The sequence below is a fragment of the Gasterosteus aculeatus genome, chromosome Y (assembly GCF_964276395.1).
Source record: "Gasterosteus aculeatus chromosome Y, fGasAcu3.hap1.1, whole genome shotgun sequence".
Taxonomy (NCBI): Eukaryota; Metazoa; Chordata; class Actinopteri; order Perciformes; family Gasterosteidae; genus Gasterosteus; species Gasterosteus aculeatus.
In genome coordinates, this window is record NC_135709.1 from 19,523,316 (window position 1) to 19,744,606 (window position 221,291).

Here is a 221,291-nt window from a genome sequence, read left to right on the forward strand (position 1 = left end):
TTGTTACGCACGCCTCGTGGAGGAGGGAACGCAACGACCCGCCGCTCGTTATCTCAATGTGGTAATGGGGAAAGAGGTGTGGCGCGTGTAGGTACACAGACGACCAGAACACATATAACCCGTAAAAAGGAATGTTTATTAATATATATCTATATATATATATATATATATATACGGGTTGCTTGGGAAAAGGGGCTGGGCGGAACCAAAACAATGAACAAAACAAAATAGTCCCTCTTGCCTATCTGACCTGAAACACCCCCCCCCTAACCTAGCTTGAGCACTAGCAAGGCTCACTAACCAAATACAGGGGGTGGTCCGCCCAGGTCTTGCCTAGTGTTTCTAGACAGGAGGATGACTACGGGTGGTGTAGACCCATGGGCAGCTTGCCTACGCACTCCCAAGGTGCTTCCCCTTTTCCCTGGGAACAAAAGACAAAAAAAACAGGATTAAACACAAATGAGAAGAGCGCTTTCACAAGCACACAGAACAAGATTTAACAGAGACTCCAAGTCACTCTCTGCTCTACAACCCACACCCAACGAGCGAGAGCTTCATAACAAAATGGCACCACTTTATGTGTTGCGAGGGAAGGAATCCAGGTGCAGCCACTGACGAGTGGGTGGGGCCAGATCTCCAGTCTGGGGACTGCTGCTCCTGGAATCAATCACCTGTCAAGGCACAAAACAAAGCCACCAAACACAGAAAACTGGGGAACGTAACACGCCCACCCCAAAAACAGCAAACCTCCAGTTTGCGACAAAACAACCAAACGTAACCCAGTACTTAAACACGCGATAGCGCATCGGCTACCACGTTATTCGTACCCTTCACGTAGCAAACCTGCGAATTGTACCCTTGGACAATCAGAGCCCATCGCATAAGGCGGCGGTTCTGATTGTACATTTGCTTTAGGAATACTAAGGGGTTATGGTCTGTAAAGACCACAACAGGCAAAGCACTCGAACCCACATAAACCTCAAAGAATTGAAGGGCTAGCAGAAGTGCTAGCGTCTCCTGTTCGATGGTAGAGTACCTGGATTGACACTCACTAAATTTACGGGAGAAGAAACTGACAGGGCGGTCCACTCCGTCCTCATCTTCCTGCAAGAGAACACCTCCCGCGCCAACTGTACTAGCGTCAATTTCGAGCTTAAATGGTTTGTCGAAGTCAGGCGCAGCCAACACCGGGGCGTTACAAAGTAACATTTTCGCAGACTCAAAAGCAGAATTGCAATCCTTTGACCACCTAAACGGCACCTTAGGACTGAGCAAGGATGTAAGAGGGGCTACTACCGTCGAAAAGTTCTTGCAAAAGGTACGATAGTATCCCACCATCCCTAGAAACCTACGCAGTTGGCGACGAGTAGAAGGAGCAGGAAAAGCAATGATTGCTTCTACCTTTCCAGTGATGGCACGCACCTGTCCCCGTCCCACCTGCTTCCCCAAATAGGTAACAGTAGCCTTACCGAACTCGCACTTGGCCAGGTTGAGGGTTAGCGAAGCACTCTCCAACCGCTGAAAAGCCATTTTCAGAGAGGCCAGATGTTCGGACCAAGTGGACGAATGAATTACCACATCGTCTAGGTAGGCGGTACAGTTAGGCACGTCAGCAAACACAGTATTCACTAACCTCTGAAAGGTCGCAGGAGCGTTACGCATTCCGAACGGCATGACAGTGTACTGTAGAAAGTTGTCAGGTGTAACAAAAGCCGAAATGTCAGAGGCACAAGAAGTTAGTGGCACCTGCCAATAACCTTTCAATAGATCTAGCTTACTTACATAAGCAGCAGAACCAATTCGGTCAATGCAGTCGTCGATACGAGGCAGAGGAAAAGAATCCGGTATCGTCACAGTGTTCACACGTCTATAGTCCGTGCAAAGACGAGACGTACCGTCTGGCTTAGGGACAAGAATACATGGAGAACTCCACGAGCTGTTACTGGGTTTTGCCATGTCGTTCTCTAACAAATAACTCACCTCCTTCCTCATAACCTCTCTTTTAGTGGCATTCACTCTGTAGGGGTGCTGCCGAATAGGAGCAGCGTTCCCCACGTCCACATCATGCTCTATGAGTGATGTGCGACTGGGGATATCCTGAAACACACTCAAAAAACGGTTAACCAGCACGACAAGATCAGCAATCTGATCACTCTCTAAATGCTCCATGTGTGAAGGAAGGCTTTTTAATACCTCCGAATTACACAACCGCGCACATTGCTGTAGCGTATGGCGTAACACCAACCCGTCCTGCTGTTCCTCCTCCAAGTCCCCACCAGCTTTCAGCACCACGGCACCCACACTAGAGACGGTAGGCTGCACTAGCGTACCCGAGGAGCTGTTTGGAGAAGCGCGCACAAAATACGGTTTCAGCATGTTAATGTGACACAACTTTGAAGAGCGTTTACGATCCGGAGTTCCAATCACATAGTTGGTGTCGCTGACCTTCTTTTCCACCACGTACGGTCCAGAAAACCGAGCAGACAGAGACGAACCAGGGATTGGCAACAAAACAAGGACTTGATCCCCTGGTGCGAAAGAACGGCTAACAGCCTTTCTGTCATAGCGCACCTTCATGCGCTTCTGAGTTGAGGAGAGAGACTCTTGAGCTAGCACGCAGGCGGCATGCAGTCTCTCCCGCATTGCACTGACATACTCCAGCACATTACGAGGGGCGGTAGCAGGCGTTGGAGATAGAATGTGCTCCTTCAGCACCATTAACGGACCCCGAGGGGTGTGTCCAAAAACCAAGTCAGCAGGGCTGAATCCTAGAGACTCTTGTACGGTCTCCCTCACAGCAAACAGGACAAACGGCACACCTTCATCCCAATCATTACTAGCATCCAGACAATATTTACGCAGCATTGCCTTAAGCGTCTGATGCCAGCGTTCAAGAGCCCCTTGACTCTCCGGATGATACGGACTCGAGACCTGGTGGGAGATAGACAAAGTTTTTAATACCTCCGCAAACAGTTTTGATGTAAAGTTAGTTCCTTGATCAGTTTGAAGAACCTTTGGGAGGCCAAACGTAGAAAAAAACTTAACTAATGCTTTCAACACTGACTTCGCGGTTATAGTACGGAGGGGAATGGCCTCTGGGTATCGAGTAGCGCTACACATGATTGTTAGGAGAAATTGATTACCGGACCGGGTCTTCGGCAGAGGACCCACACAATCGACAATAACCCTGTCAAACGGCTCTCCCACCACAGGAATAGGGCAGAGCGGCGCACGAGGAACCGTTTGATTTGCCTTACCTGTGAGCTGACATGCATGGCAGGTTCTGCAGAACTTAACTACATCAGATTTCAAACCTGGCCAAAAGAAATGTCGTAGGACCCGGTTGTACGTTTTTGTTATTCCTAAATGCTCAGACCACGCCGGATCATGAGCAAGTGACAGCACCTGCTGCCGTATCGGTGAAGGAACAACTACCTGCAACACTTCTGGCCAATCACCATCAGTTTTATGCGCTTTCCATTTGCGCATCAGTACACCAGCCTCCATGAAGTAGGCAGTCTCCCTAGTGTTTGCTTCCTCCGGGGAAACTACAGAAGCAAAACACTTACGCAGACTGGGGTCTTCCTTCTGATACTCGATCACCCTAGCAGGCGTGACCATCACCAGAATATCATGTAATTGGGGAGCACTTACGTTTTCCCCGACAGTAGACTTGCCGGTGGTAGAAAACATTGGCGTTGTCGTAGCTACAGTAGGGACGATCTGCGCCGCTGTACTACGGGCGAAAACAGAACCCGCTAAATCCACCATGTCTCCCATCCTGCAAGACTGTGCCCTTGTTAACACGCACGCAGGAAAAACATGGGGAAAGGCTTCAACTAAATCATTGTCTGTCGATGTAGACTCTGGGCTGCCTACCACTTCCAACATGGGAGTAACAACACCACCAGCAATATCATTCCCCAACAGCAATGTCACTCCTTTAACTGGTAGCGTAGACACTACACCAACACGAAAACGTCCGGCTACCAGGTCGGACTTTAAATTAACCCAATGTAACGGCACAGATACTGTGGATGTCTCTATACCCTGGAGTATTACATGGGAACCACAGTACGAGTCCGGTGACCAGGGTAGCACTTTGGTGAGAATGACCGACTGTGCCGCCCCGGTGTCTCGTAGTATCTGTATGGGCTTTTGGTCAGCTTGTTCCCCGGTCAAGGAGACACAACCTGTGGACAAAAACGGGGCATAAAGAGGATCTGGCCTCACAAGCGAGTCACTAGTTGAGTCTTGCGGCCAAACAAAACCCATGCCTTTGGGCTTTGGAGGGAATGACTCAGACGGTTTGGGTTTACTTTTCAACACTGGGCAGTCCACAATCAAGTGACCGACCTTGTGACAATAAAAGCACTCACGGACCTCAGCCATCGGCTTAGGGTCGTCGTGGGAGGCAACACGACCAGATCGAGGCAACGATGACGTCACCGACCTGCCTTCAAATCGAAACTCTCCAAACACTGTTTTATGGGTTAAGGCGTACTCATCGGCCAACACTGCCGCTTGGGCCAACGTTGTCACTTTCTGTTTGTTCAAATGAACTACAACCCGGTCTGGCAAGTGATTTTTAAACTCCTCCAACAACATTAGTTCCTTAACCTCTGTAAACGTGTTAGCTTTACTAGCCGAACACCAACGATCAAACAGAGACTCCTTATCTCTAGCAAACTCAACAAATGTACGGTCAGGAGGCTTTTTGTGGTTCCTGAAACGCTGCCTATACGCTTCAGGCAGCAACTCATACGCACGCAACACAGTTGCCTTAACTATGTCGTACTGCAAACTGTCTTCTAGGGACAGAGCAGCTAAAACCTCTTGGGCTTTCCAAGACAATTTGCACTGCAACAGGATTGACCATACATCCTGTGGCCAATGTAGCGCAGCCGCCACCCGCTCAAATGCAGAAAAGTAGGAATCTACTTCGGATTCACGAAATGGTGGCACCAACGCAATGTTCTTGCTTACCTCAAACTGACGCTGCGGCGACTGAGGGGATGCACGGAAGCCAGCCTCTAGCTCCAGTTGTCGTATGCGTATCTCTTTGTCAGCCTCTATGGTCAGTCTTTTAACCTCTAATTCAAACTTTCTTGCCTGTTCCTTGTCTCATTGCTCTATCTCCAGCCGAGCTAATCTTAGTTTAAGTTTTGCGGAGGAGGAAACCGAATGGCCCGAAGAAGGTGACGGGTTGAATTTGGGCAGGGTGAACGGTCCCTCCTGAACACCCTCTTCCGACCGTGTAGGAGAAAAACCAATCACCTGTCCTTCTGCAGTCTCCTCCCCCTCACTAACCTCACTCTCCCCCTTCTTCAAGGAACAGAAACCCTGTTCAATCAACCCCTTCCGGACCAACACCAAAAGTTCAGCCTTAAGGGCCTGCGTAGGAACAGAAATCTTGTAATGGTTTGCTATGGCATAGAGGTCTGCCTTACGCAATCCTACCAACTGACTAACCGAGGGCGCATCAACAAAACTGGAGATGGCTGAAGTAGCCATCATGTACACTATTGCGACTTACCGAACACACAACAAAACTAAAGGTCATCTAATTCACAACCCCCACTACTACACCCTAACCACCAACCACAGAGCTCAGAGCAGCAGGGCCAGATGGGAACCAAGCAAGTTGGATCCCGGACGAGCCCCCACTTTGTTACGCACGCCTCGTGGAGGAGGGAACGCAACGACCCGCCGCTCGTTATCTCAATGTGGTAATGGGGAAAGAGGTGTGGTGCGTGTAGGTACACGGACGACCAGAACACATATAACCCGTAAAAAGGAATGTTTATTAATATATATCTATATATATATATATATAGATATATATACGGGTTGCTTGGGAAAAGGGGCTGGGCGGAACCAAAACAATGAACAAAACAAAATAGTCCCTCTTGCCTATCTGACCTGAAACACCCCCCCCTAACCTAGCTTGAGCACTAGCAAGGCTCACTAACCAAATACAGGGGGTGGTCCGCCCAGGTCTTGCCTAGTGTTTCTAGATAGGAGGATGACTACGGGTGGTGTAGACCCATGGGCAGCTTGCCTACGCACTCCCAAGGTGCTTCCCCTTTTCCCTGGGAACAAAAGACAAAAAAAACAGGATTAAACACAAATGAGAAGAGCGCTTTCACAAGCACACAGAACAAGATTTAACAGAGACTCCAAGTCACTCTCTGCTCTACAACCCACACCCAACGAGCGAGAGCTTCATAACAAAATGGCACCACTTTATGTGTTGCGAGGGAAGGAATCCAGGTGCAGCCACTGACGAGTGGGTGGGGCCAGATCTCCAGTCTGGGGACTGCTGCTCCTGGAATCAATCACCTGTCAAGGCACAAAACAAAGCCACCAAACACAGAAAACTGGGGAACGTAACACATGTTAATATACAAGATATCAAAGAATACATACAGTACAGTACAATACAATACATCCCACCCAGAGACACACACTACTGGTGGTCCTATACAGGGCTCTACCGTACAGAGAAAATACATAAAACTCATCCCAACAGTCAAAAAGAGACATAGAACATGTCACACTCACAAGTACTCAAAAAAAAAACATTATAACCATGACAAAGCTTTCTGGTGCATTTGCTGGATAAGCCTCAAAACAGGTCTAACAGCCCTCCCACACCTAGTCCTCACCCCCAATGACCCCTCACTGCAAGCTGCGCTAATTCGAGGACAACGCTCATCCGACCTGACAAGAGAACCGCTGTCAGCAGGCTGTGCGTCAATTAGGGGCTCAGAGGCAACTGCTTGAGAGTCAGTCAAGACTGTTGGACCTTCCCGTTCAACAGGTAGGTCAATCACAGTCTCATCAGGGTCATCATTACCAGGAGCATCTGACGAAGCAGTCAGTGGATTCACGGTGGTGGCTGGGAGTCCAGAGACCCAGGACACCGTCCTGTCTTCAGGTGCACAGCTAGGCAGCGAAACAGAGCACATCTCATCTCCCAGCATGGAATCCTCTAAAGCACCAGTGTTCAGATCACTGCCACCAGAATCATCCTCAGACCCGGTCGGGAGGGGCAGGAAGTTTACAGGCATGATGAGATTCCTGTGGACTACTTTCTCCTGGTTTGTGGCACAATTCCTAATCCTGAAGGTGTGAGTGTTCTCCTGTTTCCCCACAACAGTGTAAAGGTGGCCATCCCAGCGATCAGCCAGTTTTCTTTTTCCTCGTTCACCTTTGTTGGCTAGCAGAACTCTGTCACCAACATCCACCGGGGAACCCTTAAGCTTCTTGTTATAAAGGTTTTCCTGTCTCCGCTGCTGCTTGGTGGTGGAGCACTGGGCAACCCTCATAGCGTCTGCCAAATCACGGCGGAGACACTGCACATAGGCATCATAATCCACCACCTGATCATTTAACAGAACAGAGCCAAACAACAAGTCAACAGGCAGCCTGGGAGTCCTGCCAAACATCAGTTGGAATGGGGCAAAGCCTGTGGTCTCATGTACTGTCGCATTGTAAGAGAAAGTGAGAGATTTCAGTAGCTGGGGCCATCGGTGTTTGGCCTTTGGTTGAAGAGCTCTGATCATATTACCGAGGGTGCGGTTGAACCTCTCAACAGCTCCATTGCCCATGGGGTGGTAGGGTGTAGTGTGAGATTTATGAACACCAGCAACCAGGAGCATCTCCTCAATCAGACTACTTTCAAAATTGGCTCCTTGGTCCGAGTGTACACGCTCAGGAAAGCCATACACACAGAAAAAGTTGTTCCAGAGTTGTTGCGCTACAGCCTTAGCAGATTGGTTGGGGCAGAGGTAAGCCTGGGCCAGCTTAGTAAAATGGTCAGTAACGACAAGAACATCTAGGGACCTGTTGGAGGAGTCCTCAGCCGACCAAAAGTCCACACAAACCAACTCCAGGGGTCTAGAGGTCGAAACGCTTTCAAGTGGTGCTCTCGCCTCAGGCTCGGGAGACTTGCTAACCACACAGCGACTACAGCACCGCACATACTGCACCACGTCAGTCTCCATCCCCTGCCAGTAGAATCTTTGCCCAGTCAGATAGAGTGTCCGCCTCTGGCCTTGGTGACCTGCCTCATCATGTACGCCTTTAAGAACCTTCTCCTTTAGCGCAGAGGGCACCACATACTGGAAAGTTTTCCTCTTGGTAACAACGTCCTTGGAGACACGATACAGGACACCCATGTTCAAGGTGAGTTTTTCCCAATGTCTAAGGAGCCGCAGGGCCTCAACCGGCTCAGCCGCACGCTCCCGCCTCGATGGACGCCGTCGACGTTCTACAAAGTGAAGCACCCGACTCAAACTGGGGTCTGCGCGCTGTAAATCCAATAGCTTATCTCTGGGTAGAGGGTGGACATCAGACAACTCATGTGGTTGAATGGATCGAACAAGTTGTGGCAATAGGAAGGCTTGTGATGGTAAACAGTCATGGTCCAAAGAACGCTCAAGCACCGCACACACCGCTTGGCGTGAGACAGAGGTCTCTGGGGCCAGGCCCCCCGGGTCCGCCTGCAACATAGGTGCTGGATCACATGACTGACGAAACACGTCCTGTACATGGTCAGAATCCACAACACTTGCTTCTTCCAGTAGTGCGCCATACGGGACTCTAGTCAGTCGATGCAGCATACTCGGCTGAACAAAAGGCTCGCGACTGAGGGCGTCAGCAACCACATTTTTAGGGCCAGGAATGTACTTGATTCGAAAGTCATACGGAGCAAGTTTCGCCACCCACCTCTGCTCACAGGCATCAAGCTTTGGTTTAGTGAGAATGTAGGTCAGCGGGTTGTTGTCAGTCCACGCAGTGAACGGCTGGCCTTTCAACCAATGACTGAATTTGTCACAAACAGCCCATTTCAGAGCTAGAAACTCTAGCCTGTGCGCAGGATAACGTGATAGGGCATAATTGAGAGACTTGCTCGCAAAAGCCACTGGTCGTGCCACGTCATCGCCCTCCGCCAGTTGTGACAACACAGCACCAAGGCCATTGGATGAGGCATCAACGGACAGCAGGAATGGCTTACTGAAGTCGGGATGAGCCAATGTAGCATTTTCCAATAACGCCTGCTTCAACTTAGAGAAGGCTTCGCTGCATTCCGGGCTCCAATCAGCCAACGTTAGCTTCTTAGCCACAGGTCTCTTCCTACCTTTGCTATATTTCGGCTTTGTCACGCCAGATGTCAAGGCAAATAGAGGCTTGCTGATACTTGAGTATCCTTCAAAGAATTGTTGGTAAAACCCAACCATTCCAAGGAAGGATCTTATCTTGGATGGTGAGGGAATGTCTGTCCCCTCAACCATCAAATCCTCCTCACACAGATCCACAATAGCCTTAACCTTCTCTGGATCCGTGGAGATGCCTTCTTTACTCACAATGTGTCCCAGAAACTTTACCGACGGCCGCATGAAATGGCACTTCTTTGGCGCTAGCTTTAGGTTATGCGCTTCTAGCTTCTCAAACACCATTTCTAGTCTCTGCAAAGCTAACTGTTCATTGGGAGCAAAGACAAGGATGTCATCCAGATAGCACAAGAGGCTTAAAAAGTTTTGGTCACCAAAAATGGCCATCATCATCCTCATGAAGGTGGCAGGGCTGTTGCACAGCCCCTGCGGAAGCCTGTTGTATTCATACAATCCAAAAGGAGATGTGAACGCAGTGAACTTCTTATCCTCCTCGTGGACCTCCACATTGTAGTATCCAGAAGTCAAGTCCATGGTCGAGAAGAAAGCATTCCCCCCAAGGGCAGCCAAAGCATCGGCCTGGTGCGGCAGAGGATGTGCATCCTTCACAGTGCGTGCATTTAGCCATCTGAAATCTGTGCAAAGCTGCAGATCTCCGTTCTTCTTCCAAACAAGAACAAGAGGTGATGCATACTCACTCATAGACTTCCTTATGATCTCCCGCTCCTCCATCTCGTTCAAGGCCATCCTCAGCTTATCATAGTGTGAGGGTGACAGGCGACGATACGGTAGTCTGAAGGGTCTGCCATCACTCAGCCGAATCCGGTGAACAAAGTCTTTGGCTCTCCCACAGTCCAAACTATGACGTGAAAAGATGGATTCATACTTGGCCAGCAGATCAACAAGTTTTGTTTTCCAGAATGGGGACAAGTCACTCGAGTCAACATCAATGTCCTGCAGTCCCAAGTTGTCGAGCACAGAGCTCCCAGACCTGTGTGAAAAGTGTTCTGAACCAACCGTTAAGCTCTTTTCACTGCCGGTACTTGTCTGGGAAAAAGTCTTAGTCACATTGCTTTTCACGTAATCCGTCTTGCTTTCCACATACAGATAGTCAGTGTCAAACTCCTCAAATGCCATACATGGGGAAACATCAGCAATCTTGCAGTTGCGTTTCAATGTCACTGGCTTATTGGAAGGGTTAATCACTCTCACAGGGACCCATCCATCCCCCCACATCGACGTCACAATCCGTCCCACCATAACTGTCCTTGGCACCGTGCGTGAGTTACTCTGCTCCACTATGACTGTGCTGCCAGCTGAGAGGCGAGTATGGCTAGGAAGACGGCCCCAAACTAAATGTTCTTTCAAAGGATCCAGGGTCACAGCATGTTTAAGTTTGACAGTGCCCACCTTGTCAGGAACCTCACCACCTCTCCATTTCTCCACAGTAGCCAACATCTGCAACAGGGCCCCCTCTTCACTAGAAGCTTGATCCGGGAGCGAAACTTTGGTCCAGAAATCTCCAGAAACATTCAGCACACGAATGAGATGCTTTATCACGTTGCTGCCAAGAATCAAGTCGTCGCTTTGGCCATCCACAATGAGTGTGGGAACAGAGATGTGACAGTCAAACACTTTCATCTGAAGCTCACACACTCCGGTTGGGGACGTCCTCAGACCCCCACATCCAATCAGAACAACCGATGTGGGAGCAATAGAATCCGGAGAAACAAGGTTAGCCTTTTCCAGCAAAGGAAGCACACGAGAACTTAGAGAACACGCCATCGAGCCACTGTCCAGCATGGCACGCAGCTCCAGAGCGTCCTGAATCAACACACTGGTGTAGAAAAGGTTATCAGTCGCAGCCAGTCTCTGTGCGTTCTGAAATACCACCGTGGAATCAGAGTCCGTCGAGGCACAAAACTGAGAATAAACAGATTCAAAGTCAACATCATCAATCGGGGACGTGTCATCGGGCCCTCCACTAGCCCCCTCCTCGTCTAGTTTCCCTGCCTCGGCGAAGTCTCCGGTTGGACAGCAGGTGAGTCAGGACCAGGGTTGACAGGGCAAACCATCGCCTGGTGTCCAGCAGCATGGCAGCGAAAGCACAAGCGTTCATTCCGACAGTGGGACACAGTGTCATGGTCATCGCTACCACAAACTGCACACGGGCCCCTAAACCTGGAGCGGCCGCTGTTCCTCTGTCTCAGCGGCCTGGAACGCTGAGAAGAGTCCTGCTGCAACAAGCGCTCCAACAGAGTGATAACATGCTCAAGGGACTGACCACCACTCGGAAGCAGCCTAGCAGCTGGTTGTGGAGCAGGAGGGCTCACCGCAGCTTGAATGTGGCTGTGCAGAGCATCTGTTGCCTGGGCAGAATGCAAACCCCTAACAGGGTGTGTGGGCTGACGCTGCTGAAGACGCTTCTTACGGTGATGTTCATCCAGCCGGACTTGAACATCAGCAGCTGTCCATTCCTCAAGTGGCTTGCAGCCGAAGACTAGAGACAGATCAGGGTCAGGACAGTGAGTGATAAACATGACAGTCACCTCACGAGAGGGGTTATCAAGAGTTTTGTTTTGTCTTTGCAGTCCCTCCACAGCAATGTCAATGGCCTTGTTAAGCCGAATCCGGTAATCAACTGCCGTCTCAGCCGAGAATGGCTTGGTGTCATAGAAGTCAGCTAGGGGCATGAAGGAGGTCACACTATCGCTAAAATGCTGTTTGAGTATGTCAAAAACTGGTTCAGGGCCCAACTGCAAGTTTAACGAGGGCCTGCAACGTAGCCCAACTCTCACAACATCACTCGCCCTTCCTTGCAGCTTGTTCAATACTTCCCCTGCTTGTTCACATAACTCAACGCCCCTTCTAGCCAGATACACCCTAACAGAACCTTCCCACTCAGAAATTGAAAGTCGGTCTGTGCCGTCCCCCCTGAAAGGATGTGGCTCATAACTCTGGTGGCTCACTGTCAGGTTAACTTTGGACAGATCAGCCACGGAGGAACGAGCCACGCTTGCCTCATTAGCTGAAATCGACTTGAGACAGGAGACAATATTTTCCCCAATACTGGTCCCTATCTTCTTAACTAAGTCACTGAGCACATCCACTGAGACGTGCCCCCCATCTCGACCTGCAGGTGGCATAGAGTGCTCACCTGGACTGACATCAGCACCCCCATACATGTCATTATTTGCACCCTGAATCCCCATAGCATCGTGAGGAGTTTAAGTCAAAGGCTCACTCTCTCTAAGCCCCCCTACAGTTGGTAATGTCGAGTCAAACCACAAGCCTCGCCCCCTCCCAACACCAAATAATCCTGACTGATCCATCGCGTAACAAAGTGTTTTTCTTTTTTTCTTTTTGTTGTTGTTCTTTTACACTAGTACACTATTCAAAACACACAAAAACACCACTTTAAAATGTGAAAATCTGCTAACCATGTCCAAGAAAAAAAATGAAAAGAAAACGAACCTAACAAACAGCACTTAAACAAAAGGAATCCCTCATTAATTGTTAAACCTGTTGTATCGTCACCTTCAGCCCATAACACAGAGAGAAAAAAAAAAAAATGGGCGGCGACTCACGGAACCAAAGCGGGACTGAAATACACTCGGCAGCGTGTCGAAGCTGCACTCCCGCGACGTAACGGCAGAAATCCCGCGGCGGTGAAGAACGGGTCACGGCACCATTGTAGCGGTTGTACTCTTTCTTGCGTTGTGTTGTTAAAATCACCACCAGGACACGGACCACATTCGGCTCGTATCGGCCGTTTATTGTGTGACGTTAAGACACCTGGCGAACACCCAGAAGTTAAGTCCTCAGAAGGAACCTCGTGGCATCATAACAGTTACACACCCTGCAGCAGACTAACTTTTTAGCTACAGGGTGTCGCACCCACGTCCGCAGGGACCCACTAGAGGGCACCCACGTGACACCCTGTCATGACTCCCTTCTTCTTTTCTTTTTCTCCATTCTTTGTCCGTACAGTATTTTGCCAGGATGTTTTTTCTTTCATTAAGGGTAGAATTATCCAGGAATCTGTTCTCCCAATGTGTGCTGCTTTCTCCTTTCAGATGCTCTGACTCCGTCTATGAACGCAGACAGCTCAGATTCTCGGACTCAAATGTTCCAGCAGGATTCATCCTCCAGTAAACATCAAACGAGCAGCAGGCCAACGGGCCAAACCAACCATTATCTCCAAGACATCCATGGTGACCAGCTGCAGAGAGGTGTGGTGCTGGGGCCCCCGGGATCTCCTCAAGGGGTGAAGTCTGTTTCTCAGGCACAGAAAGATGACAGGCTGAAGGAGCTGGAGAGGAGGCTGGAAGAGCTGGCGCATATGCTGAACACGGTCAAAACCCAGGTACGCTTTGCGATGTCCATGACAAGAAGAAACGTAACATGGAGTTTTCACATTTTTCTGCAGAACGCAGACCTGCAATCACGCGTAAAGTACCTGGAGGGATGTGAGTGTGTGAGGCAGCGATGTGTGTGGGAGGGGCATGAAGTGGAGAATGGACAGCGCTGGCCATTGACCTCAGCACTGTGTGTGAGTGCACATCTGGAAAGGTCACATGTCAAACTAACGTAAAAGGTAAAAATGATTTAGATTATGCTCTTTTACTCCTTAATTCCCTCCCTCATTTGCTCACTCAGTTTATCTTTGTCACAAAACAAAATACAACATAAAATGTTGATATTAATTTTCAAAAACATACACACACACACACACACACATTCAACTGGTGTTAAGTAGCCAGTTTGCAGATGGCTCCCGAAACCACGTCCGTCAATAAGCCCTGACAAAGAGACCAGTATGTCGGAGACAGCTGAGGCAGGGGTTTTGACCATCTAATGGACTGATGACCAGAATAAAGAGTTTTTTTAAAAGTCGCTTTCTAGTCACTTGGACACAAAAACATAGGAACAGGGTCCATGTTGAAAAATTCTAAAGTAACCCTGCATATGCTTTTTAGATTACAAGAAAGCATTTATTTTTCCTTATCTAACTCTAGTGATATCAAGCCTCGTAGGAATGGATAATCATTGATAGACAATAATCATTAATGTCTCCATTAGTCTGGATCATCCAGGATTTGGTTGAAGCTATTTTTCTGTTAAAAGAAGCGCACTGATGTCTGTAGATTTTGGGACATGAGGGACATTGCTTATTTAATCATTTTAAGGCATTTCTTTAACGCCATAAAAAAGGCTGTGAGCGACGTAAGTTAACTTGATTTTGACCTCATTAAGACCTACATAATTATCAGTCTCTCTTTATCTCTGTTTCCCTTAGTCAACCACCAAAGAGTTATACAGTATACGCTCTGTTCTGTTGTGATTATTGTTTACATTTGACGAATCACGCAACACACATGTGCCCAACCAGCCCAGTGGCCCTTCTCTCACCCCTCTTGACTCCCCGTTCTGTCACTGTCTCTGGCTTTTACATCCAACCCTCCTCTTAATTGTTTCTGCATGCTGGCCAGAAGAGTCCAATAGCACCCAGTTGACGCACACTCGCAGACTCACACTCCCCACACACTTACACAGGCTCTTTGATCTCATGCACGCTTGGCTTGCTAGAGGAAATACCTGTTGGCTGCTGGCACAGTAGGCAGCCTCACAAGCGTCTTGTGATTGGTGATTGTTGCACCTTGTCTCTGTCTTCTGAAGAGTTGTCATTAAAATAAGAATCCGCTGAAATGTCATGGGAACAATATTTCATGAGTTAACTGAAAGCCTTTGGTGGTAAAGAATTGAGCAATTTCGCTCTTTGCGGTGTTTAGTATGAGCTGCAGATTAAACAAAGGTATTTTTTAACAAAGCAAAGCTGTTGTAACTCTAACAGTAAGTTGCGGCCCATAAAATATAGTATGTGTGAGAGCAAGCGCAAAACGAGGGACCACCAAAACTCAAAATTACTTCCACATTCCACTTTGCTTACATGACCTGCCAAGATACACATTATCTCCTGGGATAACACAAGCTCAAAAATGTTCATGCAATTAAACCTATGTCCAACTTTCAGGATGTGAGCTGGATGGTTCAGTTCATAATGTGTGACGGATAGCTGCAAGACGTGTACGTGTAAGGTGAGTATCTTTGCTTCAACACACACCTGCGCTAATAAAACATATTCAAGCCTCAACAGTTACTCTGGTCTTCACTGTCATCATTTTATTTATCCTATTTGTGATTTCATTGCAAACAGGAGGGTAACAGGGAATGCCATCCCCAACCCTGCCCTTCACTGGAGTGCACACAAAGGGAGACGGTACCTGGAGACTGTTGCCAGAGATGCAGAGGTATGGGAAGAGCAACAAACAAAAATCTGTCCCCAACAATCCTTGTTAGAGAGATACATCTGCCCTAAAACATAGAGCCTTGAAGTGAGGACACAGGTGACACTAAATCATTGTTAATCTTACATTATAGTAGTACAATCTGTTGACTTTTTAACATTAGCCAGAGAGCATCAACAGACAACAGGGGCTGCAGATTTGCCTCCAGATTTCACAGGGATATCTTCTATTGCATATATGTTAATTTCCAGTAATACCACTAAAGGAATGTACAAATGTGCTTGCAGGCTGTGTCCATTCTGGTGTCCAGTATGATCACGGAGCCGAGTGGAGGTCGACAGGGAGTCTGCTATTGTCTGGTGGGTTTGACTCTGATTGGCAACTCAACCCTCGTATCTTCTCTATCAAACTTTGTCTGTGTCGTTATTGTTTTCTACTCTTCTCTCATCAGGAATGTCACGTTCGCTGTGAGAGGGAGCAATGTAACACACCGTGTGAAAACCCAGCTGCTCCTCCACCCAACACCTGCTGTCCAGTGTGTCAAGGTGGGTTTCTTAAATTGTGTGCGCATGTGTGTGTGTGTGTGCTTCAGTAAACTGCAGAGCCGCAGCGTGTGTTTGCGTATGAAATGTAGGCTGCGGTGTGAACGGCTGTGACTTCTCTAACGGAGCTGTGATCCCTACTGGAGACCGTTGTCAAGTGTGCACATGTTTGGTATGGCATTAATAATCAAATTCAACAATACATTTCAATTCATCGTGTGTATAAATCAATTGCATCCTTATTATATCTTTCTCCTTCAGAACGGGAACGTTGCTTGTTCACCCCTACCTTGTGCTGCTTTGACTTGTCATAACCCGGTGCATCGTGCTGGAGACTGTTGCCCGCGGTAACCAACTTGTCTTCTTTCATCTATATCCCTGTAAAGCCTGCATCGATCCACATCATTCATCTCTTTTTTTTTAGAGGTTTTAGTTGGGTACAGTGTGTGTGTGTGTGTGTGTGTGTGTGTGTGTGTGTGTGTGTGTGTGTGTGTGTGTGTGTGTGTGTGTGTTTGTGTGTGACCTGTAGATGTGAGCAGTGTGAATATGAATCCAAGATGTACGTGGACGGACAGAAGTTCCCCTCTACGAGAGACCCCTGCCTCCACTGCCACTGCAAGGTCAGTTCAGTCTGGCAAAGTTATTTATATGTGACTGGATGAATTGTTGGCAAGTATTCCAGACAAAGGGCCTCAAAGAAAATCAGAACCTACTGCAATTTCATGAAATTTGGTGTGATTAAAATAAATAAATAAAGATGTCTTGAAGAAAATAACCTATATTTCTCATGTCTGCTGTTAGGCAGGAGGTGTGTCTTGTGAGCGCATGGACTCAGCATGCCCTACAGCTCACTGAAGTCATCCAGTAAAGCACAAAGACGAGTGTTGTCCCACATGCGATGGTCAGTAGTCTGCAGTGCTGTAGTGGTAAAATTAGAGGTGGGTAAACTCTGAATTTTGTGATCATACAGACCTCGACGCGATGCGAAGCAACTCTCTGTGACTCTGTAAGGCTGTCCTGGCTATATTGCATTATGTTAAATGTTAAATTTAAGAAAACAGTGAAGAAAAGTATGTCAACACAACACAACAACACAATAGCAGATTAAGAACTATCTACATACGGAGTCTCCTTTTCACAGTAGTGCACAGAGGGCCTCCTTGTCCTCCACGTCAGGTCCTGCCTTGCACAGAGGAGCCATGAACCCCAGAACAGGCGTTCTGGGGTTCATGGCTTCTCTGTGCTTCTCTCTCTATTGGGCCTGGTGTTTCTCTCCCTGTGCTCTCTGCATCATTGCCTGTCCTCTCACTGCCTGAACAAATATGTTGAATTAAGAGTTAACCAGTTAAGCAGCCTGTCAATCACACTGACACTAACGTTAAAGGAACACTCATGTACTACCTACGTCATCATAAATGGCCTATACAGCATGTTTTGTTTTCACATTGAGAACTGACTTGTTTTCTAATCTACGCGTCACCAGGCGTTTTTCTTTTACCGTGCACGACCAGCGAACACAGAGCGCGACTACTACCCCCCCGTCGGACCTTCTCGACCGGTCCGCGAAATATTGTCTGACATGAAACCGGTCCGTGAGGTAAGAAAGGTTGGGGACCACTGGGCTGATCCACAGCGTGTATGTGCCTCCTGGATCCTGATTGGTCGCTGCTGCAGCCGCAAGGCGCTGATTGGATGCTCACAGACCGTAATACAGCGCAGATGAACATGATTCAGACTACGCCGTTTATATGTTCAACAATAGGAAACGTATTTGTAGTGGCTATTTGTCCATAAACTTAAACAAAAACAAATAATAACAAACTTCTCAAATGGCCACTCGAGGCTACGTCATGGTTAGGCTTTACGCAGGTTCGGAGGTACCAAAGCAAAGTAATGTCCATAACAAGATTGAGTTTGAGGCGGTTTATTCACACACATAAGCAAGCTCACAGACATTTCTGCTGCCTCTCTCACGCTGGTAAAAAACCATATGCCCTCGTGCCTGAAGTACCTCCCACCTTGACCTACTTATGCAAATGAACATAACACCATGTGACCAATAAACGACAATACGAGTAAAACAAAAATAAAAATATAGCTCCAACAACCCAGCCCCTAATTGTAACGGTACTTTACCCACAATTAACCTTAGCTTTAACACAAAGGAGCTATTTTCTAATTGTAGCTTAAGCATTAAACTGGAATCTTCACATCTTCGGATTCTCCATATCTGAAAGAAACAAACAGATGGAAGACAGAGATAGGAGAAAGAATGAGTTGTATAGTCAATTATTAGCCTCCAAGAGAAGACAGAGCTTGGTTATTGGTCTGTCCAGGACGCTGATCTTCGTTTGGACCTTCACAGAGCGAACCAGTCCTCGGGAGTCAGCTATGGCGCTTAGCACTCTGCCCTCATGCTGGTTGACCACATATTCTTTTCTCTTTCGGCTCAAAAGTAAAAGTCTTTCTTTCAGCTCCAACAGCCAGGCCACTGATGTTTTAAGCTTTCTCCAGGATGAAAAATAGTGAATGAGCTGACTGAGGGGATTGTCACTGTGTATTGTAACAGCATTCACCTTAAGTTCCCTTTTCACCTCTGCATCATCCGATGGAATGGAAGAGGCGTCCAAGTCGAGTTTCGGCCATCTGGTGGGGGGCAAGTGCAAAAAGTCCGGTCCTTTTAGCCATTTTCCTTTTCCAAACTCCTGAGCTCTTAGTCCTCGAGAAGCTTCATCTGCAGGATTGTCTTTGGTGTTTACATACCTCCACTGATCTTTGTCTGTGGATTCTCTTATGGAGCTGACACGATTGGCAACATATGTGTGGAAGCGCTTTGTTTCATTAAAGATGTACTTGAGAACAGTAGTGCTATCGGTCCAAAAGAATGACCTTTGCAATGGCAACTGTAGCTCTTTCAACAGCATTGTGTTCACTCGAACAGCAAGCACAGCTGCAGCAAGCTCAAGGCGTGGAATGGTTAGTTGCTTTAGAGGAGCGACACAAGCTTTGCCTGTGATAAATGAAACATGCACATTGTCAGTGCTCTCCAATCTCAAGTATGAAACAGTGCCATATCCTATTTGACTAGCATCTGAAAAATGATGCAGTTCTGCTTTCAATTGTGTTCCAAAGTTTTTGGGTTTAATGCACCGTTCCACTTTAAATCCACTCATATGTTGAAGTTCAGAGAGCCACTCAGACCAATGTTCAGAGACATCACAGGGAACTGGCTCATCCCATTTGAAGTTCATTCTGCACAGCTCCTGTAACAGTAACTTGGCAGGGATTATGAAAGGAGACAAAAAACCCAGCGGGTCGTAAAGAGAGCTCACCACAGAAAGGATGCCCCTCCTAGTGTGTGGACGTTCCTGCACTGCAGTCCTGAAGCTGAACGTATCTCCTTGAACACACCATTGCATCCCCAGAGCTCTTTCCACAGGGAGTTGGTCCCTGTCCAAATCCATGTTCTCCAAACCCACTGCTCTGATGTTGCTAGGAATAAGTGCAAACACATTTGAGTTATTTGTGACCCACTTTTGGAGATGGAAGCCACCTTTTTTACAGAGAGATGTTAATCCATGTATGAGCTTCACTGCATCTTCCTCTGTCACAGTGGACTTAAGACAGTCGTCCACGTAGAAATTTGTCTTGACTGTACGAAGGACATCGGGTGAATATTGCAGTGCATTATCCTCAGCAGTTCTCCTCAGTGCATAGTTTGAGCAGCTTGGAGAGGATACAGCTCCAAACAAATGCACGCACATCCTGTATTCCTCTGGCTCCGCTGTAGCGTCTCCATTGGGCCACCATAGAAAGCGCAAGAAGTTAACGTGCTTATATGGCACCCGGACCTGATGGAACATGGCGTTGATATCAGCCATAACAGCGATGGGCTCTTCTCTAAACCGAAGAAGGACACCAATTAGCGTGTTAGTGAAGTCTGGGCCCTGCAAGAGCTGACTGTTCAATGATGTACCTTTGTAGGTACAGCCGCAATCAAACACAACACGCAACTTTCCTTTGGTTGGATGATGTACACCATGGTGGGGAATGTACCACACCTTTCCTTGTTCCAGAGTGGGCTCATTTGTGGGAACCTTTTCTGCATATCCTTGCTCTAACATGTTGTTAAGGAAATCAACGTATTGAGCCTTGAATGAACTATTTCTATTAAATCTCCTCTTCAGGCTTTGGAGTCTTTGTAGTGCAATGCAGCGATTATTTGGCAAAACAGGATCGTCAATTCTGAAAGGTAAGTCAATGTAATAATGTTCATTGTTAAGCACTGTCGTACTCTCCACAATTTTCATGAATTTAATGTCTTCTCTTGACATCTCAAGTTGTTCATCACTTGTTCTTTCAGTAAAGTCATGATTATACTGTTGCATCAACATACTTTCCAAGTGTTCCACAGATATGTGATTAGCAGTTACAACAATGCATCCTGATTTGACACCAGTACCTTCAGAGTTTCCAGCACGAAGAGGCCCGTTTATGACCCAGCCAACTCTGGTCCTCACTGCATACGGTCCACCACATTGACTATTTATCAGTTCCCATGGCTCCAAAACTTTAGGCGAGTCGGTTCCAATGAGCAAGTCTATATCTGCATCTACTTCATGTAGCCTAATGCTGCTCAAATACGCCCATTTGGCAACATCATCCTGACATGGCACATTGATTTTAGATACAGGCATTTTTGTTTGTGTCAGAACAGATGGTAGCTCAATAAAGTCATCGGTGTCAAATCCAGACACCTCCAGACCAGTTACTATAGTAGTGCTAATGGTTTTAGTCTGCCCCATTGTCCTCAACACTACATTACAGTTTTTTCCTGATACTCCCAGCCTTTCAGCCATACTTGTAGTACAGAAAGTCCCAGAGCTCCCAGGATCCAGGAAAGCATAAGTATGCACAACTTTATTACTTTTCCGACTTTTCACCTGCACAGCCACAATGGGAAAAACTGCAATATCCTCTTCACCAGCCCCAATATGACCACACGTCTGCTGCTTCCCGGATACAGTGCTCACAGTTTCTTTGGAGGTTATCCTTGTAGTATCCTCCTTCTCCACATGCAGGACAGATGGATGTTTCCTGTGACACACTTCACAATCCAACCGACCCCTACAGTCTTTGCTCGTGTGTCCATGTTTCAAGCACCCAAAACAAACGCCCTTCTCCTTTAGAAACTGAATCTTGTCCTGTTGTGTCTTTCTTCTAAACTGAAAGCATTTTTCCAGAGTGTGATTGGTAAGATAGCAGAACATACATTTGAGCTGGTTACTGTGAGCTGTCAAGTTTTCCATTTCTTTATGTCCATCCTTTGGTGCATTAATGCTGGTGGCAAATGTACCACTTTTCTTTTTCTGCTTAACTTGCATGGATAGCTTTGTATAGCTGGCTGGAGAAACATCATTAATATTTCCAAACAGAGGATCTGAAACAATTTTGACTTGTTTTTCAATGAAATTCACAAAATCAACATACACTGCTCTGCTTCCAGTTTGCTCCAGTATGTCACATGCCACATTTCTCCACTTTTCCCTCAGCTTGTATGGGAGTTTCATTAGGATTGTCCTGAGGTTAGCTGGCATGTCCAACTCCTTCATGTACTTTATAGGATGTACTATGTTGGAGCAACCTCGAAGGAACAAAGCGAATGACTGCAGAGCGTTAACATCCTCAGGTTTTATTGAGGGCCAGTTGTTGATTTTGTCCATGTAAGCAGAAGAGATTTTATGTTCACTGCCAAAATGTTCAATCAAAAGCGCTTTTGCTCTTTGATAACCTGGTTCAGAGGGCATATGCTGACAACTTCTTACAATGTCTCTTGGTTGCCCCCTAGTGTACTGTTCTAGGAAGTACAGACAATCACTGAAATTTTGAGTTTTATCCTCAATGCAATTTTCAAAGGCTCTGAGAAAAGATTTGAAATACAGGGGATCACCATCAAATACAGGTATATTTCTCATAGGCAGAGCAGAGGCTGTGTTTTGTTGGACCAACAGCGCAGTTATTTCATTTTGACGCTGCATGATATTCAAAATGTCCGGAGAATTGGTGGGTTGATTATCGTCACAAACATCTTGCGAACCAAGTGATTGTGTACCTTGCCTTTGAAACACAGAAATGACATTAGGTATGGGTATTTGTTTTACACCATGTTTGGGTTGAACACCAACAGGGACAGGATTTAACAAGCGACTGGAGGTAGGTTCAGAGCTTTTATTGGTGGGCACATAGCGTTCAGCATTCGGATTTAGTTCATATGTCCCTTGTGTTTCTGACCTTTTCAAGTAAGAATTCATGCCATCTGATGTTTGAGATGCACATCTTGACACTTTAGAGCCACACTTTGAGCTTACTTGCAGAACCTCCAATTTTGCATTTGTCACCTTTAATTCTGCCTCCAGAGCAAGTTGTTCCTTTTCTCTCCTTAAATGTTCCCGTTTCTTCCGTAATTCCTCTTGTTCAAGTCTTATTTGTTCCTCCTGCGCCTCCAAAGTGTGCTTTTGTTTTAGAGCAGCCATGCGCTCCTGTAATGCTGCTCTCTCTGCTTGCGCTAATATTTTTGCAGATGCACTGGATGAAATCCTTGACAATTTAGAGCCAGCCTTTGAACGCGCTGCAGAACCTTTATTGGATACACTGTCCTCAGGCCCAATATCAGTTTGATTATCAGGTGGTTTAATTGGAAGTTCATATGAATGGCCTGCATTTGATAACCAGCCTTTGACGTCATCAATAAAGCTTGAAAAACACTTCTCCTTTTGTTCAAAATATTTATCTTGTTTCTCCTTCTCATCCTGAGGTATGTCCAGTGACACAAGTGATAAATGATGTTGTTTTGCCTCATCAACACATATTATTATTTGATCCAAAAGAGACTTGACTGCATCAATATTGTCTGCAGAATGCATCAACTTATCCATCTGATTCATGTACGATTTGGCTCGTTTGCATTGCATCGATCTCTTTTCCTGACACGTTTGCATAAAAAACATCATTCCTTTAGCAGTAAAACTTGTGCGTCTTCTTGTAGGAAGCGCCGTGTCGCTTTTGGCTTTAGATGCAACGTCAGACATTTTACCCTTTGTTGATGCCGGTCATGTACACCCACGGTTGTTTGCAAAGATTGAATACAGCACATACCTTGTGGAACTTTGTTTGTTGCGGTGGTTGCCTTTGTACACGGAGTTGAATGCACGCAGTAGCTGTTGTTGCGCGCGGCCGTGCGCGTTACCTGTGAAGGCTTTGGGCCTTTGCGAATTCAAATTGCAGCAAATAATATCCTCCACTCCGTAGTGCAGCTCCAGCGCTCCAGTAGCTTCACCGTTATCCAGTACGGTGTCCAGGGAAACTTTACACTGTCGGATGGGTCGTATTATTCGATGTTTGCACTGTATCCAGCCCACACCTCCGTCACTCCTAGGCCCTTTCCTTTGTTTGTCTCCCGCATCCAGGTGAGTAATCCACTTTCGAAACGGTAATCCAGCAAACGACAAGTCCAGTATCCACGTAAACCAACGATATATCCAGGGCGGGTTTTTTACTTAATGTAGTGGCTATTTGTCCATAAACTTAAACAAAAACAAATAATAACAAACTTCTCAAATGGCCACTCGAGGCTACGTCATGGTTAGGCTTTACGCAGGTTCAGAGGTACCAAAGCAAAGTAATGTCCATAACAAGATTGAGTTTGAGGCGGTTTATTCACACACATAAGCAAGCTCACAGACATTTCTGCTGCCTCTCTCACGCTGGTAAAAAACCATATGCCCTCGTGCCTGAAGAACCTCCCACCTTGACCTACTTATGCAAATGAACATAACACCATGTGACCAATAAACGACAATACGAGTAAAGCAAAAATAAAAATATAGCTCCAACAGTATTCTTAGCTGTTTTAAAATTACAACAAGTGTATTTCGGATTATTCCAACGGAAGAATACAAGGCGCAGGGAACTTTGAGGTGCGTAAACGCCACTTAGAGGTGCGTAAACGCTATTTATAGGTGCGTAAACGCTATTCCCAAAAATCTAGAGGTGCGTAAATGGCATTTATGTGCGTTTACCCTCCACTACAGCCCTGGTAGTCTGTATCTGTAAATTGGTCTAAAACATGATATTTCAACATGTTTGTTTGGCCCTGTTAGCAAATATAATTCAAGTTTTTTTATTTGTTCCCACAGGATGTGAGTATGAAAGGAGGATGTATGCAGATGGAAAAGTGTTTACCCCCGCTGGAAGTGGACCCTGCCTGCAGTGCAGGTGTAAGGCAAGTCAAACCCGAACATGCGCATACTTGTTGTTAAAAAGTCAAAAACACAACATTTTCATACTCTTATCTGTCTTAGGGGGGGAATGTCAGTTGCCGTGAAGAGAAGTGCCCTCCTGTTCGGTGCGCCAACCCAATTATGGACCCACGTCTCTGCTGTCCCATCTGCAAAGGTAATAATGCATTCAATAACACGCACAAACTTGCACGGGTGGAAGGCGTAACAAATATATGACTCATCTTTCTCATCGTAGCCTGTGTGTTGGAGGGGGTAGAATATGAGGAAGGGTCCAAATGGAGCCCTGAGGGTCCTTGCTCCAGCTGCACCTGTGTGAATGCAGAGATGCTGTGTACACACACGCGCTGCCCCCCGACCGAGTGCCTGCATCCCAGCAAGACCACCGGTCAAGAGTGTGTCCGAGCATGATGTCGAGGCTCCGTGCAGCTGCACTTTTCACTCTATGTAAATTAGCCCTTCATCCATGTCTATAAAATAGAATTGTGTAGATAATATATGCACTTCATTTAAGAAAGCCAGACCTAATCCTTTCATTTGCTGTAACTGATTAATGCTTCATTTGCAATTAAATCCACACTAGCCATGTGCTCAACTATACTATGATTAAGCTGAAAATGTGAGTGTTATTTTTAAAAGACTATGAAGTCTGATGTGCAAAGGAGGAGATGATCGTTGTGTGAGGATGAGCAGGACGGAGAGAAAGTCCTGCAGGATTGTCACCAGAGGGACATTGTGGTTTATTTTAGCATGGTTTGGTTTTACATTTTAGCGTGGTTTGTTTTATTACATTTTAGCGTGGTTTGTTTTATTACATTTTAGCGTGGTTTGTTTTATTACATTTTTGCGTGGTTTGTTTTATTACATTTTAGCGTGGTTTGTTTTATTACATTTTAGCGTGGTTTGTTTTATTACATTTTAGCGTGGTTTGTTTTATTACATTTTAGCGTGGTTTGTTTTATTACATTTTAGCGTGGTTTGTTTTATTACATTTTAGCGTGGTTTGTTTTATTACATTTTAGCGTGGTTTGTTTTATTACATTTTAGCGTGGTTTGTTTTATTACATTTTTGCGTGGTTTGTTTTATTACATTTTTGCGTGGTTTGTTTTATTACATTTTTACATATCAACCCACCTTTCAGTACATGCACCTGGAGGGACTAATCAATTGCAGAGAGCCCTGACCAACCACATTACACAATGAAAGGACCTCCCCTCTCCAATTAACACAGCTGCTTTGAAGGACACTAAGCACGGCATGAAAGGGGGAAGCCACGGGAAGCCACAGAAAGGGGAAGCCACAGAAAGGTGAAGCCACAGGACATCAAGGGAGAGGACGGCAAGACAGCGGACGAGCAGGCAGGGTGCAACGAGGAGAGGAACGAGACGGACTGGACACCTCACCCAGGAAAGGAATGGAACCGGAAACAAGAAGAAAGGGCAGGACGGGTCAGCAGCAGTGGCTGGTCGAATTCTTAATCTTTTTAGTACTTTGTTCCAGCTGGACTTTTAATACAATTGTAGTTATTTATGGGTTTTTAGTTAATAATAAAATCCTCCTTTTAAACCACGCTTTTAAGTCTTGTGATCCATGCTGTTCTTCCTCTGGTGAACAAGAACCTGTTTTATGGAGACCTAGACTCCGCAACTAGGTGGCGTTGCTGGTACCTTTTTTATAAATGTATCTTATTTTTTATTAGATTTTAAGTCCCCGCCTCACAGGGCTGACATACACACCTAAAAAATGCATGAACGCAATGCAATGAACTAAATGACAGTTGTCATTTTTGTTTTGTTTTGAAACCCGAAATGATTAATGAAGTGTTGCAGTTGCCCTTGATAACAAAGTAGTTTTAGTAATATTGAGTCTTTGTCAGAACGCTGCTGCTAGAGTTCTAACAAAGACCAAAAAATGTGAGCACATTACACCAATTCTTAAATCCTTACTTTGGCTCCCAGTATGTCAGAGAATTAATTTCAAAATCCTACTGCTCACATATAAATCACTACATGGTTTAGGGCCAAAGTATATCACTGATATGCTTCCTCTACATAAGCCTTCAAGATCACTAAGATCTTCTGACACCAATCTGTTAGTGATTCCCAGAGTAAATACAATTCATGGGAAAGCATCATTTAGTTACTACGCAACAAACAGCTGGAATAAACTTCCTGAAGATTTAAGACTTGCCCCAACTCTGACCACGTTTAAAACAAGACTGAAAACTTTTATGTTCAGCTTCGCCTTCTGCTAAACTTGACCTACATTGCACTTTAACCTCTGCCTTTAATTAAACAATTTAAATAAGATTTTAATTTATAATTTTATTTGCTGTTTTTAATTGTCTTTTAATTCCTGCATTTTATTTCACTTTATTGTATGAAATGTTATGATGTGAAGCACTTTGAGTCTGCCTTGTGTATGAAAAGTGCTATACAAATAAAATTGCCTTGCCTTGCCTAATAGTAGTCACTGTAATCCATGTCTCCCAGGTGATGCCGGACGGAGAGCAACACCTGAGGTGCTACCGAAAGCAGTGTCCCTGCCTCGTCGACTGTCCTAAGAGCAACATATTGTTCTCTGGGCCAGACCACTGCTGTCCTGTCTGTGCACGTCAGTACCAAACTGCATTCAAGATACAACGCCTGTGACCTCTGCATTGTCACTGAGCTTTGTAATTTGTTTTGAACGTTTAGAGCCTCTCAGTAACTGCACCGCTGCACTGATTGGCAACGAGGTCTTGGCAACAGATGACCCTTGTTTTACCTGCCACTGCAAGGTACCACAGCAACGACGCGTTTGGTGACGTATTTTGAATGGCTGTCAGAAATCACATGAAACGTTTTTATATTAAGGATGCAAATGAAGTGCGTTTTAGCTTGACCTGTGCATCTAAATCTAAATTGTCGGTACACCTGTGGGATTTTGAGCCGCTCAGTGATCCTGTGTCTGTCATTTAGGACCTGACATGGACCTGCTTACACCAAAACTGCCTCCCACCTAGTTGCCCTCTTGATGAACAGTTCAACTCCCCAGACCCCTGCTGCCCAGTGTGTAAAGGTGACACAACAGCAGCTTTCCTCTCATTTGTATTACAAATATTGGAGGAAGTCTCATTGGCATTAAAACAGCCACTATTGTGATGGCACTCCCGTGTTTTATGAAGATTGTGTGATTGAGGGCCAGAACAGACGTGTGGCCAACAGCAGCAGCTGGACCGACAGTGGTGAAGACTGCGTCACCTGCACCTGTAACGTGAGTGACAGAGCTTTGCACTGCTCGTGCAAAGCTTGCAACTAATGATAGTAACACTTGCACGTTGCTTATCGGCACAATTTGTAAAAAATTGATTATATGGCAGAGCAAGCATTAACACAGGCCATGATTGTACTAAACTAAACTAAAGGTCTCAAAACTAAAAAAGTAAAGTAAAAATACCGTGCAGTAATTGACGTCCTGAATGAAACAGGACACTCCCTTTCAGTGATGTGAGAAAACACAGGTGCTTTATCGAAACTCGTGGAGACACTGCTAACCACTTTCCATGCCTCTTAATCAAAAAGAGCGTCAAAAGCACCGTAACGGAGATCACTCTCCTGCAGGGCCTCTGTGGGGAGCCGTCCCCAGTGCAGGGAGCAGTGTTGGTCTGCTGTTTCTTTCCTGTGTGAGTTATTCACATTTCATCAGCAAGAAAGGGACGCGCTAACAGTCCTCGTGAGAGGTAAATACTTAGAGCGAGTCTGCTCTTACTTTGCACGATAGATGGATTCAGGAAATATCTTGGGTCAGGTTCTAAAAAAGAATCAAAATAATCAAACATATTGTGTACATCCATATTTAATTTAGATGTATTTATATAATTAATATGTTTGATCTCATTGTGCTCAACGTAAGTTATCACTTATGCAAGGAATTGTGCACATTTGGACTTCTACATGGCTCTTACCAGGTACGTAAAGAGTTGATACCTCAATATTTTACCTTCCAGACTGGACAGGGGGAGCCTAAGGCTCTTGTGTCTCTACATCAGATTGGCAACTCTGAGGGCTCAGAGAGAAAAAATGTCTTACAGCGCTCTACTGGCAGCGCGGCAGTCCTGGGAGACATGGTGAGCCAAAGCTGAAGGGTGACAATTCAAATTAGAACACTGAAAAAGGAAGATGCACTGACTACCAAGCTATATTGTGTATGTCCCTCATGTCCTTGTTCAGGCCTCATATAAAGAGTCCCTGCAGAGCAGAGAAGGCAGCGCTGTGGCTGCACGGTGAAGAGCAAAAGAAAGACTTTATCTCGGTGTCACCACAGCAGGTAATGTAAATCTGCAGCCCCTGATTCAGAGAGAAAGGCAACACATGTCAGACTCATTCTTAATAATTAGTGAGTAATTTTGTTTCTCACGTAACAGCTTAAAAGGAAAACACTACAGTAGTTTTATCAGCAGCACATCAAAGACGTTGGCCCTTTTACAGCAGGCGGTGCTGCAGCTGATGGTGCTGACTCAGGAACAGGAGCGGAAGCACCTGTTCAAGTTGGCAAATGGGATCTCATTAGAGGATTTGGAAGAACCAGGTTCCACAATGCCTCCAAAAGAGCGTATGTGAATCTTTTTTTCCTCTTCTTCTTTCTGTCTGCTGTGTGCTCGTCAGCATTGCTTTTCCTTTGGATTCCCCTGTCTTTGTACCCCGTGTTTTCTCTTTCCTATGCAGATAACCATCAACGAGATGCTTTAAGAAATGGCTGCATACAAAGACTTCGAGAACTCTATGCTGACTTGCAGATTAACACTCAGACCACCTCAGAGCACCGTCAACCACAACTGCAGCCCAACGCAAGCAGTCAACCGACGGCGTGGTGCCAACACCATCTGGAGGATTGTTCCCTGCTCCTTTTGACTCATCTGATGGAGCTCCAGGACGTCCAGGCATCCGCATCACTGCCAGCACTGATGGACGAGGTGAGTCAGGACAAACCACAACATCCGATCCCAAGATCTGACACTTAACAGCAGCTCTATCGGTGAAGCCCATGACTGTTCAAATGATGATGTGTTTCCGGCAGAGTGCACAGTGTGTCCAAGCTCTGCGAGAAGCATACGAATCAGAACTTCAAGCACAGCGGTGCACCAACCTGATCCAGCTGATGTCAAATGCCCCCTTTGCTTCAGGCTCTATACTATCTCAACGTACAGACTTAACCGAAAATAGCCCCGATGAGCGAATCACAGTCGATGATCGCCACAGCAGTGGTGAGCCAGCTGAAGCTCCCACGGTGGAGGCAGAGGGAGAACTAAATGTGACTCGAGCCGCAGAAAGGACCGACAGAGAGGATGTCTGGAAAGCCACCGCGGACAGAGGCAAATCTGGACCAAACACTTGCAGCCCCAACCACAACCTGTGCCCCCCCCAACCCCCCTGCCAAGATTGTGGAGTGGTCGTGGAGGACCTGCCCTACCTGGAGATCCTGTGTGTATCAGATGCAACGCGTCTTGACGCAGATAGAGAAGCCCACGACGAAGAAGAAGAAGTGGGCAGTGCAGCAAAGAGCCCCAGGAGGTTTGAGAAACAGGGCTCGCTGATCACCCTCGCTTGGAGCAAACCAGCAGAGGACGACACAGAGGACGGGGAAGGCCCTGCAGGACGGAGCCGGGATGCACAGCCAGAGGACGGAAGCGGTACAGCTGAACGCACAACGTGGGAGAGGACTACTGGAGTGGGGGACAGAGAGGAGATGTAACCTGCTCTGCTCCACTCTGATTCTACACCAAGTCAACCTGTCGCACATTCTGCAGCCCCCCCCAGTGCAGCACAGCAGGACAGGTACTCTATGTGATTTGAAAAGCATAAAATAAAATATTGCATGACCATGTAATTCATCAGATTGCTTTACCCTTTTTAAATCCTCATTGCTCGGCCGCGGTGGAGAGAGCGCCGGCTGAACAACCCGAGATAGGAGAATCTAAATGTGACCTGCAAACGCGTGGTTTGGCAGCAGAGGCCCTGCAGGCCGCACATCCACATCTCTTGGTTGACCCCCCTGAGATTGAGCAGGGTGGGGGTGACATCTGCTCTGAACTGATGAAACAGGCCGCTAATGTAGACAGAGAAGTGCCTGAGGTAGAAAGGTGTCCCACTGCGGCAGAGCCGGAGCTGTGGGACACGAGAGTACGCGAAACCCCTCGTGCAGAGGACCAGAAATATAACAGTCGAGCCGCGGTGAGTTTGCCGATACATGGGTGCGTGCGTGCAACAAAGAGCTGTACTGCACATTTCCTCGTCATTCCCTCATCTGATGTTTGCTCTTGCAAAGTTTGACAGTAGCCCTGTGGAGAGGGATTCCACACTGCTGGAGAGAGAGCGGGCACGAGAACCAGTCTCGGAAATGGAGAGAGAATACACAATGCGCAACCTGGTGGACATGCAAAGAAAGGTGCAACAGAGGCAGCAGAGGGATAAAGAGAGGCAACTTCTGACGGTGAGAGAAATGTGGAGAAGAGTGTACAGATCAGTGTTTGCAGGAGGCAGAGGCGACATGTCACCCTGACACGGTCTGTCCTGCAGGTTCAGGAGCGTCTGTCGATCATAGAATAGCAGAGGAAGACCTACTTGGCCGGAAACACGCAGACCGGCTAAGGCACCTGACAAAAGATCTACCACGGGTAAAAACTGTATATTAAGGTAATCAGTCTACATAATTGTATCTGTGATCATATTACCATCACTACTGTCTTTTAGGAGGGTAAGAACCAGCAGAAGACAGTTGTCAGAGAGCGACTGGATCACCTGAGAAGAGAGAGATCCTATGTCATGCAGTCCAAAAGAGAAAGGTGGGGGAAACTTCTTTAAATAAAACGGAAACACCCAAGTAAGGTTTACCATCACCCCTTGTGTTTCTCATTTGTCGTCTAGGAATACTGGATTTAAGGAGCTCCTGGGTCCAGTAAATCTCAACAGCAATGAAACAGACGAGGGAGCAGACTGATGAATGTTTAGTTTTAACGAAAGGGATTTGTGGTTAATTACTGCTTTCAACAGCGTCTGACGGAAGTGGGATTTATATAATAAAAAATATTCTGATGAGTTCAATGCCGCAGATTATTTGTATTCCACTGGCCCTATTGTTTATAGACTGACAGAATAATGTAAAAGCATTCGCAATGAAACATCCAAAATTTTAATTGACTGTTTATTATACAGTTATCTTGACAAAGTAAGCATCAACATTAACGTCATTTAACAATGACCCCCTTTAGTTGTGTCCACATTGTATTTAATTAAGTGGCCTTAATTAATTACACATTAAGTCGCAATGGTGCACGTTAAGAGTTTAAAGAGGTCTCGTCACAAGGAGACCACTGTAGACTTTAAATGCACCTATGGACAAGGGCTATATTTATTTACAGATCTATGGGAATATTGTAACATGGCAAAGAATGTAAGTTTGGCTAACAAGTCTACGATGGGAAGATATGTATAATACAGAGGTTTGCTGCGGGCCCAGTAGAGGGAAAATATCTACATGGGAAGAATTCTCAGCAAATAAACATTCTGTTTTTTCCCCCCTCTTCAAGCCACTATTCAGATTCCACGAACACTGCAGTCCAACACAAAGCAGGAATATCTATCACTCTAATAAGCCAGAACATTCCACAGCAGCTCACACGGGGAGCAGCTGCATTACAAACAAAGTACACAAGTGTGTCCTCAAGTCAAATGAGCAATTTGCAACTCTCAAACACACCATCGTTGAAACAAACAAGATCAAACTAAGAAAACATGGTGCCTGGCTGACGGGTGTTTTAGTCTGGGGCGATTACATTTCAGCAATGTGACAGCTGGGGACTTAACTGTCTGAAACAGTTGCATTTTTCAATTGCACTTTTAGGGCTGTAATTAAATTAGCCCTCTTTATACCGAGGCCCTGCGATAGTAGTGACGCGCTGAAACTTAAACAGGTGTGATGTCAGGTTTCTAGTGGCACGGTGGCGTGGTGGTTAGCACTGTTGCCTCACAGCAAGAAGGTCCTGGGTTCGATTCCGCCCAGTGGCCTTTCTGTGTGGAGTCTGCATGTTCTCCCCGTGTCTGCGTGGGTTCTCTCCGGGTTCTCCGGCTTCCTCCCACAGTCCAAAGACATGCTCTGGGGAGCAGGTTAATTGGGGGTTAATAACTCTGAATTGCCCGTAGATGTGTGAATGTGAGTGTGAATGGTTGTATGTCTCTGTGTAGCCCTGCGATTGGCTGGCGACCAATCCAGGATGTACCCTGTCTATCGCCCGAAGTTGGCTGGGATGGACTCCAGCCCCCCGCGACCCTGTGTGCAGGATAAGCGGTTTGATGATGCATGGATGGATGTCAGGTTTCTCTGTAGTGTCCTATCTGGACCCTTGATCTACATGTGCAAGATCATTCGGCAAGAAAGCAGCATGCGCGCGTGTGTGTGTGTATGTGTGTGACAGACTAAACTACACTGTATACAAGAAGGTCAACAATATTTGCATTTTATACAATAGACTGGTGTTTTGCACAGTGAAAGGTAAAAGCAGAGGATGAAAAGAGAGCGATCCAATCAAGTTCCTTCAGTGAACCTTCTTGCTGGAGACTGATGAGCACTACTGTCCATAAACACGAAATAGTCATCAGACGTCCAGCATATCTCTGACTTATGGGCACAATGAAACTGAGGGGGGTTGATATAGTGTATCTGTATTTGTGTATACCTCTTTTCATGCGAATCATGAAAGGAGAGAAATCAACATGTATGTGTGGGAAGTGTTGAAAGATGTTAGCATTGGGACTCAAGAAATGCGTCTGTAATGTGCATGTTTTAATGCATAAGTCTTTCTATTGGTGTGCACACTGCACCCCCGGGCCATGATGCCCCCCTTCCTCATCAGAACTATCATTGTAGGCCTCTCTCCTGGCTCCACCTGACCCTTGACTCTTGTCAAATTCAGTAAGATCAACTTCCTCCGCATCTGCTGCAATAACAGGATTCTCCGCACGAGCAGGCAGTAAGCACTCGAGTTCCTGCAAGAAAATAGTTGGTTGTTTTTTTTAGAAGAAATGAAAGTGCAATCATTCAAGCCCAATCAATCTAAAATTGTGCAAGGCGAGGCTTTGAAAGTTGGGACCCACATTCAGTTTCTCTGGGCTAATCCAGTTGTTTTCAGGGAATTGGACGTCAAACTTGATGTAAAGGTCTCCCTTCTCAAATGGGTTTCTGTACTGAGGCATTCCTTCTCCCTTCACCATTCGAATAGAACCTGCCACACAACAACAAAGTGGTGTAAAGACACGCAGACGCAATCGGAATCCTGTACCTTGCATTTTACAGGCTATGTATTATATATTGTGATATCAGACCATAGGAGCTATTATCTTTTGAACCTTAAAACATCATAAAAAAAGAAAGCAGGACTATCATGTCGGGGACAAAAATCAATAAATGTGGTCAGAAGACTTGTTTACCTGGCTCAATGACCTTGCCAGGTGGATATTTGACAAGCAGCTGACGTCCATCAAGGTGAGCAACGGTCATCTGGAAGCCACACAGAGCCTCAACCAGACCGATACGTTGGACCATGTGAAGGTCACTGCCATCACGGCGGAATTCCTGATTTAGATTGACATCCAAACTTGTTATATGGGTTATAACATGTACAACAAACAAATGTAGAAATATCATCTTCTAAGCTGTGATGAAAAAATAGATACAGCTAAACCATCACTATAAGAAGCCAATTATTTTGTTTACCTCATGTTCTTTCTCTTGCAGCACCAGGACTATGTCTCCTGGTTCGACCCCTGGTGCTTGGTCAGCTTCCCCAGAGAATGTGATCTTCTGTCCGTGTCTCATGCCTTTGTCCACATGCACCTCAAGAAGCTTAGTCTCCTTGCACACCTTGTGACCCTCACATTTTCTGCAGCGGTCCTTCTCATTTATCACCTCACCTGCACAAGGACACATGCAGAGATTGGACAATTTCAGAGTGACGCTGTGGTCGTTGTTGTACAATATCAGTCTTAGTTACAGTTGGTGTGTGGATTTTTACGGACTAAATACCTTCTCCATTGCAATCTGTGCAGACTGACTGCATCTGTTGAACCATCCCAGGCGCCAGCTGTCTAATCATGATTCTCATACCTCGTCCTCTGCATGCCACACACTTCTGGACTGCTCCTGCCTTACCCCCTTGACTAAAAGGCAAACAGTAAAGACCCATCATTGTTAACAGGCAAGCATCTCCAACAAAATCACTCAAATTACATGCAACCTTCTTTCAGGTTTTAAAAATATGACGTTCAAAGCAAACTCACCCATTACAGGCAGCACACAGCACATTCTTACTAAGCTGCAGTTTGGTGGTTTTGCCATTGTAGACATCTTCAAGAGAAACTCTGCATGACAAAAAGAGATACAAGATGTGTGCAACAACACAATATATTCAAAGTACCTATTGAAGCACCAAACCATATTTCTGCAACACACTTACTTCAGAGGATGTACCATATCTTCTCCTCTTCTCCTGCCTCCATTGCGCCCTCTGCCCTGCCCCCCCATGAAGCCAAACAGTCCTCCGCCAAAAATGTGAGAGAAGATATCGTCCATGCCAGGCCCACCGCCTCCTCCCTCTCGTAGGCCCTGTTCTCCATAACGATCATAAAGCTCCTTCTTTTCCGGGTTTGTCAGCACCTCATATGCAAAACTGATCTCTTTAAACTGGAAAATGAAAAACAAAATCAGACAGACCGTTTGACACAGTGTCAAACAACTCAGAACATCACAGCAAAAAGGGACAACTAAAGTGTGTTTTCTTAAGAGCCCCTGTTATAAAGCACAAAGAAACTAAAATGCAGTCTGGCCTTATGTGTCACATTGCGGTATCTGAGAGATGGAGAGTATGGATCAAACACTGACGCCCATTTCACTGGGGGAAGAAGCCGTTTCATATTCTGTTTTCTGATCTGTAACTTACCTCCAAAATTGGGATGTGTGATCACAATAAACTAAGTTAACAGAATTTCTTGTTCACAATTGTTGAATAACTTCACTAGTGCTGTTTAACCTTTCTTTGGTGCAACACACCTTGTCTCCAGCATCAGGGTTCTTGTCAGGATGGTACTCTTTGGCCAGTTTGCGGTAGGCCTGTAATACATGAACAAAGCTGTGTTAGCGCCGTGGAGACAGGCACAAAATGTCCTGTAAAGCTCCTGTAGCTAGTCACAGCGTGCATTAACTGTGCTTACAGCCAAGGTTTTACTTGCGTCAACCACATACAGACACTGGCGAGAAGTGCACCGATGAGTTTAACATGTGGAGATACTCGAGAGACAGAGACGTAGAGACATCACATTTCAGATCTTCTGGCAAATCTAAAAGTACTTCATTTTCACAGAACAAAAACGTGTTGAACGAGGATCACGATCAGATGTTGCCATCGCCCAGTAGGTTTTAGAAGGAGTAACGAGGTAGGATGACAGGCGACAGGCTTGACATTAACGTTACATTACATTAACAAAAACATGTTACGTCGTCCCGATGTCCCAGTTAGCAGACTTGTTAAATTAGCCTATAATTGAATTGAGTTTGGGGTAATTGACGTTTACGATACGCAGGAAGTAAGGGACAACCAAAGTATTCAGTAGCGTTAGCTAACGTTACAAGACATTCATCTAACTTAAAGTGTAGCGTTATCTTTACACCTCAACTCACGACACATTTCACTTCAAGTTTAGAAATACAGTATTGTACACCAACAAGAAACAACTGGGTTTCTTGTCATGGTACTCGTGTATCGAGGTTAGAGGAGATGTTTGGTTAGCAGTCGCTTCGTTACTGTATGACTTGGTGGGGACTATTTGCTGGAATGTATCATGTAACTAGCGTCAATAGCCGGCCGGCTATCACGCTCGTGGTCAACACTATATTTCTTGGTTTTCGGGGAGATTTAGAAAAACAAATTTAAAAAAAAGACAAAAATCAAAATCATCGCTGATATTTTACTGACACCAACGAGTATCTTTAACGCGGTGCCATTCCGTACTCCACATTTATTCGACTAGCTTAGCGTACTGGCTAGCTTAGCAAGCTGTCAAGTCGCTGCGGAGCTAGCGATAGCGTCCCTTAACCTCGCTCAACGCTGTTCGTATTCTAGGCCGAAATTCACCGTTTTTTCAGAATTCCGCTCGCTCTAAACACATCCCCAGCTCGTTCGAAACAACAACCAGTGTACCTTCTTCAGTTCATTTTCAGAGGCAGACGGTGAAACTCCGAGGATGTCGTATAGCTTCGTGTCCACAACGTTCGACATGATGCTAGCCGGCTACACAGAAAGACCTTCTGCGGAGCTTCAGCGGAGAGAGGAACCGACGCAAGGACCGACGGCTGCGGGTGTCCGGGGTTGCCAGATACTACGACAAACACCCACTCGGGGAAAAAAAAAGATGTCACCAAACAGCACCCATATTATTGCAGAAACGGGCTATAATTGCGTGTTGCTGTTATCTTCCCACGTAATAAACGGTGGTGGTACGTTTACAATGCGGCACGTTATAGTAATACTGGTAAATTACGCTTTATACCCGGAAGCCTACATAGGTGGGAAATGGCTGCGAATTTACTTTTTGACTGAATAGGTTTAATGCAACAAAAAAAACATATTTTAAAAATGAGTAGAAAATGTGTCCACGTCAGAAAAAAACAGTCGTTTCTTAAATGATGAGTTTTTGGTGAGTCTTAAAAGAAGGATGCACCACACTATCTGAAGTGTGAAGATTTGGCTATTCAAATATATCCAATTATATCTTAACGTTTCCAAATGGAGGAAAGCTGCGTTTAGCTAAAGTTGGTGAATCCAAACGTCAAATCAACGGGGACCAATAAAGGTTTATGTTTTAGGACATTTTAGGATATTTTCTTCCAGAAAATTCTGAACTAATTTTGGTTACATGTGGTGTCAGTCAGTCTCTTTAGGTGCATCACACCCCTTCTGTGATCCAAAATATAAAGCCCATTTTATTGCTTATGACTCAACAGTTTAATAATAATAATACATTTAATTTACATAGCGCTTTTGCAAATGCTATATAATACATTTAATTTACATAGCGCTTTTCCAAATGCTATATAATACATTTAATTTACATAGCGCTTTTCCAAATGATATATAATACATTTAATTTACATAGCGCTTTTCCAAATGCTATATAATACATTTAATTTACATAGCGCTTTTCCAAATGATATATGTATATATTAAATATCCCAAAAGCTAAGCTGTAAATAAATAAATAAAAAACAAGCAAACACACGCAGAACACACAGTCATACATTAAAAACAGTTCTGAAGAGGTGGGTTTTGATTGTTTTAAATGTGGAGAGGTCAGTGCAGTCTCGAGTGAGTTTGGGGAGAGGCCCATGTCCAGTGCTCGGTCCTATGGGGGGTGGATAGGTGGTCGGCGTCAAGGAGCAGAGAGACAAAGGGATGCAAGGAGATGATGGAGCAGGTCGGTGAGGTAGGAGGGGGCCAGAGTGGAGATGTCAGACTTTTTGACTGGTTTTGGTGAGAGAATTTGGACCGATGATGATCATGTCGGATTTATCACAGTTGAGTTTGAGAAAATTGCATCCATGATTTAATGAGGCAGTCGGTCAGAGTCTAGTGAGTAGCAGTGGTTACGGTCCTTGTTGCGGTATAGAGCAGGACATCGTCCTTTTCTCACCATCGTGCCCCCTAATATGATATATAGTAAGAATTTCATGACTTTTTTCAAAATATTTGGGGATTTTTTTCAAATATTTGTTTTCGAACATGGAATCTTTTTTAAATGTTCTTTGACATGCTGGCTGCACTTTTTTTTTTACAATTACTTGATTAAATCCCAGCCAGCATTGGCATTAGCCACCCTTCTTCGGTCTGGGAGGCGACAGTGCTCACCACCACACCACTGCGCCCCCTCAAATGTCTATGGTTAGAATTTCGTGACTTTTATGCAAAATATTTGCAGGGACTTTTTAAAGGACCAATATCTGCAGTGCTCAATTTCAATTCAAATTGATTTATTTTGTACATCCCTAAAAAATTTCCTCAGGAGGCTTTACAATCTGTACACATGCAACATCCTCTATTCCGGGACCCTCACACCATCACAGGAAAAACTCCCCCACCCAAAGAAACCTTAGTGAGAGCGATGGAGGAAGGATCTCTTCCTCCAGAAGTGCAATAGATGTCACGTGTACAGAGATTATACTGCCCAGACTTTGGTTCTTTTACTTGCTTTTAAGTATTTCAACATCGTGAGATTGCTTATTTTAATTACGTAACGTATCTCAATGTTTATTCCACTATTAACCATACATCAAGACATACACCAAGAGGAGTGAAGCTTCAGATATGGTAAAATAATAAATGACACAGGGGCATAATCCTGTTCATGGTCACTGGGGGATTAGAGGGCCGACACACTGACTGATGAACACTGTATTCATTTTTGCAATCCTTTTTCTGGAGCTTCATTTAAAGCGTGCTTGAGTTGCACATTTGTATTATCACACGTATGTTTAAATATTAAACATTCGGTCGCTATGCTGCAAAGATCTGAGGTCAGAAAGTGAGGGACAGTCCCTGCCAACACTGCCAGAGACCAAAGACTTCTATTTTAAAAGCAAAATGTTTTATTATTATTTTGATCTCAAAGCCAAACGTTGAGAATTAAAACTAGAATATTTTGTTTCCAATTATTTGCTGTATCACCGTGCCCCTAAAAGGGCCTTTCCCCCCCCCCAGGGTGACCTCAAGCGAATAGCCAGCAGCCTTCTGCTTTCACCCTCTTGACGGACAGTTGAACTTTTGATTACGTTATAGGTACCCGCCATTTTGATTCGCAAACGTGACAGATATCCTTTGGGTGCCTTCCTGCCGAAATATTTCACCCGGACAGCGTCGACGCCGAGGGCGTGTCACCCGAGAGACCAAACTTTTAGATGACGCCGGGTGGCAGCACGGTAACGGTCGCTTCGGGGAGTAAACAAATGTTACGGTAACTTGACCGGAAGGACGCGTCGGGGGCTTGTGAATCGGAAGGACGACAGGTCGAGCCACTGTTAGCATTTTGAGCCACCCGGTGGCGTTTACGTATCGAAATAACGTTAGTTTAGTAACGTTAACAACCGAATGAAGGTATATCGCTAGCGGGCTGGTTCACGTCCTGCGCGCAAGGTAAGGGAGGGGAAGGCGCCGTCGTTGGGCACTGTAAACGTAACGGGACCGATAGAGATCGGTCGTCTTGACATGGTGTTCGGTTAAGACAGCTGGCTGGGTAAGATTAGCTAGTGACGCCGAGTGAACCGTTACTTCATTGCACTATATGCTGTTCCCCTCCGTTGACAGCTAGCTTTAGCTAACCGTTACCAGCTGATCTCAGGACGCGAGGAAAGGCCTGCTTTAAAAAATAAATGTGATCAAGGTTGTGCTGTTGTAACCCTATGGCATTTTAAATCCATGCCTGATTTAGCTATTGGGTAATTCGAGAGGTTATTAGTCTGAACGAAAAAAAAACACACCTGTTTATTAAGCCGTGTCCATTTGGTGTCGTTTATAGACAACATTTTTTATTTTCGAAGGAATACCCACATTAAGCAGCGGTCGTTATTGTAATGCGGTGCGTAATGATATTGCACATGTTCTACTGTGCATGCTAACACACGTCCATCATTTAGACAAACACGCTGCACAACGTCACGAGGTGCCTTTATCATAATCTACCGTGTAGTCCAATGGATGAGGTCTTGAGTCATCGGCTATTAAGATGGATTCTCCACTGTTATCGTGGTCTGCTGTGTGTGTGTGTGTGTGTGTGTGTGTGTGTGTGTGTGTGTGTGTGTGTGTGTGTATGGGGGGGGAGGGTGTAATCGAAGATCCCTCCCTCAACTGCCATTATCACCACACATCTCAAATTTGCACCATGTAGTTTCAGAAATGTCAGCTCATGCTGGAGTCAACAGCCGTCACCCGATCAACTGGCTTGTGTCAGCCGTCCATTGGACTGCTGTTCCTAGTATTTCTCTCACGCACCAAAGTTAAATGTCTTCCCTTTTTTGTATTGCATTGTGTTGAATCCCGTGGTTGTTTACTAGTGTAACTGTGAGCGTGAGGCCGTTCTCAAAGCTGGGTGATGTCAATACTCCGAGCAGCACTAACTCAATTACAGATGCATTGCTTCCTGCTCCTTTCAGAGAGGAGTGCAGCCTAGTCACATCATGTACGCAGACTCGCATGATGGGAAGGGAAGGTAACTCTTCTTTCAAACCATTCTGTAACATTTGTGCTTTCTTATTTTCTCATTACCAGGTTGATGTCAATATCTCCCGGGTTTGTGTGTGTGACTTCCTTGTGTGAATTTGCTGACACTGATGGTTGTCCAGGCCGTGCATTGTCAATGAGGCAAATGGCTGTTTAGCAAGATCCGACTGAGGAAACTGCTCCTTGTCCATATGTAAGAGAATGCATTATATTATGGCACAAAGTGAATTGATCAGCACACAGTTCAAAATGCTCATTAACTTGCATGCTCAACCTTCATGATGCATGATAGGTGACCATGTCACATCCTCTTTTGGTCCACAGTTAAGTGTGTGTGCTTGTGACGTTAGCCATGTTTTGGAAATTTGACTTGCACACGTCGTCTCATCTGGAGGCTCTACTGAACAAGGAGGATGTCACGCTCATTGAGCTAATGAATGAGGAAGATGTGTTGCAGGAGTGCAAGGCCCAGAACAGAAGGTCAGTAAATTGTGCATGTACAACATATCAGCAGGATATTATTTTATTATTGCATTTCCATTGCTAACTGGTGCTTCTTTTCTGATCCTTATGAATTTGTAGACTTCTCTCGTTTGTGAGCCAGGACCATTGCATGCAGGACCTTGTCCGTATGATTACTACAGAGCCCCCTGCCTGTGTACAGGAGACAAAGCGCTTCAAGTAGGTGGTTGTGCAGAATATGCTGAATTGGCATACTGTATCCAGTAAGAGATGGATTCTGTTGGTGCTGCTCTTCACCATAGCTTACAAGCAACTAGTTACTACTAAATGTCAAACTAGTTAATTGTCTGTGGGACAACACCCTGTGAAAATCAGGACAACTCTTGTTACTATTTTTTCAGTTTTACTTTAGCACTTCTAATGTAGACAATATCGGTTTGTATTGTTTCTGCTTGGCTTGACTGTAAGATGTGTTCTCTGTATTTATTTCAGATATCCAAACATAGCCTGTGAGCTTTTGACGTGTGATGTGGGAGTGATCAATGATAAGCTGGGTAATGATGAGCCTCTGCTGGAAACGCTGTATGCCTTCCTGGAGCAGCCGTCCCCACTTAACCCCCTCCTGGCATCTTTCTTTAGCAAGACAATTGGAAACCTCATCACACGGAAGACCGAGCAGGTAACGCACACACGTAACTCGTAACAGCTGAATCAAAGGGCGTACACCAAGAAGATGGCATCCATGTTTATTGTGTTTATTGTCTGACGGGTGCTTACGGCAAGATAATACGACTGCTCACACTGAGAATTTCTCTCAACCAATTATTTATTTAAAAAAGCAGACGTTCCAACGCATAAAGCAGTTAACAAAGTTCAGGTATTACCCTGCTAGTGGTGAGGACTTGTTGTGACAGACATTACGGATGGTTGTTTATGTTATAGAGGGACGGTTTGAAAGGATTCTGGTGACATGGACCTTCACTTTGTCCATGATATGGAATTCAAATAACAATTGCCGAATTTAATAAAGGTTCTGTAGATGTCTTTGCCACTTGTACTCAATTACCCAAAAAATTAAAAGAACCTATACCTTCTCACCACTACTAGTAATATGTTTATGTGCAAATGTATTGGATCAGTCCATTAATTTACAATGTGTGTATAAATATACATTCTTGCAGGTGCATAAGAGTTAAATAGAGATGTAATGTTAGCTGTATATTGGCGACTATAATAGGTTATTTTTATATATACCGTACATGTATATATTTTAAATACTTAAAGGCATGTTTTTTGCAATAACAATATCCCACTTACCCAAGAGATATATTTTTTATTTGTTTTACAAATAAGGTCAAATACAACTTTTGAAAGAAAGGTTGCATGTACATATCCTGATTTTAATCTTGACACCCATTTTTAGTTTATAAATCTTCTTGAGTCATGTCGTTACCTCTGCTCTCTGTTGCGTTCAGGTGATTAGTTTCCTGCGACGGAAGGAGGGATTCCTTTTGTTGGTGCTGAAGCATATTGACACATCCGCCATGATGGATGTCCTCCTAAGGCTCATCAGCTGTGTCGAGCCACCTCTTCTAAGGCTTGAGACACTTATTGTATGAGACAAATCAATAGAAACATTCATAGAAACACTTTAACACGGTTATTTACTTTGCACTTATAATGTGACGTTGCCTCGACAGTGGCTGAATAAAGAGAAGCTGGCACAGAGACTCATAGAGCTCATTCACCCTGAGAGAGATGAAGAGGTAAAAGGGCATTTCAATATTTATATGTTAATGATTAACTACTATCTTTACTGAAACTAGCACACAGACCTTTTTGAATAAACAATTCACAGGACACAATGTTCATGGTGAATTTGTGTTGTTTTTTTTGTGTGTCTCTTACAGAGGCAGTCCAATGCGTCTCAGACTTTGTGTGACATCATTCGTCTGAGCAGAGACCAGGCCAATCAGCTTGCAGAGATTTCACAGCCTGACCCGTTGCTGACTGTGCTGGAGTCGTAAGTCAGACCGATTTACACACGTAAACACGTAAACCTGCACTCTTTTAGTGGAGGCGATGACATCCTCCATTTTGTTTCCCCAGGCAGGAGTGTGTGGAGCAGTTGCTGCAGAATATGTTCTCAGCCAAAAGTACTGAGAGCTGTATCATCAATGCAATTCAAGTGATTCTCACATTACTGGAAATCAGGAGGCCTGTGTGAGAGTTTTAAGCAATTTTATCTGTTTTAGAAAGAAGTTATACTCTGTGAAGTTGGGTCACATTTCTCTTAAAGGTTTTATCCATCGTTTTCCTGCTTTTCATACATTTGGTCTCCTTGTATACCAGAGTGGATGGTGTCATGGATGCTCAGGGATTTGAGAGAAGCTACACTGTAAACAGCAGCATTTTGTTAGCTATCCAACCACACCTAGTACACTTCCACCAGCTACTTCTGGAGCCACCCAAGGTACGTAACAAAGATCGAGAGTTTGGTAACCGTTAGCATCAGCAACGTTTATTAGTTGCATCAGTGAACCGCATCTCCGCTAAACCTTTTTAAACATTTGTTCCCTGAATTACCATCCATTTTGTCTGCTTTTAGCGGAATCCCATGCTGACTTCTCTGGGTGTGCTAAAGGAACCATTGGGGAACACGCGCCTTCACGTAGCCAGACTGATGGCCTCTTTGTTGTACACCAGCTCTGCCAGTCACGCTGTAGTAGCACAGGAACTCTGCCGACTCAATACAATGCACCTGCTTCTGGTGAAATGAGCAAGCATGCTGCAGTTTTAGCCCAATAATTGCAAAAGCAATGCTTTTGTTGATGTTAAATGTCCCATCGGAAAACATTCCGTTTTTTCAGGACTTGTTCTTCAAGTATACGTGGAACAACTTCCTGCACCTCCAGGTAGAGCTCTGTGTTGCTGCTATTCTCCGGCCATGTGCCCATGAAATGAGACTTCAGCCTGGCACGGGAGCCCAGGACAAATCCAATTCCCCACAGGGTGGCTCACAGGAGCAGGCTTCGACTGATGCCCTTTCTGAACCTTCAGCCCCCCCTGAAAACTCTGCACATAATCTAATGGTGACTAATGTAGGTGTCTCCGCTTTTGTTTCAAGCTAGATGCTTAAAGTATATTTGACCGGCTGTAACGTAGATTAAAAATAATTTATTGACTATTTCTTTCTCTTACAAGTTGTTTCAGCATTGTCACCTTGTGCAGAGGATTCTGGAGGCCTGGGAAGAGAATGATAAGATGCAGTAAGGATCTTTTTTGGCATAATGTTGTTTTTGCGAACAGGCAGCGGCTGCCTATAACAGGAGTGTGTGGTAACTTGTGTTCAGGTCAGAAGGTGGTATGAGAAGAGGATACATGGGACATCTGACCAGAATTGCCAACACCGTAGTCCACAACCTGGAGAAGGGCCCAGTTCACACACAGATTAGTAGTCTCATTACAGGTGAGGGCGGACGGGTGTACTCCCTTTCCCTGTGTGAAAGAAAGAAGGAATTTAGAAGATTAACAGCCTGAAGATTGTTACTGGAAGAACGCTTTCCTCAATGCTGCTGCTCTTGTGTTTTTGGATGTAGAGCTGCCAGAAGACTACAGAGGGCGCTGGGAAACCTTTGTGGACCAGACCCTGTCAGAGACTAATAGGAAGAACACTATAGACCTGGTAAAGATGCAGGCATGCGCATCTACAGGACATAGTAGCTGTCTATAATTACACACTCAAACTCCAAACGTGACATTTGAGATACATCTATTTTATTCAATTTCCAGATTGGTACGGGAAACCCACGTTCTTCCTCAGAGGATGACATGGAGAGCCCCTTCCCAAAAGAACTGACTCTACAGCAGGTAGACGTACATGAGCACACACACACTATCTATTGAAGCTCTCTGTTATCACAGATGGTCTTAACAAAAATTATAATGTGTTTTAGGTCTTTTCAGACTACCAGATCCAACAGATGACGGCCAACTTTGTGGATCAGTTTGGCTTCAATGATGAGGAGTTTACTGATCATGATGACAGTATTGGGTAAATAAAATCACTTTCTTCTCTGTCTGACAGAGTGCTGCTGTTATTGTGTCTCAATTGATTGATTACTTCTGTTATGGCAGAGCAACGTTTGACCGAATTGCAGCGATCAATATAAACATTGATGCAGGACAGGACAACGTGAGTTATTCAATGTAATTTACAGAAATGTTTCGTAAATTTGTATTTCTGGACTGTTTTTGGCTGTAAATATATTTAGTCAATTTCTTAAAACTGATTTTACTAAACACATCTGCACTGTCCTCTGTAGTCTAATACAGCTGTGTTTGAGACCTGTTCCAAGGAGAGGATTCAGCCCTTTGACGATGATGAAGAAGGGATCTGGGAGGAGAAGGAGATGAAATTTGCACAAACACAAACCAAGTCCCGTAACAGGTAGACGCACAGCAACAAATGCTGATGATCAATGCTCTGGATTGCTTTATTTTATTTTTTAAATAATTTAATTAATTTAATTCTGTATATCATACAACAACTGTTTGGTGTGATTCAAGGTTCGGTGGGTTACGATCATCCCAGAGCCCTGCAGCCAGTAAAGATTGTGATAGGGCTGAAGCTTCTGTCCCTGAGGCTTCTGACACTGCAGCAGACTCTGACTCAGTGGAAGGAGAGAAGCCGAGAGATGACCTAGATCCTTTCTCAAGTCAGAGCCAAACCGATGGAACTAAGAGTGAGACATGTTGTATTTTGTAGTAATGCATAATATTCAATATGGGTATTGCCCAAATATAAGGGCCAAAGCATGGTTTGAGCATGTTTCTCATGGCATCCAGGTAGTGGCTGGATAGCAGACTTTGAGGAGGCGAACTCAAAGGCTCCTTCATTAGGAGGGGGCTTTTCTGCCTGGGACACTCCAGACTCCAAACCAGCCGGCGCAGAGGACAAAGGTTGGGCCAAGTTCTCTGACTTCCAGCCTTTCTGTTGGTAAGTTTGAGGGGCATCTAAATATTAGAAGCTTATGTGAGAAATGCATCCAAAAGATTACTTTTTGATCAAACTACTGTGATAAAAGTCAACTAATGTGTGCATAACCCTTTCAGTAATTACAAATTGATACAAAATAAAGACATTCCTATAGTGGTTTGTTTGATAAATCATTTTGGAATTATATATATATTTTTTGGAACAGAAACATAGATACACCCTAAACGGGAAAGAACTCGCCCTTACATTTAACTTGAGTAGTTTATTGGCTGTACTGCACTGCACTATCTGCAGGTTTACTCTTCTGTGTTACTCATCCCCAGCTCTGAAACCGGCCCTAGATGTAGTTCTCCCGTGGACTCTGAGCTCAGCGGATCAGGCAACACTAAACCAAATCAGAACCGTAAGTGGCTGAAGCACGGCACATTTTTATTTGAGAACTTCAATTGAACCATACTTGACTTTTCATTCCATTATTAGAATGAATATATTCAAAGAATAAACAGTCAAACAGTTGATTTGGCATATTGCTGATAAAGTCATTTTAACTAAGAGGCTCATAAGCCCTGTTCAGACTTTGCATTCACATGCATTTTGGGTGATCGAATCTCAAAAAATTGTAACGCTTTAACGTTATTATAATCTTCATGCACAGTACCAGTCAAAAGTTTATACACATTTTCTCATTCAAATCAAAGAGAAAGTGTACATGCATGGAATTTGACTCCTGCATTTAACCAATTCTGAGCATTCAGCAGCATTGCACTGGGCTTGGTCCTCAAGCAAACATTGAACCTTCAATCTTGGGGTCAAAAGGCAACCCGCTCTCCCAGCTGAGCCACATCCATATCGAGTGAAGAGCCCTAGATGTGCCAGTTCAGACATTGCATTGCTTGAGTGACCGCTTGTGATCGGATATCACTACCACGCTCTGTATAAAAATAAACCCGTATTGTGTGCAATCGCACACAGACGCACACATGTAGGCTTGAGCAGGGCGGTCCGTCTGGGTGGACCAGGCCACATTTGCGTACTAGCTAATAAAAGAATGTGACCATATGTGGCCCAGAACATCTCCAAATATGCTCTGAGCCATTGGATCGCAATGCGTCTCTGGTGCATTCACAACTCTACTTCGGATCACCCAAGATGCACGTTACTGCCAGGTCTGAACCGGGCCTGTCTGTCAATCTCTTACCTCCTACGGGTAGACCTCTCCAGAGAAATCAGTGTACCTCCAATTTAAAGTTGGATCATTTCTTCTTCGCTCTTTGCAGCATGTGTGTGGAGTGTTTGTGTGGCGAGAAAAGCTCCACTGGTAGCGTCAGACAGCTCTTCCTCCAGCAGCTCAGACAGTGATGAGGAGGTGGGAAAGACTCTTCGCGAGTCGTCAACCAGCGACGCGGTCACCACGGAAACCATCACAACTGGGGCTGGAAAGGAGACAATTCGGCTCACCGTGGACGCCAAAAATGAAAGGGCAGTCTTCAGCAGGTAGACACAGTCACACACAAGTGACGTGCAGCTGCTCTGTCTTTATTGGTGCAGCGTATCCCTCTTCTTTTAGTGTACGTTATGTGTTTTTATAGAGTTTTTCTCCCCAATTCTACATGAAGGATTTAAAAGTCCAGCATAAGCACATATGTGCCACGTTTTCTTTTTTTTTGCTTGTTGCATTTAACAGGAATTGATGAAACATTGACTTGCCTTAATTCCAGACCAGCCTAATTCATTCATTCATTCAAGAAAAATACTAACTCACAACCGGTGGCTTGTAGAGAACCTACGGGACCTCCGTCCCTATTCCAGGATCATCCCAACGTCTCAACATTGGGATTTTTTCGATGATTCTGTGTGGACTGTTGCGTGACCAACAGACCACACGGCTTTAAAATAAAATAAAAAAATAATAATAAATGGTATCGTAGGAATTGCCACCAAAAGATGAGATCAGTGTATGATAACTTTGGTGATTTTTTCAGTCTTAGTCAGTCATCTCAGTCTTAACGTGAATTAAATCATATATTATTTTGTTTTCTTTCAGAGCCCCAACACTACTAACAGTATGTCAGATAGCATGCTATGAGCAGAAGATGCTACCAATCCAGCACATTCTAACCAAACAAGACGTTAGTTACTAACAACCGTGCAGCTACAAGCATGCTCGATTCAAATATCTACTAGAGGAACTTTGGGTGTGATACCGTAGACACTGTTTGCGCAACTCACTTTGATGTTGGTCAGTAACGGACAGTAAGTGGGTTTACACGTTGCTGCACGGAGCACTGTGCACTCGGTGTGGTAATGGCCAATGCGGACAGATGAAAGCAGCAACTTTGGGGGAACTTTGCCACTGGCAGAAAGTAGCATCTTCAGTCTGTTGACAATCCCATGTTGGTAATTCCTTCCTTTTTTTTCTTCTTCTTCTTTTGCAGTGAAGCAGTTACGGTGCCAGGTGAAGGACTCTCCATGAAAGACAAGGGGAAAAGCAACAAAAAAGACAGCAAAAAGCAAAAGCGTTGTGGAGACTGTCCTAACCCGACGACCGCCAGTCCAACGGACCAGTCGTCTGCTGTCACACAGTAAGTGTGTATATGTGCGTGTGTGTGAGCGAGAGAGCGGTATAACACCACTATGTGGTAACTTGACAAAATGTTGTAGTTTATCTAATAACAACCAGGATTATCCGTAGTAGCTTTCTATAAATCTTGGTGGATAATAGTAAACATTGAACAACATAAACAAACCCAATTTTCCTTTCCTAACTGTCTTTTTTTTAATCCTCACCAATTTTGTTTTTTTTCATTGCAGGGAAACGCAGGCATCAGCTAATGGACCGGCCTAACGATGCCTCAAAGGCACACACACACACAGTCATACCTCTCCATTCAACACACAACCAGCTTAGCTTTGTGTTAGCAGCCCTCACATATCTGAAGAATGATATCTACTCCATGTGGAGGTCAAAAAAGCCCTGAGTGACACATATTTACACACGTGTACATTGATCTCTTCTACCTTCTCATGACTAAATTATAACTGAACCCCTGGAATGAATGTATATTTTAGACAACATCGCCCGTCTGTTTTGATGTGTGTTTTGAAGGCCAGCCGTGGCACTTTCAGAAGACAAAAATCTAAGTCTGAAATTTGACCTTTATCAAACTCGCCATCAAATTTCAGATTGTTTGAGCAAAGCCGCTCTCTGGGCATTTAATCACAGCCCAGAGTATTTTCTCTGTTCGAGCATTTGACTGTTTACACTTTAGTATAAACTGTATTCAAATAATTAGTCAAAATTACAAAAGCCAAGATGCTTGCAAAGCTAGCAGCCATTTTCTCTTCTGCATTTCATGCCAGATATTTTATTGGTACAAATGTGAGTGATAATTTGGCTTTTTTATACATGCAACTAAAATTATTTCGCAATACAAGTAAGATTTATTTGACTTGATCATGCAAAACATTTACCCTCTCTTTAGGAAAATAGGTGTTTTTATTAGGAGCCTCAGATTTGGGGATACTGTGACTCTTCCTCAATGTTGAAAAGTGTGTGTGCTGTTGTATCTGCGTGTGTTTGTGTGTGTGTGTGTGTGTGTGTGTTACACTGGTGTGGCCTGAGAATACATTCTGTACATCAGGCAGAGGTCACACACACACACACACACACATACAGATGGCGCTGTACACCCATGTATACACAACTAATTCCTTACATGCGTGCAAAGAAACCTGATGTCCGCACACCGAGTCATATCACCCTCTGAGCTGTTGAAATGTAATATTGTGAAATTTGATTTGGTGTGTATTAGGTTGTGGCTATCCTTGGTAATATGTAAACGTAATATAAACCGTAAATATGAACATTATATCTATTTTTGGAATAAATCCAATGTATGGAAAGGCGGTTATTTGCAGGTGGCAACTTGTGTAGGTATTGTGTGTGTTGTACTGTTGAAATGAGGCAATAATGATATCTGTGTTTCAGTTAATATCCCGGCATCAGTTCCTGTTGCACAACCTCGACGTAGGAGAGGTTGTGCAAGTGTCAGTGTGCGTGAAATGAGAGTTGGTAGTCTGGTCTTTGACCTCATTATTTTAAGTATAATGCTGGTTAGGAGCTTGGGTCTTATTTTCATTCTGTTTGAAACAAAATACTTGGTTAACAAATCTTTATTGGGGGAAGAAATAGTTGGTGGCCATTGAAATAATACCAAAACTGATGCTTCAACCTATGTTCATCCTCATGTTGTTATTATTTGTATGCCTATGCTTACTTCTCCCAGTAGAGCTTAACACAGTTGTTGATTTGATGTAGTTCATCAGAAGAAAACTATTTAGCATAGCACACATTTTGATCATCAATTAGGCATTAATGATTTTTGGGGGCAAACGTCACCTTATCTGTTTCCAAATCTGCAGTTTTTATTCATCCAATGTTATAACTAACTTTTGATTTTGGACTGTTTTGATTTTTAGGAAATTATGATTGATCTAGGTTTTATGATAGTTTATCGACCAACTGATGATCAGTAAACTAATCATACGCTGCAGACTATCAACACGTTAAGGTTTGGCACAAAGTGAATTGCTGATTCATTTATTATACCTGGTTAACTACAATCTAATCATAACACTAACAAGACCCAAGTTGTTGTAAACCAGTGTTCTTCTTCAGGTTTGCCTGTGCCCGACGCTTTTGCTTTATGTCGTCTTTCTTCTTGTAATTGCATATATGCCGATGGAACAATTTGCATTGTTGTATTTATTTAAAAAGCACTTTTTCAAGAAGCACTTTTGGTTTGTATTTTGGTGATGCCAAGCACCGCCACACTTTGAACGTTTGACTTCAACCAGTAAATGATGTAGATACTTTATAATACTTTTTCTTCAATGCGTTCTGCCAAAGTGTGTCTTCCCACAAATGTTACAACTGGCTTTCATATCTATGAAGCAAAGGCGTCTCAGGCAATCTAAGCCAGTCTTTGTTTGTTCCCTCTCCTTTGTTTTCATCATGAGATGGAGTTATCCACAGTAAGAGAGGATGTCAAAGAAAGACTGAGAGATTCATCTTGGACCACAGATATTTGAGCTTTTATTATGTTTTACACTTTGATGTGTTTTGAAGTGGCGGTGTGTAAAATAAGCGTTGGTTTGAGTCAGGGTTAGAGGAGAAACTCCTTGAGAGGGCTGCGTGCGCAGTGTAGCTACGGGTAGGATGTGATCTAATGCATAATGGCATGAGGAACAATACATTTATCTTTAAGTGCCAGTAAGTTTGCATATTAGCCTCATTCACCTCGTCGGGAATGTGCTGGATCGTACAGTGTATGCAGAAAACTTGAATTCAGAGACGATGGGTATTAAATTGTTACTTCATCCGATTGTCTGTTCTGCGGCCATTTCAAACTTTAAATCTTCCTTGCATTATGTGTGTGTATGTGGGGACTGATGCTGGTGGGTTTTTTTGTTTCCTTTCTTCTCCTTCATTTAGGGATTAATGTGTCTGTTTCCTGTTGTCAATTTTGCTTGTACATTCAGATATGAACCTAATAAATATGTCAGACCAAGAATAAGCATGAGTGTTTGTCTCACATTTACAGCCTGTTGCACTAGTGTACAGAGAGAAAGACGGAGCAGGACTCTGGTCCGTGGCGGCACACAAATATTTACCTCGGGGGGCAGGTGAGCCCTAATGTTGCCTTTTGCTCCTCATTGAGGATCAAAGCTACAACCATCTGAAAACATAAACTCTCCTGTCACATCTGTGAGCTGAAATGAGTTCATGTGACAGTGGTCATACAATTCACATATGCACTTTTCAGCTTCAAGTCATTCATATATATGTTTATATATATATATATACATATATATATATATATACATATATATATGTATATATATATATATATATATATATATACATATATATATATATATATATATATATATATATATACATATATATATATATATATATATATATATATGCACATATGCCCTTCCCCTGTGGTTGTGTGTTGTCACTTGGCTCGGACACAGTGTGTATGTCATCACATTCCTCTGAAGTTAAGCACAGATTCCCACACGCTGCAGCTTCTCCGCTTTACTTCTCAACCTTCGTCCTCTGCCACAGAGGAAAAATGAAAAACAAAAAACACCTTTTACTTTGTTTCCTGCCTGCTATCTCTGCAGAGAACGGACAAGAGTGTGTGTGCAGTGGGTGGAGAATGGGCAGAGGGCGGAATTTGGTACTTTTAATGGGTTGTGGAGAAACCTGGCTGTCTGCCCAGAGCGGGGAGAGGAGGAGCCTGTGGGGCGTGGGACTCGAGACAAAGGAGACACATACTCACTGACACTAGATCACTACAGCAAAAGGACAAGCACAGGAGGACAATCCTCAACTCCTGAAAGACTTTTTATTTATTTATTTTTTTTGTGTGTGTTTTGGAAAACTTATTTTGTGTGTTTGTCAGCTGTGTGGATCAATGTGTGAGTTGCAGGGTGCTTGTGCTGTAGCAGCTGTTCCCATACGCTGTCTGTAGCCTCTAGTAACTGTATGGGTTAGTATGGTGAGGATGGAAAATTGGGGCTGGGACAACCAACACCTCTGCTCCTAGCTTCACGCCATGGGGGGTTGCCATAGTTACCCCTCGGCTAGGAAGTCAGACAGTCAGAGCCTTCAGCCTTCTGGCATCCGCAATGAAAAACTGTAAGTTGTTTTCCTTTTTCTCCTAAATGTCTTCATCAGCATTACACTCGTGTTTCAGCTTCCGTCTGGAAATACGTTTGGCCTTTTCTGTTCCGTCTTTCTATAGTCGCCTCCATGCAGTCTTGTACTCTGAACGTTAAGGCACCGTGTTGTTATAGTAATGGATCGGGTAGAGTCAACACAAGTGGAAAGCTGGCCACACATGGTTTACTCAGGAATGTTCTCCAGATAAGGCCGTGTGAGTGTGTGTGCGTGTGTGTTACATATATGTCTGATGGCATCAGTTAAGGTGGATTCCTTGAACACCGGCAACACATGTTGAGAAGTAGTTTGAAAGATTTTCGGATATGAAAGTGTTGGGTACACAAAGTGGGGGATGACGGTTGAATTTCCAACCCGGGTCAGAACGGGAGGGATCGAGCTACCCGGACGCCCTGTAGCAACTGTGTTTTCAGCTGAATCTGCTTGGCAAACATTTGCTCTTGGATGCAGCTGTATGGTTCGGCTTACTGTTTACTAGAAAGGACTGTTTTATTTCAGCAGAGGTGAAGGCAAACATCTCTTCCCTGCTGTCCGAAGGGTCACGGAGGTGTGTGTTTACACACAAACACAACGTTACGAGTAGCTCCGGGTTCATTGTGCTGGTGTGTTGACAACTGGCAGCCCAGAAGTGGTAATGGAGTTAACCTGAACAAAACAGGATGTTAACAAAAGTACTTCCCGTGGAAATTAGAGAAGCTAGACCAGGCTTTCTCTTACTGTACCTTTTGTGTAGCTAATATTTACATTCCTCTCTGTCACTATTCCTCCCTCTCTACCTCATCTGGCCTTTTAGTTTGCACAATGGCCGGCTGTTTAGACCAATATACTAATTCTTCCTGCCCATACGCATATTCAAACCAGGGTGAAGCCTCATAAAGAGCAGTGTTTCCCTTATCGCGGTGGGCAATGTCACACCGGGGGAAACTCTCAGCTGTTCTGTCTGTAGACGTTTAAACTGTCGACACACGGCAACTGTGGCAGCTGCCTGATTTGTCTGCACACTTAAAACATTCACTTGCACTGAAAGCTGTCTTCGGCTTGGAAGAAACAAAGCGGGACCCTCGTGATCGTCATCCTCACAGTGCTGCCTGGTCACCTTCTTCTTTGCATGAGAGTCAAATCGTGCTGCCGAGTTGGACTTTCCATACAATGGGACCTAATTCAAGCCCTGCACTCACTTCTGTAATTGTAACAAGTTTATCAGGTACTACCTGTAGCTTATCAGCTGTTATAGCAACTGCTGTCAGAGAGCCAACAGGCCTCAGCATTCAGCTTTGAGCTTTATCACAAACAAAGTTGGTCCTTTCAGTCATTTTCTTTGCAGTACTGACCACAGTGGGCTTTACTATCAGTAATGACTCCGGCTTTAAATTGACTGCCTTCATTAAATTTACTGCTGGTTTATTGGCCGTACAGCTCTGCAGTTACAGCACTGTTTTTGTGCGTGTGTGTGTGTGTGTGTGTGTGTGTGTGTGTGTGTGTGTGTGTGTGTGTAAAAACCACGTTATCTGCTGACTGCAGCAAGAGTAATAATCCAGTGACCTATTGATTGTTTTACACCGCGATACTTTGTCTTTCTCTTTCTGTCTGCTTCATTAACGCTGGGCCGTCTTCCGCCTAGGGGAATTAATAACAATAATCTGGGAGAGCGTCCGTATTTGCAGCAGCAGTTTTTGTGCAAGCAGATCCCCCACACGGACATGCTCGCCCTCTCGGCGCTGCCGCCCGGCGTCGACAAGGCTGAGTGGCTTGCCAGCAACAGTGAGTGAACCATGTTAAACGACCCCTTTTCTCCACACAGTGCACAAGCACAGACGGGGAAGATGTGGAAAGTGTCATTTTTCTGTCGATCTCTTTCAGCTGTGGCCTTTTTCAAGCACATAAACCTGTTCTCCGGCGCGCTGTCAGAGTTCTGCACACCCAGCACCTGCCCCACGGCCTGTGGACCGGGCAACACGTAAGAAACCCAGCGCCGTCTTATTGCAGATTCTTTCCCTCAGGTATTATTTTAAGTAAATGGGAGGTTTTTTATTTGAATTCTAGAGCGAGTGATGGATATTGGGAAGTGAAAATGTGAGAAAAAAAACATTGTTAAAACACTTTGGAGACTCCAGAGGAAGTGATGTTGTTTAAGTCTGTTTCGGTTGTGGCTGAAGACGATGCATGTAAAGACTGAAATGGGGTTAAAATGTGGGTTAAAAAGAAGTGAGGGCAACAGATATCTGTGGGTAAGTATATTGAAAGTTCCTTTTTGACAATGGGAACACAATGTTTCTTTATAAGGCTGAACATAATTACCGTGTGTGTGTTCAGGGTTTATGTTTGGACTGATGACCACGGCAGGAAGGTAAAGTGCTCTGCTCCGCTTTACTTCGACTATGCCATGTCATACATTCAGGAGCTACTGACTGATGAGAACATATTCCCCACTAAAGCGGGTAAAAGGCTCCTCACCAATGTTGCATTGTTCTTCATCACGGTCCCTGGTCCATTCACAGCCATAATCTCTTCACTCTTCTCTTCTTTTCTTCCCAGGTTCAGCCTTTCCAACAGGCTTTATCTTTCTGGTCCAGAAGGTGTTTTTGCTGTTCTTCAGAACTCTGGCTCACATTTACTGGTGTCATTACAGAGAGACGCTGGCGCTCGGCCTGCACCCACATCTCAACACACTCTTTGCACACCTCACACTCTTCTGCCGACAGCACGCGCTGCTGGAGGCGGAGGACACTGAGCCGTTGCAGGACCTCATCGCAGTGCTGAGACAGCAGGCCTGAACCAAACGGAGCACGCGTACATTGTACACTCGCATTTTCAGCAGTTATACATACTTGTTCTATCTTGATTCCAAGTTAAAGTGTCTCTCGCCACTCTGGGCCACAATTCAAATGCATGGATTTTTTTTTTACTGGATACTGTGAATGAACAGTATTTGGGACTATAAGTTATCTGTTATGGTTAAAAAAGAAGCAGTACATCAGACCCGAAAAGCCGCGTCTCGCTCTAGTTGTATGTAGTTGTCGTCGGTTATTGAGATACTGTGTGAATCTGTGATATTGCATTTTAACACTGGTGCAGTATTATATTTAGTTATGGTCAAGATATTCAAGGTCATTGATGTCTTACAACAATGGGTAACACACAATTTAAAAAAAATAAAAAGCATCGGTCAATGTAAACGTGGCATCATTACATGTTGAATTATTGCAAAAACCTTTTTGAGGTTTTATGTCGATACAAATTTGATTGAACTTGTCTATGTGGAAAGTAAGATTATGTGCTCTGTACTAAGCATGTGTGAAGGACCATTTTCTGTATGTATGTATATATTTCTTTCTTTTTCTTTTTTAAAGATATATCCTCTCAATTATCTGTAATATTCTATCTCATGTGTTTTTTCTCGGTCTGGCAGTAACCGCCGATGTTGTAAATTCAGTTAGAGAGCAGCAGCACCACCTGCTGCCAACACAGGAAAGCAGCGTCCATCGTTTTTTAACCTAGTCAGCTACAGTATATATATGGTACGCTGCAGTCTGAAGGCATAATGATTGTTTTTTTGGCCTCGCAGCGCCTACAAAATAAAACCATGACAATCCATCCAAGCATTGTAGCTCCTTTCCTTAGCGTCAGATAATTCAAACAGCTCTTATCATGGTAGCCACTTGCACTTACACAGGTAGGAACCTTCCTAAGCAAACTGTACACTTCGACTCCTGCCTCACACTTCGCCTGCTGTTCCATATTAACACTCACCAGAAATCTTAAAGATGGAAAGTTAGCACTTACTTTATCCTTTTGTCATCTTCTTATTTCAAATCTTGGGGATGAGCCAAACAACGAGAAAATGTCAAAATACTTAAAACATTCTTCAGCGTTAATTGCCCAAGACCTCCTTTTACTACTGCATCCGTTATGAGAGCAAACTAATGGGTTGCAGCAGGTCTGTTTAATCTGCCAGATCCACGAGTTCCAGCTCCCATCTTTGCAAACTACACCCCATGAAGGTGTCCTTGAGTAGCCGTTGTTGAATCATTACATTACATTACAATAAGTGCATTCAACCATAGGGCACAAACTCAGGAGAACAAGAAACAAGAAAGTGCAATTTCCGCAAATAAGCCAATTTACAATTTGCTGTAGATGAGTGACGTTACAAGTACAATTTAAGTGCTACAATTTGTTAGTCTTTAGTCGGTAGAGTCTGAAGAGGTGTGTCTTTAGTTTGCGGTGGAAGATGTGAAGGCTCTCTGTGGTCCTGGTGTCTTCAGAGAGCTCGTTCCACCATTTCGGCGCAAGGACAGCAAAGAGTCGAGACCTAGTCGAGTGTTTTGCTCTCAGTGAGGGAGGGACGAGTAGTTTAGCAGATGCGGAGCGGAGAGTTCGGGTTGGGATGTCGGGTTTGACCATGCCCAGTGAGCACAAGACGTAATTTCAACGTTGAAATCGGGTTGAAATGAGGTCTGAACGTCTAAGACCTCATTTCAACGTCTTTTCAACCGGATAAAAATGGGATGAAACATCAACGTGCCAGAAAACGTCAATTTGTTGATAAATGTGTCATGATGTAACGTAAGGTTGTGTTGTGTTCAAAAATGAAGAAACGCCGGACGGACAGAGGTCATCGCTGATCACAAGGTTACAACCAAATGTATTTAATAAAGGAGATGGCGTCGTGGTAAAAAGAACATCTCAGCTGAGGAGCCGCTGGTCTCAGCGACCAACAGGCCCCAGGTCAGTCCTTTGACCCCCATAGTGCCCGTCTGTCGCCTCCACCAGTGAACTCCAGAACAATGGTTCCTACAGGTATTTATAACAATGCTTAAAGGTGTGAAAGTCAGTGTCCACACCTCTGGGAGTCTTCTGGTGAGTTCAATGTAACTAAGATTTCGAATGACCCTTAGTCAATATCAGTGGTTGTGCAAGTATTACATGCATGCATTCCAGTTGATTACATTACATCAAAAACAATCATAACTGCATCGATATTATTCTATTACAGTTGCAGATTTACAGTGGTTTTACAATATTCTCATTGCTTTATTGATTACACAGTTTCAGAATCATGGCTGTATTCTGGTGTACACTATATGCATTTTTATTAATTTTATGAACCGGATCGTCAATTTGTTTCTAATATCCTACAATCCATCCCTTTACACCAATTTTGGTGTAAAAACCAATCAGAGGGATCGGTTCATCAAATTCCTCAGTTTTGTCAGATGTGTCATCTCTATTTGTTTAGCATAACGTTCGATCCAATATGACACGCTTGATCCTAAACATTCTAATCATAAGATGTGCATCTGGACACCACTTGTTAACTTGTACCTGGCACAGAACAAAAACTCCCTCGAAAACCCTTTTTGGGAATAAAACGAGAAAGAAATCTGTCGGAGAGATTGAAAGATCTTCTCCCAGGATTTAACATTTCATCACGGATGTCATGTGTACAGTGTAAATTGACACAGGACACATTAATTTAATAAACCTTACGGCATCATGGGGCTGGTCTTCTCTGATGATTCTAATGATAAGAGTCCTGATGCAGAGGATGCAACAGCATCCACCTAGGAATAGAATGCTGGCCATAGTGGAGACTGTTATCACAGAAATAAACAATTGTTTGTATTTACTAAATCATGAGTCCAATAAACCTGAGAAGCGGTTGTCAATGTCACTGTTCTCTGCTGGTTCTTCAGTGAGAGCTTTCAGCAGTGGTTCACCTCCAGTTGTGTGTGGAGGTGTTTTCTCGATCATTTCAGGATCTCTCATGTTCAATGGTTGTTGTTGTTGTTGTCCATGGGACAGTGTTTATAGAGAGGCTCGGGAACTTGGAAGTTTTGACAGGTGGTCTCTCCTCTTGTGTGTCATGTCTCTCTGCTCCAGCAGGGGTAGAGGTGCGTCTTCTAGATCCTGTGTGTGACTTGAAACACATTAGACCCCCCCAGGTATTCCCATAGCTTCCATTCTACTGATGTGGCTTTTAGGTTAATGTAGTTTATCAATTATTGGTGATGCATTCCTGTCTGTTGTTCACTGTGTCTATAGTTATGTTTTGTTTAATCGGGACAATACTGTTATCTTAATAAGTACAACTCAACGGAAATGTGAATCTCTTTCACCGTCCGACCAGATGTTCAATGTGAATATGTCTATTTACTGTATAGTTCTATATCAGGGAAATGTTTGGACATTATGAATCAAGAACCTTGATCTCTTGTTCTCACAATAATATCAACCGTGTGTATTTGCTTGTATATCTCAATCATTTTAGCATGGATTTAAATGAGGGGTTTCTGTCCCTTTTCTTAATCTGAAAGTTGTGTGGTAATAACTTGTACAAAAACTAAAGTGTTTGTGGGATTATGCATGAGTGTAAACTTCCTCTTGTTATCAAAGGCTTGGTCAGGCGACGCGTAGTGGTCGTCATTGACGTGTGATTGAGATCCACTCTCTTCTTGATCCTGAGAATCTCGCAGGTCCTGTGATCAGACTGATCGGGGGATCCGAGGTGTTGGAAGATCAGGATTCCCTGGTCAGCTGTTGAATAGAGAAGCACAATGGGGTGCCTACGTGTGTGTGTGTTGGTTCTCTTCTTTTGTTAAGTTTTCCCGTTTCCCATCGTATCATAATCAGCATCAGGTCAGCTTCAGACTTCTTTGCATTGTCTCAAAGTTCGACGCCGGCTGGCGAGCTCTTCCATTGTCTTTGGGACTTTCCATCACAATTGGACTTGCATTTGCATTCTCAGTTGTCAGGGCAGCTTACTTGCGTTCTCTACCTGTGAACTCAAAACTCAACTCATGGTTTGTTAGTGACCTAGAACATTCATTTATTCCTAAAGAAAATGATATCAATATATCATATGTGTAGTTACATGTGTGTATGGTTTGTTGATAAAATCATTACAGGATGATGGTCTGTAACAAAGTTTCCAATTCTGCACTGCTATTACTAATGTTATCCTATGATCTAAAACTTGCTTCCGTCATTAAGATGCTGTATGAGATGTACCGTGCACTGTACATCTCATATCCACACTCAACAACTTGCAGCCTATCACTAAGTTTAAGAGAAAATAACAAATTATTTACAACAAGGTCTACAGATTTGGCTCAAATCACATTATTTCCCACTCATTTAAACGTCTCCCTCTGTACTAACTATTTACATATATTCACCCACTGGACTGTTGACCGTCTCTACGTCCCTATGGGTCGCACCTCTCTCGGAACGACTCCCTTTTGTCTTACCAGACCGGCTCCACAGACAGCGTCCTGTCCTTTGTCTCTTGCCCAAGTCCCATGGGTGTGTGTGCTAATGTGCATCTTCAGGTGTGCTGCTGCTGTGTGTGTCTGTGTGTGATGTGTTGCAGACTCTGATTAGAGTCTCTCTTAAACTCAGTAATTGTAAAAATGTTTAAACAATAAATGGGAAAATTGTGTTAATGTAAGCAGAGAACAATTACATAAACGTTAAAACAAAGAATCACATAGAGCCTAGAAAAAGTCCATAGACCGTTTGTAATGCAAGCAAAAATTACATGGTCCTAAGAATGGAGGAAGAAAAAAATGTTAGGATCATTTGGAAAATGGGGACAAGGGGAGACACTGTTTAATGGTAATACAGAGTGGAGGTGGGAAATACAGAAACTGTTACATCTGGTGCAACTTTCTTCTTTTAACTGTTGCCGGCTGCCATTTTGGAAATCTCCAAAGCACATGTTCTCCACCCCCAGTAGTGGTGGATAACAAGTCATTGTTGTCCCCTCTGTAGACCGTGCTGAGAATTTCTTTCTCAGCCATCTTTTAACTGTTTTCTCTATTTATCTCCGTCCGCCATCCTGTAATGTTCCAAAAACATGTGCTCCGTCTTCCCCAAGACCAGGCCCCAATCAAATCCTTAATCCGGCTTCATTCTTTTTGCAACATGCAACATACAATTATATACAAGTTCGCAACGTTATTCAACGACCGTTATGTATTGTAAATTTACCATTAATTTTGCAATCTGGGTCGTTTTTCCAATCTAATTCAATGCTGACCATGTCGCCATGACTCTGGCCTTGTTCCTGCATACAATTATTCCGCAAATTTAGTTAGTTCTTGGCACTATCCCAGTGAGCACAAGACGTAATTTCAACGTTGAAATATGGTTGAAATCGGGTTGAAATGAGGTCTGAACGTCTAAGACCTCATTTCAACGTCTTTTCAACCGGCTAAAAATGGGATAAAACATCAACGTGCCAGAAAACGTCAATTTGTTGATAAATGTGTCATGATGTAACGTAAGGTTGAAAGAGAGACGATATTAACGTTAAGATTTTCATAATAATTAATGAACCGGTCGGCGAAATTTGGTCTACGCGAAGACGTGATTTCAACGTATTTAATATTTCGCTTAAAACGTTATAAATATGAAACTACGGACTGCGTGCTGTTAATAAGATGCGTTTAAGACATAATAATGCGGGCAGGTTCAAACATTACTTGTAAACACGTGACTCCGCTCACATCTGTAACGCGCATGCGCGAGTTCTTAGACGCCTGCAGAGCTCCGAGCGGACGAGGCGAAGTTACGGCAGCGGAGCGACATGAACGGGCTGATAGAACCACGACTACCGGCTCCACTACTCTGTAAGTACGGGAGTGTTTGGATGAAGCACACATGGAACTATAACCGGGTGTTTTACTTGTGCTGCCCACCCGATACGGGAAAGACGGTCCTTTTTGTTAAGCTAGTTAGCGTTAGCGCAGGGAGTTTGCTAGTTAGCATGCTAGCTTGGAGCATGCTAGCGTGCAGCATGATGACCTGGACCAAAAGTAAACATCCCAGAATATTTTTCGTATGTTTGGTGTTACTAATGCGTTAGGTTGTTGCTGTACCCATACATGTTATTGCATTTCACACTGAAGATACGTTTTTAAAGCAATGGGGGCTAAATACAGATTGCAAGGGTGAAGGGCTGAATTCAACAAGTTGTGCTCTGTAAACAAGAGGGCCAACACATTATAAGTTACTGCTGCTTAAATCATGATACTGTGTAATGTACCTGGACATGTTACTCCAGAAATACCATAAGTTGCAGATGAATTGTTATCTTGTTTATAATGTAATAAGTAAACCATCTATAAATGAGTGTTCTAACGCACCTGCTGCTGTTATTATTATTAGTTTATTACTGTCATCATAAACCCAAATGACCAACTTTGCCTTTGTGCTTTCCCTTCTCACAGGTTTCTGCGGGTGGTGGTTGCATCTGATGGAGGTTACGTCTGATGATGGTTGTCCCTGCACTGGTCCTGCCTTACCCCTGGCTTAGTAATCCACAATATTAGAATCATTTATGTTGTAGGAATCGGATGTACTGTACATCTTTAAATTGTTCTCCTCAGGTTTCTCCCGGTTGAAGGTTTTTTACATTTTGGGGGTTTTGGGACAGGATGTTGCATGTTTACAGATTGCAAAGCTGAACAAAATAAAATGATTTGAATTGAATAAACACGTTGACCAGAGGAATCTGTTCTGTGCACTCTGACTCCCTTTACACAAAGAATCATCAAGTGAGGATGAGGGAGATGCAGCTGATTTCAGGTATACTATCCCAACTCAAGTGACTCACAGCCACATCTTGTTACAGAATCTAAAAATGAAGTTCAAATGATTCAGAAAAATGGTCTACAAACACAGAGTTTTTGTTGTTGAACACAGAAATGTTGTTTCTGCACTTTTAAATCCATAGTTCATTTCCCTGAAATATATATTTTATTTTTGTATTGTTTTTAATTAGGAAAAGTGTTATATGTATAGTGTTATATATATATAATAAATGCAAATTAATAAAATAATGTGTTTGTCCTTGTTAAGGGCTGTTAACATGACAACTGTGACTAAGTATGTAACTTGTACGTTTCCATCGAGCAATTTATCCGTTGAAACAACGTTTAAAAGACGTCTATGGCCCGACGTTGAAAAGACGTCTATGGCCGGACGTTGAAAAGACGTCTATGGCCGGACGTTGAAAAGACGTCTATGGCCCGACGTTGAAAAGACGTCTATGGCCGGACGTTGAAAAGACGTCTATGGCCCGACGTTGAAAAGACGTCTATGGCCGGACGTTGAAAAGACGTCTATGGCCCGACGTTGAAAAGACGTCTATGGCCGGACGTTGAAAAGACGTTGCAAATTGGTTCAAAAGTGAAAGTTGTTTCAACGTCTATTCGTAGACGTTGAAAAGACGTTTACGTTTAGACCACATTTCAACCAGCGAGCATTTCAACGTTGAAAAGACGTTTAAAAGACGTCTATGGCCCGACGTTGAAAACACGTTGCAAAATGGTTTAAAAGTGAAAGTTGTTTCAACGTCTATTCGTAGACGTTGAAAAGACGTTTACGTTTAGACCACATTTCAACCAGCGAGCATTTCAACGTTGAAAAGACGTTTAAAAGACGTCTATGGCCCGACGTTGAAAACACGTTGCAAATTGGTTTAAAAGTGAAAGTTGTTTCAACGTCTATTCGTAGACGTTGAAAAGACGTTCACGTATAGACCCGTTTTCACCGTGATTTATAATATCGGTGGTAAACTTACAAATGTGGACGTAGTTTCTTTTTAAACCTCTAAAATAATGATATAGCACACAAGAGAAGACGAAATATTACCGTATTAAAAAATCACGTTGAAATGTGGTCTAAACATAGACGTTGTTTCAACGTCTACGAATAGACGTTGAAACAACTTTCACTTTTAAACCATTTTGCAACGTTTTTTCAACGTCGGGCATAGACGTCTTTTAAACGTCTTTTCAACCAAAAAATGCTCACTGGGTGTCCTGGATGTAAGCTGGACCCGATCCATTCACAGCATGGTACGTGAGCACCAATGTTTTGAACTGGATGCGGGCGGCCACCGGTAGCCAGTGAAGAGAGCGGAGGAGTGGAGTAGTGTGGGAGAATTTCGGAAGGTTGAAGACCAGTCGAGCTGCTGCATTCTGGATGAGCTGCAGAGGTCGAATGGCGGTGGCAGGGAGACCTGCCAGGAGGGAGTTACAGTAGTCCAGGCGGGAGATGACAAGAGCCTGAATCAGTACCTGCGCTGCCTTCTGAGTGAGAAGGGGACGTGTTCTCCTGATGTTGTAGAGCGAGTATCTACAGGATCGCGTTGTCGCGGTGATGTTGGGAGTCAGGGAGAGTTGGCTGTCGAGTGTGATGCCGAGGTTCTTAGCGGTCAAAGTGTGCGTTAGTACGGAGTTCCCAAAGTTGACTGTCAGGTCCTGGAATCCTTGCCTCTGGGCCACTTCGGCCTCCCTCTGAAGTGTTACCGAAGAGTGACAGCTCAATTGAGAGGTTTTCAAACTGAGGCCAACTGGGGGGAAGAGACTCGTTTTAAGGCTTTAAAGGGGAGGTAGAACTTTTCTATGTCACTCTTGTTAATTCCTGGTGATGTAGGTTCCCTTCGTTTAATGCCTTAAAGCTGCCGTGAAGATGTTACAGTATAGAATGTGAAAATCACGTCAGAAAAATGGCACAGTATAAAAAGTCATGAGTCATAAAATACGATAATATATGTGACAAAGAATACTAATCGATTGTTATAAAAGAAAACACTGTCATAGTATATTATTTTACAAAAACAAATAATCTGGTATGTCACAAACAAAAACAAAATGTCACTCAAAGACGTTATGAAAACTATTCGATGAAAAGTGTCACACTAAATGGCCACGTACTAAAAAAAGAGTACTAAAAGGTGCCTTAAAATCATTGTATAGTTTGCAGTATTGCATAAAAATATCGGAGTTGTATACAATAATTGGATTAGTTTTGCTCTCATATATCTTAGTAGGGTTTGCCATAATAAACATCTCCACAGAGGTTTTATTCTCCCCTTTTTCACCTACAGGGCGTGTCAATGCATTGAAAAGTTTCAACACTTTTTGCTATATTGTTTAATCGGAAAAACTAAAGCCCTGCCAAAGCATCTTTGTCTGCTACGAGATCGGGGGGGCGGAGAAAGGATGAGTCTGGATAGCGTGGACACGCTCACAGGCACACTCTCACACGCTCCGACAGGCCATGATGGATCACACGCTAGGATAGATAGGAGGCGTATTAGTGCACATGTTGGACGGAGTCGAGGCTCACGGTGTTGGAAACTGAGCTTACAAGGTATCACTGCAAAACTGCTGAGTCACAGACAAGCACACACACACACACTTTAAGACACACACTAAACTCTTTAATTAAGGCCTGAAGCAGCTTTTAATCAAGTTCAGACTCTGAGCTTATCATCTGTATCCTCACAAAAATAAAAGAGTAGTTGTTCTACGAGGGAAAATGAGAACAGGGTCAATGCAAGCTGAGCCAGATTGCCTTTCTGAGTAATTTCCTTTACCTCTTTGGATGTTTGTAATTCAAGTGACATCGTGACAAGCATGAACCTGTTAACTCAAATAGATCAATTTCACTACACACAGAACATTTAAGAACTAATGCAAGATTACAATGTATACCGCAGGATCCAGTGGTTCGAATAAAGCTTCGGTTTCCAACCTATAATTGAAGCAAAGCCATCTCACAAAGCCACTTTCCATATACTTCTGTGCTGTAAGCATTTTGAACAAACACAGATTCTTAACCTCTTTCAAAATATCTTACATTCTGGAGTACAAGTAGAACATAAACGCCCGAATAGCTCGAAAGAAATAAAGCAAAGAAAAAAAGACATAATCCAAAAGCGTTATGTGATGTATTTTTAGGTGGGCTGGGCAACTATATTAATTCATACACTACCTTTGTGCCCAGAAGTGATCCCTTTATATTTGCTTTTATAAAGATTGAATTATTGTGCTGGCTTGAAAAGATAAATGTCAGTTTTTGCGGGTTAATTTGTCAAATGTCACAAGAAAATGTCGTATACGTTGACTCTAGATTGGCAAAGCACTTACTGAGCTGATAAGACATAACGTGTGACTCAACAGGAGACTTCAGTGCTCTTACTTTTTAAACTGTCAACATGCATCTGATCTCTTTTCAAAACAAACCGAGCTCTCAAGTTGTCAATTTAGCATAAGCGACAGAAGCCCAAAATACAGAAAAACTGAGTCAAACAGCAAAAATACTTCACTGATCTCTTGTTCATAATCAGTAAATTTAGGTTGTGAAAAATATTCATACATAAAAATACAGCAGAGAAAGGTAGAAATAAAACTACAAAGCATCCTTTAAAAATGTCTTAAAAATTGAAAAACTGCCTTCCTTAGCTTGTCTCTACATGATAAAAAGCTATTTCAATATCACCTCTTTACGTTAAAGAGGGGTTCAGTAGTTTATTTCTATGTGGGCCAAGCTCACAAACAGGAGCTCCCTGTGGAAAAAGAAAAAGTAAACCCATCAACACGTAAACAGTCGCGGTGACCACGACCTCACATCGAAAAAACGAATCAAATATGGGGCGAAAAGAGCGCAGATACATGAGAATACTCATTAAAGGTGAGGCTGTGGCGATTAAAGGACACACAATAAGCCTCCCTCCTCCCTCCATCAGGCTGGATGAGTGAGGGAGCAGCTTCCATTTGCTGCCGGTCTGCGCCCCGAACGACCTCCTGCGCTTTAACCGCGTGGAACCGCGTGTTTTCATGCGCAAAAGGCGCGGCGGACACGGCGGGCGCTACAAATTACTTATTGAAATAACGGACAATCCAACGACCCAAGAAAGCTTCGTTTTAACAAACCCCCAAAACAAAACAAAACCCCCACTCATATTGGACTTTTGTGATCCGCCACCAGGCCGCCGGACCAGGCGTCTCCGCCGCGCTGCCATGCGCGCGCTGCTGTCGGCGTGGATGTGGCTGCTGCTCGGTCTGCTGCCTCCGGAGGTCCAGTCCGGGCTTCCACGCTGCAGAGTCTCACCCACAGAGAGGGGTAACACCGCCTCAGCCCACATCCACACGCTGCACGTAAAGGACGTAGTTAGCGTCCTTTACGTGCATATTTCAACGTATTTTCAGTGTGAAATGCAATAACATGTATGGGTACAGCAACAATCTAACGCATTAGTAACACCAAACACACGAAAAATATTCTGGGATGTTTACTTTTGGTCCAGGTCATCATGCTGCACGCTAGCATGCTGCAAGCTAGCATGCTAACTAGCAAACTACCTGCGCTAACGCTAACTAGCTTAACAAAAAGGGCCGTCTTTCCTGTATCGGGTGGGCAGCACAAGTAAAACACCCGGTTATAGTTCCATGTGTGCTTCATCCAAACACTCCCGTACTTACAGAGTAGTGGAGCCGGTAGTCGTGGTTCTATCAGCCCGTTCATGTCGCTCCGCTGCCGTAACTTCGCCTCGTCCGCTCGGAGCTCTGCAGGCGTCTAAGAACTCGCGCATGCGCGTTACAGATGTGAGCGGAGTCACGTGTTTACAAGTAATGTTTGAACCTGCCCGCATTATTATGCCTTAAACGCATCTTATTAACAGCACGCAGTCCGTAGTTTCATATTTATGACGTTTTAAGTGAAATATTAAATACGTTGAAATCACGATTTCAACCATATTTCAACGTTGAAATTACGTCTTGTGCTCACTGGGATAGTGCCAAGAACTAACTAAATTTGCGGAATAATTGTATGCAGGAACAAGGCCAGAGTCATGGCGACATGGTCAGCATTGAATTAGATTGGAAAAACGACCCAGATTGCAAAATTAATGGTAAATTTACAATACATAACGGTCGTTGAATAACGTTGCGAACTTGTATATAATTAAACAGGAATGTCACTTTCAAAAGATGTCATTACGGTCAGTGCCCCTTTTAATCAAGTTCGTTAGCAAACTGCAAATCTGCTTCCATCCCGACTGAGAAAACACAGTGATATTTTAGACAGGGAAAGGCGGCTTTGCACACTTCACCCCTTCCAGGATTAGCAGGCGACTCTGATACCACTGAGCTTTAGTGAGGCTGGTGGAAATAGCTCACCTCATTCTGACAGGGACTCTACTCATGGTCCTGTGGGCCGGCTTCAGTCTGCCCTCACTCATCTCCACACTTCCTATAAGCAGAAGGGTGTCTGCTACCTCGGCACTCAAGTCCCCAAAAGTGGTTCTCTTTTTGGCGAGGGAAGCTTTCTGGATCTCCACACATCTCTGAAATGGTACATTGAAAATCGATTAATCACCTCTCTCCCTCCGTGGTGGAGAGCTACAGTACATCCCGATATTCAGGTGAAATAAATCCCCAGTGACAGTCACAAACTCTGAGGGTGTTTCCACGGAGCAGCACGGAATGAAAAGTGTGAAAAGATTAGCCAAAATATGATCTATATATCTTTGCTTGGAGGAAATAACTGAAGTGGCATTCTCTGTAAGTGTCTGTTTGTGTGTGTGTGTGTGTGTGTGTGTGTGTGTGTGTGTGTGTGTTCAGTTCCTCTGAAGAGCCCCATGCTGAGCTCTGACTTAAGGAATGTTGAAGAAGCTCCTTTTGCCCCCAGACTCTTCACTTGTTCTCAGACTGGACAACAATACAACACACACACACATACACGCACACGCACACACACACACACACAGTGAGAATGAGGTCCAAATAGAGAGTGGAGGCAGAAAAGTACAGAAGTGGGTTCCCCTCAACTCATAGAGTAGTGTTATTCATCCTGTGCAACTTAGATTCATAATGAAGTGTCTTGATCGAAGTAACGGGTACAAAGTTTGCACAGACGTGAGTGACATGGTGAACCCCTGACTTCATATCTAGCACCAAAATGAGGTTCACAGTTTGCTGTGAATTAAATAATCCAACAATGACTGCATGATTTTTTTTGTGATATCTACGTTGTTCTTTACAATACTTTTGTTCACAAGCGAGTACCTGCAAAAAAATATTCAAAACTGTAAACCATCAAACTGTAAACCATCAATCCTCAGTACTTTGTGGTTATTACCAGATGTTAGCATGTAAACTAAGAACACGGTGAGTGCTGCACCGGCTAAACATCAGCATGTTAGCCGCGCCGTTGTTAGCATGTTAGCATTTAAAAGCCCCGTACAACCTTACAGAATGACGTTGATATAGAATCCCTCTGACACAGACACACGTGTGTGTTGTAGCAAGCAGTTCAGCTGCCTACATTTCCTGATACATTCTCTCCAGAGACAACCGTCTCCAAGCCCACGTCAGGCATTTGCTTTGTTTTTGTTTTTTTGTAGGAGAGAGAATAGTGATGGGAAAGTGCAGCTGAGCATGTAGATTATACATTGCAGGCTGGTTTGTATCTATGTGAAGATGGCAGTCAGGTGTCACCTCCATGTTTGTATCCACTAGTGCCCTACTGACCACCATCAGGCAGTGTTGGCAGTGACAGCTCAAGGTGTCCTGCCAGAATACTGATTAGAATACCAACTAGGATTAGTTACAGGATAAAGATCATATGGTATTATAGGCCCAAACAAACACAAACAAACATTATCTCGCTTTTGAATGGTGTGTGTGTGTGTGCATGTTGTACATACGCACAATATATTCCAATTGAAATATATTCTATTAATTTCAGTCAGCAGTGAAAATGTAATGAATGAACCGGTCAACCTAAGTTGTTATTGTTGTGAGTTTGTCTAGCCGTCCCTAAACACTTGGCACAAGCTGTAAAGCACCAAGCAATCTTTGTCCCCTGTTACTTAACATGATCTATACTAAAGATTGTGTAATTTCATTAGCCGGGTTGGCTACTCGCTGGCGGGGTTTGCGAGGCGGGACTCGGGGTGTCGTCCCTGCGGTCCACCGCTGGGATTAGTTATCCGCGTCCAGGGACTGATCGTGGACTCCGTCACCGGGTTGACTACTCGTCCACTCTCTCTCTCTCTCTCCCCTCTTTACTCCGCTCCCTCGAACTCGTCCTTTCTCGCTCTTTTCCCCAAACTCTCCCTTTTTATCCCGTCCCGCGTCTCTCTTTCCTCCTCCGGAACTCCTTTGCAGTGGGCTGTAACAGGCGACACCGTCCTAGTGGGCTGCAAGATTCAAAACTCTGTCGTGTTCCGAAACAACACCTTCCTGGATAACCCTGATGAGAAAAATCCAAGTTAGTATTTTCACGTCAGTCTGTGGATAATTATTTCAAAGTTTTCCTACTTTCGGAACACTTTTTCTGTCATGTTTTGCATTCCACAGTGGGAATAAAACAAATGGTTTGCCTCTGTGTAGTCGGATTGAAGTAATCTCTCCTCTAATAGAAGTACTTTTCTCACCCTCCTTAGCACAGAATACGGGATCTACGAACCAAACTGTGGGCTCGACAAAGTCTTGATGTCCATCAAGCAGCATCAGCAGCCATGACGGTACGATGCGCCGTTACACAAACAGGTGCCCGTTTAGCTGGTATACTGTACCTGAACTCTCGCTCTGTTGTCTTCAGAGTATCTCTACAGAGTTTTGAAGTTCAACAACTGCTCCATCCCAGAGCAGGTCAGTAGATGATGCCATTCAAAAAACGCTGGTCTTCTGGTCAATCAAAAGTTAGAACGCAAGGATTTTCTCTTACTACGCAAGCTCATTTGTGGATCTGATCACTTCCTGTCTCCCTTTAGGGGTTGTACATGATTCGCTTCCATTCGTTCTACCCCTGGCACACCAGCGGAGACTACATGCACCTGTGCAACGCCAACGACCTGCGCATGCTGCCCTGGGTCCAAGAGTTCAAGTGAGCATCTTCCGCTTTCAGGTGCAAACGATTACTGCTCCGCGCTTCGACGTGAAGCTGCATCTCATGTCTTTTTCCAACAGCAAATTTGACTTGTACACCAAGACCACGGAGATGCCCGACATTGACACGCTGAAGCTGTATTACCAGTCTCTGATCGACAAGTACTGTCCTGGAACACTGAAGTGGTGAAACGGACAACACTGGATTCAACAACGACAGCATATAGAAACAAAGTTGGATTAGTCTCCTTCTGCTGGTCCTTTGTAATAATAGTAATAGTCTGTGTGGTTGCATATCCAGGACTAAACATCTAATAACTTATTTAAATTATAGATATAACTTGTAGTAATAGTCTGTATGGTTGTATATACATATGACTAATGTACAAATAAATAAACATGACAGATATAACTTGTGATTGATCGTTAAACTACTCAAGCTAATAGAATTACAGATAACTTGAAATTGTTACATATTTCAAAGAAAATTCAGAAATGCATTCATATTTTATTGTACTTTATTGTGATAAAAAAAAGAAAAGTAAAAATATTATATCGATGGAATTACTTTTTAATCAACAAAAACAAAAAAGTAAAAGCAGATTTGTTTTAGTTCAGTACATACAGCAAGAGGTGAGGAACGAAACTAATGAAAAAGCATGAAACCCACAACACTCTGAATAGGCAAAACTTGCAAAAAGCCGTCTTCAACATAGTTCACTCTTTTTCAAAGTGATTCGAAAGGCTGCGTAGATTGAACGTTAAATGAGAGCAAACCAGGGAGGTTTTAAGATTACAGTCAACTGATTCCTGTAAAAACAAAATGCTGCAAGGTGTAGGTGGGAGAAGGTAAATAACAACAAATATATACAAAGAAAATTCTTTGGACAATTGATAATATTTCATTAAGGACAGTGGTGATAGCTTTCTTTTTTTTAATGGGTTTACCTGAATCTTTTCAAAACCTTCTCCTCCACCTCCTCCTCCTGTGCCTAGTCCTTTTTGTCATCAGCAAAAGTGTTTTTCACACCACCTTGGCCCTCCTCCCCCTCATCTTCACTGCAGTCTCCATTTTCTTCTTCCTCCTCGTCCTCCTCCTCAGTCTGCTGATCATTGGCCTTCCCAGAATGGTCACCAGAGCCGCCGGTGTCATTTTCCCCCATCGGCCTCCTGAGTGAGCGGTCTCCTTTCTGGGTGTTTGTTCCGGTTTTGTAACGCCTGAAGTAGACACAGGGTGGCGCTGCAGGCGATGAGGGTCCAGATTAGTACTCTGTAGGAATGCCTATGGCCTGAGAGCGCACCCACCTCACCGCTTTCGCAGAGCCGATTTGTCCTACAGAGAAATAAAAGACAAAAGTAAATCAATATTTTAATTTTAATTTTATTCTTGTTTGCTCATAATCAATTATAAGTCTTTAATATTTACCGTGAGTCCATACTGATTGAGCATGCTCTCCAGGAAGGCGTTGCCCAGGTGCACTGTAGGATTGAACTCCTCATTATAAACACTCCTCCACCAACGCTCCGGATAGGACCTGCTGACAGGATGGCAAATATCCTGATGTTTGACTAATAATTAATAACAAGACTCTCTAAACTAAACTCACTTGGCTATAAATCAGGTTTAAAATATGGATATAACAGCTGAAATGAGATCATGTTAGTCTCAGTTTTTGTCATTTGAATGAGGTGGTAATGTCTTAAGACAGTGTTTTTCAACCTTCTTTGCGTCAAGGCACACTTAAGACACAGAAAAAATCTCCCGGCACACCAACAACCGGAAATGATATGAAAATCGATCCCAAACATAGTTTCAGCATGAGCATAATATACTCTAAGAAATCAGGGAAACGCGTGTTCTCTTTGTTGTGTTTTATTAAACGTAACATCATCCTAATGCCAAGATGGCACAGGCTTTATGCCCAGGTACCTCTTAAGCCTAGTTTATGCTTCTGCGTTTTCAGAGCGACGCAGACGCAAGACCCCCTTGCGTGTCCCTTGCGTGTCCCTTGCGTGTCCCTTGCGTGTCCCTTGCGTCGCTTTTCACACCTCCTTGCGTCCTTGCGTGTGTCGAGACATTTTTCTGCAACGCGAGCATCCCGCAGCGCACCAGGCTGCGATTGGTCCGCTAACTACGTCCTTTACGGAGTCTCGCATTTCCGCTTTCATAGCCCGATACCACCATTATTAAACTGAAGAATCTTTACGAGAGAACGGATCAGATTTAAGAACTTCTGTCGGAAGAAATGCGTAAATATGAGCCCTTATACAAGCGGTCATTGGCGGGTTGTAGAAGCGGGTTGGATTCGCGGAGGGAGATCGCCGCAAACGCCGGTTTGCCGGTCGAGTGGAGGAAAATACGGGACAAATGTGTCCTTGATGAAAAGCAGCAGTGTGGATGCACGGGGCAATAAAGTCTATGATAAATAAACAAATAAATAAATAAATAGACGTGACTCTCTAGGTCGTCTTCAACAAAACACGTCACTCCGCCTGTTGTTCTGGAGGTGAATCGCTCTGCAACACACGCAGAACCATGAATTGAAACGAGTGCGTCGACGCAGCGACGCAGACGCAGAAGCACGCGCCAGCCTTAAATCTCACTTTTTTAAATTGTCGCCTCAGCAAATCTGCCTATTAATTACGCTGCGTAGCGCCACCCACAGGCAGAGGGGAGTATTGAGCCTTCACACCACCAACAGCGCGACGACACACACGCACACACACACACACACACACACACACACACACACACACACACACACACACACAAGTTGGCTCTTTTTTTTTCACCAATGAAGTGACAGTATGTAAATTATTTTTTTTCACGGCACACCTGACAGCCTCTCGCGGCACACTGGTTGAAAAACACTGCTCTTAAGACAGCGATTCCAAAGTGTGGGCCTGCAGGTACTGCAGGTGGGCCGCGAGAGGTCATTTACAATAAATAAATAAAGTTTTTTAATATTACATTTTTAAAAGTTTGAAATTAATATAAAAATATTTATGATGAGGCATATTAGGTATGTGAAACATTAGTTGATGAAGCACAAACAATTTAAACGGACAGATTAATAAAACAATAAGGCTCTCGCTCCAAACGGCTGCTCTTGTCCGCCTGTCGTTGTTCAACAAACGGGGCGCCCTCTTGTAGTATTAAAGTAAATATACCGCATTTTCCGCACTCCAAGGCGCACTTAAAAGGCTTTAACTTTCTCAAAAAACGTCAGTGCCTTATAATCCGGAGCGCTTTATGTATATGGATCAATTGGTTAATCGGTTGATCCATACTGGTTGTACACGGCGCTCTGCCAAACACGCCAAAGCTCGTCTACGACGGCGAGATGCTGAGTGAGATACGGAGCTTGTTTCAGTGCGCGTCGGAGAAACAAAGCTGTCGTTCTCGCCGAGCACTTCATGAGATTAAAGAGCGAGAGACGGCGCCCTTTTCTCCACAGTAGCTGAACCATCTTAACGGGGAAATAAGTTATTCTAAAAGCAGCCGAAGATTTAAGGCGTGGATGGCGAGGGGGCGGCGGGAGCGGACGCACCTCGCAGCATCGATCGGACCCTGAAAGCACCGTCTCCACCTTACTGTCAAAAAGAACCACAGCGAGCGCGTAGAAAACTCGAGCAACTCGCGAGCAACGAAGTTCACATTTCGCAAGCGAGCAAATACCCCGCAGAGACGAACTTTTGCTCGCGGATGTTTGATTTTGGTTAAATTCTTAAGGTCATTTAATCATCCCTAGTTTATGTTTTGATCACAGTTGTGATTAAACGTTTGGGTGGGCTGCCAAAGATTTTCAGATTTCAAATTGGGCCGCGGCGTTCTTGAGTTTGGGAACCGCTGAATTAAGAGCTTAAGTGCACACAGCCAACAAGTCTGTCTGCATGGAAACAAACAAACAGACAGACAGACAGACAGACAGAGAGCACTGACCCGTCAGCCTTTGGTTCGGTGAACCAGTATCTGTAGCGGTGGGCTCGGAGGTAGGCGGGTGGCTGCTGGTGGAACGGATACTGAGACACGTCTGTCTGGATCAACTCGATCACTGTAGAACATAAAGCAAAGCGCCCAGCGATCTGGTTGTACTTAAAAAACAACTAAAAAACAACAACAACACCTCGTTTTCAATGGAGATTTAACGCGATAATTTGGGGGCAGAAAACATTTTCTCTGCTTAGTGAGTGAGTTAAAAGTTTAAGTACCCGAAGCCCTGGTCCAAGATTGAGCCTTGTCTCACGCTAATGTTAGGGATTTAAGCCAGAAGTGCACCCCTAGTCATAGAATTGTAGTACGTGTAATGATGTTTAGTGTTAGAATTATAGTTTGTGTGTTATTAGATATTAGTTATTACATTAACATGTTAGATTAAGTGAATGCAATTTCAATCAAACACAATTCATAGTCATTTAAATCATATAAACACTGTACACATTAACAGTCTGTCACAATGTGATGTTAAAACCTGGGGACGGATGCCAATTGCCGTTCTTTATGGATTTCATCCAATTTTATCCCCAAAAAGGGTTTTTTGGGAGTTTTTTCTCCTGTCAGGTAATAAAATGAACAACTTATTGCGAGGCAGCCGACTGAGGCAAATGTCTTGAGAATTGAACCACATGAACTGTCTTAGATCTTATGATGAAGTGTGATGAACGGTGATCATTAATAATGGGTTGTTGTAATGAAAGTGTACTAGTTATAAGATGAAGACTTAAACGATGTATGCTTTGTTAAATTCACTCATTGAGGCATAAAGCCACGGTATCTACATTGAGTGCATTGGAATGTGAGGGACAGCTAGGACAGAGAGGTTTCAGGTTACAGCTGCAGATTCACACCTCGACGTGGAAGGGACAATGGAGGAGGAGACCCTTTGGAGAAGAGGCCAATGACATTCAAATGCACCAAGGAAGACACACCTCAAGAGGTTTCAAAGGACCATGGCGGGGAAAAGACTGTTAGAATTTCTCCTGCAGCCGCGTTGATAAGTCACTTTAGACTTGCTCAGAGGATTCTCTATTTCGCGAAATATTCCACTGTTCGCTTAGTATTTCACTTTGTAATTGTAATCCCTACTACGTTGTTTAGTCATTAAATACTTTTTGATTTTTGAATTTAAACGAATTGACTCATTCGTGTCCTCGTTTCCGGCCGGGACGAGAACCAGGAGTGAGGCCTCCCTCGAGAGCTTCCAAAACCTTAACACTAACGTCCCATCACAGATACTAAGCCATGATAACCTTTGTTTTCATCAAAGTGAAGTTGGCGCCACAGTGCAAGTGGGTGCTTGTTTCTGTATTCTTCGCCATTCGTTTTCGTTTCGTTTTTTCTATTTAGAAAGGACTTCAGTGACGTTCACTCTTTTTTTAATGGGTAACTACTTAAGAGCTCTGCTATAAGTAAAGCTATGCAGCAGCTACACTACACTCTCAGAGCCATTATTGTTTTGTGACTTGTAGGACCCCTCAGCTCCGCCTTAAGCTGCCTTCGGCTCCTCACAGGACGTTGATACGTTCCACGCTCTTGCTGACTGGAAACAAACACATTACTTGAGGTATATTTTTAAATTGAGTCAGATTTTCACGTCACAAGCGATTCCATGACTCATGCGATCCTCTGAGCGTGTTGTTTTCCGCCCCATTAGATTCTGTGTTGACTCGTCATTTAGGGCAAAAAGTGGCAGAAAACGGTTAGAACAATAAGGTTTAGCACTTAGAGGCGGCGTACCATCGGTCTTTCCCTGCAGGAGTCTGTACATGAGGCTGGTGAACCACGGAGCCTGGGTCTGATCCCCGAGCGCAGCAAACCACATTTGCCAGTCCAACCTGGGCTGGTGAGGTGTCACCACGGCAGGAGACGCACTTAGGTTGCCTGGCTTATACATGAACTCGATCTTCTAAAAGCAGTGAAAAGAAACACATACAGTAGCAAATTGTGCAGCGTGTTTATAAATACAAACATTTAGATCGTCTATGATCATTTTTTTTTTTTCCCTCACTGTCCACGAGACTTGGTCGTTGCTTCCCTCGATGACGACCTCCGGCCGTCCCCCGACCCCGGTCATCCTTCTGAACAGGCCATACGAATTGACCAGCTGGTAGCGATCCACCAGCTCATAAGCCCGACGCACTCCGGGCCACAACCTGACATTAGAGTCATACTCGATGTAGGTGAAGGGCACCTGGGAACAAAAGGACAGTCGGCACACCGAGTGACAGCTGGAGGATATGAACTTGAAATCAATACTGGACACCCACCAGGCTGATGGTGAACATGGCAGCGGTGGCAGTGGCGAACACTGCCCACTGCAAAGTTCCCCAAAACCTCTTCAGGAAACCGGAGACACACGTGCACCTAGAAAAACGTTACGTAGGCCAAGTTTGAACGATAGGAGAGAATGCAACGTGATCCAGCCGCCACACAGGGGGGAGTCCTACCTGAACATGGCGGTGACCATCTCCCAGGTAAGAGAGAGGACCGCGATCCAGATGCAGGGGATGGTGACAGTCTTGAGAAACTGGTTAAACTGGTGGTATGTGAATGCTGAAAGGCCACAGATGTAGACAATGCACTTCAAAATGCCATTTTTTCTATGGAAATAGATGTACACACAACACACACACACAATTACCTGTCCTGGACGAGATGCCGTTATTTGTTGTATTCGGCTTAAGGTCAAAGCATACGATTGTTCCGAGGATCATGAGAGACCAGACTGCGACCTCCAGCAGGTAACACAACCAGCACCTCAGCTTGGAGTCTGAGCAGATCAGAGAGAGAGCGGGATGATGCTCCACTGAGGGAACTTTGGCAGGATGGACATACAACTACAGCCCAAATTGAAGCGTATGTGCGTTCTTCTGTAGGTAGAATTCAGATTTATCCTTTATTGATGTGAAGGTGGGTGTTTAATATCCTCACATCCGCTGATGACAAATACATTTCAACATGCATGGGAATCTATAACATAGATGTCTATAGAATGGACTAAAGACACATTTTGGGTCTCCCTAAATTATAATTCACCTTATAATCAAATGTCCAAATCCAATGTACCCAGATAACGTTTATCTCACCCGTGTTGCTGATCTTGTCTGCCTTGCGTAGCCAGAAGTTGACGTGCTGGTCGTCCAGAAGCGAGAGACACAGGGCCAATGTCAGCAGGTTGAAGAAATTGTAGTTGCCAGTCAAAATGATGAGAACTTGAAGCAACACCTACACAATAAATAACACAATATCAATACATTTCATCAGCTGCAAACAACCAGGCAGCTATTTGAGAAGGGTGACATGTGATCTTTTTTTTTACTAAAACACAACCCTTTACGTAAAGGCCACCCTTTCTATTACACTTGCTAATTTCAGAGCCTAAAATCCTTCCCACCTGCAGGTAAAACGCCCCGAGCCGGAGTCTGCGCAGCGGGCTGAAGAAAAGCAGAGGTGCAGCGATCTCAATCACAAAGGTCCCCACCACACTCAGCTTCTGCCACCACACGGGCAACTGGTGGGCATACCAGGCCAGCTGGGTGGGGATACACTGGGTCTCATAGTGGTACGTCAGAGCTGTTAAATACAACAGTGAGAAAGGAATGTTGGAAAATAGAGGTCTTGCATTTACAAAAGTAAATGCAAGACCACAAACAGCACTGATGTCCGTTGTGGCTGAAATGTCACACAAAGGTCTTAATTTCAGGGATTTTCAACTTCAACACAAACAGACCCCCATAAAAATGTCATACATACCCGTGAGGCCCCACCACGTGGGACAACGAGAGGTCAGCTTCACCACGCCAGAGGCAAACATGAGCCTGAAGAGCAACCAGCGGAGCAGCCAGAACGTCACACGATCATGCTCTCTGACCCCTCGTGACCCTCTGATCAACGTCAGAGGGGCAACCAGGATACAAAGGAAGCCAACCTCCAGAAGCAAGTTGTCCCTGGACAGAAAGAGCAGCAGGAAAAAAAATGTATTAGTAGAAAGTTCCAAGTGAGGCACAGAGAAAGAGGGAAATGGAACCAGGGTAGTGATGATAGTTTGTTGGGGTCTATGGTGTTGTTGCAAAGACAACAATGATTTAACTGTAACACCTGACTGGGGATGAGAAACAGGCAAACAACCTTTTACATTAACTCACCATTGGAAGTAGAGAAAAACCTGGCCCACCTGAAATGCAAAACCACAGAGAGAAAGGTCACCAGACAGGAACTACAGCACCCCCCCCCCCCAAAAAAGTACCAAACCCCACCTGGGACATGGACAGGTACAAGGCCCAGAGGCAGAAGAACACCACGCTGTCCCGGAGGGCCTCCAGCAGCACGGCGGCGAGGCTGAGCGCTGCGCCGACGAGGCACAGCAGCTCCATGGCGGTGTGCGTGTCCACGCCGAGCTGAGGTCCCAGCCACAGCAGGGTGGGAGAGGACAGCAGCAGTTCCCCCACAGACTTACCGCTGTATCGCAGCTGCCATCGGGCGGGAAGCAGCTCGTCATTACCGTAGAGGCCTGGAGATGGGTACGATGTTAATGAACACGCAACGGTATTTCATTTGCATCATTTATGACACACATGAAGGCGGTTGGTGATTCCTTTAAGGTTGGGACCAACATTGTACATGTCATGCATTTGAATCCAGGGGGAGTCTGTCATGGAGTAACTGGTTTTAAGTTGTAGAATGTGGAAAATATGGCTTAAAATTAGTGTCTTTTGGAAAAAGTATGTGCCGAAATGCACGTGTGGCAAATACAAATCTTTAAAAGCCCCTGGACGAGGGGCTTCTGCTCGGTTAGTGACAATAAAGCGACTTTTAACAGTTGGAGAGAGAGCGCGGGGGGTTGTGGGTACTGTAGTACAATACATTACAAGCGGTCAGCTAATGAAGTTAGCCCCAGAAAAAAACGTCATCTTCACCACAGGAAAAGACACACACACACACACGCACACACACAGAGCGGCCAAGTTTCCAGCTAGCAAGCTAACACACGGCAGCGGTAAACGAAGTGGGCTCGCACGCAGTTAGCCCGAGTGGTTCCCGGCTCCTTTCACCTGGAATCTGCGCGTAGAGAGACACGAAAGCAGCCAGGTAGACAACCGCCATGCTCCAGAGGAACATGCGGCGCGGCTGGATGATTTCCCCCATGTCTGGGCCGAGATGCTGGGGGTCGGGACAGCCGCTGTCTGCTGCGGCCGGAGGAAAACGAGGAAGGGAGGGGGGGGTGATTAAAAGTGTATCCCGGAGACACGTAACGTGAGCGGGGAAGAAGTTCACCCCGACGCCTCCGAACGGCGCTGCAATTATTTCAACGATGGAGGCGGCATTAACTGGCAGCGGCTGAAACAAGTTCAGACTCGACTGGCTGGTTTGTTCGTTTGCGGTCTTCGAGCCTGAACCCTCCGGGATCCAACTGACTTCCGCCGCTAAATGGCTCGGTTTAAATTCCGTTGAAGGCTCAACATGGGACCCGCACTTTGCCGCCACACGTTACGTCACCATGACAACGTTCCAAGATGATTTACAACCGAGCGCATTTATTTCATGTTATTTTTTTTACTCTTATTCGAACGTCTGTCAGCCTCCTTTCTCATAAAATTATAACATTTTAAATAATGTTTTGTCACAAACGCCTTGATGACTAAAATAATATTTCATTAATGAATGTACAGTAGTCGGATTTCCTCCTCCTTCGACCTCTTTGTTTATATTTTTTACGTCTCCACGCCTTCGCTGGTCCAGTTTTTACGTCAGATTGCAATGACTTGTGGGTAATTACCTCGGGCAGAGTCAGCATTTGATGCTGACGTTTTTAGATTTACGATCAAAACAAACACACAAACTGATCAAATCTAAATTTGGTTTTGAATAAAAATGGGCCCACATTACATTTCTACTTTATTTGTTAAAGAAATAAAAAAAAGGTTATATTCAAAGTTTTGGTTTGACTGCGTTTATTGTGCATGACTGAACAGGTGAAGATAAAAAGTGGGTCTGCATCTATGTATGTACATTCAAGTTTTAGACACAATATATGAAACGCGGCTGATCAGACTAACAGATTAGAGTACCACTTTTTTTTCTGACAGCGCATCATCTGGAATTCTTACACAGTTTAAATGAGCTATAGTTTTCATACATTTTGTCCTAGAAAAATACTAAAATCTGACTAGAGAACATTTACAGTTTATTTTCAGCTGGCACTTTTACACCATTATGCTGTTCTTTTTTCCAGCATTGGACAATAACATCAAAGATGTAGAGATTAGTAGCAGGACTGTTATACAGAGCATGAATCAACAGTAACACAACTTGACAAAAGGTGCAGAACAAAATGCTGAAGGTTTAATTGAACCCATTCTGGTGCTAGACCCAAAAGGACCACATATGACTCCCTACACCCATAAGTTTTCCCTCTAAATCCTTTATATAATATAAGCAATTTTTATAACAAAGCAATATAAAATTCTAATGGTTTGAATAAAATAAATCACTGGAATAAGGAGAATCAGGAAAATTCTCATCCTACAAAAATACATACATGTGCATGTAACCCTTGCTATTTTTTGTTTTCATTATTATTAATATAGCGGAGATCATTATTTGACATTTGATCCCTGTAGGATAATGACTGTGAGCAACACTTTGATTGTAATTGAGATAATTATCCATCAACAAAATGAAATGCAATTTAGACATTACGACAGGACACTAATTAAGAAATAGATATAACTATAAAGAATTGGTATCACAGTGTTCTCTGGGTTGTTTCAATTCAAATGGATTTTCTATTTTGAGGAACCCTAACCCTGCTCGCCATCGTCATTATGTGCCTACTTTAAAACAATCTGTTGGCATTCTATATCCCTTTTGTCATTTAATTACTCCTCCTGTGAGGTGTAGATGCAAAAAAATAGTCATAGCTGCCGCTCTTTTGTCCACAAACAAATGAATGACCAATATACAGTAGCTTTGGGTGACCCCATTATGGATGAGTGTCCAAAATACATATACAAAATTGAAATGCAGGGGTCCTTTGGCTACTGTTTGTAAATACCAAGAATACCCAATTCCCAAGGGAGCTACATCAGTATCTTCTGCACAAATGTTCTTTAAAATCAAAAGAAACATGCAAGTACCATATTAATACAGACTGCATATTTCTGAGTGTATGTGAGTATTTGTTCTTTATTACCTGGGTCTAAATCTGTGGTTACAGAGATTTAAGGCAGGCATAAGTGACTCATTTTTGGACGGCTAGACTCTGAAAGCGTGTTCGCTCAGATTGTGTGTCCTGCAGACAACGTGAGTCTCTGTGGTCCGCTGTCATGTAGCCTCGTCTGTGGCACTAGTGCAGGTCTGTCAGATACTCGCTGTTGAGGGAGTGGGCTCCTGGTCCGTTTCCCTGACACAAATGACGGCATCACCACTCACATTAATGAGACACTGAGCCTTGAGGAGGAAATAAAGAGGGAGAATAAACCACAACAACTGAAGTCTGAGGATGCAGACAATAGTACTATCATCATGTATAAAAGACGAAAATACTTTGTGTAGGATTACCTGGTTCTTGTTTGGATTTTCCATTAACATACACTCTTTCATACTATAAGACACCACTGCATTACCCCCCAAGGCAGCTACATGGGCTCGAACCATCGAAAACACCTCTGCTATGAACGTATGGAGGAAGCCACTGACACCCCCTTCCTGCAGACGAAAAACACATACCACATGTTGTACAGCTATGCCTACACTTTGGGGCAGATCAGGGGGCATGTGTAGCCTCTTTCGCAGTCGTACCTCTCGTAAAGATGTCGTCTCTCTGATGAAAAACATGTTGATGATCCCGAGGTATTTAATGATGCGTGTCCCGGGTAGGAACGAGAGCGGCGTCATCTTCACCACGGTGACGGAAATCCCCCCAAACGAGCGGTTGGACCGCAGCGAGCGCGAGCGGCCCTCTGGCAGCGGACTGGAGCGCTCCAAAGAGGAGACTGCAGGTTCAGAGAGAGCATGTCGAGGTCCGAAGGAGAAGTGGGAATAAAACAAGGGAAGTCGAAAGAGAATGGAGATAGCAAAAAAAAAACTCAAAAAAAAAACTCAAAAAAGCAGATATGAACTCTAAAAGCCGAAAGAAATGTGAATGTGGAATGTACGTGCAAAAAGGCTACCCTTTTAGCATGTCCACAGCAGGAGTGACACATGTGCACTTAAGTTTGTCAGTTGTCAGTGTGGAGCCAAAAAAAATCACTTGGAAAGCGTGCGCTGCCATGCATATCATGCAGTTGTAGCAAACGGACAATACAGTTAAACAGTGTCTGCAGACAGACCGACAGACCTGGGCACAGCTGTTTGTGTTTACAAGTGTGAATACAGGATTTGCAGTACAGTGAAGTACATGAGAGAACATTTATATCCGTTTAAATTAGTGAAAGAGGCTTGAGAATTGGAGACGGACAGAGACAGCTAAGTGCTGAGCTGGGCACATGTACACAAGCCAGAGTGTGAAAGAGGCTCCATTGTCCTACTGCAAATTCACCTGATGCGGCTCACATCCACCAAACCAGGAACCTTCAGAGCCACACATCAGATTGTAGTTTCCATACTGTGTACCAGACTAAAAATGACACCAGATGATCTTGCAGAAAAAACGATCGCCTGCCCCCCTCCACTCAAACCGGCTCTCCCCACCTCTATCTTATGATTGTATGTGAAAAATATGGCCACAGATTAGAAGTTTAGGCAGCTTAAGCACATTCAATAATGCAAATGCAGAGAAAATCAAAGGAATTAGTATGATAAACATCACATTTCTGAAACCCATCCAACATCTAAACATGCTGCAAAAAGAAAAGATTTCCTTCTAAATTGTCATTGTGGTTGCAGTGGCTGCAGGTCTTTACAAGCCAAGCTTCGGATTGTTGATCCCTCTAAGGGGCGGGGCTTCAACGTTCACACTCTAGCTAAAAAGCTGGTGGTTGATTTACGATGCTCCGCCCCCCAGCGGCATGAATGGGGGGTGTGTGAGTGTTTGCGAGCGCTTGTAAGCATTTGTGTGTGAGTGTATGTGTGTGTAGGTATGTCTCGGATTGCTTTTGAAAACTGTGTTCTGTATTCGTGGGTATTATCACCAGAGTGTGCTAGAGACCGTGTCCTCCTACTTGTCTTAACTGATCCACGTCTTATGGTGTGAGCTTTCAGCCTAAGCAGCTCTAGCCAGGTGCTGCATCTGTCTGCAAAGGAACCGTAATCAACGGAGGCAGCTGAAGAGAACACACACAAACACACACAAACACGCGCACGCACGCACACGCACACACGCACACACAGGCCCAAACCCAAACATACACAAACGCAACAACAAGAGAGAAAAAAATAAATAAAAACACGACACAAAAAAACGAACAGAAAAGAACAAAAGTGGATGAGGTTTGGGGGTGGTGCATGATAACTGTCCGAGACGAAGGGATGAAAAGTCAAAACAGGGCAGTGTAGTAGTGTTGGTAGCACGGAGGGATGGTTGAGGGAAAGGGAGCTCACCTATGGATGAGAAGTTGGAACACTCTGGCACACCTGTCACACACAGATATTACAGTCTACCTTTGCACATGGCAGGGAGGGGAAAAGGGTTCAGGATCACTCCCTTGTCCTCGCCACAGGGCTTACAACACATGTGTTACTTGGCTTTCACCTTTAAATCAGAACTCGTCACCTATAATCAGTGCTTACAATCAATGTGTTCAATTCATGTGACCAAAAAGTAAGCCATGCGGTTTTAGGAGCGCACACACACACGCGGTCATGTGTGTTCACACCAAAAAGAGAATACACCAGTCTAGGTCAGATCACTGTTTGTTTACCTGGTGAACGAACCATCACCAGCTGATTTTGGCAGAGTTTTGCAGCTGGGGTGACTAAAGAGACTGTGCATAGAGTTGTTAGTGGAGGGGCAATGCCTGCTAGGGAAGCAGCACTGGGAAGGTTAGGGCAATTCAGAAACAATTCTTACCTGAGGCTTTGGATGCTGGCTGGCAGTTGGCGGACGATGGGTCTGCACATAACTCCAAGGGAAACTGCAGTTGCTCTTCAGTCTCGTTGCCTCCTGATACACACAACAGAAGTGATGTTTCTTAAATGGGTTACACGTAACTCTTGAAAGGCATTTGATGTTTCTGCAACCAGGAAGGTTTATTGAATTTTGTTACGAGCGTATTTTAGCTGTGAAACTGGATTGGATGAAGTAGCTCCCCTCAGTGATACAGCTATAACATTGTCCAAAGATACAGTAGATGTCTTGTCTGCATATCTCCACTATACTAGGAAATTAATCTCCCTAAACCAGACGGACCTTTGGCGGGTGGCTTGTCTGCAGTCATCTCCTGATTTTGGTCTTTATCAAACGTCATGGCAACGGCTGTCACCGTGACCTAGGTGGGAGGGGGAGGTCCGGGAGATGTAAGAAATATTTCAATTTATATATTCAAAACTGTTTTTTTCGCAATTTCACAAACCAAAGATGTCCTGAAACCTCCCACCTGTATGAGTTCCTCCTCTGGCACTGCTACGGTGAAGTTGAGCTGACACAGACAGCAGGGGATCATAGAGCGCAACTTGAAGTAAAAACTCTGAAACAAACCAAATGAAATGACTTTTATCATGGCAACCACTGCACGTTTCATGGCAAACTGTTCATGACATGCCCATTACGGAGGACAAACACCGCAGTGCATACGGTGTGAACACCAACTGATCAATAATGGCTTCGCACCTTCAGCAGATTCTCACATAGGTCAGTGAAGATCTTGTTCAAGCCTTGGTTAGTAAGATTGGCGTTACTCAACCTAAAGACCCTCACAGATGTAAACATCTGTAAGACAGTAACATAAACAAATGGCATTCACCTTCAAAAAAGAGAAAAGAGCTTAACTTCCTAAATTACAGTTAATGTGTACTCTGCTTTCCTGGTAATTTAATCGCAAATTGTAGCTCATTGTAACAGTAGAGGCCTATACTCATGGAAAAATACCAAATGTGCACAATAGCAAAATCTACATGCATGAAATATTGTGTATGGAAACAATTTGCTGTAAGGGAGACTATATAATGTTGTATATATAGTAACCTGAACTCCTGAAGTCCAGTTGTAAATCCCAGGCATGATCTCTGTGTTGCAGCTGTAGAAACCTGAAGATATGCAAGTGGAAATACAACAAATAATGAAGAATAATTACATTTGTCAAAGCCTAACTTCACACACGCAGTGCAAAATGACGCACTGCAATTACTTTGAAGTTTGTAGATGGCGCAAACCTGTGGGCGTAGGGGCATCAGTGAGGAGGGAGTGGATGTCCTCCACAGCATCAGTGTCATCAATCTACGCAAACGTAACCAAATGGAGTCACTTCACGTAAAGAGCTGCGCATGAATGTATTTTTTTTTGAAGAAACACACCTCGAGGACGAAGGCGTCCTTCTTGCCGTGCGAGAGGTCCAACTCTGACACTTCGTCTGAGCTTTCCGAGTGGGAGCGGAAAAGTCTGGATCGCTGCCTCGAGTCGGGAACCGGAGAACCGAGCACTTCCTCCGTGAGCTCCTGCGAGCAGAGGGACAAGAAAAACCAGAGCGGACGGGACGTCAAAGTCAACACCAGAAGACCACAGCAGCACATCTGTCCAGATTGTACATGGAGAAGAAGTATATGCTAATAACACACCACATGCTTGGAATCACTCAAGTACTCAAATGAGATTCACCATCACACACACACACACACACGGATAATGTTGCATATGGATCTTGAAGAATAAAGAGTGTTGTAAACACACACACACACACACACACACACACAACGTAAATATCATACACGGATGTGAGTGTGAATGGCCAAGTAGATGGTCATAATAAAAGTACATTAACACAGAAAAAATGAGTCGACAGTGGTTTACCCTCAAAGGGTGACACTGGAATGGGTTACACATCTATCTGCTCCCAAATGTCCCCAGTTTAGAACGGCCATACAGTTGTAGTAACAGTGGGGTAGTATTGGGATTAATACAGTGAAATATTTGTCATGCTTTGCTGTGTCTCACAGCTAAAAGGTGGCAGGCTCAGTACCATGTTTATGTCGCAGAATACCTCAGAGTCCAGCGCAAATAATTTCTTTAATGACCAGAGAGAGACAAGAGGGGTAAGTTTTTCAGGATTCACAAAGAACACACTACTTAGAATGTATGATCTCGGACATGATTTAAACACTTGAAACAACTAAACCCAAAATAAGGGAAACAGTTCTGCATGAAATGTATTGGTTTGTGTGAAGGAATGACAACACTATCAACTTGATTTAACACAGTATGTGATAGTCACAACTCTCACGTATTTAATGGCCAGCTATATATATGCAAATGTATTATCGCTGAAACATGAAATGGATGTAAGTTTTAGGTAAATTAATAATATTCCAAGATTTATCAGGGAAATAAGTTTCCAACACATCTTAAAACACCGTTTTAAATGTATTGGTTAGAATAGGTTCCCAAAGTTTTACAAATGTCCAGTATGCGCCGTGGGTCAGCATGACACTCAGCCTGGTCGTCCTTGGATTAATTACTGTCCGTGCATGTCTCACCGGTGGGTTTATTTGATACAGCTCTTTGTTCTTGGCTATGGTGTCATTGATCCTTTTCTGGATGGTGAGGATGTGGTGCTCAGCGCTCAGGTCACCAGGAGTCTTCCCTGCAATCTGGATACCCCCTGGTGGCGGCAGGGCTGCCAGGTACACGCCTGTAGCAGACTGAACACACACACACACACACACACACACACACACACACGTTTTTTTAAAGAAAATGCAGCAAATAATTGTCCTGCTGATTAAGTTATTAACCTCAAATGTCAACTTACAGCCAGACCCAGAAGCATGTTCTCTCCGACGCTGATCTGTATGTGCAACCCGAACAAAGCGTTCATGCTCCGCAGCTTCAGCTTGTTCATCAGCTGAGTGTGCAGCTCGTACTCCATGAATGGCAGCAGGTTGGAGATGGCTGTCGCGTTCACTTCTCCCTGAGCCTTCTTCTTTAGACGGCACAGTCTAAGGACACATATTAAATCACTTTGGTGTACGGCTCGTCCCTCAGCAGGCGTCCACCGGTGGGGTGATTTACCTGGCCTGGATAAGGCAGCCCTTCCCCGTAACAGCCGCTTCTGCTGGTAGGTTGATGGTTGTGAAGAGCACATCGGGAACCTTGAATAAAACATAACAATTGTTATAATCAATTCCTATTTTCTTTCACCACCACACAACATTCATGCACTGGACCCCCAATTGAGACCTTTTGTCGCCTGCAGAGGTAACAGTAGGTGAGCTGGGCAGGAAAGGGCATGTTGAGCTCATCATACGGAATGTGGCAGAAGCCACAGCTCGGGGGAGACGGCTCCTCAAACCTGGAGGACAGTAAACACCATCTGGTATCAGCCACCACAGGGCAATTCAAGCCGTGCTGACATGAACCGGTAACATAGACCGGTAACAAGAATTTACAATCAGTTAGCTTTGAATCCTAACAACCTGTGGTCGGTAATTCCGATGTCTAGGCAGCCTTCACGCATGTACCGAGGGTTGAGGATGGCTGCTGTGCCGGATGCTGACAGGATACACACCTCCTCACTGTGTTGAAGGCATAACAGGAGATTAAGCTAAATGTGTTTAAGACAAATACAAAACTGGTTCATAACGTTAACATCGATATTAGGTAGAAATAAATGTCCATGCGTGCAACATACCAGATGCTAGTGCTCTCGCTGTACCCAACAACAGCATGGCAACCAAGAGCTTTGCCGTGAGATTTGATCTCCTGGCGGATCTCCTCCCACCAGGCATCGCGAGTCTCTGGCTCATCTGCAAAACACGAAACTCTGAATCAGACGGCAATAAAATATTATTGGCTGATTATCACTGAACACTTGAGCTCCGGCTAAACCGAACTCTTGTCAACGTAGGTATATCGAAAAAGAAAATTACAAAACATTTTCACAGAAATCTGAAAAGTCTATCTATATTGAGCAGAAAAGAATAGACATCAAACAGTTTACTTTGTATTTTATGAACATACACGATTCAAATGGTGTATTAAAGCAAGGCAAAACCAATTATCAGTTTGTGAAACAAAGTGACAATGAGATTAATGAAATCACAGTTTGAGAATTTCCACCAGAATTCCTTAAATTAACATTATATAAACACACATTTCCTCTCTCGTCTTAATGTCTCCCTTCAGTCAGCCACACTCACAGAAAGGACACAGGTGAGAGATGCATTCACCAGCTGTTATGTATATTTTATATTTTGGCTGAGGTGGTCAGACTATAGAATAAGAATACATCTTTCTGGTTGGATGGTTGGTTGGTTGGTTAAAGAGTAATAACATTAAACTTGTTTGCAGTGTTTTCTACCGTGGTGACAAAGGTTTAAGTTCAAAGATATTGAGCCTATATCATAATTAGGCTTCACCATGGATGTGTTTCAATAGTCTCATGAGGCTTTGCTCCAATACCACTTCTGTTTCAATAACATTATTCATGAGAGCCTAATCGTTGCCGATTTGGAGATTAATCTCATTCATTTCTTGATCTCAGAACAAACAAATCCTGAAGGAAACTACATCAGAGTATTGAGAAGCACCCAATGACTCCCGGAGGGGGCCACATGCTGACGGAGCCCCCCCTAAAACGACAAAGAAATCCAGCTTCTGGGGGAGAAGGGGGAGATGAACGAATGAGGGCAAAAGAACGGGCGATAAACTGAAGAGATGAAGGATAATGATTGATAATGCCAAGCAACAGGACCACGAGGTCGGTTCCTTTAGACCGGAGCCAGCATGTCACACAGGCAAAGGTTTACCGACGTGCACGCTCATGACCGTGTGCACGTTCATGGGCAGAGAAGGGCCATATTCATCCACCAGAGTCCGTCAGATCTAGTTTGTTTTGAAGTACATTTCTCCAAGCTCATTTGTTTCCTTCCATGCAAGATCTATCTTAAAATTTCCCTCAAGTGGCACAAATCAAATCATCCATCCATCCATCCATCCATCCCCCTCTCTCTCTCAGTATGAATATGGCCCAGTGACTTACGGATGCACATGCCAGGTCAGAGGCTCTTTGTCAGAGTAAACCTCCCAAACCTTCTCTGGTCTAGACAGGTTTGACAACAATGCAGAATCAGGAAGCGTTAAAACAGCGGCGGGACAACATTAGGGAAGCTCCTCTGTCACTGGGATGAATTGGGTAGGTAGGGTGTGTGGGGGGGGGGGGTAGGGGGGGGGGGCGCAGGCCAGGCTGGAGGGGGTGGGGACAGCACATGCTCAACAGCTCAGCACACACACTCACACAGATTAAAGGGAAGAGGATGGCAGCTCACTGAATTCATCAATTTTCAGCTATTCTGCAGTATCCAGGTGATGTGTGCTGGGCTGCTTTGGCTACTTTGGCTGCATGTCAGTGGTGGGTGGGTGAAAGCTTAAGTGAGCACAGGTTGAACTTCAGTGAGCTGCCATAGCTCCAGTCGGTGAGAGCAGTAAAAGGGGGGAAATACCTGCAGTGACACTATTCCAGTCTAGCAGTTTGTATGAGCGTGTGCCACCCAAGGCTAGGCCAGAACACACCGTTAGTACAGAAAAGAGAGAAAAAGAAAAAACATGGACAGTCCAACAAACAAGCACAGCACAACAGCAGCACTCCACCGTCACTTGGCAAAGACAGACTGACAGCACTTCACAATCACCAGACAAACACAGACTTTAGTCAGGCCTACAAACACAATCTCGCAAGACGACTGACGGGGAAAAGAGGAGAATAGAGATGAGCCAACCTTTTAAAAAGAGTTAAGGAGAAGATGGACTATATCTATATACTATACTATGTGTACAATACAAAACGGAGCATACGGTAGTAGTATAACGTGTGTATACTTTCTAATTTAAAAAGGTGACCTGGAGTTTTCTTATATACAAACATTTTGTTTATATCAAATTGTCTCTCTAAAAGCACTGGTTTATCACACATATCAATAACTGTGACTCCTGTTGGGGGAGAATTTCTTTATCTGCATTTCCACCACAACTCTCATCTAAAACATATCGCCAAAAAACTGCTGTTGATCAGAAAACTCCACAAGACACCTGTAATGTTGCTCTGTGGTATGCAATACCTCATAGCTGAGGTATTGCATCAGGGTAAAAAGGCTCATTTCAGAATGGTTTCCTAGTCATAACTGCAATTTGGATGAGGGAAAGTTATGTGAAAATTGCTTAGACCGGACTATTGCGTGTTTAATCATTGCATGGCTGTCTTCAACTGTGATGCAGATCAATACAATCGTTTTGGGTAGCCAATTGAGGTTCCCCTGTTTAAGTCTGAAAAGGACCCTGCTCATCCTAACCAAACATTCACCAGCTCTCCCTTCTAGCTTGAATCTGACCGGCCAAAGACCTTTACAACGGGCAAAGGGCGAGATTACTGAGGCTGTAACGTGGACAGATAGACAGGCACCTGCCTATTAAGCAAATGCCCTATTGTCATCATAATAAATTAGATTTCTTTTTTTATCTGCTAAACACACAAACATAAAAGGATTTCAATAGGGAAATAAGGTGCAACAACACAGCGCCACCTGTAGCCAACAATGCCAGACAACAGAAGCAGCAGGCAGCAGATTGGGGCCATGCAGTTATGGCACCTAACATCTAAGGGGCAGCAAAATGGTGGCCAGAGCCTACACACTCACACACACACACACAAACAATCCGCAGAGGCCATGTATTACACAAAGGCAGTTTGTCAAACTGCATGTGAACTTTTGACTCATCTGATGATTACCTATGCTAACCACTACCTTTAAACTGCAGCATATGCGTGAGAAGAAGCAGCTTTCACCTGCATCAAAAATTAATCACATAACTGATGATTCCGAAGTAAAGTCTCCAAACTATCAAACCGATTTGGAAAGTTCATGGGATAACAGTTGAACACCGGAGGATAAGGGGCAGCATTAAATAACAGCCAGTTGCAACAAGACGGGACTCTGACACGGTACCGGAGGAGATCAAACATATTGAATCACAGGACAGTGGACGAGCTACAGAACGACATTGTGCGTATGCTGCACTCACCGGGGTTGTGTATACGGTCCAATAGTTTGACCGAGCGAGCACTGACCACCCCGCCGACATGAACCAGAAAACCAGGTGGGAAAGACGTCAAGGTGAAGAAGGGGAACTCCTGCAAATGGGAAAATGGGCTGGGTCATTCACAATAAAAGGAAAACGCACTCTGGAACTTACTTGTGTGTATTTGAGCCCGTGTAATTTGTGCTCTGTGACAGTAACATTTTATTAGATTTGATATTTTTCAAAACGATTGATTTAAGACACTTGTTATTATGTACGGTTATTATTGAAAGTGCTAACATGCAGCAAGGATTAGGCGTGATGGTGTCCCTCCCCCATGCAATACTTTACCCCGAAGGAGACCCCACTCACTCCATTTCAGCCTACACTTTAGAGCATTTCAAATAGATCTGGAAGTGATTATGCAAATGTCTTTTGCATCACATTTAGTGATCAATTCAATCCTTACAACATCTATTAAATGCATTGAGTAGGTTTGGAGATGAAAGTGAAAAACACTCACACCCACAGACGGTCATCAGGACTCTATACATGCTTTTCTGTCCTCCGACGTGATAGCTCATCCTTAAATAACGTGAATGCAAATCCATGCAGTCACTCACAAAAAGGAGATAACTACTCATCCCCGAGTGAAGTGAGGACCATTTCCAACCATGCGGGTGTATGTGATGAAGGGCTTTCATGGTTAATAAACATGTGAGATGACCAATAGGCTTCTTTCTTGACCAGTACTCCAGGCAGGAAGATGGCTACTAATTTGACTGACATCTCCTCCCACTCTGAGCGAGGAGGCACGAATGATGTGATGAGGTGAGCGTGTTCATTTCCCTTGCGGACGCAGGGGGAACCAAATCAGACTCAGGAGAGGAAGTCAGAAAGGAGGAAGGTGCTCGACTACAAAGATGGCACACACACACAAACCGTCCTTCAAACTCGAAGGGAACACAACTCCTGGCCTGCAGCCCTCTGCCCAATTTCTGTGAATCTTTTTAGAGTGCAAAGAGTGCCAAGCAAAACACACAAGAGAGGGGTGGGGTGGCAGGGGGGGAGGGGGGGCGGGGCCGGGGTTAGTCACCCAAGGACCCACGGCCACTTTGCTCAGCCCAACCTGCTCCTCATAGAGGTACACACAACAAGAGGAGGGACGGGTTAGGAGATGATTCTGACTTGGTGGTGGCCATCGGGTGGTGAGGGTGTTAGAGAAAAGGTGGAGGTAAGAAAGGAAGTGTCACACTGATGATGGGACATACCCTGGCGTTTAACAATAACCCAGAGGAGGTCGCTCCCTGAATGTGGCACAAATGGTCAAGAGGACAGAGAAAGGAACCATTACTTGCTCTCACAGAGACCCACTCACCCATTAATGAAACACGGAGGTGAAAAAGTTAGTGATATTTAACAGTGCAGTTGTGTGAAAAAAATTAGTGAGCGACACAGAGCGTGCACTTAATAATGTGTCCTACATCCAGACATTTGAGGCTGATGCACAACGCAAACTGGCTGCCCATGTGTTAACTGCAGTGAAACTGCATGTCAGTTTCAAATGTCTGCATATAGAACAAGTCGGTATACACACGTGAGCGGTGAATATGCGAGTGTTTGAGTCATTGTACCCTCTGCTCGAGAGCCGTCTGCGTCTGCTGCCTGAGCAGGGTCTTCAGAGGCCCCGCCTCCTTCCCGACGCTGCCCCCACTCCCCATTCCTGATCACAAAGGAGGGTTCGGCTTCAGATTTGTCACATTCAACACACAGGTCGACGGGCTGAAGAGCCAGTCAATCTGTCTATCAAAAACATGATTGTTACATCGCAGTATTAATGTTATTATCACAAACTAAGTGTAGCCAGCAGATGGAATTGCACACAAAAAACGTACATTGAGAGCAGTGAATAAACCTGCTTCTTCCTCATGCTAAGCAAACCCTTCTCACAACGCTTTCTCTCATTCAGGCATAAATAATAGCCCTAGTAGTTTGGGTACTCTTGATTAGCACATCTAACCATATGTTGGGATAGGAGAATCCTGAATGGGCCATCAGTCACGGGTGTAATTTCACAATGAGCTCTGGAGTTTTTTTTGTTGTTTCACTTAACGTCAGGTCAAGTCAATCTGAACAGTCGCCGACACTAAAATGCTGTAAAGTTCTGCTACTTGATGACACGCAACAGTCCTACTATACCGGAGGCTGCCAGCAGCAGGTCCTCCGTGAAGGACACGCTCTTTCTCAGCAAGACCCTGTCTGAGTGGACAGTGGAGGGAGGGGGCAGGGTGGTGGCTCTGGGATCAGAGGTGTTACCACAGCCCACTAAGCCAGAACCAAGAAGGGACAGTGTGTCTGTGGAGAGGGTGGGGGAACTGGGGCAGAGGAAGATCCCCAGCCTGCGTCTCACTGGCTCCACTATCCAGCAGAAAAACACAACACATGAAGGGTTCACAGAGAAACAAAGATATACGGAGAATGGACAGGCAGAGCAATGAGGAGAGGGAGAAGGATGAGGCAGGCAGAAAGGGGATAGAGATAGAATAGCCTGATAAATCAGATTGAATTGCAATTTGGTTTATTTCATTTACTGAGCACAATACTGTGTTCATATTAGCCATTGGGATGTCGATGGGTGTTAACCCCTCACTCATCTAATTGTCTCTTTTGGACAAAGTGACATATCAACCAACCGTTTGGTCGGCATGAAGACTGTGGTTGAGGCCGCTGATACAAGTACACTGTGTACAATGTGAATTTAAGTTAGGAGTCATTGCTTCTTTAAGGCCCGCCACCATTGCTCATGGTTCTGTATAGAAACTATTCAAGACGGGAATTCATGCAAAGATCTGACAGGTTTAATGTTTCTCCAAATTGCATCTGGAACTAATATTCATTAAGGATGTGGTATGCAAAGGATCAGATTAGGTAAGTTGACATTAATCATGACATCAGTCATGGAACAAAATGTTGGGGGAAAAATAGAAACGGAAAGGTTATGAAAAAATTGACAGGCGAGGTGGAAATATGAGTGAAAGGAAAAAGGAGTGGGGACAAGGACAAGTGAGGACGGCCCGGGGACTGCTGGTCCCCGCCCAATGAGTCATGTGAGCGGCTCTGGTAGAACGGTACTATGCAGCGTTTATAGCTGCTATCAACAATAACAGTTGGTATGAAATAAGCGACCTTAGATAAATATCTGCCCTTCATGGGACACAGTGCTTCTATTAAAGACCACAACAACGGGGGGAGGGGGGAGTGGGAGGGGGCGGATTTAGGAAGGGTCACAGCAAAAAAAACATATTTACAACACGGTTTACAATAAAATAACCTTCAACTCAACCAACGAAAATGTTAAAAAATGAATTAATAATTAATAAACAGCAATTCAAAAACCACCACCAGAGTAGCACCACAATGAGGTGAGGGTGGGGAATGGGTCAGAAGGGGCAGTGAGGGGGCACCCATGTATTCTTACCCGTCTTGGGCGTCAAACTGAGGTCTGTGTCTGATGATGAGGACTGGCGGCTGCAAGGCTTGGAGGGAGAGAAGGGCGGAAGAGAGGAGGAGGTGGTGGGAAGGGCTCTGAAAGGGGTTGGCGGGCCGGAGGTCGAGGTCATGTCCTCACCAAAAACCGGCCTGCCAGGAGAACATGACACACAGACACAAACACACACACACCCAAAATCAGTCACCACCCTCTGAGTGAGTGTGTGTGTGTGTGTGTGTGTGTGTAAGTGGGTCAATTAAAATTGAAAGGTTTTCATGTGTGATTTGTTGGCATTGGGTGAGGTGCGTTTGAGGTGCTACTGATGGTTTAAAAAAAAACATTAAAGCAAGCATGGAAACCCAAACGGAGATGAACACAAATTAAAAGCACATAGAAAACACACACAAACCAAACACAATAAGCTAAAGAAAGCAACGCGGCAAAACACAAGAAGGTCACATTCAACAGAGGAGGAGGAGCTGAAGCATGTGTCCCAGTAGAGCGAAGGTATGGTCAAGACATCACAAGCCCTCTCAAGAGGATATGGACTGGGAATCTGACTGCCCACCCTTCTAAAAAAAGGAACAGATGGAGCGATGATGAGTCTACTGTCAAAGCTGACAAAAGGTATACGGATCTGCCTCGCGTCTTTGTCTTGATGCCTCAGTCTCCCTCATTTAAACCTCACCATGTACCTCTCTTTGTCTTTCTAACGTCTTCTCTTTCCTTTGTATCTATTTCCTCGCCTGATTCTGCGTACCAGTGAAGATGAGTGTGGGAACAGAGACAGAGAAGTTCTGGGACAGTCTCTGGGAGCTGCAGGCCGAATGCACTGGGCTGTTGTGGGTGGAGCGGCATCCGTGGGCAAGGGGAGACCTGGGCCAATCAGCGCGCAGCGGGAGGAAGATTTGGACACAAGTAGTGAGAGACGTCCCAATCCGAATGAAGCCAGAAAGCCAAAGGGGGAGAAAGAGACTCACACAATAACCAACACCACAACATTGCAATAGAGTGCAAAAGGAGACAAAGTGGGAAAATAAGTTTTTTTTTTCCCTCCCCATCTAAGCCCCTGTAAATTAAAAGCTACGCCAATCAGCAGCTCTGAGTTTCAGCTGAAAGCTTCGCACCTGAAGCTAAAGATCTCAGTACCACACCAACATGCACACTGGGGATGCAAACACAACAGACAACAGTTCCCAAACAAACGCGCAGATAAACTAACTTTTAGTTTGAAGTCAAATGGAACAATGTTAAGTAACGTTAAGTAATTGGATCCAATGCAATAATAACCTACAAACATATATACATACCTGATATGCAAAAACTCATGCACAGATACGCTGTATATATGCAAAAAAAGAGGCACACATGCAGTCAACCGTAAATGTTTATAGTAATTGGATGAAGTCACAAGCTCCAACGCGACGTCAAAGCTAAAGGCTGAGCAGAACACGTGTGCTAGATCCTCACTAAAAGACACTAGAAAGCCATGCAAGAGCTGTCTAAAAGAACAGACAAGGAGGGGGGCGGGGTTTAGGATGGCGGTGTGTGTGTACTATACATGTGTGTGTCTCAGGATATGTTGTGTGCTGTTAGTCTCATGAGGCAATACATATGACCCAATGGAAACAAAGTACAATACGGAATCAAAGATTCTGAGACACACACACAGGAGATACTGAGAGACTAGACAAGACCAACATTCAGTACATTGCGCGCGCACACACACACACACACACACATACACAATCTCCCTTTCATGCACACAGCAATAACGTTTTCCCATTCTCACAAACTATTTTTGCAGTGAAACTAGCACAAGAAAAGAGTCAGTTCCATGCTGGTGTTGTGGGTTCATACTCACTCCTTTCCGTCCTTGGAAGGGGAATTGCAGGCATTGGAAGCAGGGGCTGTGCTCGGGTGCATGTGTGTGTTGGTGTTGGGGGCACTCCCAGAGCTGAGTTTGTCCAGCGTGCAGGCCGTGCCTATGGCCCTGACCACCAGACCCGATTCTCCCTCCAGATCAAAACACTGCAAGTAGCCCACCACTGCGTTCCCGCCCATCTCCAGTACCTTTAGCCCGATTTTTCTCTGCAGCTCCCCTGAATAGAGGGTGACACAAAGCCACACTGTTAAAGGGGGGTTCATAAGAAAGGACAAAACTATTCTGCCTCAACACCAACATTAAAAGACGATCACCATACATTGCCTTACCTGACATAAGAGAGATGAGCCTCTGCCGGGCCTCATTGGAGGCCCGAGGAGTTCTTATGCGGTCGATCCACTGGTACTCTGGATCTTCATTCACAACAAGTTCCTCCACAAACCCGTGCACCAATACTGCTCTGTAGCACCGTGGAATGGATGCGGCTGCATGTAAAAAATGCACACAGAGTGTAAGGATTTTAGATTAAATGGAAAAGCACTTCATTCTTCAGCTTGCACTTTGAGCACATATTCTTCAGTGGCAATTCCTTGTTTGCAATTGACACCTTCCCACTTGCACCGTGTCATTTTGTTGATCTCATAAATGACACTTTTTGTCAATAACTCCAAACCTCTAATATTGTCCGTGGTGCATCGCTTCATATGGATCTGCACTACATACTGTCAATCTACATTTCATTCACATAAATATTGTCATATGCTGAATCTGTAAACAAACTGTATGTAAACAAACAATCATGAACCAGGAAGTTAAGTTAGACATACTGCAGAAGAACTTGACCCCGCACGACGACTGTCTGAAGCGGTTCAAATCGTTGAAAAGCTCCACTTTGACAAGGACATTGATCTCCCCTCGGATCCCTAATAACAAATAGTACGGAGCAATGCATCACAAAAAGGGTCAAATACATAAGGAGAAGGTGCATGCATCATGGCCGTATTAGTTTAGTCTTGTACCATGGATCGTGTCATAGATGGGAAACCAGCCGGAGATGACAGAGGCCGCCTCACTGCACAGCAGCGGGTCAATGTCAATATAAACCTTCCCTATGGCGTCGTTAGCGCTGTATGTGTCATGGTCCAAAACTGTGACCTGCAATGGCTCGTCCTGCAAGTCCTCATCATCCACCTACCCAGGGTGGGGGGGGGGGGGGGGCAGAGTAAGAAAGGTTACTTGCATCATGTAATGCTTTAATATAATACTGCCAGTGCCTGCCAGGTCTAAAGAAAAAACTCACTGGCCTTTTACCTCAAATTTGAACCATTCTGAATTCCATTGTGGGTTGAGGGACTTGTGACACACGTCTGTTTTGAAAGTCGTGTTTCCAAACTTGACCTGGGAAATAAAAAAAGGCAAACAAGACACATCTTTGAAATGCCACTGGAAATATTCGGTGTGATGTTTATGTAACAACCACACTGAGGCTAAATGTGGAATACATGTTTTTACAGACGTGAAAAGTTTGAGTTCTATTAAAAGAAACAAGTATGTTACACCTCAAAGACACTCACCTCCACAAACGCATCCGTGAGGTCACTGGCTCGGTCCATCACCGGCAAGTGGCGACCAGCCACTATTTTGGCCTTCAGTTTCCCAGGCATGACTTACTCTGAAGTCGATCTGTAAACGCCGCGGTCACTAACACCGGCTGTGACGGAGGAGAGAGCCGCTCATCCAACGTCACATGCTGTTGACAGTGCGGAGAGCGGGTCGCCTGCACGGGCAGCTAACGCGCTAGCTTCGGTCCACTAACGCTAGAATTTAAACCGTTTCGCTGGGCTCTAAATAGTCCTCCACTTGGTTCACAGGCGTCTGGTGAACTACCGCGGGCGGCCGATTCGTTACCGCTAGCTAGCCTGTGTTAGCAAAGCGAGGCTAGCGACTGAAGCCACGCTAACGTTAAGTTATAACGTCGAACTGCATTGCAGTCAATCCCCTCGGCGCTACCTGATCGGCCATGTTTTTACAACCGCGCCGCGAAGCAGACACCTTACGCAACTAAAAACACCGGACTGCTGACGGTCGATTCCCGAGCACGCCGGTATTATCCTTACCGGTGCTGTAGTATCAACAAACGAGGGGCCGCTTTCTCGGACATTACTGTTGACAGCGCACCGCTCGTGTGACCCCCGCGGATCTCCCGAAAACGTCACGCGCTAACGTTAGTTCCCGAAAGCCCCAAAGGAAGGAACGTCTGGTTCGATTTAGAAACGCTGGTAATATGGATAACTAGATGACGGCTATTGGACTGACGTTGCCACCGGCCGATGAGTTCATAGCCGTGCCGGTGGTTAGTGCGTGAGGCTAACTGCTAGCTTGATGAGGCTACACTTGGTGATGAATGAGTTTTCACGGGTCAGTGGATGCTGGCTTCACGTCGCCTCGTAAATCTGAACTTTACTTTTCAGAGCGCCACACTTGTGTAACTGAGGTACAAAAAAATAATAATAACAATAATAAAATAAAATAAAATTAGAAATATATAAAATATGTATACCTATAATATGCATATCGTTATGTTTCCCCATTCTTAACGTAGCTTACTAAAACATTAATATATAGTATTTAAATTATTTAAAGTTAGCAGTGTGGGTCAATAACAACCTGTTCATCTTGGTGAAGTAACGTTACTTTTGATATAAATATTATGTAATGTGTTGCGATATTGATTGGCCATATTATTCTTAAGCATTTTTCAATGCGCCAATGAAATGACGCGAGGCATTTTCTTTACTGTTTCAATGCAAATGCAAAGTTGTATTCCACATGAAAGACTTCAAACGCTGAGACGTGTGTATGGTGGATTTGTCTGGATTAAAACACAAAGTCAACAGCTTGTCACCTCAGTCCACAGGGGGAAGTGAGACGATAGGTTGGTATTTTTGGTCTGTGTGTATCTAAGAAGGAAGACGTCTGTGTCATCCTTGAAACTATGTAGAGGGAGTCATCACTCGAGATTACGTCATGGATGGCAATCTATAGAATCTCTTCTTATCTTATCTGGGCCAATTTTAAAGGTCACCAATTTCCCTTACCAAGCTGTTCAGATTCATGATTTTTGATTACAACACAAAAAGTTTGGGCAGATGGACAGGAGGATGACCAGGGAGTTGTTTATCCCCAAAAATATATAGTATACTGACTATGTGTTGCATGCTGTCTTGTGTGGTGGAGGACTAAACTGAATCTGCCTCTATTTAAAACACACAACATGCTTTTGTTCTGATAGGCTCACAAAACATATCACCACTCCCACAGGAATGAAGCATGCATGCCAAAGGAGTTCGACGCAATCAAGGTCAACACTTTCCGGTGTTGACTTTCCGGTCAAAACTTTAGAAGGTGGCGACTGCTATATTCCACGAAATGAAACAACCAATATGTTCTTTCTGCATCACAAACACTTTTTTTAATCACGTCACAAAGCACACACATGCAATGACCCCAACTGATTTAGATCAATGTCACGTTATTCTGTATCAATGCAAACCCAATGGGAGAAAAAAGGGAAAAGGGTGTAAAAAGTGTCCATCTTTCAAAATGATGACAGGGCAGTGCATTCCTAACATGCTTTCCTGGCATCTAACATGAACCTGTAAACATCCTGTTATGTACAAGAGAAGTATCCGTTTATGATTCAGCACCGTCACATGACATCAAAGAAGTCTGAATCTCAGCTGGGTTGTTTGTGTTTGCTGCAACAGTCCAAAGACATAAAAGAGTCAGGGTACATGAAGCAAGGCCTGCCTTCCTCTTTTCCTGCAGGTCTGTGACCCAGAGACACAATACACATGTGTGAAGAATGAGGAAACGCTACGGTGTGAACCTTTGATGTTGTTGTTCAAGTCATTGTAATGTTCACTATACACTCCTAGTAATAATTCATATGGATTAAACTGAAAAGGTGCTGCTCACAGCAATCACTTGTGGTCTCTCGCTTTTCCTGGCCAAAATATCCTAAAGCTAGATTTCAGATACACACATATTAAATATTGAAATTTTCCAAATTTATATATATATATTTCACAATATCTCAACCCTCTCAATATCTACTGGATGGATTGACACACAATATGAAAAGGACTTTGTGATTAGTGATTTGGCTGCCTTGCCAACACAAGGTGGGCCTTTGTGTAGATTTGATGCACTACAATTAAATTTAGTAGGCTAGACACATTAAAGTTGCTCGTCTGGATAAATTTATAATAACTTTGGTGAGTCTCCGGACTTTTCCTTTAGTGTCATCGTCCGGTCAACATAGTTCTTGTAAATGATTGCCAACTGCCTGAGGAACTAAAGATATTCCCATCAGCCAAGTGTACATGGCAATGAAACGCCTGCTTAATTTAAGAACATTAGCGCTCCAAAGTTGTCATTAAGCTCAAAGCGTTGAAGTTGTAAAGTGCCGTGGGCAGTCAATAAGAGAAGGTACAGCCTCAATGTCATTTGGTTAATTGTGATCTTGTGCATATTAAAAATGTAATATGTCTTTAGAATTTGCCGTGTGCTCTGTGGTGCAAACTCATTTTAACTAACATGTTTACAGTTGCCCCCACGTGTCTAAACTGAGTGAGTGGGTGCACCACTTTATGAGGAAGATAAACATAAATCATCTTGTTCGTTTGTTTTTGTTTTAACAAAATATAGTCCATGTGTTGTACATTGAGCGCAAACCTAATAGGAAACCTATTTTCTGTTTTTCACAGGACTTGAATGACCAGTGGGAAAGAAAACACTTTACTTTCACACAGAGGTGATAACAAACATTTGAGCCAGTATAGAGTTGTCTAGTTAACAAGCAGATCTCTCGTCAATCCCGATCTTCGACCAATAATTTGTGACAGAGTTGTAGTTTGTAATTTTTGGTGATTTGGTAAAACCCAATCTGAGGATAGAATCTCAGATCATACAAAAATCAATATTCTGCTGCATAAAGACAAAGATCTTTTGGATTTTCTTTCAAACCAAAATATTTTGTGGAGTGATGCACCTTCTCAGAGAAGATCTTCAGTGCGCACCCTCATGTATAAACCCACTGCTGAGACCCCCCCCCCGCCCCCTTCTAAAGCTTCACACTGATTCTCCATCTGACTCTGAGGGTGAATCGTCTTCTGCTTTTAACTGGACTCTTGTTTTCGTCTTTTTCAAATCGACCGGCGTCCTCATTTTGTTGACAATGTTGTATGAGTAAGTTCTTTCATCACACCGTTAAGAGTTTATTTGTTTATAGTCCTGTCATAAAGCAGGATTGTCTCAGATTATTAACATTGCCTCTTGTTTGCTTTGTTTCCCTGATTTCTATGATGACAAATTCCCCACGGCCATCGCAGTGATGTAAGTTACAGACGGCTTGTTTCACTCTTTACATCCAACCTTAATAAGGAGGGAAACTTGCTCAAATTTGATATTCAATGTGGTTTCAATTCTTTGTCTTTATTCCTTCCTCCTCAGTACACACCACCTCCCTCATCCCAAAAGACAGTTTCAAAGGTAGAACTAATTATTTTAACTGATAATATGTTTATTAATTATCTTCTTTAAATGACTGTATCTTATCACTTTGTTTAACAGCTTCCAAGGACAGATTTGGAGATATGATTAAATAGAGTTACAATACAATTGGACAGAAAATGATAACTATTTTTAACGCTAAATAGTAGGCATTATAAGCAGCTGCTGCCTAGTAAGATTAAAGGTACATATAAAGTCATATTGGCAATCAGGGCTTGAGCAGCTATATCAAAAGGATGTACCAGTAATTGTTCCAAACTGTAAACCTATTTTAACTTTTGCAGGTAGGAATTTAAAAAGCTCTAAATGTCACGATAGCTAAAAGATCTAGTTGTAACATGTCATATTTCTTTACTATTTTCAGCCGAAATCTAAGATTTCAGCCTCCCGCAAGCTCTCCCTCAAGGTAAACTATGCATGTGTTCTTAACAACGACTAATTTTGGGGATTTTAACTACCAATAAGAAAATTATAAGCACTAGTCACACACCAAAATTTCACATACGCCTCTCCGTGTCGACTTCGACTACTCTAGATCCTCTTGCTGACTCGTGCAACAGAACAGATGGAGGCAGAGAAGGCTGCTAGAGAGGAAGAGAAGGTCCGCTACCTGGCCGAGAAGCTTCCACCACTGCAGCTCCTTGGTCTGAACAGGGATGACCTGCAGGTGAGAGGGATTCTCGCCCTGAGATTGATTTATAATAAGCATGTGTGTCGTTTGTGTACTTAAATTCAGAGGGCATATATGTTTTTCCATCCCTTTCACACAGAAAGTCTGTACTGAAATCCATGAAAAGATAGATAACGCGGATGAGGAGCGGTACGACTATGAGCACAAAGTCTTCAAGAACAGCAGAGATGTATGTCACCCACCGTGACACAAACTGATTTACTTAAAAAAAACACTGAAATGATCAAAGAGTCACCAGCAAAGCTTTTCACCATCTTCAGATCCACCAATTGAATCTGAAGGTTCAGGACCTCGGAGCGAAGTTCAAGAAGCCAGCTCTGAGGAAGGTGAGAGTGTCAGCAGATGAGATGCTGAAAGCTCTGTTTGGATCCAAAAACAAGGCCTCCATGGACCTCAGGGCAAACCTCAAGTCTGTAAAGAAAGAAGACATCAAACAAGAGAAGGTACAATTACTCAAACAGAAAGAGATAGCCAAAAAAAGAGAAGAGAAACACAAAAAGCTTAATGGTCTGTTTGTGTGTTTTGATACCAGGAGCTGACGTTGGAGGTGGGTGACTGGCGCAAGAATGTGGAGGCCATGTCTGGTATGGAGGGCAGGAAGAAGATGTTTGATGCATGATGTTCGGGGTTAAGAACTGATCGTAATTTGTAATATGAAAAATGAATGAATAAACAAACTGATAAGTGTCGATCAAGCACTACCGTCAATTTTGACAGAAGTAAAATCACACACAATATTTTCAAGTCACTGTGGCGTTTATTCAGTTCTCAAGTAGACCACTTATGAAATAGTTTATTACTGCAAAATAATACAATACATTTGTACATATTTCCCCTCCCTTTATTTCGCCTAAATTCAGCATATTAAGAACATTAAAGAAAATATGTAAATAAATCTAGCTTCTACTTGAAAGTCGCAGCACAGAAATAACTAGCATAGGTAAAATATCAGATTTGACCTGGAACGCCCTCGACACCGTCTTCTGGCATGAAAAGGATACTGAGGACGTTTTTAATAAACACTGCCTCTGCTTAGCCATGGCGTTGACTCACAGGGACGGGATATACTTAGCCTTTCCCCCTGCCTGGAACAAATTCCTCTGTCACACATGCTGCTGGCCGTCCTTGGGCCGACAGACAGTAAGATGAAAGTTGTAAAAACGGAAGGAGCGGCGGGATGGAGCTGGAAGCCTCTGGGGAATTTAAGAGCGCACATGAGCATCTGTGAAAATACAATATGTGTGCCTGTTTGGAGGCCAGTGTGAAGCCAGACTGTTATTCCTACTGTGTAGCGCGCGCTTGTAAAAGCTAAACGTGATTCTCCGGCACCACAGCTTTTGTGGTTTCTTTCAAGTGAGGTAATGCATGTGTTCGTTTCTTTGCTATTGGCTGGTTGTGTGTGTGTCCCGACGCTGCTAAATGAACCGTGGTTCTTGTGTGTGTACTGAAGGTGTGTTAGGTTATTCATTCCCAACGCACCTTTCAAAAGCAGCAGAATGTCTCCCAAAGGTCCAATAGTAATGGCACACCTTTGTTTTAGATCAACGTACCACCTAATTCCCAAAGTGAAGAACACAGTCTATTTTTAATAATGTATTGATACATTCTGTGTTGTTGTGTGTGTTAATATGTAGAGACCATTATAAAGCATTTGCCCCGTGTTGTTCACAACTTGTGTGAGTGTGTGTAATTAGGGTGAAATGTGGAGACTAACTAATGTGGAGAAAACTACCACAAACTGTGTTGAGAACTTTGTCATGTGTGTACATGTCGCACTGTATGTGGACACAACCAGGCAAGGTGCAATCCTACAACTCAACACTTCAGATCAAACTGGTTGTACAGAAACGTACAATAAGGCCCAGGTGACCTTTCAGCACAGAGAGGGAGGGGGAGGGGGCCCTAACAAGTTTGTTAAACCGGTATCTGAACTTTCAGGAAAATCTTTTTAGTCATAAAAAACAATATGGCAAATACACAAATCCTCTTGCATTTAATGTATTTCCTATAACATCTGTATAAACAATGTTGACTGTAAAAACAATATTTCGCACTGTATCTATACAATTTTTTCCTTTGAAAAATATTTGATTCAGCAGGTAGATCAACATAAGCTGACTGCGCAGACAAATATGAAACTATTGATTGAGATAACCCTTCATGTTATATAGTTAGCGCTCGCTCCACCTCTTCACTCTGCGCTCGCTCGACTTGCAGCAGCGTTACATTTGTGCCACAAAACCAACCAATCAGAGAATTAAAGAAGGTCCATTGTGATTGGCTGTTGGTCTCCAATCACAACGCTTCCTAAAGAAGACGAAAAAAGTGATATTAGAAGTCCGGCTAGCCACCATCAGACATGACCGAAGCAAATGATGAGAACAGCAACAATACGCCACAACGTCAGGTGAGTTAGTCATTTCTAGTTTTGTGATGTTATGTTTTTCGGTGCATTTGATGAAACCTGCTGTTATCCGACCGTTTCGGAAAAAATGACGTTCGCTAGCTAGCCGGAGATATAGCTATAACTTAAGCTAACCTACCGGCTAACATTAATGTTGTTATTGTAGCAAGCATGGCTTACTTTTGTAAATGAAAAACTGTACCTTATGTTTTGTCATTTTTATGTCTTAACATGTTAAAATGATATAGGGTCATGGTGCAGTTGAGTCAGCAGCCCGAAATGTGGTGTCTGTGTTGCTAAACAGTATGGCCACTAACTGCCCAACACGGCCGTCAGAGACGGAGCTCCCTAGAACTGTGCAGCAAGAAATGACAAGGTTCGTTCACCTAGATATGTTCATATTGAAATCATGATGAAATGTATTATTTGTAAGTCCACGTCGTAAATGCAATTTGGTAACATTATGTCCAGTCGGTTTAATCACTTGGATGTCTAAATTCAAACTAGAAAAAGCATTTCCTGCTGAAAATGCGTTGGAATGCAAAAAGCTGAAAGCTGCACTGAATATTTAAAAATAGCTGAAAATACAGAAAGTTGAAGGGAATTTGAATACATTTGCTGAAAAGCTGAAATGAATTTGAAATTGCTGAAAATACAGAAATGGGAGAAGCTGAAAGGAATTTCAATAGATTTGCTGAAAAAGCAGAAATGAAAACAGCTGAAATAAATTTGAAATATTGCAAAAAAATACAGAAATGAATATTAAAAAATTGCTGTTGATAGAGGCATAAGAATAGCTGAAATTATTTTAAAGAACTGCTGAAAATACAGGAAGTGGGGAAGCTGAATTTCAATAGATTTTCTAAAAACAGAAGTTGCAGGAGCTTAAATTTGTTTAAAATTGTTTGTAGTAATATTAGTAGTAGTATTAGTTATAATTGTGGTATTAGTAGTACTAGCAGTATAAGCAGCAATAGTAGGTTTAGTATCAATAGCAGTAGAAACAGCTGTAATACTATTAGCCATAGTAGTATTTGTAATAACATTAGTAGTAGTTGTAGTATTAATAGCAGTAGAAATACTAGTAGTACGGTAGTAGAAGTATCAGTTGTAGTACTAGAAGTACGAGTAATATTCGTAGTGGGAGACAGAATGTTTGTTATTCAAACTAAGAAGTTTTTAATTAATAGGCCTCATCACAAACATTACAGTAAAAATTCCCTCCATGGGGCTTTTATTTTGAAATTATTGGATTGGGTGGGGTGGGGGGGTGTAGATAGAGGGAGGGAGGGTGAGAGGGTGAGGAAGGGAGGGGTGGTGAGGAAGAGATAGAGAGAGAGAGAGAGGAGGAGAAATAGACAGACATACTGACTGAGAGTGATTAACAGTGAGCAGAGGTCAGGGTGGAGGGGGGAGGGGGGGCGAGTGTCTTTATCATATTGGTCTGTTGACAGAAAGCATAGCTGCGTCATGTGACTCCACTAATCAGGTCATAGGAGCAGCTGTGAGCCACAGACAGATCCTGCAGCATGTGAGTGCTCGTAACCACGACAACGCCGCACCTGTGCGGCTGCAAAAGGGCAGACACAGGACAGCGAGTTACACAGAATCCACACCTCAAACAAATGGGAACCAGCGCAAAACTATAACAGCTATCTAAAAAATACGGCGTTTGTATGAGACCCAAGACTCTACCGAACGCGTGGATGTGTTTTTTTGTCTGTCCGGTAATAAATACGGCTCCTATGGCCGTTTACAAAACGTGTACCTTGTGGATTTTTGTGAGAAATATGTCGGCAGATTTGTATTGGAGCCTATGGGGCTTTTGGCAGAGGTTGTGTCACTCAAACACTCCTTGCGCCAAAACTAAAAAACTCTGGGATTCCATGAACACATTAATCCAATCAGCACAACCATACCCTCATTAATCTGAAGAAATGAAGCCTCTAGAGTGTATACTTTGGCTGCAAGGACAAAAGTTCCATACTTTTTTAACCAGATTTCTGCGCTGCTTCAGCCTCTGGCCATCGAGCTCTCCACTCTAGCAGACGCAATACACACTCATGTAAAAGTCAGAAACGGAGCGAAGAACTAGTGAAACATAATCAGTGATTATGAAAAAAGTACAATAGATATCAAGAAGCAGTTTTTTTCATAAAATAGTTGAGACTTGTGTGAACATTTGAGAGTTGAAATGGTGTCTGTAGCTGAAAGATTGGCGAAGCTGAAAAATCTGAAAGTTGAAGAAGTTGAAGAGGATTTGAAAAGCAAACTCCATTTGAAAACCATGTTAAAATATTAACGATTATTGATTTATATAAATTCAAGCTTAAGAGGTAGAAAGCTGAAAAGTCATAGCCCGGAAGCCAGAAAGAAGCTGAACATTTTAATATTTGAAGGATTTTAATAGCTGAAAGTGTGAAGGAGTTGAAAGGTGGCACGGAAGAAATAGAAGAACTAGAAAATGCATTTCCTGCTGAAAATGCGTTGGAATGCAAAAAGCTGAAAGCTGCACTGAATATTTAAAAATAGCTGAAAATACAGAAAGTTGAAGGGAATTTGAATACATTTGCTGAAATAAAAGATATTAGAAAAGCTGAAATTAATTTGAAATAGCTGAAAATACAGAAATGGGAGAAGCTGAAAGGAATTTCAATAGATTTGCTGAAAAAGCAGAAATGAAAACAGCTGAAATAAATGTGAAATATTGCAAAACAGAAGTTGCAGGAGCTTAAATGAATTTTAAAAAGTACAGAAATAACAAAAGCTGAGATGAATAAAAAGAGGTTTAAAATAGTTTGTAGTAATGTTAGTTGTAATTTGGGTATCAGTACTAGCAGTAGAAGTCGGTTTAGTATCAATAGCAGTAGAAACAGCTGGAATACTGATACTATTAGCCATAGTAGTATTTTTAATAACATTAGTAGTAGTTGTATTAATAGCAGTAGAAATACTAGTAGTATGGTGGTAGAAGTATCAGTTGTAGTTCTACTGAGGTACTAGTAATATTCGTAGTGGTTATAGTAGTATTTGAAAGAGCAATGCGTATTTCAACGAAACCGCTTCATGGTTAAGGTACAGATAATCATTGAGGCTTTTAGTTTGTAATGATGGAATTGGGTGAGGGGGGGTTGGGAGACAGAATGTTTGTTATTCAAACTAAGAAGTTATTAATTAATAGGCCTCATCACTAACATTACAGTAAAAATTCCCTCCATGGGGCTTTTATTTTGAAATTATTGGATTGGGTGGGGTGGGGGGGTGTAGATAGAGGGAGGGAGGGTGAGGAAGGGAGGGGTGGTGAGGAAGAGATAGAGGGAGAGAGAGAGAGGAGAAATAGACAGACATACTGACTGACTGAGTGATTAACAGTGAGAAGAGGTCAGGGTGGAGGGGGGAGGGGGGGCGAGTGTCTTTATCATATTGGTCTGTTGACAGAAAGCATAGCTGCGTCATGTGACTCCACTAATCAGGTCATAGGAGCGAGCAGCTGTGAGCCACAGACAGATCCTGCAGCGTGTGAGTGCTCGTAACCACGACAACGGCGCACCTGTGATCATTAACGAGCGGCTGCAAAAGACAGAGACATGGCAGCAAGTTACACAGAATCCACACCTCAAACAAATGAGAACCAGCGCAAAACTATAACAGCTATCTAAAAAATACGGCGTTTGTAAGAGACCCAAGACTCTACCGAACGCGTGGATGTGTTTTTATGTCTGTCCGGTAATAAATACGGCTCCTATGGCCGTTGACAAAACGTGTACCTTGTGGATTTTTCTGAGAAATATGTCGGCAGATTTGTATTGGAGCCTATGGGGCTTTTGGCAGAGGTTGTGTCACTCAAACACTCCTTGCGCCAAAACTAAAAAACTATGGGATTCCATGAACACATTAATCCAATCAGCACAACCATACCCTCATTAATCTGAAGAAATGAAGCCTCTAGAGTGTATACTTTGGCTGCAAGGACAGAAGTTCCATACTTTTTTAACCAGATTCCTGCGATGCCCCACACTCTAGCCTCGAGCTCTCCACTCTAGCAGACGCAATACACACTCATGTAAAAGTCAGAAACGGAGCGAAGAACTAGTGAAACATAATCAGTGATTATGAAAAAAGTACAATAGATATCAAGAAGCAGTTTTTTTCATAAAATAGTTGAGACTTGTGTGAACATTTGAGAGTTGAAATGGTGTCTGTAGCTGAAAGATTGGCGAAGCTGAAAAATCTGAAAGTTGAAGAAGTTGAAGAGGATTTGAAAAGCAAACTCCATTTGAAAACCATGTTAAAATATTAACGATTATTGATTTATATAAATTCAAGCTTAAGAGGTAGAAAGCTGAAAAGTCATAGCCCTCAAGCCAGAAAGGAGCTGAACATTTTAATATTTGAACGGTTTTAATAGCTGAAAGTGTGAAGGAGTTGAAAGGTGCCGCGGAAGAAATAGAAGATGAAGAATAAAGATTCGAAGAACAATACTTGGAATGCATCGTTAATGCATTCCAACAATAACTAGAAAAAGCATTTCCTGCTGAAAATGCGTTGGAATGCAAAAAGCTGAAAGCTGCACTGAATATTTAAAAATAGCTGAAAATACAGAAAGTTGAAGGGAATTTGAATACATTTGCTGAATATTTAAAAATAGCTGAAAATACAGAAAGTTGAAGGGAATTTGAGTACATTTGCTGAATATTTAAAAATAGCTGAAAATACAGAAAGTTGAAGGGAATTTGAATACATTTGCTGAAATAAAAGATATTAGAAAAGCTGAAATTAATTTGAAATAGCTGAAAATACAGAAATGGGAGAAGCTGAAAGGAATTTCAATAGATTTGCTGAAAAAGCAGAAATGAAAACAGCTGAAATAAATGTGAAATATTGCAAAACAGAAGTTGCAGGAGCTTAAATGAATTTTAAAAAGTACAGAAATAACAAAAGCTGAGATGAATAAAAAGAGGTTTAAAATTGTTTGTAGTAATGTTAGTTGTAATTTGGGTATTAGTACTAGCAGTAGAAGTCGGTTTAGTATCAATAGCAGTAGAAACAGCTGGAATACTGATACTATTAGCCATAGTAGTATTTTTAATAACATTAGTAGTAGTTGTATTAATAGCAGTAGAAATACTAGTAGTATGGTAGTAGAAGTATCAGTTGTAGTTCTACTAGAAGTACTAGTAATATTCGTAGTGGTTCTAGTATTTGAAAGAGCAATGCGTATTTCAACGAAACCGCTTCATGGTTAAGGTACAGATAATCATTGAGGCTTTTAGTTTGTAATGATGGAATTGGGTGAGGGGGGGTTGGGAGACAGAATGTTTGTTATTCAAACTAAGAAGTTTTTAATTAATAGGCCTCATCACAAACATTACAGTAAAAATTCCCTCCATGGGGCTTTTATTTTGAAATTATTGGATTGGGTGGGGTGGGGGGGTGTAGATAGAGGGAGGGAGGGTGAGAGGGTGAGGAAGGGAGGGGTGGTGAGGAAGAGATAGAGGGAGAGAGAGAGAGGAGAAATAGACAGACATACTGACTGACTGAGTGATTAACAGTGAGAAGAGGTCAGGGTGGAGGGGGGAGGGGGGGCCAGTGTCTTTATCATATTGGTCTGTTGACAGAAAGCATAGCTGCGTCATGTGACTCCACTAATCAGGTCATAGGAGCAGCTTTGAGCCACAGACAGAGATCCTGCAGCGTGTGAGCGAGTAACCACGACAACGGCGCACCTAATGGATTGGGTGGGGGGGTGTAGATAGAGGGAGGGAGGGTGAGAGGGTGAGGAAGGGAATGGTGGTGAGGAAGAGGGAGAGGGGAGGAGAATTAGACAGACTGACTGACTGAGTGATTAACAGTGAGAAGAGGTCAGGGTGGAGGGGGGAGGGGGGCGAGTGTCTTTATCATATTGGTCTGTTGACAGAAAGCATATCTGCGTCATGTGACTCCACTAATCAGGTCACAAGGAGCAGCTGTGAGCCACACACAGATCCTGCAGCATGTGAGTGCTCGTAACCACGACAACGCCGCACCTGTGATCATTAACGGCTGCAAAATGCAGAGACATGGCAGCGAGTTACACAGAATCCACACCTCAAACAAATGAGAACCAGCGCAAAACTATAACAGCTATCTAAAAAATACGGCGTTTGTATGAGACCCAAGACTCTACCGAACGCGTGGATGTGTTTTTATGTCTGTCCGGTAATAAATACGGCTCCTATGGCCGTTTACAAAACGTGTACCTTGTGGATTTTTGTGAGAAATATGTCGACAGATTTGTATTGGAGCCTATGGGGCTTTTGGCAGAGGTTGTGTCACTCAAACACTCCTTGCGCCAAAACTAAAAAACTCTGGGATTCCATGAACACATTAATCCAATCAGCACAACCATACCCTCATTAATATGAAGAAATGAAGCCTCTAGAGTGTATACTTTGGCTGCAAGGACAGAAGTTCCATATTTTTTTAACCAGATTCCTGCGATGCCCCACACTCTAGCCTCGAGCTCTCCACTCTAGCAGACGCAATACACACTCATGTAAAAGTCAGAAACGGAGCGAAGAACTAGTGAAACATAATCAGTGATTATGAAAAAAGTACAATAGATATCAAGAAGCAGTTTTTTTCATAAAATAGTTGAGACTTATGTGAACATTTGAGAGTTGAAAGGGTGTCTGTAGCTGAAAGATTTGCAAAGCTGAAAAATCTGAAAGTTGAAGAAGTTTAGGAGGATTTGAAAGCAAACTCCATTTGAAAACCATGTTAAAATATTAATGATTATTGATTTATATAAATTCAAGCATAAGAGGTAGAAAGCTGAAAAGTCATAGCCCTCAAGCCAGAAAGGAGCTGAACATTTTAATATTTGAACGGTTTTAATAGCTGAAAGTGTGAAGGAGTTGAAAGGTGGCGCGGAAGAAATAGAAGAAGTTGAAGATGAAGAAATAAAGATTCGAAGAACAATACTTGGAATGCATCGTTAATGCATTCCAACAATAAGTTGAAACTAGAAAAGGCATTTCCTGCTGAAAATGCGTTGGAATGCAAAAAGCTGAAAGCTGCACTGAATATTTGAAAATAGCTGAAAATACAGAAAGTTGAAGGGAATTTGAATACATTTGCTGAAAAGCTGAAATGAATTTGAAATTGCTGAAAATACAGAAATGGGAGAAGCTGAAAGGAATTTCAATAGATTTGCTGAAAAAGCAGAAATGAAAACAGCTGAAATAAATTTGAAATATTGCAAAAAAATACAGAAATGAATATTAAAAAATTGCTGTTGATAGAGGCATAAGAATAGCTGAAATTATTTTAAAGAACTGCTGAAAATACAGGAAGTGGGGAAGCTGAATTCCAATAGATTTTCTAAAAACAGAAGTTGCAGGAGCTTAAATTTGTTTAAAATTGTTTGTAGTAATATTAGTAGTAGTATTAGTTATAATTGTGGTATTAGTAGTACTAGCAGTATAAGCAGTAATAGTAGGTTTAGTATCAATAGCAGAAGAAACAGCTGGAATACTATTAGCCATAGTAGTATTTGTAATAACATTAGTAGTAGTTGTAGTATTAATAGCAGTAGAAATACTAGTAGTATGGTAGTAGAAGTATCAGTTGTAGTACTAGAAGTACGAGTAATATTCGTAGTGGGAGACAGAATGTTTGTTATTCACACTTAAAAGTTTTTAATTAATAGGCCTCATCACAGACATTACAGTAAAAATTCCCTCCATGGGGCTTTTATTTTGAAATTATTGGATTGGGTGGGGTGGGGGGTGTAGATAGAGGGAGGGAGGGTGAGAGGGTGAGGAATGGAGGGGTGGTGAGGAAGAGATAGAGAGGGAGAGGGGAGGAGAAATAGACAGACATACTGACTGAGAGTGATTAACAGTAAGTAGAGGTCAGGGTGGAGGGGGGAGGGGGGGCGAGTGTCTTTATCATATTGGTCTGTTGACAGAAAGCATAGCTGCGTCATGTGACTCCACTAATCAGCTCATAGGAGCAGCTGTAAGCCACAGACAGATCCTGCAGCATGTGAGTGCTCGTAACCACGACAACGACGCACCTGTGATCATTAACGAGCTGCTGCAAAAGACAGAGACATGGCAGCAAGTTACACAGAATCCACACCTCAAACAAATGAGAACCAGCGCAAAACTATAACAGCTATCTAAAAAATACGGCGTTTGTATGAGACCCAAGACTCTACCGAACGCGTGGATGTGTTTTTATGTCTGTCCGGTAATAAATACGGCTCCTATGGCCGTTGACAAAACGTGTACCTTGTGGATTTTTGTGAGAAATATGTCGGCAGATTTGTATTGGAGCCTATGGGGCTTTTGGCAGAGGTTGTGTCACTCAAACACTCCTTGCGCCAAAACTAAAAAACTCTGGGATTCCATGAACACATTAATCCAATCAGCACAACCATGCCCTCATTAATCTGAAGAAATGAAGCCTCTAGAGTGTATACTTTGGCTGCAAGGACAGAAGTTCCATACTTTTTTAACCAGATTTCTGCGCTGCTTCACCCTCTAGCCCGCGAGCTCTCCACTCTAGCAGACGCAATACACACTCATGTAAAAGTCAGAAACGGAGCGAAGAACTAGTGAAACATAATCAGTGATTATGAAAAAAGTACAATAGATATCAAGAAGCAGTTTTTTTCATAAAATAGTTGAGACTTGTGTGAACATTTGAGAGTTGAAATGGTGTCTGTAGCTGAAAGATTGGCGAAGCTGAAAAATCTGAAAGTTGAAGAAGTTTAGGAGGATTTGAAAGCAAACTCCATTTGAAAACCATGTTAAAATATTAATGATTATTGATTTATATAAATTCAAGCATAAGAGGTAGAAAGCTGAAAAGTCATAGCCCTCAAGCCAGAAAGGAGCTGAACATTTTAATATTTGAACGGTTTTAATAGCTGAAAGTGTGAAGGAGTTGAAAGGTGGCGCGGAAGAAATAGAAGAAGTTGAAGATGAAGAAATAAAGATTCGAAGAACAATACTTGGAATGCATCGTTAATGCATTCCAACAATAAAGATTAGAAGAACAATACTTGGAATGCTTAAAGCATTCCAACTAATGAGTGTTATGATTCACCTTGAGACAGGACTTTGGTTTGTAGGCCAAGTACATTGTAAAAAATATGCTATTTAGAATATTTGCTTGATTGTTATATATGCCGTATATATAATAAACTAATATAAAGCTACCTTTTAATCCACAGATCCTTTCCAGGATATTTCAAATCGAATTTCAGTCGTGGTAAAAAAGAGGTGTTTGACTGCCACTAAGCACCTTAAGACCCGCAAAACAACGGCTCTTAATTTTTATCTTCTGCCAAAAAGTACATTACATACACCGTTGCCAACTGAGGAGCTTGAACTCCTCCAGGCGGGTATGGGAAGACAAACTGTGTCTCTTCCTGAAGATAGTGACCACACAGAGGTAAACTTCTCAGTCCAACTGTTTGACTTGTAATTAAAGGTAGTTATTGTAAAATATACTGTACTTTAGCTTTTCACTGTCAAGGATTTGTGTGTGTATCTTTATTTTAATTTTTACTTTGTTGTTAACCAAGATTTCAAAGCTTCTGACGAACGCATTTCCAAAAATGGAGGATCTTTGTGGGGGATGGCTTTTGCATAAGGCAACAGGTCTGTAAGACTAAGATTGTTTTGTTGAATTATCATATTTATGCTTTTTTTGATAACTCTGCAAACTCTTGGTGTTCTCTCAATGAGCTCCATGAGGCAGTCACCTGAAATGGTTTGCACTTCACATGTGTGCTTTGTCAGGGTTAATTAGTGGAATTGTTTCCCTTATTAATAAAAAAGCAAAGGGTGGCTACTTTGAAAAATCTAAAATATAAGACATAATTTCAGTTATTTCACACTTTTTTGTGAAGTACATAATTCCATATGTGTTCATTCATAGTTTTGATGCCTTCAGTGAGAATCTACAATGTAAATAGTCATGAAAGTAAAAAGGAAACGCATTGAATGAGAAAGTGTGTCCAAACTTTTGGCCTGTACTGTTTATTGGAATCTTCATTTTGTATAGCCTTTACAAGCCTATATTTGAAAACTTAAAATATTTAACCAAATATGCATTCACTGTTTCTTTATAGCCTGATGCTGATTTCATAATCATGAACTGCCAGCCCAATTTCAGTGAAAAGGGGACATCTAAGGGGAGACCTGAGCGGAAGATTTCTTGCAGGAGGTTGAAATGTCAGGTACTATATACTCTATAGTGTGCATACACAATTACACATAACACCATTTGAATGTACAGAGCACATAACAAATGTATTATCCAAGAATGTGTATAAGACAATACTGTAAGTTTGAATAGCTTCTCTTTCATGTTATTTTAAATATACATCAATCGCAGATGGGGAGACAGACCGTGCAGCTGGTGAAACAGAGCCTCTTGCAGTGCCACACGTGCTCCAGTGGATGACGGGGCAGTCCCACATCCCCATGCTCCCTGATGAAAAGAGACATTTCAAAATAACATGCAACTTTGACCACAACTGCAGGGAGCGACTAGGAGATCACACTGTTTGCTACCCAATTGTGAGTGCATACACTCAGACTGTGACTTTTCCAGTACAGCATCTTAGCACTTACACTGACTTTAGGAGAATCATGAGTGAAGCAGTTAAATATGGTGGTGGGTTCCACAGAGTTTAACACAACTAGGTCTACTCCAATCAAAGCAATTATTGCTACTGTTAGTAATACATCCAAAAGGGTGCCACTCCTGAAGTGCCTTTTTTTGCTGGTCCGTTAGTAAAATTAATCGGATGTTTTTGCCAAGTTCAAAATTGTAACCAGCTAAGAAGTTCATGTTTAAATGTCATTGTTGGTTGGACACAACGTTGAAGTATCGTGTGTGACTGAGACCTCCCTCTGTCCGTAGAGGATGATTATTCCATCCTCTAGTGAAGGTATCAAGGTCTGCTCGGAGTCGAGGGATAAAGATGTAGTGGACGCCAAAGAGATGAACCACATCAGAGAAATCAAGCAGACCATCTTCCTCCAGAGAGTGAAGAACATCATGGTACTTGCTAGTGACTGCAACCCAGACATCCCGCCCAAGTCGCTCTATTCTAGAATGAAATTTTAATTGGTTGACTGATTTATAAAGCAATATGTACTTTATTTAAACAATTCAATTGTTCCAAGAACTATTTATGCAGTCAAAAACTGACAAAAACAACTTACCTCTGATTGTGGACACTCTTTCCCGAGATAAAGCTCGCTCTTCCTGTTCCCCGTGTGGCGAACATAAAGTGTGCGATGTCTACATTTTCAACACCCTGATCCCCCCTTACTCTAAGATGAAAACAAATTTAAATGACATTCAAAAGGTTTAATTTAACTTTAGAATATGAAGTTATAGTTTCTGGGATAGAATTATAAATTAATAAAACAATCAAATGTAAAAAACTGCCACTTCTCCAGATATGAGTTTGTTTTGTCATGGCAAAATACCTTGATGGTATGCCATGAAGCTGGGTTGATCTCAGGAAGAATGAGAATGCAGTTGACGCTTTGTTATTTGTTGCAGCATCCAAGTACAATGTTGTATCTGTTCAAGAGGTAAAAAGGTTACAGTATAACTAAGGCCGTTCATATGGGAGTTGTATGACATGCCTCCTACTCCACAACATTCTGCGTTTAAATAATTAAATCAATATTCTATTTTAATCTACCTTATCAGTTTGTGATTTGTGTCGATGTGGGCTGAGGAGTGAGGGCCTCGCACAGAATAACTTCTTCGCAGAACACAACCTAGTTCTGTGAGGCGCAAGAAGATCCCTGCAGCATCAACGCGATGCATAGAGGCCATCATTCTCCACCACTGAATGCGGAGACCCATCGACACCAAATGGCCTTGAACCATTCGATAACCAGCATTTGGCATTTGACTTTTGATGGCTGAAATCACGTTGTCAAGCTCTTGGTCAGTCACTGTGCTGTATGATCCTCTTACAGATAAGCCATATTCTTGCATTCTTCTGTAAATCGTTCTCGGTGAAACACCCAGGCATTTTGCAATGCAGGAGACTGGCAGATGCGTGTCCAGCATATTCTTTAGTTTTTCTCTCTCTATTACAATTTTGGGGTGACCAGAACCTGGACCAACCTCTGTTTCCTGTTCAACAATGGGCATAGAGCTGGCATTAATTTCCTGCTAGACAACATGATAGAGGTTTTGTAGTGCTTCTGTTATGTCTGATACACCGCCTATCTGCTCAGAGAACGATTCAAACCGAATAAGCTCATGGCGTGTCAGGAACTCCAAATAATCCAAATTTAGCAGTTGTTGGTTTATGGCAGATTGCAGTTTGGTAAGAAGTCTCTCCAACTGCTGTCTCAGCATGTCCTTTTAGACAGAAAGCGCTCAGATTAGCTAAGAAGAGGGACTCATAGTAAGCCATATACATCTCTGAATAAACTAGTTGACTGAGATAAGATAACGTGTGGTGGAAGTTATTAATACATTTATCACTTATATCCCGATTGCGTAACTCCCATTGCCTACATCCTCCCCAAGCCCCAATCAAGTCTTCTAACATCCGAAATGTCTGGCAACAACGTGCCTTCAAGGTAACATTATCAGGCCTACCAACTCTCACGGTTTCGCCGTGTGACACACGCTTTTGCATGTTTTCACACGCACTCACGCCACACAACCAATTTCTCACGGCAAAAAAAAAAATCTGATTTTGGGCCGAAGCGCGTTCGTTCCTTTTCAAACTCCCCGACAATAGATGGCGCTAAGGAGCGCATCTGTAAACCCATTCGCTGCATAGACATCCTATTTACCCCAAAGAGTCCCGAAGTTAGCAACAGAAGAAGATTTTCAAACAGACACAACGATACAATGTGTATCCATTGTTTTGCTTTGAAAGGCTACTGTTTAAGCACTTTAAGCACTTTATTTGTTGCACTTTTTTGTTTGATAATGAAAAATATTTTTCCCTAACTAAACTTGTGTCATTTTTTGCTGAACATAAATCATTAAGTGCTCTTAAGAATACAATTATTAACAATATAGGTTAGGTTTCAGTTAAGAATTAGTTGAATACCATTGTAATCAAAATGTCAATCAACCTAAATTGGTCTAATCTTAAACACAGGTCTATTAATTAGGCTATATTGTGGTACATAGACAGTCATTGAGGCACAGCAATAGTTTTCTGGTTGAATGTTCAGCTCAAGTCTAGAAGGCCCAACAAGTCATGAGCAGATGAACATAAATCAGAATAAGTTCAGGCATACCACCCAAAAATCCACGAGAATGCATGAAATAACATCTACTTAAACCAAAATGTCCTGGGGGTGGACCATCAGCTATGTCTTTGCTTCACAGAATGTAACCAATGTTGTCCATCTCCAGTAGGCCGCCCCTATCAACGACTTTGGGCCCCACAAACCACCAGAATGCAGGGTACAACATGGGTACTACGCCAAATGAATTCCAATTTCCTGATATTTGAGCCACCAACGTGTGTGGCTGCGTGCGCGGCAAAATTTTGGTCACCCCCGACAAAATCTTACTCCAAGGTTTTTTGAAAAGTTGGCAGCTCTGCATTATAAATTTAAATAAAATCAGTTAAGCCTTCACTTTTCTGTTCACTGTTTGGCAGTTAACGTTATATTGGTAGCCTACTGTTTTTTGATACCAATTAGCTAACGTTAGCAACGAAATGTAGCTAGTTCGCAGGCTAAGAATATACAGACAAACACAACAAAGGTAATAAAACAAAGTAACTATATTGTAGCGTGCCTTAAGTTCATAAATGTATATGGCTCTGATGAATGTTACTGTTACGTAGGCCATTGTTGGGGTGCCGCCCCTTCCGGGGAATGTGTGTAGTTTCCGGGAGCACAGGAAGGGGAAGTTGAGTTCTGACTAGGTTGATGACCAGGTGTGTGAAATGGCGTGGCTGTGGCCGACAACAGGCAACAATAAACCCGAGTGATAAGAACCTGGCTCTTTATTGACACAAAACGTTACAACTGGTGTCAGAAGAAAACTAACTGATTCTGTTAACGTAGTCGACCGCTCAGGCGTGGGCGGACTACTGTTTGGTGGACGCTTTTTCTGGTGGAGATGGAGCGTTCTTTTGGCAGAGGTTTTTGTGTCAAGAAGGAGGAGGAGGACAACGAGTACGGATATCCTCGTCCTGTTCAAGTGCTGGAAGGTCAGCGTTTTTCCGTGGACGGTCTAGGAAGGGGGATGATACGTGAGTTACAGCCACCAATATCCGCTGGGGGTCCTGGCTTAGCGACGGCTAGCGCTGAAGCTAGCTACACGGCGCGCGGAAAATTGCGGCCCGGGAACGGGCAAACAGCTGGTCAGATGAACAGAAAGCCCTCCAGCTCGCCCTTTGTTTGACGGATGATGCACTGTCTTGCCTGCTGCTTTTGGACCCGAGTGAGAGGGGTAATTATGGAGCCCTGGCTGGTGCTCTAGGGCGCCGGTTTGGACAATGTTTTCGTTCAGAGCTGCTGCGCTCGGAGCTGCATGGACGTCAGAGGCGAACTGGGGAATCCCTGCGCACGTTGGCAAACGACATCGAAGGACTGACACGACGAGCATACGCGCATATGCCTACGCCAGTGCAAACGGAGCTTGCACGTGATCAGTTCGTCAGGGCTCTCTCTCCATCTGATCTGCGGGCTCACACTCAGTTGGCTCGCCCCCAAACCCCGACTGACGCACTGGAGTACGCACTGGAGAGGGAGATGGTCATGGGCGCTGCACAGCACGATGCTTCTCCAATGGTCAGGGCGGTAGGAGAGACAATGTCGGAGCGGCCGCTGTGGGTGGACGAGGTGACCGAGATGATCAGGGGGTTGGCTATGCCCCCTGCCAGGCGTCAACAAACACAGGCCCCGGTGCGGCCACAACAACAGCCACGCCTCTGCTGGGGGTGTGGCAAAGCTGGACACATGGTGAGGGATTGCCCAGCCTCGACTAAAGCTCTGGGAAACGGCAAGGGGACGCAGTAGACGGGACTCTGCGTGCCCCCACCCTTAAGTCCCGTTCGTCACTGGTTGTGGCCAGCAGCGCCTCTCAGTACAGCATGGGCCAGGGGCAGAATGTGGCTGTGGTGGGAAGGACTTCCATATCGGACTTCTGCCATATTCCTATTTGCATCAAGGGGATTTCATGCACCGCCCTAGTGGACACAGGGTCAACGGTCACAGTGGTCCGGCCGGAGGTGGTGCCAGTGGGTACACAGCTGGAGGACACAGCAGTTCAGCTCCGCACAGTAACTGGTGAGCTAGCACCAATGAAAGGGAGAGGGCAGCTGATATTGACTGTGGGGGGACGGAAAATGAGACACACTGTGTGGGTAGCGGAAGTACAAGATGCCTGTATTTTAGGCTTGGACTTTTTGCGGGAGCAGGGCTGTCAGTTAGACCTGGGGAAAGCCACACTGAGCTTTATTGATGGGCAGGTGGTGCATATGAGACCGCTGGATTCCCAGCGCGCAGCTACCCACACAGCCGGACCTCACGGGTGCTGTGTGGTGGAATGAAAGCAGACAAGGGCTGCCATGTCGTACCTCTCGGAGCCTCGGCTAGGCCCTGAGCCAGCCACCCGTAGCCTGGACTCGCCGGTCAGGCTGACCCCGTCTGCGGTGGAGGGCTGTGAGAGTCTGCAGGAAAGCGAAGCGAAAAGGATGACAGCTCTGCGCGAGGTCTGGCAGAGAAGTGCCGGGGACTTGGATTCTGAGCAGCAGGAGCGACTATGGCAGCTGGATGAATGTCTGGACCTAGTAGCTGGCTCTTCCTGGTTCTCGTCCTTGGACTTGAGGAGCGGCTATTGGCAGGTCCCCCTGGCCGAAGAGGCCCGGCCCAAGACCGCATTCTGCACAGGAAAGGGGCTGTGGCAGTTTAAGGTGCTCTGTTTTGGACTGTGTAATGCGCCTGCCACATTCGAACGCTTGATGGAGAGGGTGTTAGCTGGAGTTCCACACACGGAGTGCCTGGTGTACTTAGATGACATTCTGGCCCATGGCAGCTCATTTGATTCAGCTATGGCAAGCACTGCGCCGAGTTATGGAGAGGATCAAAGGGGCTGGACTGAAGTTACACCCGGACAAATGCAGGCTGCTGTGCAGGGAGCTGACCTTTCTGGGGCACCGAATAGGCAGCGAGGGTATCGGCACAGTGGAGGAGAAGGTGCGTGTCATACGTGAGTGGCCCAGCCCGACAGACCAGAGGGGACTAAAAAGTTTTTTGGGTTTAGCTTCCTATTACAGGAAATTCGTGCGGGGATTTTCAGGCATTGCGGCCCCCCTGTACAGGCTCCTGCAGAAGGACCAGCCCTTTGTGTGGGCGGAGGACTGTGAAAGCGCATTCAACACCCTCCAAGAGGCTCTGTCAAGCGCACCCATCCTGGCAGCCCCTGACCCCGAAGTGCCTTTTGTTCTGGACACAGACGCTAGCGGCGATGGAGTGGGGGCAGTCTTATCACAGGCATGGCCGGAAGGAGAGAGGGTTGTGGCCTACTACAGCAAAGCCCTGAATAAAGCTGAGCGGCGGTATTGCGTCACACGTAGGGAGCTGCTTGCTGTCGTCTTTGCCGCACGGCATTTTAAGTACTACTTGTGTGGCCGCCCCTCCACTGTACGCACTGATCATGCCTCACTGCAGTGGCTGATGACATTCCGAGAGCCTGAGGGACAGCTGGCTCGTTGGCTGAAGGAGCTGCAAGGCTACGAGTTCAGCATGGTTCACCGTGCTGGAGAACGGCATGGCAACGCTGACGCACTGTCCCGTCGACCCTGCAGTGAAGACGACTGCCGGTATTGTGACCGCAGAGAGGTCAGAGAACAGCAGCTGGTTCTGGGGCCAAACAAGCGGGACAGAGAGGAGTGTGAAGAGACTGTCAGGACTTGTAGAGGGCTGCTGGTGGTAGACAATGCTATCTGGGCCGCAGAACAGCAACAAGACCCGGACGTGCAGCCAGTGATGCTGTGGGTGGAGGCGCGGCAGCGGCCGCCCTGGGAGGAGGTGGCTGCTCTCTCCTCATGGACAAAAGGGCTGTGGGCTAAATTTAATTATTTGCAGCTGGCTGATGGGGTCCTTCAGCGGGCATGGTTAGAACCAGCATCGGGGGAGAAAAAGTGGCAGACGGTGGTACCCAGAGGGATGCAGGGGGCTGTTCTCGAAGCCATGCATAGCTCTGCAGGCTCCGGTCACTTTGGGGTGACCAAAACATTCCGGCGGGTCCGTCAGGCCTTCTATTGGGGGCGGCTGAGGAGAGACGTTGAAGACTTTTGTCGGTGCTGTGATCTCTGCACTGCCCGCAAAGGACCACCGGGCCAGTCCAGGGCTCAGCTACAGCAGTTTCCGGTGGGGGAGCCCATGCAGCGGCTGGGTGTAGACGTTCTGGGCCCTTTCCCACTCACAGACAGAGGTAATCGCTACATACTCGCTACTGTGGATTATTTCACTAAATGGCCTGAGGCCTATGCCATTAAGGACCAGGAGGCCGAGACCATTGTTGATGCCCTAGTGGAGGGGATAATCAGTCGGCTGGGGGTGCCATAATCAGTCGGCTGGGGGTGCTAGAGTCAATCCATGCGCGCAGAAAACCAGTTTGTGGCGAGGGCACCTCAGTAAACTGCGCGCACGGAATATGTTTTTCTTTGCTAAAATGTAGTTCTCTGTGCTCAAAACTTACAATTACGCGCTCAGGATTGTGGCACAAATATAACGCCATAAACATACAAGGAATTTGTCTTGGCGGTTAGTGCGCGACAGTAGACAGACAAGACATCAGTGCACAAGTAATAAAATAAAGTAAAATGAAATGCTAATGCAATGGGTTAGTAGAATAAGGCTATGGGTTAGTATAAAACAAGGGAATAAAGTTAAAAAATTTAAATATTAAAAAAGTTAAAAAGAAAAATATGAAGCATAAAGTGCACTAACGAACAAGTAACAGACAAGTAACAAAGTGACGAGTGACGACAAAGTGATGAATTGCAGTTAAAGTGGCATGTGCAGTGTGAAGGGGAGTGACCGGTGGAATGTTATAGTCAGTCAGTGGGGGACTGGCTCTGTTGATGAGCCCGACTGCCGACGGGAAGAAACTGTTCGTGTGGCGGGAGGTCTTAGTCCTGATGGACCTCAGCCTCCTGCCAGATGGAAGGGGCACAAACAGTTTTTGTCCGGGGTGAGAGGGGTCGGCCACGATGTTTTTAGCTCGCTTCAGAGACCTGGAAGCGAACAAGTCCTGCAGGGACGGCAGATTGCAGCCGATCACCCTCTCTGCAGAGCGGATGACACGCTGCAGCCTGCCCTTGTCCTTGGCTGTGGCTGCAGCGTACCAGACGGTGATGGAGGAGCAGAGGATGGACTCCATGATGGCCATGTAGAAGTGGACCATCATCGTCTTTGGCAGGTTGAATTTCTTCAGCTGCCTCAGGAAGAACAACCTCTGCTGAGCCTTCTTGGTAATCGAGCTGATGTTCAGCTCCCACTTGAGGTCCTGGGTGATGATGGAGCCCAGGAAAGGGAAGGAATTCACAATAGTGACGGGGGAGTCACACAGGGTGATGGGGGAGGGTGGGGCTCTGTTCCTCCTGAAATCCACAACCATATCCACTGTCTTTAGAGCGTTGAGGTCCAGGTTGTTCTGACTGCACCCCGACACCAGATGGTCAGACTCCCACCTGTAGGCGGACTCGTCCCCACCAGAGATCAGTCCAATGAGGGTGGTGTCATCCGCAAACTTCAGGAGCTTGACGGACTGGTGACTGGAGGTGCAGCTGTTGGTGTACAGGGAGAAGAGCAGAGGGGAAAGAACGCAGCCTTGGGGGGAACCGGTGCTGATGGTCCGAGAGGCTGAGACATGTTTCCCCAGCTTCACGTGCTGCTTCCTGTCAGACAGGAAGTCAGTGATCCACTTGCAGGTGGAGTCGGGCGGTGCAGCTGGGAGAGTTTGTCCTGCAGCAGAGACGGGATGATGGTGTTGAAGGCAGAGCTGAAGTCCACAAACAGGATCCTGGTGTAGGTTCCTGGGGAGTCCAGATGCTGGAGGATGTAGTGGAGGGCCATGTTGACAGCATCGTCCACAGACCTGTTGGCTCTGTAGGCGAACTGCAGGGGGTCCAGGAGGGGGTCGGTGAGGGACTTCAGGTGGGTCAGGACTAGCCGTTCAAAAGACTTCATGACTACAGAGGTCAGGGCAACGGGCCTGTAGTCATTGAGTCCTGTGATCCTGGGCTTCTTGGGAACAGGGATGATGGTGGAGGCCTTGAAGCAAGCTGGTACGTGGCATGTCTCCAGGGAGGTGTTGAAGATGTCAGTGAACACCGAAGACAGCTGGTCAGCACAATGCTTCAGGGAGTGAGGGGAGACTGAGTCCGGACCGGCTGCCTTACGGGGATTTTGTCTTCTAAAGAGCCCGTTAACGTCTCTCTCCAGAATAGAGAGGGTCGTTGCTGGTGGGGGAGGGGAAGGTGATATAGATGAAGAGGCGTGAGCACCTGATGGGAGGGGAGGGGGACTGCAGCAGGTTGGTGGAGCTGTGGGGGATGGGATCAGGACATTGTCTTTCAAATCTGCAGTACAACTCATTGAGCTCGTCTGCCAGGCGGAGGTCATTCATGGAGTGGGGGGTTTTTGGCTTGTAGTTAGAGAGGTGTTTGAGGCCTCTCCCAACCGAAGCAGAGTCACTTGCTGAGAACTGTTGTTGGAGTTTCTCAGAGTACAGTCGTTTAGCATCTCTCACCGCCTTGCTAAACTTGTATTTTGCCTCTGTGTACAAGTCTTTGTCCCCACTCCTAAATGCCTGATCCTTCTGCAGGCGTAGTGTTCTGAGTTCCGCTGTGAACCAGGGTTTGTCGTTGTTGTAACTCACCCTGGTGCATGATGGTACACAGCTGTCCTCACAGAAGCCGATGTAGGAAGTTACAGCCTCTGTGAACTCATCCAGACTGTCAGTAGCAGTCCTGAAAACATCCCAGTCTGTGCAGTCAAAGCACGTCCGAAGATCCTCCAGCGCCTCACTGGTCCACTTCTTGAATTCCCTCACCACAGGTTTGCAGAGCTTTAGTTTCTGCCTGTATGCAGGAATCAGATGGACCATGACGTGGTCAGTGTGTGCCAGTGCAGCACGAGGGACGGCGTGATAAGCCCTGCTTGCTGTGGTGTAACAGTGATCCAGCGTGTTCTCCTCTCTGGTGGGGCATTTAATAAACTGTCTGTATTTAGGAAGTTCATGGCTGAGATTTCCTTTGTTAAAGTCCCCAAAGACAATAACTAAAGAGTCCGGGTTGGTCCGCTCCACACGCCGTATCTGGATGAATGAAGCGAACTCACGGGGGGAATAAAAGGGTTTGCAGTTGATGAAAAAAGTTTCCAGATCAGGAGAACAGTGTTTTAGGATCACCGTTACGTGAGAAAAGACACAGATGTAATCATACGTGCCCTGACTGACCTTTTAGATGTTGTTGATTGTCTGGGTCCATAAAGGGAGGGTCACAGGGTCACCCCTACATCATCTGGTACTTTTCCAACACTCCTCTTTGAGGGGTGGGCTCTCCTGTGCTGAAGCAGCACAAACCTCCCTGAAGTGTACATAAGCTCCTGTTCTCCTCTTTAACTTGGTCAGATCTTCCTGCTCCTTTTGGGGGAAGGAACATCTGTCCCTTTTCAGCTGAATTGTAGTCATTTGACTTCTGTCTGTGCTTACGACTTGTGCTGATGATTTCTGTATTCTTTATCTTTTTCCTATATTCTAGTTAGTAATAAATACTTAATCACAAAGCAAGCTCAAGATACTTTTGATTTCTGATAATCAAAAGTTCTTTTCATGGGCTTAGTTGGGGGTTCGCTGTCTTGTCTTGATTTAAGAGTTAGGTAAGGGGGGAAGCAGGATCTGCCAAGCAGGCAGACACGAGTCTGACAGGATGGGGAGTCAGTTTATGTCCTGGCTGAGGAATGTAAGGTCTGCGGGTCAACTAGAAGATTTACCAGCCAAAGAGGGTTAGAGACACACCAACACTATTCAACATACACACTCTGTTTACGATGTTTACGTTAAGTCAGGAGTCTGGACATTGGATGTGACCGGATCTTAGATGCGGGAGGTGGAAGGTCCTCCTCTACGCCAGTTTAGGGCCAATAGAAATCTTTCCTTCTCTGTCTTTCAAGGGTTGTAAAACATGATGTTCTTGCTGATGTTAGTTAGTTGTTCTTCCGGCCTGTGTGCTGCCTGAACTGCTCCTGCCTTTGCAAACGCAGCGCTGATACTTGACCTGTGATCTGACAAATAAATCTCCTAGAACGAGAGAAGTTGTTCGGCTGAATTTTTGATAACCCCGACCAGGCTCCAATTCTTGAACACGTATTCTTACATTTCTCACAAGGGCTGTGTTTACCTTATACCCAATCTGGAGTGTATTTAACAAAACAACGTAAAAGATTTTCGCTCCAGTTAAAAATCATGTGCAAAAGTGGTGATCCTTATGATATAGGATACTTGTGTGAATACATCTTTGGGGGTGTAATTTAAGACTTTTCTTTGGATCCGTTCTGTCCCTTTATGCAAACAATGCAGCTCACCATGGTGTCCCTCTGGGACATGATACATGGCTGTACCTTTATTCCCAAAATCACAATGTCAAAGGCTTGCATCAATCATTACTCTGGCACCAGTCAACCGTACAACCAGTAAAACAAACTATATACAAATCAGTAGTAATTTGTTACCGACGATCATCTTTTTGCAGAAAGCCGAGACTGTATCCAAGTCTATTCTGTTGGTCAGCAGGTATCACTGTCATATAGTAGAAAACAGGCTCCGGCCTTAACGTTCTCTGGTTGCTGTGTAACCTCGGCAACCGTGGCCATGGTGCAGTGAGCAGGTGACAAGGTCACATGTGGCTGGGCGACGTTTGCCTCCACATGCCACGTTTGGAGTGAAAGTGATGGAAAAAGTTCCTCAAATAGAACCTCTCCACTTCCAACCCGCCTTTCACGATTCTGCAGCAGAGCAGAGGAGAGTTTATTTAGTTACAATTCATATTCGTGTTTCCACAATATCAATAGATAGAGAAAAAATGAATTTATATTCAACCTAAACCAATAAATTACAAAAGTAATTATGCTTGTTGTTTGATTTAGAAGAGATCAACACACAACTCCAGGTGACCTAAACGTCACCTTGTATTTTATGTAGTGAAACATCAATAAAAATTGGCAGTCACTTAAATGTACTGTAAAAGAAAAGGCATGCCATTCGATCTTGCAGCGTCATACTTTAGACCCACTTTAGGTGCACACTTTGGAATTGACTGAATGAATTCTTTCGTTATTTTAATTTCTTTACAAAGTCAGAAAGTAGTGAAACATACTCTCACAGTTTTCCATGAAGTCCATGAACATTGAGTTGAATGAAAACAGAAAACAGCAAATAGACTGAAAAACAATTTCAGACAAACAAAGTCTAATTGAGAGAGTGAGGTGTGGTGGAAATTTGTGGATTTAGCCCTTGTGAGAAATCAAAAGTATCTTGAGCTTGCTTTGTGATTAAGTATTTATTACTAACTAGAATATAGAAAAAGATAAAGAATACAGAAATCATCAGCACAAGTCGTAAGCACAGACAGAAGTCAAATGACTACAATTCAGCTGAAAAGGGACAGATGTTCCTTCCCCCAAAAGGAGTAGGAAGATCTGACAAAGTTTCTATGGGGAACCAGGAGCTTTATACATCTCTGAAGGTTCGAGGAATGGTAACCAGATGTTGTTTCGGGAACCTCCACGACCCTCTTAGTGGGACCAAGTCAATCATTTTGACAGACAGGAAACAGAGGAGAAAGGTAAATAGAAGAACATGATATGGTCTGTCCAAGCCACATATGGATTTCATCGTAGACTAGGTCAGGTCACGAGTTTCCCAAGAAAGGTCACATACAAGTTCTTGAGACTCTCACAACATGCACCTCAACAAATTCTCCCCCGACATGAGGCTCGACCTGTCGAGGAGCTCTCAGTCTTCTCCGCCCCAGCGGTCTCTAAATTCCTCTGTGTTCATTCCTCCAACAGCATCCAAATCTGATTTATAAATCCGCAGCAGGCCGAAGCCATTGACCTCCCAAAAACCTGAAACGCAGATGGGAACATTTTCATTGTTCAATGTTGCTTGCATCCTACCGACAGGTCACTTGACTTAAGACTGAATCCCCACATCTACGAAGAAGCAGTGGAGAGCAGGGTGGAGACAGTATCCATGGTAACACACAGCAAAAGGGAGCCGGGGTCGTCCTTCAACCTGAGGAACGGCGATTCGTTAGTCCGTGTCAATGTGCCTATGAGCAGGAGGTTTTAGCCCAGGTAGCTCCTCTGGCTGTGCCGTATGAATGTTGTATGCATGTTAGTTGGGCAGGTCGTACCACGCGTGGTCCACCTTGCTATTAGTGGATGAATGGGTGTGAATGGGTGAGCAATGACATTTAGTGTTAAAGCACATTGAGTGCTTGGAAAAAGCGGCTTACCCCGTATCCCAGTCTCAGGACTATTGGAGCAAAGGCCATGTATCCCTCAATGCAGTGTTTCCTGATGGTGTTGATGATGAAGGGAGGGAAGTTGACGTGGAGGTCACAAAGAAACACAATGCTGTGGTCATCCGGAGAGATGATGATGAGGGACATATATATATATATATATATATATATATATATATATATATATATATATATATATATATATATATATATATATATATATATATATATATATATGGGTGTATTATAACAGTCTATGCACACATAAATCTCTTGCTCTTAAAGCTTAATTGCCGAGTGACGTTGCAACACTCACATTTATAAGGTCAACACCTGCTTGGAGACCAGCCGCACGCTCAAAGTTTCCACTCAGCCTCACATACTGGTACCTGAACAATTCCACATACATATATTATTATATGACGAGCTTTAGAAAGTTTGGACTGGCTCGATTCACTTCAAAGAACATGCGTACACAACCACACACCTGACGAGTGAGGATTTCTGCAGAGCCTTCTTCACGTACATGTACCCCCAAAGATTTTACAATAAAATGAATCACCCGAGTACCTTGATGATGAAGGCTTTTGTGAATAGCAAAGTAAAAGAGAAGCCACCACGCAAAGAGGACCGAGGAACCCAAGGAGTCGGTATTGGCAGCGTTATTAACGGTGGCGTGGGGATTCCACCGGAAGCCCACTGGGTTACAAAGCTTGGGCTGAGTTTCCGGTCGTTGGATACGTGCGTCCTGGTCGTTTTGCCTGCCGTCGCTAATCGGATAGTAGACGTAGCGCGACAGGCGGCGCAGCTGGCCGTTCACGTCCTTCAGCTCCAGCTCCAGAAGGTAGCGGCCTCCCTGGACCACGTCCACGCGCTTCATCACGTTAACAACGCGCACCAATGGAAATTGTCTAGGAGGAAAGAGAGAATAAAAGAAAACATGATGAAATGTGTCAAACGCGCCCCCCCCCCCCCCCCCCCTCCTAAGCAGTCCAATGATACATCCGAGCGGTTGCAAGAAAAGGGAAAGGAATTTGGGGAAAACAGGTACCAGTGTTGTGTGGGGATGCTCCACATACTTACCCGTGGTGCTTGTTGTTCAGCTGTCGCATGAAAGCTTTGACTACGGTCAGAGCACCACTGGACTGGAGAAGCAGGTTCTCTGTGACGTTGCAGCGCAGGTCGATCCGGTCCGATCGATGCGTCTGGTGCTTCACTCTGACGCGAGTGCTGGCGATTCATTTACTTTATGCTGCTCCCTGTCCAATTTATTTTTTACTTTTTGTCTTTTGTTGGATATGTCCTGCACATTGGGAAGGTAATCTCATGTATCTAGAAAATCTGAACCTGAAGACAAGAGGACAAAACCCACAATTATGTAAAGTTAATCATCCTGCTTTTCAAGCAAGCTGGTACGTGGCACTTCTCAAACTCGCCCGGGGCTGACCATTCTGTGCTGGTCTAGAAGAACAAAGTCCAACAAATATTACAGTTTGAGGTATGAAGAAAATGCTCACTGCCGATTGAGAAGATAATAGTTGACAATACGTACTGTCCCAACCCATACCAACAGCTGTGGATAGTCATCTGTGCTGAGCCAAAACTCAAGAGTTGTCATCAGAGCTCAAAGCAAACAGAAACTCTCCTGAGAAACGGAGAGGAAATGGGAGGTTAGAAGAGACGGACTAAGGGAAGCATACAGCATGCATGCACAACCGAAAAAAGATGAAAAAGTAAATGTTGTACCATCAGTATATGGATGCAGATAACCAAATATCCGGATTCCGTAGTCGGTCCACTGAGGAAAGATGGCCAACTTCTGCACCATAGTCCTGGACTTTGAGAATAAGACATGATGTTGATGTCACCAGGGGGACATTGTGGTTTCTGTAAATTATTGGTTTTTACATTTTAGCGTGGTTTGTTTTATTACATTTTAGCGTGGTTTGTTTTTACATTTTAGCGTGGTTTGTTTTATTACATTTTAGCGTGGTTTGTTTTTACATTTTAGCGTGGTTTGTTTTATTACATTTTAGCGTGGTTTGTTTTTACATTTTAGCGTGGTTTGTTTTATTACATTTTAGCGTGGTTTGTTTTTACATTTTAGCGTGGTTTGTTTTATTACATTTTAGCGTGGTTTGTTTTTACATTTTAGCGTGGTTTGTTTTATTACATTTTTGCGTGGTTTGTTTTTACATTTTAGCGTGGTTTGTTTTATTACATTTTAGCGTGGTTTGTTTTATTACATTTTAGCGTGGTTTGTTTTATTACATTTTAGCGTGGTTTGTTTTATTACATTTTAGCGTGGTTTGTTTTATTACATTTTAGCGTGGTTTGTTTTTACACTTTAGCGTGGTTTGTTTTTACATTTTAGCGTGGTTTGTTTTATTACATTTTAGCGTGGTTTGTTTTTACATTTTAGCGTGGTTTGTTTTATTACATTTTAGCGTGGTTTGTTTTATTACATTTTAGCGTGGTTTGTTTTATTACATTTTAGCGTGGTTTGTTTTTACATTTTAGCGTGGTTTGTTTTATTACATTTTAGCGTGGTTTGTTTTTACATTTTAGCGTGGTTTGTTTTATTACATTTTAGCGTGGTTTGTTTTATTACATTTTAGCGTGGTTTGTTTTATTACATTTTAGCGTGGTTTGTTTTATTACATTTTAGCGTGGTTTGTTTTTACATTTTAGCGTGGTTTGTTTTATTACATTTTAGCGTGGTTTGTTTTTACATTTTAGCGTGGTTTGTTTTATTACATTTTAGCGTGGTTTGTTTTTACATTTTAGCGTGGTTTGTTTTATTACATTTTTGCGTGGTTTGTTTTTACATTTTAGCGTGGTTTGTTTTATTACATTTTAGCGTGGTTTGTTTTATTACATTTTAGCGTGGTTTGTTTTATTACATTTTAGCGTGGTTTGTTTTATTACATTTTAGCGTGGTTTGTTTTTACACTTTAGCGTGGTTTGTTTTTACATTTTAGCGTGGTTTGTTTTATTACATTTTAGCGTGGTTTGTTTTTACATTTTAGCGTGGTTTGTTTTATTACATTTTAGCGTGGTTTGTTTTATTACATTTTAGCGTGGTTTGTTTTATTACATTTTAGCGTGGTTTGTTTTTACATTTTAGCGTGGTTTGTTTTATTACATTTTAGCGTGGTTTGTTTTTACATTTTAGCGTGGTTTGTTTTATTACATTTTAGCGTGGTTTGTTTTTACATTTTAGCGTGGTTTGTTTTATTACATTTTAGCGTGGTTTGTTTTATTACATTTTAGCGTGGTTTGTTTTATTACATTTTAGCGTGGTTTGTTTTTACATTTTAGCGTGGTTTGTTTTATTACATTTTAGCGTGGTTTGTTTTATTACATTTTAGCGTGGTTTGTTTTATTACATTTTAGCGTGGTTTGTTTTATTACATTTTAGCGTGGTTTGTTTTATTACATTTTAGCGTGGTTTGTTTTATTACATTTTAGCGTGGTTTGTTTTATTACATTTTAGCGTGGTTTGTTTTATTACATTTTAGCGTGGTTTGTTTTATTACATTTTAGCGTGGTTTGTTTTATTACATTTTAGCGTGGTTTGTTTTATTACATTTTAGCGTGGTTTGTTTTATTACATTTTAGCGTGGTTTGTTTTATTACATTTTAGCGTGGTTTGTTTTATTACATTTTAGCGTGGTTTGTTTTATTACATTTTTGCGTGGTTTGTTTTATTACATTTTTACATATTAACCCACCTTTCAGTACATGCACCTGGAGGGACTAATCAATTACAGAGAGCCCTGGCCAACCACATTACATAATGAAAGGACCTCCCCTCTCCAATTAACACAGCTGCTATAAAGGCCCCAGAAAGGTGAAGCCACGGGGCAGGGGAGCCACAGGAAGGAAGGCCACAGAAAGGTGAAGCCACGGGGCAGGGGAGCCACAGGAAGGAAGGCCACAGAAAGGTGAAGCCACGGGCCGGAGAAGCCACGGGAAATCGAGCGAGAGGGCGGCAGACAACGGACGAGCAGGCAGGGTGCAACGAGGAGAGGAACGAAACGGACTGGACACCTCACCCAGGAAAGGAACGGAACCGGAAACAAGAAGAAAGGGCAAGACCGACCAGCAGCAGTGGCTGGTCGAATTCTTAAATCCTTTTAGTACCTTGTTCCAGCTGGACTTTTAATATTGTAGTTATTTATGGGTTTTTAGTTAATAATAAAATCCTTCTTTTAAACCACGCTTTTAAGTCTTGTGATCCATGCTGTTCTTCCTCTGGTGAACAAGAACCTGTTTTATGGAGACCTAGACTCCGCAACTAGGTGGCGTTGCTGGTACCTTTTTATAAATGTATCTTATTTTTTATTAGATTTTAAGTCCCCGCCTCACAGGGCTGACATACACTCAATGTGAGGCTACATCTCGAGTCCAGGGACACAAGGATCTAGCGTGCAGATGTAGAATGTAGCTCCGAGTGAAAACAACCGTGTGTGTGTGTGGGATAAGGCTTGTGTGCAGGGATGTCTTTTTGCACGACGAATGCACTCCTGTACAAAATTTGAATGGCAATCCTTCCAATAGTTGCAAAGACGTTTCCTTCTGGGATCAAAGTAGTACACTGGCCAACGATTCCATGCCTTCAGCTACAGTGCCACCAGCCTAAATCATCAGTTGGGTATAATGAATGGTAATTAATGGTGACTCACATGAGGATACAGAGGGTAGTGCCGGTCCTTGCGGAGGTCAGCTGTAGAACTGCCGCACCAGTCCTCAAAGACGTGCAGATTAGCCCGTCCCTTGTACTGCAGAAGGTAAACAGAGAGTGACGTCCGTTTGTGCTGCGGTTAGTCGGCAGTGGGACAATTAAGCTGCACAGAGTTGGGGTTTAGTTTATTTGCTTAGTTGAGGAGGGTTGTAGAGCTCAGAACATTATTTAAACTACAACTACTACTACAAACAACTATTTAACTTCATAGAAACCAATTCATCTGAAATAATTGACAAATTTGTACTTTGAAACAAATTGAGGTCATTTACTTTCTTTATTTAGGTAAACGGATCTATTAGGCAATGTTTGAAGTTTGGAACACAACGCCGATCTGGATTGTCAGGAGCTTTTCTCGCCTGTGCTCTTGTGGCACCCCGGTAATCCATGCACACTCACTACATCTGCTTCGTGAACCCCGGGAAGAATAGCTGCAGCAATGCTGTAGTTGATGGGGATCCCATTTAACTTAATACATATTCACACGCAGGCAGAAGAGGGAAACCTTTCTTCTCCTGCCGCACAGGAAATGGGAAACCTATCTGTGAAAGCCTTAATATTTGAAGGACTTCTATAGGGTCATTGTTACAACCCCTTTGCTTCCTTTCGATCTTCATGGACTTCATGGAAAACTGTGAGAGTATGTTTCACTACTTTCTGACTTTGTAAAGAAATTAAATAACGAAAGAATAATAGGTGGCATAAACAATTGAATCAATTGTTTTAGCTGATTAAATTAATTATACACTACAACTTGAAGTGCTTTATAACATAAACAAGTCGAAACTAATGAGAGAGATTACACTAAAGTAAACAGTATAAAATACTAAAAAACATCTTGCGTAATGACCCCTTCCCCATTTCTCACCAGCTTAATTCAAGCAACCTTCTTTTAACGTAACTTTTATTTTGATCTCAGCTACACACGTGCAGTTTTGTGACCGCATCTTGCACAGTTTCAAGATTGTAAATTGTAAAAGAAAAGTCAAAAAATGTCATACAGTATCAAATTGTAGGTATTTATTACACCTTTCTTTCAAACCTTCCAAAAGACATGAGCTCAACACAGAACACCCACAGACCAGTTGTCCTACATGGGCTCACAGGGCTCGTATTCGTGTTCTGGCATACAGTCTTCAACAGCCTGATTTCGATTGGCTGTACAAGCACACGTGCATTCATCTACTTCTTTGACAGTACATTAATACCAACTGTTTTATTACGTGTGTCCAGGACAGGCTAATTCATTCCGTTTGTAGCTGCTTTGAAATCCACATATTCCAGTTAAAAGTCATTGTTTATAATTTTTAGAACAAAAGTCAGAAGCACAACACCGGGAAAAAAGTACAGTCAATATTTCCAAGGTAAAAGGTAAACAGTCATGGAACCCGGGGGCTACGGAGGAGCGCCATCTTTAGATCGAGAGGAAAGTTCAAAGTTCAACAGCTATTCCAGGTTAACTTCGTATTACTCCACCTATCCACAGTGGTCCTACATATGTACTTTAGGACTCAGTCGCGCTCACATTCAGACACAAGTACACACAACCATCATCATGATCAGTAGCCCCGTGAGGAGTGTTCGATGGATGGCAGAAAACATGAAGGGCAGAGGGAGGGGGGGGTTGAGCGAGATGAATGGTCTAGCCCTTAACGGGTGAAATTCTGCATTAACACTTGGATGCACTTTTTATCCTACCGAAAAAACGCATGCACTGTTCAAAGCTGTTGGGTTGAGAGGGATCAGAGGTGGGGGACGTCGTGGCACACTATTCATTTATTAAAACCACCTTGAATGCTGCCATCAGCTGGAGAAGCTCCACCCACCAAAGCAATAGAACCCGGGGACACAGAAAGCCAGCGAAGACGCTCCTTAAGCCGGTGCACTTGTTGATAGGCTGGTACGCACGCACGCACACGCACGCACACGCACGCACGTAAACACACGCACAAAAACACAAATAGCTGAAGTTACAAAAGTCTGAAGCACCGATGAACCGTCTGGTCGTGTCTATCTACGCCTTTGAGTCACTGGCAGCTTCCTTTTCTCCGTTCTCAACTTCCATGCCGTCATCGCCGCTCGTCTTGCCATCGCTCTTCACATTGTCTGCTTCTTTCTGTTCATGAAGAGAGGAAAAAAGAAAATATAACACAGGGATTTAAAAAAAACATGCTTGTCCCACCCCCTAGTAGTTGTTTTAGGAAAAATACAAGGCGTTACCTTTGAATCCCTGTCTGCAAACTTCTGGAACATGTTGGCGTAGATGCGTTTGTCCTTCTCATGCTGCTCCTTGATACGTTTCTGACAAAGATTCACCTGACAGAACATAATGTACAAGGTCACAACTGTATTTCAGGGACAATGGCCTTCAGATTTTCCCTGCACTGGCCAGACATCACTAATCGAAGACCACTTTGACTCGAGTTAAAGGGTATATATGAATACTTTCAAACTGGCCCGTTACGTCCCGCCAGCCCATCTTCCTAAATTAAGTTTGTTTTGCTAAAATTAGATTTAACATTTATTTTGGAAATAAAAAAGTAAAAAAAACATTTGCAGAAAAAAGAAGAAGCAATTTAGTTTTAGGTTTGTGACACAAAGACTGTGTAGTTAAAAGTGTTACGTTTACAGTAGGAAGTCAATAAGCAACCTGTTGAATCTTCACAGGCGGTGCGGCTGCTCTAACCTGTTAGCATAGTTGTCACAGAAAAAAGAGAAGTTCTGCAACTGGGAGGTAATTAAGACCGGTAGTTTCCCAACCCGCTTATCAATGCAGCAACAACATTTTACATGCCAAATGAGCGCACACCTTAAATACTCATCTCGCTATGCATGTTGTACTAACAATAAGTATAGCTGGATTTCTCAACAAAAAACTGTTTATTTGTATTTAGAAACAAACTAAAATGTGTAAAATAAGGCCCGATGTGAAAGGAATCACCCTTCAAGACCCACGGCATTATACCTGGCTCTTGGCAGCCTTGTTGGCAGGATAGAGTTGAACCACCTGCTGGAAGTCATCTCTTGCTCTGTCGTACTCCTTCATACCAAACAGTGCCTCTCCCCTTCGGAACAAAGCCTTCTCATTAGATGCTTGCAACCCCAGAGCCTACAATTACCAACAGAGCACAGAGAAATATTACCGCATTTAACGTCGTAAAGCAGAGCACCATATAAACATAGGTTTTAAGTATTATACTAAACTGGAAAAGAATTTACCCCAGCGAGTCTTTAACTTTACTGAATAATAGTTCACAAACTGTTCAATTGTGTTAGACATTAAATACCTTGTCACAATTTTCTAGGACTTGATTCGGCTCGTGTAGTTTAAGGAAGCACATGGCTAAATTCAGGTGTGCGGCCAATTGCAAGGTGGTTGCCTTCTCTTGGTCTTCCTCCGACAACCCAGATTCATGTTCCAGCCACGACACGATCCTTTTGTACTGCACCGACGCCTGCTTGTACTTTCCCTCCTGAAGCACAGAAGTTCATCAGAGAACACGAAAAGGTGCCACGACTTGAGGAGAATCTTCAAAGCCGTGGGCTTTTTAAGGGGCCTTACCGCTCACCTTAAAATACTGGGTTCCCTTGTCTTTGACAATGCGGCTCTGCTCCAGCTTCTCGGCTGTGTTCATCTCCCACGATTCCTTAGCCTAACAAAAAAAAATAAAAAAAACATGAATCGCAAAAAAGGTGCAACACACAAGTGACGCGCAGTCAGAAAACTAAAGCCTAGTTGTGTTCATCGGATCAGTTTACCTTCTCAAAAGCCGTCAGCTTGATTTTGTATTGGAGTGTTGCTCCGCCAGGAATGTTGTACTTGGCACTGCCTTCATTCCCAAAGCCATATCTACAAATCAGGAAAAAAAAGAAAAGAATTATTGCTCTTGGTATGAGAGTGCGGTCTAAAGAAAGACAGCATTGCAAAAGATAGAATACTTTGATTTCCACCAACATACTACGTACTATTAACACTACAATTGTCTTATTGCCCTCAAGTTGCATAATTGTTTTACTTAGAAATCCTGTTATACATTCTGCTGAAAGCAAGCCCAATAGAATGTAACAATTCAGTTTGAGCTAAGTAAAACAAACGAATGATAAGAAGAAAATGCATTCAAACACTGTATATTGGATCATACTTGGGCTTAATATAGAAGAGGGCCTCCTCTTCCTGCTCCATAACCATGATCGCCTTCTCAACGCCGACCGGGAAGCCCAGGCCCTCACCATCGCCGAGCTCAAACTTTAGCTCTCTCTCATCAAACACTCGTCCCTCGCAGGAACCCACGACAGTTACTGAACGGGGTTAAAAAATATATATAATTCAGATATGTGGGACTTGGGTCGACGTGGCGCAAGAGTAGAGAGGGTACGCCGGGAACCGCAAGGTTGGCAGTTCGAACCCCGGCTGCTCCATGTCGAAGTGTCCCTGAGCAAGACACCTGACCCCTAATTGCTCCCCGGGAAAAAATGTAAAAAGCCAAGGGTTAAAAATGTAATGCAAGTCGCTTTGGATAAAAGCGTCAGCTGAATTCAACACATGCGCATTTCTTTCTGATATGGACGTAGACTGAATTTGTTTCCCGTTGTTACAATGGACTGCAGTAAGTGCCAGCGTTCATGGTAGTGTAAAAATAAGCTAAATTCTTCAAATAGTAACGTATATGCTCATGTGTTAGAAACACAAATTCCTGCCAAACGTGAGTTATCGGTCCTCACTTTGGGAGCAGAAGCGTGCATTGTTTTGCGTGTTGCAGCACGTACCGCAGGGATACACAGGCGGTTCATTTCAAACCAGCAAGTCCAGTTTATGCTAATTTCAGTATGGATTTTTGTAGATTGTGAATGTTGATGTCTGCAGTACAATTTGCTCTTTGTCTCAGTGCTTGTGAGGTGAAGAGAAAACGTGGCAATGATGCATCATCCCAGCTACCACGTATATTACCATAACTTTTTAATGGTAATAAAAAATACATGGCGACTCTGGCCTCTGCAGGAAGGATGAAAGTAAATGTGTAGATCCACTTTTAGAGCCTACACTAGGTGAATGTTTCAAACTCGGAAGATATATTTTGGGTTCATCACATGGGCATCAAACAGGTCAACCTGTATCAGCTTACCACGATCTACCATTACCTACCGGCCTTAATGTAACCAATTTTTGTAAATAAATGTATGACTTAATCTGATCACAAACAAAAACAACATATTGACTCGTTGGTTGACGCTTAGGAAAGTAGACTACCATTTCCATTTCTAAATAAATGACACCGATTAACATCATCAGATACATTATTACAAACAGTAAAATTTCACGTTTTCAACTTTAGCAAAGAAACAGTCGTGCGCATTACCGTCAACAGAAGCGCCTTCATTGGGCTTGGAATATCCCTGCCCTTTAGTGATAATGCGACGGACGATCCCACCGTCCTCATCCTCCGTTATGTCCTCGCCTCGAAATCCATACAGTTCCACCTACAAGTGTGCAGGAGGATAAACGATTATTTGACACACCCATAAGGTATCATGACAGCAGGTAACTCACTTCGGCATAGGACGGCCAGTCAATGTCACCCGATATCCCAGACACTGACCTCAAAAACTAGTGTAGCATGGGGGGGTATTTTGGGGGGACTGCCTGCAGATCCATAAGCGTACTCGGGCTTACAGATGAGTTGGCTCAGCTCCCCCACTTTCATGGAGGCTATACCGATGTCCCATGCCTTTATCACTTGACCTAAAAAACAACAACAAAAGAAGACGGATTACCCAAAAAGACGCCGTGCAAGTCGGGGGGGACCTCTCCGTTAGATGCCAGACGCACCTTTGCCCAACTCAAAGGAGAACTTCTCTCCTCGGTCTCTGCTCGAGTCAAACGGAGAGCCATCCAGAAGCGTGCCCACGTAATGCACGAAGACCTTGTCGCCGGTCATGGGCAGATCCGCGCCCGTTCCTTCCCTTTTCACCAGCTGCAGAAGCGAGAGGAATAGATGATTAAAAAAAGTCCTGGTATTTGTCATTCAGCGAAGCCTTCTAACCATTTTTGTGAATGAACGGGCGATGCTTTTGGCAATAAATGTTTCCTGATATATTTATATTAATATTTCATTAGCATGCATATATATATTTTTTTGTGTGTGTGTGTTAGGAATACAGAAAGAAGCTCCAGAGGCTTCTAGACGCGGCTAATTATCCATAACTAGAGGCCGTTAAGCTACGTGAACAACGGAAGGAAGCGAGATGCGCAGCGCCGCGACGGGTGTCAACCACCGGCCTTCCGAACGCCAATTAAAGCGGGTTCGAGCCGCCCGGCTGACCGCGAGCCGCGGAGACCGCTCACCTTTAACACGCCGCCGTCCTTCTTCGGCGTGATGTCCTCCCCCTCCATCGGGATGGCGTGCTGTCCTTCACTCGTCTGCTCCTCTGCAGTCATTGTCGCGGAGCGAAGATTCCACCCCTCCTCCTAATAACGTTACTCCTGCACCGACCAACAAAATGACAAATAAAATAAAATAACAAACAAATGAACGCTGGCTTCGGCGGCCACGGACGTTGACGGCATACTTCTGCAGAGAGACGGCAACTAACGTCGCGCTAGCTAGCTAACGTCCGTAGGTGCTAGCCGTACTTACTTGTGAATGCTATTGGGAGTAAAACAAATCTCTACACACGTTACAGCTCCCGGCGAGCTGCGAGAAGAACGTGCTATCCGTCGTGCACCGGTCACTCTTTAATCGGAGTGGAGTAAGAGCTTTTTTTGGGGGGGGGGGTAGGTTACTTTCAGTCCACGCTTTACGTGCAGTGTGGCGACTGACAACCGCTAATAGAAGGGCAGAGAATTTTCCAGACACTCTGGGAGGATCTCAGGGGGCTGGACTCGCGTCGGGGGCGTTTCTCGCATAACGTACGCATCTCCCGAAAAGGCGGTGCACTTATAAAGCGCTTGAGAAAAATGCAAAATATGGCGATATATTAGTCCGCCACGTATATCTTTACTGCGTAAAGTGTTTAAATGGTGTGTGGTAGCTCAATGCCTCTGCGCTACAGGGCAGATGTGGGCCGTACGTGCAGATAGCACCGAACGCGCGAGCACGAAGTAAAGTTTGGCTTATCTCGCTCCCTATTGGTCGGAATCCGCCACTGCTGCTGCCTGTTGGCGCGGGAGTTTAACGTCGCCACAAGTCACATTCCGAAGAATATCAGAATATATATAATATTGATTCCAGCCAATTGGGGGGGGGTTGATTATAAGTTAGCTAGTCGTGAATTTCCATTTCCCTACCAGCCCTACGACATCCAGGAGCAGTTCATGCAGGCTCTGTACGGTGTGCTTCAACAGGGCAAAGTGGGAATCTTTGAAAGCCCAACTGGAACGGTGTGTATGTTTCCACGTCTATAAGAGAGATTGGGTTTATTGATGCGTTTTGTATTTTTAATGTGTGTGTGTGTTCTTCAACACAGGGCAAGTATCTGAGTCTGATCTGTGGCGCGCTGAGCTGGCTCACAGACCACGAGCAGAGCCGACAGAAGGCAGCCGCCCTGCTGCACGAAGGACAATTGGTCCTTTCCACTTCTACCGCCGCGTCCTCCGCCGCCAGCGGCTCGGCGGAGCCCGACTGGATCACGGAGTTTGTTCAAAAAAAGGCAGAACGAGACTTCGTGTCAAAGTTGAAGGTGAGGTCGATCAACGCGCGTCAGGTGGATCCTCGGGAACTTTGGCATCTCACCTCCGTTGTTTGTTTGTGTGTCCAGGAAGACGAATTGAAAAGAAAGAAGAGGGAGGAACGCTTGGAAATCCGAAACAACGTTCAACTCAAGTATATGCAATGAAAAGAAAAGTAAGGGATCCTGAACGGTGACATTTCCAATCAAAGTAAGTCAAGTCCCTCCAACTTTATTTGTATTTGTATGCATCTCTAGAGTTCTGATGATGAAGAGGCATTCAAATTGCCTAAGCTCAGTAAGGAGGAAGACACCGAGACACAAGGCGATCAAGAGGACGAGGAGCTTGTCGTTGCAGAATATGAGAGTGATGACGAGTCAAAGACCAGGACCAGGTGAGCTGAGCCATTGATTACTGATCGGTAAGCAATCATCAAATGTTGTGACAGAGAATGACAGCGGCGGGTGTTTGCTCTCACGCTCAGATTCTGCGGCGCTGACGAGGACACGGACGACGAGCTGGTTGAAGAACACGTTAATAAGGTGTGTGATAGAGACGATTTAACAACTGTGAGGACGAGTGTCCCATTGATATAAACCATAATGATGAGGCCGGGGCACACTCTTATGTTCTTATGTGTCCCTACAACAAAGCTTCAGCACTGCAGCACATGAGGGACAACGTCCTGGAGACAGTCCACGATATCGAGCAGATGCTGAAGCTGGGCAGAGAGACACGTTCGTGTCCCTACTATGCCGCACGCCTGGCCGTTCCCCCTGCACAGGTGACGCTGTCCTCTCCCTACTGGCTCACTGAAGCCCCGTGCCTCGCGTCGTTGGAGGCGACTTGCTCGGCGCGCTGCCGATATCGCCCTTGTTCCAAAACTTCACAAAGGTTGTTTTTAATTTTTTGGTAAGCAGATTGGAGCATTGATTTCTAACCTGTGTGTTTGTGGCGTCTGCATAGTTGGGGGTCTTGCCCTATCAGATGTTGCTTCACGAAGCCACAAGGAGGGCAGCGGGGATCAAGCTGAAGGGACAGGTAGGATTATGTGTTTTAATCAGTTCTTTGTATCGCCATGGAAATAGCAGCAGAAATGTTTGAATATATATATTTTTATTTTTTCACAGGTGGTGATCATAGATAAAGCTCACAATCTTAGTGACACACTGTCCTGTATACACAGCGCAGAGCTAACTGGAGCGCAGGTTAAGAACATGTGTATCATATCATACACCTCGTGTACCCCTCATGTTCTCTGCATTACACTAACCTGTGAATCTGCTACAGCTTTGCCGCACCTACTCGCAGCTCGCCCAGTACGACGATCGCTACAAGTGAGTTTTTCACACCGACTCGAGATGCACCCGCACACCAATTCAATATTGTAATTGTGCAGTTTGGATGTCGAGGATGGTAAACACCTGGTGCTCCTGGTGTTGTGGGAACAACACCAGGAGCAGACTGAAGGCCAAGAACGTGATGTACATCAAACAGATTCTGTTTGCGATCGAGGGGCTTGTCCGGGCGCTGGGAGGTGAGTGCGTTTGAGTTCAAATGACTTCTGTGATTACGGATTACTGCCACTCTGCACCACGGTGGGGAGATTGCGTTGCGTTTCAGCCATTTATGTAAATGTGATCCCGGCAGGTAAAGTGGGGCAAAATCCACAGAGCCAGACTACACTAACAGGTTAGTGAATAATACGTGCATACACTGTTGGAGCTATATTTTTATTTTTGCTTTACTCGTATTGTCGTTTATTGGTCACATGGTGTTATGTTCATTTGCATAAGTAGGTCAAGGTGGGAGGTTCTTCAGGCACGAGGGCATATGGTTTTTTACCAGCGTGAGAGAGGCAGCAGAAATGTCTGTGAGCTTGCTTATGTGTGTGAATAAACCGCCTCAAACTCAATCTTGTTATGGACATTACTTTGCTTTGGTACCTCTGAACCTGCGTAAAGCCTAACCATGACGTAGCCTCGAGTGGCCATTTGAGAAGTTTGTTATTATTTGTTTTTGTTTAAGTTTATGGACAAATAGCCACTACATTAAGTAAAAAACCCGCCCTGGATATATCGTTGGTTTACGTGGATACTGGACTTGTCGTTTGCTGGATTACCGTTTCGAAAGTGGATTACTCACCTGGATGCGGGAGACAAACAAAGGAAAGGGCCTAGGAGTGACGGAGGTGTGGGCTGGATACAGTGCAAACATCGAATAATACGACCCATCCGACAGTGTAAAGTTTCCCTGGACACCGTACTGGATAACGGTGAAGCTACTGGAGCGCTGGAGCTGCACTACGGAGTGGAGGATATTATTTGCTGCAATTTGAATTCGCAAAGGCCCAAAGCCTTCACAGGTAACGCGCACGGCCGCGCGCAACAACAGCTACTGCGTGCATTCAACTCCGTGTACAAAGGCAACCACCGCAACAAACAAAGTTCCACAAGGTATGTGCTGTATTCAATCTTTGCAAACAACCGTGGGTGTACATGACCGGCATCAACAAAGGGTAAAATGTCTGACGTTGCATCTAAAGCCAAAAGCGACACGGCGCTTCCTACAAGAAGACGCACAAGTTTTACTGCTAAAGGAATGATGTTTTTTATGCAAACGTGTCAGGAAAAGAGATCGATGCAATGCAAACGAGCCAAATCCTACATGAATCAGATGGATAAGTTGATGCATTCTGCAGACAATATTGATGCAGTCAAGTCTCTTTTGGATCAAATAATAATATGTGTTGATGAGGCAAAACAACATCATTTATCACTTGTGTCACTGGACATACCTCAGGATGAGAAGGAGAAACAAGATAAATATTTTGAACAAAAGGAGAAGTGTTTTTCAAGCTTTATTGATGACGTCAAAGGCTGGTTATCAAATACAGGCCATTCATATGAACTTCCAATTAAACCACCTGATAATCAAACTGATATTGGGCCTGAGGACAGTGTATCCAATAAAGGTTCTGCAGCGCGTTCAAAGGCTGGCTCTAAATTGTCAAGGATTTCATCCAGTGCATCTGCAAAAATATTAGCGCAAGCAGAGAGAGCAGCATTACAGGAGCGCATGGCTGCTCTAAAACAAAAGCACACTTTGGAGGCGCAGGAGGAACAAATAAGACTTGAACAAGAGGAATTACGGAAGAAACGGGAACATTTAAGGAGAGAAAAGGAACAACTTGCTCTGGAGGCAGAATTAAAGGTGACAAATGCAAAATTGGAGGTTCTGCAAGTAAGCTCAAAGTGTGGCTCTAAAGTGTCAAGATGTGCATCTCAAACATCAGGTGGCATGAATTCTTACTTGAAAAGGTCAGAAATTCAAGGGACATATGAACTAAATCCGAATGCTGAACGCTATGTGCCCACCAATAAAAGCTCTGAACCTACCTCCAGTCGCTTGTTAAATCCTGTCCCTGTTGGTGTTCAACCCAAACATGTTGTAAAACAAATACCCATACCTAATGTCATTTCTGTGTTTCAAAGGCAAGGTACACAATCACTTGGTTCGCAAGATGTTTGTGACGATAATCAACCCACCAATTCTCCGGACATTTTGAATATCATGCAGCGTCAAAATGAAATAACTGCGCTGTTGGTCCAACAAAACACAGCCTCTGCTCTGCCTATGAGAAATATACCTGTATTTGATGGTGATCCCCTGTATTTCAAATCTTTTCTCAGAGCCTTTGAAAATTGCATTGAGGATAAAACTCAAAATTTCAGTGATTGTCTGTACTTCCTAGAACAGTACACTAGGGGGCAACCAAGAGACATTGTAAGAAGTTGTCAGCATATGCCCTCTGAACCAGGTTATCAAAGAGCAAAAGCGCTTTTGATTGAACATTTTGGCAGTGAACATAAAATCTCTTCTGCTTACATGGACAAAATCAACAACTGGCCCTCAATAAAACCTGAGGATGTTAACGCTCTGCAGTCATTCGCTTTGTTCCTTCGAGGTTGCTCCAACATAGTACATCATATAAAGTACATGAAGGAGTTGGACATGCCAGCTAACCTCAGGACAATCCTAATGAAACTCCCATACAAGCTGAGGGAAAAGTGGAGAAATGTGGCATGTGACATACTGGAGCAAACTGGAAGCAGAGCAGTGTATGTTGATTTTGTGAATTTCATTGAAAAACAAGTCAAAATTGTTTCAGATCCTCTGTTTGGAAATATTAATGATGTTTCTCCAGCCAGCTATACAAAGCTATCCATGCAAGTTAAGCAGAAAAGGAAAAGTGGTACATTTGCCACCAGCATTAATGCACCAAAGGATGGACATAAAGAAATGGAAAACTTGACAGCTCACAGTAACCAGCTCAAATGTATGTTCTGCTATCTTACCAATCACACTCTGGAAAAATGCTTTCAGTTTAGAAGAAAGACACAACAGGACAAGATTCAGTTTCTAAAGGAGAAGGGCGTTTGTTTTGGGTGCTTGAAACATGGACACACGAGCAAAGACTGTAGGGGTCGGTTGGATTGTGAAGTGTGTCACAGGAAACATCCATCTGTCCTGCATGTGGAGAAGGAGGATACTACAAGGATAACCTCCAAAGAAACTGTGAGCACTGTATCCGGGAAGCAGCAGACGTGTGGTCATATTGGGGCTGGTGAAGAGGATATTGCAGTTTTTTCCATTGTGGCTGTGCAGGTGAAAAGTCGGAAAAGTAATAAAGTTGTGCATACTTATGCTTTCCTGGATCCTGGGAGCTCTGGGACTTTCTGTACTACAAGTATGGCTGAAAGGCTGGGAGTATCAGGAAAAAACTGTAATGTAGTGTTGAGGACAATGGGGCAGACTAAAACCATTAGCACTACTATAGTAACTGGTCTGGAGGTGTCTGGATTTGACACCGATGACTTTATTGAGCCACCATCTGTTCTGACACAAACAAAAATGCCTGTATCTAAAATCAATGTGCCATGTCAGGATGATGTTGCCAAATGGGCGTATTTGAGCAGCATTAGGCTACATGAAGTAGATGCAGATATAGACTTGCTCATTGGAACCGACTCGCCTAAAGTTTTGGAGCCATGGGAACTGATAAATAGTCAATGTGGTGGACCGTATGCAGTGAGGACCAGAGTTGGCTGGGTCATAAACGGGCCTCTTCGTGCTGGAAACTCTGAAGGTACTGGTGTCAAATCAGGATGCATAGTTGTAACTGCTAATCACATATCTGTGGAACACTTGGAAAGTATGTTGATGCAACAGTATAATCATGACTTTACTGAAAGAACAAGTGATGAACAACTTGAGATGTCAAGAGAAGACATTAAATTCATGAAAATTGTGGAGAGTACGACAGTGCTTAACAATGAACATTATTACATTGACTTACCTTTCAGAATTGACGATCCTGTTTTGCCAAATAATCGCTGCATTGCACTACAAAGACTCCAAAGCCTGAAGAGGAGATTTAATAGAAATAGTTCATTCAAGGCTCAATACGTTGATTTCCTTAACAACATGTTAGAGCAAGGATATGCAGAAAAGGTTCCCACAAATGAGCCCACTCTGGAACAAGGAAAGGTGTGGTACATTCCCCACCATGGTGTACATCATCCAACCAAAGGAAAGTTGCGTGTTGTGTTTGATTGCGGCTGTACCTACAAAGGTACATCATTGAACAGTCAGCTCTTGCAGGGCCCAGACTTCACTAACACGCTAATTGGTGTCCTTCTTCGGTTTAGAGAAGAGCCCATCGCTGTTATGGCTGATATCAACGCCATGTTCCATCAGGTCCGGGTGCCATATAAGCACGTTAACTTCTTGCGCTTTCTATGGTGGCCCAATGGAGACGCTACAGCGGAGCCAGAGGAATACAGGATGTGCGTGCATTTGTTTGGAGCTGTATCCTCTCCAAGCTGCTCAAACTATGCACTGAGGAGAACTGCTGAGGATAATGCACTGCAATATTCACCCGATGTCCTTCGTACAGTCAAGACAAATTTCTACGTGGACGACTGTCTTAAGTCCACTGTGACAGAGGAAGATGCAGTGAAGCTCATACATGGATTAACATCTCTCTGTAAAAAAGGTGGCTTCCATCTCCAAAAGTGGGTCACAAATAACTCAAATGTGTTTGCACTTATTCCTAGCAACATCAGAGCAGTGGGTTTGGAGAACATGGATTTGGACAGGGACCAACTCCCTGTGGAAAGAGCTCTGGGGATGCAATGGTGTGTTCAAGGAGATACGTTCAGCTTCAGGACTGCAGTGCAGGAACGTCCACACACTAGAAGGGGCATCCTTTCTGTGGTGAGCTCTCTTTACGACCCGCTGGTTTTTTTGTCTCCTTTCATAATCCCTGCCAAGTTACTGTTACAGGAGCTGTGCAGAATGAACTTCAAATGGGATGAGCCAGTTCCCTGTGATGTCTCTGAACATTGGTCTGAGTGGCTCTCTGAACTTCAACATATGAGTGGATTTAAAGTGGAACGGTGCATTAAACCCAAAAACTTTGGAACACAATTGAAAGCAGAACTGCATCATTTTTCAGATGCTAGTCAAATAGGATATGGCACTGTTTCATACTTGAGATTGGAGAGCACTGACAATGTGCATGTTTCATTTATCACAGGCAAAGCTTGTGTCGCTCCTCTAAAGCAACTAACCATTCCACGCCTTGAGCTTGCTGCAGCTGTGCTTGCTGTTCGAGTGAACACAATGCTGTTGAAAGAGCTACAGTTGCCATTGCAAAGGTCATTCTTTTGGACCGATAGCACTACTGTTCTCAAGTACATCTTTAATGAAACAAAGCGCTTCCACACATATGTTGCCAATCGTGTCAGCACCATAAGAGAATCCACAGACAAAGATCAGTGGAGGTATGTAAACACCAAAGACAATCCTGCAGATGAAGCTTCTCGAGGACTAAGAGCTCAGGAGTTTGGAAAAGGAAAATGGCTAAAAGGACCGGACTTTTTGCACTTGCCCCCCACCAGATGGCCGAAACTCGACTTGGACGCCTCTTCCATTCCATCGGATGATGCAGAGGTGAAAAGGGAACTTAAGGTGAATGCTGTTACAATACACAGTGACAATCCCCTCAGTCAGCTCATTCACTATTTTTCATCCTGGAGAAAGCTTAAAACATCAGTGGCCTGGCTGTTGGAGCTTAAAGAAAGACTTTTACTTTTGAGCCGAAAGAGAAAAGAATATGTGGTCAACCAGAATGAGAATGTGGAAAAGGAGATTAAAAAATTCAAAGCCGCACTTGGAAAATCCAACTTGACACCAGAGCGGTTGGAGGAAGCCGAAAAGGCAATAATTCAGTTTGCGCAAAACCAAAGATTCAGTACTGAAATTTCCTCACTAAAACATGACCCAAAGACTGTTTTTAAAGACAGTCCTCTGTATCGCCTCGACCCCTTCATCGAAGATGGCATCCTCAGAGTTGGTGGACGTCTGTTTAAGTCTGTTCTGCCGTGGGAGGTAAAGCATCCTGTGATTCTGTCAAAGGATTTGCATGTTTCCCAGCTCATATTGCGTTACATCCATTGCCAACTTGGACATGCTGGACGCAATTACATGCTGCACAGATTGAGACAGAAGTATTGGATCATAAATGCCAACTCTGCGGCCAGGAAGATTCTCTCACAATGTACAGTGTGCAGAAGGTACAGAGGAAAGCTTGGAGAACAGAAGATGTCCGACTTACCGGAGGAACGAGTTGTGCCTGATAACGCACCCTTTACAAATGCGGGAGTGGACTATTTTGGACCATTGGAGGTGAGGAGAGGGAGAACTGTGCTGAAGCGATATGGAGTGATATTTACCTGTATGAGTAGCCGCGCAGTACACCTTGAGGTGGCACACTCCCTCGACACAGACTCCTGCATTAATGCTGTGCGAAGATTTATCTGCAGAAGGGGACCTGTGACAAGTATAAGGTCAGATAATGGCACAAATTTTGTTGGTGCGAAGAAGGAACTGAGGCAGGCATTGGCCGCTTTAAATCACTCTAAAATTGAAAGGACTTTTGTGCAGGAAGGAATGACGTGGAGTTTTAACACCCCAGCTGCATCTCACCAAGGTGGCGTTTGGGAGCGTCTGATTCGCTCTGTGCGCAGTGTACTTACCTCTGTTATTGGACATCAACTGCTGGACGAGGAAGGCCTGCAAACGCTGTTTTGCGAGGTGGAGGCGATACTCAATGACCGGCCAATAACTAAGGCTTCAGAAGATCCCAATGATTTAGAAGCGCTTACTCCAAATCACATTCTCCTGTTAAAAGGCAAGCCCATTCTGCCATTAGGTCTGTTTGAGAAATCTGATCTGTACATTAAGAGGAGATGGAGGCAAGTGCAGTACGTTGCGGAGCTTTTCTGGAAAAGATGGACAGCGGAGTATTTGCTTGTAATGCAAGAAAGGCAAAAATGGACGAAGCAAAAGAGAAACTTTATTCCAGGAGATATTGTCGTAATCGCTGATGCCACAGCTCCAAGAGGCTCATGGATGATGGGCAGAGTGCTAAGCGCCATAGCTGACTCCCGAGGACTGGTTCGCTCTGTGAAGGTCCAAACGAAGATCAGCGTCCTGGACAGACCAATAACCAAGCTCTGTCTTCTCTTGGAGGCTAATAATTGACTATACAACTCATTCTTTCTCCTATCTCTGTCTTCCATCTGTTTGTTTCTTTCAGATATGGAGAATCCGAAGATGTGAAGATTCCAGTTTAATGCTTAAGCTACAATTAGAAAATAGCTCCTTTGTGTTAAAGCTAAGGTTAATTGTGGGTAAAGTACCGTTACAATTAGGGGCTGGGTTGTTGGAGCTATATTTTTATTTTTGTTTTACTCGTATTGTCGTTTATTGGTCACATGGTGTTATGTTCATTTGCATAAGTAGGTCAAGGTGGGAGGTTCTTCAGGCACGAGGGCATATGGTTTTTTACCAGCGTGAGAGAGGCAGCAGAAATGTCTGTGAGCTTGCTTATGTGTGTGAATAAACCGCCTCAAACTCAATCTTGTTATGGACATTACTTTGCTTTGGTACCTCTGAACCTGCGTAAAGCCTAACCATGACGTAGCCTCGAGTGGCCATTTGAGAAGTTTGTTATTATTTGTTTTTGTTTAAGTTTATGGACAAATAGCCACTACATACACACACGATGCACCTCCAACAAGAATTGACAAACCCTTCGTGCATCTTTGTCTGTTAGGAACTGAACTGCACACCATCAACAACTTCCTATTCAAGGCTCAGATTGACAATATAAACTTGTTTAAGGTATTATAAAGTGTTATGTTGGTAAAAATTGAAATCATGTCTCCAAAAGGCAAACTCTGATTTCTTCAATGTCACTTCAGTTACAGAGATACTTTGAGAAGAGCACGATAAGCAGAAAAGTAAGCGTTTCATATTCACGTTTATATGTATTGATTTCCGCCTCAAACATATTGAGAGATCCTCCCGTAGGATCAAACAAATCCCACAAGAGTCTTCTGTGGGCTAGGAGGCTTCGTGGAGAAGTACGCAGGATCGGGCGTGAGTGTGCACACGCAGAGCCGCACCAACAAGGAGAACCGCTGCACAGAGAGACTGAACCGCTACCTTCAAACACTGCAGAGCACCCAAATCAACGAGCCAGGTCAGAGGGAGGATTGTGTCATGTGCACCGCAGACATGTTGCGTTGTGGTTGCAACATGAAGTAATTTACCAAATAAAACGCAGCTTAATTTCTGGAAACCTTGTGATGGGAGAAATGTATTTCCCTCTAAATTGTATTTTTCTTTTCTTTTTTTAACCTCCCATGTGTGTAGTTTCTTCAGCGGACCAGCAGGGGTCAGAGACGGAGAAAGCACTGGCCACGTCTCCCATGATGCAGGTGGAGGGTTTCTTCATGGCTCTCACCAACAGCAACGCCGATGGCAGTGTGTTGGTGCACAAGCAAGGTAAAGTAAAACAGTAAAAACAGAAATCCAAATAAAGATTTGTAAAAAAAAAAAAAAAATCCCCTCGCTGTATCACGTGCAGGTACTTTATCAGAGAGCAGCATCAAGTTCCTGCTGTTGAACCCAGCGGTCCACTTTGCCCAGGTGCTGAAACAGTGCAGAGCCGTCGTCATCGCGGGAGGAACCATGCAGCCTGTAAGTCGATTTTAATCCATTAAATCCATTGCTGTGTACGTTGTGTTATTCTGAAAGACGGCATATGTAGGTTTCAGACTTCAAACAAGAGTTACTGCTTTCTGCTGGAGTGGAGGAAGAGCGCATCACAGAGTTTTCCTGTGGTGAGTATTTATACGCAACAAAAAAGTCCTAATTCTTAGTTATGAGAGAATTGCATTGTGAGGTTATAGTACATGAAATATTGTTCTGTGATTATGTAAAATAATTGAATATGTTTGTGTTGTTAAATTCCCTTTGTCTGTAGGTCACGTCATTCCTCCCGAGAACATTCTTCCTCTCGTCTTGTGCAGCGGCCCTTCTGGTCAGGAGCTGGACTTTACTTTCCAAAATAGAGACTCCCCACGCATGGCAACTGACACACACACACTCACTACTTTATTAAGTTGTTTAATATCATTAAATGTGGGTGCGTAGTTTACGCGAGCGCCCTGCAAATGTTGTGCCCGGTCACAGATGGACGAAACGGGGCGCATCCTCTTCGACATCTGTAACGTGGTGCCGGGCGGAGTCGTGTGCTTCTTCCCTTCCTACGAGTACTCGAGGCGCATCGTTTCTCACTGGGAGGCCAGCAGTGCTCTGACTCGTTTGGCCAAAAAAGAAGGTACTTCCGCATCAACCTTCGCCCCGTGGAAAGGGAAACATTCAACTTCCCAAACTGTCTTTAAGCCGTCATAATCACTTCCTCAGATCTTCCAGGAGCCCAAGAAATCAAACCAGGTGGAGCAGCTGCTGAACGAGTTCTCCCGCTGTATCCAGGTAAAATGTCACTGCCTCTAGCAGCATTGTCAGCATTGATAATCGGTCGGTCAACAGCATTTTGCCCGAGTGTTGCTATGTTCTTGTCTCTTCTTTCCATTCGATTAGCGGTGCGCTGTGGATGCCGGAGGGTTCACGGGAGCTTTGCTGTTCTCTGTTGTCGGAGGAAAGATGAGCGAGGGCATCAATTTCTCAGACGACCTGGGCAGGTGTGTGTTTTTTTTTCGTTAGCACGTCGACAGCTGGTAGTTGCACGTTACGTGTACGCAAAATGCTTTTCTCCGCGTGCGTCCGTGTCGTCGCAGGTGTGTGGTGATGGTGGGAATGCCGTATCCCAACATCAAATCTCCAGAGTTGCAGGAAAAGATGTCCTAACTGGACAAACACCTGGTGAGACCGCTGACTGTTCCAATAGGCTTTTGCTGTCCAGAGACCTGCCGAAACAAGTTTGAGGTTTAAGGCGCGTGTGTTTGCTTTTCAGCCTCACAGTGGAGGGAGAAGGCCTGGACAAGCACTCATAGAGAACCTCTGCATGAAGGCCATCAATCAATCCATAGGTAGTGTTGCGATATTCATGCGCCGCTGTTAATAAGTACGGACTTGATTGTAATCGTTTACTCGATCTCTCCGAAGGACGAGCTATTCGTCACCTTGGAGACTATTCCTGCATCGTGATGTGTGACCGACGCTACGCTCGACCCGCTACGCTGGCTAAACTCCCAACGTGGATCAAAAATCGCACGAGCACGCATACCACCTTTGGCCCTGCTTTTGCTGCTCTGCGGAAGGTGAGGAGCAAATCCGCTCATGAAATCCGCAGTCAAACATTTCTACTGCGTCATGACACAATGTACTCATGTGTTGTCTGTATGTTCTTCATTCCTAGTTCTTCCTGGAGAAGAAGCACAAGCAAGTGTAGCGTCACTTACACAGTACTCCACCAACATTTCCAAAGACCGAGGTTCTGGAGAACTTTGAGGAAAGGCGAGTGGCACTGTGGTTATGTGCAAATGTAGTCTGCTTCAGCCCCTTTCATTCGTCGTTCAGCCCCTTTTCATTCGTCTTCACGTTCATTCGTCTTCACGTTCTTTAACATTTTGAAGCTGTTGGACCTCTTAGTGCTCCTGGCTGTAGTTTGCATATGTTTTCTACTTTGTACGTTCTACCTTGACTTGTTGATAGAAATGAGACACATAAAGTCCCACTGATGGCAAAAGGTTTTTTATCAGATTGAAACAATACATCAGTCCTGCAATGTCTTAGAATTTAGTCTGGAACAGATATTTTTAAATGAATAACTGAAGCAGCTTCTCCAAAGACATCAGACACAGCGATGACATCCTTGTAACTAATTTAGCCTTGAAGAATATGTTAAATATTTAATGCATTTTATTCTGTTATGTAATGCAAAAAAAGGACTATGCAAGATGTTAGTAAAATGGTTTCAGTGCATTCAGTCTTAACACTTGTATAATTTAATATTGTACAATACATCATTATCAATAAAAATGTTGATTATTGGATTTTTAGGGATGTTTTGTTGAACAGGTGGGACAAACCAAAGGACTTATAACGAATGTTTGTTCACTGTGCAAAACTGTTGACTGAGTAAGGGCCAGTGTGTAACATGTTAACACGTATGTTATCACTGTTGAATGATCCCCTGAAAAGAGGAACCTATTTTCATTACCGTGGAATGAGCTCTTCCATCCTCTTCATTGCGCTCATTAGCATCATCATATCATTTCTACGGTTATGCCTCCCAGTCATCGTCGTCTGTTGTCACATGAGGAGAAGGAAGCGGTGGGATGACATCAGACATCCTGGCAAATGCACCACCAGTACCAGCTGGCGTTTTGCCCGGCTCGCCAGCAGCTGGATCCTTCCCAGAAATGCCTGCAGAGGGAACAGGAGGCATTATTTAGTGCATGCGGTTCCAACCTCATTTAGTTCAACGCAAGAAAAATCTTTACCTTTCCTCCGCATGGAGAGTTTGTTGAAGAGATCAGACATAAAGTCTCCACTACTAGATGCAGCGCCCACTGCTGTGAGACAAAGACAGGCCGTCACTACATGATCACACACAAAGGGAGCCGTGAAAGGGTTTCAATCATTCACCAGAAGCTGCGCTTCGGAGCCCATAAATACGACTGTTTGGTCTGCTTAGTCGGTATCAGCAGCTCTAAATATCAAACGTTAAGTTTTCACCTTACAAGATGAGCTTTCTGATATATTAGATTTCAAGAAAATTTAAAATACTACTTTAACCGTGTCAACCTTTCAGTGTAAGTTGCCATTTATTAAGTGAAGGGGACAAAGACGTGGACCAGGATGATAACCATGAGGCATAAACACAAACGCTCACAAACTGACATGCAGTGAAACACATTGAATAAACGTGAAAGCTAACTAGGACTTGGTCCTGCTGTGCTTTGACTGCATGTACGTCTCACCCTTTGCTAAAGCTCACGGTTAATGAAAGACTAGCAGAAGCACATTTCAAACGATCGGACACCTTGCTCTTGCTCCTTCTGTTTCTTCTTCTCCATCTTGCGCTCTTTGACGTTGCGTAACTGGGCCTTGCCGATGCCGCCGGCATTGCGGATGGACTCCAGGAGATTGGCACGGCCGTCCGACGGCTCAGACACGGGGCCTGCAGAGAGACGGCACGGGGTCACGGGGTTGATTTAAGCGCCATAGCTCTCAATAAGAGTGAACAGGGTTCCTCTGTGTTAAGAGTTACACCGGCTTTAATACACTTTAAACCTCCATCACATTCCACCAAGTCTTTAGCATGCAGCCAGAACACAGTTTGCGCCTGCCACAAACCTGAGTTTGACGCCTGAGGGACCCGCGTGGGGCTGTCAAGGGGAGGTGGGGGAGGCCGAGGGGGAGGAGGAGGAGGTGGTCCTGCAGGAATGGCAGGAGCGAGGGCAGGCTCGGGAGGAGGGGGGGGAGGTGGTGGAGGAGGTGGAACCATGGGTTGGAGCTGAGAGGCTGAAAGACAAGGAGATGAAAAGTCAACATGAGCTTGTCAAACACAGTATTAACCCAAATTGTGTGTGTGTGTGTTTGTACCATGTGCATCGCTCTCCTCTGCGAAAGTGGGCAGATCAGGGATAATGTGTGTGGGTCCTGATGGGGCAAAGCCGGGTCCGAGGTCTGCGCTGTAGGAGAGGTCGTCTGCGATGCCTGGAAGGTCAGGCAGGTAAGATGGCACATCTATTTCGGGCACCTGACCCAGGTCTGGCACATAGAAATAAGACTCTGCCGTCTGATGGAGAGAAAAGGATTAGATCAGAGACTGTCACTGCATCGTCAGTGGTTTATTAGCAATGCTTCAAAAAGAATGATCAAATTAAAGATGTGTTTTGGTTGGAGGAGGGTGTTTGACGTACCTGTCTATCCAACTGTTCCCTCTTTGTGATGGACAACGGCGCATCAAACGGCTTCTCTTCTTTCTCCGTCTCTAGTGTTCTGTGTGTTTTTGTCACGGCTCCGGCCAGAGGATCGAGGAACACATATTTCTTATATCTTCAAAAGCACCCAAATATGAAGAAGAAATTAAGATCATTTGTGTGAACACTTATCATCTCTGTCTGTCTCTTTGGTTGAGAGTGTTTGTGTGGACTCACAGGTTCTCTGTAGTATTAAAGAGCAACAGTGAGCTGACAGACGAAATGTTGCGTGGCAGACTGCCAAGTCCCTCCTCTGTCTCATCCTCAGACTTCTTCTTTTTGCTCACACACACTGGGAAATACATCAATTTCTCCTGAAAGGAAGAAACGCGCACGGAGCGAAAGGCAGATCTGTAAAATGTCAACTAAATCTCAGATAACACAAATCACAAATGCCACCAAAGTGCTCCCACATGCAAATGCATGCACGGGCCATTGCTTATGGGGGGGTTTAAATAATGCATTTCTGCCCCAAAGAAAGAAAAGTAGTCACAGTCAGTGTTTTCATTTCTCCATGTTAACCCTCTCTGACGACACAAAAAAAGGAAGAGATTCTCGATACCAAGCCGACACTGCAGAAAATACGCAGTTTTTTGTAAAGTTCCCTAAAGTGGTAATGGCAGAACATGGTGTTCACAATAAATAATGCAGGACGCTCTGCTGAGCTAAGCACACAAACGTGAACGCAGACAGAGGGACACCAAACCACTCATGAACTATTATACAATTTGTTTTGATTTGTTCTGTAGATCAATGTAATTTCATTAAATGGATGTCAGCTGGTTATTTAAATCGGAAGTTTGAAAAATCAACAGTGACGCGGATGGAAGCGCGAGGAACCGCGAGGAACCGCGAGGAACCGCGATGCTCACCGCTCACAGGAAAATATGTGAAATACATGCCGGGGTGCAGAGAGGAAGCTGGGAGACGGATTCTGGCCAATGGCCACGGGGCAGAGAACAAGCTCTCAACTCCTGTATAAATACTGAGGAGGTCACGGGGGGGAGGGGTTTCCCCCCCACAGTCTCCTTAAATACAGAGGAGTAGAAACCAACTCCAAGTACTACTGTCCTCGTATATCTGGAGTGACAACTGCGTCGTGATTCTCAGGAGGATAAAAGCCACGTAAAATGGCAATAAATCGTGGTTCTTTCTAGCCTTTTTTTTCAAACCACAGTTTTAGCACTGTCAGTCGTATAGAGACGCCCCAAATGTATCCATCTCTTTTACATTAGTTACAGTACTGTGGCTCAAAGACTCAGGACACTTTGGGAAACCATGGCTCTCTTAACAAGTCCATATTTATGTGAGAAAAATTGTTGTGTATTTATCTCACCTGCAAAGCCGTCTCATCAAAGGGTTGAAGTTTATTCTGTATCCTATGTCGGGGGCGAGTTTGTGAGGAGGGGTCTGTAGCCTCAATAAAAATAGACGAGTAATCCCGAAGGCGATCTGGAGCCGGGTACTTTGCGCTGGAGAAAACCTGTACACACAGAAAAGTGCTGATATAAATGACAGACACTGGGCTAATTATGCTTTCGATGATCTTTGATGGTCCTTAAGTGCAAAGTAAAAAAATCATCCTGCCAAATTGGAGGTGCTGTGTTACCTTGGTGGCCTTCTTACTGCCTTTGATCTTGTCGACGCGGGCCTGAGCCAGTCTGATCCTGTCAGTAACACTCTGCAGCTGGCGCCGGTTCTTCTCCACACTGTCGGACACCCTGGACGCAATACACACACACACACTCTGACATCAATATGGACGTCTACTCACAGTTCACAATATTTCTGAGACCATGTCATACAATTCAATTGGGATGAGTGGGCAACTTCTTAATGACCTAAGAGACCCGATTCCAAATGTCTTTCTTCATATGCACATTGCGGGTCTCTTAAAATCAGGAATAAAGATAAAAGTATAACACAGCTGTTTCTGAAATCAAGTAATCATTTTATATGTATCATCCAATGACTAACACAGCAAAATAATTCTGTTGAGAAATTAAATGTCACTTATTTCATTTCTAAGTTACAGTAGAGGCTTCCTCTATCTTCAGCGTTCCAGACAGGACCATCTGCTTGGAAACAGATGCTGTGGCATCAAACGTGCCTTAGAATATGGATTTGACTGCTCAATCCATTGAATAAGATGGTATTTAATGCCAATTATACTTGAACAGATGCTTTGTCATCAACAACCTTTTTGATTGAAGTTAAACTTTTATTTGTTACGTGCTTTTGTCTGCTGTATCCTGGTAGTGACAATGCTCACGCAGCACTTTTTACTTTATTGAAAGAGAAAATGAAAGAATCATTCTAAAAATAATTAGAACTATGAATACTAAAATAGTTGTACCGCCACTATTCATTTCAGAATTATTTTATCTCTTAACCATAATACAGGTATCTATTTTAGTAAAATATCAAAAATAATAATAATAGTATTTAGTCTATTAGAAGTTATAATCAAGGCAATGCAGGCAAAACTGCTGAATATTTGAATAACTGTTATCACTACAATTGATCATTTGTTTAATTTCTTATGACAAATTAATTAATCAGCAAATTGCTTTTACACAACTAGAGCAAGATGCATCCCATGGTAATGTGATTATAAAATGATATTAAATCACACAAGTAGTACTCGGGAATTGGTTGTCTTGTGTCCCTTCAAACCTCCAGCTCTTGTGTGTGCCGTCTTGTTTGTTTATACAGGGGGACAAAACGGCCTTTTCCCTACTGTAAAACATCACATTGCAGGGTGACGACCCGGTGAAGGTCAGGGGTTAGAATCGGGCTGGCAGCGGTAAAGGTCAGGCTTCTCATACACAGTCTTTGGAGGTAGTGTACGTCTTCAGGTAAATGTTCCCATACGTTATGGAAGCCACACTCTTTGTTCTGTGTGTGTCTGTGTGTGGCCTTGCCTTCTGAAAATATCCGTAGAAATGGTCTCCAGGTAGAGTAATGCATCCGCTATCTGATGGACAGCCTCCTCTCTCCTCAGGTCCGACTGGATGAGAGGCACAGAGTAAACCTGTCCCTCCAGGCACTGCTTCTGGCTCATCCTGATACACAACAACACGGTTTAGAAATGAAGAGCAAAGTTCACCACACCGGTCACTCAGACCTGGAGAGACAGGTGTGTGTTATTGATAGTCCAAGGGACAACTCGGACAACTCTTTCACAGTGATGCTGATTGACAGCTCCAGCATCACACAGCTTTCGTAAGGTTGAGACCCAGTAGCTCAAGCTGACCCTCATCTGACTGTCACGTGACCGTCCTGGAATAGAGCTGGTTTGGGTTTCACTGTGCAAATTGGCTATTAGCTCTCTGTCTATGGTCAAAGAAGCCCTTACTATTACTGTGTAAATTCCATAACCTGCGTTATACGTGGTTTTAATGTAACTCAACTATGGGGATCGACAATCAACGGAAACCCTGTCCGTGTTAAAGAAAGATTTGCCGCCAGCCTTCGATCGAACAATTCTCCTCCAATTAATTAATTACGAATACGACAGACTAAACAACATGCAGTCGGCTTACATAACCATGGGTCTGGTTTACTGGTTGACGGCTGCAGAAAGAATCAACGTCAGCAAGGCGATCCGTGCTAGCATCCGACCCCAAATGATTAGCAAACAGACAGCGAAGCAACGGTTCTCTACTTCCGCATATATGTGGCACGTGACCGCAATGAGGATGGCGTGTTGCCTTCACGCTCAATCAGTCATTTCTTACTCGAAACACGTGAATAATAATAATGATGTGAGTTATTGGATAATGTTTATGGGAGGCCTATCTGATTTATATAAATATGTGAATATAATTGGGTTTTTAGATTGAGATAAATCGCCGGCAGTTAAAACGCACTTGCTTTTGAAAGGGTTTCTGTGTTAAACAAGAGACAAGTTATTGCCATGGTACACGATATAATGTGGTTTCAAATAGCGTGCATCCAAAACGTGGTATGGCAGAATGATGACATCTCTTTTAACTTATTAAATAATACGTTTATTTTTTTTAGTTCCACATATGCCTCCTCTTATGTATTAATCAATGCATATCTTTCTTCTAACAACACTTTAGTCTTAAAACTGTCTCACTGTCTCTCCCTCGCTCGCTCTCCCTCGTTATACGTGGACGATCATTTGTGCATAAGGATGGCGTGGAGCAGTAATTACAAATAGTCCGATGTTATGTGCAGTAGCCTTCAACCAGGAATATGGCTCGGATGTGGAACTTCCGTGAACGGCCTGTAGGGCGCGTGCTTGCTCTCTCGCTCTCTCATTGCAAGTGCGTTATGACGCATCCGCCTGCCAGCGCCTCGCCTCCCCTCCTCCCTGCTGTCACATCTGGACCTCGCTCCTCTCATCAGCAACACTCAGCGCAGTGGGAGAGAGAAAAAAGAGTGAGGAAGAGAAAGACAGAGAGGGGGGAGGGAAGCGACCGGAGGAGCAGAGCCTTGCTCGGTCGCTGCAGCTTCATCCAGTGCCGAGCAGAATTAAGGGGAGGATAGCGCAAGGACACCTAATCTTCTCAGACGCGTTCACGGATATTTTGCATCTCCTCAGTCCTCCGTCCGTCAGTCCAGCTGTTTTCTTCGGCTTCTCTTCCCTCCTCCTGTCTTGGGTATGATGATGAGCACCAGCCTCCTGGAAAATCCGGTGCAGGCGATTCTGTACCTGCGAGAGCTCACCACCATCGTCCAGAACCAGCAGAGCCTCATCCAGACCCAGCGCTCCCGGATAGAGGAGCTGGACCGGCGGGTGGACGAGCTCATTGGCGAGAACAGGCACCTGCGGGACGTCAGGGTTCAACAGCAGCATCCTTACCATCACCACTACCACCATCACCCGGACCCCAGCTGCTTCCATCAACACCACCACCCTCAGGACCCGCAGCTCAAGACCAGTGCGGAGTCTCTCCTGGAACACAGCGCGGCATCAACCCCCGTAAAGGCGACTTCGGAGGTCCAGCAGCTATCCTCCCAACCCATGGACCCTGGGGACATGCAGCTGGTTCCGGCCGACCTGTCCACGGTCTCCCCAGTTGACAGTGAACCAGAAAACGGCGGAAGTTCCCAAAGCTGCCGCACTTTGGTTCCAATGACCCCCACGGCCCTTTGTCATTCCCTGGCCCTGTCAAGGAAATCCGAGTGAGTAGAATATATCGGTTGCATTTATATCCGTCCTAAAATAGTCAACTTGAGTACGGCATGCAGGCAGTTCAGAAGGTTGGGCTTTCTATATAAAAAACTCCTGTGCTAATGCATTTCCTCCGGTATCGACCGATAGCACTAATCCGTTTATTAAGCCTGTCTTTCATCCGTCGTCGCTTTTGAGTGGCATCCTTCTAAAACTGTATAATTCTGAGCGTGCACGCGCGCACGTGCGTTTCCTGAAGACGGAGCGTTAAACACGGGCAAATTACTAATTTCTGTGGTTCCGTGACAGAGGACACATAAGGAGTATTTAAATGTGAAGTTGGATCACGAATGCTGGATCGTTACATAACAAACAGCTGTAGTAGGCCTATATATTAGCGTGTGCACGCGCGGGCGCATACGTGTGTGTGTGTGTGTGTGTGTGTGTGTGTGTGTGTGTGTGTGCGTGTGTATTTGTGTGCTAAAAACATAGGCGGTCACCGTCAGCTTGAAACAGGCGCAGCCTCACTCGCGATGAGACGCTATTGGTCGCTGTCCAAGGTCCTGCTGTTTTCTCTATTAATTACCGCACGGGATCTGTGAACTCTCACGGGACCTCTGGGCCTCTGATGTTACTGTGTTAGATGAGGCACACGTGCACAGTGTCAGTCAGACACACACACACGCACACACACACACACACACACACACACACACACACACACACACACACACACACACACACACACACACACACACACACACACACCCCATCACCCCCTGCTTCGCACCAGAGCTTCATAGTACATCCACACGTCACCTAATGAGAGAAAATCCATCATTGTTGGAATGCATTAAACATTCCAAGTATTGTTCTTCAAATCTTTATTTCTTCATCTTCTATTTCTTCCGCGCGACCTGTCAACTCCTTCACACTTTCAGCTATTAAAACCGTTCAAATATTAAAATGTTCAGCTCCTTTCTGGCTTTAGGGCTATAGCTTTTCAGCTTTCCACCTCTTATGCTTGAATTTATATAAATCAATAATCATTAATATTTTAACATGGTTTTCCAATGGAGATTGTTTTCAAATCCTCTTAAACTCAACTTCCTGAAAGTCCTCAACTTTCAGACTTTTCAGCTCCGCCAATCTTTCAGCTACAGACACCATTTAAACTTTCAAATGTTGACACAGGTCTCAACTATTTTATGAAAAAAACTGCTTGTTGATATCTTTTGTACTTTTTTCATAATCACTGATTATGTTTCACTAGTTCTTCGCTCCGTTTCTGACTTTTACATGAGTGTGTATTGCGTCTGCTAGAGTGGAGAGCTCGCGGGCTAGAGGGTGAAGCAGCGCAGAAATCTGGTTAAAAAAGTATGGAACTTCTGTCCTTGCAGCCAAAGTATACACTCTAGAGGCTTCATTTCTTCAGATTAATGAGGGCATGGTTGTGCTGATTGGATTAATGCGTTCATGGAATCCCAGAGTTCTTTAGTTTTTGCTTAAGGAGTGTTAGAGTGACACAACCTCTGCCAAAAGCCCCATAGGCTCCAATACAAATCTGCTGACATATTTCTCACAAAAATCCACAAGGTACACGTTTTGTAAACGGCCATAGGAGCCGTATTTATTACCGGACAGACATAAAAACACATCCACGCGTTCGGTAGAGTCTTGGGTCTCATACAAACGCCGTATTTTTTAGATAGCTGTTATAGTTTTGCGCTGGTTCCCATTTGTTTGAGGTGTGGATTCTGTGTAACTTGCTGCCATGTCTCTGTCTTTTGCAGCAGATCGTTAATGAGCCCAGGTGCGGCGTTGTCGTGGTTACGAGCACTCACATGCTGCAGGATCTGTCTGTGACTCACAGCTGCTCCTTGTGACCTGATTAGTGGAGTCACATGACGCAGCTATGCTTTCTGTCAACAGACCAATATGATAAAGACACTCGCCCCCCCTCCCCCCTCCACCCTGACCTCTTCTCACTGTTAATCACTCAGTCAGTCAGTATGTCTGTCTATTTCTCCTCCTCTCTCTCTCCCTCTATCTCTTCCTCACCCTCTCACCCTCCCTCCCTCTATCTACACCCCCCCACCCCACCCAATCCAATAATTACAAAATAAAAGCCCCATGGAGGGAATTTTTACTGTAATGTTTGTGATGAGGCCTATTAATTAAAAACTTCTTAGTTTGAATAACAAACATTCTGTCTCCCAACCCCCCCTCACCCAATTCCATCATTACAAACTAAAAGCCTCAATCATTATCTGTACCTTAACCATGAAGCTCAGAATGAAGCGGTTTCGTTGAAATACGTATTGCTCTTTCAAATACTACCACAACCACTACGAATATTACTAGTACTTCTAGTACTACAACTGATACGTCTACTACCATACTACTAGTATTTCTACTGCTATTAATACTACAACTACTAATGTTATTACAAATACTACAATGGCTAATAGTGTTAGTATTACAGCTGTTTCTACTGCTATTGATACTAAACCTACTGCTACTGCTAGTACTACTAATACCACAATTACAACTATAACTAATACTACTACTAATATTACTACAATTTTAAACCTAGTTTTATTCATCTCAGCTTTTGTCATTTCTGTATTTTTTTTATTCAGTAAAGCTCCTTCTTCTTTATTTATTAGAAAATCTATTGAAATTCAGCTTCCCCACTTCCCGTATTTTTAGCAGTTTTTAAAAATAATTTCTGCTTTTCCTATGCCTATGCGGGAGCACCGGTTTTCACTTGCATTTTTAGAGGAGTCACCTTCTTGTCATTGCCTATGGCGTACTGTGTGTGTGTGTGTGTGTGTGTGTGTGTGTGTTTGTGTGTGTGTGTGTGTGCATATGGTGGCTATTTACTTACTTGTGTGCTTTGCATTATGGTCATCTTGGTCAGTGCACAGGTTTGAGTCCTTTGAGTTGAGAGACAGAATCTTCTCCCCTCAGTGTCTGTCTTCCCACAGCTGAGCCTGCTATCTGGCCCACTTAGCCCATGGAGCGAACGGTAATCAGCCATTCTCAGGAGAGAGAAAGGCAGAGAGCTCGAAAGAGAGAGGGATGCATGTTCAGTCGTTGTCTTTGATGGAGCCCTTGAGGTGTCTGGAGGAAGGAGCTTCGAGGCTGACTTTGGAGTAGGCCAGTGAAAGGGGAAGGAGGTCGAAAGAGATGAGGGAGTGGGGGGGGCGTAGAAAGAGGCTATGACGGGTCTCTGTCCACAGAGACAAGTATGAGCAGAGACCAAACAAGCCATATAAAGGGCGCATTTGGGAAAGCTGTCTCCTCAATTCAGCAAAAAGATGGGTTGGACAACCGAGGGACAGTGGAAGGTGCATACAACGCGCCGGCAACGCTTTGAGTCCAAATAGAGCTGATCTTGTTTCATGTCGACCCTCCTCTTCCTTGCACTCTCTACCGGACGAAAGCATTGCGTTTAAAGTACTCTTACAAAACAGGACAGGGAGAGGGATGAGGGGTGAGGGAGGATGGGGCACAGAGAGAGAGAGAGAGAGAGAGAGAACACGTCCTGACAGCAAGAGGCATGTAGTGTTAAAATATTCACCTATTCACTCTCTCTCTCTCTCTTTATCTCTCCCTCTAAAGTTTGTTTTGTGATGCCCCTGCGTCAACCAGATAACCATCAGAATATATCCCCAAAATCTACATTATAGAGATGGTGAAAGACTGCCACGCTGCGTATATATATATATGGTCACTTAGTTTATACCTATATTTAAATAAAATGAACATGTAGTATAGCTTATGAAAATGAATTAATAATTTGTCTACGGATCAAAAGACTGAAAAGGAAAACATTAAATCTAACTGAGCAATGAAATGTGTTTGTAAGAGAAGAGCAAAATGAGACAGAACTTTGAAAGAAGCGCTGGTTATTTTTCAAAGATACTGAATCCGCTTATAATAACAAGTCGTAAAAGAAAGCTCGAGACCTGGCCTGGTGAAACAGCGTTTCTCAAAGTTCTAAGAGCAGAGTTGAGAACCACAGCAGCGGTGCTGCTAAATGGAGATCAAATGGTTCATGGACCTGTAGGCAAGGTGTGAAAGGTGTTGCACAGTGTGCTGATCAGAGGTATGTTTATTTAAAACATCAGCATCCTTTTGAATTTGCGGAAGTTGCCGTGAAACAGTAATCGCTTTTTATAGCTTGGAATGTCACCACGAGCCTCGCACAGACTCTGACTGCCTGTCACTGTGGCTCTGTGTCACGAGCAATATGCTGAGCTGAGCTCAGGTCCAAGCACAGAAGGAGAGATAATCCACTGACAACTTGATGCTTTCAGCTCATTGGGAAATGACCAAATGTGAACTACACTTTCATCAACTCCTATACAAAATATATGATACAATCTCTTTTGAAGTCATGAATATTCTTTTGAGAATGTTGCTGGCGGAAGATCTTGACGTGTCTTGTTTTCTTTCTATTTTAAAAAAATCTTTTCACTCCAAATTGCTCCGGATCAGAGTACCAGCAAGATGCTTAAAATATGAATGTAAATGTAAAATGTATGAGGGAGAAATGAGAGAGGCTAACTTAAGGAGAGACAGTACAGGAAACAGAGCTGGAGTGACCATCTGTCCTGATTGGGAATTCTGCTAAATCACAACAGACCTGATTGGATGGGAGGGAACATAGACAAGCTCATCCAGATACTCAAACTCACATTCAATCTAAGCATCCTCAGCCTTGAATTGACCTACATAGGGTATTTACCACCGGATCAGTGCCACATTGTAAACAGAGCCCATGGAAATAATCCAGAAGAGCATAACAGGAATCTTTTCATTGTCTTTTGGGATGTTGGACTAAGAAAGAACATAAGGAGGACTATGGAAACAAGGCAAACATCCAGCGCCGAGCCAATAACAACTGAATGACATGCTGTCCTTCTGATTCTGCCTGCTCTCCTCCCCCCTTTGCTTACCTACCCCCCCCCCCCCCCCCCCCTCCCCTCTCTCTCTCGTCTGCCCTTCAGGAGCGAGACCGTGCTGCACCAGTTTTGCTGCCCCGCCCCTGAACACCCAGAGGCTGACACCACAGGCTCATCCAGGTAAAACCGAGTCACCCGCCAATCACTGACACTCTCATGCCACTGTTTATCTTAGCAGTTCTTACTTTAACAGTATGGCCGGTCAACAATTGAAAGCCTTCTGTCTCTGTTTAAGTACAAACTGCATGCACATCTGTGTCCTCGTACGGGCTGCTCTGCACACGCTTGGCGTTACAGTGAGACAGTTAAACGCTCTGTATTAAGCCTATAGATTGTTCCGCTTCAATGGTGATTCACACACATGGAGAGAGATAGAGAGAGAAAGAGAGAGAGAGAGAGAGGTGAGGTGAGGTAAATCAATATTGTAAATCGATATCTATAAAAGTGCCCATAGCAACCCTGTAATGACGCAACGTTAAGACTACCATAGTAACTAAGAAAAAAGGACTTTGAACCACTTTGGTCGTCTATTTCTGTGTGGGCAGCTCGTCTGTTTATTGTATGAGTTTGTTCATGTTTATCTTTTGTGTGAGGGCATGACCTTTCACTTGCTCACAAGCTCAGTTGTAAAACTCTGAAAAGCTGGATTTGTCATGTTTCTCAATGATTGCCCGAATTTAAGGTTTTGGCCGCCCTCCTCTAGAGTTTCTCCCATCGTTAAACCCTGTGTGCTACTAAATTCCCATTGGTGTCTTCTTAGTCTGTCTCTTCATTGTTGGAATGCATTAAGCATTCCAGGTATTGTTCTTCGAAACTTTATTCCGCCTTCTTCTATTTCTTCCGTCACACCTTTCAACTCCTTCACACTTTCAGCTATAAAAACCGTTCCAATATTAAAATATTCAACTCCTTTTCCGGCTTTCCAGCTATGACTTTTCAGCATTCTACCTTTTAAGCTTTAATTTATATAAATCAGTAATCATGAATATTTCTTCTAATGGTTTTCCTATGGAGATCGTGTTCAAATCCTCTTAAACTTCTTCAACTTTCAGATTTTTCAGCTTCACCAATCTTTCAGCTACAGACACCATTTCAACTTTCAGTCTCAACTGTTTTATGGAAAAAACTGCTTGTTGATATCCATTCTACTTTTTTCATAATCACTGATTATGTTTCACTAGTTCTTCACTCTGTTTCTGAGTTTAACATGAGCTGGAGATGCTAGAGTGTGGGGTAGCGTCAGAATCTGGTTAAAAAAATATGGAACTTCGGTCCTCAGAGCCAAATACACTCTTGAGGCTTCATTTTTAGCTTAACGTGATGGCATGATTGTGCTGCTTGTAGTTATGTGGCTATGGAATCCCAGAGTTCTTTAGCTTTGGCCTACGGAGACCAACAGTCACACAACCTCTGCTAAAAGCCCCATAGGCTCCAATACAAATCTGCCGACATATTTCTCAAAAAATCCAGAAGGTACACGTTTTGTAAACTGCGATAGGAGCCGTATTTATTACCGGACAGACATGAAAACTACATATCGGTAGAGTCTTGGGTCTCGTAAAAACGCATTTTTTAGATAGCTGTTATAGTTTTGCGCTAGTGGACACCTGTTTTAGGTGTGGATTCTGTGTAAAATCCGTTTACTCCGTCCGGTCTGTGATCAGCCCGCGAAAACAGCAGCTGCGCCGTCTCCATGACGACCACACAGGCTCGTTGCTGGCACTCACTCTCCCTTCCTTACGTAGACTGACAGACAAGCAGATCTACGGGGGGAGAACATGGCGCTAGCAAACACGGCGCTAGCTAGCATTTCACCAGCAATAACATGACCAAACGGCTGACAAGTGGCTCAAACAGCGTGCCAGCACTTACTCTCCCTTCCCTACGTAGACTGGCAAACACACAGGCCTACGTGGGAAGCAACATGGCGCTAGCTAACATGGCGCTATGCTAGCTAACACGACGCTGGCTAGCATAGCGCTAACATGGCGTTAGCTAACATTGCACAATCACTAACAGTACCAAGCGGCTGAAGAGTGGCTCAAACAGCGTGCCAGCACTTACTCTCCCTTCCCTACGTAGACTGGCAAACACACAGGCCTACGTGGGAAGCAACATGGCGCTAGCTAACATGGCGCTATGCTAGCTAACACGACGCTGGCTAGCATAGCGCTAACATGGCGCTAGCTAACATTGCACAATCACTAACAGTACCAAGCGGCTGAAGAGTGGCTCAAACAGCGTGCCAGCACTTACTCTCCCTTCCCTACGTAGACTGGCAAACACACAGGCCTACGTGGGAAGCAACATGGCGCTAGCTAACATGGCGCTATGCTAGCTAACACGACGCTGGCTAGCATAGCGCTAACATGGCGCTAGCTAACATTGCACAATCACTAACAGTACCAAGCGGCTGAAGAGTGGCTCAAACAGCCAGTGAAAATCTCTCATGTCTTTAGATAGCTAGCTAGGCTGTCTTTGATGGCCTTTGTGGCACTGACTCATGCAGACATAATACTACCGGCATTTCTACTGCTAGACTTCAACAACTACTAATTTTACAACTAGTGGTATTACTACAAATGATACTATTACTCACTACTACTACTACTAGTATTTCTACTGCTATTAAAATGACTCCTAATAGTAGTACTAAAATACTACTTCTTCTAGTAGTGACTCTGCAACTGACACGACTAGGGAAAAGTACTACTAGTATTTCTACTGGTATTAATACTACAATTACTACTAATGTTACTACAAATACTATGACTAAAAATATTAGTATTCCAGCTGTTTCTACTGCTATTGATACTTAACCTACTATTACTACTTCTACTGCTAGTACTACTAATACCACGATTACTAACTACTGCTACTACTAATATTACTACAATCAGGATCAGGAAACATTTATTAACCAAAATATGTCAAACATACAAGGAATTTGTCTTGGCGGTTAGTGCGCGACAGTAGACAGACAAGACAACAGTGCACAAGTAATAAAATAAAGTGGAATGAAATGCTAATGCAATGGGTTAGTAGAATAAGGCTATGGGTTAGTATAAAACAAGGGAATAAAGTTAAAAAAAATTAAATATTAAAAAGTTAAAAAGAAAAATATTAAGCATAAAGTGCACTAACGAACAAGTAACAGACAAGAGACAAAGTGACAAGTGACAAAGTGATGAATTGCAGTTAAAGTGGCATGTGCAGTGTGAGGGGGAGTGACCGGTGGAGTGTTATAGTCAGGCAGTGGGGGACCGGCTCTGTTGATGAGCCCGACTGCCGACGGGAAGAAACTGTTGGTGTGGCGGGAGGTCTTAGTCCTGATGGACCTCAGCCTCCTGCCAGATGGAAGGGGCACAAACAGGTTTTGTCCGGGGTGAGAGGGGTCGGCTACCATCTTTTTAGCTCGCTTCAGAGACCTGGAAGCGAACAAGTCCTGCAGGGACGGCAGATTGCAGCCGATCAGCCTCTCTGCAGAGCGGATGACACGCTGCAGCCTGCCCTTGTCCTTGGCTGTGGCTGCAGCGTACCAGACGGTGATGGAGGAGCAGAGGATGGACTCCATGGTGGCCGTGTAGAAGTGGACCATCATCGTCTTTGGCAGGTTGAGTTTCTTCAGCTGCCTCAGGAAGAACAACCTCTGCTGAGCCTTCTTGGTGATGGAGCTGATGTTCAGCTCCCACTTGAGGTCCTGGGTGATGATGGGATTCCTTCCGTTTTCCTGGGTTCCTGGGCTCCAAAAAATGTAAAACCTCTTTTTATTCATCTCAGCTAGGGATGGGGCCGATCCGATCCAGTATCGGTATCGGGACCCGATACCAGAGAAATTCGGGTATCGGATTTTCCGATACAACCTTTGGAGATTTCCGATATCAATGAGCCATGTCTGCGCTTTAACGTCGTCTGCTGAAATGACTCCAAAAGTGATCCCCGCCTGCTAGTCTGCTGCAAACTGTGGAATGGATTTCCTGAGCGTGTCTCATAACTGTGTCTCACTGAGCCGCGCCTCCGTTCAGGAATCCATTCCACAGTTTGCAGCCAGCTAGCAGACCAGCAGGCTAGCAGGATAGCACTGAGGCTAGACTGTTTAGCACGGCAGCAAATATCGTGGATGAAAAAAGGAATCGTCTAACTGCAGAGAGCAGAAATGCTCATATTCCTCAAGAAGAACCTGCCGATGTCAGATTTGTTGAACACTACATCACTTCCTCAGAGTCAACTTTGAGACATTCAAGTTTTGTTTTCTTTTAAAGAATAGTTAGACTCTGGTGTTTAGTTTATTACAGGTCATCTTAAGTGCTGTTCTGATGCACACTGTTTTAAAACTTATTAATTATTAAGTCTTTGACATTTGACATTCATAAATATTGAATAAAATATGACTTGAATAAATATTGACATGACAATCAATCTGAAACCCTTAGTTTCAAATTTGTTCTGTTAACAGGATTTCCTGTTTTTCAAACACAGCTCTGGTATCGGAATATTATCTGTATCGGCCGATATCCAAATTTAGGTATCGGGATCGGATCGGAAGTGAAAAAATGTGGATCGGTGCATCCCTAATCTCAGTTTTTGTCATTTCTGTATTTTTTAAAATTAATTTAAGCTCCTGCAACTTCTGTATTTTTTAGAAAATCTATTGAAATTCAGCTTCTCCCATTTCTGTATTTTCAGCAGTTCTTTCAAATAATTTCAGCTTTTATTATGCCTGTATTAACAGCAATGTTTTAATATTGATTTCTGTATTTATTTGCAATATTTCACATTCATTTCAGCTGTTTTCATTTCTGCTTTTTCAGCAAATCTATTAATTCCTTTCAGCTTCTCCCATTTATGTATTTTCAGCAATTTCAAATTAATTTCACCTTTTCTAATATCTGTAATTTCAGCAAATGTATTAAAATTCCCTTCAACGCTCTGTAATTTCAGCAGTTTTCTGAAGTTCATTTCATCTTTCAGTTTTTTGCATTCCAACGCATTTTCAGCAGGAAATGCATTTTCTAGTTTCCTCTAATATCTTCCACCTTGTGTTGTTTATTTCTATTTCTCATGCCTCCTCACCAAGCATGTCTCTCACTCTGTTTTTATTAATATCACTATCTGTTTGTCTGGAATCCCTCTCTGTCCTCTGATTTGATGACAGCTATCATCATCATAGAGCCGCAAAGTCACGATTGGACGAGCTAATGGCACAGCAGCAGTTTACGCCCACCTGAGATGATGGGGTTTAGATGAGCCCTGCATCCCCAAAGCTCATTATTATCATCACATGAAGTTGCGCCTGCCTTCTGGCTGCAGACTTGCTCCACCTCTACACCCTTGCTGTCATCCATTGAATCCATCAGAGCATGCAAACCTCCCAAGAGATGTCACGAGATCCGCCTCTAGTCTAACCTGCTGTGCCTGTTCTCTCCTGTGCATGCTCATGTGTATGTGAATGAGAGTGTGTGTGTGTGTGTTTCTTGCCAGGCTGTACAGAACTATAAATCTCTGAAAGACCCTGAGAGATGCAATTTGACACACTCTTTTCACTTCCACCGTGACGTCACATGACACAACTGGAGTGTGTGCTTGGTTCGTTTCTCGCTGCTGCATATGTGTGCATACGTGGTTGTGTGTGGGTGTGTGTGAGAAAGAGAGTACAGCTGCCACAGCATTATGGAGGCTTTTGCTGTCCAGATGCGTTAAGAGCGCAACTCTTGCTTTTAAATCCTCTAATGTATTCTAATGTACTGTAATGTATTCTGATGCAGCGCAGGGGCATGGCAGCATTTTAATATAGTTTTTGACAGAGACAGCCTCCAGCATGCACGTACCCAACACAGTATCTCTCTCCCTCTTTTTCCCTTCCAACTTTATTTCATTTAAAGATATGACGACGCATCTCTGGCAATATCTCTGACCTTTGGCTGGAGAACAGAGACAATTTGCTTTAACAGCAATCAAGGAAAACAAAGAGGGGCTTTAGTGGTGAGCTCATTATTTAATCATGAGCAGGCTTTTTAGTCTCCCCAGTTGGATTTAGCACTCTTCCTTTTGTTTATAACGGTAAGCATTACCTGTGGAAGAACGAAAGAAAGAAATAGTGAAGGAGTGGAAGGATTATGGTCCTAGCACAAGTCAACTTACATAAAAGCTTTCTTATGCACTTCATTTTCTTCATGAAACCTGCATTGCTGCCACAAACTTGACCAAACAGCACTTGACACATAAACACAGTAACCTTTGCCCCAAGCCGACTCAGCCGCACATCACGCTGTGCCGCTACCGCTGCTCTCATGAACCTCCTCGAAAAAACAGCTTGGCTGATGACCCGGACTGCAGAGACGGCAGAATTTTGAAGGTCAGCAGGGAGCACTAACAGCTTTCTGTTCTTATTTCCGTGGCAGTGGACAGATGCTCAGCCTGGAGGGCGGAACGTCCTGCGGTGGTGGACAGGAAGTGGAGGGGACCAAGAGAGAAGGGCCAAGCGAGTACGAAATCAGCCTTGAGAATAAGAACAAACAGGTATGTTTTTTTCAGATTTGTTTCCATTGTGTGTGTGTGTAACCACAAGTGAATCCTGACTCCTCTTCCACGAGGATTTGTTCATTGCACGATCATTTGGACGATCATTTGACAAAAAAAAGATTCAAATTCTATTTCTGTCTGTTGTGTTGACATGAAAAATAACACCAGCAATTCCACCGTCAAAGCCACAGCAACGCAAACTATGCTAGGTTGTCATGGTAACAGCTATTAACTGCTTCTTGCGGCTGGAGATGCCTTTATCTCTCGTACCAAATTGCTGAAGGGTCTGCGGTTGCTGCTGATATCGCTGCTGCTGTGTTAGTGCGTATATGCGTGTCTCTGTTTGTGAACAGGTGCACATGCACCTTTTGTGGACATGCTGTGTAAGAAGACACACACACACACACACACACACACACACACACACTGGCACATGTGTGGCTGTCCGCCTTTTTCTCCCTCTGTGTCATCTTCCCTCGTCTCCAACCCTTCTGCTGAAAATGTATGAGGGCAAAATTCTGGAAGGGGCTGAGCTTTTGGGCTAAGCTGCTCTGCCAATAAACGGAACAGAAATAGGCTTGTGCCGGTGTTTACTTTTCTATTCATTTTTGCAAAAATCACCTTTGTCACAGCCCATCCATCCTCCTGCCCATGGCCCTTCAGGCATTATTAACAGTTGAACGATGATGGATGATGTTTACTTTGGCTCTATAAACGCCATAAACCCTCAGAGATTATAAAAGAGTGTACAGAAAAGTAAGAAGGATACTTCTTAGAAGATAGAAGTGTAAGTGTCCTGACTCATGACTCAGGCAATGCTTAAATTCGCTTGACTCTTTTTTAGACATGGGTACAATATGACATTATGATATTTGCCTGCTGGTGGATGAATAAACACTCAGTGGCTGCTATGTGCTAAGCAATGACTCTCACACCGTCTTCAGGAACTTTGTAAACATGTTGGATATTTAAAATCACTCCCACCAACTCTCTTCTCCCATCCCCAGATAGATGAGCTGGAGCAGAAATATGGAGGGCATCTGATAGCGAGGCGGGCAGCCCGCCGTATCCAGACGGCCTTCCGTCAGTACCAGCTCAGCAAAAACTTCCAGAAGATTCGTAACTCTCTGTCGGAGAGCAAGCTGCCCCGTCGGATCTCCATGCGCCACCCGAGCCCTTCGGGCCGAAAGAGGAACACAGCCCAGAGACACAGTTACAGTCTGCATCCTGGAGGAGTACAGATTCCCTTACGCTCCAAAACTCCTCCTCCTCCCCCGTGTCGCTCCACCTCTCTCCCCCCTTCGCCTGCATCTGCCCCATCAGCTGGTGCCCCTCCTGCCGTTGTCCCACCTCAGACACCTGGACAAACACTCACACAGCTGGAAGACTGCTTCTCTGATCAGGTTTTTAGTTCACGATGCTGCAGTAAATAAAGAAAGAAAAAGGGTTTTGTTACAGTTCTTTTACCAGGCAGGCTAGCAGGATGCCTCCAGGAATGTCATTGTCAGCCAATTTCTGGACTATCTCTACAACTTCCAAGAAAAGTTAGCTGTCCTCAAAGTCAGAAGCATCTGATTAAGCTGCATACTGCAGCAGATCCACAGGAAATACCCAGAGGGTTGCTTCTTTTTATGATCCCTGACTTTTTGTACAACATGCATTTATCTGCTTAGAGAGCAATGCGTTGACTGGACGGAGTGCCGTGATAGATTGTTTGAATGTTTTAAATGTCCTTATCCCTTAGGTAGCCAACCATCACTGTTTATGTTCTTTCTCTAGTGCCAGAAATAGTCAGACCAAATTAGCAGAACTCACATTCTTAACTCATGTCCTAACCACATTAAATCATTACGTTTTAATGCACATTTTTTTCTATCATCAAATTTGCAGCTTCATTCTTTGGCACTGTCAATTGACGACGCCCTCCGTGGTTGGAGCCTGTCGGAAGGTGGAGATGGGAAGGGGCTACTGATGGACCCCGGGGCCCTTCGTGCAGCTGCTGAGAGTGCTTGTCTGCCCCGCAGTGCCAGCTCGCTGCTCATGGCCTTCAGGGATGTCACCGTTCACATCGACAGCAACAGCTCCTACACCATCTCCACCGCCACCACCACGACCACCACCTCCTTGGGCAATGCGGGCGGGGGACAACCGGGCAGCAGGAAGACTTCTGCGAGCGGGGTGGATGGAGGCGGAGATGGCAAGTTCGCAGAGGAGCCAGAGTTTCCTGCACCTCCTCCAAGTGAGGAGCTGGAAATGGCTGATGCAGGATCCAGGAGGGGCTCGGCAGTGGCAACTCTAGGAGGAGGAGGAGTAACAGAGGGAGTGATCGGCACAGACAGACTGGGGTCCACATCCACCTCTACCTCCACCTCCATCTCCACCTCAGCCCAGTCTAATCAGCAACCTGCTCAGATTTACACGCAGTACCAGCAGTACCATTATACTCATCCACAGCAGATCCCCGGGGGGCCGAGCCCAGAGGCCCTGCAGGCCCTGGTGGTCTCTCTGCCCAGGGACCACTGCCAGGATCCAGCCTCCTGCCGCTCCCCAACTCTATCCGCAGACACACACCGCAAACGCCTCTACCGCATAGGACTCAACCTCTTCAACGTGTGAGTAGGCAGCAACACACATACGCACAGACACACACACAGTGAATTATTTCTGCACCCTCTAGCAGTTCAGAGTACACCTATCACTGTTTGTGTTTAACAAATTTGCCCTGCAAAACGGATCTAAGAAGCTGCTCATTAGTGATTTTTTGGGGGGGAGCTGCATGTTTCATGCCACCTTGTAATGTCAATGAAAAAACAAGAGAGGAAGAGGGACAAAGACAGACAGAGAGATAGGGCTAATGCGGTTACAGAGGAGAGGCAGTCAAGGAGGTCGTGGACAATGTGAAAGCCTCTCGGTTTCTATAAAAAGAACTGCACTTAATATTCGTTATTACAAATGAAAATAAATGCACTCATATGCATCAGTGACAGTGGGTGAGATCCAGCAGTGCAGAGGAAACATGCACTCCTCTTTTCCCTCTTTCTCTTTCTGCTTCCTCTTACGCACACATTAATTTTCCCTTCATATACACACACACACACACACACACACACACACACACACACACACACACACACACACACACACACACACACACACACACACACACACACACACACACACACACACACACACACACATTAAGCGCCATCTCTCTTTTCTTTCTCACTCAGGTCCACACACCTATCGGCTTGAATGCACAAACACATCGCACACACGCTATTTAAGTCTTAACACAACCTGCTTTTTTTCTGCCGGCTAATTGCATTAGAAACCCAGAGAGAGGCATCCACTTCCTGATCACGCGTGGTTTCGTCCCAGACACCGCCATTGGAGTGGCTCACTTTCTGCTGCAGAGGAAAGGCCTGAGCAGACAGATGATTGGAGAGTTCTTGGGGAACAGCAAACTGCAATTCAACAGAGATGTCCTTGAGTGAGTTCTGATTATTCATGCAGTACGCATCACACACAGACACGTACGTGGTTGGGTTTCTGCACAAGTCCTGTCATTGAATTAAAGTATCTTTGAAACCCCAATGGCATCGAATCAGGTTTTACAAAATAATTCTAAATCAAGGTCCATCCTACGATATATTTCATACTTTCCAAACCCATGCCAAGATGACTTGATGACATCTTTAGGGTTATCCCTCGGACTTCATGCCACAGATTGCCTCATTATTGGTAGTCCTCATGACAATTAACCTGATCTTAATGTGTAATATTGGCGGAGTTCTAATAAGAACCAATTTTTTGTTGTCATGTGTTGACACACTTAAGTTGATCATGTAGACCTGTCTGTTATTATTTATTTTACCATTTACATTGTGAAAAAGGGCTGCTGAGCATCTGGACCAAAAACCCTGTTCAGATCTGATCAAATTAATCAATTTGTCTATTATTTATTTATGTATTATTTTTGTAAAATTAGGTATTTTAGTGGAAAATTATATTTAAAGCACTTCCCTTGACATAACAATCTAAACTCAAGGGCTATTTATAGCTGTTCTAGAGGTTTCCCTTACATGACAAGGTCCTCATTAGCAAGTTGATTTTGCTACATTGCTGCTATTTTAGAGATGTTCAAACTTTAAATTATTCAGAGCATCTCTAGAACTTCTCATTCGTGATGGCTTGAAAGTTAAAGACCAAATTTCCTTCAGGACCCTGGAAACATCAGTTAAAAAATACAAATCCCACCCCAAGGTTAATTTAATAGCTAATATGGCTTTCAGTGAACCTGTTTGTACCAGGGTCATAAAGGAAACGTTGCTCTTCATCACTAAAAAAGAGAGGACATAAAAAACTAATAAGAGACCTTGACTCTAACTTTATTGGATTCAGGTATTTAAAAATATCTAAAATAGAACTAGACGTTGGAACCTAACCAGACATAAACACGTGATAACATCCACACACACACACACACACACACACACACACACAGGCTTGTCATGTACCACTTGCATGCATAAATGCAACACATCCACGAAAACACGCATTTACTTAATGCTTTAACACTCACACTTTTTCAATCCAACCGGTGTAGACAGAGATCCACGATCGAAAAGGCTTTTTGCTGAGGTTGATGCAGAGACCGTAGAAATAGGTCACTGCATTGAACCGGGCACGCACACACATACAAGCTACACACCCTCACTTTCTTTAATACACACAGACACACATGCACGGGAAGAAACGAACGTTTGCACATAAATGCACGCGCACTTCTTCCATTGCCTCAGCCTGCCCTCAGCCTTTCATGTACCTCTCTTCTGCCCCTTTGCTCTTTGCATTTCATTATTTTACCCTCTCATCTCTTTCCTCCCCCTTATCTCCCACTGTCATCAGATCCCGTCTTCGCTATTGATGTTTGCAAGTGTGTGCGTGTGCAAACATGTTGTCTCTATGTGCGCCTTCCAGGTCAGTGCTTTTGAATTGGAGGTATGACTGTGAGGGGAAGATTTGCCCTCAGCACTTGGTTGCCCACAGTTTGATGTACATGCACACACTCGCTCTCTCACCTTCTCATTGCAGTGACAAACTGCAGCTAAATACAACTCTCTCCTTTCTCTCTGACTGTCTCGTAATAGCTGTGTTGTGGATGAGATGGATTTCTCAGGCATGGAGCTCGACGAAGCCCTCAGAAAGTTCCAGGCTCACGTTCGTGTTCAGGGAGAAGCACAGAAAGTGGAGAGACTCATCGAAGCCTTTAGGTGAGACTGTCAACTCGCTTACAACAAGCCCTGGCTGGCTAACAGGCTCTGGCATAATTTGTTTTCAATACAGTTCAACACAACAACAGTCCATCACATGACTTAGCAGAGCTGGTAAGGGCACTCTTAACCTTTTGAAATGCACAGAACCTTTGCCTTTGGCCATTTGTGCAACACATGTGGCCAGGCTCACATATTTTGCAATGAAATAGAAACGTTTTTTAATGTTATTTTGTGGCCTGGGGGTAACACGCGTATCTAGAATCTAGTTTTACTGGTTATGCCAGCTCAATGTTGCAGGCTCTGATGAAACCAATGCTGTGTATCATTAGCAAATTACACCGATTGCCTGTAACCTTTGACTTAACTCAGCAGTGTTTGATTGTCAGCTGTCAGTTGAGCTGCAGGCCATTAGTGGCACAAAATTACAAGCTCTTCTTCACATCTAATTCCCCTGGATGGCACTTTCTAACCAGACCAGGCTGCATGACACTTGTGTGTCCCTTTTCATCCGGAATCACTCATAATTATGTAAAAGTGCATGTTTGATGCTCATGGGGTTTTAGCTTAAGCTGATTTTGTGCTTATTGGATCTTGCCCTACAGTCACTAAATTGTAGGAGCCATTTAAAAAACACTTATTTTAACTCCGGGAGGACATGAGAGACCTACTGTAGCTTGCACGCTCTCTGTGGCCTTCCAGTTGACTTGGCCGTGCAGCTTTCCCTCTAACTAACTCCTATTGAGAAACAGGTCATTATAGTGCAATTTTAATTTCTGACTGGCAGGTCTTTGAGGCAGAAACAGGCAGAAGTTAGTAGACCAATTGGAGCTGCAATTGTCTCATTTGCCGCTGGCTGACACTGCCCTTGAAATGTCCCGGTAATGTCCCAAGATCGCTCCCAAAATGCTAAAAAATGGCCATGATTGTTTTATGTTTCAGAGTAATTGGTTGCAATGTCGCATACATTTAATGTTCCTCTTCTGATGTGCTGGGCTTTGCCTGAGGATTATTAACAATGTCTCCACCATGGGTTGCTCCACTGCCCCTTTGAACTCACAAACCAAGATATCCTCCTGAACGGCAAGCCGGTTGTATAATTCAGTGTTACCGTAGAAAAAGTACTGCATGCTGATTTCTGCATCTATGATGTGTGGACTTTGTTTGAGCTGCTGACCTTCAGCTTGTCTTTTTGTGCTCTGCGGTCTCCTTTCTGTGTACCTGTCCTCTGTCACTTTGGCTCAAGCCCATTGGTTCATACTGAGGATTTAAACATTTAAGATTGAGTCTACAGCCACAACACTTCAGGAATCAGGAATTAGGAGCACTTATTACCATATATACCAATACGTTAGACATGCAAGGAATTTGACTTGGCGGTTGTGCATAACATCAGACTGTAAGACAACGGACAACAAGACAGATAAGACAACATAGTGCAATAAAAAAAAAGCTAAAAAAGTTTAAAAAATAAAGTGCACTAGAGAACAAGTGATAAAAAGTGGCTTTTCTGACAAATTTGAATGTTGATTTGATCTGAAAAGTCAGCGGATCACCTACTGAGGGGAAAATGAATGTCTGAACAATGTTAGTGAGGACATGTCAGCCTGTAAAGTGCTAGACTGGCCCTCAGATGGACTTTGTCATCATAAGAGACATCAGCTAATGCAAAGGTTCAAAAAACATTGCTCTGACAGGAATATATAGCACATATGTTGAGGACTATTTTCAACTGCGGATTAGTGCTAATTTATTGCTCCAGTTAGTATTTATAGCAGCAAAACGGATTATTTAGGATTGACTCAAAATAAATTCTAGGTCTATCCTAATGCAACTTAACTGCAAATGTGTGGCAAATTGATGCGTTTTAATAGCTGTAGCAGGCTGTAGAATCATAAGCAATACCTGATTACAGGCAAGTTAGAGGTAAGAGAGGAAATGAGCAGACATGACACATCCCCTCTCTGCTTCTGATTTGAGGGCCAATCAGAACACCCACCGAGGTCATCAGCTAATCACAACTCACTCAATCATATGTGCCGAGCCTCCTGGGTGCAGATTACAAATTCATCAGCGATCTGAGGCCACACTTTCTCTAGCTAAGAACTGTGAGTACAGGTCAGATAATAGTGGGCTTTCATTGGGGCGGCCAGACATCCGATGACAAGTCTGTTACGTAACAGTTGTTATGTCATCTGTTTGAACGTGTTGTACTCTTGATGTGAGTAGTTCTTTAATACGAATTGGAATTTGTGCCAGCTGGCATGCAACATTCGTATGAAGATATGAAGACAAGATATCTGGAGCTTGTTTGAATAAGCAGGTTATGTAAGACGGAGATCCGTGCTTGAAGAAATCTGTGAATGAAGCACAAATAAACACAAATGCATAGACATAACCACAGCTTTATTTATTCACTTGAAATGTTTGCTCTCATGTGCATTACACATCCATGCACATCCGTCCATAAGCTCTCACACTTGCGCAGTAGATCTTTCATCGCTTTCAGTCTTGGATGAATTGGCTGCAGTATTACATCAAAATGGCAAATCAGGAGGCTCATCTCTGCCCTTGTGTGTCTACGTATGTGCATATTACATGTGTAGCAGTGTTTGAGCTGTTGGGTTCAAAAATGAAGAAACGCCGGACGGACAGAGGTCATCGCTGATCAAAAGGTTAAAATCAAATGTATTTAATAAAGGAGATGGCGTTGTGGTAAAAAGAACATCTCAGCTGAGGAGCCGCTGGTCTCAGCGACCAACAGGCCCCAGGTCAGTCCTTTGACCATCCCTAGTGCCCGTCTGTCGCCTCCACCAGTGAACTCCAGAACAATGGTTCCTACAGGTATTTATAACAATGCTTAAAGGTGTGAAAGTCAGTGTCCACACCTCTGGGAGTCTTCTGGTGAGTTCACTGTAACTCGGATTTTGAATGATCCTTAGTCAATATCAGTGGTTGTTCAAGTATTACATGCATGCATTCCAGTTGATTACATTACATCAAAAACAATCATAACTGCATCGATATTATTCTATTAATGTTGCAGAATTACAGTGGTTTTACAATATTGTCATTACTTTATTGATTACACAGTTTCAGAATCATGGCTGTATTCTGGTGTACACTATATGCATTTTAATTAATTTATGAACCGGATCGTATATTTGTTTCTAATATCCTACAGAGCCAAGCAGGATCTATTCTTTGCATCAATATTCTTATTCACATTAATATACGGCAGTCAATTGATTCCCTATGCGTACTCTGGTTTAAGATCTTGTTTGGGGGTCTGGGAACAAGCTTTCTGGTTGTAAGTCAGACGCTCCGGTGAGTACATAGTCCTCTGGAGCAAAGCGGCCCTCTCCATGTCTGGATCCTGCCTGGCCACAGAGATAAAAGCCTCCCACTACTGAAATGGCCCACTGTGTAAGTGCAAGTGACAGTAAGAAAGATAGGGAGGGAGCTGTGGAGGGAAGGAGGGGTTTCAAGTGAGAGTTTGTGAAGCCTGGAGGGAGTGATGGCGCAAAGGAAGTCCAAATATGGGCAGCGTTACCTCACCAAGGGCAGTGCCATTTTGTCAAATGACTCCTGTCTTCTGTCACTCTCATGATCTCATGGTGGAGTCAGTCAAATGAAAAATGCTGCAGCTTCAATGGTGATACCAGGCTTAAAATCAGTCTCAATACGTCAACATCTGAATCTCGAAGCAGAAATAAGCAACATTTCATAGCACCGTTTTTTTTAGTTTGATCAATTTTGTTTTGACAAAGTAACAATGATGTTATTATATTCAGTCTGTTTGCAGATAAAGTCAAACAATATAATGGAATAGGATACATTACTGAATCTACCATCAACAAGGAGCTTTGGATTTTTTAAATATTAATTATATTAATATATATTTTTTGGTATTATACACCAAACTTGTGCCCTGTTTGATAAATTTGCATCACACCCTTTAGTTAGTAGATGCTGCATGTAGACGCTATAAACTTTGAGGGCACGTATCGTATACATTTAAAAACTGGGGTTTGAGACTTGCGTCTCCTCTATAAAAGCTATTTTTCGGGTCTATCGCAGTGGTATATTTGCCTAGAATCTAGTCCAGGACATGAGAGAAGAGAAGTGCCTCACTTAAGATTTACCCCTATGTCTATGTTGTCCTATTCCCCCTCCACAGCCAGAGGTACTGTATGTGTAATCCTGATGTGGTGCAGCAGTTTCACAACCCAGACACCATCTTTATCCTGGCCTTTGCCGTGGTCCTCCTCAACACCGACATGTATTCACCAAACATCAAACCTCAGCGCAAAATGGGCCTCGATGACTTCATACGCAACCTCAGAGGTAAGTGCGTCCAAATACATGTATGAGCATATTGAGAGATAGTGTGTGTTTGACCAGATGTTGTGTGCATGTGTCGTCTCAGGTAGTGTGGACATGATAGATAAAATGCCTGGCAGACATGTTTCAGGGGTGACATACAGCAGATCATGAGGAGATCCAACTGAGAAATATGCCAAAATGTAAAGGAGGACAAAAAAAAGTGAGCTGAAGGGAGGGAAAGTTGCACAACAAGCCATCTCGTATCAACCTAACTGTCTGTCTTTTGAGTGACAGCCTCTTAAAGGGAGGTAAATTACTCAAAGAGGCGAAGGGCGCTCTCCCCTCTCGCCCCATCAAGACAACTCAGCTGTTCAGGAGGAGATTCCCGATATCCTTAACTCAGAGCTCAGCACCAGAGGCCACGGCATTGATTCATTTAATTGAGGCTCCCTTAGAATTTGATTTTTAAGATATGGGTCTTGGGTCACCTGAGGCTCAAACAAAGGTCTCCAACAGCTACTACTAACAAATTTACGTCCATCTAAATTAACCTCACCAAGATTGTTGTCAAACATGAAAGATGTTGTTTTCAAGCAAGCCATGATGGAATTATCATAATTAGCTAGCTACAGGGCGGAGGGCGGCTTACAGTGCTCCTTACCTTGATGGTGACTGTGGGCTACCGTTGCCTCAGGTGTGGATGACGGAGCTGACATCCCCAGGGAGATGGTCGCTGGCATTTATGAGAGGATCCAACAAAGGGAGCTCCGCTCCAACGAAGACCATGTCACCTACGTGAGCCGCGTGGAGCAGTCCATCATGGGCCTCAAAACTGTGAGTCATATTAACCTTTGCGTGCAGGTCCTTCCTTCAGCATTTCTCATTTCGACGAGCCGTTTGTATATCTGTCCATGCCTGTCGTTTAAACTCTGCCTCTGCAGATCCTCGCCGTGCCTCACAGGCGTCTGGTGTGCTGCTGTCGTCTGTTTGAGGTACCTGACGCCAACAGGCCTCATAAACAGAAACTGTTCCAGCTGCAGAGAGAGGTCTTCCTCTTCAATGACCTGCTGCTGGTGAGGAATCTCTAACCACAATAGTCTTTGCGACTGAATTATCGGTAGTTTGTACATAATCAGACATAAACCTAATTGTCGTGTGCCATGTGTTCCTACTATAGATCCTAAAGCTGTGCCCCAAGAAGAAAAGCTCGGCCTCATACACCTTCTGTAAAGCTATGGGTCTTCTGGGAATGCAGTTTCACCTCTTCAGCAACGAATGTGAGATGGTGTTTTACTCCGCTGCAGTGTGTTCTACGTACACCCTAAAGTGCTGAGGTGACTCACAGGATTTGGTGTTCCCAGCGGTTGTCCGGGCCAATACTTCTCCCGATTAGCAACTTGAGATGCCAGACTAAAGTTAGTTCAAGTTAAACCAATAACAATTTCCATGGAAATGCAGAATCTGTTTTTATCTACGTATGACCACGAATGCAACCTATTTCAACTCAGCACTGTTTAAAACCAGAGCTCTCTAGAAAGGGTTGAATAAAAGTGTTAATCTTTGCATATATTTACTTTACATAATTGAGGGATTGCCTCCACAAAGCTCTTAACATGGTGACACCTGATCCGGTGGCTAGCTGATAATGGTGCTAATAATGCTGACAGAGCTAACTGTGTTAGCGCTCACAGCTGTTATGGTTAAAGAAGGTTTTAACTGAACCTGCAATGGGCACCACGAATGTGAAGACCCGTGTAGGTCTTTATTTAAATGCCTAATAGTCGCATGGAAATGAATAGTCTGTTTCCTACCTCGTCGAGGTAAATAGTTTAGTACCTTCCTAATATTTCTGCAAAACCGTTGCAATTGCAATTTTCAAAAAAACAGTGCTTCCGAAACACACGGAACCACGGCATGCTTTCGTGGAATTAAAGTGATGGTAAATGATTTGTTTTTTGATGGTGCTCATCAGACTATGCCCACGGCATCACAATGCTGAGCCCGTTCACCTCGGAGAAGAAGCAGCTGGTGAGCTTCTGCTCCCCAAGTGGAGAAGAACTCAGGAAGTTTGCAGAAGAGCTCAGAGAGGCGATAACCGAGGTCAACGAGATGGAGCAGATACACATCCAGTGTAAGGCACACACACCTCAACATATGCACGGAGAAACCCCCCCAAAACACTCTACTGTAGGTATATGGCTGGTTTCAATTTCTTTTCTTGTGATTTAGGGGAATTGGAGAGGCAACAAGGCATCCTGCCACATGGCGTACACACCAATGGCGGGCAAGTGGACACACACACAGGACATGGCTCTCCCTCAGGTGCTAGTTCTGCTCGTGCAGCATAAAACGCACAACACTGCATACATAAGTCATAGCAACGCATACATTACTCAAGGTAATGTAGAAAATAGGACAGATAAGCTCACCACACTGGAAAAGAAATTGAAAAAAGGAGTGGATGATGATCAGAGGGCATAAGATGTCATTTTCTATTATTAAAAGGTGCATTGGTTCCAGGAGAACTTTCAATTGTAGATTTTCTTTTCCTTTTTGTGCACAGATTTAATTTCTGTATGAATTAAACTGACAAGCTACTTGTTTTAATAGTTAGCTTTAGAGGTGCTGGTAATAATAATAATACTAATAATAATACATTTAATTTGTAATGCACTTTATATTTAAGAAAATCCCAAAGTGCTAGTGGTGGATATTATAGCCTTTGGACAGAGCAACTTTCTTTCCCTTCATGCTAAGTTGGCTATGGCCAATATATATCTATATCTATATCTATATCTATACAGATAGATATATTATATATATCTACCAGACACAAACCTTCAGATGTTTTGAACTAGACTCTAGTTCCATGTGAGACGTGTCGTCGTATCATCTCGTTCTCTGAGACTGTGTAGATTCTCAAAATGCATAATGAGTAACTATTTTCTGTATATGGAGCATAAATCTGCCTGTTGACTTACAAATAGACCTGTTGTACCAACAGGGCAACAGGATGCGTACGATAAAACCGGCAACAACAACACAGTAGAGGTAAGTGCAAAAGCCACTCATGTCTTACTCAGGTAAGCGCCTGCCTCTCTTGTTCTGTGGGTTTTGTATTTGTGTGTCTGTGTGTGTGTCTGTGTGTGTGTGTTCGTAAATAGGAAAGTTGGCTTTATGCTTCGCTTTTAGAAGCGCTCCACTAATGGGACATCCTCACTATGCAGCCGATGACAGAGAGGCTGCTGAGAGGAGGGCGCCGTAGTGGCGCCGCAGTCTCTTTCAGTGCCTCGTGAGTGGTTCAGCAGCCACTCTGCTTCCTGCACAGCTGCCCGTTTGTCATCAGCTGCTGCTTGCCAGCCTGATTGTATAAGCCTTTGCGACCCACCATAAGCCAGGCTGGCTCCTAGAATATCATCTACAAAGCCAGATAAGCTTGATACTGTCTGTCTGTGGAGTGCGTGCGGGTGTGTGTGTGTGTGTCTGTAAAACAAGCCCATGCTTTAACTGAGTCTAGCTTTGGAGACTGTTTTCCTCGTTTGCAATTTTGTCTCTGTTTTATCCCGTTGCCCATTCTTTCCCCTCTCTCTCCTGCCTCTCAGTCAGTCCTTTATGGTTGCAAATAAGTGTGTTAGGGAGACACCCGCCCCCAGTGTCACCTCTCTCCTCTCCTGACACTCCCTTTGACTTGAAGCTTCGCACAAACACACACGCACTCACGCAACATCAGAAACTCTCTTCTTTACCCCGCTGCTCTTTGCTCTGCCTGGTGAATCCTGTAAAAACACGATTGAGAGAAAAATAGTCTAAAGTATGCGTATATATTGCATGTGCTCGCCCTGCACCAATGCCTACCTGCATGCCTGCACGCCTGCATGCCCACGTGCGTAACACACCAGAGGGCTGCGTAGAGGCTGCGTTCAGGCTGGTAACTCCTCATGCGTTCTCTGACTGTTCCTAAACTAGGTGTCAATTCACAACAGGCTGCAGACCTATCAACTGAGCCAGCCCAGTATTGAGTCGACGCCTCTGGCCCTGGCCGCGCCACCCGCCCTGCTCGGCTCTATTCCGCCCGGAGACCTTCGCCCAGACACACTCATCCAATGCCAGCAGATAGTCAAGGTGATTGTGGTGGACCAGAGCGGGCGAGGGCGAATGGAGGCCTTCCTCAGCCAAGGCCCGGCCGCCCACCAGCTCATCCACTCGGCCATGTCCACGCCCGTGCGGGTCATAGATGGGGGAGATGGTCCTCAGCCTCCTCTGCCGCCTCCACCTCCACCATACAACCACCCCCACCAGTTCTGTCCCCCGGACTCGCCCATGCCCTTCCACCACACCCTGCCCCTAACCCGCAGGCGTAACTCCAGCGGTTCCCGCAGCATCGTCTGAGTCGACGGCTACCCGGCGAACCTTTGGGCCCAAAACGGAACAGATGGATCACTTTCGGAGCACACACACACATTCTCGTTTTGAATGGTAAGATTAAAGCGTTTCTAGAAAAAAAAAACAGAGGAATATACTGCATGAGTGGAGTAAAAGGACAACAGAAAAGGAAACCAACAAAGATCTATTCATAGTTTTGAATGGTGATGTTTTTGAATGTGGAGTAGTTTTAATGCCATTTGTGAAAGACAATGTTTCTTCTTTCTTTTGCCTCCAACATGTCAACCGGTTAGATTTAACACTAAAGAGATGTTGTAACTCTGCTTTTTAGATTTCACCTTTGCAACATATGTGTCTGTGAGTTATGCATTGTTGGAACTTTTTATGGGAGCCCTGAAAAGAGTTGAGGGATCGCTTTAAATATGAAGGACAAAACTTGTTTGTTTGGTTCTCTTTCAGGATATTTATGTTATGTCCACACCTCGTACACAGGTATTCAGTGTTAGATACTGCTCTGTGAGGAATCATTTCAGCAGAGATAATCTCCTCACTGCAGTCTCTCTGTTCCTCTCATCTCTACATAATGGGAACAAACGACAGAAGCAGCTTATTAGTTTCCTTCATCTTCAAGGGAATAGATAACTAATCAGTGGTGGAGGGAGAGGCCCAAGAAACAGACCAATTGGTGCCAGCATCTCCACCCTCATGCACCCTCATGTGCAATAAACTGCATTAAGCACAAATGTTGCTACTCACTAAATTAACCTAAAACCACATCTTGGCGACAATCATATTTTTCTGTGCTTCATTGTTGTGTGTTTTGCTAAACTTGTGAGAGAAGATGTCTTCACAATATATTGTGCGTCTGCCCTGATTCTGTGGCACTTTGCTCCCTTAGTGTTCAGGAGATCATTTGCTGCACTGTGACATCTGAGTTGAACCGAGAGCAGCGTGCTGGTGAATGATTTCAGTCTGCTTACTCATGGGCAGCAGAGGAGTACAGCTGGTAATTAATCAAAATCAAGGCTAAAACAGCCAGATAAAGCTTTTCTCCTGCTTCAAATTGACTTCTAATGGGTCACTGAGTATGAATACTGTTAGTACCTATGGATTCAGTACTTGTGCCCGAAATAATTATATGATTTGCTTCACACAGGAAATACCAAAGTCACCTCACAAAATCATCACTCTCCTCTCACAAATTATATTTTATCGTGCACACTAAAAAGTTATATAAGCCGAGTAGCATTTCTATACTGAATGTTAATTAGAGGCGAAGCGGAAGAAGGAATATCATGGAAAAAGTATTGATCTCATCATCGGGTTGTCTGTCCAGAGCCTGAGTCACTTTGTAAATTAGGTTGCAAATCATCCAACTGAGGCACACCAAACATGTCTTGTATCTTTTGCACCACAGAATATATTGGAGACAACATAGATAATATAGATTTATTCTGAAAAATTGATTGTTTGCCCAGTGTGTGTATCTAGGTATGTATTTGTACAGAGAAGATCTAGTTTAAAAAAAGAGTATTATAGTTATATTATAGCTATTATTATTATTATTATTCACAGGTGTGAATCCTTCTGCTAGGAGAGACAGGAATCAGGCAGCTTTTCTAGAGCACACTGCAGTTACCATGGCAACACACTGATATCATTACAGATCTACAATCATCATGAAATTATAGTGTCGTATTATCATAGAATAATTAAGATGTGTCTGTGTCACCTGTTAAGATGTGTAAAGGGCTATTCTGTATTGATGAATATGTGCAGGGAATCACAGGCAATGCACACAGACACACAGACACACAGACACACACACACACACACACACACACACACACACACACACACACACACACACACACACACACACACACAGGCACATAGCTGTTAAAGCAACAGCAAATACAACATAGAATACACTTAGAGACTGATTTCTCAAGTCAGCAACCCCACTTTGTTTACTGACTGACTTGTACTAAACAGCATGATATTGTTTCTTTTATTTACAGTACACATGGGCAGTTTATTTATATGTTGTATTATTATGTCAGGGCATGTTGGGTTGGTTAATGTCATTTTCTCCTCTTCCTATCTTTCTGCCCGACCCCTTAGCCCTGCCTTCTCCATGGTTGTCATGGGGACGCACCAATCTGCATCCTCAATGTGGAGCACTGTCAATAATATTTGCACCCTAACAATATTTCTAAAGAGTAGATTTCAACATGTTTACTAATGGAATATTTCTAATTTGTTTTCTGTTCAAAGAGAATAAAAGAATAAAGTAGTAGTCCTGACATTTCTGTGTCTGTTGACGCCTGAATCCTCTCTTCCCAAATATCTGCATCTGTATCACCCCCACCTCTCTAATGAATGAATGTGCTTCAGGTGTGCAAGGAGGACGGCGGCATAACAGAGCTCATGGGTAATCAGTCTGCACAGCTGTTCCTCCAAGCACACAAAAGACAAAGCAATATTGAATCTGACTAGTGTAATGTCAAGTTGGGAGTCTACATGTCATCGTTTTCCATGGAGTTTTTCCTCTAAACAATAAGAAAACGAGTTAGTAATTTGTCATTTCATATGGCATAGACAACAGCTTAATTTTTACTTGCAGGAAAGTTTAAATGTTTAGCGTGTCATGGCCATTTATTTCTGCAAATCACTCTTAAGAAAGCATAAACAATATAGAAATGCTGCCAACACTTCAACATAGTCAGAATTAAAACAAGATTGAAACTAAAACACCATTTTGGCTGAATAAACATAGGTAATATCAATATAATACTTACAATACTCAGTGAAATCAAATTATAGGCTTACAAATGTCAGCTCACTGCTTTACTCTTTTCTTCCCACAATTTCTGAAATTCTTTGTCACTATCTGCCTTTTGTTTTTACTCGATTTGAAAACAAGTGGACAAGAAGTTGATTAAATGGAGGACTGCAACTGAGAAGTAGGGTGAAATGGAGCAACAAAGTCTTAGTTGACTGACAGCTCAGTTCAAACATTGCCGTTCACATCCTCTTTCTCCTCCTCCTCCACCTCCTCCTCCTCCCCCCGGCTTTGTGTGGTGGAGGCGGCTGGTCCAGAGTCTTCCCTAGAGGCCTCACTCTCACCCAGGCAACGGTATCCCCTCAGTCAGCCTTTTACATGGTGGTCTCTTCCCATTCCAGCTCAACATCACCTTGAGACCAGCACAAAGGTGTGGAGTGAGCGCTGTGCTGTGGGGGGCACGGGTTTGTTCAAGTGTGTTGTTGCATGCGAGTGTGTTTACCTTCCATGGCATCGAGGGAGTCCATCTTCTCCAGAGCTGAATAGCTGACAAACCAGATGGATTGGCTGTTGCCTTTGTTGTTTAGAAGTTCCAGTGTACTTTGGTGCAGGAAGATGTACTGGGCCTGACACGCACATACAGATACACATGGGCACAGACACTGGGCTGATGTCGAAACAAAATGAATTTCATGTAGAATTGAGTCGGGAGTCCTACTGGATTATAAATTAACACCATGACATTTCGTTCAAGGCTTTTTTCCTCCCTTTCAGATGACAAACCTATCGGAGCTGATCCACAGATTTAATTCCAATTTATTTAGAAGGATGGACAACATTTTAAAACTCACCACTGTACATCTTATTTTGAGATAGCTTCCCATTGAGATGAGAGTCTTTCACCTGCCACATTTGCTGAAAAAATTTGCTGCTCATTAGCGCTCATGAGTGCAGAGAGACGGGCGCTTGATGCTGCCAGAGATTAATGCACACAGCAACTCTTTTGATTGGACTGCGATGGACAACGAATGATAACCTTCACCCCTGAAGGAATTTGGTTTACTTTCTGTCAGCGTCTATTTGTTAAGCTGAATCAACCGAAAACAATATGCCAAATTAGATCAGTGGATTGCTGTTAACTCCAGGAGAGGACTTGAGCAGACCTGATCAAAGTCACCCAACAATTCATTTTAGTTGTCTACCTTGCTGTATCACATGAATTTAAAGCAACAATGTTTGTACAATGTTCCTCTTGACCTCATAGCGCTATTCAATATTGATTTATTCATATTGGTATATTGCTGTGAGCCTGGTTAAAGTATACACTGTAACAAATTGCTGTAAATTTACGGTACATTTCTAACGGTATCTTACAGTATGTCATAATAACTGTAACATACAGTTACATTTTAAATTTTATTTTGGTTTGTTTTACAGAGGCACTGGATTAAGGACGCCAGCCGTTTGCTGCGGTCAATTGAAAGTGTTCTATAGTGTTCTATTCGTCTTCACTGGCTACCGGTGGCCGCCCGCATCCAGTTCAAAACACTGGTGCTCACGTACCATGCTGTGAATGGATCGGGTCCAGCTTACATCCAGGACATGGTCAAACCCTACATCCCAACCCGCACTCTCCGCTCTGCATCTGCAAAACTACTCGTCCCTCCCTCACTGAGAGCAAAACACTCGACTAGGTCTCGACTCTTCGCTGTCCTTGCGCCGAAATGGTGGAACGCGCTCTCTGAAGACATCAGGACCGCAGAGAGCCTTCACATCTTCCGCCGCAAACTAAAGACACACCTCTTCAGACTCTACCTCGACTAAAGACTAACAAAATGCAGCACTTAAATTGTACTTGTGACGTCACTCATCTATAGCAAATTGTAAATTCGCTTATTTGAGGAAATTGCACTTTCTTGTTTCTTGTTCTCCTGAGTTTGTACCCTATGGTTGAATGCACTTATTGTACGTCGCTTTGGATAAAAGCGTCAGCTAAATGACATGTAATGTAATGTATAGCGTATTGTTGCAGTTAGTTTACCTTGTTCCTAATGATTTTATGATTCGTTTTTTTATTATTGTATACATGCGGCATATTTTATGTTTTGATCTTGGTTACAAATGCCTAACATTTTTGTCTTAAAGGCATCTAATAAACTCCAACCACTATGACCGAAATGAGTTTGGTTGTCTTTCTTTAATTTGTGGAGAATGCAAAAGTATACGGTTATAAGGAAACGGTAACATTCTGGTATTTATAACACAAAAACAGTAATCGTATGGTAACAAACTGTAATCCAATATATGACAACATACTGTATATTACAGTAGGGCACTGTAAATAAAACAGTAAATTCCTAGTGTCGACTGACAGTAAATGGCAGTTAATTCACAGTAAAATTGGTTCAAGTTTACGGTAACATCCAGTAATCCGTTTTACGGAATTTACTGTTTTTTACGGTATTATACCGTAAAAAACAGTAAATTCCTGGCGTCCTTGCTGCCGGTAAAATACCATTAATTTACCGTGACATTTTTTAGAGTGTAGGATCTGTTAAAATAATCATTCATGGCCCTTTTATTGTAAGCTCAACAGTAGAAAGCAAAATAGGATCCTGGAAATATGAAGTGATCTTTGAAAGATCTTTTTTGCAAGAAAATTTGCTTTTGTTTGCACTTGACATTAAGTATTTCAGATGAAAGTGTGCAAAATAGGGCTTGTTTAAAACTGTCTGCAATGGCGCACGTAACCTTTAATTGATTTGAATGGTGGCCTCTTTCTCGCCGAAGCACTTTCTCATATTCTGTATGGCTGGACCAGCATGCAGCAGCATGCAGCTAGCTGTCAGGCACACTTACTTCTGCTCTCTCAAAGAATCAAGCTGCTGTTGTAGTTGTAGACACTACAGGCTCATACTTCACAGTCAAAAGAAATCACAGAAACAATAAAACCATAGTACAGAGGAAAAGCACAGGCACTGGGAAGAGGGTCCCTGCAGACACACACCGCTGCTCTGCAAGTAATGCCTCAATCAGGTGCTGTTTCAGCGGGACTCCTGCTCAGCGAGTGGCTTTAATTCAGATAATTTCCTTTGTCAATACAATAATTTACTAAATGTTTTCTTCTGGGGATCGGATCCTAGCAGGACATGAATTTTAAAACAAGTAGAACAACTAGGCCACCATTTGTGTGCCTTTGAGGATTCTTAAGTGTACTGAACCAACTTAAGACAACATGCTGTATTATACCTGTCATACTATGTCTTTTGTTTATTCTCTCTGGTTTGGGAACATTTGACCACAAGGACAACCCAGATAATTCTATTTGAACTGAACTCACCAGATTCTGTACCATACACATCCTCTCACTGCGGAGCTCCGCCACGAGGCCATAGACATCCACAAAGTCGTGATCTCTGACGTGCTGAATAACGTGGTCCAGAGCGATAAACACGCCTGTTCTTCCCACACCAGCGCTGAGGAGTAACGAGAGATGCACTTTGTGGATGAAACTCTTTTTTCCCCCACCAGAAACAGAGTAGAATACACTTGGCTGTAATTTATACAGTGTCAGTAAACTACCACTGCCGTGGCGCGGTACCTGCAGTGGACCACTATGGTGGTGTTGTTGTGTCTGTGGGATCGGACAGCTTTCACAAACTTGATGAGAGTGGTGCAGGACTCTGGCACTCCATGCTCGGGCCACGATGTGTAGTTGAAGTGGCGAACCAAAATATAGTGCCCGTGCTGCACAGAGGAATTTACACAAGAAATTAAGTGCAATTAATATGAAAGCTACGTCACATGTATTTGGAAAAAGGGTTTATGTTTGTGCGAATTGGAACAAATAACTCGACAATAAAGTTCTGAAAGGAATAGAACGTTTTGGGAACATGTGACTAGTCAAATTTCTGTGAGTTAATTATGAATCAACAGCAACAAGAGAATATTACCTCAGCTTAGAATAAAGGCTTGAATCATCTTTGTGTGTGTGCGTGAGGGGTTGTTGGTTACCTTTTCTACTTTCAGGGTTCTGACCGTCCAGTCAGGAAGGACTTCCTCTGACACCTTTGAGATGAGAATGTCACTGAACACTGACATTGGCCTATTGTCCTCTGGCCAGTACTTGTGACACCGAATCTGAATGGTCACACACACATAACTACACAAACACATAATTTCTTTGCAGCAGATATCACACGAGTTGTTGAGGAGCCCAAAATGTCACCCGGCCCGTCCTCTGAATACTATTTCATAACAGTGGTAAATCTGCCCATGACGCACTCTGCCTTTCTCATAACACTGCGTGAGCATGGCGATGGTGTGGGTTCCCGTTTCCCAGATCATTCTCCAAAACTCAGCCACTGTGCCCGGCAGGGGGCCCTGGGTGGCGATGAACTCGTTGGGACAATGGTAGCCCTAGAAAACAAAAAGAGAGGGGCAGGTGACAAAAACTCAAGCAATATTCACTCACAAATGGAAAAGCTATAAAAGGCTGGCTATCCTACAGAATCACCAGAGGACTGGGAAATGTCTGGAACAAAGTGGGCTTTTAGCATCTGGTAGCTGGTACTCACTGAGACGAAGCTGGCGTTGATGTAGTCAGAGCCCGCGGATCCCGGTTCAGACAGCAGCTTCACTCGGTTGTTATTGTCTGGCGTGAGGTAGAAACACGTGACATCCAGACGCAGTTAATGGTAGAGCTGACACACATCGTTGGTTACACATTATGAGTAGCTTTACTCAGGAAAAGTCCTTTTCAGTCTGAGCACTTACAAGGTTTGATGTTGGGGAAGCGGTTCCTTGATTTGTTCCAGGGCAAGTCTGCATCTGTGGTGGCCAGGTTATGCAGCAACTTTGGAAGCTCCTGGGGAGATAATATGTAGCACGTTAGTAATCACAAAGACACACAATGTTGGGTATTCTTAAAACATTTTGAACTTAATAAAAGTAAAGGTTCTCTTTCACACCTACTTTATTATGGCAGAAATTTCAAATGTTGAAATCAAGAAATCAGCCTTCAAATCAAGAATGATCAAAGTTTGGGTCTTAGATGGCTGCAGTAGAGGTAGAGGACACTTTTATGACTATATCATTAGTTAACAATGATAAATAAAGCAAAATATATTATTTAGAATAGGGCAGTATTCCTCATAAAATGTTTCTCTGTAAAGACAGTAAAAAAACCCTGGTGTTAATTGATTTCACTTTCCATCCGTCTTTGCTGTCCACACGATATCACCAATTATTATTATTTGCTCCTTGTGATGTACCGTTCTTCCAGGAGCACGCATTTCTTCACAATTTATTTGATCAAATCCAGGAGTTTTTATGTTATTTTGTGTCATTTCATATACCCCTACATTTTACACATGTGTGATAAGCACTTGTCCTGTTGGTAGGAAAACTCTTACAGCAAACTCCTCCTGGAACTTGGCATTGTCATTAGCACACAGATCCTCTACGTGCTGCAGAAAAGACTTCTTGTTGACGGGCCTGACGGAGAGGTGAGGGCAGAAACACACATACATACATGTGAGGAACAGAGGGGTATGTAATAATATGTAATACTGTATAGGGAGGCACAAAGAGGATCATTGATCTATGCTGCAACTATTGTGTGTATATTAATATGATTCTTGCAGGGTGACTTACTTGAGTGATTTCCTGTAGCTGAGCAGCCTGGACAAGAATAGACAGCAAAGATCAACCGAAACACCCCCAAAATGAAGCAAATAGTCACAAACCACTCTGTGGTAATTCTGCCCATGACAACTGAACTGATTGTCATTGCAGAGAGTAAATGGCATTGTAGGTTAAAGCAAAGGTGGCTAAACTATTTCATAATCAAGTCCACTTTGATTAAACACTGATGCTGATACGTTTCTTTAGAATGAAACATGTGGTCATTCCCCATTTCGGATGTTGATTCTTTGCAATACTGAAGACACTACGCAGATCTATTGTTTTCCACTTGAAGGCTTGGCGCCCTTCAAGAGCCTTCAGAGCAATTTCGAGATAGTGAGTGGGTAAACAAAATAAAATAGTCTCAAGCAGAGAAGTGTCTGGAAAAAGGAAAAAGGCTGACCCACTGATGTCCTTTGTTTAGGTTTAATAAGCAATGCCAATGGGTGATTAAAAGCATTATGGTTAACTTGACAATGAGCCGCACATAGCGACGACTGAAAAGTGAAACGCAACATGCAGACAGAGCACAAACACGTCAAAAAGCCCAACTTACTGGATGACATATATCTCTTTCCGCCTAAAGAAGAAGGAAGAGTACCTGGTGAAATAAGACTGGTAAGTGTTGTGCAAGGGAAATTATTTGTGCCATTGCGTGACAAGAAAAAGTGTGTTGTATCACATTTAAATATGTGGTGTTTATACAGATCTTGGCTCCAATAAAGCAGAGCCACAAACAATCTTAATGATGCCAGCTTACAAGAGAGCTGATGCAGCCGAGTGGTACCAACATGCGATGGTGACAAGCCTACAATCTTTTTTGGGAACATTTAAAATGAGTGGAAAGGAAAGTATCCTAAGGCACTGTCTCCTTTTTTGGGACTACAAAGAGTCACAGCAAAAATGTTGTCTTTGAAGTTTAATAAGGAGGGCAAATATGTGCTATATAAGGGGCAGCTGTCTGGCAACAAAGAAGCTCTTTTATTTAACTATCTTGAGGGTTTTATGTTTTTTTATAATTTATTCAATTCCTCTTGAAGATAACCCATATTTTATACCGTCCATCATTAAATAGGTATTCTATAGATGGTGGGATGGACAGTGTTTATGCTCATTGGTTAGTATTTATCTAATTTAAAAAGTCTAACATTTCTCATTGTAATACTCATGTTCTCTCTTGTAGATTCCTCTTAGCCATCAATGACCATACACCAAAACCAAATGAGCTTGATTTTTTTTCTCCCCAGGTTGACACACTTATTGTCGGCATACTTATTTGTGCCAAAGCAGAAAAAGGGGTTGACGCTCAATTTGAATGAGAGGATGGTTGAAGAGAGAATAACCCGTCTGTTCTGCAGACAAGCGAAGATACATTGCAATCACAATGACACTGCGTTATTTTCACACCACTAAAGGGCTTTTGGCCTGACATAAGCGCAGATAAAGGTAACTAAGATTTTTGTCTTGTTGACTAAGGTATAAAATCTTGTCTGCAACAGTTAAATCAGAGACTAACCGGTTGAGTTTTTCCAGTTTCAGCTCCAGATCTGCAACGGCAATCAGCTGATCCAGTTTACACTTGGTCTCTATGATCTCTGCCTCTCTGGGTGAGTAAGTCCCGCCCTCCTTCTTGCGCTGTTGGATTCTAACATGTCGAACAAACACATCTAGTTAAATACAATGTAAACACATTGTAAAACATACACACAAGGAAACAGATTTATTGGAAATCATCCATTGTGAAATTCTTATTGTTTTGCTCGTTACACTGCAGATTGTAATTTTCATGCATTAACACTCAATTGCAATCAATGTTGCAAATCATTGAACGCCAGCTGCCGGCTTACTTGACAGAGCCACAGATGATGACAATGAGCAACACGGCCAAAAAGAAGGAGAGCAAAACACCCAGAATGATTTGCTCTTCTCTGGTCAACAGTCCGTCCACTGCAGAGAGAAGAGGAGATAGAGGTGACAGCATCACACAGAACTATGGAAGCTATACATTGAAAAAAAAATATTGAGACAAGTACAGAGATTAGTATGAATACCTGCAGTTTTGACATGATCGGAGTACTGCGAGTCTGTGTATTGACCATTGATATTCGTGGCTCTGAACTTGAACCTGTTAAACATGGAGCGGTCCAGAGTCAATTTAATATTATAAAACATGTGGATACATTACATTACATGTCATTTAGCAGACGCTTTATCCAAAGCGACTTACATTACACTTTAAACCCATGGCTTTTTCACATTTTTGCCCAGGGAGCAATTAGGGGTTAGGTGTCTTGCTCAGGGACACTTTGACATGGAACATGGGGCAGTCTGGAACCAATCCACCAACCTTGTGCTTCCCAGCACACCTTCTCTAACCCCTGCGCCACGACGACCCCTGATACAATGATCTTAAGTTGTTTTGCTGGTGAATGTGCGCTGCACTTACACATAGACGGTGTTTTGCTTCAGTGGCCCATTGCAGTAAATGTCAGTGTTGTTCTCCTTTATACAGCCATCGTTTCGACCGATCACGTACGTTTCTGCCGTAGTGGGATCTAGTCTCGCTGCTGGCCGCGCCCCCACAGACACACTGCGACCGCCTCTGACCTGTGTGCTTGTGCGCACAGACCCGTCCTCCAACGGACACGGCGGGTTGGGGAACCCCGTGTCGGTCAGGTAAGGGGCGGCACGATCAAAGAAGGCCTTCTTCCAGTTGGTCAGGTTCTGGATGTCCTTCACTGTGACAGGATGAGTAAGTCAGGCAGAGAGAAAAGGAATCACAGGTCGAATGAGTCAAATTTCTGCTGACTTTAAGCCCTTTGGCTTTTGCATACATTTTGACTTTTGCCACTAGATTCCACAAGAGGCTTGAAGCCAAAAGCAAGGCCGATACCCAAGTCTATTCAACTAAAAGTGACAGATGTCAATGTTTCTGAGGAGTCATACCACCTGACTCCGCCACGATGACCTGAATTTTTGTGATTGGTCCGTTGTCATCCCTATAGAAACAGGCAGGCATGCGGATGGTGATACTCCTGTGGGTTAGCATGGCAACCCCTCCATTGCCTAGCACTGCCGTAGGTATTTGGGTTGGTTTGGCCGGGGCTGGAACACACACACATACACAGACACAAACACATACACAAACAAACAAACAAACAGACAGACAGACAGAGGTTGTTGCGTGAATACAATGTAAAGATGTGGAATTAGTTTGATGCTTTTCCATAGAGGTCATTAAAAACAGTGCACTGCTCAGTCCTTTACAGCATCAACACACATCTGACAATATTGCTATGTTATATTTGCTATGCTAGAATAGACCTGAAATGACACCATTTTTTTTATAACAGGAAATGCTGCCGAGCAATGCGGAGCACACTTAATATATTGTGACTTGTACCTATGATTCCTGTAGTTATCTGGACGGGTGGGCTGGGTGGGCCACTCCCAGCCCCGTTCTTTGCTAAAATCTAGATGCAAATAGAAGAAAGGACAGAATGGGGGGCAAGCACAAAAAGGAGTTAAAGAAAATGACATTTGGACCGGTTTAAACTTGTCTGGGTTTGGGCCGTGAGGGTGTGTAATGTGTGTGTAATGTGTGCGTGCTTAACCTGGATGCTGTAGCTGTGTCCTCCCTTTAGGCCTCTTATGACAGCACTCATCCTGTTTCCCTCTCTTTCTGTGATATTAAGGTTGATGTTCTGGACCAGTTGGTCTTTTTCGTAGATGTACACAAAGTAAGCAGTTATTTGTCCATTGGGCTCTCCTGGAGGGGTAAAAGTCACCTTCACATGGTTCACCTCCTCTGGGATAACTGATACTGTCACATTCTTGGGAGGGTCTTTGGGCTCTGGAGTACAAATGGTGTGAGAAAAGATATCTGGGTGTATTTACAGGTGGACAGGAGCTAGTTGCGCCCGATATTTCCACATACCCTCCTCCATTGTTTGAAATTCAATAGGCCCGATGGATTTTCCATTGCTGGCAGCGTGCTCCAACGGACCAGTGAACGCGGTGACAGTCACCGAGTAACGAGTGAAAGCAGTCAAGTTGGTCACAACGACAGTCGTCAACTCTCCCGGAGCTCTGACCGTTGAGAAGTTCAAACCAAGACCATCCACCTGGTGTGACGTGAGAGTTTGTGGAAAGATTTAATACTCGCATGTGGATGATCACAGTTGGATCAACGCAGCAATGTTGGTTATCGGTGTCATATTGGGTTCATGTAAAACCAAAACTCGATGAACTGACCCGAACAAGATAAGAAGTCGGTCCAGAGAGAACAGCGGGAGCACCCCATGAAATGCGAAGGCCGTTGGATGAGGGAATCACATTCATGTCCCGGGGAGGCTCATCAGGGTCTGACGGAAAACATAAGAGGAACACAGAATGCTTATGATGTCAAAAGCCTATCAATTGTTGCTTAGTTATCATGCAAATGTCCATTGATTTAAATGTAAGCCTTTGTGCAACTTATGAATGCTGAATCTCTGAACAATTTCAACCTGTTCTAATACTGTAAAGAGAAAGACTTTCTTTTATAGCAAAATACAATTTTATTTGAGTTTAAGAGATGCCCTTACTTACTTATACACAAACAAACATGATTCACATTTATTCAAATTGAAAATAAATAAAACAAAATACTGACTAACTGACAACTGTTTCCCCGCAACACAAAAAGATGTCATCTTTGTGACGCTCTTACTTCCAGCCAGTGTACGTGCATATTTCCACTGTGTATATTCCCCGACTCCAGCCCTGGTCACAGCAGCCACTTTGAAGCGGTAGTATCTGTACTTAGCCAAGGAGTGGAGTGTGACGCCGCCGTTCTCTTCCATGCCATCCGACGCGTTCACTGACACTGTGGCATTAGAGTCCACGCAGCCTGGGCTCAGTTCATCCTCTGGGGCCGGCTTTGCGGTACTCAGTGCATTTCGCTCACAGACTGTTGAAAGCAGCTGCACGATGATGTGGTACCCAGTCAGGAGGCCCGGAATGGAAAACGGTGCAGTCCAGTGAAGCGTCACGTTGTTAGTTGTGACCTGAGAGATGGTGAGGAAGCGAGGAGCAGCTGGGGCTGTTGAGGTAGACAGAAGGATTGGACGAGGTTATAGTCAAGAGATCGGGATATCAGCAATTAAAAAGATTTAACGTATTCCATATTTTTACTCACAATTGTTACCATATTTCATTTGTCTATCTATCATTGATTTCACAGCCGGCCAATCTGCATTAATAAATACGTTGCTCTTGAGGAGAATCACATTTGGCTTTTCTTAAACTATTTAATGCTGCTGAGCATCTTCACTTCCTTCACAAAATTAACCTCTTTGGAGGAGTCTTTGAAATAGTTCCAATGTTTTAAACCCGACCTACATCAGTGTAACATCCCTTCTGGGTAGGCAGTGTGTGGTTTACCTGACTCGTTAGTGGTGAAGGTCACTGGGCTGCTGAACTGATTCCCATGGCCCACTCGGGTGTAGCTGTAAACACAGGTCTCATAGGAGCTATGAGGCCTGAATCCTGATATATACTCTGTGGTCGTTGTACCGGAGGAGTTCTACACACACATTAAAAACAAATGACAGGAGATTAAATCATCCAATCCTGTTTACTGGAGTGTATAATATGGTATTGTATAGGCAACCATACGTGCATGTATATGTATGTCTAATGGTGCTGCCGAGTGCTTCCCTAAGTGTGAAATTAGAGCTAACGTGGGCGTGACTGTGTGTAGTCTCAAAGAGTGTGTCTCTGGAGTGAGTGTGAGTGTTGTTATTGTGGAGAAGCTCTTGGTGTGTGAAATTACCGGTTACCTTGTGTGTGACGGAGTGTGTGATGAGGTCTCGGATCCTGAAGCCGTACTGTATCACCACTCCATTGGGCTCCAGGGGAGACTCCCACCTCAGCCACACAGAGAATGCCGTGTGGTTGTATATGGTGAGGTTGCGGGGAGGAGACATGGGCCCTGAAACACAAAGTGAGGCAGATAGAGAGGAAGACTAGATATACACCCATATCTTCATTAATAACTATCATCTTATTAGGATTTTAGAGACAATTTAAACCGGCGTTCAAACTAACCTCCTTCATCAGTGTGCAGCTGCAGCAGCAGATGAGGCCCTGAGCCTTTACGCGTTGTGGCCGTAATAGTGAGGTTGTAAGCTGTGTATGGGAATAAGTTGGTAAGGACGAATGAGGTGTTGGGCGTATGGGTCGTGTTGGAGCCCCCCGGGCCGATCAAAGTCAGAGTATACTCTGTTATCTCCCCATTGGCCTCCAGAGGGCGCTGCCAGATCACTGCGATAGAGGAGGACGACAGATTCCTGGAAGACACCAGCAACGGAGCCGAACTGGGAACTATGGAGGAAAAAAAATGGTTTGACAATTAGCACACGAACCCTGCTCCATAAGTGAGTGAGTGTGTGTGTGTGTGTGTGTGTGTGTAGATGAACTCACCATCATCATCCGTCCTCAGATACATTGTGCTTGTGTGGTTGTATGCGGCAGCACCAGTCGCTGGGGTAACAGTCAACACATAAGGATAATACTTCTTGAGTCTTGTGAACAGGAAGAAGTTGTCGAATGTTGTGTGCTTCATGGGCTTGTTAACTGCTGGAGCCCCTTGGTTGGATGCGTCTGGGGGGGTCCCCGCCTCCTGTAAGGTGAGCAGGTAGCTGGGACGGCCGTTCGGCTCCATGGGGGGGGGGGTCCCAGCTGACGATGATAGCTGTGGAGCTGAAGATCTGAGCACTAAGGTTTCGGACTGAGTCACTTGGCACTGTAGGGTTGAAAAAAGAATAATTGAGTCACAATTGTGAACACGCTAAAACCCTGGTTCAAGACAGTGAGGATTTCAATGAATTTACTGTACAAGGAAGCTGTACGTTCTGTCAATCAACAATTCACATTTACATTTGAGGGAGAATGAAAAGCGCCCAGTCATCACCACCATTTTAACAAAGCAGGGTCATAATCATTGACAGCATTGTTGTAATTAACAAAATCAACGGCAGCGCGTCACATAGAACAATTTGACATGATGTGACTTTAACAACACAGAAAAACACCAAGTTAAATCCGCATTAAAAAAAGCAAACAATATCCTACAACATTAAATGACGTACAGGAGGGGAGATAGCACTCTGAAAGCAGTGGAAAGGAAAAGGGTTGAAGAGAAAATACTCATCCTGCTCATTCCCAGCTCCTCCTCTGTTTTAATGCATGGTAGAAAAAGAAAAGGTAAATAAAGGAGAAAACAGGGGACAGAACTTTAGAGATCCATAAGATCCGTGAGTGGGTGTAAGGGGCCAGGTGTGTGTGTGTGTGTGTGTGTGTGTGTGTGTGTGTGGGTCTGAGCCAAGTAGGGGGCCTGGCTGTGTAGGAGAGACAAGGTGCCTTGATGATCCGGTGCTTGGATGAGAGTGGAGCAGTTAGAGCACAGGCAGAGATACAGAGTCAGTACGAGCAGTGATCATTCAGAGAATACGAACACTGCGCTAACCAGCACATAACACCGTACATTATATACATTATAGTACATAATATGAACTGTGTGCGTGACAAAGTGTGCGGTGGCTGTCTGCACCATTTTTCCCAAAATAACATAAAAACTAAAAGATTAGTTTTAAATACGTATCACTTATTATAACTTAATGTCACATACACGTTTAGATTCTGGAAGAACAATGCGCAGCAAAAACCTTCTCAAATCGGGCTTTTCTTCTATATTCTAAACAACTTTTGCAGCCTTAGCAAAAGAACACTCAAACTGGTGAGGTTTTTATGTAATTTTTTTTTTTGGGAAGTTGAAGAGTTTTGAAAAAAGTGTGCAGACTCACCCTCAGGTCAAACTTTGAACCATTGTGTTCAATAACTATGTGGCGTGTGGTATTTCATGTTTTTATATTATTTTAAAACATATTTGTGTAAATGCAATCGTGCTTGTGTGTGTGTGTCTAACTGACCGTCCTCTGGTAAGAACAGATAAAGTGACTCGCTCCGGACCCCTCCGTCCCCCTGCACTGTGCTGGAGGTCATCCACAGGGTGTAGTTTGTGCCCCCCATTAGCTGTCTCAGAGTGTAGGAGAGAGCTGACTCGGGAGATGCACTTGCAGAGACTCTCTGTTGAGAAAAAAAAGGTATTATGGTCCTATTGAAATGTTAAAATATATATTTTTTTACAGAAGCGGGACAAATGAAAAGAAAACACTGAGTGTCTTGGTCAGATGATGGTCCACCAAAAGCCATCAGGAAATATCACTAAAATCACAAATCTCTTTTATATTTGTTTGTTTTCTGCGCCCCTTGGAGGCAGCAGAAAAAGCCTGTAGATCGTATCAAGGAAGTTGATATGATGCATATCGTATAGAAGCAGTTAGAATTTAAAAATACCCAGCGGACCAGAAGCAACACCAGCAGTAATTTTGAGCAAGGTTTGTGTCTATATATATATTGGTCTCTTTAGCTGCTGACAGCTTCAATATCTACCAGCTACATAGTCAGCATTTTCTGCTCTGCAGGTAGCAAACAGGTGCTTGAACTGAAAATAATTGCCTGCTGCTGGAACATAGTTAGGGAACAAAGTTAGGGATATCAGTTCAAAGAAACTGAACAAATTCAGTTGCAGTTTTAACTACGTTTATAGTTCATTTAATAGACAGATCTTGAAAATGTTTTTTATTACACAAAGAATCAGGCCAAAGCACTGATTTGAATTTGAAAAAAAGCATTAAAAATAAGTAAAATGATAAATAAACCATAACAATCAATTAGTCTACTAAACTAAGATAGGGGGACAGCCCTCTTTATTTAACCCATGTAAAATGTTAATATTGGCTTGTGCAGTTTTAATCTTTAACCTATCTGTATATTAGATATAAATGGTATGCATCTCACCTGCTCAGCCACACTGTTGTTATTTGAGTAATAAATAGTATAGTGCACAATGATTCCATTTGGTTCATTCGGAGGCAGCCAGAGCAAGGTGACTGAGGAGGCAGTCATAGTTGCAAATGTCACATTCTGGGGAGGGTCAAATGGTTCTGAGAGCCAGGGAGCACACGGACACACATTGAGTTACAATATGACACAAATGCACGGTAAGTCGTGAATGAGAGGATGACATATTCCGTCAAAAATTCTTCAACAATAATCCAGCACCTGCATCGATGGTGGTAAAGCTGGTGGACGTCAGCACTCCTCCATCTCCCAGTCGGTTCCAGCTGGAGATAGAGGCATTGTAGCGACTCTCCGAGTCTCCATTAATAACCACTGATGTCTGTGTCACGTTCTGCTGCAGCTCAATCGTCTCATTCCTAAAAAGAGAGCAACCATTAATGTTGCAATGTGTTCTTTTTTTCAATAGCTATTTTTAAACCATTGTTTTAGCTTTTCAATAGAGTCTAACACACAGAGAGAGAAGGAGATTCTAGACACTCACCAAACTTTGACAATGTAGTAGAGTATGTCTGAATTTGCTGAAAGTGGCGGTTGCCATGACAGCTCTACCTTATAGTCTGACAACTTCCTGGCGGTGAGGAATTGAGGGGGTGTATCTGGAGCTGAGCAGCAGAAACACTTTCAAGTGACATAACACAAACAGGAGTATGGTTTATCAAAGGAGAGAAGTAATGAGGAATAAACATTTATTTGCATTGGGGATAAAGGAACCTCATATAGCCCCTCAGGAACGTGGTAGAAAAAGACATATAATGCGGCCCTGAAATGAAAAACGAGTTAGTTGATGGATGAACGTGGCCTGAAAACACCTGTGATGTAACATCATTAGATGTTACTCAGGAGGAAAAGACGAAGGAGGAAGTCAGATTTAGTAAGTCTCCCTTTGAACTCAATCACGACGTGGTCGCGCAGTGTCCTGGAAGTGAAAACCAAACCTTCCCCTCTCCCACCCGTTTCGCTCACCGTCCTCCAGCGTGGTGATGTTGAGCGGCTCGCTGCTGTAATTTCCCGGCCCCACACGCGTGTAAAGTACATACCGTCCTCTAATGCGAAAACGAAGATGTCGTCTTCCTCAGTCAGCGAGCTCTCTCCCAAGGCTGTAGACGCCGCCACACGTAGCTTATAACCAGTATACTTGTCCAAATCTATATATGGGAAGAGATATTTACTGTCAGATCTGTCTCATGAGGATGGTGATAATCACAATGACTGCACAGAGCTCTGCACAGAAGTCGGTTGCTCTACCTGTTATCAATATGCTGGTGCTGTTAGTGAACCAGTCAAGTGCCTGATAACTGTGCAGTTTGACGCCATAGACGGTATAATGTGTGATGCGTCCATTGGGGTTGAGTGGTGGGACCCAGTTCACCAGTATAGAGGTGGAGTAGATGTTTTGATAGGACACTTCGAGCACTGAGCTAGGGACTAAAACACATACAGACATTGTTAGGGAATCTGAATGTTTTTACGTTTTGCAGGAATTATTATAGTTATGGACGTACATGGAAGGTAATACGTAAAAAACAACCTACGCAGCACTTGATGGAGAATAGCATATTGGATGATCTTCATGTCCTTGCATGATTCTTGCACATTATGGGTATGTAACATACCCATAAACATGGGGAGGGCACTTACTGTGAGTCACTTTGGATAAAAGCAATCAGCTAAATATAATGTGACAACTTACCCTGCTCGCTTGTCTTCTCGGCTATATCCGTTGCGGGACCCTGTCCCACCGTCGTGGAGGCGGTCACCCTGAACGTGTACTCGGTGAAGGGATTCAGATCCGACACCAGGTAAGACAGCTCCTCAGACAAGAGGTCCATAACCTCCTCTCTCACCGCTACGCCTGGCCCGGGGTCGGGGTCAAGGCAGACGAATCTGAGGTCAAATCCCCAGCACGCGATTGCTTTGTCAGCCAAGGCGGAGATGTAGCAGGTGGCACAGAGGTAAGAGGGAATGCAAAGTCAGTAGACTGAATGTTCGGGAGCAAAGGGAAAACATAACTGGTAGCGGGCTTCTCGGTGAGCACGGAGTCAGCGGTTGGTTCAGCATCGGCCTGAGCGAAGTAAGCAGCACTTCTTTGTCCAGAGTGTGTGAGGCTGGACGCAGTGGCAGGGGTCAGCATGCGGTGTGAAACGGAGGCCGTGAAAGTCGGCGGGGATGTGACCAAACTGAGATCAGCGGATCTCTTACGCCGCCCCAGATTGTTACGGACCTCAGAGGGAAGCGTTGCGTCTCCATTTAAACCAGTTGTATTCTAAGGGAAGAAAAATTACATTTTATAGCCTGAAAAGATTCTCACTCATTTTGGCTCATTGGGCATTAAAGCAATGTCTACTTGATCTAGTAGACAGTGGACACTTTCATATTGTGATTGAGGATGTTTTTAAAATCAGGATCAGGATCAGGAATCAGGAAACATTTATTACCAAAATTTGTCAAACATACAAGGAATTTGTCTTGGGGGTTGGTGCGCGACAGTAGACAGTGTGACAATAGACAACAAGACAGCAGTGCACAAGTAATAAAATAAAGTAAAATGAAATGCTAATGCAATGGGTTAGTAGAATAAGGCTATGGGTTAGTATAAAACAAGGGAATAAAGTTAAAGTTAAGAATTTAAAATATTAAAAAAGTTAAATAAAATATTAAGCATAAAGTGCACTAACAAACAAGTAACAGACAAGTAACAAAGTGACGAGTGACGACAAAGTGATAAATTGCAGTTAAAGTGGCATGTGCAGTATGAAGCCTCCTGCCAGATGGAAGGGGCACAAACAGGTTTTGTCCGGGGTGAGAGGGGTCGGCTACCATCTTTTTAGCTGCTTCAGAGACCTGGAAGCGAACAAGTCCTGCAGGGACGGCAGATTGCAGCCGATCACCCTCTCTGCAGAGCGGAGGACACGCTGCAGCCTGCCCTTGTCCTTGGCTGTGGCTGCAGCGTACCAGACGGTGATGGAGGAGCAGAGGATGGACTCCATGATGGCCGTGTAGAAAAACGGTCCCAATTGAAAGTTCTAATGGGTTGCACAGGCGTTTGTTTTTTTTAACTCTGAAAGAGAATCTAAATATACTTCATGCTTCATTCAGTTCATGCAAAGACGGTCATTTTTCATCCAAACCTTTCAACTGAAAAAGGTTAGAATCAGAACAGCACTATGCTGTAATGGGATACATTCATGGTGCCTTATAGAGGCGTAACACGGTACCTACCATTTTTGCAGAGAGGGTTATGTCCTGCAGCAAAATGTCACCAACAAGAACCTGCACTTTATAGCTGGTGATTGGACCGTTGGGTTGAGCAGGCATTCGCCAGCTCACAAGGATTGAAACGGAATCTTTGGCTTCAGCCATCAAGTCCTGCACAGCACTGGGTGCTACTCGGACATGGAGCCGGAGAGAATCAGACACCAGACAGAAAATCAGCACGTATAGGACTTTATGTGCTTCAGAAACATCTCTGTCTGCAACGTGTGTTTAAGAGAGTAAGTGAATTCATTGTGATTCATTTAAAAGCAAAACCCTGTTCATTAGTAAATCAGTTTATGAATGGTCTCACCTTCGGGGGGTGTAACTACATCTTCGTCCGCCGCCGGACCCACTTCCCCAGCGGCTTTGGCTCGGACGGCTGTGGTGGAAGATTTTGCACAGACAATCGTTAAGTAAGAATCAAAGGCTCTGAGTCAAGTATGTCTTTTCTCCGTTTATTTCCTTGCAAGGGAAAAAGGGTCACAACAGCTACGTGGTCAGTAGACTGTCAAGAACCTCCTTTTTTCCTCCCAACACATCGAGGCAGTTCTTATACCTAAACTTAGATATCGGTGGCGTCAACAGAAACCGTTAACCATCTTGTTGAGTATCTACAGTCAGGATACTGGGAACATCTTATCCATGTAAGACACGTCAGCTCTTTGACCGTATCCTTGCTCTCCCAACATTCAAAAACAAAGGTGGTCATAGACATAACAAACACTTTGTTCAATCTCTACAGCTATGACGCTGGAAACATCTAATCCAAGTGGGAGACATCAGTTCTTATGTCAGGGCCTTTGTGATCTAAGCACTTGCAACTAATAAACTGGTTATACGAATGAAGCATTTAAAAGGGTCACATATCATTTTCCCATTACATTCCACTCTTTTGATTACATAATAATCACAAACTATGCAATCAATTTAGAATGACTACTCTAAAAATGTACCATCTGATATCTACCACATCAAATATCACAAAACATGAACATCTGGACATCGCTCACAAAACTTTTCCTGCCACAGAACAAAAACTCCCTAAAAAACCCCTCCGAAATGGGAAAATAGGAAGAAATCTGTTAGGAGAAGATAAAGACTGGAAACCTTCTCACAGGATTTGAGCGTTACACCCCAGATGTCATGTGTACAGTATTGAAATAAAAAATGAAATGAGAACATGTTTAAATCACAATACCAGAACTTGATCCCCTTTCACACAATACAGATATAGAATATTGTGGAAAGGTCATTATATCAATCATATTTACGTTACATACTAATAAATGCAGGGATAAAAGCTGTTTTTGTGAGAATGTTATTTCTCATTGTTTTAGCAAGCTACTGTGAAACAAAAAACATTTAGAACACCAGGAATGCACACAGACAGTGTGTCACTATGTCACTATGCGTACGTGTCGAGGTCGTAAGTGTTCAGCTCGTCAAGGGAGTCCGAGTCACTGTTGGGGTTATTGTCAGAGTCATTCCATGATAAGAGAGAACCACTCTTTAGATAGCTGATTACAAAATCTCAAAAACCGTAGTGACACAAACGACTACTGTGTCTATGTGGAGGGGTCCTGGCCGTGTTCTTCTTCTTGTGTTGGTCCGCAGGTACACGTTGGGATGTGGAGTCTGCCAACCCTCTTTCTTGTGAGGCATCCGCGTTGTAGACAGTCAACACAGATCACAATGCACTGTGTGTCTGTCGGTCAACTGCCCGTCCGTGGTCACTGGATCGGTGGTGTCGGTTGATTGACACTTTTTGTGGAGGTAGGGTCGCCTGAGCCCACTGCTGGTACTGGATCTGGAACCTTCTTGCAATGGGATGCGTGGACCCAAGTTGCTCTTTCAGCTACCTTGACCGCTGTTTGGGTGACCAGGAGAATCTGGAATGGACCCTGCCACCGTTTAGCTTTCCAACTTTTCCTCCTGAAGTCCTTCACCACCACGAAGTCACCTGGTTGCAGTCGGTGTAGTGGACCCGTTGCTTCTCTTGGAAGTGCAGCTACAACCTGTTTTCTTACATCAGACAAAGTGGAAGACAGTCGAATGCAATAGGTTAACATGTCATTCTCGCACATTGTGGTGGAAGGGAGGGGTGTTCCTGGATCTTCCACACCTATATGGGGAGGAACTGCGAAAAGGATTTCAAATGGGCTTAGGTTGCTGCGTGTTCGTTTCCTCATCCGCATGTACATCAGAACCAAGGGCAGTGCTTTTGTCCACGGTAGACCTGTGTCTGTGCAACATTTGGCCAGTTTTGTTTTCAATGTTCCATTTTCTCTCTCTACCGCTCCTCCACTAGCTGGATGGTATGCGCAGTGTGTTTTTAAGTCAATACCCAGGTATGCACTTAATTCTGTGATTGCTTGGTTGACAAAATGTGAACCATTGTCGCTAGAAATTTTGCTTGGGATTCCCCAGCGGGGAATGATCTCTGAAATCAAGGCTTTAGCCACTGTGGAGGCTGTCTGCTTACTGGAGGGAAACACCTCAACCCATTTGGACCACATGTCTACCATTACAAGACAGTGTTTCTTACCTTCCGATGGGGAGAGTTCCACAAAATCCATCATTACATGTTCAAATGGTCTTGCAGGCGGTGGATGTGCTGCATGATGTGACACCTGTACTGAACGACCTACATTGTGAGTTGCACATGTTATGCATGCTTGGCAGAACCTTTGTGCGTAAGCTGCAAAGCCTTTTGTGAACCATGTTGCATCAATGATACTTAACATTCCCCCTTTTGACACATGGTCTAACCCATGAGTCAATTTCGCATAGTGAGGGAAGAAATGTTTAGGTAAGCATGGATTACCATTCGGACCATACCAGATGCCGTCTATGAATTTGGAGCCTGAGGAGGACCAAAAACGTCTCTCATCTGAAGTAGAGGGACTGCACGGCTGCAAGAGAGGAGGGAAGAGAACACATGGCAGGAACTGGGCGTGATGGTTTGGGAAGAGGACGTCTAGCAGCCGCTTTTGCAGCTAAGTCTGCTCGCTCATTCCCCTTTGCGATGTCGCCTGTGCCGGATGTGTGCGCTGCACATTTACAAACGGCAATAACTGTGGGCAACAAAATGGCATCCAATAGTTCTGCTATCAGAGTGTGGTGTAACACTGGTTGGCCATCCGATTTGAGGAAATTTCTGTGTCTCCACAGCGCGCCGAAATCATGAACCACGCCAAAAGCGTATCTGGAATCAGTGTGAATGGTTGTCGTTTTATCCTTAGCTAGTTTACAAGCTTCTGTCAGCGCGATTAATTCTGCTGCTTGGGCTGAGAGGTGACATGGAAGAGGGCCGGAACACAGAACAGTTGAGTCTGAAACAACAGAGAAACCCACAAGATTAGAACCAGTCAGGGGATCCCGTGAAGCAGATCCGTCAACATACATTACCATGTCACTGTTGAGCAGAGGTGTGTCTGCGAGGTCTGGTCGAGGTGTGCACTGAGCTTCCAGCTCAGCCAAACAATTATGCTCCTCTCCATCCTCCGGAGTGGGGAGAAGAGATGCAGGATTGAGGACATTGCAGCGTTTTACTGTAACATTCGGCATGTCTAGGAGACATGTGTGATATTGAAGGTAACGCGCTGCAGATAAATGAGACGACTTCTGTTCGAGAAGAATCAGTGAAACCGAATGTGGAACCAATAATGTTAGCGTAGCATAGCCTACAATGTCACGAGAGGCTGTAAAAGCCTTTTCAGCAGCTGCCACAGCTCGAAGGCACTGTGGTAAGCCTGCTGCTACCGGATCGAGTTTTGCAGAGAAATAAGCTACTGGTCGTTGTTTATCGCCATGGGATTGTAGGAGCACTGATGTCATACATCCAGAACGTTCGTCAACGGTTTGTGTGAACGGTTTGTGAGGATCAGGAAGACCCAAAGTCGGAGGAACTTGTAACGCGCATTTCATGTCCGTGAAAGCTTGAGAGGCTGCAGGGAGCCACTGAATTTGATCATGCGCGCTGAGATTTTTTCCATGTATCAATGCGGACAGAGGTTGCTCGAGTTGGGAGTAATTTGGAATAAATGACCTACAGTAGGAACACATTCCCAAAAATGACATCATCTGTTTCTTGGTTTGTGGTTTTGGAAGTGTTACAATTGAGGCGATGCGTTTTGGTGATAGTGTCTTCCCTTCACCGGAAATGTTATGGCCTAGGAAATGAACGTTCTGTGAAACAAACTGTAGTTTGGATAGGCTGGCCTTGTGTCCTTCCGCTGCTAAGTGTTGAAGCAATTTGAGTGTGTCCCGTTCACACTGCTTTTGTGTTGGAGCTGCAATTAAACAGTCATCAACATACTGCAAAAGCGCTGTTCCTGGAGACAAAGTGAGGCTCTCCAAACTTTCCCTGAGTGCCTCGTTGTAGATCGTAGGTGATTCTGTGTAGCCCTGACACAAGCGTGTGAAAGTGTAAGGCTTGCCATTGAAATTAAACGCAAACCAAAACTGACTGTCAATGTCCACCGGGACACTGAAAAAAGCATTTGAGAGGTCAACCACGGAAAACCATCGAGCATCAGGTGGAACCTGTGCCATAATGGTGTAAGGGTTGGGAACATTTGGGGCTCGTGCATGGACGGCTGCATTAACTGCTTTTAGGTCCTGCACGAAGCGCCACTCAGTTGGTTTGCCTGCATCTCTGATCTTTTTAACTGGAAAAATAGGTGTTCTTACCGGCGAGTCAGGACATGGAACAATGACTCCGGCCTTTAAGAGGGAGTTGAACACCGGTGTTATACCGTCAATGGCCTCTTGGCGCAGTGGGTATTGATGTTTGTGGGGACGGAAGTCTGATCGAGGAGTGATGACCACAGGTTGACATTTTTTGATGAGTCCCACGTCATATTTATGCGCTGCCCACAAGGTGTCTGGAACAGAACTGAGTGCAGGAGAAATAGAGGAGACATTAGTCAAAAATGTATCAGTGTGTGTGTCAGAAAATATGTTATTTTCATCCACGACATAAACAGATCTGAGAGCAGGTGTGCAAAATGCGAATGGCTGTTTAAAGAAGCCTGTCGACGGAGAGCGCATCACAAGTGGATCTGGTGTAGCCTCCCAATCTGCCAATGCCTCTGCGACAAAAGGTCCCAAATCTCTCCATTGGTCTGTTGCTGCTTTAGACAAGGAGATGTGTGGGAAAGAAGAGTCCACATTAAAGAGGTGCTGCTGAGAGGGGGTGAGAGAAACGGAAACAGCACATTTAAGTGTGGACCAAAACAATGTCATACATGCAATTTGATCATTCAGATCCTGTAGAAATAATGCATCATATTGCTTATCTGGCCCATGTGACACATGAGCTGTGCAGTGGAGATATGAAGCATCCATGCACTCTGCCTCAGACTGGACGCGTGATGCTGCCAGGTGGGACAGTTCTGATTGTGGGTCAACCGGAAGCCACCACTGGTACACAAACATTGGATCACTTATAACTGTATTTGCCATCTGGTCAATGGCTCTGCATCTCACCACTTGCAACCCTGTAGGAGTGGAGATGAGGCTAATGCCGAAAGAACACATGAGGTCTCTGCCCATTAGATTAATGGGACAGCAAGAGGACAGCAAAAAGGAATGTTTTACTGTGATGTCTGGTTCAGGGTCAGTTGAGTCAGTGTGTGTACTGGTCATAGGTGCCGTAAATCTCTCTACAATAGTCATCCCTGAAGCTCCTTGTGAGAAAACCTGTTTTCCACTAAGTTTCTGACCTGGAAAATACTTTTGTTGTATTACAGAATGTGTAGCCCCCGAATCAACCAAAAACGATAAAAGTTTCCCTTGAATTTGCACCATAGTGGTGGGCATATTTTCAAATGATTTTCCTGAAAACTTTGCATATGTGTGTTTAAGTGAAAGCTTTTGTTGTGTTCTCCATTGCTCTGTGATGTCCACGAGAGCTTGTTGTTGCTCTGGTGTGTGTGTGTGAGTGTGTGAGTGTGTGTGTGTGTGTGTGTGTGTGTGTGTGTGTGTGTGTGTGTGTGCAGGGAGTTAGTGCAGAAAGCGTTTCTTCATTGCAGGCTGCGGTGTGTGTGTGTTTTACTTCCCTTATCATGTGAGGCCTCAGCATGGTTGCCGTCTCCCCCTCACATGCAGCCTCCTCCCCCTCCGCCTCACGTCAATCGGAATGTGCGTTGCCACCCCTTCCTCGTCTGGCCAGTCCACGCCCCCATCCTCTACGAGGTGCATTTTGTGGACATTCTCTGTGCCAATGTCCCTGTTCGCCACAGCGGAAACACGTATCATAGTCATTGGGTGGAGACAGCTGTGATCCCTCCTGGTTCCAGGAGGAGCGTCCCCTCGTCATATCCCGACCACGCCCCCTGAATCCGCCCCGTTGGTTGGGATCCCGTGGGCGGTCGTTTCTGGCAAGTTGAGTGACAGCTTGGAGCATAGTCAGTTGGGCGAGTTCAATCTGACGAGAGCGCCTTTTCCCCTCGTGGTCAGTTCTCTCTATGTCCATGGATTGCGCATGCGCAGCATGTTTCTTTACATCCGCGAGTCGCGAGTCTTCCATTCCAGCCACAGAGCGCTGCACATTCATTTTTATGTCGGGCAATAGTCCATTCATGAAAGCATTCTTCAGGTGTGATTCCCACGTCCCCAGAGCGTCTCCTAACACGGCGGGTTGTGGAATGCCACTGTTAAGATTAAACACTGTGAGAAGTCTTTGGTAGTAATCATGGACGGACTCAGCCGCTGCCTGCTTGGTATTGTTGATGGGAGTCATATCCACTTTGTCAGGGAACAATGTCTCATACCGTCGCTCAAAGCCGTGAGTGCGTCTCTGTACGGCTTATTTTGATTTGAACTCCATTCAACGTCTGCCGCACTGGTGTCTCCTGCAACCAGCTGGTTGAGCTTTTGGTAGTGAGTCGGACCCACGTGACTCATTAGAACACGTCGAATTTCAGCAAAGTTGGGCAGGAATTGCTTACAGAAGTCCATGAATGCTTCAGCAAACAGTCTTCCCGAGTGCTGTATCGGCGGGAGATGAGCCATTGCAGCTCTAATGTCCGTATCAGTCCAAGGCCGGAAAACAAGTATGGGACCTGAGTGTCCTGGTACTTGAATCATTGGGGTTTGGAGCACAGATTTTGCATCCGGGGAACTCCCTCTGGGTCGAAAGAGGGGGAAAACATCTGATGTAGATGGTTGCTCTGCAATCAGTTTGTTGATGGCAGAAGTGTCCCCTCCGGTTGCTCCTGGAGAGCGAGATCGAGTGAGGAGAGCGGCCTGTCTCTTTTCCTCCTCTTCGCCGAGGAGTCGTTCCTGTGCTGCTTTCACTGCCGCTTCCTTTTCCTCCCTCTGCCGGGTGTAGTGAACTTTTTGAGCTTGTGACCATGCAGACAAAGGTTGCTGGTTCGCAGGTGAAGCAGGGTACGGTGGTGGGCATGTGTTGAGGAGAGGGCCCCCAGCCCCTGTGAGACTCGGATACAAGGGAGAAGAAGCACATCGGTCATTTTGTTCAATAACATTTGGATCTGGTTTTTCAACCAATGTGGTTTTTGCGCATGTCAATTCTTTAGCCATTTGTTTCCTTTCTCTACATTCACATTCACATTCATCCTCCCACCATTTTAACCATTTACTTTGTTTCTCAATGTCCTCCAAGTCTTTGCCTTTTATCACCCTCTGAGTTTTTATACCCTTCTCTTTTGCCTCTAAGCCTGTTCGTAACATGTTCAGTTTTATTCTACTGAAAGAACCATTTGCAGGGAACCCAAAATCTTTTGACCACTCGGGCAAAAACTCTAGAGATTGATCTCCATATTTCCTTCTCATCAGATCCACAATGGGTCCCTCCGGAGAACCCATTTCCTTTTTACCTTTACCGTGTACACCACCCATCTTTCAGGCGTGGTGAAGTATACTTTTTATTACTTAAAATATAGTCGTCACTATAAGTCTTGATTTTCTTTTACGTAGGAAAAATACAAGTTAAAACCCAACCAGAACTATTGGTTAATAAATATAGGTCAAGGGCGCAAATATCTGTTTTCAGACTTCTGTCCGAAAACCCCGATATTGTTCCTGTCTTCCTGTTAGGTCAAGGGCTGAGATTTTGCGATTTCAGTGAACTCTCAAAATCCCTCCTATCTTCCCCTTCGGTCAAGGGTCACAATTGTCAATTGCCCCTGTCTTCCCCTTTGGTCAAGGGTCACAATTATGCGTTTTCAGAGTGTTAGTCTGAATACAATCGTAATACGCAAATTGCCCCTGTCTTCCCCTTTTAGGTCAAGGGTCACAATAATGCGACGCAAATTGCCCCTGTCTTCCCCCTTGGTCAAGGGTCACAATTATGCGATTTTCAGATAGTTAGTCTGAATACAATCGTAAATGTGCACATTGCTCCCTGTCTTCCTCAGTAAAAAGTTGGATGCTGATGAACCGGAAATACTGTACAATTACTCTTATAATTTTATACACATTTTTCAAATAACCGGATAAAAAGTTATCATCATTAGAAGCCCAATCAAATAACCGAAATTTGGATTTTCTAAGAAGAGAGAGAAAAAATAATTAAAAAAAATCCCAAAGTACTAAATACCCGTCTTTGTAATCTGTTATCACCCGTTATAATTCAGGAAGCCCCGTTTGAAAATCAGAATATCAACTTCTTACCCGATTCGTGTGAAAATCTTCCTCATCGGATCGTGTTGAAGCCAATCAGGTCTCTTTTGGTCGCCGGTCCCCTCTCTCTGAGTGTGATGAGGTATAGGGCAGAATCACGTTTGGTGGATCCTGAAGTGGCCACTTCCCGGACGTCCTCGGAGTCCCGACGGAGCTTCAAACGATCCCACTTCTGACACCAAATTGTGGTGGAAGATTTTGCACAGACAATCGTTAAGTAAGAATCAAAGGCTCTGAGTCAAGTATGTCTTTTCTCCGTTTATTTCATTGCAAGGTAAAAAGAGTCACAACAGCTACATGGTCAGTAGACTGTCAAGAACCTCCTTCCTCCCCCAACACATCGAGGCAGTTCTTATACCTAAACTTAGATATCGGTGGCGTCAACAGAAACCGTTAACCATCTTGTTGAGTCTCTACAGTCAGGATACTGGGAACATCTTATCCATGTAAGACACGTCAGCTCTTTGACCGTATCCTTGCTCTCCCAACATGCTAAAACAAAGGTGGTCATAGACATAACAAACACTTTGTTCAATCTCTACAGCTATGACGCTGGAAACATCTAATCCAAGTGGGAGACATCAGTTCTTATGTCAGGGCCTTTGTGACCTAAGCACTTGCAACTAATAAACTGGTTATACGAATGAAGCATTTAAAAGGGTCACATATCATTTTCCCATTACACGGCCACCGTGTACCTTGTGTAGGGGGTCAAACCAGTCAGAGCAAGCCGCGTGTCTGCTGTGCTGTTCTCCTACAAATATCCTGAAATGAATGGGAAATTGAAAACGGTATGGATTTCTATCCATTTAGAGTGTGAGTCTGCATATGCTGTTTATGTTTAATAACCTGTAGGTCCATACAGGTAGAGCACGTAGGTGAATTTTCCTGTGATAATGTTGGGAGAGCCCCAGGACACGGAGATTGATCTCGACGTCATGTTCAATACGAAAAAGTTTTGGGGAGGATCTTCTGGGGCTGCCATAAACAATGAGACATACATAAAGATTTTACTGCAGGCAGTACATATTGCAACATCTTAATAAGCGTCACAAATTAAACGAAAATGCACAGCCTCTCTGCCTCTTTCGCCAGACCTGATTCTGGCATGCGGACCATGGTGGAGGCTATCTGTCCTTCTCCATCAGACGTGAAGGCAGACACCTCGAACAGATAGGCGGTGTAAGGTCGCAGTTGATCAACACCCACTGATATGGGCACACTCCAGGAGGCCGCGGGGGGAATGGCGGAGAGGGTGATGAGTGAAGACGACGCGGTAATCTCCAAGGGGCTGAAAGTCGCTCGGGACAGGATGTCCGCCGCATCCTGCGCATTGGAAATCATATATGATGTACAAAGAAGCATTATTATATAAGAAATCAAAGGGACAATAAAACTGAGGAGGACGGAAGGTGTCAGTGTAGTGCATTACATTGCAGTGAGGCAGCGCTCCGATCATGATGTCCTCTGCATTGACCTCCAGCGTGCGGACCGTCTGCCCGGTACGAGCGTGTTTGGCTTTGACGGCAAACTTTGTGATGAGACCGTTGATGCGGTGCGGCAGGAACCAGGTAACCATGACAGAGGTGTGGTTTTGAGCGAACGCGGTGAGGTTTGTCACCAGGCCAGGGGCTGCAGGAGATACACACACACACAAATCAATTTACACACATTCAGACAAACAATGGTCTGTATACGCAATTACTACTTCAGACTTTGACATTATTGCGTGCATGAACACCCACGGGACTCAGCAGTCTTTATGTAAATAGATTTGCTGAAGGCTCCTGTTCCAGCTGGAGATATGGCTGCCACCTACAGCGAGAGAGAGATGGTTTTACTTAGTCATTATTCATCAATTAATGTCCCTGTCAATGGGAAGTTATCCGATCCAGATTAAGTGCTTAATCACTGTAAGCAAAAGGAGATTCAGTGTTCTTCGTAAAACAAGATCAATGTTGATATAACATTATACCTCTGGTAGTCAAGACTATGTAAACAGATATTCAGCCTCTGCAGCTTTAATCTTCTCAAAGATTTAAACTATAAATCAAAATGAAAGAAAAATAATTCATGACAATAAATCAAAATCAAAAATGTATTACTAGGCAAAAGTCGGAATTAATCTAAATGCACAATAATGACTGATGCATAGCTAAATATATCTTGAAACATCTATTCTCAACAACCTTTGACGTCAAGTTTGTCAGCAGGGCAGGTGCTGCAGAAGATGCACACCCAAATCAATCTGATATGTAACAAAAATAGAACGTGTTTTAAACACAGTGTTAAATGGTTTTTGGTGGGGGAGGGTTAAAAATGTTCCATTCGAATACTAGAAAATCAACACACAGAGGTTTATGCCCAGAGAGCAAAAAACACCAGCATGGTACAGTTTATTGCAAAATAACCTACTCAAATTGCCCCCCCCCCCTCCCAAAAAAAATATAATAAATACTACTACTACTAGATACTACCAAAACTTCACAGTATCTACAATTAATGCAGCTCATGTCAAATAAACATGAATACAACTTTTATTGATCTGTCAGCAGACCTTTTTTCACGGCTTGGTGTTTTGGCTGAAACACTCCAAGGTGGGAAGAAGTAATACGATACATGCACACAAACTCATAGGCGCGTGCACACACATACAGAATGTGCAGCTATCATGATGTGGGTTAGTCCCACAGAGTCCACTGGTATAAAGGTCATTGTGGGTTAATGAATTCTGAAAACTAATAAGCATGATCACATTCAAGCTCAGTGACAACAGACAGTGGAAAGAGTCTTGACCATAGATCTGTTTACCTGATTAATAATGAAATCAGGACAGATCAATTACCAGCATTCAGCCAGATCAAGAGAATAGTCCGGCCCATTGTGATCTGCCCGCAGTAGAGTCCAGGAAGAGCTGTGTTTGTTATCGAGATACACCTCAGATTGTTGGATATGGGTGTATATATATATATACATATACACATACATCAGACTTTCTGTTGCTTGTTCTATTCATTTTTAGACTACTTTTGATGCATCAAATTTATGTTTGCTATGGCTATATATATATATATATATTTTTTTTTTTCACTTGTTTCATGTCTCATTCCGTTAAAGTGATGTGAGTTCAACAGGGTAAATCCCTACCAGCTAGATCTTAATGGTCATAAATAATGCATCCTGAGTTGTATATCCTACCTCAATGTGGTATGTGGACCCTGAGGTAAAGTCAGTTAGCAGGGTTTCAGGACCGTCCAGGTACTTGGTCACCTGTGTGAAGGTGGTATCTGGGTAGGGACACACCTCCTTGTACCTACAGGTAGAAAGTCACTTTCAGAGCTCATTGGTAAAAGATGTACATTCACTTCAATGACAGAGAATATACTCAACAATTGTATTCAATGCTACCTCTGATTTTTATGTTTTAGAAGGGACATTTTTCACATTGTTTTTCTTTTTTATGTATCAACACAAATCAACTTTTTAAAATGTATTTGTTCTAAAACTTCTACACGGAACCTTCTTCATGAATTGTTTGAGCAAGGCGAAGCTCTGCTCCTAAGTGGAAGAGGAACCGCTGCCTTGCCGGAGTCTAAGCTTAAGGACCTTCTGGTGGTCCTGCATTACTTGCATTAATTTTAATTTTTTAAAGCGGATTCTCAATAACAACAAGCATTAAAATTGATTTTACAGAAATAGAAAATCTTCTCAATAATGGTCTCATTTATAGGTCATATAAAGGCATTGGTGTTGAATTTAACCAGTTAAAAGTTCTTTATAATATCTCTATTGCTAATAATATTAATAATAACTTGCTTTTTAATCATTTAACTTGTAATGAAGCATTTTTAGGACTTGACTTGAAAACACAGCAATGGACTCATTCCCCTGCGTGTAATACACTGTACACAAAGGTACTTAGAAACCAGGAGTTAAATGATAGACTAGAATTTTTATTTCCCTATACACTAAGATATCTTCTGTATGATATTCAGTATTTAATAATTGATAATTATAAACAAAAAGTATCCACTTCTTCCCTATTTTGGCCCCCCTCTTTTTCTCACATTTTATTTGAATATTTGTTTGTTTGAGACTTTATATTTTCCTGATCGCAGGATGAGTTAGCGCCTCATTTTTGGTTGCAACTATAATTTATTTTATTTTATTCTCCTGCATTGTGACGTTGACACTTACAGCCTTTGTGGAGCCACACCTAAACAAAAGAAAAATATTTTTTTTAATAACAACTACTTACCTGATGACATATCCGTCAATATTGTTGGCATCAGATGGCATCGTCCAGGAGAGAAGAATACCATTGGAGCCCACAGCCTCTCCTTCGAGGCCTAACGGTGGGCCATCCACTGGAAAAGACCAAATGTTCATGTGTTTGAATGAGACAACAGAGCAAAATAGTGTCTCTCCACAACACTAATGTGTTCAACACCAAAAAAAACACCAAAAAAAACAAATTTTTTGAGTGTGTCAATTAGAGTGCAATTGAGGCCGCACTCTGATGAATAAGGCCTCACATAGTAGCGGCATTTCAATGACATTCACCGGAGAGCCATTCATCCTGCGGTTCAAAAGCCCAGTCTTAAGTTACCGAAGAGAAATTAAACACACACCAACTGTACTAATCTCGTTCCTTCGATGAAGGACTGAATTAAACAGCAGAGGGCAGTCAAGAACTTGATGACTCTATTGGTCAAAATCTAAAGCGGTTCAAAGGACGGTGAACAGCGTGTGTGCGACTCACCGCTCTCGTTCGTATTGATCATGCGGCTGACTCCGTCAAAAAATTGATTTCCCAAAGGTGATAATTTATCGTACATTGCTTTATCTCTCAATTGAAATGTATTACTGCTGGATTTGGCAAGAGTCCAACTCTAGATATTCTGACAGCAGATCTTCATAATTGTGAACCTATAATTGGACATTTTAGGCAACGCTTTTTTCAGTGCTTTCGTAAATATAAACAGAATATATAGAGATGATATGTATTTGTTTTAAATCTATTTTTTCAAATAGGCTGATCCAATTGTTTCAAGCTGTCAGAACTGCAACAAGCATTCCATGTACACACAAGCTTGGTTGGCAATTACTAGTGTAGAACAGTAAAAAAAAAGCACTCCTCTGACAAATCTCCCAAAATAGAGCCCGGTATAAAGCTAAATTACAAAAAAATCTGTAATAACAAAAAGGGCGCTTAGCCTTCCGTATTTCATTATGTAGCAAACTAAAATATCATAAC

General features: G+C 43.9%; 13 protein-coding genes, 9 long non-coding RNA genes and 1 pseudogene across 51 annotated transcripts; 12 read left to right on the forward strand and 11 right to left on the reverse strand.

Annotated features, from left to right (window-relative positions):
- The first annotated feature begins 13,305 nt into the window (after positions 1-13,305).
- On the forward strand, positions 13,306-17,205 carry LOC120812674 (kielin/chordin-like protein). The gene is made up of 10 exons (XM_078097951.1): positions 13,306-13,545; positions 13,609-13,776; positions 15,214-15,277; positions 15,397-15,490; positions 15,775-15,846; positions 15,939-16,032; positions 16,122-16,201; positions 16,291-16,376; positions 16,559-16,649; positions 16,831-17,205. The coding sequence occupies exons 5-10, from the start codon at positions 15,799-15,801 to the stop codon at positions 16,882-16,884; spliced, it is 453 nt and encodes a 150-aa protein (XP_077954077.1). The 5' UTR covers positions 13,306-13,545; positions 13,609-13,776; positions 15,214-15,277; positions 15,397-15,490; positions 15,775-15,798; the 3' UTR covers positions 16,885-17,205.
- Positions 17,206-17,937: 732 nt separating this feature from the next.
- LOC144391139 (uncharacterized) lies at positions 17,938-23,827 on the reverse strand. Its single transcript, XR_013455024.1, has 2 exons — positions 23,185-23,827; positions 17,938-19,521 (listed from the first exon to the last, which is right to left on the reverse strand). It is a non-coding gene; the product is annotated as an uncharacterized LOC144391139 (long non-coding RNA).
- Positions 23,828-24,382: 555 nt separating this feature from the next.
- LOC144391140 (uncharacterized) lies at positions 24,383-24,926 on the forward strand. Its single transcript, XR_013455025.1, has 2 exons — positions 24,383-24,483; positions 24,565-24,926. It is a non-coding gene; the product is annotated as an uncharacterized LOC144391140 (long non-coding RNA).
- A 5,318-nt stretch (positions 24,927-30,244) lies between these two features.
- On the forward strand, positions 30,245-31,369 carry LOC144391141 (uncharacterized). The gene is made up of 4 exons (XR_013455026.1): positions 30,245-30,798; positions 30,885-30,982; positions 31,059-31,150; positions 31,233-31,369. It is a non-coding gene; the product is annotated as an uncharacterized LOC144391141 (long non-coding RNA).
- A 126-nt stretch (positions 31,370-31,495) lies between these two features.
- LOC120812673 (dnaJ homolog subfamily A member 2-like) lies at positions 31,496-36,950 on the reverse strand. Its single transcript, XM_040168831.2, has 9 exons — positions 36,557-36,950; positions 35,410-35,469; positions 34,817-35,043; positions 34,641-34,721; positions 34,387-34,520; positions 34,078-34,274; positions 33,792-33,936; positions 33,459-33,586; positions 31,496-33,350 (listed from the first exon to the last, which is right to left on the reverse strand). The coding sequence occupies exons 1-9, from the start codon at positions 36,632-36,634 to the stop codon at positions 33,165-33,167; spliced, it is 1,236 nt and encodes a 411-aa protein (XP_040024765.1). The 5' UTR covers positions 36,635-36,950; the 3' UTR covers positions 31,496-33,164.
- A 2,162-nt stretch (positions 36,951-39,112) lies between these two features.
- LOC120812357 (serine/threonine-protein phosphatase 6 regulatory subunit 2-like) lies at positions 39,113-51,658 on the forward strand. Of its 5 annotated transcripts, none has more exons than XM_040168278.2 (25): positions 39,113-39,327; positions 40,673-40,817; positions 40,949-41,104; positions 41,207-41,305; positions 41,579-41,765; positions 42,562-42,699; positions 42,787-42,852; positions 42,997-43,109; positions 43,196-43,309; positions 43,439-43,559; positions 43,695-43,856; positions 43,957-44,187; positions 44,291-44,355; positions 44,440-44,555; positions 44,686-44,771; positions 44,879-44,956; positions 45,043-45,140; positions 45,224-45,281; positions 45,412-45,536; positions 45,656-45,831; positions 45,935-46,085; positions 46,409-46,488; positions 47,363-47,579; positions 48,521-48,667; positions 48,897-51,658. In XM_040168278.2, exons 3-25 carry the CDS (start codon positions 40,977-40,979, stop codon positions 48,928-48,930), a joined length of 2,790 nt encoding a protein of 929 aa, XP_040024212.1. In that variant the 5' UTR covers positions 39,113-39,327; positions 40,673-40,817; positions 40,949-40,976; the 3' UTR covers positions 48,931-51,658. The 5 variants fall into 5 exon arrangements, 4 of the variants coding, with proteins under 4 accessions (XP_040024212.1, XP_040024213.1, XP_040024211.1 ...); XM_040168279.2 differs by having other exon boundaries at positions 39,114-39,362; XM_040168277.2 differs by having other exon boundaries at positions 39,239-39,541.
- Positions 51,659-52,414: 756 nt separating this feature from the next.
- Positions 52,415-56,433, forward strand: LOC120812364 (MOB kinase activator 2-like). Its single transcript, XM_040168289.2, has 5 exons — positions 52,415-52,797; positions 54,461-54,600; positions 54,700-54,796; positions 55,153-55,277; positions 55,375-56,433. The coding sequence occupies exons 1-5, from the start codon at positions 52,715-52,717 to the stop codon at positions 55,611-55,613; spliced, it is 684 nt and encodes a 227-aa protein (XP_040024223.1). The 5' UTR covers positions 52,415-52,714; the 3' UTR covers positions 55,614-56,433.
- A 4,932-nt stretch (positions 56,434-61,365) lies between these two features.
- On the forward strand, positions 61,366-62,352 carry LOC144391144 (uncharacterized). Its single transcript, XR_013455029.1, has 2 exons — positions 61,366-61,472; positions 62,073-62,352. It is a non-coding gene; the product is annotated as an uncharacterized LOC144391144 (long non-coding RNA).
- A 2,700-nt stretch (positions 62,353-65,052) lies between these two features.
- LOC144391143 (uncharacterized) lies at positions 65,053-67,247 on the reverse strand. Its single transcript, XR_013455028.1, has 2 exons — positions 67,119-67,247; positions 65,053-66,788 (listed from the first exon to the last, which is right to left on the reverse strand). It is a non-coding gene; the product is annotated as an uncharacterized LOC144391143 (long non-coding RNA).
- Positions 67,248-69,119: 1,872 nt separating this feature from the next.
- On the forward strand, positions 69,120-71,080 carry LOC144390942 (inositol oxygenase-like). Its single transcript, XM_078097433.1, has 5 exons — positions 69,120-69,125; positions 69,810-69,912; positions 70,246-70,295; positions 70,418-70,530; positions 70,614-71,080. Exons 1-5 carry the CDS (start codon positions 69,120-69,122, stop codon positions 70,720-70,722), a joined length of 381 nt encoding a protein of 126 aa, XP_077953559.1. The 3' UTR covers positions 70,723-71,080.
- On the reverse strand, positions 71,033-80,064 carry LOC120812359 (lipase maturation factor 2-like). Its single transcript, XM_078097740.1, is given in 17 exon segments — positions 71,033-71,695; positions 71,697-71,800; positions 71,803-71,853; positions 71,856-71,865; positions 71,959-72,067; positions 74,476-74,587; positions 76,270-76,438; positions 76,541-76,723; positions 76,800-76,896; positions 76,980-77,085; positions 77,174-77,302; positions 77,619-77,757; positions 77,927-78,105; positions 78,286-78,479; positions 78,678-78,706; positions 78,789-79,042; positions 79,584-80,064. Coding segments are annotated over 17 exon segments (2,130 nt in total). The 5' UTR covers positions 79,678-80,064; the 3' UTR covers positions 71,033-71,524.
- A 402-nt stretch (positions 80,065-80,466) lies between these two features.
- LOC120812354 (C2 domain-containing protein 5-like) lies at positions 80,467-99,484 on the reverse strand. Of its 19 annotated transcripts, XM_078097723.1 has the most exons (29): positions 99,189-99,484; positions 98,646-98,754; positions 98,383-98,469; positions 98,091-98,262; positions 97,899-97,994; positions 97,401-97,556; positions 97,051-97,288; positions 95,175-95,335; positions 93,331-93,419; positions 91,700-91,808; positions 88,314-88,428; positions 88,099-88,197; positions 87,863-87,974; positions 87,695-87,774; positions 87,435-87,621; positions 87,160-87,324; positions 86,646-86,690; positions 85,984-86,124; positions 85,843-85,906; positions 85,655-85,716; positions 85,301-85,399; positions 85,068-85,157; positions 84,881-84,959; positions 84,542-84,634; positions 84,073-84,105; positions 83,664-83,795; positions 82,333-82,526; positions 82,093-82,239; positions 80,467-81,981 (listed from the first exon to the last, which is right to left on the reverse strand). In XM_078097723.1, the coding sequence occupies exons 2-29, from the start codon at positions 98,733-98,735 to the stop codon at positions 81,892-81,894; spliced, it is 3,225 nt and encodes a 1,074-aa protein (XP_077953849.1). In that variant the 5' UTR covers positions 98,736-98,754; positions 99,189-99,484; the 3' UTR covers positions 80,467-81,891. The 19 variants fall into 19 exon arrangements, with proteins under 19 accessions (XP_077953849.1, XP_077953858.1, XP_077953855.1 ...); XM_078097732.1 differs by lacking the exon at positions 86,646-86,690 and having other exon boundaries at positions 83,694-83,765; XM_078097729.1 differs by lacking the exon at positions 86,646-86,690 and having other exon boundaries at positions 83,694-83,795.
- Positions 99,485-102,591: 3,107 nt separating this feature from the next.
- Positions 102,592-104,025, forward strand: LOC120812365 (troponin I, slow skeletal muscle-like). Its single transcript, XM_040168290.2, has 6 exons — positions 102,592-102,624; positions 103,010-103,051; positions 103,181-103,312; positions 103,416-103,505; positions 103,597-103,779; positions 103,869-104,025. The coding sequence occupies exons 3-6, from the start codon at positions 103,211-103,213 to the stop codon at positions 103,953-103,955; spliced, it is 462 nt and encodes a 153-aa protein (XP_040024224.2). The 5' UTR covers positions 102,592-102,624; positions 103,010-103,051; positions 103,181-103,210; the 3' UTR covers positions 103,956-104,025.
- Positions 104,026-105,635: 1,610 nt separating this feature from the next.
- Positions 105,636-115,184, forward strand: LOC120812369 (uncharacterized). Its single transcript, XR_005710606.2, has 3 exons — positions 105,636-105,743; positions 105,989-106,116; positions 114,964-115,184. It is a non-coding gene; the product is annotated as an uncharacterized LOC120812369 (long non-coding RNA).
- Positions 115,185-116,336: 1,152 nt separating this feature from the next.
- Positions 116,337-118,249, reverse strand: LOC144391148 (uncharacterized). The gene is made up of 3 exons (XR_013455032.1): positions 117,239-118,249; positions 116,969-117,079; positions 116,337-116,853 (listed from the first exon to the last, which is right to left on the reverse strand). It is a non-coding gene; the product is annotated as an uncharacterized LOC144391148 (long non-coding RNA).
- A 10,806-nt stretch (positions 118,250-129,055) lies between these two features.
- Positions 129,056-134,424, reverse strand: LOC120812397 (N-acetyl-beta-glucosaminyl-glycoprotein 4-beta-N-acetylgalactosaminyltransferase 1-like; annotated as a pseudogene). Its single transcript, XR_013454775.1, has 9 exons — positions 134,395-134,424; positions 133,977-134,072; positions 131,035-131,125; positions 130,841-130,933; positions 130,712-130,749; positions 130,372-130,506; positions 129,776-130,199; positions 129,605-129,677; positions 129,056-129,411 (listed from the first exon to the last, which is right to left on the reverse strand). The product of XR_013454775.1 is annotated as an N-acetyl-beta-glucosaminyl-glycoprotein 4-beta-N-acetylgalactosaminyltransferase 1-like (transcript).
- Positions 134,425-135,040: 616 nt separating this feature from the next.
- On the reverse strand, positions 135,041-141,078 carry LOC120812361 (peptidyl-prolyl cis-trans isomerase FKBP4-like). Its single transcript, XM_040168286.2, has 12 exons — positions 140,671-141,078; positions 140,379-140,516; positions 139,863-140,007; positions 139,633-139,775; positions 139,393-139,513; positions 138,178-138,334; positions 137,795-137,885; positions 137,605-137,688; positions 137,323-137,508; positions 137,001-137,144; positions 136,256-136,351; positions 135,041-136,151 (listed from the first exon to the last, which is right to left on the reverse strand). The coding sequence occupies exons 2-12, from the start codon at positions 140,469-140,471 to the stop codon at positions 136,050-136,052; spliced, it is 1,362 nt and encodes a 453-aa protein (XP_040024220.1). The 5' UTR covers positions 140,472-140,516; positions 140,671-141,078; the 3' UTR covers positions 135,041-136,049.
- An 880-nt stretch (positions 141,079-141,958) lies between these two features.
- LOC120812396 (ATP-dependent DNA helicase DDX11-like) lies at positions 141,959-154,135 on the forward strand. The gene is given in 22 exon segments (XM_078097743.1): positions 141,959-142,095; positions 142,186-142,243; positions 142,355-142,485; positions 142,668-142,742; positions 142,832-142,909; positions 142,992-143,038; positions 143,159-143,238; positions 143,352-143,393; positions 150,886-150,953; positions 151,034-151,072; positions 151,143-151,314; positions 151,488-151,619; positions 151,702-151,814; positions 151,885-151,957; positions 152,101-152,204; positions 152,310-152,465; positions 152,544-152,612; positions 152,721-152,821; positions 152,918-153,002; positions 153,094-153,169; positions 153,246-153,400; positions 153,499-154,135. Coding segments are annotated over 20 exon segments (1,812 nt in total). The 5' UTR covers positions 141,959-142,095; positions 142,186-142,243; positions 142,355-142,371; the 3' UTR covers positions 153,532-154,135.
- LOC120809811 (uncharacterized) lies at positions 143,400-150,688 on the forward strand. The gene is made up of 2 exons (XR_013455039.1): positions 143,400-144,157; positions 147,821-150,688. It is a non-coding gene; the product is annotated as an uncharacterized LOC120809811 (long non-coding RNA).
- On the reverse strand, positions 152,229-159,773 carry LOC120812360 (WASH complex subunit 1-like). 4 transcript variants are annotated; one of them, XR_013455036.1, is made up of 12 exons: positions 159,616-159,773; positions 158,995-159,135; positions 157,680-157,791; positions 157,407-157,553; positions 156,248-156,384; positions 156,011-156,146; positions 155,691-155,886; positions 155,442-155,609; positions 155,128-155,265; positions 154,586-154,654; positions 154,303-154,508; positions 152,229-153,046 (listed from the first exon to the last, which is right to left on the reverse strand). XR_013455036.1 is itself a non-coding variant. In XM_040168285.2 (11 exons), exons 1-11 carry the CDS (start codon positions 159,621-159,623, stop codon positions 154,366-154,368), a joined length of 1,395 nt encoding a protein of 464 aa, XP_040024219.1. In that variant the 5' UTR covers positions 159,624-159,773; the 3' UTR covers positions 153,818-154,365. The 4 variants fall into 4 exon arrangements, 2 of the variants coding, with proteins under 2 accessions (XP_040024219.1, XP_040024218.1); XR_013455035.1 differs by having other exon boundaries at positions 154,586-154,657; XM_040168285.2 differs by lacking the exon at positions 152,229-153,046 and having other exon boundaries at positions 153,818-154,508.
- Positions 159,774-160,402: 629 nt separating this feature from the next.
- LOC120812353 (IQ motif and SEC7 domain-containing protein 3-like) lies at positions 160,403-188,992 on the forward strand. 4 transcript variants are annotated; one of them, XM_040168244.2, is made up of 15 exons: positions 160,403-161,227; positions 166,235-166,309; positions 172,591-172,708; positions 173,719-174,114; positions 174,602-175,323; positions 176,040-176,201; positions 177,862-177,984; positions 182,165-182,331; positions 183,005-183,144; positions 183,252-183,383; positions 183,488-183,587; positions 184,283-184,441; positions 184,540-184,632; positions 185,315-185,361; positions 186,277-188,992. In XM_040168244.2, the coding sequence occupies exons 1-15, from the start codon at positions 160,704-160,706 to the stop codon at positions 186,697-186,699; spliced, it is 3,381 nt and encodes a 1,126-aa protein (XP_040024178.2). In that variant the 5' UTR covers positions 160,403-160,703; the 3' UTR covers positions 186,700-188,992. The 4 variants fall into 4 exon arrangements, with proteins under 4 accessions (XP_040024178.2, XP_040024180.2, XP_040024179.2 ...); XM_040168246.2 differs by having other exon boundaries at positions 186,294-186,465; XM_040168245.2 differs by lacking the exon at positions 184,540-184,632.
- Positions 188,993-189,563: 571 nt separating this feature from the next.
- On the reverse strand, positions 189,564-220,515 carry LOC120812395 (phosphatidylinositol phosphatase PTPRQ-like). Its single transcript, XM_078097434.1, is given in 40 exon segments — positions 189,564-189,890; positions 189,981-190,104; positions 192,819-192,954; positions 193,080-193,225; positions 193,493-193,618; positions 193,763-193,897; positions 194,056-194,132; positions 194,255-194,345; positions 194,893-194,974; positions 195,134-195,160; positions 196,680-196,808; positions 197,011-197,110; positions 197,215-197,288; positions 197,610-197,901; positions 198,110-198,268; positions 198,567-198,636; positions 198,778-199,016; positions 199,101-199,287; positions 199,418-199,527; positions 199,875-200,246; positions 200,588-200,729; positions 200,986-201,137; positions 201,254-201,529; positions 201,629-201,878; positions 201,880-201,950; positions 203,137-203,293; positions 204,068-204,213; positions 204,332-204,486; positions 204,612-204,748; positions 205,094-205,275; positions 205,376-205,555; positions 205,821-205,982; positions 207,346-207,513; positions 207,696-207,764; positions 216,884-217,012; positions 217,132-217,360; positions 217,467-217,666; positions 217,780-217,849; positions 219,233-219,347; positions 220,293-220,515. Coding segments are annotated over 40 exon segments (5,835 nt in total). The 5' UTR covers positions 220,424-220,515; the 3' UTR covers positions 189,564-189,852.
- LOC144391151 (uncharacterized) lies at positions 207,827-215,928 on the reverse strand. Its single transcript, XR_013455038.1, has 3 exons — positions 212,441-215,928; positions 209,508-212,282; positions 207,827-209,407 (listed from the first exon to the last, which is right to left on the reverse strand). It is a non-coding gene; the product is annotated as an uncharacterized LOC144391151 (long non-coding RNA).
- Positions 220,516-221,291: the final 776 nt, after the last annotated feature.

Bases quoted from the DNA above. Each gene is read 5' to 3' on its own strand.
- LOC120812674 (XM_078097951.1), top strand. From the start codon at position 15,799: ATGATCACGGAGCCGAGTGGAGGTCGACAGGGAGTCTGCTATTGTCTG. The intron at 15,847-15,938 runs GTGGGTTTGACT...TTCTCTCATCAG, and splicing joins AGGGAGTCTGCTATTGTCTG to GAATGTCACGTTCGCTGTGA. The intron at 16,650-16,830 runs GTCAGTTCAGTC...GTCTGCTGTTAG, and splicing joins GCCTCCACTGCCACTGCAAG to GCAGGAGGTGTGTCTTGTGA.
- LOC120812673 (XM_040168831.2), bottom strand. From the start codon at position 36,634: ATGTCGAACGTTGTGGACACGAAGCTATACGACATCCTCGGAGTTTCA. The intron at 34,722-34,816 runs GTAAGTGTGTTG...TTTGTCATGCAG, and splicing joins GATATGGTACATCCTCTGAA to AGTTTCTCTTGAAGATGTCT. The intron at 33,351-33,458 runs GTGGGTCCCAAC...ATTTTCTTGCAG, and splicing joins TTAGCCCAGAGAAACTGAAT to GAACTCGAGTGCTTACTGCC.
- LOC120812357 (XM_040168278.2), top strand. From the start codon at position 40,977: ATGTTTTGGAAATTTGACTTGCACACGTCGTCTCATCTGGAGGCTCTA. The intron at 44,188-44,290 runs GTAGGTGTCTCC...TTCTCTTACAAG, and splicing joins ATAATCTAATGGTGACTAAT to TTGTTTCAGCATTGTCACCT. The intron at 44,556-44,685 runs GTGAGGGCGGAC...TTTTGGATGTAG, and splicing joins GATTAGTAGTCTCATTACAG to AGCTGCCAGAAGACTACAGA.
- LOC120812364 (XM_040168289.2), top strand. From the start codon at position 52,715: ATGGGGGGTTGCCATAGTTACCCCTCGGCTAGGAAGTCAGACAGTCAG. The intron at 54,601-54,699 runs GTGAGTGAACCA...GATCTCTTTCAG, and splicing joins TGAGTGGCTTGCCAGCAACA to CTGTGGCCTTTTTCAAGCAC. The intron at 55,278-55,374 runs GTAAAAGGCTCC...TTTTCTTCCCAG, and splicing joins CATATTCCCCACTAAAGCGG to GTTCAGCCTTTCCAACAGGC.
- LOC144390942 (XM_078097433.1), top strand. The intron at 69,913-70,245 runs GTTAGTATTTTC...TGTTGTCTTCAG, and splicing joins CCCTGATGAGAAAAATCCAA to AGTATCTCTACAGAGTTTTG. The intron at 70,296-70,417 runs GTCAGTAGATGA...GTCTCCCTTTAG, and splicing joins ACTGCTCCATCCCAGAGCAG to GGGTTGTACATGATTCGCTT.
- LOC120812354 (XM_078097723.1), bottom strand. From the start codon at position 98,735: ATGCCTGGGAAACTGAAGGCCAAAATAGTGGCTGGTCGCCACTTGCCG. The intron at 98,263-98,382 runs GTAAAAGGCCAG...CACCCTGGGTAG, and splicing joins CAGAATGGTTCAAATTTGAG to GTGGATGATGAGGACTTGCA. The intron at 85,158-85,300 runs GTGCGAAGCCAT...GGTTTGTTTCAG, and splicing joins TATGTGAGAATCTGCTGAAG to AGTTTTTACTTCAAGTTGCG.
- LOC120812365 (XM_040168290.2), top strand. From the start codon at position 103,211: ATGGAGGCAGAGAAGGCTGCTAGAGAGGAAGAGAAGGTCCGCTACCTG. The intron at 103,506-103,596 runs GTATGTCACCCA...CACCATCTTCAG, and splicing joins TCTTCAAGAACAGCAGAGAT to ATCCACCAATTGAATCTGAA. The intron at 103,780-103,868 runs GTACAATTACTC...TTTTGATACCAG, and splicing joins AAGACATCAAACAAGAGAAG to GAGCTGACGTTGGAGGTGGG.
- LOC120812361 (XM_040168286.2), bottom strand. From the start codon at position 140,471: ATGACTGCAGAGGAGCAGACGAGTGAAGGACAGCACGCCATCCCGATG. The intron at 137,886-138,177 runs GTATGATCCAAT...CCTGATTTGTAG, and splicing joins CTCTTCTATATTAAGCCCAA to ATATGGCTTTGGGAATGAAG. The intron at 137,509-137,604 runs GTGAGCGGTAAG...TCTGTGCTTCAG, and splicing joins AGGGAACCCAGTATTTTAAG to GAGGGAAAGTACAAGCAGGC.
- LOC120812360 (XM_040168284.2), bottom strand. The intron at 156,147-156,247 runs GTGAGTCCACAC...GTGCTTTTGAAG, and splicing joins TTTAATACTACAGAGAACCT to ATATAAGAAATATGTGTTCC. The intron at 155,266-155,441 runs GTTTGTGGCAGG...GTCTCTCTGCAG, and splicing joins CCCTCAGGCGTCAAACTCAG to GCCCCGTGTCTGAGCCGTCG.
- LOC120812353 (XM_040168244.2), top strand. From the start codon at position 160,704: ATGATGATGAGCACCAGCCTCCTGGAAAATCCGGTGCAGGCGATTCTG. The intron at 175,324-176,039 runs GTGAGTAGGCAG...TAATTGCATTAG, and splicing joins GGACTCAACCTCTTCAACGT to AAACCCAGAGAGAGGCATCC. The intron at 183,145-183,251 runs GTGAGTCATATT...CTGCCTCTGCAG, and splicing joins CCATCATGGGCCTCAAAACT to ATCCTCGCCGTGCCTCACAG.